At 38.6% G+C, this 288358-nt stretch overlaps 2 protein-coding genes across 2 annotated transcripts; both read right to left on the bottom strand.

Annotated features, from left to right (window-relative positions):
- Positions 1-135537: 135537 nt before the first annotated feature.
- Positions 135538-261323, bottom strand: CRPPA (CDP-L-ribitol pyrophosphorylase A; the record flags this gene model as incomplete). The annotated part of the gene is made up of 10 exons (XM_081996361.1): positions 260913-261323; positions 253712-253991; positions 234747-234896; positions 214361-214465; positions 207413-207458; positions 193691-193788; positions 188314-188403; positions 187525-187617; positions 182902-183030; positions 135538-135642 (listed from the first exon to the last, which is right to left on the bottom strand). The coding sequence occupies exons 1-10, from the start codon at positions 261077-261079 to the stop codon at positions 135538-135540; spliced, it is 1263 nt and encodes a 420-aa protein (XP_081852487.1). The 5' UTR covers positions 261080-261323.
- Positions 261324-276191: 14868 nt separating this feature from the next.
- SOSTDC1 (sclerostin domain containing 1) lies at positions 276192-279142 on the bottom strand (the record flags this gene model as incomplete). Its single annotated transcript, XM_082014610.1, has 2 exons — positions 278822-279142; positions 276192-276607 (listed from the first exon to the last, which is right to left on the bottom strand). The coding sequence occupies exons 1-2, from the start codon at positions 279024-279026 to the stop codon at positions 276192-276194; spliced, it is 621 nt and encodes a 206-aa protein (XP_081870736.1). The 5' UTR covers positions 279027-279142.
- Positions 279143-288358: the final 9216 nt, after the last annotated feature.

Below are 288358 nucleotides of genomic sequence, written 5' to 3'. Positions count from 1 at the left end.
GCTCGATAGCTCAGATAGTTTGTATAGGCTATATAATGATGATTTAGATCACTGCTGGCTGTGAACTTTGAACATGTTATTAACAGGCTATTGAAGGATCTATATTAGAAGCTGGGTGAGAAAGAATATTTTCACAGAAAAAAAAAAAATTTTCTGAAGCTTTTCCTACGTAGTGTATGTATGAAACAGACAACTTTTAGAGCATTTTGAGAGAAAACAGCAAGAGAGGGGGCACCAGAATAACCAGATGATGCAAAAGAACAAGGCTCAAATCACCATCCTGAATCAACGCAGCACAGACCAAGCCTTTTTTCCCCCAGACTGAGGGTAAGCACCCCAACCATTTAGCCATCATCACATCTAGTGTTCCTTGACTGGGCTTTTGTAACTAGAAATTCCATCTTGAACCTGCAAAGCCTCTCCTGAGAAAAAAATTCATTGAAACTAGCATGCTTCCCTGCAAAGTTTGATTTGGTTTCTGCACTTTCCAATAAAAATAATCATGCACAAGTATGAATTGCATTATAATTTATATCTCATTTATTATCTTGGCACCTGAATTACAAACAAATCTACTCATAAGCATGAGAATTTCTGAACTCAACTTACCAGTTTCCTCAGCAGCCAAGCTCCTGAGCTTTGTCTGATTTTTAATCTTGAATATGATGACTTGGGCCAAAGATATGAGAAATAAGACATTTGGCTTCTATTTCCAGTTCTGTCACTGAGTCTCTGTTGCAACTTGGATAAGTCATTTAAAGTCTCTGCCCCACAGTTTCTTGATCTATTAAATAGATACAGCAGTATGTAATCTGAGCATATTATAAAGCTAAATTAAAAGCCTTAAACAAAAGGTTCTAAGTGTCATTTCCCCCCTTTTTTGCTAGTTATAAGATCAAAGAGTGAGAAAAGGAATGTATTGTGTTTATAAGCAGTGAACATCTGATAAGTTTTATAGTCTATGCCAATATCACTGTAATGCCCTTTAAACCTACTGTCCCCAATTACAAAAAATTATAGTAATAAAAAAATCTTATAAGCAAACAACAGTGCAAAAGACATTCCAAGGTGCAAAGGACAGTTATATATATTCATATCCCATTAACTTTAGTGGGAGTGGAACAATTACTTCAAGCTACAGCAGGCTTCCCTGTCCCCAAAGTTTTCTGATGATTACCACCATACAAGTTTTCAGTGATTGATGTAAACTCCCTATTACCAATCAAAATCACTTTTCTTGACTCCATATTTATGTTTCTTAGATTCATTAATCCCTCCCAAAAGTTAAGACAAAATGGCAGTAGGAACACACTTTTCTTAAGTTCCAAATACAATTTGGTTGTGCCATGCCATGTTGATGCTGCAGTTCTGTATCAGATCTTGTAGCTGCATGCACAGATGGATAATAAGGAACATTACTACCAAATCTGCATGGAGTTATACCACTGAAAATTGTTCCCATACACACTTACATCTCTGATTTAAATGTTTGCCTTATGTCTTTAAAGTGCATGTCAACAGAATCTGGGAGCATACACTTATTCACATTGTCATCAGAACACTATCGTGTCAGAAATATTCATACCTCCACTGGAATAACTGCATGAAATAACCTTAAATATATTACTCAGCACAAGCAATTTCTCTCTTATTCAGCACTGCTACATAGTGGAAAAGCTTACATTTTTGTTTACTGCTGTAGGCACGGTGTATGGGACAGTAGAATAAGTCTTTAACTGGAAAAGTCTTCTACAGTTTAGTTTCCTATAGGTTTTCTATTCCCCTTGCATTGTACTTCCAATGCAGATGTCCAGTCCACACGTGCTGTTTCCCAATTTTTCATGCAAACTGTACAAATCTGTATGTTCTTTATCTAACCACATTGATCAGTTTGGACCTGGCTAATAAGGATAATAATTGCATAATTATCCACTGGTTCTGGCCTAATTACTGCAGTATTAAAATCTGATCAACACTTTTCACTGATTTTATTTTTCCACAGTTTATGTGATTTTCATTTAAAGGCAACCTTCCTACATTCATCTTGTCACAAGAGCCAATATTTCTGTATTAATACATAAGGATCTCAAATCTATCTTTGACTGAATGTGAATTTGCTTTGACAACTAGGAAGTTACTTCCACTTCTGTTATGCCCCTGATTCCACTTCCCGCAAAAACACAAACTCCAACTTAACACATTCCTTGGACCCACACAATTTATAATGTCAAATAGGCTTTCACTTCCTATGATGTCCAATGAGTGAGATGGACACTCTTCCAATTGAACTCATCATGACACCATACTCTTTTCCTTATATTATAGTTCAAAATACCAAGAGCTGTCAACAAATGTAAAAGGAGAAATAAGAATCCAGACTCCAAACATTTATCTTCTGTCCTACCCAGGGAAAAAAAGAGAAATGCTGAAGTCACGCTGATTCATGAAATATCTTTTACCAGAAAACAACCTACTTCTTTAGGAATGAGATTTTCCAATATAGTCTGTATCACTGATGTCTGGTAACACGAAAAACACCTAAATAGCCTAGACTAAAAAAATTGAATATGGACAACTAAGACCAGCCAAGAAGGCAGCAAAAAGTCATTCATTTTCTCAAACATCAAAACAGTGTCTCAAAGAAGACAATACTGTTCAATCTGAGTCAAATTTTACACTCCTTTATGAACGTCTAAAGACTGATAACAAAATTCACAGATATGGGTATTGCTGATTTCAGCAATATTGGGAGATTACAGTGTAAACTGGAAGGTCCAATAGAGAAAAGCTCTGTAAGTAATCTCCTTGATGTCCTTACTAGGATTTTCATGGCATTTATCCAGTCCAACTCCATTCTGCGTCCTGTTAAATCCCAATATTTTACCAACTAATCTTCAAGCTAACACACAGCGAAAATGATGTCTTGGTTGGAACATTAAGGCAAGTTTCAGGCACAGAATATGAAGTCACCATGAGGAAACTCATCATCACAGATCATTACATCAATCTCAGGCCTTCTCTTCCAATGACCATGACTCAGGGCATTTATAAAACTGCTTCAAGTTTGGAGTGAAGACTGTATTTAATAACTGTCTTCCTCTGGAATAGTGCCGTTCTCTACAGTAATTAAAGTGTTTATCTAGGCAAGAGACAGGATTTTCTCACAGACCTTTCAAAACTGTGAAATGGACCCACTCACCAAGCAATAAACTCTAGAAATCTCACCACCTTTTGCTCCAAGGTCAAAGCACATTTGTTAGATGGACTTGTAAAACTATAACTGCATCTATAAAAAGAAAAGAACAAATCAAAAAAAGCTCTACCAAAACAAATCTAAACATACTTTTTCCTACAGGAATGACATCTGAAAAACAAATTGATACTCCATGATATTACTCAGTGTCTTATTGCGGGTGCTCAGATTAAGGAATGTGATAAAAGAACTAGGTCTGAAAGTATACACATACAAAGGTACTCATATAAGGAGTGTATCTCAAGGTGAAATATCTGTAGACCAGAAATGCTCACCATTTATCCATATTTATTGTTTGACCTCTCACCCCTAGGTCAAAGTTCTGACTAGTTACAGATTTAAAAGTTTCCAAACAAAACAATCCAATATTACATGTGGAAATACCTTTTCAAATACTCTTATATACTTTTGCATGAATGCACTCTTAGTCATTTTATTGGGAAAATCATATTCCCTAGATTTAAGCTATGATCCATCATCCTTCAGAGCTTTTTTATCTAAACAAGCATTGCCTGACTTCTTTTTTTTTACTGCATCTGGAATTTTCAGGGACCAGACATACCTTTTATTGTAAAAATCCTACATCTAGACCAGAAGAGATCTAGTAAGCAAAATTATTATGTAATTTCTATCTAAAGATTCATATCAACTCTCACTAACATCATAAGCCCATCTGCTTCATTTGACTTTATCCCTTTGATTTTCTCTGATGGTGTTTTAAATCCCCTGTCATTTTCTGTTTTCTGCCACATGTCTACCATATGTATTGCATAAAAATAAAGGTTATTTTTCTACCACCCACCTATAAAGACTATTCAGCTACCAAAGTGTGCTAAAAATTCTGCTTGGGAGTTTACTCTAAACTGATAATCAGCCTGTGAAAAGCCAGTCTATGATGTACAATAAGAATCCTAAAAGTTGGCAAACGGAAGATAACCACTTGACCAAACAAGCATGTTATTTATTACCTACCCTGGAATGACAATCAGGTCTCCAGAGATGAAGGGCTAGGGCACTAAGTCCTGATTCTAGGGCTGGAAAAACTATTTGCCTCTACATGTTGTTTACTGAATTTAATCCTTTCTCTGTTTCCTCGTTGTCCAAAATTCAAAGCACACTTGGCTGTACTGAAGCTCTGAAGTTTTGGCTTCAGCTGGAAGGATCCCACTCAATGGATGTGTCACACTTATGGACATGGCCATTATTTAAGGCAGAGGATATCTTCATTCTACAATGTTCCTACAGCAACCCAAGTTTGGATGGCACAAAACCACTATCTGTGATCTCAGATTTCCTCTCCATTCCTTCCTTGAAACATTCATATAAACACAGCATTCAATATTCCATATGAAAGTACAAGTTCTGAGCTCTGTTTCTTAACAGTGTCTATTGGTCATCATAAGCGTATTCAGAATACACTACAAAAATGCATGATTTCCATGAGTAAACCACTAAAGAAATATTTTTTCTGTTATGTCCTGTGCAAGCTCAGAAGTGTGCAAAACCACAAAGAGAGCAAATTCTTTAAATAACAAATGTGTGCATTTTTTATATGTAGCTCTTCATGTCAAAAAAATAACCTTCTTGCTTTGGTAAAATAAATCTGATGACACAGACTTGAAATATATTTTTGCTCTATGCCACTTTTATCTCCTTTGCAACATTCTCTAATGTGACTGCCAGAATGCTGTTCTAATTTGGTGGATAATTTTCTATATAAGAACTGACAGAATGAAAATAAATTCAAAGTTCCAGGAAATAATGAGTTCCCGATTATATGTCTGATTACTGTCAGCTCAAGGAATGTACAGACTTCAGAAATGGAGGAGACCACTCTTCCTTTCACCAAACTGGGAGCCCTGAGTTGATGGCACAGGGAGAAGGCTTTCAAGTGCTTTTAAATCCTCCCCAGTTCTACATGAGAGTTATTTTGAGGTCATGTTCACGTTTCTAGACTGAATAAGATTCTCTGGTAGAGACATCTGAGTCTTATCTGCCTATTTCTGGCTTTGTTTGAGAATGTTTATATTATTCAATGTGGGAGACTTGAACTCATGACAAGGAACATGATAAATTTTCTTAATCAAACTGGGTATCAAGAGGTGGTCTGTCATCATTTCCCTTTTGTTGCACTGTGAAAGAAAGCAAATAAGGAGCATCCAGTGTGATCCCCACTTCTGTTTCAAGTCTCCCCACCAAGTCATTAAACATTCTCTGGCCTTTGTCAACAGCCTGGTAAACATCCAGAGAAAGAATCAGAATAAAATAGTTTATTTAACATTCCTCTCCTCCAACTGCTGATTAGGATAAATAGTTTGGATAAAAAGCCTATCTGATCCAAAAATCACAGAAAGAAAGGATTCAGCTATCAGCAAAGTTTAGATTTGGTTTCAAATATTTTTAAACAGCAAAAGAGTTTTTTGTGCTCTTTGATATTTTCTCCATCCTCAGCACATCATGTTAGCACCGTGTCAAAGCAAAACATCAACATCAAATGATCACTGGGTAAACTCCAGCGAACTGGAGTGAAAGGCTGGAGGCTGAAATTCCAGGCACAATATAAAATTTGGAAAGATGCCAGAACAGAGTTCTTTTTAAACTGCCTAAAAGGCTCAGGAATTGATACCTAGCAAATCCCTTCATTGACCTAATGGTTTGGAAATTGCTAATTCTGGTCAGACTGATGAGTCCTTTGAGCCAGGATCATTTCCTCTGACAGGGAAAAGTGTCAAATGATTCAAAGAAAAACAGAATCTTCTTCCTCCGACCACCATTGTGCTCATCCATAATGAAAACAAAGCAACACTATGCCTAACAGAAAGCATGTACCTAGCATGCAGAAACTTGTGGTTAGCTCAGGAAGTGAAACAGAAGAGTTCAGGACTGTTTTATATTATTATCCTGGGCAAAGTGATTTTGTAATCCTAATCTCCTTGCCTTAAAATATTGGGGGGCAGGATACTCCCCAATAGTTAATTATGTGCTCTGAAAATATTTATCTATAGTAATCTTGCTGCCATTTGAGTTTGCCAACTGTCCCATTGCTCTTGTGTTATACCACAGTAAACAGAAACAGCCAAATTATCTTAACAGCATTCAGAACCATCGTGTGAGATGCTTAGCCGGCGCACATTAGAATAGCTCTATTGCATTCAACCATCATTTAAAATATTGAATGACTATGAACGACTTAAATGCCCATTCTCTGTGTTTGAGTTCTGTAAGAAACAGTCAATCAATGTTTATTTTTTATTGTATCTCTGATATGTTAAATATCCTTTAAACATTGGGTCAGATCATCAGTTAACATAAATCAACAAAGCTGAAGTTACTGGATCAGTTTACACAACTGAGAATGTTGCCTGTGGCTTTCCCACAGTAATAAAGTTAGACCACATACCCACTTTGGCTGAAATATTTGAAAACATCCAAATGATCTGCATGCTTAGCTCCCTTTAACAGGAATTGGGGATAATCTTATCCATCTATCTGATGGGTAATTTCTATTTGTAAAGCACAGATCTCCATGGTGCACACACACGCCAGAATGATAGAAGGCAAGAAAATTCCACAAATTAACTCCACAAAGGAATGTTTTTTTCATATATATTCTTTTATCAAGAAACTGTAACCACAGAATATGATTACACTTCTCAAGTGAAAACTGCCACTGAAATTTTAAATGGTGAGCTCACTTCTAATTTTAAAAACTATATACTATTAAATTTCTCTTGAGAAAAAGTTAGACAATATTGGCACATTAAATAATACATAGCTTTAGATTTTGTGGTTAATATACTAGTAAACTTATGAGCCAAGAAGCAGTTAAAAATAGGTCAATTTTCATTTTTGCTATTGTTTATGAAAAAAATTAAGAATAGCTATTTCAAAATCACTTCTAGGAAGTGGCTACATACCTGTACCAGCTGACTGAAGCAGAAAGTTTATCACCAAATTCACCACTGAAAATAATTAATGTTCCCACAGTAACTCTGAATGTGCAGTGCAGAAGTTTTAATATCCCACACCATGGAATGGAGTCATTTTAAAATCTTACAACGTTATCAACAGTCTCAGAAATATTCATTATTTTCCTGAAAGCTACAGCTGGTTTCTCTCTTTAAGTAAGTCCCTCTTTCTTACAGTTTAGGAGGGCTGGCTGAAAAGGCGATCAGAACAAAGTGAACAAATACTGGAACCAGAATCAGAAAAATGCCCTCTTCTGTAAAATAATGCTTGAAAGACAACCATCCTCACAACACCAGGGAGCGCTAAGGAGTATTTCACCAGGATGGAGAGAGCAACACCTGTTGCCTACTTCATGCAAAGAATTTCATGCATATAATTTAAAGTAGGGCCTGTGAAATACGTGTATAAGGACAGCATATTCTCATTGCAGTGAGAGTATGATTAAAGCCCAATTACTTTGACATCAATTCTGAGAGTGAAAACAGAAACATTCAAGAAATATGAAGTTTGAAACTTCTCACTTCAGAGTCACTCTCCTCTACTTCAGCGTTTCATTTCATAAACTACTGCAAGACTGCTCCAAGGCAGCTCAGCCACGAGAAAAGAGCCCAACACATCACAGGAGGATGATCTGGGCTGGCACAAAGAAAGTGTGAGAACTCCAGCTCATCATTACAGCTCATCCTGGTGAGCTGGGGAAACAAAAAATAAATAAATAAGAGAATCAAATAAATAAATCATCTTAATAAATAAAAAAATAAAACAAATTAGCTATCTTCTCCTTACAAACAGGGGAAAAAGGATTTTGACCCAGGTTCAACGTTTCTACTTTAACATTTCAGGATTGATTCCTCATATTCACCCTCTTACAATTAAGAAGATATTTTCCTTGAGTTTAAAAAAGGACACAAAACTTCTTCTGTGGTAATATGGGGGGTTTTTTGCATTTTTTTCAGCTAGTAACATTCATAATAGTGGATCTAAGAGGAAAGAGAAGCAACAGCTGTATGCTGTCACTGAAGGTGAGGAATACCATGATACAGCAGTAGCATGCAGATAGCAGAAGAGAGAGGAAGCCAGATATCATTTCTTATCTGCAGAAGTCAGCCTGGAGCTGGATCTCCTGGAGAGCCTTAAAAAGGCGCTTTTTTTTTTATTATTATTCCAAAAAGACAATATGATTTGAACACAGAAAAAACACTGGAACAGCAATACAGAAAATACTAGTTAAATTTGGTTATTCTAGTTTGAAACTGATAGCCTGGAAAGAGTTTGTTCCAAATTGTTGTATGCCATCTGTAAAATGATTACATATGCATAAAACAACCTTGGGGAAAAAGGAAAAAGGGAGAAGAATTGACCAGTGGAATCCCTTGTGAAAGTATGTTTAAAAATACTGAGGTTTAACACAAACCAAAAAAAAGCCAGGAAATTCTAACTTAAACCTAACAACTCCATCCTGAACCCATGCTGCTGAGAAAAATAAAAGGAACAATGCTGAGATTTCAGAACAGATCTGCAACTTTAATTGAGCTTCCTGGTTCCTCTCCCTTTGTTAAACACTTCTAACGTTAACATTTAAATAAATAGTTAACTGCATTTATCGCTGCTGTTAATAAATAATAAGTTTTGCAGCCTTACTATAGGGTAGGTTCATTTGCTGCAGCCAAAGCACTGGGTTTAAGCACTTTTCATGATGTTTCTTGTCTAAACAAACATCAGTGAAGCTTTGTGAAGGTTCAGTTTTATGGCAGCTTCTTAATATGGTACCATACCTAACTAAATGACATTTTTTTCAGGTTCTTTCCTTGGGATGATGCAGTATTTTTGATTTTGTAAAAATTCATAAAATTATTGACTAACAATTTTATTTGTATGCCAAAATTATAATCTCAGATCATTATTTCTACTGTTACAGTGACATATTTTTGTTATTTACTGCCATTAGAAATTATTAATATGCTGGCATTTTCTTTGCAGTTGTTAGTGATTTGCTGTTTGATCTTGGATATGCTACAGGCATAAATGTGCTTCTGCAATATGCTTATCTGTGATATTTAGAGGATATTTATGATAATGGTATTTATTTTGCGCAATATTTGTTTTCCTATCTAATCACTATTTCACTCACATTCAGCACTCAGAGAAAAGAAAGCTTAAAGCTTGCTCAATCAGATGAAACGTGTATTTTAAAATTGTCCAATAAAAGTGAGACGATTTATGCTCATATTCTGATTTAGTAACAATGCTCATCCAGTCCGAAGTTGGACATAATACCATGCTATTCTCCTGCCAGTCACAAGAAGCAATATTATTATGCAATATGAGTTTCCAAATTCAGATAGCATGCTGCAGCTTGGATTTTATTTTATCAACTAAATACATTTACATACACCTACAAAAGTTGACATAATTTCCATTGGTATACTGAAAGCAGAAAATGATGAAACAATATTCACTTGAATTATCTCCTGAGTTTTCCCCTCAACTCCCATCAGTGACTGAGCCCTTCCCACAAGACATGGACCATTTCAACAGCTCTCTTCACAAAGCACATGTCCATATAAGCTGATTTTTTATCACTCTTTGATCAACATTGAAGGATCCGAATATTCATTTGCTCCTCTCACTGATTTTTTAAAAACTTGTTTTTCTTCTAATTTGACCACCTGTTTGCTATTATGCTGAGTTCAGTGTAGGTCTCAATGAAAATATTTCTACTGTTGGCTGACCAAATGGACACTGATTGTATAACAGCTGCAGTTTGGTAGGTGCAGAAGATGAGCCTGTGGAAAATGTGGCAATGTGTTTTGCAGACTTAAAAGAAGAGAAAACATAAAACAGTGCTTTGTTCAATTGCAGGCACTCAGTCGGCATTATTGTTATGGTTATTTATGTTTTATTCTGATAGGCAATGTATGAATATTAAGCATAAGAGAGTCCTTTTACTGAAACCAAAGTAGGCAAGATATCATAGAACAGAGCAGAATGCAGCATCAGGGGCACACATAATTTCAGTTCCATGCTTTTGGAAGGACTGAGTAGTTAAGACTTAAGCTAAGCAGAAAATATAAAACTGAGCATAGAAAACAAAGCATAGAAGGTACAAATCAAAGACAAGGGCATACATGACAAGACTGTCAGAGGATGGGAGGAAGCAGAAGAAATTTGGAGCTAACAGTCTATTTGCTTTGTGAGAGAATCTAGTCAAAACCATGAAAGATTAGCCAAAATCATCATCATTTTTGTTTGTTTTATTAGGTTTTCTTTGTCAGTAAGTATGAGCAAATGCTGCTAAACTGCTATACTGAAGAACAAAAATATTTTCAGATACAGAAGCCTCACATATATCTGTTATACCTCCAAGTGTGGGATAAATATGATCCAAGGGTGGAACAAAGTTCCACAAAGAGAAAGAAGAGAGAAATTATACATTCCAGAAGTCTTTTAAAACATCGTAGTGGCATCTAGTGAGCAAAGCATCAATTTCTATTGGGAAGAAATTCAAATGTGGTATTGAACAGTGAATTAGCTAGAAAAACAACTGAGAGCAGTTCAAAACACCTCCAGTAATTAAAGGATGAATCACAGGTCTGACCAGAAACTACATCACATGAAAGATTAACATGTAGGTTTCACCATAATAAAGAATGTAAGAAATGGAAGCATTCCTGGGCCACATTACTGCTGCTTTGCCAGCAAATTGGGGGGGGGGGGGGAAAGAATAAAACAAACTCCATCACCTCCACATTCCCAGTGGCTTGTTTTAGTAACTTCTCTCTGCCTACACAGAGAAAGAGGACTATATTTTCACAGATGGAAATAAGTGACTCTCCTCTGCCAGGATTTGGCAACTGCTGCCCCATATTGGAAGATCTGGGAACTCTAGCTGCAGCAAATTGTGCAAGATGTATGTTATATACAGCATAGTTTGTCTTGTAAAGTAGCAAGATATTCAAGTAAAGGGAACTGATTCATGTAACAGTTTGGAGAAAATTCTACAACAGCTGCAAGGACTGATTCAGACCTCTTTCTCAAAATGCTGAAGTATCAGTACAGACATTTGTACGCTCTTATAGTTGAACATGAAACAACGCAGTGAATATGCAGTCTTCCTGAGAATTTTTATTCATCCCTGGACATTTGGAGTCCTGAAGCTGCAGACCCACCCAGTTCTACAGGAATATATAGAATCAGTAAATTCTTACGTACTACAGCACACCGATTGAAAATGTGCTTTTCAGTACCATCATATTTGACCATATTATGCACATGGGGGGATATTAAAAAAACATGGCCAAAAAAAGGGCAAAACAGGTGCAATAAGAGAGCATTGTGGTAAAAAAAGTAGAAAATTGCTGTGGTCGGGCTTAGGGCTTGCTTGAGGTCCAGATTACAATTATACTCCTTTCTGCAATAAATTGGTAGGATGTCTTGAAAACAAAGGAATACAGTTTTGTTGTAGCAAAATTGTCTAAAAAAAAAAAATCATTGTGTGTTCTGTCAGTGGTTCTCCAGGTATTTAACAAAGAATTTATCAGCTGCCTTTTACACACAGGGAAGACGTACGCCAGCTATTTCCTCAGGCTCATAACACAGAGTTTTGGCAAAGCTGGAATCAATTCCCATTTCTGCTTTCTCCCTTTGTACATAAGCATGACAGCGGTTGACCTGGCAGCTCAGCTGACCTAGCCCTATCAAGTCTTGATTATTTTTCTAGTTTTTAGTTTTACGCTTTTCTTGTATCTACTGGGTTCCAGCCCTCTTTTCTTCTTGGAGTGGGAGAAAAGAAAGCAAGTAACCAATCAATACAGGAAAAAAAGCAAGAAAACTCCAAACATACCGAGTTACCTTTCTGGTTTACATCACCCAATGTGTTATCATTTTCCTGAAGCCCTGCATGTAAAGGAGCCACTTTTCTTCCAGCCCTGGGGCAATGACTGAAATATAATGTACTTCTATAAGCAGAGCGCACCTTTGGAAGTTTTGGAATAGCTATTCTGGAACTTCTCATTTCAATCTATTTTGAGTAGATTTCAAACTATAGATAATGAGATCAGCTGGAAGCTCTAACATTCCCCAGGTGGAACATGGGGCTGTAACCTTGGAAAATTGCAGACTTGCCTAACATCTAACAACTAATGATGAAGTCTATGCCTTATTGAGATCATTAGGAATTCTTGCTACCAAAAAAGATTTTCTGAAGAGCTTAATGTCAGTGCAATGCAATGACAAAAAAATACTTTCTCTGGATGTGTAAAACTGAGAATATTAAGCAATGAGAAGGGAGTAATCCAGCTGCTGTTATGCACAGCACTCATAAGGCAAGTACTTGACCGTACTTCTGTCTGTGCTTTGGGGAGGATATCAAACCCTGGAGTTCAAAGGAGGGTCACAGAAATGACACAGGGCCTGGAAAACAAGTCTTCTCAGTCAAAGCTTAAGGAGAGCTGTTATCAGGCATAAGCTCGAGCGCAGACTACAGGCACACACAGGGAGAAATCCTGCAAAATAACAAGAAGCTTTTCAGCCTTTTTGACAAGGACTTAGAATCATTTTCTGAACGCTACCTTAGTAAAATTCAATCCTTAAACATAATAGCTTATCAGTGAAAATGATTAAACATAGCAAAAGCCAGGGACTATGGCATCGAGTTTCTAAGGTGACACTATTTCTCTAATAGAATTTTTGCTCTCATTGAGCTTTAAGGAAAATTTCTTTGGCCTCTTCTTCCACAAATAAGTATGTTGATGGAGGTGAAGAGTTAGTGAGAGGAAAGTGGGCCAAATGGAAGTACAGTCCTTTCAGATGTCTGAACTGAGGGACCTATATCTCCTACATCCCCTCACTTGAGGTACAACCGTTGATATTGCACCTCCATGTTATGTGACACATTTCATGCTTCCAGGTTTCAGTCCCTCACATGAAAGTCAGGAAGAATTATTTCATTTCTGCTTTACACAGCACAATTTCTTTTTTTTTCCCTTTTTTTTCCCCAATTGTCACCTTTCTCTTACACATCAGAGACAGACCACAGCTGGGGACTGGGTGCTAAGACAGCAGAGAAATAAAACCATCTTTCTGGCCCCCGGCTGGTTCATCTTGCTTATACCCTCATTCTGATAACAGACATGGGTGTCAGGGCACACAGGAGGCCAGAGGCTCCCCCAGGGGCTCCCTGGGGATGGGCAGCGCTGGGCCTGGCAGCCAGGGCCTGTCCCACCACCACAGCCGGGAGCAGGGCAGTCGGGGGGCAGCAGGGGCAGCCCCAGCCCCAGGCATCGAGCACTTGCCTGGGGAATGGGCCTGGCTGGGCCGTGGGCCTCTGGGTAGGCCTGGCTCGGCAGGTCCCATGGCCACGTAGGGCTGTGTGGAGCTAGAGACCAGCCCTGCTGCAGCATCACTGGGGCAGGAACAGATGGCCCCAGGGTGTGACATGGGGCCCTGGGCCGTGGGCAGGGCGAGGGAGACCCGGGGGAGGCTGGTCAGGGACAGTCAGGCCTGGCAGTGCCCGCAGGACCCTGACATTGAGTCCGGCAGTAGTTTCTTGCGGCACTGTGACAGGGACCTTTACATGGCATGCGGCTGGCCTGCTGGGATCATGTCAGCATTTTCAATCCAATCAATGCTGTATCATCTCAGGGCATTTGCTATTTGTGCAGCTCCTCTTTCACACAGCTTTGCTGCTGAGAATCAAACTGTTTGTGCAACTGCTGTAAGTGAGTGGGTGAGACCTACGGCAGTCAGCACGAGCAGCGCAAGGCCAAAGGATGCCTTACCCCAATATACTGCCCGTTGCTTCTCATATACCTCTTGTGTCCCACACAATACCAGGTACATTTTGAGTAATGGCATCATTGATTTAAACCCTGAAATTTTCTCTCTAGATTAGTCAGAGTGTGTCCACATAAATGAGTGAAGTGCAATATCATTTGTAGCAACTCCCCCACAGATGCTTTTAGCATGGGCTGAATCCAAGGTGATTCTGCCATTTTACAAGAGTGCCATACATAGCTGTTGCAGATTAGCAATGATTAGTGACTGACTTGCTTGATTAGAGAAGTCATCAGGCAAACTTTGCAATGCAACTGTGTCCAGATCAGGTAAAGAAAATAAGAAAATTAGTGGGAGGATTGAAAACATAGGCATCCCTGCCAGATGTTTATGGAGAGCCAAGAAAAGAAACCGGATCCTAAGCCCCTCCCAGATTCTGGCTGCAAAAAACAGTTACTTTCTTTCGTCCATTGGTTGAATGATGCAACATCCTTGCTCTAAAACACACTCTGCCAGAGTCCCCATAAACTTAACCAAAAAGCTTCTGAGCACACATCTCAACTCTGAGTCAGCCAGGTTGCAGACCCTACTTTTGCTTCCTATCGGCCAGAGAAACTGGAAATGGCAAAGATTAACCGAGTCAGCCAGTCCGTGTCTGTGAACAGGAGGCAATAATTCAACAGTTATTGAAAGGAAGTTGAAACGGTAGGGTCTAAACTATTTGATTGTGAAACCAGTGATGGCCTGTCAGTTCTTAGGCCAACTCTGTCCTCATTTACAATGCCCAGGGCAGGTCCAAAGCATGCATGCCGATCACAGTCCGCAGTGGGACCATTTAGCTGTTTAAACTAAAAATAAACGAAAATAAAAATAAAATAAAAAGCTGCCACTTTGTGAAATCTCAGCTTTAGCTTTGGCCTTGTGGAGCTGAAGCTGCTGAGGGAAGTCCCATCCAGCCCCATCCCATCCACTGAGGCCAATTTCCAAACCCCTGTAGACAGCTGCAGTTTTCCAGGACCTGTTTTGATTCTCCAAAGAGTACCTGAAACCTCAGTAGTATCCCTTTCTTTCCAGACCAAAAATACAGAGCAATGAGCCTGATTGATAGTACTCTGAAAGAACAACAGGTGGCAAAAAATGCTTGTGCTTCCGCAGCTATCTTTGTTCCACAGACTTGTTAAAAGGAAAACATATACGAGAAAGTAATGATTAACTAATTTTAAAAAGCAGTTTTAAGTCCTTTTCTGTCCATTGAAATCTTTTTCCACGCTACTCTTAGGCATCATACAGGTTTGTAATCTCTGTACAGAAACAAGTATTGTACCACATGAAGTGAATTACTTGGCAAAATGTGACAGATTTCACAGTGGAAATACTGAAGTTATTTTAATTTGGTTTTTATCATCTAATTTCCTTTGTTTCTTTAATAGTCTAAAAAGCCAAAGGAAAAAAATATCATAATTGAAGTGTGAGAGGGACTCATAATTTATAACTTTCTGACAGCAATCCCAGGGAGTCACAGGAAGAGAGAAGATAGGAAGTGCTGATACCTGGAAAGATGCTATCACCATATGCCAAGAGGTATCTTCTTAGGCTCCTACTCATCCTCTTTTATTAATTATTGCATGATATTCTCACTCTTTGGAACACCTCTCTCCCTCTTTACTAGTATCAGCAGCATAGACCTCTCAGAAATGTCAGCTGGAAGCCAGGAAGGAGGTCACAAGACAGGCCAAGTCTAAGCTCCCCACTCTGTTCAAAGCACGGAATAATACTTTCATTAATAAATGTCTTAGTTACTGAATAGTTTAATGATCCCGCTTGCATCTTGGTCTTTCAAATTTTTCCTCCCTCTTTGCTTCTCTCCCCTCTTTTTTTAAAAGCATGGAGAAAATTTTAAAGAATACCATCCGAATAAAAATTTTTGTTTTACAAAATCAAATTTGAATCAAAAGGCAGGATTTGAAAGGAAAAAATGACAAGACCCAGTATTTCATAGAAATTAAGTTATTAAAACAGTACTAAAGTTCTCTCTTTTTCTTTAATTTAGTAGAAAAACCTTTATTTTTTTCCTCCACACTCAAGTTCTCAGCATTGTGCTAGTTCATAAGGAAAATAATGGGGGGGAAATGAACTTGAGCAGAAAATGTCAAACAATTTCATGTCTTAGTTCAGATATGGAGAGGAAATATCACAGTGACAGATAAGTTCAGTGACCTAAGAAGTTATTTCTCGCACTTACATATATTATATGGGGGTTTTTAATCTTTAAGAACCAATGCTCCTTTAAAAAATAAGGGAGTATTTTGATCCTAAGGATAGAATCACAAAGAAGCCTCCCAGAGTAGTATGATTAATTAGCCTGTTTCAAAAAGCAGTGGGTAGAATCAAGATTAGACTCCAGGACCAAACATGAAACAATAGCTTGCTTTATTCCCAGCAGTTTTAAAGCATGGAGATGACAGCCTCTTCATAAATGTCTCACTTAGATGGTGCTTCCAAGACCCCAGTCAGAATTAGGAAAAATGAAAGAATGGGTAAATCAATGGCACTAATATTCATGCCCTTTGATTTCATGGCAGTTCCCCACAGATTTGCAAATTCTAGAATTGTATAATCTTTTCCGTGGATTGTCTCTGTGGTTTCCAGTGACAGCTACAGTTACAGGAATCTCAAATAATGCTCCTGATGGAGACCTGTGGTGGACACAATCCACTGACTACTACAAAGTCACTGTCTAGTTTTAGTTTCTGAAGCATGTATTTTGCTTTTCAGCAAATTGTGGGGCAGACTGGTATTAATGAAGGTGATAGTGCAGTTCACTGATCAGAAATAATTGAAGGATATGGAATTCTATGGGTGAAAAACAAGATAAGAATCCAAAAAGGCAACTTAGGAAAGGTATCAGAAAGGGTATTTCAGCAGACAGTTAACATTAGGGATGAGAAGTTACTACAGCACTGTGCTAGGATACAGGGAATCTCCAGTTTAGCTCTGGCCACTTATCTGCCAAACAGCTTGGTTTGATTGCCTAAGCTTCTTGATGTACAAAACTGATCTCATGATAGGATATTTCTGTAAAGTGTTTTGAGATTTTTAAGTCAATATTCTACATAAAGATGACATTTCTGTCATAGACAAAGCCATTAGAGGTGAAATTTAGTCTCTGCATAAATCAATCACAGCTTGCCAAACTTTCAGGTTTTCGTATTTGAGATTTACTGTGCATGGAACAATGAGGTATTTGCAAGCTGGCTGAATAAGGCTTCTTTTTCTGGTGTGCAATTTCTATTGTTCACTTCTATTTATTGTAAAGGAAATAGATCGTATTGTACCAGGCCCAAAGGTGGTATTAGCTAGTAGGCACTTTTGCTATTGAAGTAATAAATTATCAAGTCTTTATATCAGCTATACTAAAGAGGCAACTCTATGTTCATATGCTGAACAAATGGCGCATTGTTCCAGAGAACAGATTCTGATCCAGAAGGGATTACAAACTTCATTGTACTGAACTGATAAAAGAAACACTTTACCCCTTTACTACATGGTAATATACAATTACAGAAAAGGGACACAGAGCTAGACATTCCCACTAGAGTATTGACCTGAAACAGATGGGAAATGGCTGGAACATCTACATTTATACTGTCATCATCCCTCTACATTTCATCTTTAAATAAATGTTCCTTTTGGTACTATTTAGACCCCTTAGCAAGGCAATGGAGGCAAAAAAGATATGCTAAATTAAATCTGTTACAGCCTACACACTGACTAGGCTTCTTTTTCCCTCTCACTCTTTGGCCTATGTCATTTTATTTCCACGCAAAGAATTTGGCCCTTTGGTGCATTACAGAGAATCCAAAGGACTAACCTTTTAGTGTTGGGAAACAGCTAATGTTCCTGCCAGTGAGCTAAAGCTGGAGTATCCCTTTGTCATGGCCAAATTTATGACATGGATCAAAAACTATAAAAAGCTGTGTTGCATCCTGCCATTAAGGAGAATTAATATTTTCAGTGGTATGTTAACCAAAGTTTTTCCAGTGTCTCTCGTTAAAAGCAGATTGTTGACTTTTCATCCTGGTGTGCCAAACATTTTCACTGAAACCCTAACAAGACTTTCATCTTACAACCATTATTTCTTAATGGACTTGGATAGGGGCAGTGTATGGGAATGGATTTCCTTTTCAGCTCAGCGCAATGGCCCATCATTAGTGTGCTGGGTCTTGGAGAACCATTACACATGCAAACATTTAAAGTATTTCCAGGGTAACTACTTTTCTTTCCTGAAGTGCAATTCATGTTTTATCTATTATATTTAAGCAACATTTGGTCACATTTCACCTTTCCAATATCTCTACTATGATCACTTCTCATTCTGCTCTATAGTAAAAGTCATAATGAATGAGATCATACACAAAAACATTTTTTTATGGAGTGGATTTTGTAGAACTTTCCCCTCATCCTGGGCAATAAATCTGTCTCTGAAAACCACGAAGCCCAAATGCTGACCATTTGACAAGAATACTGTATGACGACATCACTCGCCACTTATTGCTTATTATTGTGTAGATTATAGCCTTCATATTTGGCAAAAAAAAAAAATCTACTGTTTGCCCTTTCAGTGCTTCTATTTTTAGTGATTTTCTATTCATTTCTGGTTTTCTATTGGCGATGCCCTGATATCTGTCACCAAACACACTTGCTTTGCAGGAATGTTGGGGTTTTTTTTTCCCAAGCTGACACAAGCGGTGTCAACTGCTTTCAAAAGTTGCCCATTCCTCCTGTTAAGCCCTCTCATTCCTAATATGTACTTCTAAAGATTCCTTAACAATTACATACACAGATGTAGTTTTGGAAACTTTCAACCTTTGATGGTATTTTGAATCGCGGCCCTATTGGCAGCAAATGAACTCAAAGTAACAACCCTGGAGTGTGATACCATCAGTTCTAAGAAGCTGTGTAATATTTATATGTCTTCATTCAGACTTTATATCAAATGTAAAAGGCTTTGCAACCTTCATTAAGAAAAGCTGGCACTCAGAGGTTACCATATGTTCCTCTTTTTAGGCTAGTGTTTAAGTATATTTATTTTTCCACTCTACAGTCCTCCCTGAACTGTTCTTACTGCAAAGCTAATGAAACCATTGCTTTAATCCCCACTGGCCTTCAGGGTACATCATATGGTCCTTACTATTTAAGAATTCTTTTTAGTGTGCTTTCTATTTCCTTACTTCTGCAGTATTTATATCCTTCCAGTTCAAGAGACTTTGCTTTTTCTACAGGCGTCAGGGAAACTAAAACCTCTGGTATCACACTGAAGGTGGAACTGAAGCCAAATTTGCCTAAGTCAGATGCAGAACAGTTCTTCCCCCACAGTCTACCATTTGCCCAGCATCTTCTCAATTAGCTGAGCCATCCAGGATGGCCTTCCTTTATTAACAGACTTGTCAGACATTTTTAAGTTGGGCTGATCACCATTCTAATCCAAAGATCTTTCTTGTATTCCAGCTATTGTTTATTCATAAAACATAGTTACTGTAGACTTCCAAATTCTGAACCCAAGGTTATTACTTAAGGCTTTGCAATCGACACTAACTACCCTCTTTATAGCAGACAGATGCATCTAGAATTTATATTATTTCTCTTTCTGCATTGTAATGTTTCCACATTTTCTTCAGGCCTGATCCAAACACCATGTGAATTAGTGAAAGCACCACAAGTATAGTGGGCAATTTTTAATATTTTTTTTTAAAAGAAACACAATCCAATTCATTTGAACTATGGATCCCATCCCACTGCCTTGATTCACACATATAACCTTTAGTCAGAAGAGCAATTGTAGGGCATGCTGGAGGCCTTAAGGCTATTGCTGAAAATAAAGGCTACGGATTTGGCCCCATTTTCTTCTTTCCCCTTCTGCAGTGGATATTTTGCAAGAGATGAATTCCTCTGTGCTTGATACTAGTCTATAAGATTAGACTTTTATACTATATTTTATACTACAGCAAATCCCACTGAACTCATTCTGTTTTATGCTTCTTCTTAGAGGAGACTATTATATGTAAGCTGAATCTCTTAACTATATCAAATCCAATATAAACACCCTCTTTATAAGACACACCCCACTCTCATACTCAGTGTGGAACTCCTAACAAAAATTATAAATGGAGTGCTTTGTTCAGGCATTTAACTCTTTCATCCCTAATATCAAATCACAATGCTTAAGCTGTTTTTATTTTGCATTTGAAAATAAATATAAAGGGAAGCTATAACTTAACCCATATGATGTGTTTGAGCAAAACTGGGAGAAGATTTAACAAGAGATGAAAACTTGGGATGTGACTGCGCCAAAGTTTTGAGTTTTTTTAATCATATTTTTTGGAGGGGTGTCTAGGAAGGAGTGGGGGGAGGGGGAACGTGCTAAAACTTTGCTAATTGTTGGAGAATTCAAACCTGTTTTCATTTATTTGAAATTATTACATAATGGAAGCGGGACGCTATAATTCAACCCAAATGGACGACTTCAATAAGCGGGTGGAAATGATTCAGTACATTAAAGAGAAGCTGTTTCAATAACAAATCTTTATTATAATCAGGAGTGAAGTGGTTAATTTAAGTTTTTACTGAAAAACAGGCTGGCAAAAATGTTTCCAGGGATGTGGGGATTTTTTTCCTTTTACTCAGTAGGGGTTTGGAGAGGAGGTTTGGAAGGGAAGGAGGGCTTCAGTTCCAGGATCCCTGCATTCCCACGAGTTCCATTAAGGAAGGGGGAAGGGCTTCCTGCTGAGGCAGCCATCTGCAGCTTTCTGTGAACAGCAGGAACCAAAGGCCTGGTAAAAGGAGAGTAAACCCAGGGTGACAATTTTGTCTGCATTCAAAGTCAGAATGTGGCTGATTTTTTTATTATTAGTCGTGTTGTTACTACTATTATTATTAAGGAGGAGGGAGGGTTTCGCTGGCAGAATTAGCAGGTCTATAATGGAATATTAATTACCAGCAAACAATAGTGTTACAGGCAGAAAAGTGTCTAGCACAAACACACCCTGACAGCCTCTCCTGGAATGTGCCGCCGACAGCAAGCTGGGATTGTCATCATCCAAGCTACTGTCACTCTGCTACAAACTATCTGGAGTCCGTGGATGCATGTCTGAGGTCCCCTTAAGTTATTGCTTTCTAGGCTAGAGTAAATTAGACCTGGATTTTTGTAAAGTGCTGTCACTTAATACCTATTTTATTAAGGTTATTTTTATGCCCATAATTTGAGGCTAACACATCTGTTATTTCCTCCACTGCCTGGCTTTGGTGAACGTTGCCTATGGAAAGTAACAAAGAGTGACACTGGAAAAAATAACAAGGGTGTTTTAACTTCCAACATCTGGAGAAAACAATATTAAGGAAACAGGAACAAATAGGTACGGAAGCCTACAAAGCAAAAGTCCACTTTTTAACAACAGTGCATAGTTTATACGGTACAGTAGATTTTTATGATTTTAGTCTGGGCAATCTAATACAAAAAATAAGGTTGAAAAATCTCATTAAAGAAGCAGCAGTTCCAGTTCTTGTTTAGGTCATCCTAATGCCAAAACCCCAGGTACAAAGGGAGAGAGAGGGAAAAAAAAAAGTCCTAATATCCCTTCCCTTCCAGAAAAGTTTCAAAATTCCATCTCAAAAGCTTCCTGTTATGTAGTTTTCAATAAAATTTTATCACTGCTACATATATGTCCCTGGCTGCTACCTACAGAGATGCAGAAAATTCTACTGTATCATATGAAACCTCAAAACTGAATTAAGCATTCCTGTGGAGTGACAAATATCAAGATTAAGAGAGCAATGGTAGTTTTCCAACAGGGAAAAAAAAAGATAAACATAAAACCTCTTAATATTTGCATTCACGTTATTGAATATAACAAAATAAACGTGAAAATGTATCAAGTAATCCTTTAGGGAAAGGGATCCATTTACCATACAAATATCTATTTGGAAGTACCACATTTCAATACTACTATTTTTCCTTTTTAAATTTGATAGATTTATTTTTATAATGTACATTCCTAAACCCTCCCATTTGTTGTCTGAATTCCTGTTTGTGACCTTGGAATTCCAAATTTATGATGTCATCCTCTGCCTTTTTTCCAAGGGCATTGTATTAGAAAATGAAAACAGTATGAAAATACTTCCCTGTCCCTTCACACCCTCTCCTTTTCTCCTGTTAACAAGTATTGCCTTGGCATCCATTTAAAAAATAAAATTAATTTTTTAAATGGAAAGGTAATCTATACTTGTCCTACTCTGTAAAACAGAAGGCCCATCTTTGTTTCACGAACGTTACAGGATGTGTGTAGCAGAAGCTGCTCATTTCTAGCTACTGTCTTGGGGCATGGAGAGTTCTGCTTTCATTTAATATTTTCTGTTAAAGAAAACAACACATAACACTGCTGAAGACTTTCTGCCTTTTTTTCTTTTAACTCTCCAAAAGGAGAGCTCCTATTCCAGTGGCACATGATTTTTTTCGCAGTTTTCCTCATATAAAGGCTACATGCAAGTAAAGACTGTTTCTCCCACCAGTAATGAGTAGGTAGATGGTAGTTAAGAACAGATGCTCCTAATGGCTGGACCATTGCTTGTGACAGCAAAAGCCAGAGGAAGTCATTACACACCGAAACAGTAGATGTGCTTTTAGTTCCCAGTACAAATAACATGTGCCCCAGGTCAGTAAAGCGCTACTGCATTTGAATATGCTTGGTTTCCTATATTCCTTTAGCAAAGCTAAAGGTGTGTCCAGGTGCTCTTCTGAGTAGGTTTGTTCTCTGTATACATAAGAGTGATTCCAAGCACAGGTGAAACAACTCCACGTACGTGCTGAACATCCTGATCAGGCTGCAAAACGACGGGGTGCAGCGCAGGAGAAATTCAGAGTCATGAGAAACTACACTCCCAAATGACATCTGATTAAAACCTTAGTGCAACGTGAAAGCTGACATAATGAATGCCAGCCTAACCCAGAAAAATCCTCATTTTAATAGGTGTTACAAATGCTCAGCACCTCACCGGACTAAGTTCAAAGTCACCTTTACAAACAGCGTTTCCTTCACAACCCCAAAGTACTAATTTTTCTAAAGAAACTTTGAGACCCAAAACCACACGAATCAAATAAAAAAAAAAATTGTCTGCTTTAAACACTACCAACTGAGACCACAATGTTTGCACACTATTAAGAAGAATACGAGAACCTGTTTCTGTCTTTACATCATAAAACATTGTTTTCCTCAGATGAGGCTGTAAATGTAACACACTTTCCCAATGCTGAAATCAAAGTGCTGCAGCCACATAGTTCCTGTGTTGTACCATTTTACAAAAAACAACCAACCAACCAACCAACCAAACAACAAAAACCAACTACAACTTTGCCTTTATGGCTTTCCTTTTTAAAAGTTCAGAGAGCCAACATGATTATCCTGAAGCAAGAAGATTTTCCTACTTTTCCCCAATCCTGTCCACCACAGCACCCTCCCCAAAGCTGCTGACCCACGATTAGAGATCCTTCCCCTCTAGAAACACAACAGACACTCTTACAGAACTTCAGATATTTAATATTACAATGTAGATTGTTTCTTGTATATATGTTTATATCAGCTTCATCTGTGATTGTTCTGTATCACCTGGCGCAGAAAACACCTTGTGTTTCAGTGGATTGAAAACACAGTAGGCATTACTGATGAAAACACCTGTTTACATGGCATCTAGGTCTTTTCAGGTGGTTAATAGTGTAATCACTTTAGCTATCGGAGGACTGTGGTACATATGGGTAGCACCTCAGAACAACATGCATTCATAAATAAGTAAAATTTATCACTGGATATACAGGTATCAGGAGACCTCTCTATCACTTAAGTCCTCAAAGCAAGGCTCCAGTGGGACTTGAAAAATATGTGGGCTCTTTTCCAGCCCTGTGAGTTGAATTATACCCAGTGAAACTACAGATATGCCTGTGCAGACAGGTGCAGGCAGTTCCCTCACCTCCTCTGTGTCTCTGGTCCCCGCCAGCCGCAATCCAGCGCCAGCTCCAAGGCAAAAGCTCCACAGAGGGGGGGTGTATTGGCTTGAGCACGGTCAGCCTTCAAACATGCTGGCTAATAATCTGTCAATTAGTTCATGAAGGGAGTTTGTAGTGAAAGTTGCTTCGTATGCAGAATGCTGCTTAGAAATCAATTTGAAGACAGTAATGATATCTTTCTAAAATTAATCCAAACATTTTTTAAAAACATGTACAGCTATACAAAGGGCTTTAAAAATGTATCAAAAGTGTTCAGCGAACACTACATTCCGATTTTGAAAAAAAATGGACTGAGTTTGTTTTTAAAGATATGCAGTTACATCCAGTCTTCACTGTGAAAGAAATGAGGTCAAGAGGCCAGCATTTCTTTTAAATTCTGATATCCGTCCTCATTTATAACATGTGCCATAAAATGAAGTGGAAGAGGTAAATGAAGCAGTGAGCACCTAACAGCTTTACTGACAGCTTTTGTAGTACCAAAACAAACTACACCACATTTTTATGTACTGGGAATTCACCAGTTGAAATACTGACCAATGACCCCAGTTCAGTAAAGTAACTAAACATACATTTAAGCATTTTCTGAATGTGTAGAATAAAGCAAAAACTGAAATTAAATCATATGCTTAAGTACTTTGAAAAATTGAAACTTCACTGTTCACATAAATTGTAGTTGCAAGGCAAGCAATTGTTCTACAAATTGCTCTGAAATTATTCTAAAAGCCTATCACAGAAATCTGAGTAATTCATAATACTGGAAAGTCAACAGGAAGACCAACTTTTGTCAACTGGTGTTTGGAGCAAGATATTGATTCCCAAGTGGAGCAAGGTTAAAATGTTATAGCAACATGATCTGGCATGATTTTTCAAAAACTTACAAGCAAGGGAAATGCACCAGGGAATGCACCCAGGGAGCATTAGGCCATGCTTCTGAGAAGGCTGGAGTTAAGGGTAGAACTCTGAGGAAATCACAAAGAAAAAAGTCATATGTCTTTTGGTCCCCAAGGATCTGCCTATGAATTTATAGCCAAGGACGTGAACCTCTAGGTTACTTGTGCTTCAGATCTGTCAGAAAGAAACCTTTCCTTATTCTCTTCCACACCACAGATAAACCAGTACTCTGTTATGTCTATCAAATCTATAGCAAATAAAATAATAAAAAAAGAAAATCAGCCTTTGTTCATCAGCAGGAGGAAAGAATAGGGTCAAAATTACTTCATCCCCCTTTGCTTTCCAATCCAACTTTGAAGGAAAGTGAGAGAAACTAAGGGAAGAGAAGACTGAAAGATTTCCGAGCTGAACCTCACAGGCTCAGCAAACTAATCAAGGAGAATTTGCAAGAGCTGTGACAGATCTGAAGGAACTGTGCAGTGCAAAAGAAACGGAAAATATTTACAAACCCAAAGGCTGTTGTCCGCTAGTGTTCTGAACCAAGACGCAATGACTCCCTTCTCATGTTCCAGTGTGATAACAACTCAGTTACAGAATAAACCACAGGAAAGGTAGAGGTCATTACTTCTGTGTTTGTATTAGACCTGGCTTCTTCTTAATTTTAACATATGAACCCTGAAACAAATATCATTTCCTTTGTACCATGGGAAGGGGAGGTCTTCTAAGCAGAACAAGTAATTGAAAAAAGATATTTTCTGGTTTTAATAAGAACTAAGCCAACATGATATAAAAAACCCCTATGTTTTGCAACACCTGTCACAACTTCAAAGAACGTAAAAAGTGGCTATTGCGAAAATAACAGGTGTCAGTCTAGAGATGTGAGGTCCAATATGTGGCAGAAGCACAGTAATTCAGGCAATTGCTGTTAAAAGAACACACAGCCCAAAACCTCTCAAAAAGCAAAACGGAAAAAAAAACTTCTGATCCACAAGAGTGGATATTTTTAAAACTCTACATTTTCATATTATCTCATAAGTAATATTTCATCAAAATATGCAGAGAGATTCAAAAATAGATTGGAACAAAACTGAGATTGAGAAATCAAGCATTCAGGGCCAGGAAAGAGAGAAATTAAGATTAATGTTTAATTTTGTGCTTTAAACTATGGCCTTGCAAATGTTGTAAATGGATAAAAGCAATGCAAAATGGATCATCAGATTAAAACTGATAAATCTTGCATGATCTGGGAGAGATTGTGTCTCAGAATATTGTTTCCTGGTCATAAAGGTTATTCAAAAGCCTCTAACCTGATAAATATCTGATACGGTCCTGAAAACTGGGCAGAGTTGTCCAGTTAGTCCAAATGAGAACATACCGAGTGACAGAAGCACTGGAGGTATTACAGATCTGTTCCTAAAACCAAATTACCAGTTAACTGCAATTTGCATAGGAGGCGATGCCTTACAATATGCTGTGGATAAAGGGACCATAGCTGAAATCCCATGATGGCTCATTTATTATAATTTGTTTATGATTTCGTATTTTTGACTCTATTGTCATTAAATCTCTGCTAAGACCAGAAATTAAATTTTGGGGGGGTTAACAATATAAAATTTCCTTTTCTTTCTTTCTAACTACCCGAAAGGGACAGAGAGAGTAACATCCGATTAGTAACCACGCTTCCTCTGTGATGCTAACTGTAAAATATGTAGCTGGCCAAGGGTATTAACAGGGAGTATGTGCTTGAAGCATAGAAACAGACTGGGTTGTTTGAAACATAGCAACAGACTGGGTTACAGGGTCCTCCCTCACTGCTACCTAACTTGGCTTATTGAGGGTTACTCATGGTCTGGGTCCCCTGAGGAACTGTCACGGTGACTCAGCTGAACCCCATATCCGGCTTGTTTATCATCATGCTATCGTATATGAGAATAGAACATCTCTTGCTTTAGTGACAGGCAGACGTGCATTTGATGTAAGGTTTTCAGGAGTGTGCAACTTGGACATCTACTCTCATTTTTTAAAAATGCACCTGGGAAGCCTATCTACTGGTAAAGCAGTCACTGAGATGCTTTGGAGATCCTTGCCCTGGATTTAAAAAAAAAATTATTCTTAATTCTAAGATTGAAGAGTGTGAATCTGTTCAGCAGATGAACAACCGTTTGCTTCCCATGACTAAGAAAGCAACTGAAATAGTGTTTGGGACCAGTTGAAACCACCAAGGGTACATCTCCTAGAATTAAGATAGTTTCTTATGATTTTTAATAAGCCACCTTTTTCTTCTTCAGTGCTATTCCCGCATCTCTTAACATATCTCTTCTTAGTTATCACCTTATTTGAGCCAAAATCTAAAGATCCTAGTTTACCTGAGTGTTATCTCTTCAGATTGATGGATTCTTATGTTGGGAAAAATGAATGAGGGGCATTCATTGCTTTGTTCTATTTTGCAGGAGGTACAATGCTGATTGCCAGCTGGATGAACGTGAGAAGAAAGACTTCCCAACGTATTACAATCCTGTCAGATGCTCTGCTTTTTTGTTCCATGCAACTTAGAGCTGCATCCATTTCAGACAATGCTTTCTACTGAACAGACAGTGCCAGATGCTCTCAGAACTTAGGGCTGTGCCCAAATAATCCAATTAATTTTGTTCTCAGATATTGAGAAATTAAGGCTGTGCCCAATTAATCCAATTAATTTTGTCCCGAATGTTTAACTGACAACAGAAAAACCCACCTTTGAAATCCATATCCGAGTCAAGGTAGATAGAATTTTGTCAGTACTCTTGCATCATGCATGGCAATTCCAAAAGTAGATGTTTATTAAGGTTTTATTTTAACTAATTTAGACATTCAAATGTTCTATAAAAGCAGAAAGAGTACAGACAACAGCATATTTGTTAAGCGACAGTGGTCGAAATCTCTCTACTTCCTTCAAAACCCCCTGTCAATGTTTTCCTTTAAAGTTATGTTCCATGATCCAAGCTCTTGAGAATTTAAGTTCTTTGCTGCTTTGCCTGGCTGAGCCAGCTCAGTCGGGTCTTTGTCAGCAGCTGGGAAGGACTGCAAGTACATAGCTACCAGGTCATTTAGGACCAAACTGTAGTACACTTATTCACGACGAGCAGGAACTTACTCTCCCTGCATTAGTTTTAGTAGGAATTAATTAGGAGAAAATGCTGCAAAAGTCCGGTGGTCAGTTGACAACTTGATACATTTACCAAATATCAAACAGGATTGGAGTCTGCAAAAGGCAACTCCAAAACAAAAGTTTCAGGTTTCATTGCAGTAGCCAGGAAGGTAATGTTTCCTGATCTCTTGAGAGGAATTCTCGGCATTGTATGCAACTTTAACTTTTTACTTAACAAGTACCCCAGAAACTGTAAAATATTCCAATTTTAATGAACAGAAAAAAAAGAGAGTCATGACAAAGGGATAGCTGAAGTCTAGCTCTCTTTCCAGCAGAGAAATACCTCTTGTAATTCTGTTTTCCTTCAGTAATAACTTCCTAATCATCTTTTCGTTCTATTTTTCTCACGTGTATAAAGAGGAAGATAGACTTAAAGAGAAATGTTTCACAGCAAAATTGTTTGACCCAGGCTCCTCCATGACACAGACCCCGGAGAACCTCCCTGGCAGTGAAACACAGGGAGGAAACAGGTGTGGGAATGAGCCACGCACACACTTCCCTCAACAGTGGCCACAAAATTCAGACACAACAGCCAAACCCCACTCCTGCAGAAGCGATGTCTGTGACATAACACCAAGTAGTGTTTGTGTTAGAACAGCAATAGTGTGAGGAACCTTTTGAAAAATAAGAGCAGTGGAAGGTGAATCAGTATTTCTCTAGAATAGAGGTGGCTAGGGAGACAAAACAAAAGCCTGCAGAACCAAAAAATACCACCTGAGAATTCTTAAACTACTTAAAAATTGCTATCTCACTGCTGAGTGCGAAGTACTTCTCTGTCTAATGCAGAACATCTTTGATGTTACATGTTTGTTAGTCTTCACAGAGCTGCTAAACTCTTACTCAGCTGTGTTCACCTGTAAATTTACAGAATGCTTTAAGGATCTTTGATCTATCAAAATGAGTAGCTATCAAAATGGAGTCAAGCCTGGGTCTACAAATAGTGACAAGAGCCAATCTACAGCCAGCTTTGCCTGCTGTCACTGATTCCTAGTTTTCCATTACCATATCACAAACTGAAGAGTTTCACTTCCATACATTTCACAAAGGTTATAAGCAGTTTTGCAAAAATATTCACCTACCACTTTCTCTTTTGATGCACACTTAAACAACGTGCAATATGTTTGCTTTCTAGTTATTCTAATCATTCCATAAAGTTTCTATTTTAGAACCCAAGCTAATTTTTATTATAGTGTTTTTTTTCTTTTCCAGCATTCTTCTTCAAGTACTATATAGATGCATAGACTTCACCTTTTATTTAAAATCATCCCCATCACCTATGGAGCATAACTCCTAGAAAATCTATGATCTTTCCATATTTTTGTTTGCTGAGATCCTCCCGGGCACACACTGCCAGTTTTTAAAATCAGAAAGGAGATGGACCTTCTATACAGATGGTTGTTGCTAAGCCCTAAAAAATTAACTGACCAAACTCTGTAATATTCTCTGCATTGCAGTATTCGCTCCCTACATGATGATATTCATCACCCACCCTCTTCCTTCCTCCACAGACTCTCAGAAGATTCACACTATATCCATTTCCAGTGCTCCTCTCAGATTCCCCAGGCAAATGCCAATCAAAGCTTCCTTTGTTGGCGATATGTACATTCCTCCATGAGCTATAAAGGGTAAGAATGTCCCAACTTTCTACAGGCTATCATAGGCACGTGCAATATTATTGTCCCATAGTTTATCTTATCATACCCCAGAGAAATCTCATCATCCTGTTTTCTTTATATGGACTACAGATGTCTTAGCCAAGCTTCCTCACCACTGAGTCACCGACCAGGATTGTTTACGTCTTCATAATGAGTCACCTTCAGGATTTGGCTCATTGTCAATACATGGGCTGACGGCTTCAGCTAGTCTCTGTTTTGTCTCATTCTCCTTCATCTTGTCAATGTAGTTATACCTGTTGGGAGTATGAACACAAAATGGCTCCCTCCTACTTTTTCTTTTGCTTTCTTTATGCCACTTCATGTTGTCTGATGTCACTTTCTATCTCTAGATTGAATGCTGTTCCAAAACTTTGACTTTCATGTTGTTCCAAGTTCCTGTGCCATAGGAAATCCAATTCAGATTTCTTTTTTGCATCCAAGAATATCAGTTGACATGCAAAAGTGCTATATCTTTGGTCAGATGTCAAACTACATTTAATATGTGTCTTTCATCCTCCTCATTTATAAATAGGAATATTGTGAATATTGCAAATATCTAGGATGCTTTAGAAGTCATGTTGCCTTTTTCCACATGATATCTTTTCACTTATTGGAATGTGTAAATGACTACGAATTCTGCTGGCCCAGGAATTTTCCTTTTTGCACTATCCATCTCCTTGAAGGTTCATTTTACGAATGTTCTGTATTTATTAATTCTTTCCTTTTCTAATCACTATGTTTAGTATGTCCACTCAGCACCTAACTCCCCCTTAGATCTAAACTCCTTGCAATCAGTGGTTGGCTGGACTCCCAGAGTTAGTCAGACTCATTTTCTCTTTCACCTTCAGGCTTTCATGTACTACTTCAGAGCTATTATACTTATGTTTCCAAAACAGCAGAGTAATATTAATATTTTCATTATCTCATTATTTTCTAAATTTATATTGTAAATATGTTCTTATATTAGTTTCTTTCCTTCAAAAGATTTAAAAAAAAACAGGATTAAAGTGCTTGATAATGTCCCTTTAAGGGTCTTTCACAATTCCTTTTTTCTAAAGTGGCATTTGCTTTGTTGCATAAAAAACCTTACGGCAACTAAATTGGGGTGAGAGGTAAAATACTGACATGAATTAGAAACAGGCTAAGAAACCAAAAACAAAGAGTCAGAATAAATAATTCGTTTTCAAGGGTAAAAGTTAACACGAAGATTACCAGAACTGAACCAGTTTGCTAGGTAGAATGTAAAGATGTGAGTAAAACTATTTTTGTGTTTAATTATTACTAACAATATAAATAAATTGTACCTAAGTGTTTTGCAACTAAATCCATGGAAATCAAAACCAAAAAATCCCCTTTAAGGATTCAGTCACTAACTTCCAACATAAACCTGATTTTTATTCAAAACCACAACTTTTGTGGATAGAAACACACCCTTATCTTGTTTTTAAATACCAAAGTGGTTGTGTGAAGGGCTGAATATCTTTGAAGAACTCCAAATCCTGTGTGTACAAGACACGGCTATTCTAAAAAGTGAATCAGTTATTTAATTCTTCAATTTTGTCTACTGATCTTAGCTACAGTTTCTTAGACATACTGAGTTTAACCAGATCTACCCACTCACCTAGAAAAAGGTTTTTGTGTCCTCTACTGCCAGTTCAGACTAATGGCCAGCCCCATGATCCTGTTGATTTTTAAATCAATCTAGATAAACAAATCCTTCCATTTGTCATTATTGTTTCTCTTTTTGTAATTAATCCTCTGAGAAGTTACAAATTAAACAGCACTTACTCAACCAAAATGGAAACTTCATATAACAGTTTCTTTCATAAAGCACAAATCAAATATAAGTTCACATTTTTTGAATATGGAAATACTCGTAGTGATGAAAGTTATACTTAGTACATGTGGAATGTGTGCTTCATTTTTTAAGTGGTTTTTTTTTTTTTCAAATAACAGTGATGCCAGTGAACATCAAGATGATGAAGTTTAATGGGCCCTGGAGCCTGCTCAGATCTAGCTGCCTCAATCCAAATGCTAATGTGCATTCAGAACTGTGAGCAGAAAAACTCAGAGTCTGAAAGACTCATTGCCCTGGTGGGAAATATTATTTGTGCCAGTGAGAGGAGCCACTGGCTGGTTTATGTGATTGAAAGATTGAGAACATTGGCCCACGTGAGGTGTAACTTGGTTGTAGATGGGATTCCACAATAAAACTCTGCCTGATATTATGATTGTTTTTAGATGAGGCCAAGAATAGCACTGTTTGTATTGCTTGAGCTGCCTAATAAAGAGAGCAATAGACACTGTGCTGTATTCCAGAGGTAAAGAATGATCTAATAAGAATTTTTTGTTTTCAGATGTTGGATTTCATTTTGATGCTTTGCCCAGTGTGGTTCTGGGTAAGAGACCTGCAGCTGTAGCCAGCTAGCTGTTTGTACACTTTGACACACACAACTGTAAAAGACAGCAGACTCATTACGGGTGTAACAGAGCAAATATCCCAAATTCTAGAGGTTTTCTATTAAATGGCTATTCAGTGAGGATCTTGACACACTCCTGCCTTAAAAGAAATAGAAACTTGTGAACTCATGGTATTAACAACCAAACAACAACAAAACGGTATTTAGAATAAGGAAAACACAATTTACCCTGGACTTGGCTCCTCTGAGAGTATAGGACAAGATGGTCTCAGTCTTACAGTTTAGCCGAGTGTTATGCTATCCATCAAAGTCTGGGATGATACATGACCAAAATGTGGAACATCTGTATGTTGTTGAGAGCCTCAGCATAATTTTTAATTAGAAGATGTGTTTTGAATGTTTTCTCACTTAGTGTACCAAATAAACCAGCAATTTGAAAAACACAAAACCTAAATTATTTATGGGCAAACCAATGAAATCCCCGTTCCAAAACCAAAACCAGCCCAGCATGAATGCTGACCTCACCTCTGCTACTACAGCTAATAGGAAAACTGATACACTCTTAGGCTAGGCATAATTAAGAAGATAAAAAGTCTGCTAATGGATTTTTCAATTAATTGCTAAACATCTGCCAGGGAGAAAGACGCTGATGCAGATTCTGTTCCCAGGTCCAGTAACAGAGGGCAGTCTCTAAATAAAGCATATGTTACCATGAAGCCCAACTCATAAAAATGGAGAGAGCATAAAAGTGGAGAGTAGTGTGTAAAATTGAAAGAAAGGGTCAGGCTGGAGGTGGGGTTATGCACAGTTTCACAAGGAATTTATTTTGTTTACTATTTTGATTAATGCCCTGGCTCTAGAACATGGGAGTACACTGATGGAGTCTGCAGGTGATGCAGAGGCATACATCAACAGACAAGAGGACAAGGAAAACCCACTGAAAGAATGGGATATTTGTGAACTGAAATGAGATGACAGTAGTGAAAATAACAGAACATGCACTGAAGGCAAAGAACTAAAGCTCTCATTTGGAAAAGACTCAGTAGAGTCTGCTCTGGAACTACCAGGTGATGGCAGGAGGCCACAAAAGCAATGTTTTGTTAAGGTAACACTAGAGGAAGAGTAGCAAATTCTTAGTGTCCAACTGTGCAACCTTTGGGAGACCTCATCTGTAATACTGCATACAACTTGTGTTTAAGGAAAATTAATTCATTGCTAGAACAGGTGTAGAGATGGCATATTAGGATAGCCAGAGGAATTAATATTCTATCATGTGAGAGGAAACCAAGAAAGTTCTGCTGGTGTAGCTGTATAAAATTAATTTGGGGTGGGCAAGTAAACATCAAGAAAGCAGGATAGTTACATAAGCCAACAGACAGGGCTGGCACAATAACATCAGCAAGCACTGGTCATAAATTACTTGAGGCTGGAAATTTAAAGGGTGTCTAGCCATTACAGCAATAACCTTCTGATGGAAGATCTGTTCCAGAGTAAAGTGGCGACAAACATAACTGCCCTTCAGAGAAACTTAAGAATGAAAATACATGGTAGCCATATTAAAGGACTTGAACAGATAACTCAAGACTTTACTTCCATTCCTATGTTTCTGTCTGATAAACTCATCTGGAGGATAAATGTCCAGCTGGACACAATTCTTGGTTCTAGAGGCCCATCAAGCTCTCTGAGGAGAAAAGCTGTAGTACACAAGCAGCTTTTTCCTTGTGACAGTGAAGTTGTTTGTAAATTAGAAGCAGGAGCAAAAGAATAAATAGGCTGACCATTTTCTATGGGGTAAGTATGCAGCCTTACACAGCAAAGAATGCCACTTTACCATCTGACCTGGCTAAAAGTCCATTACTTTACCATTTAACCTGGCAAAAGGAACTCTCATGTAAGGTGTTCAAATCTGAGGACCAAAATTGTCCTCAGGCTGTCTAAAATAGTGCTTGACCAGTCTGAAATGAAGGTGAACTCAACGTTAAAGAGTCATACTGGTATAACTGAAAAAGTATTGAATTAAGTGTTCAACTTTTTGTTTTATACACTTTTGGGCTCCTTAAAAGGTTCCTAAAACTTCTTGTAAGCTAACGTTAGTTTTCTACTTTCTTACCTCCTCTGACAAACAGGTTTCTCGGGTAATTTAATGTCATATAAAAGAATACGGCTAAAGTTAAGCAGGCTCACAGAAAAGTGCTCTAGAAGCATTTTCTTCCAAGTTTACTGGATTCTGCATGGTGGGATATATATAGGAATGTAACAGCCATCATCTCCACTGAAGAATATTGTTTAATCCAAAAAGATGCATAAAAAAAGCAACCAGGAGAAAATTATGTTTAAAATAGATTGCATCAATGATAGAAACCATAACACAAGTCCGTTTTCTTAACATTGTTGAAGAAGGGGAGAAAGTCATCCTCATTCCATACATTTTAACATTTTTCTATGTCTAATTAATTCATTAAATTTAAGCAATAGGTTCCGTCTGAAAGTTCCATATTCTCATTTGAACTCCCGAAGAAATTCATCACAGAAGATCTCTTATATCTTACTTTGTTAAATTTAAGCAAAGTCATGATTCTTTCAAAACCCACAATTCTTTCATAAGCAGTGGATGAAACACGTAAACAATGGCTTATTTCTGATCTTTTGCATTGCTAAGATTTTGTCCTACATGCTCAGATCATTCATTCATTCAAAAAAATACACTTAGAAACTGCAAAAAGTGGATTAAATCCTTTAACACATTATTACTGCACTGCCTCAATAAGCCCTTAGTTTACCAAAAAGGATATTTACTGTAAATATGGTACTAGAACCAGCTGCATCACATTTACACAAAAAGAAAACATACTGGATTATTTAGAAAAAGAGGCATAATATAGTGGCGATTGCTTTCCCCCATACTTCTGAATTAAGAGTTTGAAATACTGTACTTGAAGTCCCATAAAGCTTGGTATGCCTTGAGAACAGCACTCCTAGCTTAATTTGGGCCAGGCTCCTTTTTCCACTTTGAAGGAACAAAATGAGACTTTAAGAGTTCCAGGAGCCTCTAGGTAGTTGCGAACTGAGGGCTCTAAAGTTTTCATGTGGGCAGCGCTCAGCCCATAGTATAAAGTACATTTTAGGGAGACTTTTAGAACAAAATTGGACCATCTCCCCTCCTACCAATGCAGAAATAAAACCAAATAACTTTATTCCCTTCTCTCCTGTCTCCTATACATATTTTAAGAATTATGAGACCCTTCTTGAATTAATATATGCAAGTGAATTGCAGTTGTGAGATTCATATCATTTAAGCATGTCCATGACTCACAACAAGTCAAAAAAGATAAGTATTTGGAAAACACAGTATAAGACAATAAGAGTGCAAAGAGTAAGCTTCATCATAAACATTGTGGACCTATGTAAAATTTAGATACAAAAGTTATTTAGGTACAAAAGGAATATAAGCCACCCCTCCTCCTCATTCACCCCCCAAAATAATAGGGTTTCAAATCCCAAAATGGAGCAATTTCAGAGATTCATGTCATGCATAACTATGTAGCTCAGGGGTTTTAGCCAGGAAATTCTGCACGTTTGTCCTCAGATTAAATGATGCCGTGCACCCCAATAACATTACAGCTTTATTTTGAATGCCTGCACTTGGAAATGCCTCTGGCTGAAGATGTATTGTATTTTTTGGCTCCTGCAGAGTTTGTACTAGAAAAACATTTTGGCACAATTGGCATCTACTGTTTAATCTCTTAAAAGGGTATGGAAATAAAATCCCTTTAATTGCTCTTAGGTATGCACATGTCTTGAAAGGTTTAAGACTAATTTTTATAACGTGAACTAAATATACAGCCTGAACTAACTTCCTATACAGCCAGGATGATCTTTCTAGATCAAAGATGAGGATGCAGAAAGGATGCAGTAAAATTGCATCAGAAAAGAAGCTTGTTGTCTGGCACTGCTATGCAGGGGTTAGACATGTCTACACGGCAGCCAAGAAGTGGAATTTAAAGCTTGTTTGAGGATATGTACACACACTGCAACTAGCTGGTCAAGTGATGATAAACATATAGCATTAGCAAAGCAAAATGGAGACTGAAAACATAATCAGAAAATTTGGGCAAATATTTAGGTGGCTAACCTGCACTGAACTCCAAGCTGCCACAGCTGACACTTTAGTTGTAGGATTTAAATTCCTATCTAGAAATAATGACTAAAAAAATTCTGACAGGACTTTGTTTAAAGTATATTATGAATTCTGACAGTGGGAGTGAAATGGGGAATGAGGGTGTTACTGGACCTTTTCATCTGAAACTCTGTTTCATAAATAAAACTAAACTGTTAAGTTTCTGTGATAATCATGCTTCTAGCAAAACCTCTTCCTCCTCTGCTTTCTCATTGCAGTTGCTGAACGGTATTTGGAAAGTGTTCCTGGACTGGGGTTTTTCATGAGAAATTTCAGAGAAGAGTTTAGACGTGCTCTTCCTTAATTGATTGGATCCATAGACTGAAAAACAACCTTGAAAACCTGGAATAATAGTGCCTGCTTGCTTCAACAGACCCACCCATGATTGTGTGCTTTAATTTTTCAACAAGATGTGGAGGTAGGGCCTGAGGAAACCCATAAAAATGTTTGGTTTGGCTTTCTGGCAGTTTTCCCCAGCTAGAGCACATGAAAAGCACTGAGGATGCAAGATCCTGCTAAGTTTCCATAGAGCGCCTGACTCGAACACCACAGAACATTCTGTACATCCCGGAGCGGAGGATCGTATTGCTCCACTCACTCGGGGGACAGCAACAAGCAGCAGCAGCAGCAGCAGCAGCAGCAGGTCGTCAAATGGAAACTGGAAACCTGCCACCTTTTAATTAGTTGCTCTCTACTTCATAGTAATCCTATTTAAAACCCTATAAAACGCAAGGTCAGGTTTGCTGTACAAGCTCAGATAATGCCAAGCCAAATTTTAATCATGTAATTAGCCAGAAACACCTTTTTAGATGGAATAAATATCATCTCCTCATTAAAATTAGGGAGTATAATACATGGCCAGGTTCTGCTCTTTCCTATTCTTAATCATTGTCCAGATGAACAAAAATGTTTCCCAACTGACTCTGGATTCAAGAACCACTTTGTTTTAACTAAAGACAACTGGTTTCTATACAGCTTAACTTGGATTTGGTCTCAAATTCCATGTAGACAGTCTTTCAGATACAAGAACCAAATTCTCATTCCTCTTACATCCTATGCAAAGGTACTTTAAGCCACTCCAGTTTTCAGTCATTCCAACCAAACTGCTTTGTGAGCAACCACTGGATGCATTTTAAGTGCAAATAATGCTACCTCATACAAACTGTACACAACACCTTAAAGTAAAAGATATCAAAGGCCCCAAAGTCTTATCATCATTTCACAGACTGTTGCAGAACTGAATAAACAAGATTAAGTGTTACTTAGTCACACAGCAAATCAATTCCTGATTCAGGAGCAGAACACAGGTCTCCTGACTACTAATCCAATACCATGGAGGAAAATGTTGTCCTCAACTGGGTCTAAAAGGAAGATTTCTCACATCTGGTCCCTTCCACACTTCCACCATCATACCACTTTGCTACTTGTTCAGGATGCTGGGTTGAAATGTGCTCCTTGCTATGGCATTAAAAAAAAAAAAGGAGAAAAAAAAAAAGCAGTAATTTATGGTGGGTGGGTTCATATTAATACAAATTAATAAGGTTCTTCTGTAAATATGCTGCAGTATATTGTGTAATATAATATAATCCCCGTAATCCGAGCCCTTGCTACAGCTCTCTGCTATTAAATCATTGCCAAAAAGTGGGGAAAAACTGCCAACCTTATGTGCAAATTATGAAGTGTGTAGATTCACAAGATTCTGCCTTATTGACAAAAGTAAACTCTTTTTGAAATAGACTGATTTAGATAGCTGATTTCTTTAAATGCATTTATTTTACCTTGCAGGCGTCATCCATTTGGGCAGGAAATTAACTTTTCAGCCAGTGATCTTTTTCACAACACCTCTTAAAATGATATTTCCGTATGGAATGCTAGCAAGAATAGCTCTGTATGAACACACCCCAAGAATAAGTTTACAATGCCTGACAATACCCCAAATATTTCAGTAGGTGCAGAGCACACAGGCCCTTGGCATTGAGTCAGAACTCCAAGTCCCAACTCACAAAACAGCACAGAGCTGCACGCAGAATTTGACAGGTCTAGGGCTGAAACCTCACCCCAAACAGGCAGACAGGCAAGCAGCCAACCTTTCAAGAACTACCTCAGGCTGCCATAGATCTCCCAGCTCTCAGCCTGGAGTTTTCGTCGACCACGGGATCATCCCTCCTCTCCAGTGGTTTCTGTTCTAATGGGATGTCTTGGGGGATTCCTCTCGACACTCTTCTCACTCTTTAAAGCTCACTCTTTAATTCCACTCATTTCTACAGGATCCAGCTCTCCCTTATTCACCCACTCAGGGGAAAAGAGATAAGTTTGAGATTTCCCAGCCTTACAACAGATTTCTTTCTCAAACTTACAATATTCAGACCTATTTATCTAACCTACTACAGCTTAACAATCATGACATGTAGCATAAGTGTTGCCAGGGATGAACAGGATTAGTAAATAGGGAGGAAAGGGAGCTTGTTACTTTTTCCTAATGTGTTCTCAGATAAGGGCAAAATAGAAGCAGTTCTACACCTGGAAATGATCCCACACCAAGCCACTCTCCTGGCTCATCATCATCTCAACTCTGCACTCAGTTTGAAGGATATTCTCACTGCACAGGCTGTGTCTGTGACAAGATCTTCTCAGTTTTGTAATGGAAGCGTTCTCTGGAAGAGTTGACTATTATTTTTCCAATGAAAAGTGACCAAATGGAATATGCTCACGGAAAGTCGTTCTAGTGAAATGCACCACCACCACCCCCCTTTCATTTGCCATAAAACAGTACGGTTTTGGTAAATGCTGTCAGTTGTTTATTTTAGAATAAAAAAATAGTTCTCCACAAGTCATTTGTAAAGCCAAGACACAGTTCAGATTTCAAAATTTGTGGGAAGTTTTTGGTATTTAATTCCACACTTCCCATAAAAGCTTTGATATTTGTATATGTTCTTCCTCTTATTTCTTATTAATAAGCAAAAGCAATCACGTAAGAAATTGAGCTTAAACATTTTTGTAGCTAAAGAAAGGGAAAAGGAATGTAAACATTGACGAAGTGAGAAAACAGCTATAGTGTGTTCTACCAGTGTCAATCCTAGCAGAGTTTTCACTTGTTCCACTGAGGAAAATAGATTTCCTCATCATCCTTTCTTAGTTTTAAGACATTTGCCAAGAGGATTCTTTTCATACTAGAAATCCACCTTCATTTTTCTTTTATAGTGTACTGTAGTATCACCTATGTTTAATGTCCTGAATTAGTCTGTATGAAAGGCAACTTTTTCTTTTTTTTGGCAGATTCCAAAACGTGTAAGTACATCCTAAAAATTGTCTTACTAGCAAGTGCAACAAACATACATGACAACACATGTGAACTGATGCTGCTTATGCCATGTGGTGATCAGAAGTTGTCAGATAAATAAAACAAGCCTAAAACAAACATAAGAATCTGAAAGAAGAGTGAAAACATGCAATGCATAAGATGGCTGGCAGGTCAAGAATGAGACACCATGGCTTTATCTACACTAGTAATTTAAGCACGCCAGAACAATCCTGGCTGCTGTAAACAACTGGCATGTCCCGGATGATGACCATATTACTAAATTCTCTCACCCTGCAAGTATGAGGCTGCATGCAACATATGATTTGGAAATGGTCGTTGGTGCATGCCAACTCCTGCACCGTGCCCAGCAATTGTCTGGCAGCACTAAGTGGCCCAGGCCTAAAACCATGCTGGGACAGCTGTGGCAATATGACAGCACAGTTGAGCAAATGCCAGCACCCAGGAACATTGCCTTAACTTCTGAGTACAGATGCAGCCAAGTGAAGCCACACTGGTCATTAATAACGGATGCACAATGTCACCCTTTTGTTTCTGTGGAAAACACCAGCAACGTTTCAGAGATGCAGCCCATTGCATTACTCGCTCTCTATTTTCTCTTTATTTCGTGTATTCAGGGAAAAGGGCAAGTCAATGGAAAGTTGTTGTCTGAATTGATGGAATCGTTGGAAAGGAAACAATAAACAAAGGAAGCAGAATTGAAATGCGAGTTAAAGATGGCACTTTTCAATTTTCTCCAGGGCTGTCCTGGAAAAGGTTATTTTTAGGATTATCTTCGTAGTCCTATGTAGTACTTGCATGCTTTTGCTGCTTTTACAGTTATACATTAAATGTATAAGCACAAAAACAAAATACAGGTTTCTTAGGCATTCCTTTGCACTCAAAGTCATGAGTTTTCTTAGCTATCTCCAGAACTTGTTTGATTTGGGTTTATTATAAGACTTGAGTAGAAATCCCTTTTTTCCTTTTAAACTTATACCACGAGGTAGATTTAGCAAAAGTCATTTTACTGGTTAGCAGAAAAACTAATGATGGATTTTAACTTATGGTTATATCATTAGGAATATATATTTCAGGGCTGCGACCTTACAGCTGCAAAATATAGAACTAGTTTTACTTCACAAGCATTTGTCCAAACATTTTCTTTCATTTTGATCCAAATAGTTTCACACCCACTGAGTTAGACTTTGACTTTCAGGTTCGAGCAAACTGAAAATTTCAATCAGCTCCTCAGCTAGAGTAAATTGGTGTAGCTCCACAATGGGGCAAAATACTGACTTCAATGGAGCTACACCGATTAACACCAGGTGAGGATCGGATCCTGATCAAATTGAAACTCAATTGAAATTGCTGTGCTTCACCTGGTGTTTATTCACACCTCACATCAAAACCATGCAAAGCTATGAATTTTGCATGATTCTGATCCAAAGCCACACACCATATATGCTTAAAATTGAGTTCAGGTCATTCAGGAGTTCCACAATGCTAAGCAAATCTTTTGATAAATATGGTTTGCGTTACTAGTTTGTAACAAAACTCCACACCAGGTGACTTTTGTGTGGTCTGGTGTTTCATTGTGAACATTTTGCACTGCTCTAATGAAACATGATTTCTAAGACAACTAGGGGATAAAAAAGAGTTTCTATTTAATGTTTTACCCACGAGTTCTGCAATATGCACACAAACTGTGACCACAACATTAAACTCCTGATGTCTAAAATTTGAAACCTAATTCCCTATTAAAGGACTTAAATAATGCTGGCATGATCTTCTAGCGATTCTGTGCAATGGACTGCAGCTCTCGTTATCGGTAGAACTGCAAGTCAAACCACTTTGTCTCAGGTCTTTAGATAGCCCAGGATTTCATCAGAGCTTGTAAAGGGATTGAGGCTAGCTTTTCAGAGGTATTTTTTCAAAAAAGTACAAAAAAGTGCAGGTGGCCATCTAGGGCTAGATGTAGTGAAGGCACTGGGCTCTTTAGAAAGGGGCAGGAAAGGCCCTGTGCGTAGAGCTCACCCAGTATTGGCCAATAAGTAACACACTGACAGGAGCCCTTTCGCTCTCTCTGGAGCTTTGGTGGCAGTCACAGCTCTGGGCATGCGGCATCACGAGCCTGGAACATAAGGTTGCTTAACCTAGACAAAAGTATTTGCATACACTTAGACATTTATTGCATGTACATGAGTTTGCTGCCTTGCCTTTTCCACACAAGAAATGTGTGTGCCACATGCACGGTCGGCCAGACGCCTCCAAGAAACTTTGAACTTACTCTATTTGCCCTGGACAGCTGATTTGTGCATGTGGGGTAGATTTGATACGCACAAGCAAAATGCACGTCTGGGATACCTGGATTGCTCCAGACAAAGTTTTCAGGTAGGAAAAGAAGATGTATCCACGGAAACTGTGACAAAAGGCAGCCTTATGCTAGTGAGGCTTACAACATTGCCTACAGCTTCTTTCACTGCACTTAGTAGAAAAGGACAAAGACAAGACAAAGGCAAGTATTCCCATCCAGATTGACTCCACAATGTCGTGGGCAATAAATCCCTTCAGGTGATGTGAGTGTAGTATGTAGGTCCTTCCCAGTGGGAGAGCACTCTAAGCTACAGGCTCCTATATGCAGGCCTGCCATGTTGAGCCTTTCAGAAGAGATGAGAGGAATGTATTAGTTGTGCAGGATTTAAGAAGAGCTAGGGTATCAACTTCAACAGGGAAGTTCCTTACACTCCTAAAGTTTAGTTACTATGCCTTTCCCAAAATGCCACCATCTGAGCCACGCAGGGTCTGTTTGTATCTGCACCTCACTAAGCCACTTCAATTCAGCGTTGCTTTCTAAAACACATGATCTGGCACATGACTCAACTCCTCATAAGGCACAGAGTCAAGCCTATCTTCTTAAAAATCCTTATCGTGAGAGGAAATGTTGTATTTTATGTATAGTTCAATGTTTACATCACTCCCAAAGTACAGGACACCTGAGGGAAACCCTTTCCTAATCTGTAAAACCTTGAATTTGTATATTCCATCTTTTAGCAAAGCGACAAGCTATGAAAAACCTGCACATTCCCATCTCTTCATTTAAAGGTGCATTAACATGAGATTCATCAGATGAGAGCAGACGACCAAACAGCTGCATTAGTCCCCAGCTACAAATAAAGATAAACTCCTAGGAAAGGGCAAACCAAGGGAATGAGTCCATGGACTTCTGCTCTGCAATGCCTTTCAAACAACCCTGTGTGGCTCCTTTATTGGAATTTTCAGATATGATCTTTTGTATCTTTGAGAAAGTTGTCCTTAGCACCCAATTCCCATTCCGGTGTTCATGGGTTTAAATGTAAGTGTTCACATCCTAGCTTATACACTGATTAGTTCCACGTTATTATAATACTTTGAAAATCTCCAATGGTGATCTGACCATTAAACCAAGCTGTAAATTACATAGATCAGATTAGCATTTTCCTATAGGGAAATAGCATGCTGCTTTATTCAGCATAAGAGCTTGCTGCTGGCATGATTCTTTAGGCATGAAGACAAGAATGTTATGTACTCAACAATGGTATAGATGCCTGAACAAAACTTTAAAACATGTCACTCATTTCTCTTGGAAGCATCTTGTGCTCTTTGGACTGCAGCCATACTGGTACTTGACTCTAACTTCCACTGTCTTTCACAGAAGAAAGCGATGCAGGAACTGGGAGACGACAAGATAAAAATAGCTAAGCTTTCCCCATTGAAATTTCAAAATGTGAGAAAACGGAGAGGACATTTTCTCCGCCCCTTGGGAAAATTAGTCCTGTTATTTCCAGCACCAAAACCAAGATCTTCTTCTGTGGTCCAGCGTAAAATACTTCTCTGGGTCAAAATTACTTTATGAAAATGTTTATATCCAAAGTCTTTCTATTTTGGATCTTCAGTGTGTCCATTTACAGAACAGGAGGGCCCTAAAAGTTTTGCATAGTACAGTGTTTAATTTTACTTAGGCTACCATCCCTTCCCAGTCCCATAAAAAGGTTTACATACAATAGATCACAGAGACCATAAACTAAAGACAAAGACCTACACAATGCTGTTGAGGTAATCCTTTGTGCTCTGCACATACCGGTGCTGTATAATATTTGAGGAAAAGCACAATAAACTATTTCAGACATCTGTTTTTAAGGTTGCAGAACACTACAATGTAAAAAGCAGATGCTACAAAGCATTCACATTTCCACCAACTTCAAATGATCCTGGATATTCAGTGGAGAGCACCAAACTGAACAACTGCTCTCCCAACTGACAACAACAGCATGATGTTAAATGAGACAGATTCTCCTGCTGCCAGTATGCTGTACTGGCATGATTTCTTTGCTCTCCATATGATAAAATAGGTGGTAAGGGGAGTTTGATAACTGTGCATTTGCCTTATCATACTCACTGTTAATTCCACTATTAGGTACTATATAAGATTTCAGTGCCCTTTTTCAAAGAGCACAGCATCTGTTTATTAGAATTTACACTGCTCTCTCTAGTCAACAGACAGCATAAATTCTAAATAAAACCGCTTACCATAGCTATAGCTCTGTGATTTCTTCCAATATATGAAATATTTTATCAAACACCAATTCAGGGATCATGTCATAATGAAGCTGAAAGAAAGCAGCTTTCAGGCAGCTGCTCAGCATTCCTCCTTCTGCCTTGTTTTCTTTTGCCTAAATGAAAGGAAACAAAGGTTCCTGTTTGTTCTCTGAACCTCCTGCCCATAGCACAGCATCCTCCATTGCAAGCCAAAAGCACAGCAGCCGTCAGCAACCTAGCTGGGCTTTAGCTTCACTAAAGCACATTGTTCCTTTCAGCAAGTAAAACAAATGCATTATATCACCTCCACAACTTTTACTAGTCACTAAAATTCACTATCATCTCAAGTAGGATGTTTAAAAAGCCTTCTCAAAGTCCACATCTGCAGATTCTGGAGAACACATCGAGGTAAGGATGACTTGCATATTTTTGATCCAAAGACGTCTAATTTTCCCTTAGTGAGAAGGAGAACTCGAGGACCCTTCAGCTCCAAGACACTTGCACAAAGTTCAAAAATGCCTTTTTTATCTGCTACCATTTCCCACCATCTTTTCTATACTCTGGATCTTAAGTTTGTGCATCATAACCAAGACTGATACCAAGTACTCCAGGACTTTGTGAAGGCACTCTACCACCTACAAAGCAAAGATATTCTTCAATTCCTTTGCAGTATATGGCTGGGCTTCCAGCCAGAGCTCTGCATAGTGATCTTACAGCACTCCAGATCCTAGTATGAAAACATTTGGGGGGTTGTTTGTTGTTGTTAGTTTTTCTGGTTTGGGGGGTTTTTTTTAAGGGCTTCTAAAGTATATTCTTGAAGGAGGTCCTGGATTATGTTTTCTGTATTCACAGGAATTATATAGAAAAAAGCATCAAAAACTAGCAAAAAAACCCAGTAACCACCATATACCTAATCGGATGAAAAACATATTGTATTTTTTTTTTTCTTTTAGTTATCAAAGAAAACCTGCCAGTGTCTCTGCTTGTGCTATAAGTTGTCTGTCAACAGCTGTTAGCAAGCTAGATCATGGGAAGCCAAGGCCCTACATATTGTGTTCCTTCATCTGAGGATAACAGCATTTAACTACAGCCTAGGTAGTAATGCTTGAAATTGCGGCTGGATTAACCCTTGTTCTGGGGCAGGTAAGTGCAAATCTAACATCTAGAATGAGCCCAAGTCATGGCAATACCCTGCATAATTTGGTAGTGAGTAAGAATGTGCTTTACAGCCTGCTCTCAGGGCTCGTCTTCTAGACAATTAAATTACTTCGGACTTTATAAAAGACTTCAATATGAGTTTTTCTCTGAGAACATGCTTAATCAATCTATATTCTGATGACACTACACCCGTATGGGGACAGATCTGGCTGCTGCCCTGTTTCCCACCCTTCCTCCCACACACATACTCCTGGTGAATAGCAGCTTGGAGGCAATGGCAGTATATAGAAGTTTTCTGACCAAACTTACCACTGGTAAGACCTGTTTTAATGAAAAAGTAAGAATATTCCGGTTGTCAGCTTAACACGGGGCTAGTCTGAAAAAGTTCCAATGTCTTTATGACCAATTATGGTCAAAGAAGCTTTTGTTTTGATAATAGCGGGTTTGACAATATCTGTCTTCAAAAGGAGGATGTAATGTTTCCTATATGACATACCTTCTGTATTGTGTCTTGTTTTCCTGTGTTGTCTCTTTTCCAGGTTCTATTTGCCTCTCAAATCTTTTCTTGGGTGATATCCCATTTTTGTTTCATTGCTTTTTGTCCTTAGAATAGCAGAACATTTGTATTATGTGTTGGAAAATGTTGGTTTTATGGATGTTCTGTCTGCCTCATCTGCTAAGTAGGACATGAATGAATTTACCAGTTTGACAGAATTGAGGATAAAATGTAAAGGACTCTCTTAAATACCCAACTTAGGTGGAAAAAATCTATTACAGAAACCTTAGATGTTTGGCACTAGGGTTTTTCTTGCTCAGTGTAAGTATATCTAGTTCTCAGCATGGTTCATCATGAATATTCATTTATATGCCAGACAGGGCATTTGAATCTAGGTCTTTCTTTGTTCTCCATCCTAGGTATTTTATATTCAGATAGGCTATATCTACCCAGAGTAAGTACAGGAAAGAGGGGTTCTCACCTACATATTCTGGAGGAAGAAAGTCAAATACACCCAATTCCTGCCAGCTGAAGCTACCTCTGCTGTGCCCAGAGGAGGTGCTGCAGGTTCATTGTGGCTGCTGAACAATCACTACCATCTGGAAGGTGTTGGTTACGAAGAGTGGCACAGCGAAGAGCAGAGGTTGTGCCCAGCAGCCAAAATGTGTCTAGCTGTCAAAGCATCTCACTGCAGTTCTGTGTCTGCAGGGTATGCTCCAGGTACACACACTTTGCACGCAATGGAAGAAAATCTACATGCTGCAGGATGCTTTTCAAAGTTCATACGTGTCTTTGCCTTGGAAAAGAGTCTTTTTTCTCTACATTACAAGCTCCTCAAAACACGTAATTTTTTACCGCTGCACAAGTATCAGAGCAGACACAGCCTTTATCTGAGCAGAGAAAAGAGAAGGGCTGCACAGCCACATGGATGCAACCATGCCATGGGACAGTGGTGTACGCTGGCCAGCCAGTGCTTATGGATGAATCTCTCAAAAACGTCTCTGCCCATGTCATTAAATCTGCGTCCGACTGCACTCAGTACACTGTGGTCTTGACTGAGTGGGGATGCTCATCTCTACACAGCTGAAATCACAGATGCTAATGCTATGGACACCTCAGTAAAGAAAAAAAAGTAAAGGTGAACATATCCCTGTGACAGCAGTCACTCCGTATGGAGCAGACTTGCACGGACGGGAATTGTTAGCAGTTCATTTCTGTTTGAGAACTTGAATTAGTCAAATGAAGCTGCAATAAGACTTTTTGGTGCTCAGGCACCACTTCTTACCATTACCTCAGGGCCCTGCCCTCACTTTCTTCCCAGCATGGCCAGACTTGCCCTGGCATGCTCTCCTTCTTGAACCACTGGCAACTTCTTCCAGATGTTTCCACTACAGCTGTCACAGCCCAGAAACCTGGGCAGCACTGGTAGTACATGAGACCCAGGCATGTTTGTACCCATGTGGCATCCTTTTATTATTGCTTTTATTGAACACTTCTATATAAAGAACATATTTGTAGGAATCAAGTTTCATTTCTGAATAATTGCATATATGAAAATGAACTGAGTAATTGAATTCTGATGAATAATTCAAGCAGCTGTAATATTTGAATCTATAATCTGCCGGAGTGTTATATGATCTTATTTCCATTTGATTCCTGAGAGGAAGTGCCTTACAAGCACTGGTACATAAAGTTGTCTCTAAACACAGACACCATCCGTCGTAAATGTTTAATGTCCAATCATGAATTACAGCACCTGTTTTAAGTGATCAGCTACTAAAGGATATATAAAAAAAAAAGAGGACGGAAATAGGGGTTTCTTTCAAGGAAGATTATTTCCTGCTGTTGAATTTCTACATCTCAATAAAGTGCCAAATTCAGTCTTTGTTCTTGCAACATCTACTGTGCATATAGCTGAAAACTGAAACAAAGATCTTAGCATGGAATTTCAGTTACAACACCAAATATTTCAACCTCATTTTGCATGCACAGTGATTTAAAGCCTTGGCTATCTGTATACATGTGATATACTACAAAACAGGGCCCACAAACCTTTGTTCACTTTCTCAATGATTTTTTTCATCAATCTTGTCTACTATTACAATTGGTTTTAGCATTCCCGACAATTTGTAAAATGTCATTTTTATTACACACACACATATTCACCTGCAAAAAATATATTCCATGGATCCTCTACGAAAAATTCCTTCTAATCAGGGTAATACCTTAAGAGTTAAGTGACATGTAATGAATAATGAAGAGTCATCAATAAGTGGTAAAAGTCGGTGCCTTACTAAAAATAAATAAAATACAGAGGGAAGTAAAAATAATAGGATATAACAGACAATAGAGGGGGTAACCTCACAGATTGTTTTGGAATGATTCACATGCAGAAAAATGGGGAAAAATTCACAATGGATGTGTTACTCAGGGAGTTTGGTCCAAGTCTCACTGGCAAGAGTGAAGAGGCAGACTTAAGAAATATGAAGCAAGAAGACATACATAAAAAAATGGAGTGAGGGGAAGGACCTCATGCCACTTTTTCCTTTTGGCCTTTATACTCTACACACATTTTCCTTACCCTTACTCATACTCGTTTGTCTGGGGGAAATGTTGGGATTGGGAAGTGATCCATGAGAATGAAACAGCTTGAAAAGCATTATATTAGTCTGTGGAATAAGTAATACTTCAACCAAGTGAAGTAATGGAAACCGCTTCACCCAAGTCATTTAAAATTGGACTGAATAAGGCACAGGAGATTATGCTGAAGGGAACAATTCTGCATTGGCAGGAGTATGGACAAGATGACTTAATAGATCTAGTGTCCATGTGCCAAATCCTGAGATCCGGATCCAGTTTTTATTACTCTATCGTTACTAAAGTTGAACTTCCATTCACGTTATTGGGAGCTCACCCTGACACAAGTTAAAAATATAATCAAGAGCGTCAGGATCTATGCATAAAAACATGAATAAAAACTACTTCCATATCATTTAAAAACGTAACTTGCTACATAATAATTATAAAGTTTGAGTGCAAAAATAATAGATTTATATAGAGAACTCCTTGAATTATTCCTAACAGCCTGCCCAGAAATGTTACAGAGAGTTTATCTAGTTTAATTGGTTAAGACTTGCCAGAACCAGTGAAAATCCTCTGGCTCAGTTGAAATAAGTCTCTGTGTGTACATTATGCTGTTCCTGAAATGGGTGAAAATATCTGTGAATAAAATATTGCGATGAAAATTAAAGTTTAAGTATGCTTTGACATTTAAGCATGGGAACAGTATTAGAAGCTGTCATTAAAAACATATAAGCAACAGCATCTTTCCCTTTTCTTTATTAAATATCAGTGGGGAATTTCAGTGTAAACATGACAGAAGGTTTAGGCTAAATGGAGGCTGTTTTCCTTGGGGTGGAAATGTGTGTAAAGGAATCACAGCTCTTCAGAGATTGTGCTAAATTCCGATTTGTTTTAGTTTTAAAACAAAATAACTAACTAAACCAAAATTAGTCCAGAAATGTTATTAAAACATTTAAAATGAGAGATTTGAGGGTGTTCTGGGGACAGAGATGTGTATGTTCTTTTATGTACACGGGGGTTGGTTTAGATGCAGTTAAATAATTCCAATTTTCACTTCATTCTCATCCACACCAATACCCGTCACTCGCTAAGATTCTTCCTGACAAGGAAACGGTGAATCAGTTCCCTCTGGCACAGTGTCTATGACCATAGACAGAAAAATCAAAGGACATATAGAGTGTATTGGGGAAAAAAAAAAACACAGTCAGAAAGATAGGTGAGGTAGCAAATTCTTTATGATATACGGAGATATACATTAGTCATACTAAAGTTAAAACTTCCCAATATAGGGGAGAGGATTGGGAGCTGCAGGAAAGTGAAAGTTCTTCTAATAGAGAAGCCACATTAAAGTTAGTTGTGGTTTCATTGAAGATTTTTACACTACACTGAAAATTTTCAGAGACATTTTCTAAAATTTGTCTTTTTAGGAATTCTAATTTGTGCTTATACTAAGCACTAGTCTGCACGAAGGGTTGAGATTTTTCTCATGTCTTTATTGTAAGTAAGGTTACAATAGGTTAAGGAGTTACAAAAAGGTTAAGGAGTAAGGTTATTGCCCCACACTATAAGGCTATGAAAAGTTATGTGCGTTCCCAAAATGGGAAGAACAGCAATCTTGCCTGATTCTTTCTTTTCTGTTTTTGTTTGTTTGTTTGTTTGTTTTCTAGATCTGCATAGAGGCTGGAGGAAACCTGGCATATTATCTTTAAAAGTATCACTAAATCAAAGTGAAACTCATTAGTGAGCACATACAGATATGGGAGAAAGAGCTGCTGCCTTGCAGTAGCCGGAGAAGAGATGACGGCGATGAATTAACCCTGGAGGGATCCGTAGTTGGCCACCGGCTGTGCAGACAGGACGATGTGTAGCCTGACCCTGACCCTACCCCTGTACGGACGAAGACATAAGTGGGCTGTCCCCTCTTCTAGGAGGTAAGGCTTAGCTGGCTCTGCCAGCTGTATGGCTCCTAGCCGCACAGTTTGAAGAAGTTTCCAAGGCTAAATAAATGCAGATAGATCTGTCAAGTCTGAACGGTCTGTGGGACTCCGGCACTGGCTCTTCCCTTGCATGCCCCGGCAAGCGAGGACATGTTTCACAGCACAGTGCAATGCTTCTTCCACCATGGTCCTACATGTCTGCCAGGCAGGGGCACAGCATGATAGCTGCAACATAGAAAGAGAAAGAGAAAGGGGGCAATGCCTCCTGCCGTGTCCCAAGCTCAGTAGAAGACAATCCCCAGCTGCAACGTAAGTTAAATCAACCCACATGGGATACAGTTTCCCCTTTTCACTGGCACAAGCCTGTTTTGCCACGTACTTTGCCAGACACATTGAGAAACTGTCACATGCCAGAGACGAAAAGGTACTGAAGAGGCTGAGGAGAAAACAGAAGTGGTCTGACAGCGCTGCTCTGACAGAACAAGCAATAGGCAGCTAACGTTGATTGCACAATTTTAGAGGAGCACAAGGGCTGCTTTAATTTGCACCACTGACCCAAGCAGCTTTGGTTGACCATGGGCATGGGGAACAAGGACAGAACATGTGCAGAGATAGATATCGTATCGCACTGGTATTTCCCTAAGACTGAAGCATGTATTAAGTCTCCCCCCAAGCTGTTCAAGCACAAGACGAGTAATTGCTGCCTTAGGGTCTATACAATGACCAGAACTGCTGCAGTCCTCCCCAGCATCAGCCATACCTGATTGCTTAGCCCATCGTTATTTTTGAAGCAAATAAAATGTCTTTCTGCTTCTTTGGGTATGGAAGGCATCACATTCAGAGTATGCTTCATCTGGAACTATATTTAAGTAAACTCAAGAGAGCATATTCTATATAGGCAATACAAAATCATGTGTGATTTTTTTGTTGTTTCAATAGACAGGGATTGAGTAATGTCAGGGTTTATAGCTTTTATTTTATTTGGAGGGACTACTTTTTAACGGAAGCAGGAAGCAGTCCTTGGACACAGTAAGTCACAATGTATAAATAGCTCTACTGAGAGTGTAACAAAGGCTCTTTTGTGCTTTTTTACCAGCAGAGCCAATCATATATGCAACTTAGTAACATAAAAATACCTCATCCCTACTTATGACACCTCTACCTTATAAAAAATTATTAAGACAGCCATTTAGAATTTCTACCAAAAGCACATTATTTTCTGTGCATTGCTTAGGAGAAGCCATACAGAAGCTGAAATTATTTCTTTTAATAATTGTAGAGAAAGTTTCAAACAGAAATTTGCTGTTGTCTGCTTACTAAATAGAACATACAGTTAATTCATCTTGAATTGGAATACATTTGTGGAAATATGCTTCTCCATATGGTTTCATATTTATTTCTGCAAGGTGAATACAGTGACAGGATTTTTTCAAATTAAGCCATACAATTTTTTTATTAAATCAAAACCAGTGGAGTTCCTACTTAGCAACCATTCTGGACCTCATTTTAAGCCATTTGAAGGAGGTCTGAAGTTTATTGGATTTTAAATGCATCCTTTTCTCCATCAAGGGTCTTTTAAAGGATAGTTTAATCTGTCTAATTTACATTCAGGAATTTCATCTTTTACATGCCAGGCTCTGGGACTGTCAAATCCTTCAGCTTTCTGTTCTTATCAAACATAATAAAATGATCATATATAACCAGTAGGATGTATTTTTTTTATTTTTATCCAAATGCCATTTTCAAATCCAATTTAGGTCATATAAGATGCCAATTTTGTACAGTTAAAAAGTTAGATGAGTTTTCCAAAGAAAGATTGTCAGTAGTAAGTATAAACATATGTCAGTTCATTAACTCTTTAAAAGTATCCAGCACATCAGTCTTCATTCCCTCCTACATTTTCAAATAATACAGCAGGTTCTACTTGAGGCTCTGCAAGATTCTGATACAAAGACTTCCAAAACCGATGGAAATCTTTTGCTCTCCTAGTGGGGTTTGTACTTAGGCAAATCCCAATACATCCAAACATTGTATTGAGTGGGCTTGACCACATCTTGAGATTTGGGACAGATAAGGGCCCCGTGCAGCCTATTCCAGCCACTGGTTAGAATAGCTTCCAGTGAAATATTCTCCAGCTGCTCCATAACTTAAAGAGTTATTATGTCCTACTTACAACCAGAGACAGAAGCTAAATTTGCCTATTGTCAGTCAATCATCTCCTCTTCCCCCTCTCTCCTGCAAATGTAATACTCCATTTTTACCTGTCTAATAAAAGAAGCTTTTTCCCATTTGGTTAAAATCAATACAGCTTCTACACAAGGTGTTGATTTGCGTTTCTTAATCATGAAATTTTTTTTCCAGTGTTATGATACAGCTTAGGAAGTATATTTTTCTCCCTGTACTTTGAGAAAGAAAGGTTCTTTTATTTCCAATTTTAGGAGCAACCGAATCTAAATCCACACTAATCCCTAAAGTCAAGTAAATTCTAACAACTCCTTAGAAGTAGTACTAACATTACCAATTACTTTCTTCCTCTGCTTAACGTGATGCAAATTGATACAGACCAATGAAAGTGGGTTTGATATCCCTGCGCAAATGAATTATTTGGTACACCAAAAATCAGTAATATACCCAACTTGAATTATGTGCTAAGCATCTTATTCCTTGTATACACAGAACATTTTAAGATTAATAAAGTATTCATATATTTCTTACGTGTAGTGAAAATGTGAGTCTGTCTTTAGTGGAGCTTTGTACTCTACTGGGGATAGATGGAGATTCTGCCAAATCCAATACACAACTCTCATCTAACATAAGCCAGGTGAAGTTTCACTGTTGGCTGTAGTTAAATAAAAGTTATGAGGTAGAATTTCTTATCTTATGTATATGAATATGTTTGGACATACAGAAGGAGGACAATCCCTCCTTTCCTCAGTCTGAAAACAGAAGGAAAAAGAGCTTGGGGACTGACTTATTGATGGCTTTTCAAGCAATTGCTACATTATTAAATCAATCTTTAAGATTTTTTCCAATCCCTTTTTCTGCAGACAGACAGCTGTATAGTACCCATTCGCTCATGAGCCTAGTCAATCCCATGTCATATGATGGCAATGAAAAATCATTTAGAAGTCTGCACCACTTATTTTAAATATAATATAACATAAATTCTTTAAATCTTTACGGTTGGACTCGAAGATCTTAAAGGTCTTTTCCAACCTAAATGATTCTACAATTCTATGATTCTAAATTCAGGGATAGCATAATTAATAAAACATATAACAGCACTTCTCAGCACCCTCTCACAAGAATTTCAGTCTTAAATACATTCAGATCCAAACGTTCAAAAGTTTTCAAGCAACCACTTCTGTGCTCTTACAGGAACATGAGAATAACAGCTCAGAGGACTAAGCTTGTCCCACTAGCATGGCCCTGTGTGGGAGGCACCGCACAGCAGTCTTTTCCATAGGCAACCGAGAAAAGGGAGCAAAATTCAAAATGTCTTCCTGCCTCCTTCCATGAACAATTCACCTGCTCCCTCTTGAGCAGTCAGCACACTAATCTTCATGCCGGCTCATTTACAGCAGCTGGGCACTATGGTTGTCCACTGAAATCTTTGCTCACTTCCCATTGCTATAAGCCAACTCTACCTCTGCTGCCAGAGAGAAAATTACCCAGGTCATGCTCACCTGCTATTGCCCGGGCTTGCACAGAGGTTGGGAACGCCTCAATATTTTCCCATCTCTGGGTCTATCCCAGTGTAAAAGCATCAAACTCCCTTCAGAGGCTATGGGCCAATACACATCAAAGGAACCACAGTAAGTAAAAATATGACCTGGACTCACATTTGGTGGTATGGAGTCGTCAGCAAACGTACAGGGCTAGAGAGAAAGCTCTTCCCAAATACACAACCTGGGATTTTCGCATTGCACTTCCTGGGTCTAGAAGCGTTTGACAAGATTTATAAAACTGAATACATCAGAGAAAGAGAACGTATAGGTTTAATAGCTTCTGGTCATAAGTCAGGTCAGAGAGACATGGAGACCTACTTGTGATCTCAGGGTAGGTAGCATCCATAGCTCCTGACTGTGTTTCCAGCAGATATGATTTAGGAAGTCTGTATCACCTCCACCAGAACAGAAAGTAAATATAAAAAAATTCACTCCAGTATCCCACAATATCCACACTTCCACCAGCAAGTAAATAAGATTCATTTTACATTCACACTTGAATTATTGTTATACAGCCAATAAAAACAAAATACGAAGCCCTACTGAAGAGCAGTTTTAATTTGACAGTGTTTCTGAAGCGTCTAGGGAAATCTGCTGTCTATGAATGCTGCATAAATTCTGCCGTTGTTTTCTACAGTACTGCAAAAGGAGAACTTCCAAGTGTCGTTCACAGCAGGAAATGCCTTCAGCCTATTTCTACCCACAACCAATAATTCTTAAGTTAATATCTGGTGGGCCCCTCCAAGCATTTCAAAACAGTATGCTTTCTGCAGTCGTCTGGTACGAACTGTATGACCTACAAAAATTGGTAGCACGAGTTGTGCCATCTCATAATGACATGTTCTCATGTCAGTTTTGTTTACTGTATCAGTGGTGCAAGTTGTGACTAGAAAAAAAAGTAGCATATAGTGATTAAAAGAAATGTTTTCCTTTTTTTATGTCTTTTTCCTGTTTCTTTGCAATAGAAAAAGAAAAAATCCTGCTCGGATCCCTGCTGTCCTATTCCTACTCCATCCCTCCTCAAATCCCTCAGTCATAAAGTGTTGACGGTATTCACTGAGATTTAGAATACAAGAATGGGATTTTCCATTCCACTTATCACTGCATTAAACTTGCTTCCCTTTCATAAGAAAGTTTCATCCTTCCTATTTATCATATTATTTATTATACAAGACCAGGCTTAAAATGTTCCTGTATTTACAAACTTTTTATATGCCATAAGTCTAAAAGAGCTGCTTATACAGCAGCATCAGACCATAAGCCCAGATATTCTGTTACTAGGAGCTAATAAGGGATATCTACAAAGAAATATGAAAAGCAAGGCATACATACCATGTTTAATATTTAAATTGATATCACGATCCACACAGATGATAATGAAAGCTGCACTGATCATCTCATTTTCATCTTGTCCACTAACTTTGTGCACCTTTCAAGCTCACCTATTTCTACTACTGATACAGCTAAAACTTGAAGTGAGTTAATGCCTGTGACAATTTATGCCAGCTGAGGATCCGGTTCTAAACTTCTAGCCATAGCTCATTTAAGATTAAAAAATACACATCCTACCATGATGAAGGGTACCAGGAAACTAAATTTGATAATTTCTAAAGTGTTTGGGTTTCTTTAAAAAAAAAGGTGCATACTGGAAGATACTTTTACTTATTAAAGTGCATTTTTTCTATGAACTTTTTAAAAGTTCAAAGAAACAGAAAAACACAGAGTAGAAGAGCATTAAAATCTCATTGTGATGTACACTAGAGTAATTTGGATGATTATGCAAAAAATGAATTTTCAAGCTACTGTCCTATTCTTTATATTTTAACATCAGCTTCGGAATTATGCATTTCAGAAGCAGACAATACCCACTCAGTTAGAAAGAGATTACCTTAAGTCTTCTTTATGAAAAACCGGGGAGAAGTAGGAACCTTAAGCTCACTGCTATGTACTGTGCTGACCCCGTTTCACTGCACCGATGCGGAGAGCCTTGCCCGATTTGAAAGGTCAGAGATTTGAGGAGCTATTTCTTATGGACTGTGTTCTTGTTTCTGGCTATTTGATTATAGTACATTTTCAATGTTCACCAGACAGACCTGAGTTTACATTTTTCAAATTCCATTCTTTAGAAAAGAAAAAGTCACCTTCTTTCAATTCATAAGCCTAAAAAAGTCAAGTCAAAGTACAAAAGTACAATTTCTCGGCGTGTCTGCTCTATCCTTGTTTGTTCCATTTTTGAGTGACTGAGTATTTGATTCAGCTCAGGCAGCCACCACTCCCAGTTCCTGAGCCCCCGCCAGGTCTCTCAGGCCCATTCACAATTCCAGCACTAACTTTCCATAATTATTTTATTTCCTTAATCTTCCCAATGGCTGGTTCAGCCCCAGGTGGGCCTCATTCCTCTCCAAGTTCAATAAGACAGTCTCTTACTCCCTCTGCTCTCCTGTCTCCTCCAATTTTGATTTTTGCTGGCAGCCTTGCAGTATCTCCTCTTCTCTCTCTCTTTTACACGCACACGCACATGCACACACACACACTAGCATGGGAAATACCACAATCATTTGGAGAAAAACAAAGGCAAATTGCAATTTTCCACACCTAGAAAAGAAGGGAATGAAACAAGGATGTCCAAAAGTAAAGAGAGTATGATGAAGACAGGAGGACCACAAAACTTTAAATAAAGAAAATGGAAGGAAAAAGCAGACGACTTTAAATATAGCAGTAGAAAAACAGTGACAAAAACGTTACTCATATATGTAAGAATAAGAACAAAATCATAAGATATATTGGAGATGAATAGAAAATGTAAAAACAGAAAAACCCTTAAGCCTCAGATACCCAAATCTCAGTGCAGCTACTGCAATTTCTACCTACCTGCCCAAAATATCTATCTCTAGAAGTGTTTAAAAAGATGCAAAAACACCCAATCAGTTTCATATTATTGCCTCAGTCTTAGCTTATCACACAGTATTCCCAAAGTTGAAAACATTAAATGCTGGAGCCTTCCTTTGGCTTATTCCACAACTTGTTAACCTGGAGTGCAGCACGTATCGTTATGCAAGCGTAATGCTGCATGCTACACCCCGCTGTAGCATCTAACTGTAGTCTACAGAGACGAAGTCTGTCGGCTGCAGCTTAATGAACTATTTAAATGCGTAGCTTATTTTAAAGCTATGGCTATGTCTAACCTGTGGAATCCAGGCATGCTTCCCAGCTCCTACAGCCGTGCGTGTGCGTGTGCGCGTGTGCGTGTGTGCGTGTGTGTGTGTGTGTGTGCCCCAGCTGCACCCTGGCTCCACACGAACTCCCTTCCACCCTCCGCCCCCACACCCTGGTTTCCGGCCCAGCCAGGTCCCCCCCGGATGATGGGGACATGGCTATGGCACACACCCCACAGTTTAGAGCCTCTGGGAGTCATCTAGCGTTATGTCTGCAGCAGGCTGAAGCAGAGCTTTGACTCGGGGTAATTATTTTGGGAGCTGAGCCTTGTACGAATATTGTTCGCTAATAGTTTTGCTGTGAAAGAGCGTATCTTTTCTCATTCTCAAAAGCAGAAATAAGTCCAGCTCATTTTTAAAGAAATTACTTTAACAGCTTGTGCCATATTTAAGGCACAGGAATACGAGCACAGAGTGGGGCCAATCTGGTAACAAAGGACACACTGGTTTGGTAAAAGCAACCAGAGCGTTCACGTGGCCGCATCGCCATGCACTGCACTGGAAGTACACTCCTAGGTGTCACTAGTTCATGCTTGGCCATCTGTATTTTGTCAACAATAGCAATTCACTTTTTAATGAATGTTTAAAGTCTCAGTTCCCCCGGGAGTAACAGCTATAGAGAGCATCAGCTATTGCTGAAAGAACAGGGATTCTAGGAATAAACAGAATATTGTGGAATGGCAAACGGGAACCAGTGACCTCATTATTCTGGAAAATGTCTCCTTTTGAACCACAAGGAACTCTGACAATTGAAAAGGTTTAGCCTTGAACAATGGAGTTTCGCAGAGATAGAGTGAAAGCAAAATTGAGCCCCCTGTGTACTTATGGCAGTTCTTTATGATGTGCCATATATTATCATGTTGTGTTGTGTTTTGTTTTATCGTTGTTGCATCTTTATTAAAGATGGGCCAGAAATAAAACCCAGATGTAAACATACCTGCACTTCCAAGGCACTTGGCTTCAGCTAAGAACGCAGCAGCTGAAAGCCATCCTCAGCACATTTTGTTCTAGAAGGTTTATATTCTTCTTCTCTTAAAACAAAACCCAAGGAAAACATTTAAAATAGCAAATAAAATCTCACTGTTGTAAAATAATTATGTATTATGTTGTTTGCTGCGGTTTAAAGGAATCTGGTCATGCAGGTATGAGGAATGACTGACTTTAAAGAGAAACAAAGGAGGATTGCAATTTTGCTCTCTAGTCTGCAGAATACTAAGAACGCAGGACACATTCTTGTCCTAAAGTCAAGGGATTTCCTTTGTTTAGGCTTATTAGGCGAATTACAGACTGGTGTCTTGCAGTCAGACGCTGAGGTCTGCACTGGATTATTGAGTTGTAGGACACAAAACCATATAAAGCAAGAGATGTCATTATTCCAATGACAATGGAAGAGAAAAATATCCACTGCTGACAGGCCTACTCACTCACAAGTCCACTGGTGTCAACATACATAGCAGTAGAGCCAGAATCGCTTAGGAGAGAGTTTGTTACATCTGGTTAAAAGGGAAGTGTAAGAGCTAAAGGGGAGCAAAATACTGTATGTCAATATTTGCCCTATTGAGGAACAGCAGACACATACTAGAACTGAAGGATACCATATATAAAGAAATAAGTAACCACATGTATTATTTCAGTCCTGTGCCCCAGCTGTAAAACATTATTTGAAGCTATAAGGTTATAATAGTTGCACAGCTGTGGGAAGGTGAGGGTCATCCATTTTACATACATATTCAAATTAAGAATGCAGGGCTGCTGGCACAGAGCAACAGCAATGATATGGCCTCAAATGTGCAGAAAGACAGTCAAAAATCTCTTCGTTTTCTCATTTGGAGATGGATAGGGACTTTTTCACTCCTCTCTTGGTTGTGCATGGATAGGCCTGATGATGGAAAAAAATGAACAACCTGGGCACTTAAAGTGTTCTTTAAACTAAAGTTTAAAGTACAGATTCACATAAAATTCAGGAACCTAAGTTAAAAAAAAAACATCATCCAAAAAGGCCTGATTTACACCTAAATCAGATCATGCCTAAATCCCCTAAGTGCTTTCTTTTTCAATATTCAAATGTGTTTCTTGAATCACACATCTGTTCATGGCTAGAACTGCCCTGGCTAGATTTTTCTTAAGCCCCATCTGGATCCAGAAACTAGATGTTTTCCACATATGAATATGCCTGCACAACAATACACAGGTCACCTGTACCTCAGCTAGCTCTTAATGAACTAGTCTGGGCACCAGAAGCTCATAATTTATCACTCCCTCTAGAATAATTTATCCTCTTTTGATATGTCTTCATGACCTTCCAAACAGAATTGCTGAGGTTGGAAGGGGCCTCTGAAAATCATCTACTATGAACCCCTGCTCAAAGCAAGGTCAGCTAGAGCAGGTTGCTGAGGATCATGTTCAGCTCCATTTTGAAGTATCCCTGGGTATAGAGACTCCACAAACTCTCTGGGCATCCTGTTCCAGTGTTGACTACCCTGACCACAGTGAAGGAGTTTTTTCTTATGTTTAAATGGAATTTCTTCTGAGTGTATTGATTTCTTCTTGTGCTGCTGGGCTTCAGGCTCAGCAAGCTCAGGTTCTGGTCTAGGCATAGCTCCCAGCCCCTCGTCTGCAACCAGGACACCGAACTTCTGTAGCTGCAGATCTACAGGCAGAGCAGGAGCCATTTTGCCTGATGCCAGAAGTCAGAAGCTCGCGGCCTTCACCATCATGGGGGTCTCTGACACTAATGGCTCTGCCTGCCACTCCCTTTGTACAGTTGAAGTTCAGGCTTTTGCAGCTACAAGGTCTTAGAGAAGATCTCATTCAACTCCTTTTCTTGCCTCTGATGCTATGTAGTCTGTAGACCTCTTCCTGCAGCAATTTTACTAGGTGACACAGATCGACTCTCAGATGAGACCTCCTGCAGCCAAGGGCACCATCTCCCCCAGCCCCAGTGAGGCATGGCTGCACCCATGGACCTGCAGAGCTGCATCCTCCCTCAGGAGCTCAGGTTGAGTTGATGCCAGAGGAATTTCCTTTAGTTTCTGCCCCATGACAGGTCACCACCATTACTGAGCACAGAGTTTCTGGCCCCCTTCTGTGCATCGCTCTGCCCAAACAGGCACAGACCGCTGCATCTCCTGGTTGCCTCTGTTAGCTGCGCGCTGTCACACATCTCTGTCACACAGGTATGCCTAAACCTCCTGAGGGACATAACCCAGTTGGTTCTCTTAATACATGACTGACAAGACGTGTCTCCCTAAAAATACAATAACAGATGCTATCCTCAACAATGCCTGGAGAACAATTCAACAATTACTGGAGAAGTAATTGTGGCATTTGGCATTTGGCATTATTTGCTGAGTATCGGTACAGTTCTAACCATGTTGAAAAAACAGACATTGCTATCCTCTGTTTTTACACTGGAGTGGTTCAAAAGATTCTAGTAAATTCTGCTCATATCATTGAAAATAGTTTAGAGGCATCCTTTGACCTTCAGGAAATGGGTACTTCCTATTCACTTGCTCTGGGCAGTTCACCATTTTCCTTTTTACTTTAGGTGCTCTCTTCGTCAGCTAGTTAACTATTATTCCTAGTTTGAAGCAACTATGAATTGGGCATCTAGATACCTAACTTAAGGGACTAGATAGTCTCATACAGATCAGAAGAAAAATACTTAAAAGTAATTATAAATTTAACCTATTAAAATTTCTGGAATTTAGATCCAAAAAGAAGAGTGATGTCCCTAAATACTACTGATGGTATGAGTCCTCGGTCCTTAAAACTCTGAGGAATAGACATTCAGATGCTCAACACATCTGCTCAATGCATGAATGAATGCAGAGTTCATTGTGATGCCAAATGAGTAAGAGTTAGAATCTAGCTCCTTGTCTTGTATTCACAATTGTTCAGCACTCTCCACAAATGTAATTCTCTCTCTCTCTCATTCATATTCCAGCAAAGATGACAAATCAGTAACTACTAGCTGCAGAGAGGAAGGATTTAAGGCCTTTGAGAAGCAAATTCTACTTTTAAATATGGCAAAAGGGGGAGAGTAAATTGAACACCACCATCATATAATAAACTGCGGTCAACAAGGAATAAAGATAAACTGAGAGTAGTGTCAAGATCAGAAATTCAATCATTCCTTCTGTATTGGGAATTGTGAGACTCTTGAAAATGGATCCACCAGAAATCATGCTTATATAAATTGAGTTGTTTCCAGTTCAATCTGGTAAAAGATGTCTGAGTCTGTACAAGTAAAGTTTAACAGGCAAATGTCCATTCCTTCCCACTAAGGCAAATAATATGAAATGGACAGTGTGTATATGTTTAAACCCTCTTTACTTTCCAAAGCTGCCTACTGAGAGTGAACCATGGTCTCAGCTAGCTTCCAAATCATGCCCAGCTGACCTTTGGGAAATCAGTAATTACCTCAGAACAAAAACCTGCAGGTGACTATTCCAGCAGTTTAGCAGTAGAGACAACTCATTCAGGCACTCACAACATTCCCTGGAACTGCCTCATTTTCCAGAATAGATATGACCAAAGAAATTAAAAAAATAAAAAAAATCTAAATTCATTAGTATGGACTCAAAGGCATATATTTTTAAAAGGAAAATTAATATTTTTATTTTGAATTCCCAAAAATAAATCATCTGTAATAGTGCTAGTTGCCTATCCATCTGTCTGTTCAACCTGCCTGTCAGTTCTCCTCAAAAAACTTGCAAGGAAGTAAGTGAACATAGAATACAAATCCAAGGAGCCAAACTTTATTAATATTCAAAACAATCTGTATTCCTTAAACTCAAGTCACTATGCAAGATGTGATCCTCTCTTAAAAGCTTCATTTCAAAGGATAACGCTGGAAGTTGATGTAGGAATTGTAATTGCACAAGAGATCATTCAAACATTATATCTGCATTCAAGGCTATAGTAAAAGCAATCACCCTGTAAAAATCACGTGTATCCAGACTGGTAAGTTGTTTTGTCTCTTACAAGACACTGTGACTCTCAGAGATGCACAAGAAGCAATAGGCACAAGTTGGAACACAGGAAATTTTGACTAGATACAGGAAAAAAACATTTATCATTAGAGAGGTTGCCCAGAGAGTCCGTGAAGTCTCCATCCTTGGTGATACACAAAATGTGACTGGACGAGGCCCTGAGCCATTTGGTTTAACTGGACCTACTCTGAGGAGGAGGTTAGACCACACACTCTCTAGAGGCTCCTTCCAGCCCACACAATTTTATGGATGCTTACATGGAGCCTATGAGGTGAAAAGGAAGAGTTGGTGAGAGAATTTAAACCTGATCCAACTAACTCATAAAATAAAAGTGATTCTTGAAATTGATTCATATTTCATTGGTAGCTAACATAGAATCATAGATTCACAGAATCATTTAGGTTGGAAAAGACCTTTAAGATCATCAAGTCCAACTGTTAACCTAACAGGTCTTCTAAAGACCTCCAGGGATGGTGACTCAACCACTTCCCTAGGCAGCCTCTTCCAATGCTTGACAACCCTCCCGGTGAAAAAAATTTTCCTAATATCCAATCCAAAACTCCTCTGGCGTAACTTGAGGATGTTTCCTCTTGTCCTATCACTTGTTACTTGGGAGAAGAGTCCACCTCGCTACAGCCTCCTTTCAGGTGGCTATAAAGAGCGATAAGGTCTCCCCTCAGCCTCCTTTTCTCTAGGCTAAAGAATGCCAGTTCCCTCAGCCGCTCCTCATAACACTTGTGCTCCAGACCCCTCACCACCTTTCTTGCCCTTCTTTGGACATGGTCCAGCACCTCAATATCTCTCTTGTAGTGAGAGGCTCAAAACTAAACACTGTATTTGTGGTGCAGCCTCACCAGTGCCGAGTACAGGGGCACGATCACTTCCCTGCTCCTGCTGGCCACACTATTTCTGATACAAGTCAGGATGCTATTGGCCTTCTTGGCCACCTGGGCACACTGCCGGCTCATATTCAGCTGGCTGTCAATCAACACCCCCAGGTTTTTTTCTGCTGGGCCGCTCTCCAGCCACTCCTCCCCAAGCCTGTAGCGTTGCATGGGGTTGTTGTGACCAAAGCACAGGACCTGGCACTCAGCCTTGTTGAACCTCATACAGTTGGCCTTGTCCCACCGATCCAGCCTGTCCAGATCCCTCTGCAGAGCCTTCCTACCCTCCAGCAGATCAACACTCCCACACAACTCGGTGTCATCTGCAAACTTACTGAGGGTGCACTCAACCCTGTCCAGATCATTGATGAAGATATTAAACAGAACTAGCCCAAATACTGAGCCCTGGTGAACACCGCTTGTGACTGGACATACATTAAAGGATGTCTGTATATCCTACTGGCTTGCTTAGTGCTTAGATACTCTTTTGCCTCTGTTCAATTGCAGTCATTTGACTCTAGTAGTAATTTCTGAATTTCTGGATAAATCCTAAAAGATGGGAGGCTTTCAAGGCTGTCACCAATAGCCTGTCACTGATCTACATAAAGTCTCCACGTTCAGCAAGTTAAGTGAAAGAATACCTGGAAATAGCAGAAAATGATGCCCAAGAGCACAGGAAGGCCTAACCCTAGGCAAAATCAAATGGGCCTAGTGATTCCTTGAATCTAATGCAAGGTTGAACAACTTTCCTTTGCCTTAAGGAAATCAAAACAAATGAGAAGCCAGAAGTCTTCAGACTAAACAGTCACAAGAGTGTAGACTTGAGAAGAAATGTGGAACATTGACCTGAGTGCAGAAAACAACTTAGTGTAGATAAGCTAGAAATGTTATCGGTTGTTTCTACTGTTTTTTTAGGAAACAGGGTTTTGTGCAGATCCTTTACAAATAAGCAGAATTGTACCAAAGTGGATGTTGTATATAGGTGTTCCAGGTACCCCACTGTGTCTCAAGTGACATCCGCAATATATGTTTAGGCAAGTGACTTGAACCCAAACATACAAACTGTGTAATTTTGTCCCACTTTCCATTGCGAAGGCTAGAGATGGCTGTTTTGCAGTCCCATATTTCTCTTCTTACCCTCCTCACCCTTCACGCTACAGTGGGATGAAATAAGGGCCTTTCGAAGAGAAAAGCAAAGGGAGGCCTCATCACTCGTTCGAGACAGAAAAATAACATGGCAATTCAGCCAGCCCAGCTAGTCCTAATGCTTTTGGCTACAGAGGTGATCTCAGACACTTCTATCTTTCTCTTTGGGTATTAAATAATACTCTTCTTTGTTTTAAATAATATCCATTGAAGCACTGGGAGGAAGAGATGGCCTGTGTGTTCTGTGACTGGAACATTCACCTTTTCTGAAACCAGAGGGCAAACCTTGCTTCAGTTAATATTTAAGTCCTTATTCACCAAAAAAGCCCACAGTGGCCAGAGGTTAGACCATGCACATTTGATATGGTACAGACTAGATTGTATTGGAATTCTCTCAGATAAGATTTAGTGAAAGAGAAAGATGTGTAGTAGTTTCTCTATGAAGAAAGTTGTGCAGATCAGGACTGTTGTGCTCATGGAACAGACAACAGAAGCAGTAAGAGAGGTCAAAAAAACACTGAATGGCAAGAAGAAGGTGGATAGAAATAACAGGCCATGGCTTCTTCCCGTACAAGAACTAGGGATTATCAAATAAAAGTAGTGGTTGGCAAGCCTAAAGTAGAGATTCTTCATGCAAGACACTTCATGCAAGGTACATGCATGTGAATCCTCTTTACAGGGTGTTGCAGGTGCTACAATTTTATAGTGTGTGAAAAGTGATTAGAAAGATTCATGAAAAAAATATTATCAAGGACTATTAATTACAGAGTTAAATGGCACAATGACTGACTCCAACTTGCATTGGGACAGAAAATTTCAGTATATATTTGGCCTTAAGCAGATGCATTCCTTAAGCATGTACTGCTGAATACTGTCAGACAGGCTGCTGGGCTGGAGAGGCCTTAGGTCTGTCTGATGTGGCCATTCTTATATTCTTAAACCCCTTACCTGAATAAAGCAGAGCTCCACTTTGCAATGAGGCTGCTTCCAAAGAAAGAATCCGAAGCTAACATATGGCTCTGTGATTTTGAGCAGAAACACCACTCTGCAGTTCCAAAACTCCTTCTGAAACTTGTTCTTATATTCCCAGCATTATCTGATGAAAAGAACAATAAAAAAGAACACTTTGCTTAAAAAGTCCCAACCAGCTCCTCTGTTATACAAACCAAAACTCCACACTTTCCTGAGGTTTCTCTGCCAGAACCACAAAAGACATTGGCACGTTCTGTAGGCTCAGGCACCAGTAATATCCAATACGTATCTAAAGAAGACTGATTGCCTGTCCTTACTGCAATGATTTTAAGGCCCAATGCTCCACAGGGGAGAGATACAAGACAGCCAGGAAAGACATTGTGAAAACAGACTGTGAGCATATAAATCATCAGTACAACTCAGACATGGAAGCTAGGAAGATGACTCCTATTTGGAAGATTAACTGCACTGTACACGCTACGGCAGAGCAAGCAAATCTTTTGATATAGATAGACAGCACAATACTGCAGGGACAAAAAAGGAATCATCATTCTGCCCCCAATGAAAACATTGGCTTTATTGAGCCAGGAACTGGAAAGGGTTATTTTTTCCTTGTGCTGAAATATAACCTCCAGGCCATAGCTGGGAGGAGGACTGGGGCACTTGCCTACAATGATTCAATCTAGTATGGAAAAAATATATGTTCTTATGATGATTTTCTAACACCAAAGAATTTGTCTATTTTAATAAGCCCAGAGAACCTAGGTGTCTGGTGATTTCTTGTCATAAATCAAGAGCTCATTAAAAAGAAAAAAGTATGAAAAGAAGGCAAAGATTCTGGCAGGAGTCTTGAAAAAACAATTGAAAAGCGTTTTTGAAGTTTCATTCATTTTGGTGCAATATGTGCAAAGGCCAGAGCTCTGAGCACTAGTAGTTCTGAAGTCTGCCAAGTAAGTACCTAAAAGCTCCTGATTTTACTGAATTTTAGACCATGGATTCAGTTTTCTGCCTGTGTCTGGATGTTGCCTGCTTAGAACGAAGTGCAAAGCTGTGGTTGTGGGAGGGAGGTACAGAAAGTCATGCTACCTGACCAACAGGAAATTCAAAGTGCATCAATTGTAAGAGCCCAAAGAGCTGTTGAAAAGTAAGATAAGGTTCAGAAGGGGATTACTGTGTCCTAAATGTGATATTTTTATTGAGAGGGCAGTGCTTAAATTACATTTTTATGAGCCAGCGTGGCATACCATCACTTTTTCATTTTACTGGGAAGCTTGCTGGGACTTCTCTGGTTCACAGCTGCAGAATGGATTAATTTTATCCTCCCCTGAATGAGACCTTCAGTCCCACCATAGCTTCAAACTTGGAAGCAGCGTGCAAGGATACTACAAGACCAAAATTATTACATCATCAGAGTAGAAGAGAAACAAGAACGAAAATGGATAAAATGTTAAGACTTGATTCAGCAAAAATACTTATGTGCATGTTAGCCTTAAGCATCCCTGTTTAGTGAAGCACTAAAGCATGTTCTTGGGCTTAATTGAAGTTAATGAGATTTACACAGGTCCTGAAGGTAATCACATGCTTCAATGCTTCATTAAATCAGAATACAAGTATTACAGGGCAAGGTTTATCCTCAGGGAATTCCATTGAAACACAGGGTGATACAAACCTGTAAATCATTTTAAAGGTATTTACTATTAAAATGCATGCACAAAAATGTACTAAGAGGAGTACAGGTTGCATGAGAGCTGAACCTCAGAGCAGCAGTTTGTTTAACAAGGTCTCCGAGACATAAGACCTGTTTAAGTGTAAAATCAGAAGTAACTACAGTGAAGCAAAGGCTGATGCAGCTGAGATCAATATTAAACCCCAGAGAAGGGGATTTTCTAAAAGTATGGGGGGAGGGGAAGAAAAATGGAGAATAGGTCCCCAGAGAACATGATAAATGATGATGGGTTAGGCAATATAGTCCTGCTTCCAAAAGCCGGGCTTAATCCTCACTCAGGAGTAGACATTGTGCCACATATTTAATCTATCCCTTAGAGAGAGTCAAAAGGATCAAAAGCATCACACAGATACTTAAAGGGAAAGGTCATATTCCCATTGAGGACTAATGACTATATCCCTTCCTGCAAGCATGGGGATTTCTGGTGGAGGAACTAAAACTGCAATGTTTCCAGCATTAACTGCGGCTGTAGGGTGCCTGCTGTCACATCAGCTTCTTGAACCCTTTCCCTGTACTCCAAACTGCCTTCACGCTGTGCACTTGCAGCTCCCCGTGTTTGTCCTACAGCTTTTCTATACCTTTCAGCAAAGGGATTTCTTTAACAAAACTGAGCTCTGTGATCAGATCACCCGAAGCCACTGCAACGTCTCAAAACTACCAAAGCCTTTGTGGTTACAGAAGAATTGTAGAGAGCTGCTACAATTTAAGAGCAGGGATTTTTTTTCCACTGTAGTGGTTCAATGTGTATTGTGCGCACACATGTGCTTCAGCACAGATGGAGATTCAAATGAATATCAGACCCTTTGGTGTGAGTTCAAATTTCCTGAAGGTGTTGGAATGTCTGTAAAACATCAGATGCCCTTTTGGTTGTTTTTTTATAAATACATTTTAATTCTCTGCTGATTTGACATTTCACTTTATTTAGGAAAAATGGGGGAAAAAATGACAACATATTGAAAAAAGTTATTACGGAAAAAAAGAACAAGGAAAGGGAAGGAGGCTTGTATGTCCCTGGCAGCTACCTGCCTTTCTTATACAAAGCCACCTATGATTCCTCTACAACCACAAACAAGCCAGGTTTTCTTTGTGCTCTGTCCAAAAAGGAAGTTCAAAATATGTACATCTACTCCAAAGCTATTAATCTTTTTTACAAGATTATTGAGGGGAGTAGAGAACCATTGTCATCTTTCTTAAAATACATTTTCCCTGAAGCTTGAGGAATCTTTAAAGTAAGGTTTCAGATATTGTTTCTTTTTTCTCTCCTAACCCATTTACCTCCTAAAAAATAGTTACCTTATGACTGATTTACTTTTGTATTAATTATATCTGTTTCTCTGTTCCTTCAGAAAAAAAAGAGATCTTTCCCAGCCTGCTACATTTGGAGCCCTGCAGAGCTGGCTTTAGTTTCTGCTTGCTACTGTCAATCCAACCCCATAGGGCTGGAAAGGTTGTGCATCCTGAAAGATGGACAGATGTGTTGCATGAAACAGCTTCTAAATGGTCAGTAAGACCAAAAAATCAACAATCCCTGAACCTTTAGATTTTCCAAAATGGTTTCAATTGCATATTAAAAGTAACATAAGGCAAAACAGCAACAAAAATCAGAGTCAGGCCCCTAAACAAATGTCATCACTGCTTAGACTTCAGTGAGGGTGTTAATTATTATCACAAAGTGAGGAAACCACAGAACTGTTGGACCAAACACACGTTTCATGTGGAGAAAGTAGTACAAACAAACCAAAAACATACATCATTTTCCATGGAGCACAGAGAAGATCCATCTATTTATTCAACAAGCCTTAGGGATCCTCCTCCTGTACAAACCATCTAACCTACTACAATAGAACTTGCATCCCAAGGCTATTACAGCCTTCTATATGCCTGTAATTTATTAACTATCTCAGCTATGAGATTACAACTGGAATAATTTTGAGTGCTGTTAAGAAGGAGCTTGTATAATCTCTACATACACTGTGTTATGACACCAATACCAGAAAACCAACCTTCTCCCACAGTTTCACATTTGCAGTTCCTTAAGAAGTCTTTTAAACTAAAGATATGCAATTATTCTACCTGGCTATGTGACATGGGATATAACTACAGGACAGAATGTATACGCTATACCCTATGACTGAGCCACACACATGGTGAAAAGCCTGTACTTTTCAGTCCAATATGGCATAGGGAGCAGTGATGCATACAGTTCAAAAGTTATCCCAGAGAATGACAAATACCAGGGAACTCATATTAAGGCAGCAGAAAGGCCACAGCAAGTAGATTTTGAGTAATTTGTCTAGAAGGTATCCTCTTGCCCCCTTCAATCTCAAGGTGATTTGCTACCTGAAGCTAAATTAAAAATAGCATATCCTAGTATGTATCTAATACAAGAACATTATCTAGCCATGCAAAAAAGATTTTGTTATTTATAGATCAAGCTAGCAATAAAATTACTTACAATATTGAGGGCAAAATAGAGATTAGGCAGTTCATGGGTCTGTACTCTCAGAATTAAGAAGGACTGATCCTTTCCTGGTATGCACTCATCACAATGAGCAATTTTTAGAGCATCTCATTGCTAGATACTGATGTCATATATGATAAAAAAGTTAAGCTGACAAACTTAGGTTATGTTTCTATTGCCACATTTACTTGAATCGTAGCCATGCTGCCAGATCTTAGTTTTGGACCGGTAACTGGCAACATTTTATAGGTACACACAATGGCTTTACGTTGGTTTCAACAGGTAAAATCTAGCTTGAGAGAAGGCAAGAGAAAATCTGCAAGTGCCTTACAAAGGTGATAGGACAAATTTCACAAACTGAAACTTCAAGTCAACCTTACTGAACCCCCGGAAATTCCTAACAACAAAGTCCTAAAACTGGTGTACTGAACACAGTTAAACCACTTCAGTTAAAGTAACCTTTAACTGAGGTCATTCAACATTAGCAATTTGAGCCAATTTACCTAGTTTAACTTAAACCAGGTTTAATATAGTCTAGTTTTTCAACTGTCCCAAAACAATTCTATTCTTGTATTTCCAACTGATGTACAACTTAATTTTTTAAAAATGTCTCATACTTAAAAATTTGCGAGCAAAGCCAATGCTGCACAAACCACACCTTTCCTTGAATTTATTGCCGTCTTTTTAGAAAGTTTATTTAAAAGAGTATAACCCAAATATGTGCTTTTCTATGAAACATACTTTTCAAGTTCATTTTGCCAGAGAAAATACTCATTTTCCAGAATGGCATATTTCATTTGCTACCAAAGAGGACTGACTGTAACATAAAGCTAGTGGCTCCTTTAGAAGAAAGAGAAACAATTTGACATGGTAGGTCTGGTATCCTTCTGCAATATCAAATGAAGCCCTACATTTTCAAAATGATGCATGGGAATTTAACCACGTGGCGCCCATTAAAATCAGTGCCAGCTCTCATGGTTTATGAGGTCACCAGAAGTCCTTGATGGAATTACACCCCTGTCCTGCACGGCTGATTCTCTTGTATCACAGACAGAGTCTGTACCAAAGCCCATAAAGTCAACAAAAACGTCTGCAGTCCATTCAGTCAGGTTTGGATCAGGTATTTCCACTGGAAAGAAAGAAACGAGAGAAATAAATTACTGAACAATTGTTAGTTTAACAGCATGGCATGGGTCCTGTGTTGATACATATTCCTGTACAGTAAGGGGGAAATAATGTCTTCCTGTGATCGTGCTGGAGGCATCTGATGGAAAAGAGAAACACTGGGGAATATTCCTTGGAAAAACAAAAGGACATCCTGTGAGACTGCAATTACAAAGCAATTCTTTAAGCATACCTAGCAGCTATCATACAACATATCAAGTACAATATACTTCAGGAATAAATAACCTGGACTCTTTGTGCATCACCTGCATTTTTAGAATTTACCGTACCGATGCATATCTCTCAGTTTTGTATTTAATAAACGGAATCTTTTAATATCCATCACACACTAATAACATCCAACATCCAAAAGCGAAACATGGCACCCAATTTGCACAAAGACTTTGCACATTGTTGTATTTTAAAGCACTCAGTAGTTAATAAAAGCCTATGGTCTATTGGTATATTGATTTTCATATTTTCTTGGTTGGAATATGAGCTTGTTCTAGCAATAAACTATGTTGACTGAATACTTTCCAGTTTTCTGGGTTTCAGTTGTGTTTCTGGGGTTATATCACTAGAAGCACAGTGATCTACTATAGTTTCCTGAATCTGTGTATGTAAGATATAATAATTTTATTTGGAAAGTAGGTGTTTAAAACATGTAGCAGCAAGTTGCTAGGAGCTTATGTCCACATCTAACATAGTCAGGATTTCATCAAAGTGTCCTATGCGACTTAAGAATTAGGGAGCAATTTGTACATTAATACACGCATACCTTGCAAGAAAAGGTCTAGAAAAGCGCAGACATGCTTATTGAAGGACATTTGCACAGAGCAAATAAATAGTCCCTCTCAAGAAGTAGCAAATTTGGAAGCATAACAGCAATGAGACAAGGATCATCACCTTGCTTTTCCATGGGTGCACGGTGTCTGTTGTTTAGTTAGATTTCTGTTATCCAGGGCTATATAACATGAGTGGGGTACCCTGGCCAGCCAAAAACACGGGTAGTGAAACACTTATTTTACCGCAACCCTCAAGAATCAGATCAGACAGAGAGGAAATAAAGCTGATGTTTTAATACAGCACCTCTCTGAACTAGGGAACATAGATGATACAAATATAGCTATACTGCTTCTGGATTCAGGTGTCTTCATACTTACTGCCCCGTCTGTCCACAAGCTGGATAGGTCACCCACCAGATAAGTGTGAATTAACCATACAGGGAATGGCAGCGTTGTATCAAATGAATTTCTGTAGCAGATGTGGAGGGTATGGCAAAGTTTCAGAGCCTTTGAATGGCTGATCCCAGCAGCACCATGACTTTTCATTTTCCAAGAAAGGATTCTTTTAACAAAGGCTGGAGTGTATTTTCTTCTGTCTTTTGTTTTGTTCTCTGTTATTACTATTCTTCAGAAAGAAAAAAAAGGCAGGAAAGTTCAGAGTGGGGCAACTTTTTCATTACAGAGGATTGAATCACCCAGTAAAGGACAGTTTACAGCAAGAATCCTGTGAAAGAAGCATTGTGTACCTACGTGCACATCCAAACCTTATGAAATAGCCTGTAATATTAGCCTGTAATATTTTACCTTTTGCAGCCAGACTGCCATTCCTTGCCTTTGCTTAAACGAGCAGTCAGAATACACACAACTGGCCTGGTTTATTCTGCTCTCCCATCATCTCTTCACCCCTCTGAACATCAAGATCCAGCTAAATTTTACTGATAAAGACAACACTGTGCAGAAGGAAAAATACACATTCTTCATGTTGCACAGCTGAGTAGGGCTAAACAACTAATAAAAAGTCCTGGGCATCAACTTAAAAGGTGGAAAGGAAAGGGTTGGTGCTGTGGGTGGAACTGGGAGGGGAGGGAGGCTGGTGTGGTGGGCTGTGGAGAGGGACGTGTCAGCCCCTGAGCTGGAGCCAATGCCAGTCACGCTACACGGTTTAAAGAGCTCTACCTCAAAAGTGCATGTTTATTTCTGCAAAGCGTTTGACTTCCATCTGAGGGCATTTTGTATGAGCTGAGAGGAAATCTATTTGAAGTCTTTTTATAAACGACGTAACTTAGGTAAGTATTTGACATGGATAAATACTTTGCAAGCAGCATAGAATTATTAATTAGGAATTTGCAATCTCTCAGCTTACACTTATACTCCAATGCCCTGTTGCAGAGGAAGGATTCACAACCCTGATACAAAGGCTGAAGTATTACAGACATGCAATCACAGAGCCCAGGCTTTTCAGATGCTTTTTAGAATGAAAAGATCAAAATAAGTACTTCGGGGGCCGTCCCTTAAACTAAACCTGCACGTTCATTCACCCTCACCCTCTACAGGGGCTCCTGTAATGATACCCTTGCCATGGTCGTTGGCATGCTCACCCGTATAGCGCTCCTCTTCTTTCCCACCACCTTGCCCAGGCAGAAGCACCGTAGCACCATGCAAACCCTCAACTCTTCTCCAGCACAGCTCAGGGAGGAACCAGGCCACCGCTCCCAAAAGCAGATGTGGGGAGCCCTGGAGCGAGAAACCTCGGAAGAGCAAGCGTAGCCGCCACCGGTGAACACGAGAGTTAAACGGCCCGTTACGTCAGCGATCGGTAAGGCAACGAGGCTGCCGTCCCGGGTGCGGAGCGCGGCCGCTAGGGGGAGCCGTGATGACCGCCTCCATGACGGACGCGTTGCCGCCGCGATGGCGTAGGAGCGCGGAAAGCACGTGGGGCCAAGGCTGCCGTGCAGGGAACGCTGGAACGGGGATTGTTCTTTTTCATGGACAGTCGTGCGGCACATGCAATATGGAAAGTGTTAGTAAATCTCAATGTGGAGGGCAGATTGGTTGCCATTTAAATCGAAATGATTTCAGGGTAAAATCCAACACTCGGCCGACACATCTTGGAGGAGAATGCAGAAACTTATGAAAGCCATTGCTGAGGATATCACATTTAAAAGCTAATTAAAACAACCCCTTCCGTGCAAGATCTTCAGGTTGCAAATGGAGTGGCTATTAGGAACACTTGGTAGGAATTCAGCAGAGATCTAAAAGGAAAAAGGTCTTTGTAATTCACAAGTAAAGGGAAAATAGCGGAGGAAAGGCTGCTTTTTTTTTTTCCCCCTGCCATTTTAAACCCATATTTCTTTCTGAAATGTATCTATCCTTTTGTTATTCAGCATTTTTGGATTTGTTTTATTTTTTCTTCTTCAAACAACTGACACACAATGGATGCATAAAAACCGATTGATGTAAACTTTGAGATTAGGATCCCAGGGCTATAAAATAGGAAAAACTGAATTAATTCTTCAGTTAAAAAAAAACATAACACAAAAAGATATGATTTATTAGGAGGAAAAGTAACTCATGCTTCCCTGTTAAGTTATAATATGAATGGTAGCATTTTGAACTCTTGGCCTAAAATAGTTATATTGAGCTTTGATCCTTAGGACGTTAACAGACGGGAAGCAGAGGAGTGAATTGGGGTGAATTTAATAGTATCCAGAGATAGAATAATTAACTCTTATGGTGCCTATTAGCAGCTAGGGTCTGAAGGAAAAGAATTTAGAAAAATAAAACCAGGAAGGGAAAAGAGGCATTTCTGAATATTGTTAGGTATATAAGTTATTGGAAAGAAAATTATGACATCCTTCCTTAATATGAGTCATGAAATGAAAGCCAAGTTCATCTTCTTTATCATCCACCAACGAGGATAACTGTTTGCAAACAGGCTGAAAGGCTGTAGGCCAGCAGTTCTGTCACTGCTCATTTCTTGAGCTTTTATTCTCTTCTTACATTGGTGAACTTTTCAGTAAATTTACTCTTTTCACAATAGGTGTATGAGTACATGGAATAACAAGCCTTCTTATCAGTCATAAGAGCTACAGATGCTGTCCTATCTTTCCAGCTGTGTTTGTAAACTAGATATCAAATCATATTTGGTAAACACAGAGACTAGATCTGTGTAGGTTGGCCAGGCAGAGGACTTGGCACTGTTATACTCCCTGATTTACTTCTAAGCGTCTGCATCAAGTTCATACTGCCTCGGGTAACATGTCTTCCTTGTTGTAGTAACAACCTGAGCTCAGGCTGTCTATAAATGCAGCACCGCTGTGCCTGTTCAGTGGTGTTAAGAACCTTCTAGGAAGGACTCTGAAAGTACCTTTTTTTGTCCAACAGAACATAGATGGGGCTTGGAAAGGGTGTGTTGGCCACAGCACAGATAGGCTGAAGTGCAGATTTAGTCCTGTGCTGAAAACACAGGGTGGCTGTACTCATGTGTACCTTCCTGTTTAGTTGCTATGTTAAGCATTCGTCTGTTCCCACAAAAACCATCGAAGGGCCTGAAAACAACATGCAGCACATATTCCGTAGCTATCAGAAAGCCTGTAGACTGAGAGGTAAAATAAAATGATTCCATAAATACCGGAGAGATGTTCTTTACATCAAAAGAAGGAGCACTTCATTTTTCAAAGGTTAAGACATCAGCACAGGTGACAATGTCTTTCAAAGTATAGAGTAGATATTAACCCACTTCGCTAAAGCTATGCAAGAACTCAGAAAGATGTACTTCACTTGATTATGTATTATATACCAAAGGGGAAAGGAAGGAAGGAAGAAGAAATCTCCCCAGCCTTTCTGCAAATGCATACAATAGAAGTCATTGAAAAGCCTCTCAGTATTTTGCAGTACTGGACAGTAAATCAATGTAATCTGCATTTCTGCAGTAGCAGGAAACTTTCCAAATGATCGCTATAAATGGAGCACATGTTTTACGTATAGGTTACTATTTTTGGCAGTCCATCAAACCCTTTTGATCTGTAGACAGTGGGGTTTCATCCAGCCAGCAGGACAAGAATAAAAGGCCCATATTCTGCCTTGTGCCAAGATGCACTCGGAGCAGGAGATGGGGAGCCGGTTATGGTCACAGAACTCGGCGGCTGCTCCGGTGTCAGCCTGAGCCACAGCAGCACTTAGATAAGCTTACGTAGTTCAAGTACACCCTAACTAATCCCAGCTCGTTTCAGTCCCCATTAAGATGTACCCATTAAGAACCAAGAGCACTCTATTCTGCTTCCCTGGGTCTCTCAGTCCCTCCTTGTGCCAGCATGGGGAGAAGAATTGGCACAAGAGCTGTTTATACCGCCTTGTGCTGGCTGCACGGCTCCCTGCGCAGGGAGCATCCCCTGGGGGCCAGTTAAACCAGAGGTCTGCAACACCTGCACAATACAAAGTGACGGAAACCAGCACAGAGTCTGGCCCGTGAGTCCTCAAAATGGAAAAAAGCAGATGAAAAAAAAAAATTTACACCAAGGCAAGGGAAACTGGGCAGCACAGAAGGATTAGAAAGAAAAGACCAGCACAAAAATTTATAAAACGGAGCAGATCATTTCCTGACTGCAGCAGAGCTGAACTTCAAATAAGATCCACTAAGCCCACAGTGCTGCTGCCCAGAATGGACAGTGTGTGTTTTGCCTCTCCTCTGGTTCCTCATCAAAGATGATGTCAAGATTTACGTCTCCCTTTCTGAACAGTTCTGGAAGTTTAAAGTGAGCTTCAGTCCATTACAGCCCCTGTATAAAGGAGTGAGCAGCAGAGAAAAGTGTTTTGCCGCATGTGGATAACGCACTATGGGACACGAGTGTCCGATATCCATGATTTTGTGGCTCTCCAAGTTGATTCAACCATAGGGAGAAGCCAGTGTTGACAAAGAGAATTACAAATATCTAGTTTGCCCACTACATTCTTTTTTTTTTAACTCTGAAATTCATTACACTCATGGCATATATATAAGATACATTTTCATTAGCCCGTCATCAAAGCACGCAAATCTTAAAACCCCTCTGCTGTTCTGAGTGACATATTTCAGGAATAACTACTCAGAAATAACTGCTGTAGATGTGTCTGGCTGCTGAACATGAAAGTATGGGTGCTGCTGACTGCCTGGCAGCTGGCCCAGCATTTAACCCTGCTGTTTTAAAATGTCGTAAAATAAGCACAATTTAATCTTTTGAAACCTTTTGGTCAGTGACTGTGATTTCCGCAAAAAATGACTTCAAAGGAAAGACAGGCACCTTTGTTGATGCCTTTTTAAGCAGTCATGAGTTCCAAATTATTTTAAAAAAGGGAAGCAGAAACCTCAAAGTGTGTAACACCTCCTCAGGATTAGATGCTGAAGCGATATGTAAACTGGGCTGTAAAAAATCGATCCTCCACTAGCGATGTGGCTCAGAATCATATAATTAAAAGATAATGTCAATGGAAAAAGAATATCATCATAGACTAATGGGCTCCTCCTGACGCATAAATGCCACAGCAAAGCCCCTATTTTAATGAAAAAATACCACTAAGAAGCCAAGTTATTTTATTTTCAAAGCAGGATGTGTTGAAAATGTTCTATTTCTGTTGCTATATTTCTATTTTGCCAAATGTCTGACACAGAGTTAACACTTCCACCTTGCAGTGTTCATATAATACACAGCATTCCTCCTTGCCTTGAAAGCACCATGCTTTACCTGTGCAAAAAGCAGCCTACTTCTGCAAATAGTGTTCCTTTTTGTTAATAAGTTGCAATCTTAATTAGACTGAAAGTTTTCTTTCCAAACTTAGATGAGGGCAAAAAAAGTCCATATTTAATCGTTTGACTCCATTCATCTTGACTTAGGGAATGCGGATGTTCCTAGGCATGAGACTATTTAGAGATAAGGTGACTATTTTTCACCCCAGTCAAAGATGAGTTAAAAATGCCCTTTAAACACATAGGACAGAAAAAAGGGGATGTGAAGATACCGTGAACAATTAAACATATTTCCAGTTCACATTAAATTACTCTTTTTACCTTCACCAAAAAGTAGCCTTTCTTCTGTTCTTCTCAGATTTGGTTTGGAAGAAATCTCTTTTGGCATTTTAGTATTAAAGCAGAGTGACATGAAGAGCATTTGATCCATCAGTGTATGCTAGGATGCTCTGAAAATGCCTACCAGATGTGGCCCTCAAAAGTCTTAGTCGTCTTCTGCTTAGTTCCTGGCTTTAGACCAGTCTGAGGAAAGAACTAGCTGATGAGCTGCTCAGACCAGGCTGATCTGAACATGATCTGGACAACTATTGTCACCTACAGAACTTTAAAATCGAAAGACTAGGCGCCTCCAGGATTAGGCAGCAGCCAAGCACGGGTTTCGGGAGAGCACTTTTGGATACTGTTCCACCTACATCCTGCCTTAGATGCCTAAGTCTTTTACTAGAGCTAGCCAGAAAGGCTAGATTCCCATTGAAGTCAAGAGAAGGATTTACATTAACCTAAGTGGATTGGTTTGGGCCTTAAAATGAGAACCATGTGTACATCCTTACGAAGAATCTGGTCCCTTCTGTTTATTGATTGTGACTTCTTACTATATTGAACCGTTCACATGCACTAATCCACAAATAATACGTCAAAAAACGTTTTGGAGAGCGAGCGAGTTGTGGACTTTTCATGCCTATAGTCTGTGCTATTCTCAGCGGTTCTGGAAGCATGGCAGCCACCCTGGCCAGCAGGCCAGTCAAGCCACATACACCATTCAGGTCATACATAAGCTCTAATTGTCTTACTCGTTTGGCTCGTCAATACTTTTCCATGGAGCTGAAGGAAAGGAGGACATATGGAATAGAGAAGCAGGAAAACTAATGAATGAGAGAATATGACTTTCAGGGTTCTGGCAATGTTTTCACATCCATTTTTTGCTCCGCTCCCCTGAGGTCAGAAAAAGCAAATGGCATATTCATTTCCTTCCATCTGTGCTATTCTGAACAGCAAACGGGAACTAATATCTAAACTTTCCTAATAAGCAGGGGTGGGAGGAGAGACCTGGGTAATAATTAGCTACTGGCTCGCAATGCCTTGTAGATTATGTGACTCTCAGAGTGATGTTCATTGTAGACGGATTTTTCTTCTTCCTTTTTCTATTTTGCAATGCAATGACACTTTAAATTAAAAATTTTAAAAAGCCCAAATTCTACCCAAACCCTACCCATCCCTCGTGAAGCAGCGGGAGCAGACCTGTGCAGAGCCACACCAGCGCTGTCCCATTTTCCTTTAAAATACATGCAATTCCTTGTAAACACTGGGACGAGGTGGCTGGCCAGGAAGCCCTGGTGGTGTCGGATGTGTGGCGATGGCCCCCCTTCCCCGGGGAGAGGGCTCGGCTCCAGCCGCAGCTGCCTCCCACCGCCGCTGGCTCCGCAGGAGGGGGCAGCTGGCAGGGCCTCCCCGCCGCCCCAGCAGCTCGCTCCCCCCTGCCCGGGCCGCAGAAACCAGAATTTAGTGACCTGGCGATGCAGCAAATAAATAAATGAATGGAGCTGGAGAGCTTTCTGGAGAGGGCTGCAGGCCGTGCTTCCCAAAGCGAAGGAGAGGAAAAGCGCTTCTGTAGGCGTCTGGCTGGCTGGGTTCCTGTCAGAATAATGATTTCAATGTTAGCGTGATTTCACCGAGCAGCACGCTGGGGCACCTAGGGTCTTGGTAGGCAATTTTTTACAGTTGTGAATGTAAATAAGGCATTTATTCAAATTAACCCTCTATTATACAGAGCAAACATAAGCTGAGAGGAAGCGTTGCCGCTCGAGTACTGGATTGCAATGCGTTTATGCAGCAGGGAGCAGGATGGGTCCTGCGCGTCACCTGGCCAGCGCCGGACAATATCTGCATTTAAAAATGGGGTTCAGGGACAATAATCCTGCCACTGATCTGGTTAGCAAGGCAGCTGTACACCTTGGCTTCCAGTCTGTAAAATGGGCATAATGATCATGCCCTTACACAAGCCCCAGAAAAGAGATTTGCATGGTATCAAAGCACTGGACACACACTGGGTGGGAACCAGATCTCTGCTCCAGGACGATCTTCACATTTCTGAGGAAAAAAAGACCACAGGGAAAAAAAAAAAAAACCTTGAAATCCTGAGATAGTTCTATAACTAAAAATCTTCTCCTAAGCAGCATTGTATTTATCTCATCATAAAAGATTTCCTGTGAGAGACTATTTACATTTTTTCATGCTTCGACTAGTTTGTTTTCCAAAATGCAAAGTCATTTCAAGCCATAGAAGTAGGATGCTATTTTTTAAAGAGAAAAAAAAATTGAAAGTTTTGATCAATGAAAAATTCTTCCAGATTTTTCTTGTAAAAAAAATGCATCCAAACCCTTTTCTGTGGGGAAGTTTCATTTTCAACCAACTGGCATTTTTATAAAGATCCATTTCATTAAAAGTTTTCCACCTAGCCTGGTCCAGTAGTACTACTCTGTACCCAGGTACTGCCAGTCCTCTGCTGGGCTCTCCACTGATGGTCTCCACTGACCTCCTGAGCTGAGGTCAGCTAGGAGGCTCTTTTTGGGCTTGATGAGTTTCTGCCACCTCCCTGATGCCTGGGAAACAGCAGTGGACCACTATGGCAAAGCCTGCGCCAGCTTAAAATAAGGGCGGTTCCTGCCTTTCGTTAGGCCACTTTTTTTTTTTTTTTAATTTTAAAAACATTTCCCCTTTATTTTCATGGTAAAAGGTATTTTCAATATTTTACAAGAAAATACTGAATGTCCTTATTAGCTTTAGGCCATAAATGCCACAAAACAGATTTAAAAACTGGAATAAGCCCAACATAAATGCTTACTATTGGTGAATATAAGGGCATACAAAACAGGGCAGTAAAGTCACTATACAATATCAGGAAAACCATTAAAAAAATCTGGAAAAGCATCAAGATGGCTGGCCTCTTTGTAGTTTCAGCACAAAAAAATTGAGCCTTATTTCTAAATATTTTCCCTAGTGGGAAATAACAGCTTGAAAATAATCCCAGATGTATTCATTTGTGTAACATTTTTCTGCTTGCAACATATAGGCATGGAAAAATTATTGAAGGTTTCAATTCTGGACTTGTATTTTAAAAATGTCAAGCTTTTGAAAAACAGCATCATTTTTCCTTAAAAGCTATTCATTTACCTGGAATGTTGGCCAGCAGGCATACATTATGGACTTGGTTTAGTTAAGACTGAAAAATTGCCCAAAGGCAAAAGAGAAGTAGGCAATTTTTGTGGCTCAGGCTATATACCAACACAAAATATTTTGCACTGGCATATAAAAGAATTTTGCAACTATGGGATCTTAAAAGTGGTCAAAAGCTACCTGAGGTTTTTAAAAGCTCAAGGGTTGTTTTTTTCCTGTTGTCTTCTTCACAACCAAAATCTGTATCCTCAGGTACAAACAATTAGAAAGCTCTTATTAAATGGCTACTGAAAACAATAAAAATAAAAGCAATCCAAGCCCATAGGTAATAATTTCCAAAGAAGAGCGGATGAAAGTATGTTTTTGTTTGCTCTACAAAACAAGTTGTTTACTAAAATGTTCTCATTTGGGTAGACATTAAAAAAACACCACCACATATACACTCAAAGCTTCAGGAAGTTGTGTTGCTAAAGGAATCACAGTTTTCATTTGTATCGTAAAATCTAGACCATCATCTTGAAAAGCTATTTGTCTGGATAGTATTTACAGCCCAGTATTTTCTGTGGCCCATTTTCTGTGACACACATGTTATCATGATTCAGGTGGCTACAAATAATTTTAAAAGGCTGGACTTGTCAGGGGTGGTTTTTTCCCCTCTATGTGTATGAAATCTCTTTATTTTTTCATGCAGGGAGACTCTAATAAAAAGGAAGAAAAGTCAGTGGAGGTTCAGGGAGTTAAATTATTCTAAAAGAGCCAAAAGTACAGATGTGGGAACAGGTATAGTGGTCAAAGCAATGCACATCAAGCCTATAGGGCTGAAGAAAATGCCTGCAGTCTGAAGGGAGAAGCCAAGCTCATGTTGAACCAGCCAATTCCAAGACCAGGCAGACTATTGCTGTGTCAGTGCAATGTTCTATGTAAGTTGAGTAAGTGAACAAGGCTGAGCAGCGTGGACATAATGCCATATTGGCCAGGGCTCCGCTGGCTTGGCATGAGTATCTGCACAGCGCCGCTGTCCTGCAGCGTTGTGCCAGCCTGCCTGGAGCCTGCCTGAGGAAGGATGCGCAGCCATAAGGAGAACAGTGATCCAAGGGCCGTACGGTCTATCCTGTTCTCACAGGAATCATTGCCAGAACTTCACTGGTTTTCTAATTGAAACGAATCAAGTCTTTAGAGGGTACCATAGAGGGTACCCTTCAGGAAATGTAGCTGTTACGTGGCTGGCAATATCAAGCTGGCTGGTTATTCTGTGAAAGGTGGTCTTTTTCCTTCTGGGGTGCAGACTGCTGCTACACGTGCAGTCTTCCTCAAATGCAGAGCATTAGGAGGAGCTTCAGACAGAACCTGAGCTCAGCTAGAATGACTCAGAATGCTCTTGGGTCTTTGGTACAACATGTCAGCTTTGCCCTGGTGGAGTGAATGTCCACATTCAGGTCACATATGATACTGGAATGGGGTTCATGTGCTGGGGGAATGGTGGTGAGACGTGCCATAAGTGGTATATTGTCTCTCTTCTTCACTATATGCAATACCTCCTCACTGACAGCAAAATCTATTTCTTGGATACTTCACACTGCCCTGTGTTTTATCCTACTGGCAACAAACAGTGACTCAGTCGTACCTCTCCTTGCCCTGGTGCTTCAAAAGGTATTTGAAATAGCCAGTCAGACAAAGTGGGAAGAGCAAGTTCAGGGACAGAGCTTCTATACCTGCAATAATGAATCTAGACTAAATGAGAAAGGAAGGACTTCTGACATTTCTTCTAACCACTTTTCCTCTTCCTTAACAGAACTACAGTCCTTTGTCTCTCAAGAAGAAAATGTGAAGAAGACACGCTGATGTTTCTGTGCTACTGAACATTCCACCAGCATACAGTCAGAGAAGAAAAAAACACTAGAAAAGTACAGTCAACAAAGTCTTAATGTAGAGCTGGTGAAGCTGGCAGAGAAGTCCTACTTGATCCCTATGAGAGCAGTCAGGCCACAAACCTGAGACCTGTAAAAATGTTGGGTGCCAGAAACTCCCAGCTGCAGCTAATTGACATATCTGAAAACTCAGATCAATAAATATCTCATTGCAAATTAAAGAAAGACAATTTGTGTAGACATCATTGTTGTCCCCCTGCAGAGCCATTGCAGATGTCTTGGCAGATCAGGGAAATCAGATACATGGCTTCTGATTATATTCTAAGTATAATTTGTTTCACATACACATATAAATATGTCCTGGAACAGAGATAATCAAACAGTATGTAAGCAATTCCCTTGTTCAGGAATCTCAGCTCATGACTAAAATTGTGATTACAAGCAACAATTCCACCTGAAGAACAGTTTTTAATACAAGATCAAGGCAAATAGCAAACTTGCCTTCTGATAACACAACTCCCTTCACAGACAACTGTATATAAAACAAATTAAAACAAAAATAGTGTATCTTCCCATGAATGAATATTTACTTGCACACTTAAATAAAAGAAAAAAGAAAAAAAGTCTGGAAGGCGGAAATGGCACCACCTGGTGACACCTGCCACACGGTATGAATGGTTGGGGGTTAGTCCTCATGAAGCTACTTTTGTTGTTTGAAGTTTCGTTGAATAGCCTGATGTATGACCATAAGAACCTTTAACAGAAAACTCTTAATTAGCCACTGCTTTTTTTCATTCTGTTGCTATAGCTTGCTGTAAAGACAATTGTAGACAGGCATGCAGATTCAGATACTTCCTTCAGAAATTACCAAAGTAAATCAAGTTCTATATAAGACTCACCTCACTCTAATTTATAGTTCAGCTCAGACCATTGAACTTGCAAGTAAAATTTATGGGGGAAGAGCAATAAATTAAATTGGGTAGAAACATAATTTTAGTCCTCCAGTTACTTGTACAGTTCGATTTAACACATAAAAAATGGAGTATAATACTAACTTGTTAATAAAATGTGCACAGCGCTGACATGTAAAAATAGTTTTATAATTGGTTGGTCCACTCTGTTAGCCTTGTTGACAACACTAAATTTTCAAAACCCTACATTAGTAACATTGAGCTAACATTATAAATGCAGAAAGCTCATAAATGCATACAACAGAAATTCATTTGGCCTTTGATTTTTTTGGGGGTGTCTTTAAAGTGAAAACTGTAAAATTACCACATAATAAAAGCCAGTACACTGAACACTAATTGCCCATTTATAAAAAGCTCTTTGCCTCCAATCATGTAGGTGTGAGGCATAAACTTCTTGGGTTTTACGGAGCTGCGATTTATACTTTCAGTTCTGTTTCTTTCTGTTGCATTTCATCTTAAGCTTATAAAAGACGAGCTGGATTTTATTAATCTGCATCAGCGTTCATTGGACATTAAATCTACGAAGATCCCTACAGGGTTTTAATTGTGGCTGAATTGCCAACAATAATTGGGGCTCCGACTAACCACGGAGAGCAGCCCACCCTCGCTGCCGGGCACAACTGCTCGCTCCAGCACCAGCCACGATAGCCCACTTTGTCAGCCGCCCGAAGGGAAGTTGTCAAGTCTGGGACCCTGCTGCTTTATTCCTATAACTATGTTTTAGAAACACCTCACAAGTGGAATTGTGGTTGCCTCATCCAGAAAATGTGGAAAGGATTAATGTGGCATGTAAAACAAATCACTCCTGAGCTCAGCTGAGAAAGTGGGTATTAAAAGCACTCCAGTCAAAAGAGCTTTAGTGAAAGGGTCATGGTGATATACAGTCAGCACATGTTGGGCTGGTAAAGCTGCAGGGTGTTTGGAAATGGTAATGGTCCATGGGTGTAAATTCTTTCAAGACCTCTTAAAGGCACATGTGTTTCTTGAGCATGTTCTCCAAACAAGGACCTGTTATAGGTTAGATTCACTGGAGCTTTTAAACTTTATTGATTGGTTTGTGGTATTCCAGGTTCGCTTACTGGTTGGGGTTTTTTTTAATGTTGTTGATAAACACAGAAAAAGATCCTGGTTTAATCTAAAACTTATAAATCTATAAACTATGTGGTATGTAGCTTTATTGTAACATATTTCAGAATGTGTTATTTCTTTTCTTTATGCCAGTAATCACTGGCTTCACAAGAGTTAAGGGTCTATCAACATTTCTTTTATGAACGCAGGTCGGTTAAAGCGTCTTTAATTTTGAGGCTAGAAAAGTCAGACCCTTAACTTTGACATAACATTTAGTGTGCCTTTATATATGTTTGTAACATTTGTAACGTAATATTTCCTAAAGTTATTAAAAAGGTGGCTCATGGCAGCTTTTCTTGTAAAGCTGGGAAGACTTACAGTGCTTAGCGAAAGCTTTATTTTACAAGTTGCACTATTCCTTGTTCTTTTTTTCATTAGGAGTTTCACTGTGATTTAGCATAAAGAATAAAAATGTGATAACATGTATGTACCACGTAGCCCTTTTCTACCCAAAGAATTGCCACTACAGGATGGAAACGTCCAGAAAGGGTTTTTAAGAAACAACTTGCCTTGACTTCCGTAAGATACATGAGGGTTCAGTAATTTTATAAATTAGGCCTTCTGTGCAGGGATCACTTCACTTACATTTGAAACGGAGCCATTTCTGAGAAGCATGTGTCAGGTGTTGAGCAGAACACAGCCACATCTTTATACAGACTGAGTGGCTGAGAAGTGGAACTGAAAAAGGAAAAAAAAAAAAGTATCTAGTTGCTACAGTACTCACCATGACATAATTAAAGTCACTAATAATCACTTCCAACACGCACCATTCAGTTGAGAATGCATCCCTGCAGCAAGTGGCCTGCATTTGATTCTAGGGCAGCTTATCACAATCACAGCCCAAAAGCCAGTATTTTAGGATTTGGCCAGCAGAATGCTGTCTGGTTAAGTCCAATAGAGATTAGGATTTTTCAGTCTTACTTCTGAATGTATTTGTTTTTACACAAGGCCACGTTAATTATTTTATGTGGTCATTTAACCTGTATTCACTATAACAGACTTGAAAGCAGAAGCACAGACTGCAGTTACATGATGTGGTAGGTGAAAACATTTGTTCTGAATAATTACATTTAATTGAAATCATATTTAAAAACACTGAGGAGTTCTTTTCTTGCAAATCCACAGGACTGTTATGAACAGGGATCATGGTTAAATGATCAAAACCCTACTTAGTCAAGTTAAAACAAATAAATAAAATAACGTGCCCTTGGAAAAGTTTGGGTTCTATGTAGGTTCTGGTTCAGTGCCTCTAACTTTGGCTCTAGCTACAACCATGACTACAAATATTTTTTCACAAGCTTCAGCAATGACACCATTTGTTACTTTTGCTTAGTACAGCACTGGTGAAAGTCAAGATCAATCGTTCTCCTGTAACATTTCCACCATGCAATGAAGTTCCAGCCATAAAGCAAAACGACACATGGTAGATATGATGTCACTGTCTGGCATCTTTATGGAAATCAGAAAGCTTTGGCAATGCTGAACTTCAAAATTAAGTTTCCTGTCCTCTTCCCCTTCAGGAAGATGCAATGCGATGTGCCTGTAACCTATCTTGAAACAGATGTCCTTTAGCTACTTAGGTAAACAGCTGAGGTAACTGGCCAAGACACATTTCAATGTTTTGTGAAGAGACACACAGTCTAAAAAGACAAAAAAAAAAAAAAAAAAAAGAGGTTAATAGCAGACGTGGGTTGTTGTAATGTCATTGTTTCACATCGCAATAACGTGCAGGAAACTGGACAACACTGTAATCTGTAAACCAAATTATTGGTGTTCTGCCCAAACATTTTAAAACCCAAACACCTGCAAGGAGCAGCCAAATACTCTGGACAGAAGACTAGTCCTTCTGGGTTTTTTTACCTTTAAAAAAAAATTATTAAATTTTAGACTTAGGAAATGTTTTTCTTTAAGCTTGCTAAGCTACAGGGCATGAACAAAGGCGCTTTTTTTTTCCAAGACGGTACAGTTGCTCCATTAAACGAAGTAAAAGTTTCCTGTACCTAGGAAAAAAGACACTGCTTACCTTTTGTTTTATTTCTCATTTTATAACTGAGTCAGTCTTGCTAGTCTTCATACTAAAACCTCAAATCAGCTGTTTTGCGTAAACACTGAGAGTGAAGCCTTAATGGTACCAGGTTTTTAAGGTAAATTCCTAATAGCATCAGCTCTCAAGTTTTGTTTCATTTTGAGAGGAGTCTGCTCTGTCTCAGATCTAAAACTGTAGATTCAGATTCAGACATTCATCAATACGTTCATCATCAAATCTGCAAGACCATTCAAGGTTGGAGAATAAGCTAGAAGGAAAAAATGAAAATATTACAGAAGCTCTCCTCTTGTTACTTACTTTTTTTTCAGTCAGTGAGGCTATAATAATTTGATTTTTATTTTTTGTAATTCATTTTGTATAATTCATTGAAAAACCCAACTTTCCTTTCTGTTAGAAGACAATCCTGAAAATATCCACTAAAATAATATAAAAAGTAAGTAGATTTAATAGAATGTCACTTGTTTATGTCCTGAAGATGATCTCTTTCTTATCCAGAGCCAAATTTTAACTGTGCTGCATCAGTAACCTGAGAGCCTTTGGGCAGTTGGGATTTATGAGATATTTCACTGCCTAAAAGAGTTACTTTGTCCAGAAAAGGAACCCAGGTAGAGGGCTCATGAGCTCTCTGTGCAGCTCATTACTCAGCTGTTCCAGTTCTGACCTACCACTCTGAGCCCCCAAAAACTGGTTTAATGGAGTAGAGCGAGGTCTAAAGCAACATGGTCTCCCTAAAATTATCCATCTTCTTAGTCTTCTGCAGAATTGCCTTGAACACTAGTAAGGACTAGGGCCTTGCTATGCTAGGAGATGTATAAACATTAAGAAAGCAAATATTACTTGCTTTGAAGAGCAAATAAATTTAGCGTCTTCTAACAATAGCAGTCAGTGAGATTATGCCCTCCTAAATAGAAAATCAGGCAAGAAGAAAAAAAAAAAATTTAAAAATTGTGGGGTTTATTTTCCTCTCAAGTTAGGAACAAATTTGGGCTTGTTTTAATCTGTACCTAGTGAGTTCCATCCAGCTTGTTCAACAAGGCTTTGACATGGGCAGATCGAGAGTCAAGGTTGAATTTTGGTAGGCCTCTGAGCAAAAATGAGTGGTACTTAGAAAGGAAAAAAAGAAAAGAACAAAATACAGCAGGGAGCATAACAACAGGGGGGAAAAAATTAGCTGGATAGAGAAGGAAAAAAATCTTTAGTAAAAATTATTCTGATTAAATAATTTACATTTGGAAAAAGGCATATTAGAAAAAAATCTACTCTGTGTAAAATTTATCCAAAAATTATCAAAATGCCATGTTTCAGTAAGGCCTCGTGCTTCATTTTAAACAGATTATAGGAAAATATATAAATATTTTATGCATTCATTTCTTTGAGTTTTAAATTTAAGTTGTATATTTCTTCTTCCTTCTTCTTAATTTTTCATATTAATAGAGGAAGAAAATGGCAAGCCCAGGTAAACCTTCATCTGGGACTAAAAATATCCTGTAATCCTAAACCACACGTTTTTCCCCATAAAGTTGAATAAAACTTTTTTCTTCTTTTCCAAGAAACAAAAAAGGCAAAGATAAATTTGTGTCATCACACAAGCAGTGAAATGCATAAGTTCTCTCACATTTTCTGTTGCTGATGTGGGACTGTCCATGTGTCAGCCATTTTGTGAAGGGCGTGGACACAACCCAGCAATGCCTTGTCCAAAGCAAAAGAGAAGGTGAGGAGAAGGCCAGTGTCTGCTCTCTTCTTTCTCTTTTTGCTCATAAGCTGCTGCCAGCGCTCACTTCTCAAACAGTTTTTCTGTGGGTCTTTTCCACATTTTCCATGGACTTGACACATTTTGCCCACAAAATCATCTCTCTACATCTCTGAAAAAAGTGCTACACAAAGGGCATGAGCACACATGACTTCAGAAACAGTTTCTGGTAATATCTGTACATATGTGTGTGTATGCATGTGTTGAAAACATTTGTCAGAATCTTCCTATGGCACTGCTGCTTTCTCATTCACAAGTGCCAGGCATAATATCAAAATAAAGTATTCACAACTGAATTACCTGTATATTCTGCTATCCATACATTAAGTACGTCGGTACTGAAGCAATCTCAAAATGTCATTGTCTACCTCTTACTGGTTAAGGATTTTGCCATCATAAGAATCAAAAAACTAGTTAAGACTATGAACAGACTAACCAGCTCCGTCTACTAAACAAAAGGCAGCAGATACAGTAGGCAAGTGCCCCCATCAACATCTTTAAGCAGCAATTTTCAGGCAAACAAAAGGAAGCACTTTTCATTACAATGCACAATTAAATCATGGAACTCATTACCACAGGATGCTGCAGAAGCCAAAAGTATAACAGGGTTCAAAAGGAGATTAGACTAATTCATGAAGGATATGTCTATCAATGGCTGTTAAGCACGGTGATCCGGATGCACTGTTGGCAAAGGAAGTCCCTAACCCACTGACTACTGGAAGCTGGGAGGGATACCATGGAAGGGCTTTGTGCATAGTTTTTATGTTCATATATAAAAAGAGATTGTTTTAGTTGAGCACTTCAGAGAATTGTTTAGTTCTCAGACTCACAGTTCTTATTCCTACCTGACCACTTAAATGTTTGCAATGCTCTTTTTAGGGGCCCTTTTTCAGCAACCTGAACATTATTAGTAGCCCTTTAGAGACAAAGCAGTAACTTCTTTTAACAGATTTACCTGATGTTATTCATCCAACTTGTAGAAATCTCTCTACCTTTGTAAAGCTGCAACATCAGTTCCCAGAAACCTGCTAAGTATAACTGAAATAAAATGTGATATGTGCACACCTGTATAGCAGATGACCACGTTAAAAGTGATTAAACAGCATTTCTTTTGGTTTCTTTTAATTTGAACCTTACTCCCTTATACTTCTACTAAGAAATTGCTAGAGCCAGGACCCCTCTGAGCAAACCAGCTTACTGAAGCTGAGGATGCAGCCCTTGATTTTACAAACTGAGGACAGATAATTGTTAAACCTCAAAGAACACATGTCATTGCAAAGCTCTTACAGTAACAGTTCTCTTCCCGTGGCTTTCCATTTGAAATGTGTTTGTGTCATTTATATTGCAGTTATGTTCTAATGCAAGATACGTTTGGGAGTGTAAATATCAAGATTAAATCTACCTTGAAAACTTGGGCTGAATCAGGTTTATAGCCTAGAGGCAAGTTGTGAATCCCATAAAGCATTGTTCGAGGGACCTGGTTAGTGTTCTGTACACCTGCTTAATGTTTTTTTTTTCATAGTCACAAATGTCAAACTGCTCAGTAACGCATTGGGGTTTGAATGACAGCCATGCACTTGAGCACCAGTTATGTTTTTTCACTACCAAATTGGACTATAAATGATGAAAAAGAGGTCAGAAAGGAAGTATGGAAGCATACAAATTTGAAAGGGGAAACTGCTAATAGTCATAAACCGTGTGCAATCAAAGGACTGGCAAGTCATTGTGAATTACCTGCTCCATGAATTACTGATCTAACTGCATTATGATATGGAATTTTCTAACTCCTTTCATCTGTGGTGCAATGGCTCCTAACAGCTCCCAGATCAAAAGCAAGGCTGCCAGCGAAACCATGAAAAAAACCCCACAACACTGACTTTCATTATGAGTGCTTATTTGTTAAACTTTTCTTAATATGCAGGCTTCATTATTTATTGATTCACTGATTGGGTGTACTGTAAGTATGCCACCTACCAAATCTGAGGAAATAGCACAGAAATGATCAGCACTGTGACACCTCAGTGCAAGTCAAAACTTGTAAGAATGTGCACATAAACGCTCAGCTTGTGCATTTCTCCACAGGTGGTAGAAGGCAGAACAAACATTGGGTTTATATGATCTCCTTTTTTTAAAAATTCCAAATCACCCAACATAATTCACAAACAATTAGTCACATGTTAGTGGTTTTACCAACCGGATAAAGTTAATGAGACAATTAGCTTGCACATGCCAGTAGCACCAGCATGAAGACACAGTCTAAGGCATATATGAAAATGATGAGGCTATTGATTTGTACAGGTACCTGTCATACATGCCCCAAAACAGAATTCTAAGCTCAAGTTATGAACATAACAACAAAGGTCAAGCCAGCAGTCATATTAACCAAAACATATCAATAGTTTCTTCAGCTGCACTTAGAAATTCTATGGCATGTATTACAGTGTTTAAAAGACATTTCTAATTAAACTCTTTTTTAAAATCTGTTTTCCTAGACTAGGTGAGAAAAAATGAGGTTAGTTCTTCAACTGAGCAATTTTTGTGAAAAAAAAAAATATGTATGTACACACACACACTCTTTTTGAGAGATGTCTCTTTTGTTTGGTATGGTTCTGCCGCAACAACTCTGAGTTCACCCAGAGATGAAATTGTGAATTCATTTCATCATGATGACAGTCTGCACAGTGGATGTGTCCTTTCTTGTGCCTATCATAAAGAATGAACACTTCTGGCACTGACAGCTGCATCAGTATTTCAGTGTGAATATACTGAATACTTTCCACCTAAGATCATGTTTGTAAGTATGTGATGCGTGAGCAAGATACTGGCAGTATCACCTCGCTGGTGGATCAGCCTAGAAAATAGAATTTCTCTCCTCTGGAAAGAAGTGATTCTAGTTTTTTTCCTGAAGAATTCATATTTTTGTACAGAAAAGAAAACTTCCAAAGAAATGCTACTGCAACAGAGCCTACCTGAGACCCAATGACACCCCATTGCATGTTTCCTTCCCCCCAGCCACCCCACTCCTGAGGTGGAGGCCTGGTCGGGGTGTCAGGAAGCTGGAGGAGCAGCTGCCTGGGGAGTGGGGAGCCAGGGGAGCCCAGGCTGGCACGTAACCAGGGGCGCAGGCTTCCTGAACAGCCTGCCTGCCTGCTTTCCATTGAAACTTTCAATGGAATCAACATGTTCCTGTGAAATATTTCAATTCTGTAAAATCAGCATTTTCTAACAGAGAAGTGTTCCACTGGAAAATTTTCAACCAGCTTTAATAATCAGGGCATCTTTAACATCTCACACAGAGGTGGAGCTGAAGGACATTAAATTTCCATCTGAGATACCATAAACCAAATGCTCTCCTTGCCTCCATCCTACGCCGCAGCCATGGTCTTCACCTGGGCCATCTGGAACAGCAGGCTGGTGGTTCTCCAATGAGTGTCACCATACGACAGCATATTCTTACTCCATTGTTACAGCTTGACTAAAACAGTCAAACAGGAGGCACCACAAATTTGGTATGGCCACATATAAGGCCATAGCAAAGATCACTTTGATCAAGTGAAACACTTGGGAAAAGATGGTATTTTTTGAAGTTTGGAAGAAAGTTTAACAGTTTTAAACTATCATAGGAACCACAAAGAACCATTCTCAGCTCCAGTCATGACAAGGGTTTTTCATATGCACATACGTATGTTGGAGCATTTGAGTTTAAATCTCTTTTTCCCTTTGGTGAGTTATTTGATTGATTTCCATGTCTTCTTTAGGAGGTGGATTCACAAACTTTACAAAAAGCAATGGATTTTATTTATACAAAGATTCCATTCAAGAAAAATTTTAAGGAAAAAGCAACAAGAATGTCCAGCAAAACACAGAAAAGGAATGGTTGCTGACAGCTGTCAGTCAAACCACTGGTTAGAAACCTCTATTGGTGATCACACCTCTTTATGTAACCTACCTTGTTTTCAGTGAGAGGTTTCAGGACCTTGTTCTATCAAGACGAGTTATAAGTTAGCTAGACAAAGGTCTACAAAAATAAGATAAATCACAGTAAACAATTATTCAATCAAGATTTTAAAGAACAGAATCTGGATGACAAGGGTTGTCTTGTCTGGATGACAACAGAATCTGCTTGATAGGGTTGTTTTGCAGTGAGCATAATGGACCCAAATATGTTTCTTTACTGCAAGAAATAGGTAAGAGAAAGATAATGATATCGCTCTGTAGCTGATGTTGGAACTCAAAAAGACAATGCAGAAATTATTGTCAGTGAGTGTTAAACAGTCAAACTACATGATGGCAATCAGACCAAACCAGCTTTTTAAATTCTGTTTTATGATTTAAGGATTGGATTTCAAACTACTGATGTCCTTCAGTTTCAGTTTTGTGCAGCTGTGATATTTAGGAGCAAGAGTCATCTCACAGCAAGTCATGCAATAGACCAGATCTTCTAGGGTGCAATTTCTCTTAGTCTAAAATCGGCTAAATAAATCTCAATAAAAATGTTCCTATTGCACTCTGTGAACCATAAAAGGAGGCTATGGTCATAAGCTTGGGGTAAACATCTACATTGTAGATGATTTAAGATAGGTGAGATGAAACCAACTCAACTTTCTTTTAAGGTAACTTTTAATGGAATAAATTACTGGTCAAACTTAGGTTGTGGATGACTAGTGTTTATATTGATTTTAAATTTTGCAAGAGCAAGTTTTAATAAACAGCATAGTGACATCTGTGCTTTAAGGTCTTGTCATCACAGAGGAATTTTTAAACAGACCAGACTCTGAGGCTCAGTAAGTATTTTACTAAGTGACCTCAAATTCAGGGTTTAGGTATTAGGAGTCTCACTCATTTCAACCCTTACAGTAAGTAGCAAGGCAAAGAAAAAAGAGAAAATGAAAAAGCATGAAGGAAAAGGGAGAGGTAGACATACCAAAAAGAAACAAAACCAAAAAAACCCAAACAAAATTAAAAAAAGAGAAGCCAAAAGATCGGAATAAAAAGAGAAACAGAAACAATCTACAGAATTACCAATCCTTTTTGTGTCATAGAAAAACATGTATAAACCACAGCAGATAATCTTCCCATCGTTACAAGAGGCGGCCCTGAAACAGAACTCCAGATTTAGAAAGCTCAGCAGTTGGGGAAGCTGAACCTGGAGCTGTGCTTTGCATCTGGCACAGCGCTTGCTGCGGGGCTGTGCCAAGCCCCCAGACGCAAACACTCTCCCACGCCGCGGCAGGGGCACCGGGTGCCTGGCCCACCTCCAGCCCAGCGCCAGCTTTTCCAAGCGCTCCTCATCCTGCAGACACACAGTCACTTATATATGTTGGAATACATATATATCATGTACACATCCACCATAGAAAGTCACTTTCCATCCTGCACATTTTGGGGGTTTAAATTATTTTAAATTTCATTAAGTGATAGATGCTATTCCAAATTTCCCAGCTGACGCCTCTCAGCTAACCCCACCCCCAACAAAACCTAGGGTTTTTTTTTAATATATAAAGACAGAACAACATAGCAGCATTGCTCTCCCTTGGGTACTGTTTGGTGAAAGAGGGGAACACCACATGCAGATAGCTGTGGCTGAATACTGGTGGCCCAATAGGAGAGGTTACAGGTCCAGGAAAGATACATTTGGGAAGTATACCAGTGGCAGCCATAGAACATGTGAATATACATGTACAGTCAATGCATAAGTACCTACATATATATATTCACACATACATATATGTGTATATAACAGGTAGGTGTGAGGAGCTTGAGAAAGATCCCAGGGCACGTACACTTGAATTACACATGAGTGTGTATGTGTCTGTATGGAAAAGTGGGTGAGCACAGCTGTGCACATGTGCTCCTCGTGCCCCCAGAATGCCTTGTATTTCTGCTATTTTGGCTTGGTTACCTCAGTGCCTGAGTCTACAATAATGCATGTCATCCTTGCGGGTAACATTAAATCTAAGCATGCAAATATTTGTGTCAAAGCTGTCTACACGTGCAACCAGCTGAGAAGCTGAAATGCCTTCAAGTTATGTAGCAACTGTTTTCATTTTCTCTCAAATGGTATTGCTGTTATTTTCTAACCTCTGCCTTTTTTTATTGTCTTTATTCTGCTCTAAAGTTTGACTGCCTTTCTCTTCTTTGCCTAACTTCTGGGCAGTGAGAAGAATATGTAGGAGACATCTCCAAATTTTAATACAAAGACAGCTAAAATTCCAGCCTTTATCAAAACAGTCCCTTGCAGAGCTGCTCAGCATTTCCTTTGTCTACACAAACCCTCTCAGAGAAGACCTAAGAAGCCACCATTGATCCTGTAATAAACCCTTTCTTTCTAATGTGGCAAGGGCTTTGAAATTTAAGTTATAAATGTGACAGAAGGATTAAATTCAAGTTTGTCCTATAGTTATAGATGTGGTATAGCTGGGTATGAAGTCCGTGCCTGTGCGTTTCTCCCATGCACTTAGTAATTGCCTGGGTGGCCCAGGGCCTCCCCAGCAGAGGTAAGAACAACAGGCTGATGGTAGACCATGGACAGGCTGGAGAGATGGTGGTTGACTGGATCCCTTCCTAGCTACCTTCACTACAAAGTACCTCCTGGAGCACTCCAGGAGCAGATTTTTGAGAGTCCTGAGATCCCCCCCAGGCAGCTCCCACTGTACCTAGACCAACAGATGGGCACTGCTGGTATGTGTTAGTAGTTCATTAACAACCTGGGTGGAGAATCTTGGAACTAAGGAGGCTCCCTCAGGCAATTCCTGCAGCAGAAGTGAACAAACTGTACATAGACAAGATACTTATAAATAGTAGAATGTAGAACTGCAGCTGCAGAAACGATCGGGTAGGACAGTCTTTTGTACATAGTTAAAGCGATTAGGAGATGTTTTGCAAGTAGTTCAAGATAATCAATACCAATGGATATGCTGGCGTGGCCACATAGGACCACATCCTTCACAGTTTAGGAGATCTCACCCAATCCAGCTAAAGATGCCATTGCAAGGCACCTTGCAATGCAGACTGCAATCACTATCTAGATAGTGACTGATCATCTTGTTTGAGAGATTTGATTCCCCAGATGAGTACTACCCTATACAGATAACCCTAAATCTTTGGGATTGGGGGGGCAGGGGAGGTGTTGGGTTTTTGCTTGTGTTTTTAAATAAACCATCCATGAGTCAATATGCAACACCTCTTAAATGTAGGAAATATAAAAAGGAGATACTGGAAAAGGAGGTTTCTGGTAAGCATATATCTACATGAATCAACAACAGGAAAATGTGGACTATGGTGGAATTCAAGGAAAATAAATATGAAATTGGCAGGACTTAAAATAAGTCCACCTGTCTAAAGATGACTTCAACTGTAAACACTTTGGGGAACTCAGTTACCACCCACAGTGAAGAGGACTGAAGGAACCAAGATGAACTCATCAAAACAGACCTGACCTTGACTTCCCTGTCCTAGCACTCCCCTTGCTTACTCTGTCTTAATCCACTTACAAGGTTTTCTGAAGTCAGTAGCCCAAAAAGGCATATGACCATGGCCTCTTCAGCTTAACTCTATTTTCTCAAATAATAATAAGGAATAATAATAATAACAACAATAATAATGATGACAACAACAACAAAAATAATAATAATTATTATAATTATAATGTGTATTTTAACAAGGTTCACTAGCATTCAGTTACCTGAAAGTTCTTTTAAGACTTTTTTCTGGAAGTTAAGGGGCCTTGTGCCAAACAGACGAGCATCGAAGGCAGAATTCTCATCTTCCTTTTACTGCCATAAATTTGAAGCAGCTCCATATACCTCCAAGGAATTAAACAAAGTTTACAGTTTCTAAAATGAGGCAAGAATTTGACCCATACCGTGTACAGTAACAGACTCTTTAACAAACTGACATTAAGAGGACCCAGAGAAAAAAAAAATAAGTAAAGCATGGTCCTTAAGTGAGTATCAGTAGTTAAAGGAGGGTTCTTCTATGATCCTATAGGAAAGGATGTGCATTCATAAATCCTTGTCTGTTGCAAAGCGACGGACCAAATTGTATTTAGCCACATCAGCAGCAGACTCACATAAGGAACAGCAGGAGCAATAAAATTCATATGGCTAGCTTTCATACATATAAAGGTTTCTTGGACCACGTGTCACATATTCAGTTTGTAGGAATAAATATATTAACTATGTTTTTCTAACTGAAAACATTTTCCACATGCGAACAGACTTAAAAGCACGTTTAAAAAAGAAAATGTAATAATCAGATTTTAAACTTTGACTTTAAATTCAAAACAGAACTTGAAGTAAGCCTTTGGGGATGTTCCTCTTTTTGAAGGAATGCATAATTCTTGTTACCTACTTCAAGCAATGAATGGCAACACTCAGTCACAAAAATGCAACAGAACTTCTTGGGAGTGGGAGGAGGCTATATAAAACACATTTAAACACCAAAATCGTAATAGCCAATGAGATTTGGAAAAGACTGAGGCAAAAGTGTATTTTAAATTTTAAATAATATCCTCAAATCTTTGCTTATCAACCATTACTTGTTTCCAGAGAAATAAATCATGTCAATTCCCATTCCCCAGTTACCACAGAAATGGGATAATTATTACTGAAAATAACTTCTCTCAGAAATACAGGATCAGTTATTTTCAACAAAGATGTGGCCAGTTAGGCAGCGTGCAAAGTCAACGTTGCTGATTGGATCTCTTTGTAAGGACTGGCAGAAAACAGTATATAGTAATGGTTAAACTGCAATCAGACGGTAAAAGAAAATAGCAGCTGTTCATCAGTGTTGTGCCCTTGATTTTTATTTGAGTGTGTGCATTGGGCCCACGTGGGCATGGGAGCCAGGCAAACAGCATGACGAAGGAATGGGAAGAAATGAAGCAAGGAGCCCTGGTGATGAGCAGCACAGCACATTTCATTGTCTGGATGATGCCCATGGAGACCCATCTATGAGTCTCCTCTCATTTTCCTTTTGTAGGGTTTAGCTTACACCTTGCTGGCTTTGCTGAGATGCAGGAATTTTCAGGAAAAATCAACCTCTGTTCCTAGATAGGTAGTGTAAAAAATGCAGAGTATGCTTTGAAGAAAACAGATGTTAGAGAAGTAGTTACTACTGCTAGAGTAGTAGTTCCCACTTGTAAGTAACATTTTGTTCTTCTTTGATGTGGTCTGTGTATATCCCCTGCTGCAGAAGCCTAGCTAGCAATAAAATACCGACAGAGGTAGGTCCAGGAACTGTAATAAGACAGTACAGGTACAAACTGAAAGGAGGCAAATGAAATCTTTTCTATCACTAGGCTGTTTGGACTGGCACCACAGAGAGAATAACTGCCTAGAAGGTCAAGAAACCTTGGTATATCTTATCTAGGAGAATGGGATGGAAGAACAAGCAGCAAACAGAGCAAGGACCTAATTATTCAGCTGCTAGTCAGAGCGCCAACATACAGTGATCTCCCTCTCCTCTTTGCACTTACACAATCATGTGCTCCTGAGCTGCTTTGGCACATAGGAACTGTTATATACCACCTTGCACCAGCAGTGCCAGGAAGAAGAGCATCCTCCCCTCTCCTGCTCCTGTATAAGAACAGGAGAAGCATGTTAGGATATTTCTCACACAACATTCTTCTTAGATGATGTCTTTAAGGAGTTCTTGAGGTAGAGTTTTTACCTTCATGTTTCATAGCCCTTGCTGGACCCTTCTACCCTGAATTAACTACTCTCTTTTTTAACCCCTGTAAAGTTTTGGCATTCTATGACAATGAATCCCACAGACTGATGGTAAAATGAAGCGTTACTTTTTTCACTGATCCAACACAGTCAAAATTTTATGTTATTTATTCTGCCTTCTTTGGCTGACAGTCATTAAAAGAGCATGCCTGCTCGTTGGCCTCTAAGATAGTTCCAGTTATATGCTGACAGTTTTTTGTAGGACACTCAGAAGTACTACAGGCCTTGTGATTTCTGTTTCTTCTATCCTTTTCCAAACAATTCTAAAGTGAGTTACAAAACTATCACACAGGCTTTTCATAACATAATAGAATACAGAATGCTATCATATTCTCTATTGTTTGTAAAATCAGCATTAAAATAGTTTTTGCATCTTTGCTGTGTTATAACTAAACTAAACTATTGTTACAGTGGTGGGTTGTTTTGTCGGTGTTGGTTGGGGTTTTTTTTTTGCTTTTTGCTTTTTTTTTTGGATCATTATTAAATGTAGGTAACAAGCCACAGCAAAAATTCCAGCTAATGTTTTCTTAATGTAATTATTTATCTTGACTTTTGAGACACTTCTTTTCAAAACCCTCCTGAACTGCTTTGCCCTTAAGTGCACAAAACAGACAACCTGAATGAATACATAACTGGGGTATAGTGAAAATTAAAATAAAGCAAGTGCCCTTTGGGAATACATTCATATCACAAATACCATAACAGCTGGCACTGGTTGATCTAGCTTTTGGCAATCTCTGTAGCAACGTCAAAGACACAATGTTTTAGAAACAACTGATGAGTCATCTGCAAAAGGTTGAGAGGTTTATTCAGAGAAGCCCATTTATTATATAATGAAATATTTCCGTAACATCCCATATTTGACATCCCATAAGAATACCAGTTACAGGCTGAGCTAATAATACCACCTATTATTGAAAGTGCAATAACATACCCCAATATCTGACCCTCTTGCTAGCTGCTTATAGACTTGTAAATCTTTAACCATTTGGGGCTGTAATTTTCCATTTTTTCTGTGTTCCTGACCCATTTTTCATTTTTGGGGTCTTTTGGTTGGTTGGTTGGGATTTTTTTTCAAACTAACAAAATATTGTGTTTCTTTCCAAGAAAAGCTCCTGGGAGGAAAAATGTTTTGTTCCTGTCAAATAAGGCCTGATGAACTCTTGTTGAGAATCTCTCTAACATTCATGTTTTGAAATAAGAATATGAGGATTGGGCTATAGGGAAGTTTTAAGGAGGGGTTTTTTTGCAACTCTCATTAAGCTCTTTTATAATTGATCCATCAACTGTTTTGAAATTCCAGAACTAGTTCCTGACACCTGCAAAGTTTTCTTGAGTTTCACACAGACAAAATATTGTTTGAAAGAACACAAACCATTTAAAAAATTTCTTCTTTCACTTTTGTAAAACAAAAAAATATACAAAATAAGGAGTCTAAAGATGGTAAAACAGTCACCAGCAAAGGATTTGATAACAAAGGAAGTATTTTTTCACTTTTCATTACCTCTACATTAAAAATGGAAACATGTTTAGCCAAACATCACATACAACATGCTTCATGGGAACCTTTCCTAGCCGTATATTCTATACCCTGTGGAAGACAGGCATGGTCTCTATTGCTCTGACCTTTCAAATTTACTGCATTTTCACTGGCTAGACCTTTTCAGCCCTTTTCCTAAGCTGGCAATTAAAGCCTCATTTGCAGCTGTGCTTGTGAAGCTGAAGCTTCTATTGTATCATTTTTGAAATCCTGGGATTTATTTGATCTGTGGAATAGTAAAATTCTGCTTTTGAGAACATAAAAAAAAAAGTACATAAAATATTAAAAAACGTAAGAAATAACTATTATCCCTGGACAAAAACTGTTGACCCACAGTGAGATGATGAACACAAGCAGCGAACATAAAGAAAGGAAGAGGAAGAAAAGCAATAGTAGTTTGTCCTTTTCTGGAAAGTCTGGCTTGCTAGCTGAGTGCATGGAATGAGTTGCAGGGGAAAACAAAACTAGGGAATATGTAAAGCTGGGAGATGAGATCATTCCCCCAACACAATCCTTCAAATTCATAGACACTTCTGGATTCATGAGGTGAGAATAACCAGCACTGAGGACTGTAAAATTCATTTGTAGCATTTGAATTTGTTAACATACATTTGCAAGCTGTCTCCTCCTAGACAGGGGAGCAGGAGATGTCCTGGAAACCAAGAGCAATGTAACTGTTTAAAAAACACTTCTTAAAATGAGAGTGACAATAGCTTGCATGCAGTCAGCCTCTTTGCTAACAGTCTACACCAATCCAATCAAGTGTTACAGCTACCTTTTAAGTTTTCATCAGTGTATTATTTTGCAACAGCCTGATCCTGCAAATGGTTGTTCCCAGGTGCATAATTATTCACACATGGAGCCCACTGAAAACAATGGGTGTCAGTGCATGAGTAACTACCTGGAGGGCTGAGAGTCCTGAAATTGTTTCTGCACATGATAGGTAAGTTGCATATTTGCAAGGGGATTTTCTTTCATATGCGTATTTGGGGTTTTTTGTTTCCAAAACTAAAATGGAGATAGGCCCACGTCAAAATACCCAGACAAAACCTTCTGAACTTTGACAGTGGATAGAGTCCAAACCTACAGCAATCTCAAAATTTTGCATGTATAGTGGCTCTTTATAGTGGGCTGGATCCAAACCTCACATTTTAAAAAAATCCCTAAGGCGATAGAACTTGGATCTGTGCTTTCCGGTTTGAACCCAAACTGAGTGTTGCAAGAAATGGCTCATTAGGTTATTCTGTAGTATTTGCCTCCAGAAGTCTGTCAAAGGCATGTCAACATTTGAAAAAAAAAAAAAGGATGTTATTTTTTTATAACCTGAAGGCCCTCTAAGTGTTGTAGCTCAATGTTTTTTGGACATCAAGGTCTGTTGCAGAGCTGTCTTTAGATCTGTCTGTCAGTGTAGACACGGATGACTTTTGCCGCGATGAGAACATCACACTTGGGGTGGCGAAAGTTTATAGATAGCGAAACAGAACCTTCCATGAGGTGAAGGTGAGGGCATGACGAAAAGAGTCAGTCAGGTTTTGGGTGACTATCACTAAAAGCAGTAGCTCTTTTGTTTCTCTTTCAACTCTCCTCATTTATTTATGGTATGGCATTCCTCTACCGTACCTGCCATGATAGTAAGAGTGCTTCCTCTTCCTCCTGCAGTTGTCTGTTCCCTCTTGGTCTCAGGGAAGCAATAAGGGCTAGGATCGGGTTAGGCTAAGAGGAGAAGCCTGGACAAAACACTTTGTAACACAGAGCTTGCTGTCCTCATATCCCACCCTTACCTTGAAAACAACAAGCAGCTGTGCATACAAGAGCTGGGAATTAGCTGAAACAGCCAATCTTTCTAATTTCAATGATGGGCAAAACCAGGCTGCAGATAAGAGCGATAGGCTGATAGTGTGTTATGTGAGGGGTTTGTTTGTTTTCTGTTTTGGGGTTTTTTTTGTTTGTTTTTTATTTGAAATGGAACCTTAAATAGACTTTCATAAAACATGAACTTCTTTCAAGTTTTGGTGTAATGCCTGCAAGTGTTTATAACTTGTGTAAGGAAGTCATCTATCTTAACCAGTGTAGGTCAAACATATTTGCCATGTTAATTAGATGTATTGGGTCTGATATGTCAGTGACAGTGCTTCATTTTAATCAGCAAAGAGAGGGTTCTTTAACCTACACAATGCAGGTATAGCCTCTCCCAAACAAAAAGTAACAAGTCTGGAAATTATAAAATCATAGGCATTCATTCCAAGGCCCTAGAGATGCTGGACGCTGGCTTTCTCCATGGGCTCTCACTTGTGGTAATAGAACACTGGTATTCTACAGAGTAATTATCACTAAATTATAATTACAATAATGGATGTGTTAAGTCACTCTAGCAAGATCAGTCTCATGAATATAATCACCTAAAAAGGATGTATAGTAATTTTTGCTTTGACACAGTGGAAATGTTCAAAATATCCCCGTGATTTTTGAAACAGTTACATGCAATTTTTGGTACTTTCCAGAACAGTCCTGATTAACCCAGTATTAACCAGAAGTTTTTTATATCATGTACTTTTGGAATATGCCTCTGTGCACTGTAGTCTCTGCTTTTAAGTCATTTGCTGCCAGATGAAGGGGATTTTTTTAATATATTTTTGGAAGTAATTCTCAGTGTTATGACAGCTGTTCTGAAATGTGTTGTGACAAAAATATCCACACAAAATCATTTTTTTTAGTACATTTTCCAGTTATTTGGGAATATCTACTGGAGTAATTTCTTTAGAGCCTGTACACTTCACATACTAATTTACATCTATTACATTTCGGTATATCGATGTTTATACACATTAGCCCTTTTCTATGCATATGCCACCACTGTGGAGATTTAAAACCTATGGACTCAAGACGAAATAGTCTTCTCAGGACTGAGCTATGGCAAGTTAAGTACTCAGTTCAGCAGCTCGACAAATCCCAGCCTGTCAGCTTGGTGTGCCTGGTGTCCCAACCCGGTCCACCTCTGGGGCAGCCAGCTGTGCCTGGCCGAGCTTAGCTGTCACCAGCCTGTCCCATCTACAGCCGGTTCTCCTTTTGCTCACATTGTTGCTCTGTGAAGGTCAGGGCTTATCAAGCTCCGGCAGTGCCTTTGGGCAGTATTAATGGACATATCATGCTGTGTCCCTGGCACACTCCACACTGAAAACTAGGGGTTTACACTCAAGAGTCCTTAGGGATATGAAATAAACACTCCTCTCAAAGGTTCCCATCATAGCATACTCCTCTCCCAACTTTTCAAAGACAGCTGGTGTGTTAGTCAAGAAAGCATCACAGCAAAAGATCTCCCTATCATTTTTAAATGAGACATCAGTTATTAAAAGGAGATGGAGACAATGGAGATTATGTTAAGATGCTCCAGATGCAGACAGGCCTTCTCCTGGTCCTTCACTCCTAGAGGTCTCATTCCCTGATGCCTTTGACTTTAGTTGCTTACTGCCATTACTGCGAACTTCTGTTACTTCTATTTTATACTAGTGTGAGCCTAAAGGAGCCAGAGAAACTGAATATTGTTACCAAGGGCAGAAAACCCTTCAACAGATGGGAAAATGATCCCACTTGGCAAGAGGCAATGTTTGGTACTTAAAAAAAGGAAAAAGCTTTTGGATTTCAGCCACCAAATCCAGTCCCCAATCTTGGGCTGTGCAAAGTAATTCCCAGAGCTCAAAAATGTAATGTACTGCTGTGGATCATCCATTAAACTGTCTATTGAATGAGGTATAATGCTAAACAGGCTGAGGAGAGTCTATCGTTCAGATTAATGCAACTCCAACTCACAAAACCTTCAGAAATGGTTTTTGTAGGCAGGGCAACTTGGTGCTAAATAAGTTTGTTTGCTGTGAGAGCCAAGATGTTAAAGTATTAGAAGCCCAGAAGAATATGGCTATTTCTAGGGGTTGAATCATGACACAAGTATGCAACAAAATGGAAACAGAGTAAACACTAAGAAACAAAGAAAACTGCATGAATTTCTACCTCTGTAATAAAGCCTTAGCAACAACATAAAAAGGCTTAAAAAAGTGCCACAGATTCTTGCTTTGAAGGCAATTTTTAAAGAGATATTTTAGTCCAGTCAGTGGCCATCTAAGAAACCCACTCTGATTCTGTAACTCCTTTTGCAATAGTGTGAAACGTGTCATTTTCAGCTGCTGCTGACTGGGTGAAGTTTTAAGCAGCCACTGAATGTTGTCTCTGAATGTCTCTAATGTTGTCATCACAGTTTGAAACACCATACACACAGCATCATAAAAAAGCATCCTAAAGGATTGTGGACAATGTGGATTTACTTAAAAATTAAGAAAAATATCATGTAACTGAAGCTTCTTGAATATTTAAGCTCTGGGACATTTAAAAAAAAATCTTAGCATATTGAAAAGAATATTTTTCCTCCAAAGGACTTGAATTCACTATGGTTGGAATAAAATACCTTTGTTAATCTGGTTGCCCTCATGCTTCAGTTTATAGGTGCCAGAGGTATACAAATGATAAAAAATTTGTGACATGAAACAATGAATTAAAAGCTGTATTTCTCTTTTATTTGCATTGCTCAAACCCCAAAACTAAAAATTTCTTCGTTATTAGGTGAGTCATTTTAAATCTACCTTTAAGTCATATAGTTATCAATTTGCTTATAAATACTCAAAAATAATTTTGTACTTACTCTTAGGTGTTGATAATCTGTGGGCAGGGAGAGGGACAGGAAGAAGGAAGGAGAACAAGACTTTATATTAAATATTTGCTGTTGCTTTATGTTGAAAACTCGATTATATTCTTCTTCCACAGCCATAATCTGTGGCCCTGTAATAGCACAGTCTTACTCCTCCATGGTTCTGTTGAACTTAATTATTCAAGCCCTCAGTGAAACCCCCCTGTGGTGCCTAAAGCAGAAGGGATGCTGGAACATGTGTCTTAAAGACTTGGCCTACATCTCTGTAGTGGACTATATAACTATCATTTATTAGAATATTATTTCATGGTTATGCTTTGAAGTGAGAAACATGTGGAACCCAAAAATTGTATGCATATTAATTCAACTTTTTTCTTGCTGGTATTTTGGAGACATAGCCAGATATGGGCATATACAGTAGCTTCCTCAGTCTCTTTGTACTTCATGAGTCTCATTCTATTTTAGAACAGCCCAAGATATCTGGATGTTGTGTTTTTGTAAAACGTTGAAAACAAGTGTACAGTAAGTGAGAGTTCTGGCCTCAGATTCCTCCCTTGAAAAACAAAATTGTTCTTTTTGGATGATACTGAGAAGCATTGAGACAAAAATTAGAAGAACTTTGTACCTTTGCCCTAGTTGAGGAAAATAGTAACAAGACAACCTGAACCAAACATGGACATAAGCAGCCTCAGCCCCCAGTGGAGATTCACATCAAGGTCATCTGTCAAATAAGCAACAGTGAAGTACGTGTGCAGACTGTTTCTTGTGACATATGCCCTTTTCTGGCACTGAAAGTAAGTAGTCTTCATCAGACTGTGGGACAATTTGTTTTAAATTGCAGCTAAAATAGATACATTGAATTTAAAGTGATAGGTCAAAAGCAGAAAGAAAAGGTCTTACAAGCATGATTTGTAGGTTTAGCACAGTGAAGGGCTAATATAAAGACTCATTCTCAACCAGCATGTGGAATCACTTACTGAGGACTCAGTTGTTTGCTTGAAATGGTAAGGACTATCCCTCAGCTTTCTGAATTATATTCAAATAGAAAAAAACATGTATAGAGAAAGCAATGGACAATAAGTGTATAAAATCTACACCTCTTCTTTCATCAACTTTTACATGCACACTCCAGTGCAACAAAAGGATTCCACCATTACACATCCAAACCAGAGAGTATAGGTAAGAAGTACTCTGTCCAGAAGCAAACAGTTCAGCCAAAAAACCTGACGCATCTCTCATGTGAGAAGTGTAAACCAGTAATTTAGGGGCCATTTGCTTTTATATGACAAGATCAAGAATCTTCCGTTGTGACTACACACTTCTGTTTCACACTGTTATCGGACACATAACTTTCCCAGTCATGTAGGAGACACTAAGAAAAAAATCCAGGTTTCTGGTGTTTGTTTTTTTTCTTTTCGTCTGTAAAATTACAATACATTAATATTGACATTTCATAGCTCCTCCTAAATATCACATTATGAGAACCAGATCTCCAGGACTCTAACTGAGGAAGACTGAGGGAGTTTTTACTTCCTCTAGGAAAAGGTTTGAATAATGAAATATTTTATTATGTCTATAGAGACATTCTTTTTATAATGCTCTCTCTTAAGAATCTTCACAAAGAATTCGGGATTTCAAATTACTTAAACATTATTAAAGTAATCCCTCAATTTGTAGCTCACTGGGTTCAGGCTGTGCTGTATAAAACTTTCTAGTAGCTCTCCAAACAAAACAATTACCTTCTGTCAGTGAGGGATATTCAACACTGAGGGAAAAAGTCTGATTACTAAAAATAGGTGTCTACTGCCAGCTTAACTCTGAGATATCAAATACATCCACACTGCAACAGCCTAGATAGCTGAAGTGGCATTAGATACCTTTGTTTAGGTACCTGAATTGCTCCCTGTATACCCAAGATCTCATCCCTACTGAAGATCCATGGAGGACATGATTAGCCACAATCTATTTATAATTGATAGCATGTAGGAGACTGTGGGGGGATTTGATCTGCCAACAAAAGATGCTTCCAGAAGGCCTAGGGTTCACCAGTGTGAAGCTGCCATTCCTGAAGCCCCATCAGAAGACACCATAGGAGCAATACTTCATGTCCTCCAGCACATCTTAGCAGCAATGGCCAATGATGATGGTTTGAACAAGCCCAAATGACCTTGCCATAGCTAAACTAACCCAAGCTTTGCAGAGCTATATGGACAAGGGTCTTCAGTAACATGCTGGCAGAAAACAGCTGGGGATAGTAACATCTTAAACTAACACAGCTGTCTGCAAATTGAACATCTGTCCACAGGCTAAGTATTCAGCTATATAATAAATGGAACAAAATAGATACACTTTGGACAATTTAAAAATGTGATTCTTACTAGTAGGTATTCTCTTAAATCTACAAATCCCTAAGTATTTCTTGCATTACAAAGACGGCAACCCTCATTTGCCTGCTTTGTGTCACGATTCTCTGTCAACTCGAAATGAAACAAAGGAGCTCCAGAAATTCTACAAAGCCACTTGTACAGGGTGTTACTTGCTAGGGATTAACACTGTTTACTTTCAGAGCAATAATGGTAATGACACACACACATATATGAATATATGCATATATCTTTAAATAAGTCCTCTTAAAACTGAGCAGCCTGTGTTGGGCTACAAATATGCAATAAACTGAAAGTAAATTGAATGGATTGCTTGCTCCCTAAGACATGTTACTGAGACTATCCTAAAGCCTATGGCAACCCTAAATTGTGCCAAGTGTTTGTGACATTAGGGTAGTGGAACAACTCTCAGTGTCATATGCCAAGAAAAAGTATCTATAAAATCAGTAGCATCTTCTGATGAATTCTACTATGGCATGACTGTATTTATGATGCACAAACATTCTGCTCCTGCCACATTGTGTGACCTCTTTTTGAGATTAATACTAGGAACTAGGCTGACTCTATCACACAGACTCTGAATAGTATTTACAAATAAGGCCTTTTGGCAGATGTTCATTAGAACTGTTGATGAAGAGTCAAAATGGTTGAATATCCCATTATCAATCCCTGAATCATCAAGTATTCTTATTCTTTGCTACACATGCAAATCCCAGTAAAGGATGAAAAGTGTGTACCAACAAAATTTTCAACATACAATAAGCACATAGAAATGCAGTAATACGTGCATCTGTATAAAAATCAGTGATTTAGTCAAATAACGGCAATAGCATTCTTTGCTGAAGATTTTAAGGCCGTCTTTGATCTGACATACATACATATACATACATACACATACATGCATACACACATATATATCTACTTGAGTTAAATTCCTCTTTGTGCTACTGAAACTAAATTAACTGAATGACATTTGGGTGCCTTTGTCCCATTCTGATTACTTATGAAAAATTAATAAAAAGGATTTCCTAATAAATAATGTGTAATTTTTAAGCTATTATTCATTAATAATAACAGCACTTGTCAATAAGATTTCTCTCTGCAGAGCAATCTGTACACATCAGCCCTCACAACATCATTGTGAAATGGTTGTTTATGGCAGACTTGGACAAAACTCCCTCGAAGACAGAGATGCATGGGTTTGTGCTACTGTGTAGAAACAGTCACTTCACGCGATGAAGGTGCATCCTTCTCTCACCACCGTGACCAGTCCCATGACGTGCAGGCGCATCTTCATTTGTCTCCTGTGATGGCAACAGGACCACAGCTAGAGAGCTTCTGTCCTTGAGACTCTTACACACCAAATGCAGAGTGGCTAAAGTATCCTCAGCCTTCCTGATGAAATTATGCCTCTACTAAAAGACTATAAAATGCATCGGATGTGCTCACTTTATGAATATAACCTATTGCCAATGTATTACTATGTTACATACGGTGTTTAATCTCCCTGACACTTCGGTGATGGACGGAAAAGCTAACCTTGTGTTAAAGGTGGGGACTGAAGATCAAAATAGATAGTGACCTGCCTTCAAATCATTCAGAAAAACAGCGGTGAAGCAAAAGATTACACCAGGATGTCCTGTGTGATAGTCTATTTTCATATGCATCAAGCTTTCCCAGACTGGAAGTCAGAAGGGGGTTTAAGAAGCCCAAAAGTCCAAATTCATACGACTAGATGGTGTTCCCTGGAAGAAATGCATTGGTTCTATATGTTGTTTCTATATGTTTCTATATGTTTCTATATGTTATTTCTCCTTTCTTAATGCATACAAGGAGCACTTTTCTTATAAATTTTTCACACAGGCTAGCATGACAGTGAGAGTGCTACATAACAGCAATGCACAGCCAGCCATTTTTGTGATTGTGACCTGTGAGGGACTATGTGTTCATGAACTGCAGGGTAGAGTCTTTCTTAAGAGACTCTCTTAAGCTCTGATGCAGAGCAAGTTCCATGCATTTTGACAGGATGTCCCAGTTTTATGCCCCTCACTGGCTCTGTCCCACTGGCTTGAGCTGGCAGCAGAGCTTTCTGTTGTGTCTTCATCTCCCAGCCTCCTACCACCAACCTGGCAGGGCCTTCTGCTTTTTGGGGAAAGAAGCTCTTCAAGACTGCCCCTCAGGGTCTATGGAAAATTAGCTCAACTCAGTCAGAGGAAGCGGCTGTCAGTGCTTTGCTGTCATCTTCTGCCTTCAATGCTGCCCTTCAGAATGGAGTGCTGTGCTTTGGGGGCTTCACTTGCTACAATTTTCTTCCAGAAATATTCAGCTTTCTCGAAAAATATTCAGTCATATCCTTCAGCATTACAGCTGTTTGGTTTTGATTCAAATTACTCTCTGAGTATTCAGAAGGCTGAGACCACCGCACAGTTGCTTGTGCAGTTGTGGAAGAAAAAGCTCGTAGTGTGTAGTTTCTCCAGTTTGAGTTCCTGTCAACCTTGACAGGCAGGTATAGGAATAGACCTGAAATTTGAGAGCTCTGGGGGAATTTTCCTTCCTAACCCTCTGAGTATCCATTTGAGGTTCAGGCAGCTACTTCATACATCTTTTGTTAAACCATGCAGCAGGTGCCTCCCACAATAAAATTTCAGCTTTAGCAGTTGGAACCTGCATCCTTAGCTCGCCTCCAAGGTTAGCCTCGCAACATGGTCAGAATTTAGTCTGTACAGTAGACCACAAGGGGAAGAGAGAGTGCTTGCACTGGACAGTAAAGCAGGACTGGGAGATCTATGTTTGCCAAAACAGTGCTTTAAGACAAGTTACTTTGTTCCTTGCTCCTGCATGTCCCCATGTGAAAAGTAAGAATAATTGCTTTCCCCACAGAATACTGTCCATTATATAGTTTATGAGACATAGACCAACAGACTTAAACATAAGTGGATTTAATAATAGTACTCATCCTGAAAAAGTCCCATGGGCTGGGGTCAGGGAGGCCAGTTCCTGGCAGGATCAAACTGGGACCTTTTTCCAAGGTATCTATACTTTCTCTAAAGAAAGGCAGCGAGGACTGCTAGCTTTGCTATCAATGAATATCTGCTATACACTTCCTACACCTTGAGAAGCCCCTGCAGGGAACTGCCCTGAAAAAGTAAACAGTTAGAAATACAGAAGATGAGTTCTTATAATTCATCTCAGAAATGGCTGAACTAGTTTTCTCATCAACGCTAGGCTTTTTGTTTGGGGTCTGCAGTGTTAGTTTCTTACTTGTACCCGTCACAGGAATACATCATCATGAGCAAACCTTCTCGGGCCACCAGGATAGTGACTGGCAATTTCCTATGATAAATACCGTATGATTTGTTTTTATTAGCTATGGCATGAGTGTATATTAAAACGCAAGGGCTATGGCCCCCTTTCACTCTAGGAGTATAAAATACATGCTTCCAGTCACATTACAGAGAAATTATTAAACAGCTGGGCCAAAGTCCTTCCCATTCTACCCCTACCTTACCCATACAGCATAACTGTCTCCAGCCCTGAGACCTCCTACCATTTTTCCCCTTTTTTAAAAACAAACCAGATCCATCTCTTTTCGCTTATGAGCAGACAGAGAAAAAGAACGACACCCCCCCCCCAAAAAAAACCCCACAAGTCATTCTGTAAATATACGGAACAGCATAAGGAGGAAGATAGAATTTATGTGAATCAAGAATCAAGTTACATTGTTGTCCAATGCTTTAGGAATTGTACTTTAAATACGATAGACTGGCTGGCTGGAATGATACTAGATAGAGATAAAAAAGTTCAGCTGATGAAGCCAAATGGTAACTAGAGACCCTTCAAGTTTCTTTTAAGAAACACACAAATATGGTGGCTCAGCATGCCACATTTTTGCCCTATTTTGGATTTAGCTATTGAGGAAAACTAGAAAAGTAAGCATTTTTACCACCAGAAAACAGCATTTGTTCCACAACAAATGTTAACCACTGCACAAGTTTGTTTCCCTCTTTTGCACTTGAATATTATTGATTAACCGCAGGAACAGAGTACCAGCCCAAATTGTCTGAAAGACTTTCTTGGTTTCCCAAGCATGAATTTCATAGCACTTACTATAAAGAAAAATATTTACAAGCTGGGTGTAGGAGACACCTGGGTGGAGTGAAATTGATAGTGGGAATAGAAGTCTAACACAACTGTAGTTAGAGTGAAAAGTTTACCCAGAAAATACAAACGATACACCATTAACAGAAACTGTGCTCTTGAGATTCATTCCATGAGTATGATAGTACAGCAAGGAAAGAGCATCAGCAATGCCAACTGGCAGCAAAACAGAAAAACAAACATCAGCAGGGGATTAGAAACTGATGTGGGAGAAAAAATGCCATTTACAGGTAAGATATATTAGGTGGGATTTGTCCTGTGACTGCACCTCTTTTATGCAGCGAAAAGGCCCAAGTAGTGAAAAGAGCCTCTGAAAGATCCTGATGCAGCTGAAGGAGGATTTCCTCCAGCAACCGTGAGGAAGCCTTTTGGCTGTCCCTCTAATAGTCACTGGTGACCTCAGGCATCAAATAGGCCCCCAGTGGAGGTGGGGGTTGCAGAGCCAAGCCACATGCATTTCAGGGACATTGAGCAACAGTGACCAGCAGAGCACACAAGACCTGGGGGCTATGTAAATTCTGCAAAAATCTGAAGACTGCCTTGGTGCTTGCAGCAGCCTGGGCTAGAGAAGGGGCAAAAGTGGGCTAAAACTGCCTTTATTTCTCCCTCCCATCAGGGTATGAGTCTTGTGCTCTTTGGTATGTGACCCAGGCTGTCACCCCTTATCTTTTCTCACTGACACTGAGATCCACATGGAGTTGCCTTTAAATTTAAAGACAGACATATTTTAAGAAAAGAAGCGAGAATAATAAAGCCAGAAATTGCACCAGGAGAGATGCATGTGGGTACCTGCTCTGGTGTCCCACGGCAATGTCATAGCACCCACCGTGCATCGCCTCATGTCCCCATGAGGAGCCAAGCCGTAAGGAACTGCTCCTGTTGGGCCACGCCCCAGCACACAGCTTCTTCCACGTGCGGGGTGCTTCAGCCGTCACTGGGATAATAGCCTCATGGGCTTCAGAGGCTTAAGGAACAATTTATCCACTACTTTAAAATCTCATGTTTTAAGACTTCGCTTATGTCAAATCACTTCCCATGATCATAAACAAAGCCTAAATGGAACAAGGAGAAGGAGAAATAGAGAGATATTCTAATGAAAAAATTAGTAGGCACATAAGCCTAAAGGGGCACATGCGAAGATGTCATAAGAATTTCTCTGCTCTGACAAACTGCTTTAGCAGTGAGAGCATCAGAGAAGAGGCTGTCAGTGGCTAAAAAGGAAAAATCCCCGAAGTGGCCACAGCATTCAAGGAAGTGCTGAGGCCTGAGTCAGCTGTTAATTAAGTAGCTTCAAATGGGAGAAACCATTTATAGGAAGCCCTGATTCTGAAAAAAAATCCCACATACTCCATCTGACATTATGATAGGTCAATGAATGTTAGATAGAAAAGACAGAAAGAAATGAGGCAAAAGCTTTAATGGTGGCCAGGCAAAGTCTTTAACTCCTTACAACCTTCTCATTAACATCTGTCTTCTCCATCAGTTTGCAGCTCATCTAGATACTTTAGATTGGCTGGTGGGATGACTCACTCAACTCTTTCCACCAAAAAAGCAGGAGGTGACAAAAAAAATGTTTACCTTAGTGGCCATGATAATCATTCCTCCAGTGTTCCAGGGACAGGGCAAAGTATCAGATGCCCTGACAGGCAGCTTTGTGGTGTTAATATAATTTAAAACAAGAGTTAAGTAGGGAGAACAATTCTGCAACCTTCTGATTTCAAATTTAATGCTGCTGGTGTGATCTCGTCATTCCAAATTACTGGATTAGGTAAATAAACTCCCCTAAAATACAGCTGCTTTGATGGGTTCTTGCATTCTGTTGGTTTGTATCTAATTTATTTTATTCCCATTCAATTTGTAGAACAGACTTTTGCAAGTATTTCCCCAATAACTTTTAAATTTCTACAATTGCTGAGATAGTGTCTCAGACAAAGACCTATAGGGATGAAATAAAAATAGTGAAGGGTTCAAGATGACATCATGTTTTATGAACACAAGACGTGACCACAAATAACCTACAATAACCTTTAAAATTAGTTTTTTCCTGACTTCATAAAACAATATTTTATTTGGCAGGCCCTTATTGGCAAGCGCTTTGAACAGTTCTATTTGTTTTCTGTAACCAGGAAGACACAACCAGTGTTTTCACATAGGTTTCCTCAGTACTGTGGTTTTGCCATTTTCTGCCTCTTTATTACTGCCTGCTGCTGTTGAATATTTTTTGGGGGGATGTTTATTAAGAACAAGGATATGAATTAAAAAAAAAACAATCTTTCCTTATAACAGCACTGGTGAGTTTCTCCCACTGTAATATTACTGTATCAAAAACACAGAAATAGATCATGGTATCTAGAATAATCTGGTTGCTTTAAGTCTAAAGTTATGTAATAACATACAGCTGGCTACATGTATATTATGAGAAACTGAAGGAAATCAGCCCATATGTCCTTTGATGCATTAACCAAGACCAAGGTTTAGAAATCCACCATAACTTGTAACACCATATGAAATGGAGAAAGGGGCTTAGCCAGTCACTGAACTAAATAGCAAAATTAAATCTAAGTATTCCAGTTAAAGTAAATTAGAAATGAACATCACAGAGTGCGAGAAGTGCTCCTGGGTTCTTAGGGGATTTTACCTGGGATTAGTTGCTATTTCGTTTCACCATCGCCAGTTGTCCTGGTTGTGAAAGCCACAACTTGAGAGGTGTGTTTTTCATAGTACCGCCTGTAACGGAACTGATTGCTTTTTGTATTTGACACTGCTCGGGCTTTTGTTGTTTTGGGTTGTGCTGTTGTGGGAAAAAGGACCATTTTCCCACCACATCTGTAGGAGTAGTTATGCTGCTCCCAGTGCCTTAAATATGTAATTTTGTGTTTGGGGTTTTTTTTAATATTCTTAAAGAAAAATTTCTGTAAGATTTTCATTCAGTATACTTTGAACTAGGAAAGAAATTTCATATGCAGTCCAAATTGCACTATTCAGCAAATCCCATCCCCCCCCCAATGTTTTGTGTGTTTGAACAGGGGCCATGCAATTAAGATGAGCTTTTCAGCTTCTGTACACAGCTTGGACTTCCTAGTAATCCCTCTTTCTTCTGTACAGTACGAAGCTTGAGTGAATAAGGAAAGTTCCAATAATTAAACTTGCTCTATTGACCTAACCAAAATTAACTGGCTATGCAACAATGTAGCTGTCCATGTAAAAACAGGAAGTCAGATTTCCCCAAGTAACCCTTATTCACCATGAGAAAAACAGCTGGTGCTCTCCCTTTACATGCAAGTGTGTGGGGCATGGATAAAAGATGTATACTTCTGATATCCTCTCTTTTAAAAGGGTGTGTTTTTTTTCCAGTGGAAGTTTTCCAGCACTCAGTTCCTGAGAGGTAGGGCCCCAAGATAGTCTGGTCAAAATAGTTAGAATCATATCTTTGTAAGGAGAAGTCTGTGAAAACGAACAAAGAAGCCACATTAGTATAACATGAATAATCCTCCCTGACCTCCAAAGAGAAAAATAATAAAGGATTTATTACACTTTTTTTTCTCCCTAAGAAAGAGTAATAAGAAAAATCCTCCTTACAACAACAATAACCACTGTTTCAGAATCAGAGCTTTTGTGTCACTGTTTTTCAGTAGTTACGCTACATTTCTCCCAGTACACTGCTGGGATTTTTTATTTTTTATTTTGCTATGCATGCTCGCACATCTGCTCCACATGTGTGATCAGCAACTGGATTTTCTGAGCTGAACGTCCTGTTAAATGGACAGAGTGGGCAGATCATTCCTTAGAGAGCAGAGAATCTGCCTCTGGTGGATTGCTGCCAAATGCAATGGTGTAATAAAGAGAAGAAAGCTGCTCATTCGGATTGCTCTGAAATGAACTGTGTCCTCTCCTAAAATACCATCTGGTTAGGATCCCTGGAGACACAGTCCAACACACCTAGGTCTGGCAGTCTATATGTTTGATGGCTGTAAATGTCTCTGCGTAGGTCGACTGGGGGAAGGCAGGATCATTAAGAATTAGAAGAGGTGAAACAATTGTACTCTCATTCCCTTTCACCCACCCAGACAAAATTACACATGAGGGTTTGTGGAGATGATTGTACTTTCTGTTGCTGAAGCTGACAGCTAATCTTTAAAATAGGTGTCCTAGGCTTCGACTTTCTACGTATTGTCTAAAAGCTTTGTTTTCAGCTGGAGTAAACCAGCAGCTGTCTGGACTGATTGTCTCTCTTCAGATTTGGCCCTTAGTGCATTAATCAAGGCCTTTATAGTAAACTGTATAAAGGAGATTGAAGTGAGCCTTATGGTATGTGTGCAAGGAAATCCAGCTTCCAAAAATCAAATCACACCAGGGGCTGATAACAGATGTACAAAGTAAAGAGGAGAAATTAACAGATGCTTCCCAGTTTGGGCCATTATCACCAATGAAACCCAACTCATACGGTCCATAGGTCACATTAAAGAGTCTGCTGCAGATGAATTTGGTTCTTTCCTGATACTGGCAAAATTAAGATTGCAACTGCACAGTGCTGGATCTACCCTGAATACAAGCTGATTTTCTGAAGTACTATCAGTGCTGCTAAAAGGATCCCTTTGTGAATTTAGCAGTTTGTTCTGCAACCAGACAAACAAATAGTATCACACTGGTTTAATCCATCTTTGTAATGGATGTCCTGTAAAGTAAGAAACGTGACAGTTTCTCAACAAACCCCATATTTCATTTTAATTTTCTTCTCAGTCTGCATCTATCCTGGTGAATTAAACAGAGCCTGGGAACGTTCCTGGGCACTGGATTATGATCATCTATGGTGTTAAACAGCCAGGCAAGTCCCTAGCACCCCCAAGGATGCTGCCAACTGCCCTTCAAACCACTCCCAGGCACAAATCAGAAGCAGGGGATTTCCAGAACCATTCCCAATTGGCAACCCGCAAGCAGCCACCCGGTTTTGAAGGTTAAGAGTGTTTACTAGAGCTGAGCTGGCTGCTCTGTGCTTGTTGGCCTTGGTTCCTGGGAACACTCTGGGAATGTCTCAGCTGCCCATCCATATCCCTGGACAAATCTCACCAGTGAGACTTTATTTTAAGCAGGGGCAGAGTCTACCACTTTTTGAGGCAGAGGTTTTTTTCTGCCTGGGGAGACCATTTTCTTCATAAACAAGCCCAAATTATAAAACTCTGGAGTTATTTTCAGGGCTTCCCTCTGCAGCTACCACTTGACAGAGTTCTGTTTCTGTGATTGCCCTGGAAGCCGCTGGGTGACAGAGCCCCTGCAGTAGTGTCACTAATGGGGTGGACCTCACAGCCTCTAGCTAATGCAATCACGCTGCCCCACTGAAACCGCTCTAAAAATGTTTTGGTTTGTTTTCCTTTTTTCAGAGGTGTTTTAACATAGCTAGCTATTGGTTATGTTGTGAATTCCTGTTGTTCTTGTTTATCCATCTGCTTGTAATTGTGCTGGATTCAGTTCAAGATGATTTTTAACTAATTTGAAATAATTAATTTGATTATTGCTTACCACCCAGGAAAAAAATGGCAAAAAAAAAAAGGATTCTGCCTTTGCAGAACTTTTCAAGAACTTGGATTCAGCTCAAATACAAATGAATTATTATATGATTATTTTTCAAATTTCTCTTGAGTCAGACATTACAAAAATTGCATTAAAAACAATGACAGAGGGTGTATCTTAAAGAAATTACTCCTTTGGCTCAAGCTGTTATTTTAGCAACTATGAAACTGAGAAGAACATCACTTTCACTAACAGCTGTGCTGGCTCACTGGGTCTCAGACCAGGTATTCCAGCGAAAGTCTCTTGTTTAACTGGTACTTTCTGGTCTTCCCTGCATGAAGCTGCAACCTGGCAGGAATTCCTGAACCAACCAGCTTCCAGTCCCATGGAGGGCTTTGTCTGAGCCCAGCACTTCCAGGCTCCAAGTATGAGCTCCAGGGGTGCTGGGTGCAAAGAGCAGGACTAAGAGCCAGGACTCGGAGTGCTTCCAGCCAGCTGGGAGTAAGCCCTGATGCACAAACCTGTGAAGCCAGTGGCTTTCTGCTGCTCGGGGTTTGAGAAATGCAAGGCCTTTGGTGTTCAGAATTTTGGAGTCAGTGAACCAGCTTTCTTCAATAGGCAGTTTCTGATAGACCATTCCATTAGATAATTTCTGATATAAATTATTGGAATAGACATAGGGTAGAAAAGAAGGCAGTGAATGGAGCTATTTATTAAATAATCACTATGTTTAATTAGAGGTATATAAAAAAGCTGAAGTCCTAAACACAGGTGAGGGTTTTTCAGTTTGGCAGTTGGAGATGGCTGGGAAGCGGGGTTAAATGTTTTCAGCCAGACTTTAGATTAGGTTCAGAATAAGGCAGGATGCATCCAAGGAAATCATAATTGCAAAATAACACTATTTAAGTAATAGAGAGAGCTCTCCCCTTGTTTCAAATGTATATCCTATCTTGATCAATCATTGTGTACAAAAAGATGATTTAATAAGTAGATACTTGAAATGGGGCAAGAACATTAGGACAAATGCTGAAAAAAGTTTGCATTCATTATCTAAATCACTGTGATAGCATAGTCTCTAGTGATGAGGTAAAGCCATTTGGATAATGAACTATATGACTCTCAGAGCTCACTACTTGAACTGAGCCCATTCTGAAGTTTGGTTAAGTTCATTTAAAGGTTTTAATTATTTTCTGTTTTTCTTCCTGCCTTTCTGGGTCCCAACTGATGTTCAGCTGACTCTCTGTTCCCCAGGAGTTTGTCTCCTCTGTTAGTGAGCATGGCATCATCTGGCAGCGAAATGGCTCCTGCCACAGCCGGTCTGGGCAGATCCGCTCACACAAACTGATAGGGGCAAAGAATCGTTTGGAAGTGTGCGTAAGAAATACGGTATTGGTTTGAACAGAAATTATTCCTTTGAAACTTTCCTTACCAGCTGAGCAAGGCACTTTGTCCTACGTGACAATACTTTTTCTCATTGTAAGCCAGGAGAATTGAAAGCCAGCGATTCCCTGCACAAAAACACTGAATTTGAGGCTAATCATCTCACCCACTGTCCTGGTTTCAGCCAGGTTAGAGTTAATTTTCTTCATAGAAGCTAGTGTGAGACTATGTTTTGGATTTGGGATGAGAAAATGTTGATAAGGTACTGATGTTTTGAATTGTTGATAAGTAGTCAAGGACAGTCCAGCTTCTCATTCTGGCCTGCTAGCAAGAAGGCTGGGGGTGCACAGGAAGCTGGGAGGGGACACAGCCAGGACAGCTGACCCCAACTGGCCAAAGGGATATTCCATACCATATGACATCATGCTCAGTATATAAAGCTGGGATGGAGAAGAAGGAAGGGGTGGAGGGACGTTCGGAACAATGGTGTCTGTCTTCCCAAGAAACCATTACGTGTGATGCAGCCCTGCTTCCCTGGAGATGGCTGAACACCTGCCTGCCCATGGGGAGGAGTGAATGAATTCCTTGTTTTGCTTTGCTTGCGTGCACGGCTTTTGCTTTACTTATTAAACTGTCTTTATCTCAAACCATGAGTTTTCTCACTTTTACTTTTCCGATTCTCTCCCCTGTCCCACCATGGGGGAGTGAGCGAGCGGCTACGTGGGGCTTAGTTGCCGGCTGGGGCTAAACCACGACACCCACCTTCAGAACTGATCTGCTGCTCTTTGAAGGCCTGAGATGTCTTCCTGGTGGCTCAGGTGGGTTTTTGGATTGGGTCCCCCATATACGTACAGTAGAAAGCCCCTAACCAAGCAAATAAACCTTCATGAAATCGAGCTCTTCTATACTTTGTAGTTCTTCGGTAATGCTCATATCTCATATCAAAACTCATATCTTAGCCATTTTATAGGGTCACATAAAGAAATGGAAACAGATATAAAGGAAGACACAGGGCGGGTCACAGAGTCCTGCATGGTAAATAGGCTATTTTAGCATACATGGTTGTACAAAGCCAGAGCTATGCAATAAGCTATGGCAGCTATCTTCTACTCTACCTGGCATGTGGCTTTCTGCATCTCACAGAGCTTAAGAAAAGGACTCAGTAATACAGCACTGTGCCATACCAGACCACACACCTTCTCATTTTGCAAATACTGTGACAGCATTATGGACTGGTGAGAGAAAAAAAAACTACTACTGGGGAAAAAATGTTTGCCGACTTTGTCTGTTCAGTGCTGTCAATACAGTTTTTAATTGCCTCAGCAAGTTGTCTTTAGGTGAAAGATAACAGCCTGCCAAGTCTAGAGAGTAAACATTTTGTGTTGGTTCACCCACAAAGCATTCAAATAAGAAACTGGAGCTTATTCAGTGTAACTCAGGTCGAACTATCTCATTTTCATAGCCTTTCACTCTTCATGGCCTTTCAGATCCTGGTCTCTTCATGTTTGTTCTCAGCCTCCTGAACCTTCCTGACTGCTCTTTCATGTTCGACATCTGGCTTAATCAGACTTAAGTTATCATTATATTTGTGAACATGTCTGATGAAGGTGCCTCTTTTATTACTCACCTGCAGTCTGGTTTTAAACGTTAACATCTTAAATGTTGATAGGTTTTATTCTCATTCCCCAAACTGCATATTGTTTACACATGTTTCTCCTAGGCATATAATATAGATACTAAAATGCAAACAAATATATATATGCATATATTTGCATCCACACAACATATATTTTATAGATAGATAGGCATGTGCATACTGTATATAATGTATGCAATCTTTGTGCAGGTATTTCTTTACTAGGATTTGGCTCTAAATTTGAATATTTCTTCGATTATAACAGAAGCTTTTGACATATCTTTAAGTTTACCTAACAATAAGAATGGACTACTGTCAACAACAAAGCAGCCCAGAAGCTCAGGGTCCCATGTAATTCAGGGCCCTTTCCACATGCAGTTGGTAAGTAAGCTGTAGCAGGTAGAAGAGGACTATATAAAAATGAGAAGAAAAGGTTTGTCTCTGACATTATAGAGCAGGGGAGGCAAAAAATTAAGGGTGCAGACAGTATTGTTCTAGAACATAGAAGAGGGAATTTCCAGAGGATGTTTCTGGTCTCCCATGGAAGCTGGGGTCAATGAGATTTTTCAATTCAAAGCGGATCAGAAAAAAAGTAATCAGGGTAGGATTTTCCTTGCACTGGAAAAGCACACCTGAAGCTCATGGAAGTGTGGGTCTGGAGAGGATGTATTTGAGGCTGACAACAGCTGCCTATGAAGGGAAGAGGAACTTTGCAGCAGGTGTAGCAGAAGGGAGTTTGGCCAGCAGGACATGCAGCTGAGGCTGAGGTACAATCTGGAAATGAAAGCAGCTGACCAGGAGTCACCAGAATGTTTTCACCATTTTGAGAAGTGTGTGTAGTTGTAAGTTCTGGTAGTGGGCTCCCTGTTCTCTCCCTCTCTGATACATACCCCTGAAGCTACTCTTAATTTTTGGCCCTGAACTGTGCACAGATCCCTAAAGTATGGAAATCCCTATAGTGTGGTAAGTCAACCAAAACAACCCATAAGTCTTTATCTTAAGGTTTTTGCTCTTCTTATATAGTAACCTGCTTGGAGATTACCGTACCTTGTATGTAAGACTTTGATCCTATTCCACTTCAGAAGATGACTGCAATGTTTTTGCTAGCCACTACTGAGCTATATAGTTTCTTGATCCCCATCCCTCAGGAGAAATCTGATAAAGTATTTTGGACTATTTGTCAAAACTTCTGCTTTTCTTAGCCTTTGGACCTGAGAAACTGGACAAAATTCAAGGGGTTTGGACTGTTCCAAAGAGGAGAAGCTGGTGCAGGAATCAATACTTCTCTCAAAGAATTTTGTACATTTAAAAAGAATGGACTGACCCTCTGCTCCTGAGGAGAAAAACCACAGTTATTCACCACATCAATGTCCTCCTAAGTTACCTCCTCATGAGGACTCTCCAGGCTTTTCGGGGTTGTGCAACCAGCTGTTTGTTGGTTTCTGCTCCTTTTTCTTCTATACCATGCAAAGGAACATCTTGCAGAGGGATCACAAGTAACCGAAGCCAGGCTAATAGAAGAATCAACTTGACACAACTGTGTCAGACCTGTTTTGCACAGGAACTAGTAAGATTTGCAGAAGGTAGTGCTTGTAAGTACAATATGCAGGAACCTGATTTGTTTGGGGGATATTGTTTACAGTCTCCACAAGACAACACCTTGTATAGTATGGCTAGACCACTGGGTTACTATGGGGGGTATCTAGGCATGTCTTCTTTTTGCCTCCATTTATTTCTCTCATACATGCAACCATTAATTCCGACAGTACCCTTTTCAGCCCTCCACACAGAGAGATGATATTCCTCAGTTGCTTTTGATATGTCCTTGTGTTAGTGTGGAGACCAGCGGCACTCCATGAACAGTTTACTTGACTCTGGTTATCAAACTTGCCCGCTTTAGGGGAGCTTCACTGGACTGCCAGTGGCTGAAAATACTGGAAGAAGTCACAACATCAGCAGCTGTTTTCTCTTTCTCTGAATAGTATATACAAAGAGATAGGTATACTGTGCACTGCTTTACTAGTTAAAACTGGAGCTACCTTCTGATCTTTAGTGTGGACACCATGGATTTTAGTTGGAGTACCTGGGATCCAAACTTAGTCTTTTTTTTTTTTTTTAATGTAGCACTTACTTACTTACTTACTTAGCCAAATCCTTTAAACCAGCTGGACTGTCACAGTCTTCTGTAGCAAATAGCCAAAGAGCTATTACAGAGTGGGGGGGGTCACAGGAGCAAATTATTGTAACAAAAGGTGGGTGCAGAGGCAGTTGTGATTCCTGAGGGTGTGCTTCTGTCCTGCAGGAGAGGTGTAATTGCGTTATCTCGCTGTCGAGGCTGTGGGTAAATGGAGACTAAGAAGTTATGTCTCTCAGCAAAATGGGAACAGCTCTCCCTAACTATTACACATTGCTTGCTGTCACCTTTAATGAATGTTTATAAAGTACTTGGGGATCTTCACATGCAAAGTGTCACATATGAGCCACTGATAATTAAACGTTTTATTATGTACTTGTTTAAGCCAATGCTAACAGTAAGTAGTGGAAAACTTCAGACTCTCTGTCTCAAAAAGGTCAGAATAATTGGAAAGAGCTGACTGTCTGGGTAAAATGTGTGAAAACTGAAAAAAAAAGCCTGTCTGAAGAGTGTGGTGTGTTCTCACAAATGGGTGGAGAAAAGGAGTCTTTTTCATTTATCAGCACTTGTATTTAATCTGAGAGATCAAGAATGTAGCAAGCTGATACAGCCAGAATGTTTTCTGTGTGTTTCCCTGACAGCAGTCAGCTCTTAAACTGGATGCAGTATCTAAAAGGATCCAGTATCTAAATTATATTCAAACACATCACATGTAAGTGATCATCAGACAACTTTAACATTCAGCAAAGGAGTCCAGTCACCTTGTTAGGAGTTACGAATCTTCGGTGAGGCACTTGTTATCCATTCCTGTAGTACTACTCCTTAAAACAAGAGACAAGTGGAAGCAACAAACAGTACAAAAGAATAAAGAGGTCAATGACAACTGAGAATAACACTGACTGGCCCTGGCTTAAACACAGGACCTATAAATTAACATGTGTGCAGGTGCAATTCTGAACATGCCTTTGTGCATGTGCACACACGTTCAGTGTCTGCCAGACAGAGATCCCAGGGAGCTGTTGCAGCTCCTTCAATCCCCACTTGGCCCTGGCAGCAGTCAAGAAGCTGGTAATTGTTTCCCTAAACTGTGCACCAGGTGCAGCTCCCTTGGCTCTAGACTGTCATTCACAACACTGCACTGCAAGCACTTGGGAAGCGCCCACACCCTCTGCATACACTATCCTCAAAAAGAAGACAAGTGAGAACCAGAAAGCAAGTAAGTACTTCAGTACCCATGGCCCTTCCTGACTCTATCCATAGCTGTTACTATATGATTATATGACTTTATTTTTAAGACAATTTATTATCATAAATGTAATTTTTTAAAAATTCAGTGTAGGATGGGCTGGACAATATATTCACTTGTTTTCACCACAGTTTAAGCTTCAAGAGCTACCTGTGAGCCTCAGACTGACTACATCAGCGGGCGGAGAGTTAAGGCTCACGTTCCTCAGGTGCGAAGTCTGCATCCCGAGCCTTGGTACGTGCCAGGAGACTGCTTCCCCCGCTTTCGCCCCCCTGAAATTCCCTTCATAGTATCATAAACTACTTTGCATTAGCTAAACCCATTAACCGACCATTATCATATACACCATATATATCACCCCTAATAGGGTTAAGTTGCTAGGTAGTTCAACAGATGAACACGCGTGTTTTACAAATGGGAGCAACCGACTAAGGGGTTCCACGCTGCAGCGCGGCGGCCGGAGCCCCCCGCCGCTGAGCGGACTGCCGCGGCCGGCCGCCCTCCGCCCGCCATTCCTGGTGTTATACTCCCTCTGCAGGCGAGCGCCCGCCCGGCAGCGCCGCTCTTCCGCCCCTCGCCCCCTCCCGGTTCTCGCCCGCTTGCAGGCACTTTACTTTCTGTCCCCTGCAGTTATCTACCGCTCACCGGCACGTTAATCAGAGGAGTATCCGGTATAACACAAGGAACAACCTTGATCCCGTCACCACTTACTTTCCTCTTGCTCAGCAGTTGAGAGTTTCTGCCCATTTCTTTACGGCTCTCGGGTGCTTCCAGGGATCCTGTTTTCTCCTTCCCTCCCTGTCTGTGCGGCTTGGAGTAGAGCCCCGTCCTCCTGCACCGTCGGCCCCGAGCACACCTTTCGGTCGTGTCACCTTGTTACCGCTTTGCAGTGAGAGCTGGGCGACACGGAGAGGGTTTTTTAATTCCCCCATGAGTTCTGACATTTGTATGTTTTCAACCTAAATCAAAGCTAAAAAGTGACATTTGCTTTTTTCCTTGGTATAACTAGTGGGAGAAAAAGGAAATTTTGAAACATCTGTTTAAGTATTTTCGATCAAAGTAAAACATAGTTCAGCATCTAAATGCAGCTGGTTTCAAATGCTTTGTCTTACACTGGTATTAAACTGCATTTCCCTGTAACAGCATACTGCCTTATGGGGGGAATATTTGCCACGTCTTTCGTATGGAGTCGTCTTCCCGGCTGAATGTCGTTCACAAAGAGCCCAGAGTTGCGTGACTTCAGCCCCGCGCTCACGGCTTGCTTAGAGGACAGTCTGCGCTGCGCTGTGGAAGATGGCGTCCCTCAGGTGCCTGGCCAGGGGACAGCCACAAGAATAGGGATGAGGGCCTGAGCCGCTCTCCTCACAGGTAGCGTAGTGATAAAGAAATGCAAGACAGTGGCTTTGGTGAATTGATTTAAGCCCACGTGCTTTAAGTCAGTTAAAAACCCCAAAATATTCCGATTTGGTTGCGTGGATCATTTCAACTTTGCAGACTGTGTTTTCTTCCCAAAAATTAGTTCAGGCAGAAGATTCGCAAGGGTTTCCTCCTCCTTGTCCTAACAAACGGCCATACCCCCAGGCAGAAAGCAGGCAGCGGTGAAGAGGGGTGTAGGGACCATTCCCTGCTGAGAGTCATCTCAGGGAGGACGATCCTGAGCTCAGCTGCCGTTCCCACCAGCGGTCTTCTAGGCCGGGCTGCGGCACCTCCCTGGGGATGGGGACAGGCCGGGCTGGGGCTGGGATCGGGCCGTGGGTGTAATGCACCTGCAGTGTAGCCCGTGTGGGGATCAAGGAGGAGGCTTGGCCTGGAAATGGCTGCCAGGCAGAGAGCGGGGGGAGCCTGTCCCCCAGCTCTCTCCTCACGGCGGGAGCAAGCTGGCCTCCAGCAGGCCCGAGCCTCCATTTGCGGGGCGCACACTCCGGGCCTGGCAGGGTTACACACAGCCTGACAGGCCTTGCTCCCCTCGCACTGAACACCGAGGTTGGAAGTCCAGTTTCCTCTATTAAAAGCTTTCAAAAACCTGCAGTTCTTAATAGCATAGTAATTGGTATGGGTGACAACCTCAGGTCTGTCCAAGAGGGTTTTCAGCTCAATTCACATTGCTGATGCAGAACGTAACCAGGGATGAGCATGTGTAAATCTACTGCACAAAATCAAATGAGTCAAATGAGAAACATGGCTGGATAATTTTAATACACTGATAAATTCTGCGGTCCAAGGTCCTTGCCTATGTTTCAGGTACATGAGTAAAACCATCTATTATCTCTAGAGCCATTGACAAATGAATGCAGGCAGAGAGATATCCATGGTTCACCTGGTTAATGAAGGAGTCCCTGATACACAGAGTTGTTTCCGGCACTAAAGTATCATGTCAGCAGTAATAAATTTTACAAGACAGCACTTTTAAGCTTTTATGGTTTTCAATTTACAAAGGACTTCATAAATATGAATACAATCACTGTAACACTGCGGTGAAGTAGCCATTATTCATAATACACAGAGGGAGATGCTAAAACATAGAGGTGTTTACTAACCTGCCAGCGCTCATCTTTCCCCGAGCGGGACTAGCGCACAGCTCTCCTCACCCTCCAGCCTGTGCTTTAAACCTGGGACCATATGCACTTTGCTCTTTTACAGCATAAAACCAGACCAGCGAGGTACAAGTGGGGGCTTGAGGGGTCTCTGCGATCTAGCATTGGCCTCACCATCCTGGTACCTTGTCTTTAGTCAAGCAGCCACTGGGTTCTTGGCTTTCTCCAGTCTCTTTCTGGTACCTGTGTCCAGCCTCACTCCTTGTGTTGTTTATTTGGGCTGTCAAGTTCCTTGGAGAAGAGGTACTGTTTCAAAAGTGGCTGGCACATTAAAGTCTCAGTCAAGATCACAAACCCAACATAAACCATTCAATTTATAGTGATATATTAGTTTCTTCAGAAAATACTTCACTCAGAGCAGCATCCAAATTCAAGTGTTGTACCTACCAATGAACATACACGACTGTGACAGCCATAGCCTAGAGAGCTTACAGGAGGTGTTACTGTTCCAATTACACATATATATGCAGAGAACCTGAAGGCAAAGGCAAGGAATAATCTGTTCTAGCTCATACTGAAAGTCCATGCCGGAATCGGTAACCAAGCAGCCACTCTTGCTGTCATTGGCAGGCAAAATAACACACCTTTGATATTTGAAACAGCAGGTCATCCTCACAGCACTGCTGACTTTTTTTCCTTCCTCTAATTATTTTTACTATGATTATTATTGTTATTGCTGTTGTTATTGTTGTTATTTATTCTTTGGCTTAATTAGATCATACTTGTTCTTTCAACCCCAGGAGTCCTTTTCTTCAGGACTGACCTTCTCTGGCACTGTAGAAATAAGGAAGAATATATTTCTTAGACTACCTTCCAATTTAACTTTTATTTTCATGCACATGAGGCATCCTTATGGATAACGAATATCGCATGATTTTCTACATATATGCTAAAATGTTTTGCCAGAGTAGGATCTACAAGAAAGCTATTTACAGGCCTTATTTTCATCTGAGTGGCAATTTCTTCTTTTATCCAATGAAATTTTTTATGCATTCTTGCACATTTTTCTTCAAATGTAACCAGAAGGGGTATGATTCACTGTATATGATTTTATATGTCCAGAAGTTAGGCATCTATTTGAAATTAGTTGAATGTAATCAAGGTACAATCAATTGAAGTAAGACACTTTTTCTCACTTGTTTTTATAACTGCTTTGATTAGGATAAGTTGTTTCATATATTTCTATGCATAAGCACGCTCTGAAAGCGATGCAAAAAAATATTAGATGTAATTATGAATCTCACTATTGTTTTAAAGTACTCCATAAGGTCATCTGTACATAACTTCTACCTGACAGCAAAAATGCATGACAACCCAAACCTGTGTAGAGATGGTTGCTTGGATGTAGAGAAACCTCATGTGCACCAGCAAAGAGCTTGTTACAGGAGTGCACGTCTGTTTACTTCTAGGCTCTCAGCTCTTGCTGTAAGTGGTACAGGATCATCTGCTTTACTATAATGCTTGCTAGATTTGAGTGAGTAATAAAAAACACCACCTAGCCTACAGGCAACCCAAAAATATTTCCAACAGTACTGCTCTACAGTTTTTCATTAGCCCTAGGTACTACATTCCATAACTAAGAAAAAACACAATTTGACTGCACAGACTCAAAACAGCATTTTAACTGCAGAGGGCATGAAAGAGCTACTGAACAGCACAGTGTTTTACTTGCAAAACATTATTACTTGCAACATAATTTTCTACAAGTTTGATTTCTTCTACATTGAGTATTTACAATACTGCATTTTAGTCCTGAAAGATCCTCTGAGAATCCATCTGGTTGTTTTCTTGGGGAAAAATACAAACCTAAAGAGCATAAATTATCAGATTAATTCTAGATTATATTTCTTTATGATAATCATGAACTAGAAATCATTCTGTCATCCTTGCTGAATCTAATGGATGTCACTTCTCACTGAGGTTTTTTTTCCTACTTTACTTCACACTCAAAATCACCTTTTTTAAAAAAAAACTTGCATACAAGACTGCTAATGTAAGATGAGCTGACGTTTACCTGCTACCCACTTTGAAAACCCCCAGCTCACTAGAGTCACTGGCCACATCCAGCATAGTGCAATGCAGCTATTTCCTAAAACTTTTCTGATGCTTATAAGGTTTTCATCAAATCGGGCTTAAGTTTAAAAAAAAAAAAAAATTTTTTTAAAGCGTTGAGATTTTCACTGAAGTATAAAATATCACTCAAAAAAGCATCTGAAGATCAGCAATTTGAACACAGAATTGTCCAGAATGTGCCCATTTGGGCTGTATTTTAGGATTTTCTGGAAATCTGAAACAGATCTTACTGAGGGTGCGTTTTCAGAGGAATGAAAAAGGTCTGCAAAAACCGCTAGCAAGAATCCAGCCTGAGGCAGGTATGTCTTGGCAGGAGCAGTCCCAGCTGATAACAAACGTTTTGCCACCTTCCACCCCCACAACCTGATTAGCATGAATCCCCATTTTTCCATTAACCCACATGCTAAGCATGTTTTCCAGCCTCCTCTTTAAGCTAGTCGCACCTTTGTTTTTCACTTTGTAGTCGTTGGGGCTGGTGTGGGGCTGATGGCTCTAGGGCCCACCAGTATTTTTTCAGCCCGTCTCAGCACCCCAGATTGTCACTGCTGGGAATCAGTGAAGAGGGAGAGCCAAATATTGGCTCTTCCTCTACCATCGGCAGTGCTTGTCTTTAGTTCACTTGGGAAAGGTTTTTGATAAAATATTGATGGACACCACCAGAGGGTGCATTGCTGCCACAGTAACGCCCGTTCTTACACTGTAAGTAACCATGCGTCGCTGTGGCAAAGCTCTGGACAAATCCTGCATCTTCGATTTCTGCGGTGCTGCCTACACAAAGGTGCACGGTGGAAAGCAAGATTAAATGCTGAAGTCAGTGAAGCCAATTGCTTTAAAGAAAAAGAAAAAAACAAAACAAGGAGAATAAGCCTTTTGTGCTGTGCACTCAAGGCATTTTGCAGCTTTTCTTGAAATATCCATCATAAGAGTACTACTTTGATCTGCTGCTAGCAGCCACTCCCAGAAGGGCTGAGAGACACCTTGTTTCCTTCCTTCCTTCCTTTCCTTATCCTGACCTCCAGGTCTGGAATGCAGTTCACCTCTGAGCATTTTCAGATGTATCATTTTCAGCGGGGCTTGCATGTCACAACACACAACCGGGGCTTCTCCGCTTACAAAGCCTGCACTTCACAGCCAAACAGAGGAGCCACATACTGCGCCCGACCCCTACATATACGCCCTTGTCTGCAGAAGGGGTATAACAGTGTTAAAATAACAAATATTCACCTTGCCCTCAGCATAGGCAGGACCTGAGACTGCAAAGTAAAAAAACTAGTGCCCCAAGGGTGCAGCTGAGCAGCAGTTTAGGCTGATCTGTGCCTGTATTGCTGCAGCCCTACATGCCCCCGCCACATGCCTTTGCAACAGGAATCATGACGTGCCTCCTCCCCCAAAGTCATCCCACCTGGTGACTCTGGTGAAAACCCATCACTTCTCGCTGGGTTAATTTCCAGCCTGGTAACAGTTTTTCAGCTTTCTCAACTGACTTGCTACACAGCAGCACAACCCTCAACGCTAGCATACAGAGAGAGGGACAAAACACAGTGTCCAGAAGAGGCCAAGACTTTTTCGAGCACTGCAGGCTAGCTTCAACCAAGCACAAAATCATCCTTTTAGGTAAACCTAAAACTCCTGTGCTGTCACTGGATTCAAAGTGAGTCCTCAAGGAAAGATTTTAAACTCTGAATTGCCCTTTGGAAGTGCCCCTGTAACCACTCGTACCGTAGGCCTGTGGGTGCTTGAGCTGGAGTCGCAACTAAACTGCAAAACATAGTTGGCATTAATCAAGACCATAATGTTCCCCCACCAAATGGCAAGGGAGTTGAGCACAGCATAAATACACACTTAAAACTGCAGCACAATAAAAAAAAAAATAATAATAATAATAAAACCCCAGCATAACAAGCATGGTTACGTGTGAGTTAGCTGAAGATGGCCGGAGGGAGGAGATGCCACGCATTCTTGAGCGCACTGCAAGGAACTTTCAGTCCCATTGACTTCAATGGGGTTTCAATCAGGCTGTGTTTCTGCTGTGGAAAGGAACTGCTTAACACAGCATCGTGGGGTTCCTCGGTTTTTGTCTCTGAGCAACCCCTGGCAAAGCCACTGGTTAGTAAGTGAAAACACACTTTTTCCAGTCGCCAGGACTGCAAGCCGCACCTGGATTTGGCTTCTTTCCTTTTCGTTCGCTTTTTGTTGTTGCTGAGGCTCTGATGGATTTGCAAATCTGGCTCCTTGACTAGGTGCTGACTTTACAAACCCAAGTTCGGCTACTGAGGGGGGGAAGGGGAGGCCTGACCTTGGACGGGATTATTTCCCCTTCAGCGGGACGGCCCTGCTTGCAGCTTGACTCCAGCTAATAAGCGGCATTCAGCGTCAGCCCAGCAGCTGCCATGCAGGAGGTCTGTCCCTTCGGGCAGCTGCCGCTCATCTGCCTGCAGCTGGCAGCGGAAGTGACATCTGTTCTCGGTCCCAGCTGTGAGCAGCGTGGAGGTGCCAAAGCCCAAACGCCTCAGTTCTCGATCCAGGAGCGAGGAAGGGTTTCTGATGCCAGACCACGGCCGGGCTTGCAGGGGAAGGGAGGGGGGTGATCGTCTCCTTCGACGATGGTGGGCTGGGAGGAATGGAAAGAGAATGACAAATAGGGAGAGAAAGAATAAGTAACAGAAGTAGGGGAAAGGATGCAAGAAGAGCACGGGAGAAGACAGGAATGGCTGAAATGGAAAGGAAACATGAAATTTGAAGTGACAGGGCCAGTCTGAGGCAAGGAAACAAAGGGAAGGAGGCAGCGTAATGAAAAAGAGAGAGATGCAGAAGTAGCAACAAATAACCAACCAAGGGAGGCAATTATCTAAAAGGCTGCTGAACGGGGAGATGCCTTATTGAGCTGCTATCTCAGGCACTACTGAGCCTGGAAGGCTTCCCTGCCCGCAGCCCTTAGCGTATCATGCCATTCAAGGGGTCTCCCCCGCAGATTTTGCCATCTGGAGGAGCTCTGGTATATTCCCTCTTGCCTCCTTGCTTCTCCATCTTATTTAAATTCACATCACTTTTTGCTTGTCCAAGTCTCTTACTCTCTCATTTATCTTTGTAACTGTTATAATTCAGTGTTGTGGCATTTTAACTGAATTATAATTTCAGTTTCTGAGACAGGAATATGTGCAGGATGAAGGACAAGATCCGTTTCAATCTAATGATTGAAAAGCATACTTAAATTAACCTGGGAATAAATATATTAAAAAATGTCCCTTTGCTCCCCAGGTTGGTGTTGTGCAAGCTGAGTATGTTCTATCATAGATGTATTTTCACAGTTGGGACTGTTTCCTCAGCACAGGCACTGAAATTGTGTTTTTCAGATCTCAAAACTAATTGAGTATTCCTGGAAGAAATAACCAAGGAAAATGTATATTCAACAAGTGCCCTGTCAATCAAAATCAACTTACAGTGGGAAAAATGCAGTGTCAGTGACTGCTTCTTCCCTTTGGTGCTTGCCAGAAGCACAAGACAAACTGAACTGTGGTAACCAGCCGGGCTGAGGAATGGGCCGAGGGGGACAGGCATCATAAAAACTTACCAGTCTGAAGTTGAAAGGGCAGGCACTGGGGGCACAAAGATTTGAACTCATGTTGATACTTTGCTGTGGTATCTTACTGGAGGCGCCCAGAGCGGGGCATTAGTCATCGAACTGGGTGCCATTAACAAATTATTCAAAACCAGGTGCAAAAGATTGGATTGATTGAGTTAGGCAGGAATAATGGAAGCGGTTTCTTAGTTTCTCAGAATTCAGCTCTTCAAGATTGGCTTTAAATAATGTAGTTATCGTTAAACTTTTTATAGCACAATTATATATTTCTATAAGATATAGATAAGATATATATTTATATCTTAATATTTCATAACAGATTTTCCCAATGGGAGCCCTTAAAGATATTCTTTTTACAAGTCTCAGCAGCTCTCCCTGTTTCAGTGAGAATTAGTTGTGGTTTTAATAAATGATCTTTGAAACAAACAAGAGGAAATTCCTTTGAATACCATTCTTTCACTATGTACATAAAAAGAAAAATCTACCATCTAGTAAATTATGCATCTGAATTAATCAACCTAATAAGTAAATACTCTTTTTTCCCAGTCAGGCAGGAATATGACCAGTGCATCTGTCGTATGGACCAGAAAGAATAACCAGAAATCTTAAAAAAATTAAGGTCAAGGCATTACTAATACTCTAAAAGGCTCAGTTGTAAAAACTGTGTGTTATAGGATGAACTACCAGCCATTTATATGTCTCAGTCATCAGAGCAGTCACACTGGGCCAGGTCAAAGGTAGCTCTCACCAGAATCCTGGCTCCTGCTCCTGTTAACATAAGCCTATTCCTGAACCCCAAAACCTTCCTCAACAGGAAAAAAGGGAAGCACGCATTGTCTGCACACCTTGGTGGATGCTTGATAAGATGAACTAGCATTCTGCAGATCAAAGTTATGGATGAAGACGAGGGAGATAATGAAATAATAAATGCTTTCGTGTATCTGGAAATAAATGTGTTTCTCTTCAGAAATAAAACCTGAACAAAATCCAGTAACCAGTAGCAAGTGTCTGAGACAGGCAGAACAGAGCAAACCAACCATGACCCTTCTCTGGTGGAGTGACCTACAGGCAGGAAAAGTTGCTATATCATTGAAAAGTGCCAAGCGGTAATTGGGAACCTTACATGTCTTTGGAAGCTTCTGTTTGGGTGGCACCTAGAAATGCCTCCATCATTGTGGAGATGATGAGGCTCTGGTGTCACATAAAAATACAAATCTGATACCAAAAGCTTTAAGGCATCCAGACACATTTTTGTTCTGCAGCCTACATTACTTATCAAGATGAGCTAAAATCTTCATTGTGGTATTTTGAAGTCAGCTAGTTATGCCACTGATTACACTAGGGTCACATCTCACTTTGTTTCTCTTTGCTTTTTGGTTTGGGTTTGGTTTGTTTTTAATTCCACCATCTTCTATCCTTTTCATTCTTTCAGCCTTTTTTAGAGGACCACCAAACAATCTCTTTCAAGCTCGGTAGCCTGGAAAGATAAAGAAAAGAAGATTTTAGCCAGGAATTCTTCTGCCAACTGTCTAAGACAAATTAAGTCATTTAATTTTCAGATTTTGCATGAAATGCATTGGTTTCAATATACAAATCTAATTCACTTAACTTTGCAGTTATGAAAAGCATTTCTAGGGCCATATTCTACGTGCTCTTTTCTGGTGAACACTACCCAAGGAATACTAATTAGAGTGCTTGAGGAGTAAGGTAAGCAAGGCTGGCAGAGTCTGAGCTTTTATTTACTCTGTGTTATCTTTGTCCAAATGTTCAAAGCAATATGGGTGGTGACTGATTCACTAGTAAATTCAAAACAGCATGTGTGTACAAAAGGCTGCCAAGTTTCTCATGTATATTGCTATTTGTGAGAAGCTATGCACAGACAAAAAACAATCAACCAGTTTCTTAATTTCATTTTATATCTTTATTCCCATTGTAAGTATTAACAATCATCCAAAAGACCATTTAAATTTGGTTTGGATACACAATAGCATTAATCACAGTCCAGTTTTGTTTTGTGTTTTTTTACTGCAGTTCTAGTATTTTGTGATCTGTTTTAGTAGTTCTGTTGTTGGCGTATTTGCTTCCAGCAAAATAGATTTTTCAGTGTTTGTAGATTATTTTAAAAGATCGTTAAAGATAAAAAAATCCATAATGCAATGATTAACAGTACATTAATATAGCTTATTATCTTCCATTTAAGATTAGTAATAAGTATATTTGATGACCTGGCACTTACACTTTGTTGTGCATTGTCTGTTCTCTTTTCAAAATAAGTCCATAAACAATGACAATATAATTTTTCATTACAGCTGTTTATTGCAGTAACATTTTTAATTGGATTGAAATTCTTTTAAGAGAATGAGGTAAGTAAAACAACCCCACACAGTAAAAGGTTCTGTTTAAGCCAATGACAAGTTACACACAATCCAATGCTAAGGCAGTATCACAACGTATAGATTAGAATGGATGGAAAACATAAAGGATTTTCTAAATTCATTTGCTTATTATTATGTGGGGAAAACACATCACGGATTGTATTTCAGTCTTCAAGTGAAGAAGAGTCACAAAACACAGTCAAAGAGACAATTTTCCTCGTATCTTTTAAAAGCCTGTGAGATTAATTCCTTCATCAAATTCATTAATGTAAAAGTGAATTCAGAAAACTTGTTTGTGCAAGCGGTCCTGTTAAATTATGAATACCAATAATAAATTCTTTAGTTCCTCATTTATTTGTGTACTTTGCATATGAACAGGCATGAAAATATACCTATTATTTAGCCATACAGAGAGCTAATATGTATGCTTATGTTGTATGATGTCAGAAAAGGACAAATTCTTAATCAGAGTAGAGAGGAAAGAGAAGCGAAGAGGAAAACAGATGATGCATGAGAACTTTGTTAGTGTTCTTAGGATGACTTCTATGTGCAAGAAAATGTGTGCTTTGGATATAGAATAGTCAGCTAACAACTCTTTATTTCATTGTGTAATGACGTAAGTTTGGGGTCAACATCAGCTTCTAAAAGGGATTTAAACCTTTTAGGTGAAGGGAAAGAGGAAGGGGAAGGGGACTTAGCCCTGATCATACTATCCTAAGTTTTGTCTGAGCACCAGAGGGAGTGGAACATAGTGGGAGTAAGGGGAGGAATGCCAGTTTCAGAAGGAAACTTGCTGAACTGACAGCGCTCTGGCTCAGGACAGACTGAATGGGGGGCTCACCGCACACTTCTGGCAGGGATACTTCTCTAAGACCTTATTCCAGTCATGGCAGGTACGTAAGACATTAACCTAGCCCTTTCACAAGTTGCAGGAAAGCTGGAATTCCTGCGTCTGATGCATAGGGAGGTACAGGTGTTTTCAGGGACTGTCCTCTTCTTGTATTGCTCTTAGTGGTTGTGGTACCTGGAGATACTCCACCTAGTAACCATTCACCATTTTACCCTCCTGTCACAACTTTCCACGCTTGAATATCAATGTAGCATGTATTTGTACTCACAACATTCAGTTCTCTTCACTACTATTTAATACATACATAATGTTAACCGGCAAGAGATGCAAATTGTAATCTTGTAGATGAGCTAACAGAATCCTCCTATTTCTCCATTACCTACAGATTGCATTGTGAAACATCTTTTCCGGTCTTAACTCTTCCTTTAAGCATGCATACGCACATACATGCATACACACACACACACACACGTGCAAACACAAAGAGTATGTGTAATACAGTACTCAGAGGGGTTATCGGACCTACTTCGAAACGACGGCACATGGGTGCTGGAAGAAGTGTGGCACTAAGGGGTGCTACAGCCAGAGCATACCGCATCTGGAAAACTGGGTTTAGCAGCTCATGGCCCCCATGCACATCTTTTCTTTGTTTCAAGGTTACCTTCATTACATGGAGGATGGGGACCTGACCCTTCGAACACTTCTTGCACTGTGCGTTTCTGTTGATGTCAGGAAGGCTACACTGTATAATGAACTCTACATTCACGAATAGGTATAGCAGCAATGTTTAAATAATTTCATATAATGAACAAGAGCTGTGCTTTAGGATTATTTTACCTTAAATCAAATTTCAGTCATGCAGTCCTAGAGTACAATACACATGCATGGTTATAGATAATTCCACATGAAGACTGAATGCTTTGGTGTCCTCTGTGCACCTTTTTAAACAATCAGTACCTCACAAAAATGTTTCAGTATCATTCCTCACATTATGTTCCCAGTGCACCTCAAAATGATTTGTATTTCATTTTACATTTTATACATAATATCAGATTTGCACTTTAAGTACCAAAAATACGTTCTTAGAAGATCTTAATAGTAAATATCATAAATTAAGAGTTTTCATCAAAGGGTAAAGTGATTCAAGACCTTTGGTGAATGGATGATGAAAAAGAAACATTTCCAAAAGCTACACATGATTCATGGTCTTATGCTACCAAAAGCTGCCCAGTCAGCTCTGGGTTTCTGTCCTTTATTAATGCCATGATAAGGGCAGCAGCAGAATTTACTGTCTCCTGAAGCAGCAAATGGTCCTGGGGGAAAAAAGAAAGGAGAGGGGCAAACAATATGTTAACAAAAGTGGAAAAAGTAAGTATTTAAAATAAATTTCCAAGTATGCAAAATTACCATACAATTGTTGAAAAAAAGTAAAAACATTTATTTGCACTTACTAGAAGAAGAATTTCTAAAACTTGTATTTTAAGGAAACACAATTTCATAGTGATGGCCATATTCCAATCTCCATGATGATTTAAAACACAAAATTATTTTTTAAAAAGGAATATATTTTACCTGCTTGAATTAGTGCCATCTATCCAGAGACCACCAAAACAGAAGCTTGGTTTTGTTACTTGCTTCTTACCTGGTTTTTAAAATCTAAAAGGTAGTCAAAATTTTGGGTTTGAAAACATTGGAACAAAATTGAGGATTTAATTGAGTAGCATAGTTAAAGACCTATAACTTTAAGTACCTACTGAATTCCATCTGTAGTCTACAAACTACTTACTTAAACTCACAAAGGCATTTAAGCACTGGGACTTCAGTAGTTGAGGCTGATCTTTGTAACAAATAACTTTTAAAAGTAGTCTGGTTTTGATAGGCAAGTATAGAGACCAACACAGGAAGAAGTAATAAACTGAGACTTTGATTCCACACTTCCAAGCACTCCATCTCACATTTGAAAGAGTCCTTTGTCTAATTGCCAAGGTTTCTTAATTGTATTGACTATAAAAGGTTGGCCTCTTGCTACCAGTAACATTTTCATTTGCGTACTGGGAAAACATTGGTAGGTGTAGCCAGGCACGGACGCATCCCTGGAGAGAGAAATAGGAGGGAACAATTCCTGTGAACCAACACAGAAAAAGGAAAGTCTGCAAAACTCTAGGGAGAATCTAGAAGAGTTTCAAATACAGAAGGGGAGCTATAAAGAGAAAGCAAGAGCTGTTCTCTGCATCACAGTGGATAAAATTGGAAGCAAAAGGCTTAAGGGAACTTAAAACTGGGATATAAGAAGTCAGAAAAGTGTTTTAACAGTAAGGACTGGTATACAATGCAACAGATTATTGGACAGACAAAGGAAACTCCATCATGAGGGTGCTGTAACATGAGACCCACATACATGTAAAATGGGATGCAGGTAGAGCTTCCTGCCTGGGGCAGGCAGCTGGAGCAGTCTGATTCTCTGTCTTTTCATCACTACTTTTCTAAGATGCTGCATCAAGGAATAATTGGTAGATGACAAGTTTAAGACACTTGGATTAATGGAGAAAGAGGAAATGGTTTCAACAACTTATATAAAAACATAATGTTATCACTGCTTTTTAAGGAATAGGGTACTGCTGAGGGGACCTACCTGTTCAACTAGTACAGAGGGGAGCTGCAGACTAAGAAGTTGGGGCTGAAGGAAAAATTGATAGGTGAAAAGTATCCCTGGGACACTCTAAAATATGTAGCATTATGTTTTATAATGGTCTTAATAACTATTTTGCTTTACGTAAATGACATGAAAAATGCTAGAGAGGTAAATGGATAGAATTAGAAATAGCTAGTTTATACCCGGTTCTTTTATCATTCCTGGAAAAATGATACTTGTGTGTGACTAGATTTTTATCCAAAAAATGATCAAATAAGTAAACTGTTACAATTTGTAACCCCCCAAAAGATTACACTCCTCACAAATTCATGTTATATATTCTAATATGCAGTAAAATTATTAATAGTGGTCTAAAAAATTGTCTTAAGAGTAAAACTGTTCACCATGGCTGTGCCTTGCTGTTTACCGAGTGACACCTCCCATCCGGTTACACAAGGGGTGCAGAAGTGTACTCAGGTCCTGCTCCTCCAGTCCCTTTTGTCATGGACTGAGTGTGCAAAAAGAGAAGCTCGGAATCCACTACTCCAATTTGGGAGGGGTTTCACTCCCTTATTTCCCATGGGTATATACTGCTGTACAATGTACAAGGAGAGCGGAAGTCACGTGCATACACCCACTCAGATGGAAAACTTTGCTGTCGCTTTCAAGATCTAGCAACACATTTCTTGATATTCAGCAGTGCCAATCTCTCTGCACCCCTCATTGCTTTTTGTTCAGTTTGCCTCGAAGAAGCGCTTCACAGTTACGGACACTGTTTTCCAAGTGGGCTTCCAGCCATATCTGAAGTTGGCTGGAGGTGTATTTTTTTTTTCCCATTTCACAAAAAAGAAAAAAAAAATACACCTGGCCAGGAATGCTCTTAATGTTTCTCCCAATAAATCTTTCCACATCCTCTGTTGGTTACTGGATTCAGCACACATTCCTTTGCAGTAATAAATTATTTAAGTTTTTGAACATAAAAGGAAAGAAGAGAAAGAAATTTAACTTTCACAGGAGAGATTGAAAGTGACAAGTAAGATTCCTTTAGACTGAAAAAAGCTTTTTCCCAAGCTAAACATAAGGCTTTAGTGCTAATTTCCATGTTCTGAAGGAAAGACATGCAAAAAATTATGACCAGTATTTGTAACACAGGCAATGCACCACAGTAACGTGTACAGAAACCTGCATGCAGAAGTGGTCTATAAACCACACTGGAATCGACTGGTGAATTGCAATTTGTTCAAAAAGAGAAACACAAAAAGTAAGCAGCGCAAATTAAGATGCATTTTCAAGTTTTACAATTACTCCACCCCTAATAATCTCATTATTAGTAGTATTATAACTATTCAGGAAACCTCCTGGTTCCTGTCTCTCTTAAAATCAATCAATACAATGGCAGGAACAATGAACTGTCAGACAGGATTGGCCTCTGTGCAGGACTGGTCCCTGTCAGTCTGTTCTTTGGAAATAAACAGAAGTGTATTATTTAAGTGAATATACAAGACCTTATTTAAGATAAGAAATGTAATAGAAAAGATGTTCTTCATTTTATGCAGTTACAACTGATGGTTAAATGACATCATGAAGCATGTACTGAAGCTTTCAACAGGGCAACCCTTTAAAGTATTTATCACTGGGATTACTAATTTTTAGATTTATGCTGTTGCTCCGTCCCGGTAACACTGTCCCAGACTGATCTCAGGGTCAGCTATTGACTGAACAGTGTCCAGCACCTGGGCCTGCGAGCCAGCCTCTGAGTGCAGGAGAAATCAGTGCCATGAAGGTCAAGTATGTGCCGATTTTACCTTGCTTTATTCTCCAGTCACAGTCTTACTGGAAAGAGGTAGTAAATAATGCAAAAAACTGGACTCTTCCAGGAATTTCAAAATCATTGTATATCCTGTATTTTTCTGAGAATCAAAACTCGCTCTTATGCTAGGAATCATCACTGTAGTATCCGGTTGTCATAGCCTGTGCATAATTTATAACATTTGTTGATCAATTCTAGTCCTTATTATCAAGAAAAAGAGAACAGAAAAAGAAATTTTAGCAACTGAAAGAGAACATGCTGTTCAGAGTGTAGGCATAACGCTGACTGACACAATAGTTAAGTCATATCTTATGTGTTCTTTCCTCTCCTCTGAATCCTGATGGGAATTTATTTCATTTTAGGCCATTACTGTGTATGGAAGCGGATGTTTTCAACGTGCCACAATGATACTTAGCTTTTTCCCAAGTAGTTATAGGTAATTTAGAGGCCAGCAGTGTTTATGAATAATATTAAAAAGAATTTAAGCGACAGAATTCAACAACAACCCAGGAAAGAAAAAGAATCTTGTGGGTCTTTATTAATTTGAAGTTAAACAAATAAGCGAACACTGCAAGTCCCCCGGCTATACCCTTAAAACACCCATGTTTCTGACACTGCAATGTTATTTCTGGCAACAGTGCTGAGTACAGCTGATAGTGCCTACAGGGAGGCTTCAGTAAGGATGCCAGGACAAATTTAATCTACCACACCTAACTCCACGGCTTTTACATTCAATGGCATAGCATTAAATCTTTCAAAAATCTCACTATTAGATGCAGGAAGTCAAATAATCAAGTAGAACCAGGTCTTCACATGTCTAACTGCCCGACGTGTTTGCATATATTGTAACGATGATAAAAACCAGGATGTCAGAACAGAACGATCGATAGAAATCCCCATGTAGCCCACAAGAGCTCTCGCACGTTATTGCCCACCCACTGCTCAGTGTTGCAGATTCCAGGCAGAGAACATACTTCAGCACGCTCGTCAGGGAGCGCGTACCCGTGCATGCGCCGGATGGATCAAACGCGAATCGTTCTTTCCCTCATCAACGAAATCCTTAAAAAAGACTGTGACCTTTAAATAAGAGTTGGAGGCAGTAATGACTTTAATGGATTAATGACTGTAGTTCCACATGATCAGCTGGTGTGCCATGATCCTCTCGAAACCATTGTGATATTCACTGTCTATTCATTTCATCCAGTTGACTTAAATGAGTCTCTTGTAAAAAAGAAAAACCAAAAACCCCTAACATTTCTTGGCCATTAATAAATAGACTTTTTTATTGTTTGAACAGATGATTAACTACATTTATAAGCTAAAAACAAAACTTTTACCACTTTATATTTATGTACTTTGGAAAAGAAAGTACTCAGAAATACTGCCAATCTTATAAACCATAAATCCACATAACAGCACTTTGATTCCAAAATAAAATATCCACTTTGTCTGTTATTAAATAGTAAAAATATTCCAACATAACTGTATTGTGTGATGGTTGTAACTCATACTCAGAATTTATTTGATGTAGAGTTACTGACTGTAGGGGTTTTCTGGTCTGCAGAATAAGTCTGGGAATGGATACAGGGACAGAGTTAAAGTTGTGTTTGGAATATGCAATCTGATATTTTACAAATGTGCATTTATTTAAGAAACTGTGAGGATATCTGAATATTTACTGACATTCCCCTAACAATTCATTTCCTTGCTTCAATCTGTTGAGGATTTATTTTTTTTTTCCCAGATGGAACTTCACATACATGTATTTCAATTTACATATGTACTAGTTCAGTTTAAGCATAGCTTGAAAAACACATACTACCCTTTATAGCTCCCCCCCCCCAAAAAAAAGCCTCTGCAGGTATTACCTCTGCCTTTTACTGCATCCCTCGAAAAGAATAAAACAGCTGTGTTCCATTATTTTCACTCTGTTTTGCCGTAATATTGTTTGACTTTCCATTTAATACAGTTTTTAAAAACGAATAGAACTGTAATGTTAGCCCAGATTATATGGCTGACGGGAAACCTGAAAACATGATTTAAAGGTGCTACTAAACTTAGGGAACATGAATAGTAATACGCTTGTACCAGGAACGGAAGGAGGGCCAGGGCATGCGCTGGTGTGGCCCTGCCCTTGCTGTTCCATTGTCAGCCAGCTCCCTGGCACAGTTTTGGCTCCCGCCAGCTAACATGTTCCCAGACAATGGCTGGGCATGGTTCAGGGGACAGCGCAGGCCAGGGACTGCTCCCAAGGGACAGTCGGAATGAAGCCACCCTCTTTTGGGAAAACGAGAACTTAGCCATATGGACATGAGGCACGCTGTGCCTCTTCGCCCTAGGACAAGACAACCGTGCCTGGCCTGTTTCATTTAACAGTATAGATGCAGCCGAAGTATCGCTGGAGGTGGCAGTTGTGCCTTTCTCTCCTCACCCAAATGCACCAAGAATACATAGCACAACCACCAAATAATGCCACCCAGAACGAGGCACAAGTCCCATGTAGCTCCCACAGAAACACAGTCATTGAAAAAAAGATTAACTGCTCAATGGACACCTTTCCCACCAAAACAGAGGAGAGAGGGACAAACCACGCCACAGGACAGCACTTGTGCTGCACTGCACGTTCCTGCCACCTTACGGAAAAAGGCTGGAGCCAGCAGGAGGACCGTGTGATGGAGCATGCCCGCTGCTCCCTTTCACAGAGTGGGCTTGGGTGCACACTTCCACACGAGTGGAAGAGAAAAGGGCTGAAATAGTCTGTGTTCTGGCAGGCATCTTGCAAAAGACTATGTTGGCAGTACAAGAGGAGCTGCTGTTAATTTAAAACTCCATGGGATGCTGCGATTTATACTAAGGCTATACCAGGTGCCTCCAAAACTCGCCGTGCGTCACATACTGGCAGTGTTTTATTTGCACTCAGAGAAACCGAGAATCTAGCCTCAAAAACCTCAATACTTAAAATTTTCTTCTTTAACGCATATTTTTCATTTAAAAAGATGATTTGAAGAGGGACTGAGGTTCTTCCACTAGTAGAAGTCAATTGTGTAACATGGTTTGGTGCTTAATCTCACCAGGAGGAATTCCCTGTTGGATTCATGAAGAAGCATTTTTTCCTACTCAAGATATGTAGCAGCGTGCATCTACATACTAACGCAACCTCATTTCTGTAATAGTTTGAATTGGTCTGAAGTCTCCTTTCTCCTTGAAATGCTTCCACCTTACATTTTTTAATCCATGTGCCAAAGAATCTATTGATAAGTGACATCTCATACATAACAACAATGCAGCAATTTACCTCAATAAGAAGATAGCTATGCAGATTATTCTAAAAGATAAGAAAACTATTTCTCTAAATATTTTTAGGTTCCCTTTCAAGTAATACAGAAATAATTAAGGGTAGCATTTAAGTTCAGATAGGTAGCTGCATTCAAAATTACTCCAGCAGGTTCACAATTAAACCTCTATATATACAGCCTTGCTTCCTTTCTGAACTAAGAAAACACAAACAATTCTTCATTAGTGGATACTCCTCAAAATAGAAATAATTTAGAAATGTAGATACTTTGGACATAATGAGGGTTGAGAAAAGAGATGAGTGGCACTGGGAGAACCAAATTGTCACTGAGCTAATGGTGCTTAGCAGACCTTTTAGTTAATGAACTCTGATAGATCTGAGTTAACTCTCTGCAGTTAAATGGTTGTACATCCATGCTACCATCAACCCAAACTAGGATAAATTGTGCATAAACATGTGATACTGTACTGTATCTCCCTCTCCTGCACCATTGCTTAACCAAACCTCTTATAATTTGTCATAAGAAAATGGAGAGCCATCAATGTTTAAAATGACTGAGGACAGACAGCTGTCTCAATCTCCTGAAGCCTGGAAGGATTATGTCTCTAATGCTATTGCATGTATCTTTTCACAGATTTTAAACTGAAGGTAAGCATCGCTCTTTTGTTAAAAAACTACAACAGCAACAACAACACAGCACAAACAAACAAATTCCCATACAAGATTAATTCCTTTCTCTAGTACGAACAGAATAGACAGAATTCCCCTAAATCAGCAGTTTTAAAACAGCTCCATTATCTACATGCTCTGCAACATGTAAGTGACCAGAGTTCAGTTCTCCTCTTTGTATGAGGTGGTTAACCCACTCCCCAGCTCACACTTTTTTTGGATTGATTTAAAATTCCTATGAAGGAATACCCATTCTACATACAGTCACTGTACCACAACAGAAAGATGACGTGACTCCAGCCTAGACGCTAGTCCAGATGCCTGGGGAGCAAGTGAAAGATCTGTTCTAACATTTGCTCCAAAAGTTTGTTCTTCTAACGTAAAATAGACAAACGGTGTTTGCAACAGATGTGAGCTCAGTGCCAATGCCTCTGTCATCTGCAGACCTAGGTTTTACATCTCCTTGTTCTTGTCCTCTCCAAGTCTTCCCCCCCCCCCCGAATAATTGTTAGTGTGATCATACTGAATAATCAATAAAAATTCCTGGACCAAAAAATTGTCTGAAGATTTTGTTATAAAGAGCATTTTCAGCGCATTCAGTCATTGCAGCTTAAGCAAGAGTTTTCATTCAGCACTTACCACTATCTGATCTAAGCTGTTGGCAAGAGTGAGTATGCCAGTAGTGACAGTACAACCGTCTGTCAATCATTTTTCTTCTCTAAGTTGTTCAAAAAGCTACCTAATGCTTGAGCTAGCAGCCAATTCTGCCACCTGTATAGGACTAGTATAAAAATACTGGCAGAAATAAGCCATTTAACAGATGTGGTTGTCTGCAAAAGTATATTATGTGTTTGGGGTTTCTTAGAGGTGGTCTCTTAATACAGTATGTTACCAAATAAGACTATAATATGAAATGTATTCATGTTAATATATGTTACCATACTACCTACAGGCCCAATGAGGTATCACTCTGGTAACATTGTAAAATACACCACAAGGGCTTTTAAGGGGAAAGAAAAAATGTTTCTTACTACCAACACAGGAAAAGTGAAATGCTCCTGGGGCACAGGAGATTTGCTTTCTCCTCTGACAACCAGCACTGCAAGCTGCTGAAAGTTGAAGAGTGGACTGAAGTCGAGTGAAGCTGTGGCAAGCCTTTCCTCAGGTTTTAGAAAGCTTTGGATCAACCTTGATAGCACTAACAAATTCATGTGGGAGTGGGATTTAAGCCTTCCACGCAGCAGCAGCAGCATTTAATAGTGTTTCCCTCAGTGTGTATGTGTGCTGGATCCTCTGCTGCCTGTGAGACTCTATAGACACTGTGAGAGTCTATAAATACTTTGATGGGCTGTGGCATTAAGTTTTGCAGGCGGCCAGGAATACATAGCAGACCCACCACACACACACATACAGAAAAAAATGGGTTAAGTAGTGCTGGCCTCCTGCAACACATAACACCCGCCTCATACAAATCATTTACAGACCGTTGCAGTACACCAGGCACCAAGCGACGATGGAGTCGGTATGGATCACGTATGAAGGCATTTGACACATGGGGCTAGTAGCAGAGCAAATGCAGTTCAGCACAGTTTAGCTGGTTTTCTCCTATTCTAAGCTGAGAAACGCAGCACTGTCAAGCTCAGTTTCACTTGATGACTTGGGTTTTAGCCCTAGTCAGCAGTAAGTAGGAAGGCAAAAATGTGTATATAGGGAAGACAGAGAGACAAGTGGTGGGGGATCAAGCTAGGAGAAAGGGGGAAAGAAGAAACAACAGAGGTAAAAGATTAAGTACACTACTATCTCAATCCTGAAAATACAGAAAGATACGCCATCGCTAAAGATCAGGAGAGATTACTATCAATGTCAGAGGCTTTATCTGATAGGCAAACTGTGTCATATACTGCAGGTAAAACAAATAAATATCTTCAGAGTAAGACGTTTCTATCCAATGAGATCTGAGGTCATCAGTATAATCATAAAATTATAAGTAGGTAAGTATCATATATCTGAATGTTTCTCTTTCTTTTAGAGCACTATGACATCATTACTTAGGATCTGACAAATCCTACCTAGTGGAGACAGAGAAAACAATACACTTATTCATATAAAGTTCATATAAAGCAAAAAAGTACATCTTTTATGGTAAATTTAACACAGTAGATTTCGATGTTACAGATTTTTCCTTTCTATCTCATTTTATATGGACAACATAGATTGGTCATTGCACTTTGAGAAAAAAATGAACACAGTAGTTTGGAAACATCTATGTTCCTAATATGCAGTACAAGACATGAAACGCTTTAGCTATCAAAGGTTACAGAACTTTGCATACAAATGTGCAGGAGCAGTTTCAGGTAATTTGTGACATACTGTTTGTGATTGTGATTATCAGTGCTATACAGAAAGACTGGGCAGCTTTAATTAGTGACTATAACAAAATTGGAAAGTCTTTGGAAAGAATGAGTAATGCATTTGAATCTTCTGGGAGAAGCTGAAAATCAGTGCAGAGGAAACATGAGGATTTTTGCCATTCTCAGTCTAAAACACACTCTTCTCCCCTCTTCTAGGTGCTAACTTCATATGGGATATTATGCATAATAGACATCTGGCCCTCCAAAATAAGAAGAGGCATGCTTGCACCCATTTCAATATAAGTGTTCTGTTCAGTCATTAAAATCTTCATTACACAACTCCTACGGACTGTGAATAATCTGAAATACAAGCACACGGCTGCAGTAACTAATGGATTGGAAACATTCCTCTTGATTACAGATAATTTATTTGAGATGGTTCAGAGAAAAAACTGTATAGCCTACTAAAAACCAAAATTAAAACTTCTCCTTTGGGGAAAGAAATAAACAAAACCCAAGAGATTCTGAGGGGCAAAGAATGTGTACACATGTGCTGAGCTATTGTTCACATCCCAGTCTTGTGGCTTCCAAACTTTTAGGTTGATAATATCAGTGCAGTGGGGTAAAGGCCACATTCCAATCTTGGTTACAGAAATACAAACCAAAGTAACTACAGTATTATGAGCCCAGTTATTTTGCAGTTGCAGAGACTCAAATTCAACTTTAAACCCTGTATTTTGCTACAGAAGACCTAGTACTTAACTGTTTCTAAACTGTCCTCTCAAAATTTCAAAAGCAGCTCTAAAGTAACTCAAATGTCAGTGTTTTGAGTAGTGAGACACAGCGAGAGGGAGTGGCTGTCCAGAAGCTCACTGTCAAGCATTTGATATTACATATTTCCCTAATCTGATATTCTTAATTGAATCTTGCTAGTTGCTTGCAAGTGGCTCTTGAGTTGCATCATCTCATCATTCTGTGAGAAGGGACTGATTGCAGAATAAATCATAAAAACTTCATGTTTATTTTACAGACTGAAATTTGAAAACATCCTTCAATCACACCTTAATATTTAAAATTAAATATCGATCCTACATCTTTCACCTCATCACTCAAATTCTACTTCTTTGACCATTTTTGTGTGATGTTTAGGCACAGTCGCTTGCATCTGTGACTCCTTCTCCTGTCCACAACTGAGGGCCTACATCTTACTGGAAGGCAAAAAATATAAATTCCTTACAATTCCAGACTTTTATGTAAGTCCAAGCTAGTGTACTTCCCCCCCGCCCCCAAATACCAGACTGATGAAGAAATTGGAAAATTTCTGGACTGATGTCCAAAAATGAGACAACAGGTTACAAGGACATGAGGTGACTTGGAGAGTAAGAGGAGAGGAGTCAGCAGGGGAAAAACAAGTTACAACACAAGTTATTAATAAAGTTTCATTCCCTTTGTCTCTCACACCAGTATGACGTTTTAATACATTAATTTTGTGGTAACTCTGATTGTTCTCAACACCCCCTTGCACAGAACACAGACTTGTTCCCTGCTCCAAAGCAGTCTTCACGCAGCAGTTGTAATAAGCAGGAAAGGAACTTGCATTTCTTGCAAGCACGAATAATTCTACGAGCAATGGAGCTGTAAACACACTCAAGTATACTCAAATACACTCAAAACTGCTGTGAATGGAGAAAGTGTATTTGCCTTTATCGTTTTCTTTCAGGTATGTTGCCTACTCAATATTCACCGACATACTTAAGACTGGACAGATTGTCTGGGCAGCACCCTAGGCCATGAACTGAATGAACCCCGATCCAGTATGCATGGGGAAATAACAGTAATTTCTAAAAACATGGATCCAAACTCCCAATTTATCTATTCTCTATTTCTTTGTTCTCCTTAGCTCTTAGCCTAAAGCCAGTAAAAATAGAGCAGTCGCCCATGTTAAAGTTTTCAGCTTAGCAATGGAGGAAGCATATAAATTTTGAAAAATTAATCCTAGAGGGAAGATGGTCCTTGGAGTCTGGTGTGAGCAGAGGCACTGCATTCGGAAAGCAGCAGCTAACAGCCTGTGTCCAATCCAACAGACAGAGCAGAGAAGAATCATAAAACCACACCAGGAAAGCACTGTGGCAAAGCGCTCTCTTTTCAGTGAGCAGCTGGGAGGAATGGCAAGCGCCGGACACACCTTTCCATGGAAGCATGGATGGTAGTAACGGATGGACAGGGCTGAGGGCTATAGTGCAATTTTTAAAGATACATTTGAAATATCCTCGAGCCAGCTAACTTGCTAGCAGCATGACTGGAAGAGCACAAAATGTCAACATGGACTGACCACACGTGCGCTTGCTCACTTTCTCAGCTGTTTTTTGCAGTCTCTTGGTAGCTCATGCTGTGATGGCTGTTCTGAGTCTGGGCCCCTACCTGATCATCCCTCCATAGCTTGAATCACATGGAGGAACCTCTCCTACCACTAGCTACTCGTTAAACCATCACACAGCTGCAGGGCAAATAGCCAGTTTCCGAAAAAAAAAAAAAAACCCCTTTGAGCATAAGCCCAGTGATAGGAAGGCAGAAGAGGGCCCATAATTTGCCTTGTAGCTAAAACATAGCAAACTGATAAAGCAGTTAGTACCATTCCTCAGGGCCCACCAGTAAACCCTTATCCTTAAAATCAAAATGTATAATCTATACAATTGTAAGGATTACTTGTGGAGAACAGATGTGCTTGCTTTCAGATTCTAGTTTTCTTTTAGGCTATGAGAGTCCAGTTACAACACAAAAATAGAGTTCAGAGATGTTCTGTTACATAAAAATCTTGGTTTGCCAAGACAGACTTCTCTTTCTTTCTGCCAGCTAATATCAGCCCAAACCATGTAACACAATAGCTTGTCTATATACAAACAAAGGCACTCAAAATGAAAATATATCCAAGTGATAAAACTCTTGTAAAATAGCAAAAAAAAAAAATTGTTTTGTGCTTTTAGAGAAATGGCTAATTTAAAACTTTAAAAAGAAATTGAAAGAAATGGAGTAAAAAGAAGTAAAAAGAAAAAATAAAGAGACGAAGGAACAAGTCTTGCTTTAGCAGATGGATTAACTGTACTCCATAATTAAGACATTTTATTCAAAATAAAACAGATGAAATATTTTGTTAGCTATGAACACATCTCTTTTTATGAGATTAGCATTCAATGTTAAGCTTATCCTTCAGGTATGTGGTATCTTGAGTTGCATAACAGAAGAGTCTGTTTTACAGCCTTTAACACTTCCAATTAAATTGCTACCAAAGTTTCCTTTCAAAACACCCTAAAACCATCTTCTGCCTACTTGCAACTTTAAATATGCCTGTGACTGTCTTCAAAGATAAGTCCGGTTCTCCCTAGTATCTTCTTGTAATAGGCATTTGATTAAGAAACTACTTATGACAGTTTCCAAGGGCATGACTAAACACGATGCCTAAGTTTACCACATCACTTACTCCTCACTTTAAAATTTGGGTCATCCAAAGCTAATGGAAATAAATGGGCTGAGAAAAAGTGACCAGTGTGATTTTCAGAGTGATGGACATTAGCCTTTTTCCTAAGAAAGGGGACTGCCATTCTTCCAAGAGAATAAAGTAGAAGAGGCGATATTAGTGTCTTGTAGACTGCCTGCATGTGGAGTGGTTTGTTTTTTTTTCAGCTTCCTTTGTAAAAGCTGGATATTCAGCTAAATATTACTATTGCCAATATTTAGAAGTGTTGCAAGAATCACAGTATTGGATATTAAGTAAATACCTGTATAATTCACTTGCAGGATCTCTGAAGTATTTTAAAATGTCAATTGGTAATAATATTTAAAATAATCTCAAGAATAATTTAGAGGGCTTAACAAAATTGTTGGATTATTTTCTGAATATAACTGTCAAAAATGAAAGCAAGCAGAACACCAAGTAATTTTCAATCTAATAGTAATTTTGACAGCAGTTAATCATTACAGATCCTGGACATAAGACTACTTTAAAAAGTCATTATTTTTTTGTAAAAACTGTGTTATAATAACAATCTTTATGTTTAAGGGAAATATAGTAGCTTGATTTTGTTGGGTTCTGGTCTTGATATCCATGGCTACTGAGGAAATAACTCCCATGAAATGGCAGTTACTCAAGTGAGAACACTGGATGGCACAGATACGAATCTGAGCACCCACTGTATAAGCCCAGCTATGACAGCCTGTAGAGCTGTTATGTCATCATAGATTTGTTTGGTTAAAAAGGAAAGGAATGTAGTTCTGTTTAACCCTACCCAAAATGACAACCAGCTTAGTTGCTCAAATAATTAGGTGTTAGTTAAGAATGAATCTCCCAGTTCTTCAACTAGAAAGCACAACTTTTACTCTTTCTCCAACTTCTACTCAATTTTTTTTTCCTTCCATCTTCAGTATCTGCTTCCAAGTTCACAGCTGCATTTAGAACTGGATGTATCTTTTTACATGGGCAATGGTTTCACATTATTCATCTCCTCAGCCTGTATTGATTAGATGAATGTGTGGTTTGGCTTTTCATGGACATATTTTAAAAGTTTCCTCTGGACAAAAGAAGTAATCTCAAACTCCATTTCCACTAATTCCTCTCTTGACTCAATATCTCTTTTGTCTTCAACAAACTGTATTCCCTTGTGCCTGCTCTTGGCCTGTTTTTACCTTGTATGCTCTACTTTCATAAATCTGCTGTCTATTCAATAAGCAGAACTACATTTGCAGCAGTATGTATGTGCCACAGCTTTGTTTCTTAACACTCCTACTTGTCCTCAGTCACAATGTCTCCTTCACGTTAACCACTGAGATTAACTTTCTATTATTTTCTTGAAGACTATGCATTAGGACTTCTGCATTAACTTTTGCTGCTGAATACCCTTTTGTATGTACAAAGTGAGATTCATTCTCCCAGTCAAAATCTACCACGAAACAGAGCTATGTGTTCCCTTCAAGGTCCATTAACAAAACATAGGCTGTCTTGTACTTGAGACTATGGTCTATGGACCTGCTCCAGTCCAAAGATGGGACTTGGTTCCTCATTCTCTCAGTTACTGCTTTCTGATTATTTCCTACTGGTTTCCACATATCCTCTCCTTTAATGAGATCTGATGCTAGCAGAAAGGATTTCCTGAATTGTTTAGCCTAACCTTCATCTGAAAAATATTCTTGTCTTCATGCCTTAGTTATTTTACTCTTCTTATAACATTGACGTTGCAGCACATTTTACATAAACTGCATATTATAATAGAAACAGGTATTAGAAAAAAACCTCCCTGTCTTCCACTCCCCTTAAATTTTTGAAATATTTTTCAAATCTTTGCTCTCTTTACCAATATCCTGGAAAATATAAGCAAATAGTTCAGTTCTTCCAAAGAATCCAAAACCTACACTTTCAAGACCTTGCTTTTATATAAAGACTCATTAGGTCCAAACCCACTAGTGAAACCTTTTCATAGTTTAATGCATATACAACATATCAAGAGTATTATTCTGACTGATACTAGAATATCTGACTTATTTTTCTGTTTTTTTAATGTTTTCAATACAAATTATAGGATTCTATAGTAGGATGGAAAGCTGAAGCGCCAACTTTAATTTGTGTTATTTGTTTATGACCAATTTCAAAGCCTTATGAATATACACTAGAATTAATTTGTTCAAAAAAGTTCAACAGAAAAATGTTGTTGCATAAGATGGTACAAAGAATCAGTTCGGGGCATTACTAATAATTTTGCAATGACATTTAAAATTATTAATCAGGAAGTTTTTTCCCTCTAAAATTCAACCCAAATATCAGAAAGAACATATTTTAAAATGCAGAGCTATTTATAAAATAAAATGTAATTAGGCCAAAATCATCTTTCCCAAAATATTTCTAGATTCACTCCATGTCATTAGGATGCATTTAGGGAAATAATGACTTTCGAGAGCTTTGTATAGAAATCCTTGTTTCTGCAGCTATCATAATATTGAGTAAATATATGTGGCAACCAAATTCATATTCTGCAGTCAGTAAATACCAGCCAGGATCTCTAAAGCCAAATCAGTCAGTAGAAGCAATCTATTAATATTCTTAACTGATAATGTTCTGAGAAAGCTGCCATGGACCCTCCAATTTTCTAAGTCCTAGAGTTGGCCACTGTGATGTTACTTTCTGCTGTGACTTTAGGATGTGTTTAAAGGAACCAATATTGTATTTACACAATAGATAATACATAAACTGTAATAAGTTATGACAGGCATTGTATTTCAAGACAATTATAATTTGCCTCTAGTAGCTTTATAGGGCATAAGACTAAATACCTATTGAGTTTTACCACCCAAGAAGTACTGTTTTGGACTGGAATGCCTGGATTGTATTACTGATATAAAATAGAAAATAAGCTTCAAAATAAGGAAAACAGGCTACATATTTATTTGTGAATGATCTCATTCCACACCAGTTCCAGCATATTAATTTTATCAAGAACCCTGAAGCTATTTGTAATGGCAATTCCTATCAGTTCATTTTCAATTTCTTAACCTGTTAGGTAATGAAAAACACAGTTCAGATAAAAAAAATAGAAAAGATTCTCATAAACAGTGTTAGAAAGCAGAAGTACTGCATGATTGTGAGATTCTGCCAGCACCTACTGTTTATAGATAATGCACTAATATGATCTAACTTAGAATCTGAAAATAACATTTCAAAAAGTTCAAATTTACAAAGCAGCACTAATTCATGACCAAAGGGTCAAAATTCAAGAAGCATATTCACATACGTTATTAAAAAAATAGTCCATGAATCCTTGTATCTAAGTAAGACTTTACAAGGTAATTCAAATGGTTATGTAGTTTGCAATTGCAGTCATGGTTTGTTACTTGTGAAATCTTCTGATTTATTTTGGGATCAGTTCCTTCTCTTGCAAGAACTGTAAAAACATAAAAAGCATCACAAGTCACCAGAACAGATTATGTAGTTACTGCCCAGGTTGTCAGTCCAACCTTATGTAGAGACACACATTCAAGATTCAGTATCAACAAAGCAGCAAGACTTTTGGATGAAAGAAACTACCAGTAAAGATTGTTGGTAACAACAAACTCAATCAACCTCACAGTAGGTAGATACATGCTCTTTGAAGTCATACATAACAAAGGTTGCAGTCACGTACTTCAGGTGCAATAACTGAGGGCGGTTTTTGGCAAGTGTATTGCAAGGCTCTGACAGCATCAGCTTCCTTGGAAAAGTATAAAAATTTCTGATATGAATTCCTCGTTTGTCACAAACATGTCTGTACTGTACTTAAGCTAGGATTCTAAATCTCTTACTGGCTTTAAGGCACAAAGCACTATTGATCAGTATCTGTATCTCAAAAATATTTTAAATTAACCTTGATAAAACATGTAAAATGCATACCTTTGTTTATAGTAGAAACAATCAAAAGGAGACATCAGCATGAACAATGTTGTGTTCACCCAAAGTACATTTGTTCACCACTTCTGCTAGTTGTCTACTCTGTTCTCTCTCCTTTGCAAATTCTGCTTTGCAACTGTGGCTTGAGACATCATATGAAAAGTAAAGAATGAAAAACAGGAGGTAGAATGGTACTGTGCAGCTTAAACAGGTGAACTGTATAATCCAACTGCATAAATAAAAGTAGGAATCAGATTCCAAAGGCAACATAAAAAAGTGAGAAACCTGGCTTGTATAGCAGTCAGAAGTACTCTTTCGTATTTTATTTAATGTGAAAGGAGTTGAAAGTAACAGTGAACTACAGCCTCCTGAGGTACATGTATAAACAGTGACTGAATGACAGCAGAATTTACTGACAAGGATCCATCCATGCATATACGCTTATACATAAAACAGGCTAATAGATGAATTATTGTAAGAATAAAGTCAACTTTTGAATACAAGATCACCATTATTTCATAAGGATCCCTTTTAAAATATTTATTCCATGTCCAAGATCAGAATTGTTTGTGATAGTATTTGGGGGAGAAAGTAAACAATTGGACAGTTACAGATAAAAGATTAACACTGAGTTGATACAACCTCACAGATAATCCCTAACAAAACCTATTGTAATAATTTGATCTGACATATAGGGAAAAATGCTTTAAAATAAAGGTTTTAAAAATATCCTTTTGTATAACATAAGGAGCGCTCAGTGTCTACTGTGATGAGAGAGATATATGGCTACAAAAGCTTTATTTAAAATCAGACAACCAGCTTGACACAATGCACAAGAAAGTCAGAATTACAAAACCAGGCAATAGGAGAATAGCTCCTAACATAGATACTAAAATTCACTCCTACATCAGATGACAAGATCCAAAACCATATCAGATTTAGACACAGATTCACAGAAGGGCTTTATGACTTTCAGTAAATCTTGGATAGGAAAAAGGGCACTCAAGTCCAGAAGTATAACTTTCAAAACCCAAGGACACCCACAAATCAAGTAGTTCGCATGTTCTGGACACTATGCTCCTGAGATACTCTGGTTTAGAAGCACCAAACTGCTAAAAAGTGGAATCATTAAACCTAAAATCTGCTATATCTCTACATACTTTCTCTAAGTTGTCTGACTTACTCTGCTCCTACATTACATGCAAAAAAAGGGTAACTAAATCAGGAAGCCTAAATCAGGAAGCCTGTTTCCCTAGACCTCCTTTACAGGTATAAATGAATGTCTCCTTCCCTATAAAGTAATTCAAATCAGGAGCCTAATGCCTACAACTTGTTTAAATAATGTAGCTGGATGTCCTAGTCAAGTGATTGTAATATGGAAATGAATGATTTTTTTTCTTTTTTTTTTTTTTTCAGATTCCATACAGAACTTTGCACTTGTTACAAAATCTCATTTAGCTGAGAAAAATTCTTGTGTGGGAGAGGGGCATTTTAAAAAATCTATTCTAAAGGCAAATATAACTGAGATAGATATATCTAAAAGAAGCAAAACACTAAATCAAGACCCACAGATTCTTAATTTCCATAAAAACTGCACTAATCTATTGTCTGTGGTAATAAAACATAACTTGTGAAATTATTACTTCAATAGTCACTGAAAATAAAAGCAATATATTGCAAAAAATGTTGTTCCATTAGAAAACTGTATGTAATTCTGTGCCTGCATTAGTTGTCTCCCATGCACAGAAAATTACAATAGAACATGACAGATTTAAATTGCTATAAATTATACCTAATAAGGTCTTTTTTTAAATTTTACTTCTGAGCAGTTGTAATAGCTCCTCAGTAGAATAAGTTTATATTTTCGCCCCACCTTTGTCTTGCAGGTTTGTTTTCAATTTCTCATTTACTTAGAGTCTGGGTAAAAGCACTGTGAGTTAAGTAACAGATATTTTCTTAAAGACCTGTGATGAATTATTTTGTCTTCAACTTAATTTTTTGTTTAGAAGCTTTGTATCCTATGCAAACATAAGGAAATTCGAATGCCAGGCTACTTGGTTCCAAAGATATTTCAGTGTAGCAAAGAAAGTTCTGCAACACAAAATGATAAATACAAATATACAGAAGTTTAGTTTATTAAAAAAATGAGAATTCTTAGAGGAAATTTTATATTTTTACAATTGCATTCTATTGTGCTATTTTTACAACTTCCATAGACTATCAACATGCAGAAATTTTTTTAACTGAAAACACAGAACTAAGTATTTATATATAGTAAGAATTCAGCAGAATTTTAAATACCCCAATAATAGGATGGTGATTTAAAAAATTAAGAATCATGAAACTGGAAAAAGTTTCTTTTCCAGTTTTCCTTGTGGTCAGTAACAGAGGTGCACTGCACATTAGAAGTTTGCAGTATTTACTACACCAATCCCCCAAGATAAAGTAAACCAATTAAGCATGAACACTTAAGAGTCCTAACAACTGAGTGTAATTGAGATGAAAAGAGAAGTTCCATAAACTTCCATGATAGTCAACATAATATTAATCTCATTTGCTTTGTTAAGTGCCCAGATTTAAGAAGTGGAGGACAGAGCATATCAGAGAAATGAAACATGCCTGCCAGATACTGTTGCTTAACTCACTGGAAGGTATACAGCAAGGCAACAGAGGAACGACACATATTGTAAGTGGTTCACAGATACTGCCAGTTCACTTAAAAGTTCATTTTAACAAACGAACAGAAGAGCTCTAAAAGTGTCAGCTGCATTATCTGTAACTGCATGAGTTTATTGAGTCTATTCCCAAGCCATACCTATCACACCCACTCACTTAGGCAAAGACAATTGTTAATGAAGAAATATTTTCTAGTTCAGTCTACTCAACCCCCGCTACAAATCTGTATTCAACAGAGCACTTCCAATTTGCCTAAAGTCAAGCTTTCAAATTGCACGCAAACATGCTGGAGGAAAGAAACTCCACTCTTCTTGTGCTATAACTTGGTTCCCTATACTTCAAATCATTTCTCAGTGAAGTTTTTTGAGTATCACCACCTTCCTATACTCCACTCTTAAAATGCTTTGTTTTGAAAAGTGCTTTTTGTTTGGCCACTCATACCAGGCAGCTGCCGTTGTTATTTTTTTTTTTCCTAGGAGATTTTCTCCAAAGGTCTGGAAATTTAAAGCAGGTGCTACAAAGGCTACTGTTCCTTGCAGTGTAGTGTTGATGAAGAAATACCTTCTTGCTTAAAGTTGTATCCATGTGTACGTACGATTCCACTCACCCACAGATTACTGAGACTACTGAACAATATCATTATATAAAACAGACTCTACAAATATTTAAGACAAAACACATCTATATACTATACTGTGAAGTATCAAATGATGTTAATAAACATATTGATCATAGTTTTGTAAATGCTCACATATTTATAAAAAGGGATGCGTTTTATAAAAAGGCAAATTTCTTGAATAAACTTTTTTTCTCTTTCATTGAAAAACCTGCTGAGTGCAAGACTAAAATCCGTATAGGATTCTCCACCATTTTGTAGCATCTCTGCTTTTGAGAAATTCAAATATGAAAATATATTTACCATAGCAACAAATTTATTTTTAGACACAAGGAACTATGTGAGGAAGCCCATCACCCATCAGAGAACAGGCTTTCCCACCATCTCTTTCCTGGTAATAATTATGGAAAGAACCCATCTATTGATTTTTTTCTGTGAATTCACATGTTGTTTCAAATTGTAAACCTGCATGCTCTAACACATTCAGATGGTGGGATGAGAACAGACACATCTCTCTTATCATACCCGAGAGTTTCTTGTGGGTTTTCAGTCTCTAATTTTGATTGTGTGATTTATTTTAAAAGCACCTTTTAAAAATAACTCTCTATCCTACTTTCTATTCTGTCCCTACGGTTTGCATAGAACACAGTGGGACTTGGTTGTGCTGCCATTCAGAGGGACCTGGACAGGGTGAAGAATTGGCCCAAGAGGAATTTTATAAAGTTCACAACAGGAGGAAATGCAAAGCCCTGCACCCAGGGAGGAACCACCCCATGCAGCAGTACAGGCTGGGGACTGGCCAGCTGGAAAGCAGCTTTGCAGAGGCCTTTGTGGTCCTTGTGGACAACAACATGAACAGGAGCCAGCAACGTGCCCCCACAGCAAAGAAGGACAAACAGCCCCCCTCAGCTGAAGTAGGCACAGCATCACCAGCAGGTCAAGGGAGGTGATCCTTCCCTGCTACTCAGCACTGTGGAGTGCGGCGTCCAGTTCTGGGCTCCCCAGTGCAACAAAGACATGGACTTATTGGAATGAGTATACAGGTATATAAAGATGATTCAGGGAATGGAGTGTCTTCCACACGAGGAGAGGCTGAGAGAACTGGGACTCTTCAGCCTGAATCAAAAAAAACCTCAGGGGGTCATAGTATAGAAATAACTGATGGATCAGAATGAAGTAGTAGTCATCAGTCTCATCTCAGCAGTGAACACTGAAAGGACAAGAGGCAATGGGCACAAATTTAAGAAAAAACAGGAAACTCAATCTGAATACAAGAAAAAACTTTTTTTTTTTTTTTTTGCTGTGAAAGTGGTCAAACACTGGAATAGCCTTTCCAGGCAGTCTGTGAAGTCTCCATCCTTGGAGATATTCAAAATCTGGCTGGACAGGGTCCTGTACAAGCCCACTGTACCTTATTCCACTTGCACAGGGCAGTTAGACTAAAAGATCTCAAGAGGTTCCTTCCAACCTGAACAATTCTGTGATTCTGACTTGGAACTACAGGAGCATCATTCCTGACAGGCACCAACCCGCAGGTATTACTGTCAACATTTACCAAAACATAAAGCAGAACTGGGGGCAAAAAGCCAGTACAAAAGCACAATGGACCTTATTATCATACTTTCCAAGCAGCATCACTCTCAACTGCATAATACATCTCAATGCACTAGTGAAATCACTGCACATATATCCTCACTGTTCTCTTCTTGCAATTACCTACCTCTGTTTTCATCTTTAGAACACTATTTTGCATACAAGTGTTAACTCTGACATTTCGTATCACAGTCCTGCTTGTTTAAATCGCAGTGTGTGTTTCAAAAATGTGGTATTTGCAGAGGAAGTAAGAGTATCAGTGGAGATACTGTATAGAATAATTTAGGTTGTAAAAGACCCTTAAGATCATCAAGCCCAATCTCTGTATTATATGTTGCTGAACAATCAGTCTTCGGTGATTTCATCCTATATCACCATACAAAGATGTTAAATTTTTAGCTTTCCTGAAATAGTTGGGTATTGCGCTTAACCCAGAACAGTAATATTTTCTAAGGTATATGCACACTGAAACACTAACATTCCAGAAGTAAATCTTAAAACCAGTATTAAAACACTGTAACACAGTTTTCAATTGATCATATACTGCTGCAAGAATGGAATCAAGCCCAAAGCCTCCATTTTAATGCTACAACTTGATGTGTTTTAAAACTCTGAGCAGCACTCTCAAAACCACAGCATATGTAATGTTCAACTGGGATGGTAAAGCTAATGTAGCTATTGACACAATTCTGTTACAGCCTTGCCCATGGAGTGCAGTCCCCACCATCATGAGGCTTCAGCAAAACCTTTGACGCGATAGACAGAAACAAAGTTTAAAGGGCATTTATGAGGAAGCTGTTTAACAAACATCTGATAGAACACATTATTCACAGATGAGGCTTATAAATGTTCATCAAATCAGAAAGTCACAATCACTTGCCCTGTATACATTGTGAGATAGGTATTTAAACTTAAAAGAAAAGCACAGTCTGAGAATTAGAACTGACAAACAGACTGTATAAAACTGTACAAAATTGCCGTTAATACCAGTTGGCTTTAACTTTCGATGCATACTGTGATAAAATGCTTTTTTGCTAAGTGCATTCCCATCACTTCCAATTTTAAGACATTATCTATTTAATAACCAAAATACTACTTAGCAATAGTAATGCTTATTGTTTCCACATTCCTTTCATCTTCAGTCTATCAAAATAAATTGCCATGAGAAAAACAATCAGATGACGAAGTCTGTTCCTACCAAGAGAAGATCCTTATCTACCTAAAAAAATTTAATGAAGAATTTAACTTTGTGAAGCATTTCCCACCATGGTTTGCTTTGCACTCAACTTTAGGCACGCAGTACCTTTACTACCTGTGGTTCTGCCCTCCTTGTAACTGCACTAGCAAGCACAACCCCAGATATCTGCTGGGCAACTTGGGTCTGTGTAGGCTGCTTGTCTCACTGTAGAAGTATGTGAACAGTGCTGAAACAGAGCCACCAGCTCGACTTTGGATCATGCTGCTCTTGGGTACACCACAGAATGGCTCAAATTACCACACATACTCAGTGAAGAGTGCTTATTGCACTTCGGGATATGTCAGAAAGTATTTCTAATTATCAATATTTGGGCAATACTACCTGTTCGGGCCAGCCTGCTCAAGATATTTCTTTTGATGAGGAACATGAACAAAGTAACATCTGGAGGTATTTTATAGCCCCCACTTCCTTTTAAAAAAAATAAAAAAATAAAAGATTGATTTGATGAGTCACTGCTGTAATTTTTCGAGTAAGTGGCAACTTTCTGTTGCCAATTATTTAAATATCAAAATAATATATTTGCCTGAAGCCATAAAAAGCAATAAAAATAAGAGTTGGCAGTTATTACTTACATTATAAAAATCTTGCTCCAAAGAGTTCATCCAATTAGCAAAAGAAGAAATGAGCTAAAAGGTACACTATGCAAAGTGTTTAATGCTGTTTTCATTTAGATTATGTTTTGTGTTCAAGTCCAATAACAAGTAGTGAGAGTGACAGGGATCCATTTTGCAGATCCTGCCATCTGGCATGGGATCCCTTGGAAGAGTCACAGAACAACTGTTTAAGCACCAAATGCTGTCAATGGAGACGGACTACTTCTGTGAGGGCAAAAGCACAGCCAGATGGGGGGCTCACTGGGCTGGAAGACGTCTTCTCCCAAGCGCAGTCTCTAGATCAGCAGCATCCAGGCTTTTTAGGTTTCACTTAACCAAGCCACCCATTCCAGACTGCCTCTGCTCAGTACCAGTAGCCAGAGGCGTAACAGCTGAATGGGAACTTCTGGGCAGGGGTGAGAAACTAAGGGAAAATTTAGAGTAATTAATAAAGGCAACAGGTAATTCCATTGCTGAATTGAGTAAGGGAACGGGACTATTTGCTTACAAAAGGGATGCTGCTGCTGCTGCAGGTGAAAGTAAGGAGAAGATAATTACACATACTGAAAAGACGAAAGGAGATGAGAAGGTTCCCTGGCAATGAAGAAGGGTGGGCAGTCGTTGCAGGGAGAGAAGAGAGTTGCCTGCTGCTTTCCAGTGCAGGAGGGACAGACAGCTGAAGGCCAGGCATAGGAAGGCTTGAGTTAACATTTTAACCCAACAAACACAGGAAAAGAATAGCTCCTAGGGTTTCCTAAATTCAGACTTCACCACATAGGGCAGCAGAGCAAATCAACAGAATCATGCAGTTGCTGCTGAGGACGTTGCAATTACACAGTACAGATTTTGAGGATTTTACTTCAGACTATTTCAAATCTGAGCTCCAGATCAAGTGTTACTACTTCAGCAGTTCAAAGGAAAGCTATCCCATAAATCTTTGGTTTCCAGAAAACAGATATATCAACTGGATACTCAGGGAAGCACTTTATCATCCTTTTCTCTGTCATTATCACACATGCTAATGCTACGCAGCAAGGGCAGTGACATGCATCTCCCTTATAAGCCTCATATACACAGTCAAGCCTTGTTTATGTTCCTTTTGCTGATTTTGCTCCATGTCCTTCTATACTTGCTTACACAGAAGCACCACCATAAAGCCATCAGAGTCCCCTATCAACTCTGACCTTGCACCACTATTTTGTCACTGACCAATATAGAATAAGAATCTCAATTTTTACAGTGTTATCAACCAGTCAGCAAGCATAGCAAGTTTTCTCTTGAATAGGATATACCAGCGTCATTGCAGAACTTGCTTAATTGACACAAATTATTTTTCTCTCAGCATCTCAGCTAATAATTGGGTCTCCACTGAACATCTTCATCTGCCATTGAGCAATGCTTTTTAACATGCATACACAGTGAAATATGATGAGTAGTCTGGCACAATCATTTTCATAATTGAGTAGCTGCTAGGAATTCCATTTTCTTAAATAGAAGCATAAAACTTGGGGAAATCTCCACAGTCCTCTAGTTTAAACTCTTGCTCCTCAGCTATCCACAAACAACACTGCTGAAAAACTGGGCAACATGGGCTGTAACACTATGTAAACCCTACTTCTCACAACCAGACATGCAGGCAAATCCTCCATTCTCCTCGAAGGACTCCTAGGTTCCAGGCTTCTACCCAGCCTACTTTAAATTCAGCTTTCTTGAATATAATTAACCAAAACCCACATTGTTTATATACACATACATACTAGAATGACGTACCAAAATAAGCTCTGAAATGCTGCAGAATTAATTTACATGCCACAAAGAGAAAATATTTTAAAGTAACAGAGTTTCCTTTAAAGGCCATGATTGTGGAATATCAGAAGAATGGAATAAATCAAAATAATACAAGGTAAAAAAAAAACACAACACCAAAAAAAACCCCTATTCAGCCTAAAAGCTCAGCATGAAGTAGCGCCTTTCCTCTACTCCAAGCTTAAGATGAAGAATTCCTCACCACTTTTTCTTTCTTTCAATCCTGTGTGTTAACTCCTCCCAGATTTTCTTCCAAAAGATGACAGAGAGACTAAGATCTGTATCTCCAGATCTGGCCAGACACAGCATTCCCTAGAATGTGTTCCCCCACACAGAGCACACCATCAGTGGTCCTGTCATCAATCACAGATGCAGAGAAAGGAATATAAATACACTTATTTCTAAACCTGATAGCTCGTTGATACTTGAAAAGAGATAAATCACTCTACAAGTACCTCATAAATAGCATTCACTTACAATGAAAGCATTAATAATTCCAATAGTGTATATATAAAGAGCTATGCAGAAGGCTATTTATCTATCTCAGATTATGGGAAGAAAAAACTAATAGAATGAACAGTTCAAAAACCTGAGAGGCACAATAAACTTAAAAGCTATAAAACACTGATGGAAAAAAAAAGTGGAATCACACTAAGATCTTGTGAACTAAAGCCGTGAATCCATACAGATTCCCAACCTCTGCAGATACTTGCCCTGGGCTACTATATTTCTGAAAGAGAGTGTCTGTGTAGAGATTTACAAATTAACTTCACTTGATTTTCAAAAATTGTTATTCATCATTGCATCGTGTTTTCAATGAGGGCAGTCAAAGCAGCTAAAATGCTTCAGCTGAAGCCACTAAGTATTTGCTAACTTGATACTGATGTTGATTCCAGGGTGGAAAAAAGCCCAGAAATTAAGGACCACGGTAGGCCAATTTCATAAGAATTTTGAAGAGAACACTATTTTCCTTCTGACTTTTAAAAATCCTTTCTGCTACTTGAATTTTTACTAGTGCTCTTCCTTCCTCTTTGCTTATAATAAAAACATTGCATCCTAGTTTCTTCTCTACTGAAAGATGCTGATAATCTCTAGTGAGTGGGAAAGATGGAATAACTAGAACATAATCTGCATTGCTAGTACTTTTATTTATATCTGACAGTTTGAGCATAAAAGAACAGTTTTGCAGTTGCTTCCATTTTGATGAACAGATGCTGTTAACAACAATAAAATAATTTATCCATCTAGGAAGTAACTATAGTTTAGAAAGTGAGATGTTCAATCAAAAAATAATATGAACACACCATGTTTCTTCAATATAGCATGCACTTGTAACTTCTGGTAGGCCCTGAGTGTTACTGCACGCACGAGCATGCGTAGGAATGTCTTGTTTCAAAATAAACATTAGAAACTTGGGTAATAAATATATAATTATCATCTGGATAAAATCAGATGCCTAAAATCTTATTGCCTCTGAGTATAATTATAGTAATAAAAGTATTGTTGACTGATGAAGAAATGTACTATTTATGCTGCAGGGATTGCAAATCAACACTTTTTTATACTCAACCAGTTAAAAAATTCAGTCTGCATTAAAAAACTTCATTGCTATATATTATAATTCTCTGGAATACAGTGATTAATCCTTCTCCTGTATCTCTTTCCTATGATTTGTATTATTGTCGTGATAATAAATTCATCAATTCAAGATAACACTTGGTCTTTACTGGATAAAACATGTTTATATAAAATACATGTTCATTGTCCTAAATCACATCTTTAAGATATCTTTCATATGTAGTAAAACATTGTCTCAGTAGGTTACAGCAAATATTTCCAAACACGTCTACAAAGCACAACCCTGAGAAACTTCCTATCTTATTTTAAAATCATATCTTTAATGTTATTTTGCTCACTATATCCCTGGAGTGAATATTAAAAAGAAGGCCTATTTTACAGTTGCCAAGTGGGGATACATCATCTGAATGGCAAATTTAAATGTAAATGCTTTAGATCTCCTAGAAAGATTAAAAACCTAAGTAGTGTATTCATCTATATTTATGAAGTACTTATTGATAGAATTCCCAAATTCTGCCAGTAGGGGCAGAAGGGCCTTCTCTCATTCAGAGATGATGTCGATATTGCAATGCCTTTCCTGTTCTCAGTGGAAGAGTGGTGGGCAGTCATCTCCATTGAGTTGAGCCAGCTCATAATTAATTTTACATTAGATCACTTTTTGAGAAATATACCATTCACTCTATCCATTTTGTATTTTAAAATACAAAGATTCAACCAAATGTCACAATTCCAATTATTATGGTTTCTCTGTACTGCCGCTTTATGCATATAGCATTTTAATACCATATGGCGACTCCGTTTTTCACTGCACAAGGCCCATTTGGAACAGCACTGACAAGTGCTGCAAACTACTAGGACTGGTAAAATGACCATGGGCCCCATGATCTACTCCACCTGTGCCATAAGAAGTTAAGTTCACTGCTGCTTCCCTGCTCCCAGCTTATTTTCTTTCCATCTCCTGCAATGTTCACTCCTGCCTTTTTTCTCCCCTTCCAATTACAATGTCTGTTTACCCCTTACCCTCTCTTCTTGACACCAGGTGCCCAAGCTGAGAGGGACTGTGAGCACACACAAAAAAATCATTCTACCCCATCTCAACTATTACACATTGTACAACAGCGCCAAATGGATGCAATGAGCTGCAATGTGTTCCCTGGAAAAAAAAAAGGGGGAAAAAAACAAAACAAAGCCTGTGTGGGGTCTACTCAAGGGCTTTGTGGACATGACAGCCATAGGGAGAGCTGGAACCCAGGAACAATAAACCGTGATGAGTACAGAGGAATGTCTGCAAATTTCAGGGCTGTAGCTTTCACTAGCATCAACGGTGTATATACAAGAAGAGAATGTTTATATAGCTGCATCACTTGGCTAAATCTGGGTTAATGCTTACAGGAAAAGAGGAAAAGATATTCCTGATATTATGTTGACCCTTCCTACCAGGATGCAGCTTATCTTCCTCCTTAAATAACAGTGGGAAAGAAGAATTTAAAATAAAATTTAATTCATTTACTGCATCTTCCAATCCCAGCTTAGCTCGTGGCTCAGACTGGAAGGAGTCTCCATCATCACAGACTATCACAGATCCCCCTGAGAGGACAGGAGCTAGGACATTTCAGAGTGGCTGCATAGGAGGTGGTGATAATCTGATACATAAGAAAGTATGCCTATGAACATAAAACCAGGATTTTGCTCTCTTTTTGCAAAACACAATGTTAGGACAGGCTACAAGTATTTGCTAAGCAAGTGAACAAAGCACACAGCTCAAACCACATTGCATACAGTAAATCTGCTTTCCTCTGCTAAGAGAACTATAGAAATAAGAACATTCCTTTCTTAACTGGAGAACAATCTTTATGCATAGCCAAGAGAGTTTTTCCTAATCTTATTCAACAAAAGCATCCTATGTTTGAGAGAGAAAGCCTTTGGTCACTTCTACATTCATCTTGTACTTACTTTAGTTACCAAATAAAGTCAAATCCTACCAATAACATACATTCAGACTAAACACAATGTGTAAGGATACCAACTTGCTTACAGTGCTCGCTGAAGTTTGCAGAAATAATAATCATGCTGCTACCACTGATAAAATCATAGCAACAGAAAGAACCCATTGGACCAATACCATAGGAGTGTACTAGCCAAGACTAATTAACACCAAAGTACCCAATGATAAAGGTCATGCTATAAATTAGCACTCTGAGCTATTCTGCCCAACATTCCCGTCCCAAGTGAATCTGATCTTTCACATCCCTAATTATCCTGGCAAGTACTATCTTAAATACAGCTATACTACTTCTAGAAAACACTTCTTACTTGCAGCTCCTGCATATTTACAGCATGTGGGTAACTACCCCTCACCCCCAGTTTGAGAATCATTCATACAGGCATTCTGGACAATTTCTTGCACATTTTCCAGTATCTATATCAAATATGGAATATTGATAGAGAATCTTGAGAAAAAACCTTGACAGTTTTACCAGTGCTCCTACTTTTTTAGGAAAAGCTCTACTTGAAAATAAATTTCCTGTTCCATTTTTTCTGTGAAGAAAAAGCTATCTTAGGTCTGCCCTGTTGTAGCACTTTAGTGTGTGATGGACTTTGGTCTGAGGCATGAGTGAAATTCATTTTCAAAAGGCAACATGAAGAAAGATCTTGATTTACAAAATAATATGTAACTGAACATTAGTGTGATTTGGGCAGACAACTGGAGGGGAAAAAAGGTTGCTTTTCAATAACAACTCTGAACATTTCTGTATGTCTGTGTGTTTGAAAAGATGTCTCACTTAACCAAGAAAATGTAGGCGGTAATTAGGCACTGAGCCAGTGAGCCTCCAAGCAGTTTCTCTTAATACTGTAATATTAGTTAGTACAAAATATGTCCTTGCTGAATAGAAGGGGAGAATGGCCTAATTTGTAACAGAAAGAACTAGAAGAGAAAAAATATCCATAATTAATTACATAACACTTTTTGCCAAGCAGTGAAAAGATTAAATAGATGAGTATACAAAACAAATCTGCATTTCAAATGAGCTATATCAAGTCACCTATGCAAAATGGGTAAAGGTACTAAAACCAACACAGAAGGAAGGCAAAGACAATAACGTTCACTTAAAGGAATAATCTTGAATGTAGAGTGGAGGAGGATGGATGATCATTTATTCTGTTTTTAATTTCTAATGTTTTATGTATGATGAAGAAACATTAGCCACTGATTTTGTTCAGCACTGAACATTCAAATCCATCTCTCTTAGAAACAGACCAGTTTCAAGTTCTTACAGAGTTACAAGGAGCTGTTGACACATGAAATCATACCTGCTCGTCCACTAGATATACAAGCCCAATTAACAACATCATAAAGCATCACTACAGCTGACAGAACAACCAACTTGCATGCCTTCGCTATTGCTGTGTCTGACATACAACCTGACTATGAAAAGCTCTATTAGAATAATTAGAAACTTTCAGCAGCTACATTCTTACAACACTGAATTTTAATCCCCACTCTCATTTTTGGGATGAACTATTTCAGCAACGAGATTATATTGTTTAGGAAAATTAATTTATCCAAGTGATAGAAAGCCATGTTTTCCCATACAATCACAGAACCATAATGTTTGGGAAAGACCTTTAAGATCATCAAGTCCAACCATCAACTGAACGCCACCACGCCCACCAAACCATGTCCCAAAGTGCCACGTCTACACGTTTTTTGAACACCTCCAGTGATGGTGACTCCACCACCTCCCTGGGCAGCCTGTTCCAAAGCTTGACCACTCTTTCAATAAAGAAACTTTTCCTAATATTCAATCTAAACCTCCCCTGGTGCAACTTTTTGCACCATTTCCCCTCATCCTATCACTAGTTACTTGGGAGAAGAGACCAATACCCTCTTCACTACAACCTCCTTTCAGGTAGCTGTAGAGAGCGATAAGGTCTCCCCTCAGCCTCCTCTTCTCCAGACTAAACAACCACAGTTCCCTCAGCCGCTCCTCATAAGACTTGTGCTCCAGACCCTTCACCAGCTTCGCTGCCCTTCTCTGGACACACTCCAGCACTTCAACGTCCTTCTTGTAGTGAGGGGCCCAAAACTGAACACAGGATTCAAGCTGCAGCCTCACCAGTGCCAAGTACAGGGGCGCGACCACTTCCCTACCGCTGGCCTCACTATTTCTGATACAGAAATATTCCAATTCATGCCTGCAAGAGTGGAGTGGCAAGGTATCTTCTAGAAAAACTTTGACCCCTCAGAGAGACAGACTTAAGGAAAATGAGGAAATCATCTGAGTTCACTACGCCAATTGTTCAAGAAGCTCTAAAAGAACCATAAATAACATTTGTTGGATGATTCTAGGTAGTGAAATGCACTTTTCTCAATCATCAGGGAAAAAAAAACCCTCAAATATCAAGTCACCTAAGCTTTCAGTAGAATCTTAAAAAGCTGAGAGGCTGCACCAACAGACAAATATAATTGTTATCTTTTCCAAATTTTCTATCTTTTCTAAAATTTACACAAAATTTGCAAAACTACTGTGACATTTGCCTTCTCTTTTGTGACATGCCAGTAAGAGTTACTAGTAAGTTAATCAGCAAAATCTTCTATCAACAGGATTCAATAAATGCATGGTTACCTGTCATTTAGTAACACAGGTAACTACTTAAAATTGGTTTTGGAGTACACTTTAGTAAGTGGAATTTTGACATACAAACATACATGTTTAATGGAACTTCAGAAGCTCCCAAAGAGTGCAGTAAATCACCCCAAAACATCTCAAAGCTTTATAAACAAAGCAGACTCATCTCCTCTCCAAAAGATTTAGAAACAGGAAATGCAGAAGACATTTTATATTATTCCATTAAAAATTAACTCTCCATGCCATTTTTTCTAGAGAAATCCTAGTTAAAATTATTTTCATAGGAAGAGTGTAGAGGGCACAGAGGCAGTACTGCCACTTTCAATAAAACTTTTAAACTAATTTGGTGTGGCTTCATGAGAACGGACTTTAAATTTACTTGCGCTACCCTGTATTGTAAGACACGTAAGGGCAAATTACCTTTAAAACACCCAAGTCAGACATATAAGGCACTGACAAAATGCTCCTTTAAATCAGGCACATAACTGGTACCAAGCAGAAACTGGTGTTCAGAAGCAAGTTTTCACCGGTAAACTTAGTAACAATTTACCAGTTAAGTCCTGTTGCAGAAATGTTAGTTTTAAAGCAGTTTTAAAGCTGCTGAAGGTTTATTCTCAGTTCAAAACTAAGCAGGTAGCATTTACACACTGCAACTCTCTGAGCATATCCATTAGTTAAAAACCGATTACTTTCACTGAAACTTCAACTTTGCTCACTCAAAGTAAAGAGTTTCTAAACTGCACACCTATCACAGCACCAGAGTAATTGTAACTGATCATCTACTCTTGTGCACAGAGGATGGCATGGCTTCTGTCATCAGACCAAACCTGCCCAGCCAGAGATGAAGTGTGGAATCTGAGAAGTGACCCACAGCCTTACGTGGGTCTCCTATGACAACTGACCTAAAACCATGCTTTATTTAGAGTTCCATTTAGTTCACCTCTTCCTGTGGGATCAAACACCTGTATACAAATTTACTAGATTATACAGATAGCATTAATAATCTGCCTTACCTATCTTTATGTTCCTGAAAATGCGCATGTGAAAATATTGGCTGGTACACTAAGCTTCTTCTAAAGATGCCTTTGCAGGACAGCATAACAAAATGAACAAGCAGCTTGGGAGAAAACACATCACAAAATCTTTTCCTATCCTAAAATATCTCCCCTCTTAGATACCCCATTCCCTAATGGAATTCTAATACTATTAAGAATTTTTTCTTTCCTGATGGATAACATAATGCTTAAATAATGTTTTCAGCATAAAACATTTTATCTAGAACATAGTATGCTCCACTTACACAATCTGAAAACACTCTGAATTAAAACTTTTCACTGGAAACCATTTCCATTCAAATCTTAAGATAACTAGATCCTTCACACCAACCACTATGGAACAGACTATGAAAAATCAAAATCAGCAAGGTCTATTTGCAGTAGTATGCATTTATTTGAATCTCAATATTTCAATCTCTTTGCAGGAATATGATTATTTTAGACTGTATTCATTTCAGTGTGTTAATTATTTGTCAGGAAGCATAGTAACAGTTACATTCCTGTCCAATACAAGCATCTGGAGCATTTTATGGATGGTTTCAAAAAGTCAAGAAATAAATTCAAACTTTGAAACATAATACATTTGTTTCAGTTTTTCTTCTGCCCGAACAGACTCCTCCTCAGGTACTGCCACTACTTTTAGAAACAGAATTCAGGACTTTTCACCTCTAGTCTGGGTAACTGCATCATGTTTTGCCCAGTTGTCCCATACCTTACATCACAAGGACTTAAACCTCCAAAAGTTACATCACTATGTAACATATACATCTAGTAGAAGAGGAGGGAAAATATTTTAATTAAAATTTCTTATCAACAGAATGAGGAAAAGGTGCACATGACCAGGAGCCAGCACAAGAAATGGAGCTTCACCCCGACTCAGACCAGGTGGTCCTTGAAAGAGGTAGTTTACCTTTTACAGAAAGAACTAACACCCTCGCTTCCTCCAACAGCAGAATCAAAAGAGGGAGCAAGGTTACTCTTGACTTCAGAGGAAAAAGCACATGCTGTCCCTTTTGACAACATCAACAATTTTGGTTCATAAACTCCATGAGCTCGTAATGACAGTTATTCCATAATTCCATAGGCTAATCTTTGTGCCTTGAACATTGCAAGCACAGAGGATGCTTTGAGGACAAAAATCAAAAGCCGAACTATGGAACCGATAGCTGATCTTGTCAAACGAAAAGCTCTGAAGCCAATTTTACCTCATTTTGGATAATGAAAGATCTCAGAGGACAGGAAGAAGATTCTAAAATTGCACAGCTCACGGAGTGGACATAAAAGTTTGTGTGCAGTCAGGCTTACGAAGCATACTTCATTTTACTGCTGTCGTTTAAGTAGAGATCATACATTACCTCTGTCTCTCAGATGTTTTGCTAAAAATTCTGCCTACAAAATTCAACACCTGGTCTGATAAATTTAAGCACAGAACACTGGAATTAAATACACAAGTGAGACATATTTGAGTGTGTATCTGCATAAGAATGGAAAAACTGAGTCAGGGAAAAAGTTGAAGGCAGAGGCTCTGCCAAAAATGAGCATTCATGCTGCTGCCAGTACCACACAGGTTGAATCAAACTCAAATGTAAACAATCCCATTTTTTAAAAGATTCTGCTTGGTGGAAACTTCAGAGATCAAAACAGTTATAAATCAAGCAGATTTATTTAAGCACATTGTGAAGTAATGGGCTCTGCCTCTCAACAGAAAGTATTACTTTTCTGAGCTGGTGGGAAATTACACTGTAAGGCTCGGATTATAGTTAAAATATTATTTAGGATGATGAATAAAAATTGGCTTAGGAAAACAACAGCTCAAAGAATGTTTTAAAATAAAATATAATTAGTTCAGACTGCAAATGCTGGAAATCCTAGCATGGTAACATTTTCCACCTTTTTTTAATCCAAGCATACGATAGGAAAACAACTTTCAGAAATTACTTCACAACAAAATTCAGATGAAAATCACTACCCATGGAGGTCTCTTATGATCTACATGTCTTACTCTGAATGACAGTATTTTTTTTTAATAAAATAAAAAAATACCTTCTTCTACCTCTACTAATTCTAAATTCATGCATTTCCATATCTTAAGAGACTTTTCACAATATGGTTTAATCTAACTTCAAACACTACGCATCTCACACTGTCTTGAGATATGAATATATCTTCATACTCAGATGTTCCAAAAGATATTTAGATGAAAGCCAGCAGAAATGTTTAGAGACTTAACATTAGTGAGATGAAGTTGCCACAAGATTTGCTCCTGTTATCTCTAAATGTTAAAAAGTAAATAGCTCTCAGCAACCAGAAGCAAGCTGCAGAATGCACTCAGAGATTGTTCTGGCCTTATCCTCAGTGAAGAAAAACGATATGTATTTATTGGCTGCAAGTGAATTGCTTACTTGTCTCTTGCTTGGTGGTTGGTTGGTTTAGAGGCTGCTTGCAGCAAGGTCTGTGAGCTGCTTGGTGTGAAAGCAGGTAAGGAACGTTGAAGGAGAAAGGGTGTATTTGCACCTTTGAATGCAGTAACTGGACAGATAACATGAGGCAAACGGCTAGATGAGAAACCATGGCTGACAAGGGCATGAGAGTATGCTAGGAGGTGTTCAGAGACATCAGGGGAGCTTGCATGAGAATGTTCCTTCATTGTTTCTCTATAAAGACAGAGATATGCAGGAAATGAAAACAATGTTCACATAGTAAAAAGAATCACACACTGAACCTGAAAGATTGTTAGTATGCATGAAATATGTTGTGCTAGAAGCCTCGGTAGGCAAGATTTAGCTAGGACATGAGGTCATAGCTGAAGAAAGCAGGAAAAAAGCCTGTCCAGAAAAGACAAAATTTGCAAACATCTCCTGAATAGCAAATCCAGGGTGACGAGCCGCAATAGGAGCAGGAAGATCCACAGAAACATAGGACAATAAAGACAAAGCAGAAAGAAAAAAGATAACGGAGAGAAACTGAACTGAAGGATAGGTTTCCTGTCTCAGTAAACAGAAAAGAAACAGGTCAAAATATTAAGAAATCTTGCAACAAGTATCAGGTCATGCAGCTAGATCTACAAAAAGAGTGAAGATCCTGGCTTCTGAGTCAGGATCAAAAGCCAAGAAAGAGGAGGGCAACATCACAGACTAAGGGAGAAAACAGAAGACAGAACAAATTGCAGATGAGGGGGTGGGGAAGAGAGAGTAAGGAAATCAAACCAACACAAGACGAAACAATGTTCTGTATTATATTTTGAATTTAGAATACAGACCCATCACAGAACGGATTAAAGCTAAGGAAAAGAACCTGGATTACATATATGGAATATAAAATGACAAAGGGACAGAGATAAAAACTACATAATGAAAAATTGATGAAAACTTGTTAAAGAGAAGGTAAATGAGCAGCTAAGAGAATTAAATCCTCACAGGAAACATGGAAGCTCCTAAGGGTGACCATATTGAAAGCACAAAGCCAGTGGATGCTGCCTGGGGAACCTGGAGGGAAGGCTCAAGTAAGGGCAGAAAGAGGGTGGTATGGTTGAAGAGCAGGATAAGGGAGGCTGTACGAACAAGAAGGCATCCTTCAAAAATGTGGAGACATGCCCACATAGAAAAACTAGAGAAAATAATAAATTTTGGCATAGTAAATACAAAAACACAGTAAGGCAAACAAAAAAAAAATATTTTGAGGAACAACTAGCAAAAAAGAATCAAAGGCAATCATAAATCTTTCCTCATAAACATCAGAAGCAGGAAGTCTGCCAGAGAGTCTGTAGGGCCAACTACATCAATGTGTACAGTGAGCACTCAGGAAAGACACAGCTATTGAAGGGAAACTAAATTAATTCTCTGAATTGGTGTGGGGAAGTTCACATGCTGGATCCCCTCTTTGTTAACAGCCAAAAAACCTGTAAAATTGCAGTTAACTGTAGAAGAGGTATGGAAGAAATTAGAGAGGAATGTAACAAATCCTCAGGACTATATGGCATTCAACCAACAGTTCTGAAGCTCAACTCCAAACAGTGGTGCATAATCTCTAGTTCAAAAACTGCCCTAGTAGGCATGACTGGGTGGTAGTAATTGCCAATTTAAAACAAAAAAAATATGGAAAGATAGAGAACCACAGGATAGAAATCCTTAAGCCTGTAGCAGGCAATTTAACAAAAACTGAAATACCAGAGAGTAAGAGGGGACAGTAAGTTACAGATAATGGTAGAGTCAATGTGTCTTTCTTTTGAAGTTTTACTTTGCAATCTTACTGGATTTCTTCAAAGGAGTGGGTGACAGTTGATTGAATTTACTGGGATTTCCAAGACTTTCAAGAAAATTCCTCACCAAAGGTTCTTAAGAAAACTAAGGTGCCACAACCTAAAACGGAAGTCTTGACATGGATAAATACTTGCCCAAAAGACAGCGGAGAGGGTAGGAGTAAATGATCCGTTCTCAGAGCAGAACCTGCATAGTTCACGTGGGATCAGGTGTAGGATCTACCTTGTTAAACACATTCATAAATGAACTGGAAAAATGAGTAAGCAATAATATGAGTTTGCTTATGATACAACGTTCATTAGGGTAGGGCTGACAGAAACAAAATGCAGAAAGACCACTGAGTAACTAGGCAATAAAATGATAAATGCAATTTAATATACATGAATATAAAATAATGCATGTATAATGAATATGAAATAATTCACATTTTAAATGATGGGATCTCAGTAGACCATTATTACTCAGAAGCAAAACCTTGTGATTAGGACATTATTTTGTGAAGAACCATCTCTCTCTCTTTGTTTTCCAGTCTATGTAGTTGTTCGTTAAGGGACACAGTGGATACTGAAAGTTTACATACACCTCAGGGCACTCGGCAAGAGCATGGAACAGAAATCTATTACAGGCTAATACTTCCATAGAAAACAGCTCTGGCTCAGGAAACACGTTAACAATAAACTTAAATAAAATAGGGGTGTCATATATACTTGCCCTGACCTGATTCTCTCCTCGGCATTTCCTTACAGCTACTGTTGGACACAAGATAATGGTCTAGACAAACTTCTGATCTGATCCATTATGGTCATCTTTGATGGTAATATATTGTGGCATAATAAAGCCCATGCCAGCAAAGAAATCCAAACCTGGGATGTATCAGGATAGGTACTTCCAGATGAGACGGGTATGTGACATAGTTGTACAAATCTCAAAAAGGTTCAAGTGCACAAAGGAGCTACTAGGATAGACAGGCTAGCACACAAAGGGAGGAGGGAAAAGTTTGAATTCTTTACTCTATAAAAATAAGTCTGAGAAGCATATGACTGTACTGTGGATGAAGAAAGAGATAAAACACAACTGGTCTTCCAGTAAGAATGAGGGATGCAGAAAAACCTAACTCATTTTCGAAGAGGACTTGACTGATGAAAGTCAATTGCTTGGAAATGAAAAGAATGCAAGACTAGGAAGCAGGGGACTCAAGTCAGTGTCAGACACTCTCTTCCAGTTCTGTTTTCTTAATGCTATAGCTTTAGCAATTTTTAACCACATTTTTTAATGTAACAAAGGTTATATGAGTATTGTTAGTTGTATTAAAAGAAGCATTCTTACTTAGCTGCAGAAATAATAATGTGTGAAAAGGAAAGTTCTCATTCATCTTACTACGTAAGGATGCATCATCTTTCATTCAAAGAAAAAATATACTGCAGTCAAGAAACACAGCTCTCGTATAACAAAAGAAAGTAGATGGGGGCTGCATTAATTCACATCTCAAAACCCAGAATCAAAATGAGAAGCAGTCTCATTTGAAGACAACAGAAAATACATAGTGGGAAATACCTAGAGTAGCAAAAGCAGGTTTATAATTTCCTATTGTTCTATCAGTTATGCTGAGATAATTCTCTTTATTTTAAACAACTACAGAAGTTATTAATTATCTAGTATTTTCAATCCAAAATGTCTGTTATGTTTTATTTCTATGTTCCAAAATAATTTTTAAAAGTTCATTGGGACCTGAAGGCTATGCACAGGCTGGGGAGTAAAGGGCATTTTTCATTCTTGACATTATAGGGCTTTTGCCATAAAGTGTAATATCACATACTATTTTTATATATTTCAGCACTGGGTATGTTCCATAATGGATGACTTTCATATGAACAATCTGATATAAGCAACAAACAAGATTTGGGGCTTAGTATCTCAAATCCATATAGAAACCTCAAGCTCTGCTTCCAACCCTTGTAAAGAAATCCCCCCAAAGTCAGCCTGGGGCTGGATTACTCCTTGTAAAGAGTGGGAGAGGGTGAAAGTAGAAATTAATACTCCCAATATAGATTTGATGGCACAGATTTTAGGAGCTACCATACCTTGAGGACTGCAGCAAAAGCCACACAATGGTTTTAGTTACTAATAACGTACAGTTTGATGGGGATTTCTTCTTGTGTTAAAATGGCTTCATAAGTTTTCCTGGTCAAATACAGTGATGAAAACGTGCTACAAACTGAAGAAGTTATATGGTTGAAGAGGGAAGTTGCACAGCACAGTAAAAAAAATATTAAGGCACAACGATAGCTTTATTATTGGATACAAGTAAATTAATGGAGCAGAAATTACTGATCTTTGCCTGTAGAAATCATAAATTCCACAGTAATGTTACATATCTTTGCCATATGATTAAATATAAGACCTGTAAGGCAACAGAGAACACATCTTTCAGAGAAGACAACTCTACAGTAAAATACTGATCAATATCTATATTACCAGCAAGCTGACTCCTTTTCAAAAACTCCTATTTTCAGAGTTGTTTAATACTTCAGCTATAAAACTAAACGTCACATTGAAACTTGAAAAAGTTATGTGAAAAATTTCAGCCATATTTTTCACTAAGAAAGTGCATCCAAAACACAAAAGATCATTAGGTAACTAACAGAACAGCAAGCTGGTAACATTTTCTAAATGCCTCTTAAGCACACATAATTTTAGTAAGCTTCTTTTTTATTGTTGTTTCATGTATTCAGAACTAAGCCAGAAAAACAGATGTACACTACACTATAGGTGTGTATTTTGGTTACCTGCTAAATGACGCCTTTGGGGTATAGCGTGGAAGCAAGGCGAGAAGACTAATTTTTGATGTCCATCTTAGTAAAGCATTGCTTTAAGCCGAGAATTACAGCACTAACAATTCAAAAGTGTAACTGTCCACAGATACAATGGACTTCACAGGTTTCTGTTAGGCAAGCTAGCAATGGACAGAAGAAGTTAAAAGCGGGTTTTTTTGCTTGCAAATGAAATTTTGTGTCAAAATCCTTTTATCTTAAATGTTTATATGCTTCCACGAAAAGATAGCAGGTCAACATCAAAGCTTTCATAAGGTGGGAAAAAAAAGTCAGAATAACTCATGCTAACAGATTTGAAGATGAAACACAGATTTGATGCTTATAGTATTTGTTTTTGCAAATGGTTCCAATTCAATGTTTATTCCCTATCATATTAAAGTATCTAGCATTATTAATACATATAACACTTCTCTAAGTTGCTATATTGTATATTACATATGTTCCTTTCCTCTTAGAAAGCTTGCCATTTCACTGTTTGAATCCACTTATTCCCCAAAATCCCACTCCATATTATTAAGCTATTTTTAGAGTAACACATTTTATACAATTAAAATATCCACAAAAGAAACAACCGGCAACCTTTATTGACTAAGATTGCCAGAATAGCTGAAATAGGCTATAAAAGCAAGGAAGTTTAAAGGCCATTTTATTTTAAGATAAGTCTACATGCCTTAATCATTTTGGCTGACGAAGTGATGGGAGAACTCTGATTTCTCCAATTATAAGCTCAATAGCTGAAATAGGTCTAAAAAGGTCATGTGTAAAAGGAATAAAACATGAATCTCATCATTTTCTGTGCAGCTTATTAAACTCCTAGAAGCTGTAATAGCAGAGACAAATTGAGCAACTTTCCAACATTTCTCTGATAAAAATCTATACAGTTATTTAATGAAAACCCAAAAGGTTACCAATTATTTTTCTAAAAAGCTCATCTTCCTCAGACTGGGAATTTGGTACTGCAGTGCAAAGTTAGTTTGTGGAAATGCTTCATTTGAGTGCATTTACTAAAGTTGCACAGTTGTAATAAAGACACTAATTTATTACGTGTTTTGGCTAGGAGAGGAGGAAGACTTGAGGGAAAACAAGGAAAGGCAAGGGAAAGAGAACAACAGAGAAAGACAGTGAGAGAAAATGAGCAAGAAAATATAAGAGCACATATGCATGCATTCAAAGTAGACACACTAAAACTCTTAAAAAAAAGAAAAACAATCGCAATTTGTTTACCAGGCTTCAGGCTATCTACTAAAATCAGCAGCAGTACAGGCAAGCAGCTGTGCTTCCCGCAATGGTACGCACCACAACGTTTCAAGAAAAAGTGAGATTTCCAGGTCTTGTGTTAAATAATTTAACACTCAAACGTTTATGGCCTTTCCTGACTCAAAGCCCAAAGTTTAATGAACATTTCGGTAAACTTGGAATTAATTTATTTCTTAATTGACTAATGTTCCAGAGACATGACCTTTTTTAATTTCTTGACATGCTTTGAATGGTACAAAACAGATGCAGAAGGCTGGTAATACATATTTCAGTTCAAAATAAAAAGCCACCTAGCTGGTTTATTATTTATGTATATATTACATAGCAAAAAAAAATATTCACACATAGAAGTATTTCTTTGGAACTACTCAGCTTTCTGCCTTTCAAAGATTAAATTTAGAACTGATTTTCTGTAGTTAAGTAATATAAGTATTACATTGACAAAAACCCTACGAGAACTCTCCAACAATTTTGATACTAACATGTAAAAATTATAGAAATATGTTGTGCTAACAGGCAGTTGTTACAAATACTATGACTAAATCTATATTTAAAAACTGTGCTATTTTCAGAAGTTCCTGTAAACGTGCTTTCATGTGAGCAAGTCTCACAGACAAGGAATTCTGATGATCAAATCAACGAGATGGACCAATGTTTTTGATCATACACTTTTTGAACAAAGCCTGTTAAGATGTCCACACATTCACACAGCATATATGAATGTATGATGAGCTGTTGGCAATTTCTAAACAAAATTAAAGAGAAAACTATCAAGGTCAGAAATTTATCTGCAACTGTTCGTATGTGTGAAAACACTCATGGAGCACAATGATTCTTCTCCATGAAAGTATAATCTTTTTCACCATAGCAAATGAATCTGCTTCAAATAATCTCCACCCAACTGCAATATTCAAATATGACGATAAGCTAAATATTACTGAAAACACTGAAGATTTGCAAATTGATATATGCAAAATATCACCTATAAACATTTTATTCCATAGATTACACTACCATCTTTTGCGGGCATTAAAAGGCTATATGGCCCATTCAGAATTGTCCTTTATAAGCGATCTTGCTATTTTTGTGTGAGCCATTCCCAAGGGAAAATGATAGTTTTATGTTTGATTTCTTGAGTATCAAGTTAATAGAGCCTCGTTTTGTACATTTTATTCACTGAACATTCCATCAAGAGTTACTTGTAGCTTTATTGTAGAAGTCAGTGTTTGTAAGCCTTTTTCATCATGTCAGTTCTACCTATTGCAAAACATGCAGTCATGACTGATCACAGACAGTAGTAATAATTAAAGATGAAATAGTGACCAGCCTCCATAAATATCAATCTCTGGTTTTACTAGTGAATGACTTGCTAGGCCTTTGTATTAATAAGCTTACAGATGCTGATTTCTATGAGGTTACTCACGTAGAAAGTTTCAAACTGGATTTGGTTTCCCTCTCTGTCCCACACTCTGTACAAGCAAGATCACTCTGGCTCATCACTCATTTGCCCAATTTTCCCTGATGAAAGAGTGAATAGTCTGCAAGATTACGCTACTTAAAAATTCAGTTTCTGGCTCTTGAAAATACTAAACAGTAATGACTTCTATGAATAGATGTAGGTTTCCAGATTCTATTTATTATATTATATTATTATCTATTATTATTCCAGATTTTATTCTATAAACCAATGTTATGTCATTGCACCTGAATTAAAAAAAAGTGTCACCTTGAGAAGACAGAGGTCTCCAGCCAGCATCTCAATCATTCTGATCAGATTGCAATCATTTGACCAATTCTATGTTGATTATTAAATGAATTAGGAAGCATGCAGGGGTTATGTAGGCCATAGCATGGCTCATTTGTTTTCAACAAGTTATCAAACTTCTAGTTTGTGATTTTACTTCATTTGTCCGTCAGGCTCATTAACTCACTACTGGTTGCCAAACCACATTCTGATTTTCTACTTGGATGATCCCATCTGGGGTTGTGATCCCTATTTTGAGAATCACTGCCATAATGTCTGCACATAATACTATTTTTAAGGGATCTTTATGAAAAAGGAACTGTAAACTTTTACCTTTTTGGTTTACCAAGTCAGACAGAAAACACATTTAGCACTCGTTCTTGAGCCATCAAGCACACTGCAGATGGGCCTCTTGTGTTCAAAAAGTCTTAAAGACTACAATAAATGTCCAGTATGTTTGCATAAGAAATTACCCACATTTCAGTTTCCTTTTAGTTTCAAGCAGCTTCATAACAATTATTCTACTGCATCATTTGTCTCTTTTTAGTCTATGGGTTGTGATTTTTCTGGCTGTCATTTAATAGTTCCTTTATCTTAATCAAATAGCAGTTTGAGAGGCATAAATATTTGGGGCCACCTTTACCCCAGGCAAGCCTTAGCACATATTTGCTGTTCTGATACGGCATTCTGTCAGTGCCTCTCTGAAGTAGGATTATTTAAAATTAATATATTTCTATAACCAAGATTTTTTAGTATTACTTTCATATTTTTAAAGCTTTCTGTGGCTTCCTATGTCCATCCATGCATGCTTTATTTTGCATGATAATTGTGCCTTTTTATTCCCTGTGAAAAGTAACAAAGTTATTACTAAAATTTCTAGACCAAGATTATATTACTGCAACTTTTACAAGTTTCTAAATTTGCACTCCGATATTAGGAAATGCTGCTTATATTTTCTTCTATGTATGTTGAATATTTTTTGTAATTCCATCATAAGACATTATTATTTTAAAAGGGAGAAATAGGGGAAAAAATTAAAAAACATGATTGTCATATTTAAGATTAAACCCATTAATTACCTAGGATATGTTCAAAGACCATAATGCATGTGTTTGTGAGATCAAGGCCCAAGTTCAGTATTATTCCATTGCTCAGAACTCAGATCAAAAAGTAACCACCACATACAGCTGAAGTTCCCTCCCAAATCTTGTCATTTGAATGACATAAACCAATCTTTTAAGATTAAGTCCTGCATGAATGCATATCTTGACATGACCTTTTGTATTGTTTGGTTTCTTAGCAATTCTTAACACCCCTTTTAATTAAAATTTGTTTATTTAACAATAACTTGGCGTCTTTTTACAGATTTTCCTCCTAATATTCAGAATTGGCTGTTCTGCATTACAACCTACTAGACTAACTACTATTAAAAAAAATCTTACTCTGATATACAGTAATAACATACAAGGCATTGCTATTGTCAAGGTAAAGCAATCATTAAATCAAAAAGGTTGGAATTTTACTAACATTGGCATCAACATATGCTGGTTATATCTTCCATAAAAACTGGATTTTTCTCCCTATTTTTAATTTACCTTGCTACTCAGCTATTTCCTTCAACTCATCTGAAAAACTCTCAAAAGCTAACTCCACAAGTTCAGACTCTGGAATTTACTGAATACTCTTTTCCTCTCTGTGTTTTGAGTACATAAACCATTTCTAACATAGCAGAACTGTTTTAGAAAAGAACCGTCTTTAAAAATATGTTCGTAAGAAATTTAAATCAACAGTATTTTCAGGATGCAAACTACAGCTGTTATGAAGTGGATCCAATCTTTGTATCAATATCAACAATTTGGTATTCCATGCATGATGTTTATGAGAGAAATAACTATTTGTGTACAAGCTGTGAACATCGCATGCATTTTGAGCAAATGGAAGGTACAAAGTAGGTCATTTATAAAGCACACTATAAAGCCTTTTCCTTTAATCTTCCCGATTAGCTTCTTGGAGTATCAAATATTCATAGAAACACTTGGTATCTTTTTCTAAACACCAAATAAACACTGCATTTAAGAAATGAAAAGGAAGACTTAGACTTTTCTTTAGGGCTCCACATCTCCTCCAATACTGTCAAAAATGTCCTCCTAGGTTCCAAAAGCTTTTCACTTCCATTTCCAAAACATAAAAACCAATTATATATCTCAAAAAATATTTATCTCAACAACTTTACTTTTCTAATGCAGAATCTTAAAGAGTGCCCCCATATTCTTTTATATCATGACACCCACTTCATTATATAACCCTTCTAAATGTAAAATAATTTCACGCCAGTATTACCATGGTCATGTGTCTCAATAAACTCCTCATCCGTTACATTTTATACCTGTTTTTGAATTAGCAAATGTGTGTGTCAAGCATGCATGTCTGGTATTGATAATATAAACCTGTCAGCTAGAGGAAAGCTCTGTGAAGTAACATGTCATGACTCTTTTCCTGAAAGAAACTGTAGTTTTCAGGGACTCCTGGAAAGTGGACACTGACAGAAGTCATTGCGACAATAGGCTGAGTATCCTGCGTTACAGTAGCAGGTGCTTTTTGTGTTTCCACTTCCTCCAGACCCCCATCATGCCTGTATGAAATTCACCTTTCCATCCTCAAGCATGGAATTCAGCTATGGACTCACCTATTAACTAATGGTTTGTACTAAGTAAAATACCTTGGTGACTCTCAAATCATGGTCTGGAATTTAAAAAAAAAAAAAACAAAAACCAAAACTGTTTTAAAGATGTTTTTTCTCTTAACAAATTGCTTTTATTCACAGTGTGCCAGCCACTCTCCCCCAGACCAGCAATAAAGCTTTGGTTACATCATTTCTAGATTCATATGTCAAGTCTTTCCTTAGGTCTTCACCTCGAAACAATTACGTTCTTTGTAGAACTGCAGCCAAAAGACGACTTGATACATATATCACACATATACACATGATATGTATAACCTATTTGTTAGCCATCTAACAAAACACTGACAAGCAGGAACGCAGGACTATACCCCCGTCTTTGTGAGCAGGACATGTTTTAAAGCCATTTTAAAAAAAGGTCACTAGAAGCAGTTTACTTACTTTGCAAACTATTTTACTCTATATAATACTTTTTCCATGCTAATAAATGACAACTCTGCCCACAGCGATCTTACATAATCATTCTATTTTTTTATTTTCTAAAAATGGATGCAGCATTCTGCTGCAGTTCTCTTACCAACAAGGATCAAGAATTTCCATTCAGCCCTTATAGCATTGTTATACATGCCTCTTATTGATAAAATGTTTTGGTGCCATGGTCATAAAAATCCACTGAAGATTAGAAAAGATATTCCCTTTTTCTAGTCAGCTTTACTGTTGTTATCCACAGATGTATATATGATCCATTTGCATATGAAATTGTATAGACACCCAAAGTTTAACAGGAAAAAACTTACACTAAAGCAATATTTGCAATGTTACTTTTTACCATGATAAGGTGCCTCTTAGAGCTACGTTTCAACACCCTGGAAAAAATGGTGTTTGATAGTACTGGAAAGGCGACTGAAAATGGTTGTATGCTCTTGTACATTGTATGAACAAGAGACAAACAACGTAATGTACTAGCATTATTCATATTCTGTTGGCATAAACTGTTTAGATGTTGATACTCATAGCTCTTGATAAAGCCACAGAATTTGGAGGGAAAAATCAAGACTTTGGTATTCCAGAAAAAGATATATAACTAGAGCCATGTTTAATCAATCATATGTAAGTACAAACACCTAACTCAACCTAAAAAAAATAATCAGTTGAGATTACATTTATTCTTCTTTATTAAAATTTCCACTGAATATCTAACTTACTTCTTCCTTCACTGTTAACTAAGTTAAGAAGCTGCAAAGACTGTATCTGGACTGGAGGCAAGACAGCCCACTTTTCTGGTTGGCAGAACATGTTTCCCAGGCAAAACAGTTTCTTTGAAATAGCTTTTGTGAGTACAAAGGATGCTGGAGTTGCTAACCCTTTTTGCCTCCAGCTGAGGCAATTTGCTGCTATTGCAGACATGGACACTGTTTCAACACCTATATGCCATGACCTTTCTGGCATCTGAATACCACACACTGTTTTGATGAGGAATGTAAAATTCTGCAGAACCGCTGATCAAATGTACCTTTTACTATTTTTCACTTTCTTAACGCTGCAAAAAGCAAGTTTCAAAGCAGAAAAGCAAAAAGAAAAAGGGCCCTGACATTTTCATGTGCTTCTAAAAAATGTTTACCATTTCTTCCTCTCTAATCAAAATGCTTACATTTTTGCCTATAACTACAGGCTCTTCTGAATTTTGAACAAGAACAGACAAGACTCTTCCCCAAAAAATCTTTTAAGTCATATTTATTTCTCTTTGATTTTGTTTTAAATGAGGATTCTGTCATTAATCATATAAATCACAAAAGAAGACAACTCGCACATAGAAAAAGAATTACATACCTTATATTGGATAAGGAGACTATACACCAAAATATTTTTCTTTTTCACTTCCCTTGCAAATTTCTTGATCCTAGTTAGTTCTTCCATCAGAATGCTGAAAGAAATATTTTCTGAAATATCCAAGTGCACCTGCGAAGGAACAAATAAGAAAAAACAAAACAAAATTCCACTTCTTCCATCATTTGTTATTTTAGACTGACAGTTTTTAGTACCTCATTTTTATGTGTTAAGCACATCTAAAAATACAGGCTAACAAAGTTTTTTCTTAGTTAGCTTCTATTACTATTGAATTCCACTATACTTAGTGACATGAACATTATTTCTTTTCAAAGCACAGTGAAACCAATACACCAGAATACATCAGAACAAAATGTTCTTACTGCATATTAAAAATATTTAATTAAATCAGAAAACAAAAAAACATTATTTTCTAAGATCTAACTTTCACAAAATATTTTTTTTTTTTTACTCTCGGGATACTAGAGAAACTCAGATGTTTTTCTTAAGTATCTTAAATGCTTGCAAAATGGAACTGCATTCTTTAAAGATTTATTTTGAATTTACTAGCTTTCCAGCATAGTATATTAGTTGCCTAAATTGGATTAATTTCAAGATAACACTAAGTTTAAAAAGCAGAAACAACTTCAAAAGAAGGTAGGGATATGACTATCCTGAGCTCCTGGGCAGGGAAAGGCACATCTTTCATCCAGCAGGGATGCTGCACAAACATGGTGGGTCTTACAGGACCTGAACTGGTATCTCCAGGGAGGTATCAACCAGCTCAATCCTTTCCCAAGGCTTATGTCTTCCACAATTTAATCAGTTTACTTCACAAAATTTCTATTAACTGTAGAAATCAAAATTAAGGATGATGATTGGTACGTAGAAAGTTTCAGCATCTATTAATAGCAGAAATACCTTTCCCCTTAAAAGAAAGAGAAAATATTTTTCTGGATGAATTACTCCAATATAAAACTTATCTGTAAGTACTACAGAGAGGTAGCAGCATAGAGGTAGCCTCAGAGATCTGCGCTTGGGAAAATTATTTCAAGTTCCCATTGTATCTTACGTTCAATTTATCCTGACAGATAATAGCTTCTTACTAATTTTCCCTTGCAACACATTTTAAAAAGCTGTTTACTGTCTAAGTGCATATTCACCAGGAGCAAAGCTATTGTCTTCTACTACACAGGCAGAGATTAATTTTCAAAACACTCATTATTGTTATTTTTTTACCCAAAACAAGGCTAAGCACTGCTCATTTACAGCTATTTACAAGAGATTAAAAAAACCTATTATTTTGATAGAACACTGCCTAACACCTACTTACTATTAACGTGTTTCACAGAGATTTTTCTCAAACTTAGTTTTATACTGAAATGCAAATAATGGCAACTACAGAGCTGAAGTATTAGCATTCCTTTCTTTCTAACCCAAAGTAATAATAACAAAATAAAAATTATACCCATTCATAGCATCTACAAATGCAAACATGTATTACTCAGAAAAGTAATGTCAGTTTAAGAAAATGATTCTTCTGGTTATAGCAGAGTTGGAGGATACTGGTTTGATGCAGACAAATAATTGCATGAAGTTTACATCTGTGCTTCCTGTTTCTCTCGTAACATTAATCTTCCCTTTTCTGCTATGTCCGGATACAGTAGCCCAATTGCTGCTTCAGCTTAGGGACGCCACAAAAAACTCCAGTCAGGCACCAGGATAAAGGATAGATTTTGAAATCTGTGGCAATTTATAGGTGGGAATGGGGACAGAACACATCACGTCCAGTGCAAGCTCATCCTTTTACTTGGATAATTTTTCCCAGGCTGGTTAAACAGACAATCTGGCACAATAATAACACCTGCCATTTTTACAACTAAAGAAGCTGAACATCGGAAGGAAAAATAAAACTGAATCTCTTAATTATCAGATTGTTACAAAAAAGTTGCATGTGTCCTGAAACCGAAGAAGAGACGAGAACTTTCCAATTACACAAAAGTCTATATTAGGCCGTTCCTCACTATGAGGTTAGAATGGAAGAAGTTAGCTGCTCTTATTTATCCTTTCAATTCTTCACTACCAGGAACAGTTTCACTTTTGAGAGTAGAAAAGAATAATGTTTCCCATACAGCTAGTACCTAAAACCTATGCATTTAGAATTTTAAGCAATATGATGACATTTAAGTCACATTTGCCTGAGAAATGTTAATGTGCCTTTTTACAACAAAAGAAAGTATCTTACAGGACCTTTCACTAACAAGGCATTGTAATTTTATGTTAAACAAAGTATATAGCAAAGAGGACACCCAACATTGAATTTAATTAAAGACTGCTGAAGGAAGTTTCTATCCTCCAGCCACACCATCTGTAATGGGTTTTAGGGATCAGAAGTTTAAAGGCCTTAAATAGTTCCCAGTGATTAATACGAGACAATGATTTTTTTTTTAGCTAATTCTTTAGTCATTTAAAACATACTTTCCAGTCCTCCTATTTGTTCCTTCTTGTATTTGTAGAAGATAGTGTGGCAACTCCATAAAATTTGACAGTGTAGCATAAAATGCCTTTTTATAGTCAGGGTACTTCATTTTTTAAAGATCCTTTCAACAAATATATGTGTGTCTGTGTTTTAAATGTTAGCAACTGCTTCCACCTAGTCATGAGACTTTTCTCCCACTGTCTAGTTTTGGGAAGTTTCAAGTGGTTGTCAGGAACAACTGATAGATCTGGAGTACAGTAAAGGGATTAAATGTATCATTTTCTCCTGAGGCTATTTTAAAAAGTGTCCACCTAAATAATTTGTGCATGCTGCAGGCTGCTCAAGCAAGTACAGCTTCATTAAAAATGGTGCTGGACTCTATGACGACTTGCTGGATACTACGATCTAGTATCTTAGAGACAAAACCTGAGTTTCATGGTGAACCTGTATTTGCATTCATACCTATTTCTCAGGAAATATTAAGTCTTACTTAGAGCTACAATTATTAAAACAAAGCTCTCACATTCTGTGTGTCACACTAAAAAAACCACTTAATTCAAAGTCCAGAGTAGAGATAAGCTATGAGTCGGGCACAAAATAAGCATTCTTTTCAACACCGTAGAATCATAGAAGAGTTTGTGTTGAAAGGGACCTTTAAGGGTCATCTAGTCCAACCCCCCTGCAATGAGCAGGGACACCTAGTATTGCCTAGTCCATTAACAATTCCAACTTCATCTGCAGACCCCCAAAATTTAACGCAGACAGAAATGGTCTTTTATAGTCTTGATAAAGGACTAATGAATACTTCCTCAGTCCAGAAAAAAGCATTCTGCACATCCAGTAGCTTTGTAAATGGGCAGCAGAATTGGAGGCATGTCATTGCTCTGATGATCAAAGGCAGACGTAATTTATCTTCGAAATTAAAATTAAAGCTCTACTCTGGACTTCCTCAGAAACAGGATCACAAAAAAAAGACAGTCTAGAAATAGTGCTAAATAATGATGATAATAGACTCACAGTAACTCACTCTAAGACAATAGAATCGCAGTAGCTCACTCCAAGACAACAGCATACAATAACTAATGATGTAACTTTTCATTTGTAAAAGTAATTGATCTTCAGGATAACTCATTTACTACTTAGATCAGTAATTCATCACTTAAATTTCAGATTAAGTTTAAAATTGAGAAGTAAATGCTTAGTTTCACCTCCAGATCACTAGACCATGCAATTCAGAAACTATTCAGGCCCCATGTGAAATAACTATTTATTCCTTTTTCCAGAGTTTCATATATGGAATCACATTTTAAAATCACAACATATTATCTCGTGTTATTGCTGGCGAGTATAATAAATGTAGTCCAGAGACACATTCCTTGTGACATATGGCATTAATGACACTCATTCCACCCAATACTTCTCATCCCTACCTATTAAGCCAGAAAATGTAATGACATAAAAAATTCAATCTGGTTACACTGCACAGAGACTTTCAAATCTACTCACATTTTCTCCTTTTTAACAGTCTGAGTAAAATAAAAGTAATGTACACCTGTTGTCCACATGAACTGTTTAATTATTCTAGCAGAAATAGTCAAATAATGAGAATTTCAGCCAAAAATACACTTTAAAACTCTTGCCACATACCAGAATAGTTTTTTCAGTCTTATAATATCTCAATAAGTAAAGTATGTATTAAAGTTATATTGCAAATACTTTAAAGTTAATTTTTAATAGTTGAACCAGAAAAGCAACAATAATTTTAAAACTTTGAATAAACCACACAGCATAGTAAAAAATAAAGCCACTTAATTCTGTTTCGACTAAGCATTCAAGCAGAGTACATCACTTGCAGCATCCCAAGCAGAGATGGAGCACAACAGCAAAGCAGGAGTTAACAGTTCAATATGACTAGCCACAATGAGTCTCTCACAGAATATATAACTAATAAATTGTCATTTGCTAGTGTTGGTTTATTTCCTAACAGCATGTAGTACATGTGCTGAAGTGCAAATGATGCTCTTTACAGCCCGAATTACAGTTAAAATTTACAATTTCATTCAGAGCTAGCAGCAGTTTAAACCTAGTCTAACATTTTAAAATATTTCATTAGATGTTTTCTACAGTAACTTACAGGCGTTACCTACCAAGATAAGGACAACTGGATATAAGAGAGGCATATTTGATTTTTCCAACACATCCACTAGTTGCTGGGTTTCTTGAACGGCAAACTTTTTATCCTAAATGAAAATAAATGTTTAAAATTACTGAAAACATTAAACAATGATTTCATAAAAATGGAATTCAAAGATCTGTTATTTACCAAAAAAAGATACATCACAGTTTTGGTTTTGGGGGTTTTGGGTTGGTTGGCTTTAATATATCTGTAACACTTTTGTCTGGTGAAGTTATAGCTGCTCGAAAATAAAATGAGATTAATAATATTACCCTCTAGAAATATAACAAGCTTAAGGGTCATGACTGATGTCAGATATGGTTTATCTAAAACCTTCCTGTTCCCATATAGGGACCCAAATACAGATTACATGGCATGCAAAATTGGAAACACTAATTTAGGCCATGGTAGCAATGCACAGTTAGATGACGGCACATATGACATACCTCTTCTTGAGACAATTCACTTCGATACAATATCTATGAAAGGAAATTTCAAGCTACTTTCAGTTGTATCCCTCTTGTTCAAGAATTCATGGCTGGTTTAAGAACATACCGATGGAAGTGCAGAAGCAGGAGAGAAAGAACGGACCAGTATCTCAACTGTCTAGTTTGGTGCACATCAGAAACACCAAATGTCAGAATGGATACACCAAAGGGATAGAAATAACAAGCAATTTATTATTCAAATATGTAATTATTATTTACCATGACTAATAAGTGTATGTGCAAAACTAAAAGTATGCATCCTTACTACTTACATTTACGCAAACAAAATTGTAGCACTGTCCTGAAAATATGTTTTGTAGATGGCTATCATTTTTGCTTAGAGATACTGATACAGCTTCGACCTGAAAAAAAAAAGTAAATTACTATGTCACAAATCTGACTTCAGCCTTAACTATCTGCTACAGCTTGCACCATTATGGCAGATTTTGTTCATTCAAATTATTTAAAACTGGCAAATACTATTTCCACCAGGAGAATTAAAAATTGCTCAAATTTTTAGGTGACTCAACAGGAATCCAACAGTCTGCAGATTTTTCTGTAAGTTTTTGCTGGAGGGGGCCATTCCAGAAACAGCCCTGGAAGTATCAGACACTAGTGCTGCTGCCTGCATTAGGATGTTCAACTGTTCCCAGAGATGAAAGCACTGTTCATAGGACCAAGACAACCTAATTATTTTAGACCTCTAATTCTGAGAAAATCTCTATAATACTCAAATACATATATATTTTAATCTTCATGCAACTAAAAATTAAATAAATTAAGAAGTACATATGAAACACCAGGTGCACAGGTATTCTAGGATTCTGCGTATGACAAGACTCATTTAGAATTTCTCCTGAAAATAATTTCCTCAATGAATACTTCAAAATGCTGTCTCAATCACAGACATACTTATTTCACAACCTTTAACACCAGCTAAGAAATTGTATTATCCTAATTAAAATAAAAGGTAGATTCTACTACATTTTCAGCTTCAGGATTGCCTTAAGTAAAACAGCAAACCAGGTCATGGAAGGCGAATTTGTTCCCTACAAGAAGATAATACTTTGAAGCCAATAAAAAGATTTGAAAATAAGTCAGAAAAAAATCTTAATGTTGCTTCTATTAAACCTCACTGTTTCACTGTTCAAATGAGCTTTATTTCTGCCCAGAAGACATATTATATACAGCAGCAAACAACAGAAGCAATACACTGTCTGTGTTCCCTAGAAATGTCACTTAATCCACAATCCAACAGAAGTACCAAATACAACATTTAAGAAGGCTTTGTGCTGTTATCTAAAGCTGTATTTGTTTATTTTTTTAATACTTGGGGAGCTAACTTGTTTGCAAAGGAAGGTAGTTTGAAACCCAAAAGTTGATATTTATACACTAAAGATTTTAGAAACATTTTGGGCTGAAAATTTGATAACACAACCTCAGATAGTTAACATTTAATATTTTAGAGATTTAAAAAAAAAAAAAAATCACAGAAGGCAAGTATTACTTAAAATACTTTAAAAATGCAATACTCCAGGGCTCTCCTGGTTTGAACTTCTGCAGAAGTAAAATGAGAAATCCCCAGTACCTTTACAGCCTTGCAGATACTTAGATGAACAGGAGCAGACTGAATGCCACAGTCTTTTCAGAAGGTAAATGGAACATGACTCAAGGGAGAAGGCCTACTTTCTTTTTCCTTGAGATATTACAATACATGATGCTTAAGTATTCCTGAACATTTAAAAATTAATTTAATGTACCAGAGTTTTGGTTTAACTTGAACAATTTGATAAAGCAGTACAGTGAGCCTTTGTTTTACAGCCATATTATCCACCAAAAATTAAGAGATTTCTCTCTTGGAAAAGTAAGCACAGCTGCCTAAGTAGAAGCTTCAAGTCATCATCAATTAACTAAAATGAATTCTTATTCTATTTGGCAGGTTAGTATCCTATGCAAAAGTAATTTTTAAATTCAAATTAATCAAAGTTATCAGCTACTTGAGAGAGCAAAAATTACCTAAAAATACCACCTCAGTAAAAAGTGTTTGTCACAATGTTTTAATGTTTAAATAGAAAAAAGTATATGGATTTGCTTAATCACTTCTAGTCATTGTAGCAATTTATGTTCAGCTAGTGTAAAGAAGCAAGGATGGTAAGTTTTTATGAACATGAACAGAGGAATAAAAAAATACGTTTTCTTTGAAGTTTTTCTACTTATCAGATGCCCTGTGCTGAGGTTTCAATTTTAGTCAATATCCACTTTCATAAAATTAAAAGATAATACCAGGACACTGAGAATCTGTAAAAGTTAGTTAAATTATCTCAAATTTAAAATCACAATTAAATAGCAATCCAACAGATGGACAAAGCAATGATTACGAAATCAGTGACTTTCTACTAGTGAAACACTAGTTCATTTCCTAATTGAAAACAACCAAATATTCTTATATACTGCATGTGGATATTTATTCAGTCACATAAATAACACAGAACTTCATCCAGTTGATTACATTTCATGTGACAGGAGCACCTAGTCACTGAATAAGCATGAGTACATGATTTACAGTCACAAAAGAAAACACTTTCAGTCCCCATTTAGGTTTGCTTGCTTCAAAGGAAAGGGCTAAATAACAAACTTAAGGAAAGACTCAACTTATGTCTTTCACAGTAAGGTATCTTCTGTAAAACATTCATTTATTAGTTATACAGTTTTTACAGTGACACTCATTAAAATACTTACTCTTAAAGTACTTTGCAAGCAATAACCGTTGTCTTTTTTCCCCTGTTATTGGCATTATGTTATTGTAGTCTCTCTCAGAAATCCCTCTAACAAAATTTCTTTTTAATTCTTCTTTAAGGGTTCTTTAAGGATGCATCTAGAAATTAACAAATATCTTAAAAGTAAATATGGCTGCTACTAAGAACTAGTGTCAAAACTATCCAAAATGTTAAAATACTGACCACAGTTAGTTTAAATTTCAGATAATACATACTCTACTGAATGATTCCCAATGGGTGTCTTATTTAGATCAATTACCCTCCAATTAGCCCTTCAAAAAGGTCCAGTTTTCAGTGTGGTATGTTTAACTTGCTTAAAATAATTATCACTCTGTACACAGTCAAGCCTCTCTCTCACAAGGCTACTGCGCTTCACTTGAGAAATCACAGGTCAGTGCATATATTCTTTCAAAGGTGCTTCAAATTTAGAAGATCTGTATATTGGTAATCTTATAAAATAACTCTTAGAGATTTTACTGTTTAGAAACAAGACACTCAATACATAAATATTAGTTTTTATAGATTTTCAATCTAATGGTTCATAAAATGAATGACTAAGGATGTCTCAAGGAACAATACAAGGCATTGCTGAGTTCTTTAGCAGGTGTCACTTTGCAGGAATGTTTTGAAAGTGTTGAAGAGAAATTTAACAATCAATCGACTTCATTATGAGTGTCCTGGTTTCAGCCAGGGTAGAGTTAATTTTCTTCATAGAAGCTAGCGTGAGGCTATGTTTTGGATTTGGGATGAGAAAATGTTGATAAGGTGCTGATGTTTTGAGTTGTTGCTAAGTACTCAAGGACAGTCCAGCTTCTCATGCTGGCCTGCAGCGAGCAGGCTGGGGGTGCACGGGAAGCTGGGAGGGGACACAGCTGGGACAGCTGACCCAGGCTGGCCAAAGAGATATTCCATACCATATAACGTCATGCTCAGTATATAAAGCTGGGACAAAGAAGAAGGAAGGGGTGGAGGGACGTTCGGAGTTATGGCGTCTGTCTTCCCAAGAAACCATTACGCGTGACGGAGCCCTGCTTCCCTGGAGATGGCTGAACACCTGCCTGCCCATGGGGAGTAGTGAACAAATTCCTTGTTTTGCTTTGCTTGCGTGCGCGGCTTTTGCTTTACTTATTAAACTGTCTTTATCTCAAACCATGAGTTTCCTCACTTTTACTCTTCCAATTCTCTCCCCCGTGCCACCGTGGGGGAGTGAGCGAGCGGCTGCGTGGTGCTTAATTGCTGGCTGGGGCTAAACCACGACAATGAGGAAGGACAACAAGGATCAAAAAAGAGGAACGGTGGTAGAAATCTTCAACTAAATAAACTGCTTTAATAGAGCCATCACAAAAAATTCAGTCCCATATCAGTAGGAAACCCTTCATTTTACGCCATCATTACCTTGTTTGTGGTCATTTTACGTGTGTTTTATTCAAATGCGCCACAGGTTCAGGTGCCTGAACAACCCAACAATTAGCTGTTTTTGCAATGAAAATTTGGAAACGTCATAAATTTTAACTAGTTTTGGTGCCAGTCTGATTTGGGGTTGGAGTCACAGTGGTGGCTGATCAAACACAACACATTCTTTGACTTTTCTTACTGGCTTGGAAGTGTTTCTCATGGTATGATGCAAGTGTTATATGTAAATATAATATATAGATATAGATATGTACTACTTTAAGTGTTGACTTATTTTCTTATATGGGTAAATGATGTCTTCCTAGTAATTGCAGAATAGTTTAAAAAAAAAAAAAAGGAAAAGTAGCAATGGATCTGGTATCAGTGAAATGGAAACATACAGTGGTGTTGGGCTGATGGTTGGACTTCATGATCTTAAAAGTCTTTTCCAGCCTTAATGATTCTGTGATTCTCCTTCATTATACAGCTGTTCAGACAATAAAAAATCTTGTTCAACCCTAATAATGTTTTGCACTTCTAAATGTAGATATTTAACAGATATAAAGCATGATTTTCCATACTAAATACAAGTCTTTCCAAACAAAAACTCTTAAGTACAATGTCAAATGACATTTCTAGATATAAAATAGCAATATAGTTTGCTACAAAAGAACATCCTACTATTATCTAAGCACAAAATGCAGAAGATCAACAGACATGAATAAAACGATAACAGAAGTAACATTATGCAAATCAGGAAACCTGTATTTTTTAACAGCTATGCCCCATCTGTTTCTCTGGGTAATAGAAAGATGTGATATCATCACATAAGATATAATTAAGGATCACCCCAAGATCAAACCAAGATTTAAGCAATTACCAAATGTTAATCACCCTTGGGAAAATTAAAATATGTGATAGTTCTATGACTAGGAATAATGAAAAAGGAAGACAGTTAAATGCCAGTAGAAAATTCCATCAATATGCTAGAGCAAAGGCTTCAATGAGCATTCCTATGAGTGAAATGTATCCCTACCTCGCTGCAAAAAAGCTGATTAATTTGACTTTGCATTCACAGCTCTGCAGGAATACAGCTTACCCTTTAATTACTTCAGACTTTAATTTAGACTTCAAAGTAACAAAGCATTTCCTCTGTAACATATTTGTAACAATTTGGCCTTACTGATTTCATAAAATCTAAAGAAAATGGCCTCTCTGATGTCTGGATCCAATTTCTCCTCTAATCTAATATATACATTTTAAGAGGATCTGTAAGACCCCCCTCTACAGCATAATTGGGCAGAAGATGCTTCTTTTTTGGTAACATCCACACCTGGTGTTAATCCCTTGTAATAAATACTTCAGTGAAACAGGAGGTCTCAGTTTCTGTATTCACATTATTTAGACCGTTTCTTAAGGGTTGTAACAACCAGAAACATTAAATTAATCATACAGTTTAGAGCCATAGAGTGGTACTTACTTTTATTTGGCTTTTCAGAGATTCGTGAAGGAGAAAACCTACACTTGCAATGGCTTCATTCACATCGGTAATTACACAAACTTCTTGTGATAGGTTGTCTGTGATCAAGAAAAAAACCTTAGTACTTCATGCAAAGATAAATCAATCTGTCTCTTAACAGAACCTTTTCAACAGCTGTAAATTTAATTTTAAGATTTCAAGGCACAGTTAATATAACTACATAATTTATATAACATCTCAAATATAAAATTCATATTATAATTTATACAATTTTGTACAATGTGAAAACCTCACATAAAGCCTGTCCCCAAAGCCCATTTAAATAAGGAGCTTCTATGAACAGGTCCTCATTACTGACACTAGATGACAACCAAGAAAACAACTTTTTGAAAAATTCATACCACTTATCACTTCAACAAATCATCTAATGCAGTGTCAGCATTACTGAGAAAAGAAAAAAAAAAAAACACAACAGGAGATAGCATAAATCCTCTTCCCAACAATACATACCACATAATAGCCCCCCAAAAATTTCTATTGAAGATACAGGGAGACAGCAGATATAACTGTTCACCTCAGTATCAAAAAAGTTGCAGTCAGTGACAAAGATCTTGGTATGGGGAACTTAGATCTTTTACTGGTGGGGGAAAAAATATAATATTTTGTTGATACCAAGAACAATAGTTTCAAGTTATTGCCTGATCTGCTCCATAAAGCAAATATTCAGAAAACTACTATTTTCTCTTGTTATTGACTAAAGTTTCAAGATTCAATGAGCATTTTCCTTTCTTTAAGCAGAGAAATAAAAATAATTCAAGTCTGTATCTCTCACTTCTAATTCAGGACTTTATCCTTCAGATGTTGAATTAATATGCCGACCAAAACATAAGATTTCTAATGTCTTTGGGGGAGCCATTCCATAAACAGCTAGAAATTTCATAAATGTAAAGTCTAGTTGTGTTTAAAGCAGACTTCAATGAAACTTCAGGGACAGAAATATACCAAACACCACCACAAAATAAATTAGTAGTGAAAGACATAAAAGAAATTATAAAAATATGGCCTAACTGCTCTTCAAACAAGCCTGAATATAAAGATACATATTTGTTGCATGTGGAAAGATTTTTTTATAATTACATACCACACAATAAGTTCAATCAGATGCATTACTTAAGAAAACATCTCACTTTCTATTGTAAACTCAAAGACTTCTTTAAAAAAATAGACATAGAGACCTGAAAATTAATTTTAAAGCTGCTGCACAGTTAACAGTACTGGAAAGTGACTTGTGATTTTTAAACAATTTTTTTGTGAGCAGGAAAAGCAAATTAACCACCAAGGATCCCAAAATATAATTATAATGATTTTATGAATCATGGGCATTTATTGTGTCCAATATTTATAACATGACAAGGAAAATAGTGGTAGCAACCGGCTTTGTATTAAGTTAGCAAGAATGGGGAGCGGGGAAGAAAGAGAGAGAACAATAAACATCTGCTTATAAACCATCACAACCAGATGAAAGCGAGAATTAAAAAAATGCATGGCCAGTTCTCACAGGACTGGAAATCACAGGATACCACAACTGTGGGAGAAATTATCTTCCCATAGATTCACTGGGCAAAAAAATATACTGAACATGCATCAAAGTTGGCTTCTACTTAATACAGAATAACTTTACAGTTTAAAAAAATGGGTCAATGGGAAACCATATTGAATTAATTTCTTATCAGCAGAAAGAAACCGGTGGGTAGATTGAAATCAGAGCAAGAGCCACTTGAATTTAGTACTGTACATGGAATGCAGATACAAGATAGATGTACATCATAAACCAGACTGGCATATCAGATTTCAAGAACTCAGATTCTATTGAACTAAGTAATTTAATGAAGAAGGTCAGATTGGAGCCATTACAAAAATCCACATGTGGAAGAAGGCTGTGGAATCCAAAAAGGCACCATAACTTACGCTTAGACAGTTCTTTTTAAAAAGAAGTCAGTTATCAACAGCAAGTGTCAAAAGTAACCTCACAAGAGGCTGCTCAAAGACTGCAACTATAAAAGCTCATCTCAATCCTCTCCCCAGCCCCCTTAAACCTCCAACTTCCTGCAATGTAAATGAGAAAGGAGAGATGACTACCAAAAAAGCAACGAAGGTTTTCAGGTTGAATTTAATAAAGAAAAAAGCAAAAATGAAGGGGGGGAAAAATGTATTTTTAATCTGGAGGAACAATGTAATGTTATAGGGGAAAATTGTATTAGTAAAGAATGAAAAAATTAAAGTAATGATAATATAAACATTGAAAAGATGCTGCATGCTTTTAAATTATCAAGAAAAATGAAGGAAGGAAGTCTGAGAAATCATCGTTTATAAAATCATCATAGCAAAGCAACAGTTCTGTTCTAGCTGAGGTTTAAAACTCAATTTCCATTTAAATCACAACTGTTTCAAGTGGCCAAAATTTCCGTATGTTAATTTAGATGGTCTGCATCTTTGCTGTATTGCGGGAAGGAAGGCTAAGTAGAGCCTTATGCCCTGAGACTGCCTGTGTCCCACCTCTGGTAAGCTGATGGAGCGCTCTCCCTCAGCGTAATCACACTGAACCCAGTGAGGGCAGCTGGAGCATGGGCTCGTAACTCCATGGATTTCTGCTGACTGCCAGTAAAGCCAACAGCATGCAGCATTTCATTCCTGGTTTTCAGAAGTCTGCCTGCTTGAACAAAACAGTCATTCTGGACAGCCACGTCATGGCCATGTGACAAAGATTTTTAATACTCAGCTAACAAAATTTTGTTTTTCATCAAACCGCTGGATAATTCAGGCTGGAAGAGATCTCAGGAGGTCTCTAGCCCAAACTCCTGCTGAAAGCAACATCACCCATGTGGTCAGGCCTGCTCGCTCAGCCCCTTACCCCTCTGGCACTTGAAAACCTTTCAGGACAGAGACCGCACAACCTCTCCAGGCAGTGTTCACTGCTTGAACTGTCCTCATGGTGAAAGAGTTTTTCCTTTTATTGAGTTGGAACTTCCCTTGGTTCAGCTTTTGACTGTTACCTCTTGTCCTCCCATGCACCACTGTTTTACTTTTCTTCCCTACTTTCATGCCACACCTTCCTTTTCATCTTCCCAACCTTTTTTTATTTTCTCCTGCTATTACATTACCTATCAAAATCTCTCTCTTGCTTTGGCTTCCCCTTCCTCTACTTACTTTAAACTTCTTATTCTCCTGGAAACCTCCTCTTCCCAATACACATCTCCCATTTACTCTTGGCTTCTTTCCAGCTGTACTGGATTATGGAGTAACCCTCCCCATGCTGCATCACATTTAACATCCACTCAGAGCATATTTTTTGCATAAAATTAAAAATAGTTAAAACTTTACACTGCCAAATTCTGTTAGGTAAAATTTCTCTATCAAGAAACAGGTAGGAATTTTCTTAATTAAAAATAAATTTGATACAGGATTTCAGAATTTGTCCCATTAAACCTCCTTCTGTCTCCAGCAGAAAACTTAATTTTCAATTTTTCTATGCCCTTCTTTGATATCCTGAAAGCTTCAGATCACATTATTGTTCAGTAACACCTGTACCAGCCTTTATCCTAGTATCTCATCCAAAATTATAAGTTAAAATGTGTGCATTTTTGTGGAACTACCTTAGTTAGATAATGTATTAAGTGTACTCTGACGAATGACTTGGAAGATTACCCTGAAAAGCACGCCACAAACAAGCAGCAATTAAAATAATACTTTGTTTGAATAAAGATCATAGATATCATATCCTACGGAATTAGTACCATAAAAATGCATCTGAATGGCAAATAGGTTTTAGCCTACAGACACAATTTTTTTCTCTTAATTGCACATATGTGTATACATACACTTGTTTTTGTAAACATGTGTTCATACCATGCCATTCTTGATCTGTCAATACAATTCCTGCTATTTTGGAAGCACATCCTTTTCATCAAAATACTTTTGAAGTTCGCAGTGAATTCAAAATAGTAAAATAATTTATCAGAATTCCATTTTCACTTTCTACACAGCAATGGCTTGACTGTCCTGGCAATTCAGTATGGTTCTCCCTGGCATTTTTAGTATCTCATAACAGAGATGTTTCTACCCCTGTAAACACAAGAAAAATGAAGTAAGTACTGCCAAGCATTTAGTTCATTCATGCTCAACAGAATGAACTGAAATTGTTATTCATATAAAATAGGTAACCAAAAATATCTAACTTTTTTTTGTTTACCCATTCCACATTTCTCTCTAGCCACAAAAACCAAAAGCCAAACTTGACACTGCCTGTACCAATATTAGTATACAAGAAAGAGGGGAAGATTTTGTGGTAGAATACAAGGAAGAGGCTTGTTTTCACCTGACAATAACTATTCTGAGGAGTACCTCTCCACCTACCAGTCTATTTCTTTGCCTCACAGCAGAGAACAGCCACTGGTTAATAAGCATGCCCATTAAAATGCAGCCTACCTCACGTAAGATATCTGTCCTTTGACAAACAATGTTTACGTCAATTTTTATTTTTTTTTAATAAAAAGTCACATGTGTTCTTCATATAACACAAAACATAGTATGTAGCTCCCAACAGTCATAAACAGTTTGAAGGCATTACAGTATTTTTGTCGGCACTTTCAAAACACAATTGTATGTACATCAGCAGATAATTACTTAGCCAAACATGAGAACAAAATATCCAATCTACAAGTGCACACTCTTGTGAAAAAGTCATTGCAGAAGAAAAGAAAAAGGAGGAGGAGAGAGAGTCAAACTCTAAGTTACAAACTTCTACTGAGAAGCACCATTTAAAGTTTACATGTTGGAACTAGAGTTCAAAGATACCTACCCCAAGGGCAATAGTCCTAATGGAAATTTTGTAGGATGTTTTGTATTTGCCTCATCTTAACTACCTTTCTAGATGAGTCACCCTTATTGTAAGATGATGTTTTCTTATTTCACGACTATTAAAATACGCATGTGCCACCTTGTCTGCATACTCTACAAGTTCATACCTGCTTAACTAAAGAAAAGCATTAAATTTACTGTTTATAAAACAAATTATGTTAGGACTCAGACTTTCATAATACAGTTGTAAAAGAGACTTGAGAAAGTAAGCAAATTAATAAGATATTTTAAGAAAACAGTCTCAAAAGATAAATGACTCAATAGCCTGTTTACATTAGTCAAGTGGTTCTTTGTACTGCATTGATTATGAATGATATATACATATGAAAATATCTAAAGTACAAAAATCTGTTTTTCTTACTTCCACCTGATTCAAATTTAGAAAGCTGAATTCTCAGTCATTATGTTTCATTAGGCCAGCAGTTAAAAATCTAGCTGTGCTTCTATGAAACATTTGGGGCTTGTTACTTAAGTAGAATTACATTTGCAATATAGGTGACTAAAGAAACAAACAGTCTCATAATTATAATCACATGATTAACTGTATTTTTTCAGACATCATTTAATTGCCAAACATATATTATCATAATTTTTCTTGTATTTCATTTGATTAATTACAGAATTATAATTTAATATATAGACAATAGACAGAAATGCAAGAGTACCTAAAAAATAAACAGAATAGCTAAATAACATGTCAAGCTGAACCTGTTCAGGTTCACAAGGAACCTGTTCCTTAGCAAAACTGTCTAGAGGTACAAGTGTAACCTTAATATTCTAGCATAAAAATTTAAATACTTAAAGTTCTGTTGAAGTTCATAATTCAAAGCAAAAAATGGACTATTTGAAACCAGGAAGTGAACAGTTGGATGAATAATTCTCATCAAAACAAATATTTTTAATACAGCTGAAATGGATTTTCTAAATAAAACTAACAGGTTAACATAAAAGATAACTGTCATCCCCTGAAGTTGAAGGAAACCAAGTTTCAGTCGCTAATAAATATAACTGTAGATGACATGAAATTTGGAACTGTAGCCACAAAATTAAATGTCTACACTCAAAAGTTTGTCATCACCGCTGAATTCATCCAGTGATAAAATGTGTATCCAGCAAAGTAAATTGGATCACTTAATAATAAAGAAATGAGTTGTGAAGACTGGAACAGTAGTAGGAAGCCAGTGTGAGGCCAGTGCCCTTAGTACCCTACAACTTCCCAGCCCATACATTTAGCTTCTGGAACGTCTCCAGAGGACCTTGATAGCATACAAGGTGGCATGCCGAGAGCTGGTACCTTGCAAGTCAGCCTTACAGTGTCTTACAGGACTTCCCCTTCAGGCACAGGACTGTACTATCCAGTGCGCAGTGCTGCATTTTAGTCCTGTGTCCTCTTCAACGTGACATAAAGAAGCACCATCATGTAGACCACCACATCCCACAGGTAACACCATTTATACCCAAAGTGATATATAGTGTCAGGAAGAGGCACCCTCTTCTCCATATAGGTAGGAAAGATTGCTGCCAGCTATGCTCAGCAAGGTTACAGACATCCTAGCAGCAAGTGCCAAGCAAAAGTAAAAGAAAGGGGTTTTACAAGGCAAAAGATAGTAAATTCCACACGTGAAGGCAGGTATTCCTGCCATAAATATGCCTTTCTGGACATCATGGCATCTCATTACAATCCCAAAGAAGGAAAAGGGAAGGAAAGAAAAAAGAGGAGGTAGATATCCAGAACACCGATCCCCGAGGATGCCTCTAAGGGGGAACAGTATCTGAAAATCCACAGCCACGTGGGTCTCGTGCGAGCCATGAATAGTAGATTAGTACAGCATGTTTTCTCTCTAAACCGATCAGAATCAGGGGAAGGTCCTTCCTCTCTCCAGAGACTGTCACTGAAACCATCAGAAGAAACATTGCATGCCATTTTCTTGCCGTGGTTGTTTCTCTGTCAGTCTCCATGACACCAGCAGGTTCATAACACAGAAGCTCACAAACAGCAGTGAGTAGCTACCACACAGCAGACAGCTAAGTTGTGGGAGAAACTACAAAAGGGTAATGACAAGTAGGAGCACTTCATATAGCAGTGGGTTCTGAAGTCTCGAGAAAAGCAGACACTGTGATAAAGTCAATTATGTAGCTAATAGGAAAGGCCTAACTGAGCATGCCTTGGCTTGTAGGATGGTTGCCATTCTGGAAGGTGACCTGTCCTCGAAGGTTTCTCATAGGCACAGCACAACAGAGCAGAATATAGCTATTAATGTTACTTCTGTAAAACTAACAACCATAAGACTGAATAATGCAACGTGGAGATACAACAGGATGATGCTCAATAGGACAAAAATATATTCTCCCCTTAAATATGCTTTCTTTTAAGTGTAGCATGAACTGTGAATAACATGCTTGCCTAATATTAATTTACATGGCTCAGCAGTCCACTACAAAAATGTCATGTTATACCAACCTGAAGATATGGAATTTGAAGCCTTTTGAAGGGCACAGAATAGATAAGGCACAACACTCAAACTGCAGACTTGCAGTGCTAACAGTGTCTATTCAAAACACCATTAAAGATAATTAATTATGTAAGATAAATCTGCTATAGGGTAACTTAATTAGCTATGGAGGACTCATTATACTACTTGCATAAGGAGTAAAGAACATGTACGGCTTCCGCTTTCTGAACTCATGCAATGCACCAAAAAGCAAATCTAAACTTCAACAAGCTTAAAGTACAGTTCTTCATACCAGGCATAATAAAGACTACTGTGGTTACTGAAGCAGATACATTGCATGCTGCCACAGTAACAGAACATTAGATAGGTAAAGATCAAGCGATTAGCCTGATTTACCACCACGAAGGTCTTCATTTTTACTTTAAGCTACGTAAAACTTTTCTCCTCAATGGATGAGGAGAAGGCTGAGGTACTCAACAGCTTCTTTGCCTCAGTTTTCACTGGCAGTGTCTCTTCCCACACCTCTCGAGGGGATGGCCTGCAAGACTGGAGGAGCAAAGTCCCTCCCACTGTAAGAGATCAGGTTCATGACCACCTGAGGAATCTGAACACACACAAGGCTATGGAACATGATGAGGTGCATCCCAGAGTCGAGGGAATTGGCTGATGTAGTTCCCAAGCCACTATGACATTTGAAAAGTCCTGGCAGTCAGGTGAAGTACCTGCAGACTGGAAAAAGGGAAACATTGCACCCATTTTTAAAAAATGTAGAAAGGAGGACCCTGGGAACTACCAACCTGTCAGCCTCACCTCTGTGCCTGGGAAGATCATGGAACAGATCCTCCTAGAAACTATGCTAAGGCACATGAAGGGCAGGGAGGTGATTCGAGACAGCAAGCATGGCTTCAGAAAGGGCAAGTCCTGCCTGACCAACCTAGTGGCCTTCTGTGATGGAGTGATCATCTCGGGGGACAAGGCTGAATGGTCGCATCCAGAGGGTAGTGGTCAATGGCTCAATATCCAGATGGAGATCGGTGACGAGTGGTATCCCTCAGGGGCCTGTATTGGGACCAGTACTCTTTAATATCTTCATCAGTGACATTGACAGTGGGATAGAGTGCACCCTCAGCAAGTTTGCAGATGACACCAAGTTGAGTGGTTTGGTTCACACATCTGAGGGACAGGATGCCATCCAGAGGGACCTGGACAAGCTCGAGGAATGGGCCTGTGTGAACCTCATGAGGTTTCAACAAGGCCAAGTACAGGGTCCTGCACCTGGGTCAGGGCAGCCCCCGGTATCAATCCAGGCTGGGGGATGAAGGGATTGAGAGCAGCCCTGCCAAGATGGACGTGGGGGTACTGGTGGATGCAAAGTTGGACATGAGCCAACAACATGCACTCGCAGCCCAGAAGGCCAACCGTATCCTGGGCTGCATCCAAATAACTGTGGCCAGCAGGTCGAGGGAGGGGATTCTGCCCCTCTACTCTGCTCTGGTGAGACCCCACCTGGAGTCCTGCATCCTGCTCTGGAGCCCTCAGCACAGGAAAGACCCTGTTGGAGCGGGTCCAGAGGAGGGCCGCAGAAATTATCAGAGGGATGGAACACCTCTCCCGTGAAGAAAGGCTGAGAGAGTTGGGGTTGTTCAGCCTGGAGAAGAGAAGGCTCCAGGGAGACCTTATTGCAGCCTTCCAGTACTTAAAGGGGGCTTATAAGAAAGATTGGGACAGACTTTTTAGCAGGGTCTGCTGCAATAGGACAAGGGGTAATGGTTTTAAACTAACAGACGGTAAATTTAGACTAGATACAAGGAAGAAATTTTTCACAATGCAGGTAGTGAAACACTGGCACAGGTTACCCAGAGAGGCAGCAGACACCCCATCCCTGGAAATATTCAAGGTCAGGTTGGATGAGGCTCTGAGCAACCTGATCTAGTTGAAGATGTCCCTGCTCATGGCAGGGGAGTTGGACTAGATGACTTTCCAACTCAAACTAGTCTGTGATTCCTTAATGACTTATGAGATTATTGAAGCCTGTATATACACCAGAACATGGCAATTCATTTGCATGAAGGTTGCAGTATTGTTTCAGGTTTATAATTTCTTTGTATGAAATCATATTGTGTGTTACATAAAATTAGCATAGAATACTATAAAAACATTAAGCAAAATATTTCAAAATATTACTGATCTACTTGTGTCTCTTAAATAATCTATAAAGAAGAAAGGATAGCACTGATTAAAAGAATACAAGGTGTCACCTTTAGAGCACAGAAACCATTTTTTCCACATTGTATTCATTCCTAGTTTCCCCACAAAAAGCATGACGGCTCAGTTCCCACATTCACAAGAACTGCTCTGTAGTGATGCAGATATATGAGGAAGGAGGCATAAGCGAATTGGATAGCTGAATGATGGGAGCAGGGTGCTGTCTCCTTCTCTAAGCTACATAAAGCAACATACTTTACATAAGGTGTCCATGTGGTTTTTTCCTTGCCCACTAGAGAAGAACGTATCTAGTAAAGGATCAAATAAACTGCAAGAAGATGAACGAGAACTTTTAAAAATATAAATCAACACTGTTTTTTATTTTTCTTTTCCTTTAAAGTTCACACAACCTCAGGACATCCTGGAGGTTCTCTGAACTAACTCTTAAATATTTGAGTAGTACCAAATGATATGGTTCAATAAATTGGCCTTTGCATTGCAGAAGTAGTGCAGGCTACAGTTAAGTTCAAGGAAAGTGGAAATGAAAATGGATCTACTTGATCCAGTAACGACTGATAAGTTGCCATTAAATATTGAGAACACACATAGTAAATAAATATGAAAAATACACAGGAAAAAGGAAAATAAGATCAAAGTGAACACAGAACTATGAGTTTGCTGAGATTTTTTCCAAGTTGAATATTGAACCTTTTGTCAAGGTATGATCAACATAGTAAATTCATTGAGCTGATTCATGGCATTTACATCATTTTATGCTGGCATTAAAGGCTTCACCAAGCTTGACTGACAGAAGTACAACAATTCTTGTTACAGCAAATATTTACAAATACTGTAACAAAACAGCACATCCAAGCATCTGAAGTATCCTTCTACATGTCCTTATTAATGTTACCATCAGAGGGAATTTTTCTTTGACAGTCTCTGCTATACAGATAATACTTAAAATTAAAAGAAGTCTGCACTGTAAAAGCATGCACACACTCTATTAGAATTAGGAATTCAATGAGATCAGTGTAATGGGATCTATATTTAGACTGGAAAAAAGAACTTCATTTTTTTTATATAATTACTTTTGCACTTCTCAAAGATTGGAAGCTTCCCTTTTTTCCATTGATCTTTCATTCAGGTAAAGTATTAGTTCCAATTCCTATTCATCAAGGAGATAAAATCATTGCTTAATTTTATATCATACTGTACCATGAAATCCCTCTTTTGCATACTGATTCATTCTATTGACTCGTAAGACAAAAAAGTAGTTATTTTGCTCATATGACAACCACAATAACAATATTTGAGTGTTTAAGCTTTATATTCAAACTGAATTGTTTTATCCAAGGAAAGACCACTTAAAATTAAATGAAAACTGCTACGTACTTTTCCAAGAACACAAGAATTTCAGGAAATTAAAAAAAAAAAGCTTTGATAATCACTGGGCAAACTCAAGAACTTATCTAAATTTTACTTGTGAAAAACTCTTAATGTCAGAATGAATTCTGTGTGCATAAAGTTTGTAAATATCCAGTAGCTATCAAAAAATAAGTGGACAAAATAGAGAAACTTCATATTTTGAAAATGATTTTCCAGTTTAAGTCAGATTACACACCCATTTTCAAAGCTTCCCATAAGCTTGAATAAGTTAAAAATACTGTTCTGAAAATATTAGCCCAAATAATTTCTGAGATGAAATTTTCTTTTCAGTAACTCAGTAAAAGCTGATGGAAAATAGCATTTATAAGCCAAGAGATGCTCATACTTGCAATCTCTGCTGAATGAATCATTCCTAGGAAATCAAGGACAGACAGTGTCCCTTCCAACCTCCCAGCTTTGTAATAAAAAACCTGAGAATCCTAAGAATACCCGGGCTTTCCAGATGTATAAATGGAATTTTCTGTATTTCAGTTTGTGTTCCATTGCCGTTCCCTTTTTGTTTAACACCACTGAGGAAGAGTCTGGCTCCATCTGCTGCACTCCGCCCCATCTGGCATTTATTCACATTGCTAAGATCCCCCTGAGTCTTCTCTTCTCCAGGAATAACAGTCCAAGCTCTCACAACACCTCCTCATAAGATAGATGCTCTACTACCTCAATCATCGTCATGGCCCTTTGCCTGACTATCTCCAGTATGATCATGTCTCTCCTGCACAGGGGAGCCCAGAATTGGACCCAACACTCCAGATGTGACCTCACCAGCGCTGAGAAGAGGGGAAGTATCACCTCCCTCAACCTGCTGGCAACACTCTGCCTACCATAGCTGTTGGCTTTCTTTGCTACAAGGGCTCATTGCCAGCTCCTGCTCAACTTCTTATCCACGAGGACCCCCCCCAGGGCCTTTTCTGCAGAAAAGCTGGTCAGCCCCCAGCTTGTAGTGGTGCCTGGGGTTATTGCATCCCAAGTGCAGGAGCTTGCACTTCCGCTTGCTGAATCCCATGAGACTCCTGTTCACCCATTTCTCCAGAAGGTCAAGGACCTTCTGAATGGCAGCACAACCACCTGGTCTATCAACCACTCCTCCCAGTTTTAAATCACCTGCAGACTTGCTGAGGGTGTGCTCTGCCCTGTCATTCAGACCATTAGTGAAGATGTTAACCAGCACTGACTCCTTGTCAATAGCATCGGGGCTCCAGCTGGACTTCACTGTTTGAGCCTGGTGGTTCAGCCAGTTTTCAGTCCACCTCACTTTCCTAGTCTGTCTTTCACTAGTTTGTCAATGAGAACGTCATGGGACAGCGTCAAAAGCTGTAAACCAAGAAAAAACATATCCATTGCTCTCCATTCACCCTGAAAGCTTTCTACAATGAAATGACTAGCTATCAGGTTGGTCAGGCATAATTTCCCCTTTTTAATTCATGCCAATCACTCCCAGCCACCTTCTTGTCTTTAATATGTTTGGAAATCCTAAGCTTGAAAGCTAGAGTGTAACACCTAAGAATCCTACTCAAAACAAGATTTACAAAAATTCCAGGCCTCCAGCTATGGAGATGAAAGCTCAGTCCCTGTCAAAACCAGAACTTCCAAGGTCTCTCAGCCCTATCTCTTTGATAGGTGCCTGAAAAATTCAGTCAGGTAGTTCCAGAAATGCATATAATATGCCATATTTGCCTACTGTAATAACCAGAAACTTTAAACTTGTTGCATTCCTAGAAGTCTAGAAAAGCAGCATGCAGAATACCATAGCGCGCTCTGGGCTGTATTTAAACTTTCTAACTTGTCTACAGTGACAGAGCTGAGCTCAGCATGGTCTAATTTACCCAAACCAGAAGGTAAACCAATATTGACCTGTAACAACACATGAGCCACCAAAGCGAACAAGTAGCCAGTCACTCACTACGCCCTAATAGGACATGGGTTTTGCTCTGTTTTTCTTAAATAGGAACCACACTTTCTAAATCTGGAAAGATTTTTTTAATCCAAAGGGAAGTCCCTTTCTCTTCACCAGTTTCCAGGCTTTTATCCCTCAGTTTTCAACAAGGAGTCAAGCAAGAGTCCCCTGAATCAGTGCATATGAGTTCACCATAATCAATGTGCTCATTATACAGTACTTAGGAGCTCTTTCTTCCCACATTGTTTTTAGATTGAGTCAATCCAGATAAAGACTAAATCTAGTCTTTATGTTAAGCTGCTATGAAACCACTGCTGCCAGTACAGGAAAAGGTTAAAAAACAGTTCAACAAAGTATTTATAAATTAATGCAATACCACAATATCATATAATTGCTATATCAATTTAGGTAACAAGTTCCTGTGTGTAGAAGAGTGAAGAGCCCTAAAGAGTTCACATTTAATTTTCAGTCTACTACTTAGGTTAGAACATTGGAACATACTCAGGACTGAACTGGAAATGAAAGAAAAAAAATTGTTTATTCCTTATAAAGCCCTTCAAAATTAGTCTCTGTTTGACTCTGCAATACACACAGCTTTTTGTATTTCCATTTCTCTATTCTAAGAGAAGTAAATAAAGGTAAATAATGCATAATATAAATATTCCATAGAACAAGCTAAAACAACTTGCATAAGCACATTTTGTTCATCATAAAACTTTTCTTAAAGACATTTAAAACTACAGCAAATAAGATTCTAAATTAGACTCAAGAATATGCAAACTGACAGCCACAAGGACGAACACATACCCTTAATAATTGATTCAGCTGCATACAGATCCCGCTTGTAGGTCACCTAAAGGACAGACAAGCCTCATTAGATTTAACACAGCAGGAAGGAATGTAAAAGCAATAAAATGATGCCCTGAAGGCAATTCTTTACATTTGAAATACCATAAACAAATGATATTGTCAATTTCTTAATTCTGGAAAAGTACACTGGCAAGTCATGAGAAGAGAAGTTGCAGAAATTACTGGAGACTCAAGAGAAACCTTTTTTAAAATACTTCAATCTGCTCAGAACTCATTTGAAACCTAAAACTATTTTTAACCCTTTGAAGAATCATAAAAACATGATATTGCATCTATTTTCACACATCCATTTTCATAATTCCTTAAAAGACGTATTTCTACTCCAATTTTACCATGAAACAGATTCATTTTTATAGAACTTGTGATCATATAAATGACAGCCAGGGAGAAGCCTCATTATTTCTTTTACTAATATAGGTGTAATTTTTCAGTAAGGCAGGACTACTATTGTTAATGAGAGTCCAATTAATCAGTGGGTGTCAGTGAGACTATAGTAGGCATTGTATGAGCTTTCAGAGGATTAAAACCATCACGATCTTCTTGAAGACATTATTCAGATCAAGTTAGATGGACAATAAGATGCTGAATATTTACTTGGTACTTGCAAAAAACAAGTTTCATATCTGCTTTTATACCCTTATGGTGGTTAACTATCCCAGTACTAGGCTTTGCAAATAAAGTAACGGAAAACTAAAGACAGCATCCACCCAAGACACTAACAGTCTTTGCTAGCAACGTTTTCACAATGACATGCAATGACATGAACTGATATTAACTCCTAAATATTTGTCTTTGTTTTTACTGTAACTTCCTTTTATGTTCAATAAAACATTACTAGATTTTCTGCATTTGTTTCTCTAGAGTCTGAATAATTTTTTTCTTTCTTTTGGAAATGGACTGAATAGGTTTCCAAAAGCTTTAGTGCTGCAACATAAATCTTACAGCAGAAACATACTATTATAGATATCAACATTTTAGTCTCCAAGTAAATGATTATTTCATTTTAACATAAGGATTCTTGTAACCACTTTCCTTTCCATCTCATAAATTAAGCTATGTATTGCAGTCAGAAACAGATTAATAATATTACCTTTCCCATTACTCATCATTTCTCCAATGAATGCTATTCTTTTAAAATTAAAAATTAACTTGCTCTGACACAGCTTGTCCTGCAGGAGAAGCAGCCAGAGAATGAATCTAACCTGCAAAATCTTAGGTGTCTGAGTTTATATACAGCTGGGAAGAATCAGTGTCTTGAATTTTAAGAATAAAGAATAATTGAGTCACCAATTCTGCTGTAAGGTTTCTTCCTAATTACCTGTTTCGAGAGGGCTTTTATACTGATCCTTCAGTAAACCTGTAACAGATTACCACCTAAAAACCTTTTTAAGAAACAAGACAATCTAAGTGTTGTCAAAAGTGGTCTCACATATTCTAAGCTTCACAATCTGCTTAAGATGCAAAAGTATTTTTAAATAGTCTGGTTTTAAAAAGAAGTTACTTCATAAAGTAGGCCCAGTCTTCAAGAAAACAGCATAGAAGAATAAAAAAATTAAGAATAAAGCTTTAAAATCACTTCTGACATTCTGAGCCAGACATCCGCGAATACCTTTTAGGGTGGTTTCCTAGAGAAACAAATCATCTGAGACCATATCACACTACCCGTATATATTTCTTTCATAATCTGTGATCCGACAAGCTAATTTCAGATACAAGCTCCTATATGCTTTATGAAAATAGCAAAGTCAACAGAAAGAAAAACCCTGCCAGCTACCACAAGTGACCACCACCTACAAGTCAGGGAGGGAGGGATTCTCTACACCTCTTCCAATGTTGAGTAAGATGCTAAATCCAACCAAAGTTTCTCTTAAGGTATGGATATTCATAATGTCTCTGGATTTTCTTGCGTGGTTTAAGAGGTGTTCTTGCAACTTAGATGAGACATTCAAAAGGCAGGCAGCCACAACAGAGACACCCTTTGGTTTAAATCTAGCTATTGATTGTTTTAGTACAGATTTGTTTTAAACAACTTCTAAGGCTAGTCAACACAGTAGTTTACTGTGCTGAGCAGCTATACTGCTTTATCTCTAGTTTCAGAAAAGTAGTTTCACAACTATCTCTAGTTGCACAAAAGTGCATTCTAGGCTCACCCCAGCCAGAAGCAATTCAGATCTAGCCAAATCAGCCAGAAAGAATACTTCAACTGCCACTCTGTACCAGTAAGTAAGATGGCACTTTCCACTTGTGCAGCCCAAGTGAGGTGCAAAAATCACAGTGAAAAAATAATAAGCAAGAAAGATGACACACAGGAGTTCTCTCGCAGCTTGCAAAAGAAAGATCTTCCACCTCATCCATTTGGGTTTTTTTATATCCCATTTCTCTACGCTAAATCTCTACAGACTTAAATTACACTTTAATCTTCTTTTTCATGGTCTTCTCTGAACCTTCTCTATTTATCAACAGTTGCGCAGAGCTTGAGTCCAGATCTGACCATACTATTCTACATGCACTTGTAATACTAGAACATCTTTTTCTAATTTCACATTCTTGTTGCTATATCCGGAGCTGACATAAGGTATTTTGCCCACAGAGGAAACTTACTATCCTCTGTGACTCCTACACCACTGTCACGGTCACTGCCTTCCTAAAACAATTCACTTAATATGGCCTATACTTTGTTTCTAAAAACACTTCTTTATGTTTGGCTGCAATGAAAAGCATACCTTTTGTTTACACTGTTTGCTAAGCAATCCTAATCAATAGGTTACTTCTAATTGATGGTATTTTTATTTACAAATCCTTAAAACTGTGTTATCTGCAAACTTTATCAGACAAATGTTAAATAGCTTACAGACAATAAAAGTTTCTGCAGAACTGCACATGGTGAGAATTATCTTTTGAAATGTATCAGTTATCCAATTTTTAATCTATTTAATGACAACTAGTACATACAGTCATCCTGTTTTTAATTAAGATGCCATGCAGTAACAAGTCAAACTTCTGCCAACCATATATTGTATCAGCACTACCATCTTTATCAGCCAAGACCATAATATTGTAAAAAATGTTTGAAGTCAATTTCACAAAATAAGTAAATTCCATGTTGGTTGACATTAATTGCATTAGTCCCTTAACTCTTTATTAATCAAGTTCTGCCTGTAGCAGTGCACCCTTTTGGTTTGTTGATCAAACTCACAGGCTTCTAGTTACTCAGTTTCTCTCTCTTCATGTGACAACATTAATTTTCATTTTGTCCTCTTGAGCATCTAGTGTTTCAAGATTCTTTTAACATTATTGCTGCAGTCCAGAATTTCACTAGGCCAAATACTAATACATCGCTATCATGGAATATGAAACCATCATCTGCTTATTTGGCAAGGCAGAACAGCCTTACTTATTAAACATTTCTCTACTTTTCTGTATAATAAACAATCTACTATATCTATTTAATAGAGCCTCAAAATCTTCAGACAAGTGTTTATTCGTTTGCTTTTCTGTTGTGCTCTTCTCTCTCAATTGTCAAACTGCAATTTTTCGTTACCCAGGAAGATGCTCTTTTAAAAGTTACTACCATTTAATGTTTAAAGGCTTCTTCAAACTGATTTAGCTTGATGAACATTTCAGATTTACAAAACTGCATGTTAAATGAAAAGCGTAACAAATACAAATACAAACACAAACACAATAAAGTTATGATCACACATACACAAAATGCACTGCATTTTAGTTTAATGAGGTACCTCCCCCTGTTATACTAAGGTATTATACAGATCTCCTTTGTATGGGATATTTTTTGTAGGATTAGAAAATAACCTGTTGTTTTTTAGAAATGGTGAGGATTTTTCGCACTATGAGCATTAAGTCTTTAAATGTGTATCAATCTTTTTAAAATGTTTTTACAATGCATTTTTCATCTGCATTATACACAAACATATATATTAAGACTCCAACAATTATATTGTTACATGATTTTATACTTTATTTAAGAGGATATTGCCCCATAACATTTAAGGTTATTTTGTTTCAAAGGTGTCAAGCACAGAGAAAATGAAAATGTGGTGTTGATAGGGTCATTCTGCTTCCTTTTTTGCCATCCTGATCCTAAATATGTTATAAATAGTTATATAACAACTACATTTACAATAGAACTTATAAATATTTATAACACTGAAGTAATTTGAATGTTCCTGCCTGGTTGTTGTCACTACAAAGAATAATTTTAATTTTGTAATTTGTTATCAGAAAGTAAGCAAAGCATCTCTTGCTTTAGTTCCAATGGTGACTTTGAAATGTTACTTTTCCTAATGCACTATAAGTAGACAGTGCTCCAGCAGAACAATCAGAGTTAATTTAAGACAATACATATGCACATATAAGTAACTTTTTTCCACAGCTCTGAGTCATCTAATGTTATGTAAGTTGTGCACATAATACATAAACTGCATTCTTATAAATATCAGATTTTCTCTTCAAAGATTCAAGGTCCACATGCAATGAAACTGGTTTGTAACACCTGGACCCAAGAAACTGTTCTCCACCTGTTAATTGCCTGCAGTTTTTCTGTTACACATCCTCTGAAACCTCAACTGAACAATGATTATTTATTTCGGTACTCATTTATCTGGATGGAACACCCTTTTGCTTCTTGTTGAAAAAGTAAGACTGAAGCCATTGGGAGCACATCAGTTCTTGGCTTATGAAATATATTTTACCTCAGCATTGAAAAGCCTTACAGAAAAACACAACAACATATTACAAATTACATTATTATGACAGCTAAGGAGAGACAATTCTGCTTCTGAAAGGTGATTAACCACTAGCAGCAATAGCTCCTAACCATTTTGAGGGTGAGCATCACTTGAGAAAAATGGCAATCTTCTGTACTTCATCAAACTGCACAGGCTGAGCACAACTGTTCTCTTCTTTAATGCTACTGCCCCAAATCACCTGCCAAACAACTTCGTAGAATGACCAACACCAGGGTGCTATTCAAGCAGGAAGGAGCTACCTTCCTCTGCAGCCTCTAAGCTAATGTAAGTATTTGCTGCAGAAACAATTTACTATTTTACAGACCTTGCCATTTTTACACCTTCACAAGCCACAGAAGACACCAATGACTTTTAGCTACAAGATAAGATCACAGAATCACTAAGGTTGGAAAGGACCTTCAAGATCATCAAGTCCAACCATTAATCCAGCGCCACCGTGATCCCTAAACCATGTCCTGAAGCACCACGTCCACATGTTTTTTTGAACACTTCCAGAGATGGCGACTCCACCACCTCCCATGGCAACCTGTTCCAATGCTTGACTCATATTCATCCGGCTATGAACCAGCACCCCCAGGTCCTTTTCCGCCAGGCAGCTCTCCAGCCACTCCTCCCCAAGCCTGTAGCGTTGCATGGGGTTGTTGTGACCCAAGTGCAGGACCCAGCACTTGGCCTCGTTAAACCTCATACAGTTGACCTCAGCCCATCAATCCAGCCTGTCCAGATCCCTCTGCAGAGCCCTCCTACCCTGCAGCAGATCAACACTCCCACCCAACTTGGTGTCATCTGCAAACTCACTGAGGGAGGGTTTTACCCAGAGGATCTGTGAAACCTCCATTCTTGGGGATATTCAAAACTCAGCTGGACAAGGCCCTGCACAGTCTAACTAACCTGGACCCACTTTCAGCAAGGTGTTGGACCAGATGGCATCTAATTATTTCCTTCAGCCTTAATTATTCTGTCACTCGAGCTCAAAAAGACTACATTTCATCTGCCAGGCATCAGTAGTATCTACAGATAGTAAAGCACTAAAACATTATAAAGAACTAAATGAATATTTTCAGTGTATTTTGTTGTCCTTCATGTAAGTAGCATGCTTTGCAGTGAGAACAATGACACAGTCTAAAAACTGATGTAATGCAAATATGCATGACATAATCTGTCCCTTAGTGTATTGTGAGTTTTCCTATTCAGTCTATTTCAGAAAGACTGTGTCCCCAAAAACATATTGAAAGAAGTTGCTGTACGCAACCAATGCGTAAGTAAATTTTGCTTAGGAAAATTGCACAGGAAATTTGCACTGCAGATTCAGGAAATTACCTTTGTGTATAAGATTTACTGTCATATTATTAGAAATCATGTCCCACAGGAGGAAATTTATTGTCAAAGACAGGTGGAGTGATTTGAGCTGCTTCCAGATCCTTCAGTGGTAATGAATAAAATAAAGAAACACTTAAAAATTACATGCCATGACAGCTACTGAGAACGAACAGTGTCCCACCACCCAAAACAATGAAATGGCATACTTTTAAGCAGCAGGGACACATCCTTTGGCACCTGTATACACACCTGCTTTGTCAGTCATCAGGAACCTACAGATTATCAGACAAGGTGAATGATGTTTAAAAAATTTTAAAAGATTGTTTGAAGAGGTCTTAAACATTATACTGTTACTGAATGTAATGAACTGCTTTAAAAATCAAACTGTTAGCCAGGTGACATCCTCATATGAAACGCAGAGAAAAATAGACAAAAGATATAGAAATAGCAGGAGAAAGCTTATCTCATAAAAGGATGTTCTAGTTTTAGAGATTATGGATTTATAGTTTTACAGATTCTCAGGTTATTCAAGCACCTAGTTGGTTTTCCTACTTCCAGATACATGCTGTCTTCAGTCATTATCTCCGGTGACATCTGCCCAAGTTTGTCTACAACAATGAGCTCTAAAAAAAGCTCATGATAATCCATTCTGAAATGGAAGAGAATTTCCATTCTGAAATTTGGAACACAAAAGCCTCACTATTACAATTGAAAACACATCCGAATTTTAATGGTAATATGCAAATTTTATTAATTTTTAAAGATCTATAAAAATAGATATTATTATTGCCTTTACCTTCCAGAGGTCTGCTGTTCCTTCAACAAGTTTAGCATTTGTTTTACAGTATTTCAGAGCCAGATGCAAACATTCAGTTCCATAATCCAGATCATAGTCTGTACACTGTAGTAATTAAAAAAAGAATATTCTTAATTAGTCTTAAAGAAATCATACTTTTAAGCAATAACAGATTTTCTTTCATTAATTAAACCTTACATCTCAAAAGTCCTGTCCAGAATAATACATGCTTTATTAGGTAGGTTCAGGATGGATCAGAAATAAAAAGCTTCCAATAAGTTTATGCCAAATTCTAGGTATCCAGCAAAGTGTTACAGAAGTAAATAAACACTTTATAACCACAAATTAATTCCATTAAGTGCTGTTCTTGCTACACCTTCATGTTGTTACCAAAATCAATGAGAAATTACATGTACAAAAAAAGTCTTTGATGGACTTGAGGCCTCACCAAAAGAAATCAACCTTCTAGTGACAAACTTTTTGAGTATGGGAACAAGTTAATAAATTGTAGAAGCATGACTCTTCAAATTTCTTATCTGTTTTGTTTTTTGCAGCATCAAAAAAGGATGGTAGTAACTAAGAACCTCTGTATTCCTTGTATGTTTCCCTCTATATTTTTCTCAAGTTATCTACACACAAAATGGCAAAGTTTCATGCTGCCCCATGAGCCTTCCAGATTACAAAAGAAAAAAAACCAACCCCAAACCAAACAAAAAAAACCCCAAAAGTTTGTCCACCTTTTAGTCATTCTTCTCTCAACACAACCTCCCCAAGCAGTTTGGCTTCCCATAGTTAGTGACTATAAGAATCTTACTGTCCTGGTTTCAGCCAGGATAGAGTTGGTTTTCTTCACAGAAGCTAGAGTGGGGTTGTGTTTTGGATTTGGGATGAGAAAATGTCAATAACGTGCTGATGTTTTGAGTTGTGGCTAAGCAGTAAAGGACAGTCCAGCTTCTCGTGCTGGCCTGCTAGCAAGAAGGCTGGGGGTGCACAGGAAGCTGGGAGGGGACACAACCAGGACAGCTGACCCCGACTGGCCAAAGAGATATTCCCTACCATACGACGTCATGCCTAGTACATAAACCGGAGTTAGCTGGGGCGTGGAAATCGCTGCTCGGGGACGGGCTATCGATCACCAGGTGGTGAGCAATTGCTGTATTGGGCATCATTTGTTCTTGTACATTCCTTTGTCGGTATTATTATTGTTGTTATCATTGTTGTTTCCTGCTCTCTTGCTGTCCTATTAAACTGTTTTTATCTCAACCTATGAGTTTTTTTCCCCAATTCTCTCCCCCGTCCCACTGGGGGAAGAGGGGAGTGAGTGAGCAGCTGCATGGTGCTTAGTTGCTATGAACACTGGTCATGCACTTTACTTTGTTTCTTATCTTCTAACAAATAATCTGCTCTGGTAAAACCTTACTCTTACCCCAAATCTGTTCAGTTTCCTTAAAGAGCCTTTGGTAAAAGCTTTGGTGAAACACCTTATTACGCAAGTCTGCTGTTACCAGCTTCAGCAACCTCAAACAAGATGCAGGTTAACTCCTTAAAGAATGATAATTAGTTCTGCAATGCATAAGCTTTCCTTTACAAAAGCTGAAATAACCGTTCTGTGTGTCAAATTTAACCAGGTGTCTACAAATTGGTGTTTCAAGTAAAATGTGACAGTCCAGATACGTGCTCGGTAACTCAGTCTCCTCCACGATTCAAGAATTCAAAACTGTCAAGAATGTAAAAGTCACAGTGGGCTAAAGAAGATGCAAATGAGAGTGCTGCAAAACAACTTGCCTTTTTTTTTTTTTTAAGTATTTCCTCAAGAAGTTCAATAAAAAAGATTAATTTTTCATTTCTATTCTTGTTTTATAATGCATCAGTGAAACTCAAGGAATTCATCAGCATTATACACCAGAATTGTAATACTAACACACACAGATGTCTCAAAAAAGTCATAGTTATCACTTATATTATTTAAATTAGTAATTTTTGTCATTTTAGTTTGTCATGACAACAGTCAAAAAAAGATCCTTTTACACAACCCACTTAGAAAAGTAATTTGTGTTACACTTCACTACAGAAGTTTTTAAGCACTTTGAGTAACAAAACAAAACAGACACAAGAAGAGAGATTAACTTACAAACAAAGACTTTGTCATGCTTTAGCCCCAGCCGGCAACTAAGCACCACACAGCTGCTCGCTCACTCCCCCATGGTGGGATGGGGGAGAAAATTGAAAGAGTAAAAGTGAGGAAATTCATGGGTTGAGATAAAGACAGATTAATAGAATCACAGAATCATCAAGGTTGAAAAAGACCTTCAAGATCATCAAGTCCAACCATCAACCCACCACCACCATGCCCCCCAAACCATGTCCCAAAGTGCCATGTCTACACACTTTCTGAACACCTCCAGTGATGGTGACTCCACCACTTCCCTGGGCGGCCAGGACCAATGCTTGACCACTCTTTCAGTAAAGAATTTTTTCCTAATATCCAATCTAAACCTCCCCTGATGCAACTTGAGGCCATTTCCTCTCGTCTTATCACTACTTACTTGGGAGAAGAGACCAACATCCACCTCACTACAACCTCCTTTCAGGTAGTTGTAGAGAGCGATGAGATCACCTCTCAGCCTCCTTTTCTCCAGGCTAAAGAACCCCAGTTCCCTCAGCCGCTCCTCATAAGACTTGTGCTCCAGACCCCTCACCACCTTTGTTGCCCTTCTTTGGACACGCTCCAGCACCTCAACGTCCTTCTTGCAGTGAGAGGCCCAAAACTGAACACAGGATTCGAGGTGGGGCCTCACTTGTGCCGAGCACAGGGGCACAATCACTTCCCTATTCCTGCTGGCCACACTATTTCTGATACAGGCCAGGACGCTGTTGGCCTTCTTGGCCACCTGGGCACACTGCCGGCTCATGTTCAGCCGGCTGTCAACCAGCACCCCCAGGTCCTTTTCCGCCGGGCAGCTCTCCAGCCAGTCCTCCCCAAGCCTGTAGCGTTGCATGGGGTTGTTGTGACCCAAGTGCAGGACCCAGCACTTGGCCTCGTTAAACCTCATACAGTCAACCTCTGCCCATCGATCCAGTCTGTCCAGATCCCTCTGCAGAGCCCTCCTACCCTCCAGCAGACCAACACTCCCACCCACCTTGGTCTCATCTGCAAACCTACCGAGGGAGCACTCGATCCCCTCATCCAGGTCATCAATAAAGATTTTTTATGTTTGTAAACAGCAGGTCAAGCAAGGTACTTCTCCTGGTAGGCTCACTTACCAGCTGTGTCAGAAAGTTATCTTCCACACACTCCACACAATAGGTAAAGCAAAAGCTGCACACACAAGCAGAGCAGAACAAGGAATTCATTCACTCCTCCCCATGGGCAGGCAGGTGTTCAGCCATCTCCAGGGAAGCAGGGCTCCATCACATGTAATGGTATGGAATATCCCTTTGGCCAGTTGGGGCCAGCTGTCCTGGTTGCGTCCCCTCCCAGCTTCCCGTGCACCCCCAGCCTTCTTGCTAGCAGGCCAGCATGAGAAGCTGGACTGACTTGACTACTTAGCAACAACTCGAAACATCAGCACATTATTGACATTTTCTCATCCCAAATCCAAAACAGAGTCTCACACTAGCTTCTGTGAAGAAAATTAACTCTATCCTGGCTGAAACCAGAACAGACTTCTTTCGGAATACTAAAGAAAATAAACACTGTGGAAAATTTTACATTAAGCAGAAATTTTTTATATTCTTTAAATAACTAACATAGAAAAAAGTTCTACAGAAAATATAAAAGAATAGGGAACTCTAGCTCCAAAATATGTAAAATGGTGTGATCTCTCAAGTAAAGAGGTCCAGAGATAAATCACCAACAAAACCAGAAATGGCCTAGTAATTTTCAGTTCCAAATGTTTATTACCAAAATGTTTCCTTTTTTTGTTTTGTTTCTAAGGAAAAGTTTCTGGTATAACACAAACTACTTTCTACTAAAATGAATAAAATATAGACTAAAAACCATATTTTTCTTTTGCCTCAGAATGGAAGAGAAAATTTCAGAAAAATTACCTGTGACATAATTTACTTTGAATTAAATTTAAGTTAAATTTTTAAACATGAGTAATGAACGATACCAGGACAAGACTAAGCAATTCCAACTTTTTAGCAAGGTATTAATTACAGATAATTAGTAGGGAGTGGAGAAGTTCCATAGATGGGCTAAAGCATCTTGAGGGTATTGCTGGCTTCAAGGGATGAAATATGACACAAAGTAATAATTAAAAACATATTTCACTAACACTTGTACATCATGACGTTTACCACTCTAATTATCTGTAATTGTTTAAACCTAAACATATTGTCACAGTGTACTCTTCTGCAAGTCTGATACACTGATGTCAGTGGAGAACAATGAAATGCAAGTATCAGCTCAAGACCAGTTTAGTTTATATATTACCCATACACCAAATAGCTCCACATGTGAAATTTTAAATTCATATTTAAGGTGCAGAATTTGAAAGCTTCTACATTGCTCTAAAAAACTCAGTTAACAGATTAAGCATTATCAGGGAATGCCTATAATAAAAAGTTGTAGAATACCTATGAGGAAAATTCTTACTGACCCAGGCATGCAAACATTCTCATCAGAAGTCTTCTGTACATATTTCATGTACATCTAGAGCCAATTTACATTACAACAATCTGTTTAAAACTCTTACTATTTCTAAAGTATCTTTTTGACTGAAAGGCTTTTTAACGTCAAGTTTGACAGAGTACGAATAACTGAACTTGACATGCACACATAGCTTTGTGAAACAACAGACATAGTTTAAGTTTCAGACTACAGATTTGAAATGGTGGAAACAGTTGGAATATTGGCACAAAACATATCCACAAAAGAAATAAAACAGATTAGTTTAGCTCTTTAAATGACACAGAAGGGAAGTATGTTATTTAAAAATGCTTTTGAACTGTTGAATATTCAAAGGCATTCTAACAGGTAGTTTTGGGGACTGACTTGTTTGTTTTCCAAGAGTGGATGTTTGAATAAAGTGCTATGGGTGAAGTAAGATTCAGACTTTAGCATTACTCCAATTCTTCCTCCACCCCCTAGATTAGTTTGAAAATATTTTGATAAATAATATCACTTCCTAAAATGCAAGCTATACTGTTGTTGCTTAGCTGTAAACATGGAACAAGGGGTTAGAGAAAAGAGCAGCTACACAGCCTGTATCTCTCTGGTACTTACTAAGAGTCCATAAGCTAACTTGTTTCCAGTATAATACTTTGAACAAGTAAAATTATAAAGAAGCAGTATTTAACATTAACAATTGCTTTTACTGTTACAACACACCATTTTACTGTATCTTTATACTGATAAAAGATTTTGAATAGATATATGGGAACTGGCGACTATACAGCAGAACACGCACAGATGTAAGGAAAATTTTCATTACAGCATTTTCATTTTCTTATTTTTTCCATCATTCCTTAGATTTATAATAAGGAAAAAAAAATCAATATTTTTCACATATTAACTGAAGGAAAATCTTCATATTTGCTCCCTTACACAGGTTTACTCTTTAAAGCCTGTATAGAGCCAGCCTTTTACACTTCTGTAGCCATTGGCTGTATCATCTTTAGTACTTTTTCCGTTGTCATCAGCAAGTGTCTCCATTTTACTCTCCCACGTAAATCCATTCTATAACAATATCAGAACACTTGCAATTAAAATGCATAACTAATTAACAATAGCAGAACTTTATGGTTTTTCCAGACATTTTCAAATCAAGTTTCCACTGCAGAAGTGCCAGAGTACATCATGAACATTCACCACCAGGAACATTTTACTAAGTTAAAGAAGCAGACAAGCTCTTGCTGAACCTGAATTGGCCTATTTTTATCGTATTTTATATTTTTTTTTACTTGTACATTACCATGTGTCATGGTTTAGCTCCAGCCAGCAATTAAGCACCACGCAGCCGCTCGCTCACTCCCCCATGGTGGGACGGGGGAGAGAATCGGAAGAGTAAAAGTGAGAAAACTCATGGTTTGAGATAAAGACAGTTTAATAAGTAAAGCAAAAGCCGCACACGCAACCAAAGCAAAACAAGGAATTTGTTCACTACTCCCCATGGGCAGGCAGGCGTTCAGCCATCTCCAGGGAAGCAGGGCTCCGTCACGCGTAATGGTTTCTTGGGAAGACAGACGCCATAACTCCAAACGTCCCTCCACCCCTTCCTTCTTCTTTGTCCCAGCTTTATATACTGAGCATGACGTTATATGGTATGGAATATCTCTTTGGCCAGCCTGGGTCAGCTGTCCCAGCTGTGTCCCCTCCCAGCTTCCCGTGCACCCCCAGCCTGCTCGCTGCAGGCCAGCATGAGAAGCTGGACTGTCCTTGAGTACTTAGCAACAACTCAAAACATCAGCACCTTATCAACATTTTCTCATCCCAAATCCAAAACATAGCCTCACGCTAGCTTCTATGAAGAAGATTAACTCTACCCTGGCTGAAACCAGGACACCATGGAAACCAAAGAAATGCTGAATCCAACAGTGGATTCGCAGCAAGCACTCAGCCTACAGCAACACACCACAGCTAAATGAGATCTACAGAAGCAGGAAACAGGAGAAAACACATGAAGAAGGAAACAGTACAATTAATGTGAGTTCAGATAAGCTCATCTGTGAAACAATTTCTACTTTAGTTAATTATTAAAACTGCTGAGAGATACATCACTGTGAAGCACTACTGCATCTGGAAGAGAATAAAGATACAGCAGTTTACTCTGTAACAGAATTAAGCAAGCCTGTTTTTCTACATACCTGTATCTACATCCCAGTGCCTTTCACTGCAGTAATTGCAAGTGCCCTCTCCATACATGCCATGATTTCCCTGCACTCTACAGTCAGATCCCCAGAATAGTTCCTGACTGCTCACTGAAATATTTTGGTACTCAAGTTGCTTCTAACTGCACTAAATACCTGTTAAAGAACTTACTCATTGCTTGGTTCCAAGATCCCATGCACTAAAAGGTGTATGACCACGAAAAACAGACGATAACAGCTGAATTCACATTTCAGCCATGGAGCTGAAGGCCTAAGAGCCTGAAGGCTCTGAGGCTGCAGCCTCCTCTCAGTGAAGGCATACTTTTGCATTTCCCTCCGCCTCATACTCGTTGATTTTTCAAAAACTATATGGGGGCTTAAGATCATTGAAACGTCTACACCTCTATTAATTTTGATTGAAATCATGATCTTAAGGGTCTTTTCCAACCTAAATGATTCTATGAAATTCAACAAAATGTGCAATTAAAGGTTTAAAGTATTATTGAAACAATGGTTAAAAATAATTAATACTTTCAAGTATCTTTTTAATAGTAAAAGCTACAAATGAAAAAGTAATTTTGCTCCTTCCCTTTTTGGAATAAATGTCCTGGGTCAATGAATACAGCCCACACTGCCATCACCACCAACCATGTGCTATATTCCTGCTGTAGCATATGAGCTCCCAAGTCAAGTCAGCTACGCATTTTCTTCCAATTAGTCTTCTTTGAAAGCAGTTTATAATCTCTCTTTATGTTGAGTCTGACAGTTACTGTTCACTGTACACAACTTGCTGCTAGGCAGTAAGAGTCCCACAGGCAAGAACACAGAGCATAAACACAGGTGGGCAACATGAAATTTGCTTTCCCTACCACTGTATAAAGTTTTCACTACTAGCCAAGGTTGGAGATAACTCCATTTGTGGGTTTTTTTTCTTCTTTAAACATACATTTGCTTGCATGCTGGTTTTGGCTGGGACAGAGTTAATTTTCTTTGTAGTAGCCAGTAGGGGGCTGTTTTGGATTTGTGCTGAAAGCAGTGTTGGTAACACAGGGGTGTTTTCATTACTGCTGAGCAGTGCTGACACAGAGTCAAGGCCTTCTCTGCTTCTCACCCCACCCCACCAGCGAGGAGGCTGGGCATGTACAAGAAGCTGGGAGGGGACAGAGCTGGGACAGCTGACCCCAACTGACCAAAGGGATATTTCTTACCATATGATGCTCAGCATACAAAGCTGGGGGAAGGAGAAGGGAGGGATGTTTGGAGTTATGGCATTTGTCTTCCCAAGTAACCATTACGTGTGATCAAGCCCTGCTTTCCTGGAGCTGGCTGAACACCTGCCTGCTGACAGGAAGCAGGAATTCCTTGTTTTGCTTTGCTTGTATGTGCGGCTTTTGCTTTACCTATTAAACTGTTTTTATCTCAACCCACGAGTTTCCTCACTTTTACTCTCCCAATTCTCTCCCCCATTCCAGCAGAAGGGGAGTGAGCAAGTGCTTACTTGCCAGCTGGGGTTAAACCACAACAGCTTGAAAACCTCACTGTCACAATATGTAAAAAGGAGAAACTCAGTGGGATTTAGAAATGCATGTGGATGCTGAGAACAAATATTTATATCAAAGTTTGCACTCCTGAGCATAGATTAAACAAAATCATTGTGTAATCTAAATCAGGGGAGGCTTAGATTGCATATTAGGAAGAATTTCTTCACCAAAAGGGTTGTTAAGCACTGGAATGTCCAGGGAAATAGATGAGTCACCATCCTTGGAGGTATTTAAAAGATTTGTAGATGTGGCACTTAAGGACATAGTTTAGTAGTGGACTTGGCAGTGTTAGGTTAACAGGTGGACTCAATGATCTTAAAGGTATTTTCCAACCTAAGTGATTCTATGATTCTGTTCTGTTCTATGATTCTAAGCCTACTCTTTAAGTCTTAATCTTATTCTGGCTGTTACTGCTTCTTTCTCTGCAAAAAGAGAGGTCCAAACAAACCCATCATCCTGTAAGAGAAGTACATGTGCTCAACTTTACACCAAAATCATAAACACACCAATACTATCATTTTGAAAAAGCCTAGCCGTGTTTGAAAATTAGACAGAGCACCCTAACCCCTACATACCTTGAGTAATCCATTCCAGAAAATGAGGTCTGCTATGTTCTCCTAGACAAATCATGATCAACTGGTAGACAGAGGGTAAAAAGTGCAGCTTTGCTATTCAGGAATAAAAACTTAAACTGGAGGTGCCATGCTGAGGAAAGAAGGGTACCGGTAGGCACAAACAAGAAACATCAAGGGTTGTGTCTACATTACCAATTTAGTCTGCAGGAGAGGTTCTTTTCGGTGCAAGTCTTTCCTGCATCCCTACTGAGAATCATAGAAAATGCACTTAACTGTGCTGCTGGAGAGCTCAAAGTCATTTCTCTTCTGGTGGAATCAAGGTGAAAGTCATATACAAGGACACCTGCTAAAGCACATCATTTGTAGTGTGGACACAAGGTGCCCTAGCAGCGAGGACTCGGCATGCATAGCATCCATATGACTGGCAACTGGGATAAACATCACAGCTGGTATTGTCCCAGTTCACACATACAACAACAGATCTGAAACAATAACAGATCACCAAAAGAAATCAAACCTCAGTCCTTCTCTTTGTGCCACACCAGTAGATATTCTGGGCCCCTCACTACAAGAAGGACATTGAGGTGCTGATCCAAAGAAGGGCAACGAAGCTGGTGAGGGATCTAGAGAATAAGTCTTATGACAAGCAGCTGAGAGAACTGGCATTGTTTAGTCTGGAGAAGAAAAGGCTGAGGGGAGACTGTATCACTCTCTACAACTACCTGAAAGGAGGTTGTAGTGAGGTGGATGTTGGTCTCTTCTCCCAAGTAACTAGCGATAGGATGAGAGGAAATGGCCTCAAGTTGCATCAGGGGAGGTTTAGATGGGATATTAGGAAAAAATTCTTTACTGAAAGAGTGGTCAAGCACTGGAACAGGCTGCCCAGGGAAGTGGTGGAGTCACCATCACTGGAGGTGTTCAGAAAGTGTGTAGACGTGGCACTTTGGGACATGGTTTAGTGGGCATGGTGGTGGTAGGTTGACGGTTGGACTTGATGATCTTAGAGGTCATTTCCAACCTTGATGATTCTATGATTTTATGTATCTAATGTTACTCCAAAGTCCACACAAGACAGCATAATGAAAATCAGAACACAAACAAGGTGAGAATAAACAATGGCACTGGTACGAAGATGAAATACCTGATGCAACTAAGAACTAGTTATTAATCAGACTGACTTCATGAAACAGGTCCTGAGTAACCATGAGACAGTATTGATTCTTCTGATACCAGAAAAGGACACAGGAGTATTTTGAGCATGCAGCTGAACATGGAATTTCAGACCTCATACACAATTTCAGCTTTTTAAATAGTCATATTTTAGTTACAACATTGAGAAGAAATAAGAAAATGTTAATATTCTATGTGACAACAGCAGTACTCAAAATACTGTGTTAGGACTCATTGTTTACACTTTTAAAAATTATCTTGTAAATTGGAAAAATACTTAGAAAAGAGTTATATGAACAAGACAAAAAAAATCTTGTCCCAATGTAGAAAACTACAGATTATTTAGGTTATTCTAAGAAAATGTAAAGAAGTGATTGTCCACATTCTCCCAGCAAAAAGATTTCTAAATATATCAAGTTCTAAAATTAAGCAACCAACAGAGAATTTAATCAGTCTTAGAAGCAGAGGTAAGCCAAAATTCAGGCCTAGTCAAAATGCATGTTTTTTTAAATTTTCTTGAACAGATAAGATTATTCACTCAGAACAATTTAAGAGAATTTCCTCTTGAAACTGTGCAAGATCATAAATGGTCCTTTTCCTTGCCTTTTGATACCCTAAACTGTCAGTAGCTGAGAGATTAAAAGCTCTAACATCACTACCTTGTTTTCTTCTTTGCTCTCAAAACAAGCAGCAGATGACAATTTAGATGGGTGGTCTCCCATATGCTGGATACAGCAATTCTCACTCAGTATTCAGCATTTTTTGAGCCTGTGCCAAACGGGTGATTCTTGTGGATACAGTACACTTATCAAGCTAAACCCAGTAACACTTACAACAATAGTCTCATAATCCAGTCTAATTTCCAACTTGAATAATTGCAGTGTGTCTCCCTAACATAAACCCTCCAAATTACATCTGAAGACAAAACGCCTTTTCACTGCTATGGAGATGCCAGATTTCACCCAGGGCGTGGCAGCTTTGCACCACTGCATCCAACAGTTCCAAGAGCTAATATGTGAATTCACAAAGTGCTTTGAGATCCTACAGGATGAGGAGTGCCATAAAATGGAAGTAATTATCCCATTAGCAAAAAAAACTTTATTTTTTTCTTATGCAAGGCATTAGAATTTCTCCAAACATTCTTGTGGCAGAAATTAATTAGGGCAAGGTGGGGATTCATACAATATCCTGGCTCTACCATTGCGCCAAAGAACTAATCAAGTACAGAGCTATCTAAACTAGTATGGTTTTCTCAATAGACCACCAATCTAGCTTCAGGTTTTGGATAAATGAAAGGATTACTGACAAAATTAATTTGGCCAATTTATCCTGAAAAGAATTCTGTATAATTGGGTAGGCATTAAGGACAGAGAAAGGGAAAAAGAGATATTTATTCTTCAATCTCAAGAAAAAGCTGCTAAGGTAAAAAGATACCAGATGAAGTAACTGTAAAATCTCTTTGGAAAACATGTCAGAACTAAAATCTGAAGACTGTACATATATCAGGATATTGATTTAGGTGAGGCTGACAACCCTTATTTAAGCACCAGTCTGTGTGTATCAGCCTGAAAATGGATGGAGATAGGAAGATCAAAATTCTCTGCAAAACCACATTATTAAAAAATTACAAGTTTTCAGCAGGAATGAAATGGAACAGAACTCAGGTTGTACTGAAATTCCATAGAAATCATTTTTCAAATGGGGCTAAAACCAGAGATAAAATCCAAGCTGAAATGGACCACAGCAATGAAAGGGTGCTGTTAAAGTAAAAACTTCTCATGTAAGTAGAAATGAGACACCGGGTTTTCTTTCAACATTTAGGATCTACACAGATTTCCTTGTCAAACAATTAGACCTAAAACACTCGTGACCCATGTACAAATCAGAAGAAAGGCTTCCTTTGTTAAGGTTACTTCATATGCTTAGATTGCACATTGAAAAACTCACAGATATTCCCCATCTTGATACCAGTATACAGCTAATTAAAATCTATTATTATACCATCAAAGGAACCAGAGTAGGAATTTCAAGAAACTGAAATAATCCATGCTACTTTACTATTCAGCCAAGTAGGTTGACTTGGACCAACCCAATAGGCAGTTACACTAAAACTGTAATTCTCTCTTACATTTCATAGACAGCTGGAAATATGCTACCTTTAGAACTCCATACAGAGAGCAGCACTGGCTTATAGTACTGTCCTCATACAAATCTACTAGCAGTAAATTACTATTATTTTAGCTAGCTCTTCTCTAATTCATGAATCACTTCTCGATTCCGTATTTCAGAATACGGAAGAATCTACAGGCACAAACTGGAATGCAGAATTAAGAAAAACATAATAATGACATTACATAGCATATATTTAGAAGACCCGAACATATAATGACAAAATACAAACGCAAAGTATGTGACCAAAGCTGAGGATGGTGGAAAAGGAAGTGAATCTCCATACATGCACAGAGCATATAGAAACCACAAAATACATTTGAAGAAGAATGAGGTAAACTGATCATGCTTACAATGTAATACACTTAAGAGGTCTGATGCTTTTTTACAGAGATGAAGACCAAGAAAAAACCCATTATAGATTATAATAAAATCTACATATTTCACCTACTTTTTGTCATTTGTTAAAAACAATGCTGATCTCTTTTTCAGTGTTTTTACACTACAAAAACAAACAGTTCTGACCTACATCACCAATTCATGATTGAATAGCATCAGGCAATTTTTTTTTTCCTCCAAGTGAATGTTTTCAGGAGGTAAATATTAAGCTGTTCATCCCTGCCACAAACTTAGATGACTTGGCATACACAAAGTTTCGTAACTGGTAAATGTTTAAAAGAAAAGAGTTGATGTCTCTTGAAGATTCAGGTATCTTTAGTCTTAGGGAGGTGAGCAGTGGTTTTTTCCAGGATTCCAGCATTAATCTTAAATGCCCAAATTCTGCCTCACATTCTGACCCTTCAGTCCTTTTACTGTAATCTGACCCTTGCTCCCAAAGTTGCCAAGGTTTTAGTCAACAATTTGTCCGCTACTGTTCATTTAATCGCCTGTTGCTCCTGGCAATGTTAATTTGACAGACATTGATTTCTTTAACAAAGAATGAACCCACAGGAAAATCCCCAAATCAGTCTAGACATTTTGCCTCGAAGGACTTGCCTGACCTATGCCAAAATATTACTAAACTGCTACAGCTGACTCCACTTCCCCCACTACAGAGGATACTAAAACACTTCACACATGTTTGAAGAAGAATCCCAGTAATGTGCCCTTTCAAAAAGCACTTTAGAAGTTTACAAAATCCACATGGAATACACTTCCAATTATTTACATACAGAGAAGACAATACTTTGAGCAAATACTTCTGCAATGGGCCTAACAATAGCCAACTTCCTTTCTTAATCTGGCAAAACCTTCCCTGAACATTCTCAGGGGTTTCTTAGATGAGAACAATTTTGGGATTTCCTTCTCTTTTACTGAGGACCAGGTTGGACAGTTTGCAGAATATCTCTTCGCCCCATCTCAACTCCATCTGGGGACATCTTGTAATGATTTTTTCAGGGAGTGGAAGAACATCTGCCTCCCAGAATTGAGCATCAAAGTATTTGCATGATTCTCCCCGACACACAATTATTTTGTATCTTCTCGTTACTATGCTTATATATAGCATCTCTCTCCTATGTAGGCAGATGCTGTAACATCCCATAAGTAAATGTGATTGCTTATTATCCAAAAGTGGGTAATGTTGGCTATGAGCAGATGTATCAATTCAGTGTAGTCCCGAAAAGTACTAATCTCTACATAGTTTCTACACAGATTAGATAGAATCCCTAAACTCAGTCCGTTCTGTGCGGACATCTGTAAGGAGGTTATAGACACGCATCAGAGAAACCTCTCCAAACATGTTTAAGCTCATCTCCCTTGGATGAATATTCCTGCTTCCTGTTCCTTTTTTATTTCAGCTTCATTGTTCTGATTAGCTAAATATAAACTCCTATAACCTACAAAAGGTCTACTATCAACAGACAATTAGACTAACTACATATGCAATACAAACATCCCCAATAAATGCTGTAGTTTTTGTGGTAAACTTTCCCAGGTACAGATCTGGAGGCTAGGTGTAAAACAACGTATGAAAGACTACCAGAAAAAAAAAAATTGTGTATCAAAATTATTTTTTAAAATTAAAATTGTTATAAACCTATCACTCTGTCTTTACATAGTGATCAGACTTTGCCATGCCATCTACATGTGAAGGATTCCTGCAGAATAGCCTTCTAACACGTCCCACCCTTTCTTCAGCTGTGTGTAGCTTTTCCCTCTTACAAGGTCCTCGGCTTCATCAGACTGGTCACATTGGTGAGCAATTCTGTTGTATCCCCAGCATTCATGCTGACAACTCTAACCATCATGTCAGCTTCCCTCAGCTTTTTGTTTACATCTCTGACATAGAAGCTAGTCAGGATCTTCTGCAGACTACTCCTCTCCTGCTTCCATTTTCAGTTGTTTCTCTGACAGATCAGGAAAGGCAAAGCTTTTTAATTGTTCCTGCTATGTTCCTTATTTTGGCAGATAAATTTCAAATACAAAATGCTTTAAGTTTGGGTATTTCAGCCTTTGTATATTGTAGTTGTGTTACTTTGTACGCTAATGTGAAACATCACAACAAGATGCTTTTTGTTAAAGATAATAGATCTCTGAGATTTCTGTGCATTTCACAATATGTCAGGAACAGGTATTACAGAAATCAGCCTCAGCCTACCCTGATTAAAGGAAAAAGGTAATCTTCCTGACTTCCTGATACTCTTAATTCCTTAAAAGATACTGCTCCAGGGGAACACTTGACTTCTAGTAAGTGAAGTTTTCCCCCCACGTCCTCCTCCTCCCAGGCTTGCAGGATCATACTTCACGTTTGCTCCTATTTAATTTAAAAAGCTGAACAGAAACATGAAACTACCTTAAGCAAAAATGAACAAGTCTGGTCTAAGGAATTTATCCTTTATTTGCTATCTTTGGAAAGGGTGGATTTTCAATTAACACTAAAACTTTTCTGATTTCCCTTAGGGCTGATAATAATAAAAAAGAAACATGCATTTCTAAAGATCAGGAATTTAATTCTTATTAACCTAAAAAAAAAATCCAACTAGCTGTTTTTTTCCCCAGGTAGGTTAGAATTGAAGTAAATCATGGGTTCTGCAATTTTACAACATTTCCACAGTTTTTACTAGTTATTAGAGACTCACATTTTTTATTTTAGAAAGTTTAATTTGTACTAATATTTACTGAAGGTTAGTGGTGTGGTTCATTATATTGTGCAGGAAACAAGAACTCACAAATTAGGACATATCAGAACTAAGAGCACTGATGCAACATTACATTTATCCCCTTAACACATTTATATGTCCTTTTACCTAACATTCCAAGGAAAATCCCTGGCTTAGGTAAAGCCTGTGAGATACCACACACATTATAAATACAGTTCTGCCCTTGCGATTGTTTGTACCTGTTACTTGTCCACCTTGTGTCAAGCATGCATCATACAAACAAAAGCTGTAACTCATACAGAAGTTATACATTTATAACTTTGAAAAATTTAACAAATTGAAGGGCATGAAAGCAGTGCTGTACTTCGTAAGAATATGAGGTGAGGAGGCATAGATGTATATATGATGAGTGACACAGTAGCACTCACAGGCATATCTAAGGAGGCCTGTATAATTCATCCCTTTCTCTCATCAGGACCATCTCAGCACCAAGTTCCAAAGTCCTACTACAAAGTAGAGGCAATAGAATACTTCACAGAAATAGAAGTAAACCTCTGTTTTCCCATGCTTCATATAATCAACTGAACACAGAGGCTTGCAAGAGAAAGCGTTAAGCAGCGTTACACAGAAGGATAGGTGCTGGTATCTGCCAAAATCCCATTATGCCTGTTCATTTACCATAGCTAAGTGCTCTATCTAATGACACATAAGTCAGAGTAGTGAGGCCTTTTAAGATGAAGACATCATTTTAGCTCCATTGGTTGTCGTGGGCTCTGAACAGTTTCTTAATTTCAGTACTGAGTTTAAATGGTTTTAGTCTGCCTTATGTGATGTCCAATACACAGGCCAAGAGGTATCCTGAGTTAGACATAAAATGTACAACAATGTAACAGAAACTTTATAAAAATGTTACAATCAGTATCATTATCTTGGAGTGGAAGGAGTAGCTATTTACTGAATGGGGTCTTCTGATCCTGCTGCACTGGAGCAATTCTCATTTGAGGTAGAACAACACTGAAAAGCTTTCCCTTCCCTGTTGTACCTTCACTTACCTGCTGCATCACAAAAAGGCAGACACATGGTACTCCCAATTCTTCTTTCACCAAGAAACAGTGGTTCTGAAACTGCTTGCATTCCCCCAATAAAAAAAGGGGACATCTGAGTGTCTTTTTTTTTTTCCCTTTCCTCTTAAGTATATAAACAGACATATCAAAAAAAGCTGCTACCACCACTAATTGATGTTAAAATTGATACTAACTGAAAAAGTCTGATCTTATTTTTAAGGAAATATGTTCATAAAACTATACTATTGTTTCAGTATGGTTAAAAAAATTATTCAAAATTAATCATCGGAAGACCTAGCAGTATCCAGTACCTCACCAATACTTTTTTTATTCTTCCCAGTTCAGATTTATTTACTTCTCTGGGGATTAAAAACAAACCAACCAACCCTACTTTGCAGATAGAAGTCCTTGGCTACCTTACAATAGCAGAGTAAAAAGATGAAATAACTTCCCCATCAGGATCAAGAAACGTTATGGAATTGTGAGAGGAGGACAGTCCCAAAGAACAGAAGATTTCAAGTTAATACACCTAGCAAAAGGAGATGTGATTGGTGGTAACAAGAAACCCGTTTGTAAACAATATAATGCACACCTTCTTGCAGAAGCTAATTCTCTCACACAACATGAGCAAAAATTAGAAACTATTTCATAGCATACTTCAGAGGTAATGGATGGAACACTTAACCCCATTTCTGAGTAACTGACCAAACAGCCTCTAATTTGATGTCACTTCCAGTCCCACATTTTTTCTTTTTTTGACAAAGTGGTTGTAATAAGGAAAACCCAAAGCCAAATAAACCACATTAAAGTACTGTATTTTAACCGTTGAAAAGACCTGCTGAAGAGGGCTTAAATATTAGATATGCAAGTGATGAAGAATATTTCAATGAGCTCTCAAGTCATTACAAAGACAACAGAGTGCATTCAATTTTTGAGCAACAAAATCTAAAAGGTTCAACAGCACTACTGTAAAGATGAGAAGTTAATAGTTATGATGTCAGAAGTCTTGACATTGTCACAGTTAAATCAGAAAGCAACATATATTTGAACAAAGATCTGTTTGGAATATGTATGTTCTAGGCAACAAAGAAGACGTAAGAGTGAAAACTAAACAGATCCAGTATACAAAAACGAGACGCATCAGAATGAAATGCATGCAAACAACCTAGCTGAGTGTCCTCAAAATCTGTGCTGGATTTTTGGCACCAGATGTAAAAGGAACTCACTGTAGTATACATCTATTTTAAGATAATGTTGTAAACCAATCTTTGGCATTTGTTGCATCTACTTCAATTGATTTTATGTACAAGGCATGTATTTTTTCCCAAATCATTACTATTATGTTTTAATCAAGCAAGAAATGGAAAAATTTTTCTAAGGAATTTACTTTTAATTTTATAAAGATCATATAAAAGTATTTTTGCATATTTTAGTAGTGTTAATAGCTTATTCCCTTCTAGTTGTAAATACATGCAAAACAGCAATAAAAGGAGAAGGACCACTAGTCTGCTCTACCCAGACTGGTACCAGACAAGAAAAGCAAAAAGAGAAAATAGATGACAAACCTGTAAGGATTAGAGACCTGACCTTTAATTGAACGTTGTAACTAAGCGGTCAAGATACTCAGGGATCTTACATTCATGAGAAAAACCACAACTGGAAGTAAACTCTCTAAATCTACCTATTCACATCAGATGATGCATTTAAATAGAGATGGAGTTTAAAAGCAGTGTTCTACATTACCCACAATGTAACTGAAAAGCCTATGTTATTTGAAGCAATAATTCAAAAGGACAGTTTCTTTCTAAGGAATGCATGCTTGAGTATTGTTTTTCCCTACACTGTTGTTACATAAAGGTCACAACTGTATAAAATACACAGGAGTGGGATCATGAGCCCATGCTAAGTCAGCCAAAATGAATTCCATTCCCAGCTTTGTAAATCACTTACAACATGAGTAACAAAATTTTTTTTTTTTGTTCATCTGTACAATGATACTTAACCTACATAACCAGGTTGTTGTGGGAACTAATGATGGGTATGTTAATATTTAGAAAGCATTTAAGCTGCATCCATTCCTACAAAAATCTGTCCCACAGTAGCTTGACTAAGTTTTTCAGGACAATGATTATCTTTTTTTTTTATTTGTTTGTACAGTTCCCAGAACAATAGGGTCTTAATCCTTGACTTGGACAGCTAGGCACCATTGAAACATAAATAATTAGCAAACAATATGAGTTGAGAGGTTTAGCAAAGTGTTATCCTTCCCAGAGCTCCAAGGCACAGAGCATTTAAATGACCAGAATTTAGCCAATGCAAAGGGAACTGGGGACAAGGAACCATAGCCTTGGTTGCTTGCTAACAACTTTGGTGGCTTGTTCTTGAAAGAACAGGGATACAAAAAAGACAACTGATGGAATGCATATGTGAGAAGAGAACACTATTCAGAGGAACACAGGGACTGCAAATATAGTTGCCTTTTGAGCAAGGCATTTAGGGCAAAACCTTTTTATGTATTTGCCAGCTCTACTGTATCTGCAATCTAAGAGCAAGCACAGTAGGAAAAACGGGGGTTTGTTTTTGAGAAACAACATATAAACATGCAATTTGCCAAAAGAGATACACATCAACAAGAAAGAAAGAATTACATAACCAACAGTAGCTGTTTTCTTTTGAGATGTGTTCAGTGGACATATACACTGCTTTTATCACAAGTATGTCCACTACATTCAAGCTAGAGTCTCACTTAGAAGTATTAGCTGTGTGTTATCATACACACCAAGAACATACCCCTGCTTCCCATCAGAAGTAAAGAAGTTGGAGCTAGTCCAATCACTTGAGTAGCTCTTCATCTTGGACAGCCTTTCAACTTCAACATGTAAGAATATCTTCAAGTATCAAGCATAAAGGGTACGTCATGGAATTTGTGCCAACATTTCTAAGTGAAACATTACAGAACAATTAAGCAACTGTTTCTTCTTCATTGCCTGTCCACACATTTGTTCTATTGTTGGGGACTTCTAAGGTATGTACTCTCTGAAGGTGGCTATCAGTAATTTGGGCTTGTTTACTCTAGAAATGAAAGACTGATGGTATGCATGACTGTCAACATTATTGGAGTGAAAAAATAATTCCTTCCAAGTCACAAATGAAGAAATGCTCTGCTTCCAGTCAGTCTAGAAGATACCTGGAGGACAGGCAATTTCCACAAGGTGATGAATGAAAAGGAAGTAGAATGCTGAGACAAAAGCCTGGAGTGTTTCCAGTAAACTGTGAATGCGGGGTGGGGCAAACGAAAGCAGCCTTCAGGAGGGATAAAGGCAAAAGAGTCCAGGTTTAACACACTACCCGCAATTTTTATTTTCTTAAATAAAGGTGATGTTAAAGCAATATATTATGAAAAAAATGGGGAATTACAACAGTGACTAAGTAAATACTCTTTTCAGCCACTAGTCAAAGTATGTGCAATACACACGCAACACAAAACAAATTAAACACTTATTTACCTAGATGTATCAAGTTAATACTATCCCAGTGCTTTAGAACAGCCTCTATCCCATTATATTGTTATATAAAGTCATTATTACACTATGCATCCAAAACTTTGATACTGTCAGTCAACAATACATAGTTAATACATACCTAACTTTAAACACATTAACCCACACATTTAAGTAATCTATGTAATGCACAACAAAAATTAAAGCAAATCTGTCTTTCCAATAGTTTAGACACCTCATTCCCTCTTGTATTTGGCAGTTTGATAATTGAAAAACTTGAATAGATTAAAATGATAAAGTGTTTTCATCAAACGACGACAGAGAAGTAATATGCATACAGTTTTATGGGATCTGAAATAGATGCTGAATCTCTATTTTTGAAAGAAGAAAAATAAAGGGTTTTTTTTAATTAAAATAAATGGAAAAAAGTCTTAGAAAGTCTCAAAGTCTTACCTGTTGGTATGCTTCATAGATTACATCAAACAAGAAAGCCTGAGGCATTTCACTTGCTCTGTACCTGGCACGTTCCAATGAGTGGTCTAAACAGCCATCTGCAGCAGAGGCAATAACAGTAGAAACTAGAGGACGAATTGCTCCTGCTGCCTGTGGAACAAAACACAAAGAGAGGCCTAAATGTTATTAATATTAATGTATATCAGATAGCTGCAGTCAAAAAACTAAGAGCTTTCAAATATATAAAAGATAAATAAGCAAAAAATATATCTCCTAATGCAAAGTTATACTACTTAGTCTGTATGAGACTTCTAACATGACTATAGCAACAGAAGACTGTATAAGTACACACTGAAGGCCAATTTACAAAAAAAATATATCTTAAGTCCTTCATAAATATCTACTGCAAATAAATAAACATCTCAGGTCTGTATATGTTTCAGACTTTCTTCTACATACATATTAGGTGGTTTCTTGAGGACAGTTCTAGGCCTATTCAGATATCAAAGAGTAGGAGACACACCTGAAAGGTCTTGACAATCCCCAAAACCTTTTGCTTTCACAGATTTCAATTTGGCTAAACTACTCAGAAATAAGCAATAAGACAAGTTTCAGAAAACTGAGCTTGTTCCTCCATGTTGAATTCACCCTGTGAAATACTGAGCAGCCACACTTACCAGTGAAATCACTGGGAACACAGTATATATACATCACAAAGTATTCACTATACAGCAGCACTGTGCCCCAGAACAGATATTTAAATGCTTATATTTCAGTTTTGGGGTTTTTTGCTTAAACTTGAAAACAATAAACATATATCTTTGATCTTCTCATCAATATATAGTATTAAAGATCTATGGCATCTCTGAAACAGAACTCTCTTAGCTGGTTTTCATCATTTTGATGCCAGAAAGTTAGCCACACTTCACCACTTATCAAATGCTCACATGAATTTTGTATGAAGCTAAAGGCAATTGGGACTAGAGTTGTCCATACAATTATGCAGAAAAGGATGCAACGGCAGAATATTGCTTATCAAGTCACGGGGCAAGAAGCATGCTCCCTAATAATGCTAACCACTGAGAATAGTGTCCTTACACGATACTGTTTATTATCTATTTTAAGAGTGATAAAAAAGAATAATTGTTGCTGTTCCAAGACATTTGGAGTTATCAAACATCTTAAATCAGTATACCTAGAAAACCACTCCCACTTTTCACTGCAGCCACAGAAATCATCTACCGCCTAGTGAGGTTTGACACAGGAAAAAAATAGGTGTCATCACATAAAATAAGAGCACTGTTATTGTTGATTACATTTACCTTCTGCTGGCAAATCCTGCCCTCATATGTATGAGTCGTATCCATTCTTACAAGATTTCTGACCTCAGATAAGCATTGGCACAATGAAATGTGAAAAGTGAGCCCAAAGGTTTTTTTCCCCTCTCAGAAGAGAAAGAACTAATTGTCTTCCCTCCCCCTTTCACACTGCTGAACAATAAAACAAAGAGGAACGTAGTCAGTGTGTTGAGCACTTTATGAGCTCTAAAATGCAGCTTCTTAGTTCATTCTTTTACAGAATGAGGACAGAGATGTAAACCAATTTCTCATGCCCAAAGAGTTGTGATATGCAGGAACTACTGGGGCAGAGAGAGAAAAAATTCAAAAGATTCATATGACGAGAAATATCTGAGGTACTTTCTCAGAATCTGAAAAGCATTTTTTCTTCCTCATATATGGGAAGAGATATCTATATAAAACACTGTCATCCAAAGGCAAAACATGGTACAGAAAGATCACTGAGAACTATGAAATCACCTAAGAACTGTCTGTAAAGGATCTTGAAAGATCATCTAGTCCATCTTTCTGTCCTAGGCAAGATCAATTTTATTTCTGTAATAGAAAAGACAAACTGACAAAACTAAATGCCACTATAATTTTAGTTATCCATCAATGTATTAAATGAGGAGTAAATTTAACAGATGTACTTTGAGGAAAAGCTGTGCATAAGCAGAAGTAGAGACTAAATTATCTTCAACTCGTCCACTCTCTATTTCCTGTGATTCCAGGACATGGATTATTACCTCTGTATCCCAGCTGCTGGGCATTTGGACTATGTTATTTTGCTCTGCCATCATATTTTAATTGGTCACACACACAAAAAAAAAAATTATAAAATTAGAAGGTCATGGGAAAAGAGACAGAGCAGCATGCTAGCCACAGCTTTTCTGTAGTTAGTTAAGTCTATTTGAAATTTCCCCCCCCCCCCGAAACAGTTACCATTCCAGAAAACCAGTTAGCAAAAGAGGATTTCTTAGGCTGATCCCATATTCTATTACAGTTTTTAACAATCATGTCATGTTACATTTTAAGCATAAAACAGTCCAAGAGAATACAATGTGACTTGCGTAACCAAATCTCACAAGTGAAACACGCACTCTGAGGAACAAAAAAACAAACTGCAATTCTAAACAAAATTGAAATACTCAAAATTATTTTCTTAAAAGAGCTCTGAAACACATTGTTTTCTTGACATCTGGTTTATTGCACAATAAAAATTCATGAATGTCTGTATCTGTATCTTTGTGACAATACTGAACCACATCTCCCACTCTGCTGACGCCTAGCTCTTCCAGAAGATTCAGGAAGATTTAATTTCTAATAAATCCAAACATGTCAGTTTTTAAAAACCTCAATTAACTTCTCAAATAATTGAACGCTTCATGGCATCTAAAATTCAACAAATGGCATTTTTCAAACAGCTATACTTTTGCTTTACCCCAGAACTGAGTTCAGTGTGGCAGGCTGAGAGTTTCTCACCTGTCTGCCCTCCATTTCAATGGGAAATCACAACTTGGGCGCAGTAAGATGTCTTCTGCAGCAAGTCCACTCAAACTACAGCTGACACTGACTGAAAACATGAAGTTTAATACACAGGATAAGATTTATGTCAGACTTCTGATCATGCAAAGGAGAGAAATTCTAACTATGTATGCACTCATAGGGTAACTAGCAGTCATTTGATTTAAAAAAAAAAGCTTTTCTCCAAAAATGGACAATTCAGTCCATGAACTGCTCTAAAAGCAGAATGCAGAGCTCTAGCACTTACTAAAGCCAGGAAGTTTCTACTGCACATAAAACATTCATATGATGAGTAGCTGGGGCCCAAAAGCCATGAATTCATGAGCTAGAGCATACTTGCTCATACGTGTTCACGTGCAGCACTGAGCTGAAACCTTAAAATCCCAAGACAAGATACAGAAACTGGTGGTTTGCTCTGCTCAGTACCAGTTCACCCTTCTGCAGGACCTTTCTGTGTCTCAGCACACACACATGGGCTCCCTCAACCAGATGACATGATCCAACACAGGGCTGAGTTTACCCGCTTCAGTGACACGGAGCTAAGGCCACTTTCAAACTGGGTGAAACTGGGATCAAGCAAAGGAAAATACTGGCTTGTGTATGCCCTGCATTGTTCTCATATGGGACAAGAAAGCCGAGTCCCTAACAAAGGGGACCTTGCACCTGCAGTACTTCTAGTGACATTCTCTAGCTGGCACATGCCAACACAGCTGCCAAACCCAAGCTGGCTTACACAGTCCTCACTGCACATGCTTCTGCTTCTGAAATTGGCTCACGGGTATCTTCATTCATGGTGTAAACATAGTATTTGGCACGTAAAAACAGAAGAATTGAGCTGTAAATTTTGTTCTTATACAGGCCAAAGAGGGGCACAGTTTAAGATGTATGCCTTGTTCTGTAGTATTTGCTTCTGGTTAGCGCAAGTATCCTCCCTAATCAGCACAAAGCCTTTTCCGAATTCCACTCCTAGCAGTCTTGCAATGAACTGAAGGGGAAATTAAGTACTTAGGGCTACAAGAGTACATTTTTTAGTTCAGAAACTTAAACATTAAGGCAAATAATACGATAAGTTACTACTGTATCTAAAGGACCCCTGATGACCGTGGGGTGTAAGTGAAGAACAGAATCACCCAGCTAATCTACGTCTATTCAGTTACAACACCAAATATTTTATTCTTTGCAAGGAATTTCTATGTTGTTTTTCTGGTTATAAACCAGTAACAAAGAACTATTTCCATATTAGTACAGAGAGTATATACTGAGTCTCAGGTATTTGAATTGTATTTGTTCTAATTTGAGAAGCTTTGACTTGCTATTTATGTCAGGAATGTACAGGTATTTGGCCTGGATCTCAGGCAAGAGGTTCAGACATGAATTAAAAAAAAAATGAATAAAACAAAGAAAAATTTTAAATGAGGACAGATTTAAGTACTTGTTAATGTCATCATAGTTTTACAGATCTTTTTTACACTTTGAATTAGCCTACCACAAAATACAAATCATGTGAATCTAAAGCAAGTGCCTGGGTCTTATACTAACATTTCCCTACCCTAAGTATTCATCTTCCGAATTCCAATAATTTTGACCCAGATCTCAAGCAGATTTGCTTTAAAAAAAAAAAAATCACATACAAAATGCATCATACCCCTTTCCGGAATGTGAAGTGGATAGTTAATGGATAGTTAAACTGAATTTCTTTCAATGTCTACTTTACAGCCATCAAGCCACTCCAAAGACAGTCAAGCACTAGTTTTGGTGAACCTGGCATGTCCAGGAAATACATACACATCTTTCCCCCATTTCTGCATATTTGTTAAATAAAGTATCAAAATATCTGTGGGCAAGCTCTTAAAATATTCTTTCATAGCTTAAAAGACATTGAAACACATACTGCTAACGGGTAAGTTTTCTTTTGCAGACAAAATATTGGAACAAAAACCATCCTTTTAATCTATCAGGTTCTTAAAAAAAATCCTAAAATGTCCTGAGAATGCAGAATTTCATCAGCTTCAGTGGAAGTGACAGACTGGTATCTCTCAGAAGCAAGCTCATCCATCCATCTGCAGCCTGTAGATGCTTCTAGAAAGAGGTGTCTTATAACCCATTTTACGCAGAACAAAAAAATGTTTACAAACAGGTTCTCAGTTCTATATTCAGTCTTTTTGCATAACTGCCTAGAGCATAGTATACATTCAAGATTTAAAGATTTAATGATGACTGCAAAAAAGGTAGAGAATGAAATGTATCGTGGAGGTCAGTAGAATACAGTATCATAAGTATTTTCAACAGATTCAAGGCATACTAATCCACCTTTCCACTAAACAGTAACACTGTATCGTTCTCATTTTATCATACTTTTATTCTGACGAGAAATTGTTTAGAGCACGTATTCAGTGAATACAGAACCAGGGTATGTTTCAAGATCAGACGATGCAGTCAGTTCAAGGAGAATAAAATCCAAGCAGTGTTGATGACACTTTTTATTACAAAATCAAGTATGAATGTTCAGGCCACAGAAGCCTACACACAACATAGCAGCCTGCCTAACACAATGCCGTATAGCTTATTTTTAGTGAATATTCATTAAAAATGAAAATCCTTATTTCATTAAGAAAAATACAATAAAACAACAGAACCCATTAAAGTTTCCAAAAGGATTTGGGGGGGGGGAGGGAGGGGGCAGAGAGGGAGCTTATATCACAAACAAGAAGTTATCCAGGTTATAAATACTCCCGACACACAGTGTATTGTTTATTGGAGACCAACACTCCACATCTAGAATACAACCTACAAAGAACAAGTTAAAGAGCCAGAAGCTCCAAAAGAGCATGAAAACCAGCACACCTGCATCGCTGATCCTGTCATTTTTGGCAGCTAGAGCTGAAACAGAACAATGCTAAATAGCTGTAAATCTCAACAAGTTGAACAATATGGACTAGGAAGAGAAAAAATTTGCAGTGGCACAAAATCCTTACAAAAAAACACCACAACTACAATTCCTTTTGTTTTACAACAGTGTGGTAACAAGCTCAGACAACCACAGATCCTGCAGGCTGGCATACTAAAAAAAAAAGTATGTTATGTCTTTGGCACACCCCTGTCCCCAGCAGGCCCCAAGTACTAATGCAGACCCACGAAGTTCACTTATATGGCCGATTTGCAACCCTGAACTTCAAGTGAGTGGGAATCACAGCCTAAAACTTTAGTCTAGTCTTAAATGAGCAGACTCTCCCATCCCTCTAGCATGACTCACTTCTACTTTTTAGTTACACCAACAATATTTTTCTTCTCCATTCATAGCCTCTCTCTCCCCTGAAATTTGTTTTCCCTATGCTTTCTAATCTTCTCAGCTGTCTAGTACCATTAAGTAAATGTACATTTATATTTCAATCATCCTAACTGCATTAGATTCAATGCTTGTAAAATTACTTAAGCATGACGTCAAACAAAACCAAGCATAGCTTTTCAGTGCTATCTTTAAAAGAATGTCCCTATCCTCATGTTTTTACATGTTTTCTCAATATTCATATTTATTAATTTTAATTCTTTAATCAGAGTTGTTTTCAACTCTGACAAGCAAAATCATATTGAAACAAGACTCCAAAATAATTCAGTCACTCTGCCTTAAAGAAAATAAACTTGTCTTGCATATACACACTGAAAATAGAAGTATATTAGAAATATATTTTCATCACTTCAAAGCAGCTGACTTCTTTGAAACTGTATGCTGAAGAATGTGGGGCTAGTCACACTTCGGACAAATACATCTATCTTGGAACTCCACTGAAGCCAATTTTGTAGAGGTGAATTTGGTAAATATACAAACAATTTTATCTTGCTTTGCCATTAAGACAAGGATTGCATTAGGACACTGTTCAACTATATAACAATAACAATCGACATTAATTTAGACAAGCTAGGTATCTAACAGTTTACAAATATGTCCTGGAATGTTTTTAATTAGGTGAAAGAGTATTTATATGTTACCAAACACTACCATCTCCTAAGGATTTCAGTCTAAATTAGGTCTGGCTATGAACCAGCAAAAGCAGCTCAGAATAACTATGATTAATTTCTTCTCATTTTATTCCATCAAACTGTTTCCACATGTTACTACAGGGAAAGTATTCTTTTACACAGATCAAACTACTTGCCATGAAGGGCATTCACAGCCATCTACAGTATGGAAAAAAATACAGAAATAAGCACAGTATACCAAGATGCATGAAACAGGTAGAAACAAGCATTCCTATTCAGACATCTGCACTCAAACTAATTGTATCTATAGTAATCAAATGGTAATTATTGAACGTGGCTGAAGCATGTTAAGTTAGAAGAATTGTCTCTACTGAAAGATCTCTTATTTCAAATTTATCAAACAATCTTCAAAGCAAAATTCAAAAACTCAATTATAAGATTAAAATATTTCACATATTTAAGAGGATGTTCTTTTCAAATCTTTTATATGGTAAATCTGAAGGGGAGAATATCTAATACAAAAAGTCATACAACTACCTTTGTAAAATAAAGGAATTAGATAATTTCTTCCAGTGTACATTTGAGGTATCACACTGAAATATCAATTTTTTCTTGTTTCTTTTTTCTTTTCCTTTTCTGCACTTGGAATCCAGCTATTGTCTAGGGCTACATTTAATCTTCTCTATAACCAAAAGGTGTCATCTATGAAAAGTTTTATAATTCCGCTGCAGAGATGGAAGACTTAAGAGTATTTCCTCCTCCAACCTACAGAAATCCTAGCAAAACAACTCTATTTGGATGGAAAAGATTGGGGCATAAACAAAGTAACACAGAAGTACAGCCGATAACTGCAATTTGGCTATATGTGCAAAGTTTACTAAACTTAGGTGGGTTCAAGTCCAACCTAGCCAAACTTCCAAACTGAACTAATTCAAGCCTGCATATACTCCACAGAGTTCATAACCTCATTCTGCACTCAGAACCCACCGACTTGCTGTACAGCAAGGCAGCGGTCTGTCTGCGTGGGTTCAACCAAACCTATCGCCATCCGCACCTGTAACTCCTCCTGTTAATGTCATGTCCAAAAGACAATCCCCCACCCCCCAAAGCAGTACCTCAGCTGCACGCTTCTCTTGCTCTTGAAGGACCAGATATGGCATGCAGTCAGGACTACAGGACAATCAAGATGACTCAGTAAAGAATAGCAGACCACAATAAGGTAGAGGTACTCCCATCATCATGCAGAAACACAAATTTGAGTCCAGGGCATATCATATTTTCACCCACACTCCACCGTGTAGCATCGACATTAATTTGTGTGGCAGTGCTGTGGTGGGGACAGGATTCTTTCTCCCTACAGAATTCTTCTACCAACAAACAAGTACAATCTGCAACCTGGGCTGTGTACCCATTAGAGATTAAGGTTACCTTCTTTCTGCCAAGCATTTTTCTTTTTTTAAACAACAAGAACAAATCCTAAATTACCTTACTTTGAATTTTGTTGGGGAAAAAAAAAATCAAAATTCATATTCATTATAGACACACCATCTTTGATTCTCATTAGTGAGATACCCACTAAAATTTCTTCTATGTAGGCAGTATCATCAGCCAATCCGATTCCAGCTATCTTGACATAGTTGTACCAGCAACTTTTAACTGCCCAAGGACAGCACTAGTTGAAACGTTAGACAAGCTGGGTGTAACATATTAAACCTAATCATCAGCTAGACAAAAGAAGGTTAATTAGAACAGATGTAAGAAGTTTTGAACACTATGAAAAAAAGGCTTGTATGCTAAACTTCACCTAACTTCCTTAAAGTCTGTTTACCCAGATGGCCAGGAGCAACAGTCAAACTCACTAAAGTTGGGCACGCGTTAGTCTTAAACCAGCACCAGGAAGGAAGAAGTTATAATTGTGTTTATTCCTAGCTGCAAAAGAGGGGATGTTTAATCAGAAATTTAATTTACACTTTGATCCAATGTTAATGAGCTGACACTATGTTGTACATTGAACTTCAAAGACACAGGATGCCTTAAACAAATGTAATGTATATTTATGACACTGTTTAAGAAAAAGAAAACGTTTCTTCTAATGAGGTCACCTTTATCAGAACATATTATCTGAGTAACTGGGGATAGTACATGTACATCACAACATGTCAGAGCCTCAATTAGTTATAGCAAAATAAACATTACCAATAGCAGAAACTTGCTCAAAAATTAAGACTGCAGATGTTTCTTTTTATACATTTACATAATTTCTGTTCTTTTGTGTTTAAAGCCTTTCCTCCAAGCATTAGTAAATATTGTGTTGATCCAATTGAGAACATGATAAATTCAAAATGGTATTCTGTGGAGAAATTAAGATTTATCAAAGAAAATCAAAAAGATTCCCCTCAAAAAGACAGGACAACAGGAACATGCAACTGAAAAATATATGTATGAGGTGGAGGAAGAAAGCAGAACTAGGCATATCACAGGTGCAATTTTTCAACACACAGGACTGAAAGCAAGCTCAAGAACATACTGGAAGTGGAAAAGCAGCAAAATCAAGAAAATACAAAATGCAATAAGAAAAAGCAAAGAGCGGTACTGCAAACAATGATACAACAAATTTATGTGAATATTTGATTTCATATTAAAATTTGAATTCTTTTTGAAAAGCAGATTGAAAATAAGTCTTAAGAATGTCATTTATGTTGCTCTTTTATCACTAATTACTGCCATAAGTCAGATGAACTATTTTTAATAAAGAACAAAATTATAAAAGTTAGCACGATTAAACCAATATATACATTTTAATGGTGTCCTACAAATTACATAGCATTTCTTCTAATGCATTCCTAATCTGTGCATTCCTTGTGAGAAATTCAAGAATGGTCGAGGAAGGTTGTGTTTTCCATAACTAGTACTGTATATTCAATAAAATACATTTTATCATATTATTAGCCAAACAAGGCCTTATTACCCTAGTCAACACATTCAACTAATTTTTGTCACAGTGCAATAACTGGTAATGTTTAACAACATGTTCTCATTTATTAAGGTTGTGTTTTCTTCTTGATAGATTTTTTTTTTTTTTTAAAGTACTTCAAAGTTTGTATAAAGTCTGCATAATGCTACGAATGATCAAGACCACACATAGCATCCCCTGCCTAAAAGAGCAGCACATGCTGGTATAGTGCTTCAAGACTTTCTTACGATGTATTTAATCTTTTCAGTTGTCAGCAATAGTGGTATATTATACACAATTATGATTTACTCTAACATGTAAAATTCAGGCTAAGGAATTTAAACATTCTAAAGCAAATCATGTGGTCAGTATGCTACTAACAGTTTTCAGTATTTTTAGAAATATTTGTAAGTATACTTACAGCTTTAAGTTTTGGCATTCATTCAACATAAGATGACAATAAGATGAGCTACCAGCACTTTCTTGTTCTAACTAGTGCTTTACTGCAAAACTAGGTGGCAAAAATTAAACACAATATTCCCTATAAAAATTAATGAATTATGAAGACAATTTTTGCCTCTAAAATTAACAAGACTTTATTTTACTTTAACTGCATAGTATTATTTTGCCTTAACAAGTAATGAAACACATCTTACAGTCAGCGAACCATCTTTCATACCCTAATTACTGATTTACATTGCAAAAAGCTATCAGTGAGAGTGCACTGTACCACAAAGGATTTTGCATATTAGAGTAAATCAATATAAAGAGGACTTAACATTGGTATCCAGTGGAACAGAAATCTTGAAGCTACTGCCGCAGGAGTTAGAATTGCAGTTAAGTTACATTTCACCTCCAGAAAGTCTACACCATTACAAAATCAACAATATCATTATGTGAAGGCCACTGATCCACCACGTATCATTAAACACACAATTTGAACATTATGAAGAAAGAAAAAAAAAAATCTTGAGGTGTTGTAGGAGGACTGTTGCACAATTTTATCAGCCAAATGCAAAACTGCAATGTTTCATTAATAACTCACTCCCACACACAGTCCTAAGCAACCAAAACCACAGGCACTACAGCTGGTGGTCATGCAGTTGCCTAAGCAACTCTGCACCTGCTTATCAAGTGTCTTTGCCTTCTGAATTCGCTCAGCTGCTTCTCTGGGAACTGCTTGTGTCCTCTCCTTGCAGGAAACCTCTTACAGCCCATTAGATTCAAAATTTCGAGTCACCTCTTTATACAAGCTTCATCTAAGACCTTCTCTGTTATCAAGAGCCTTGTGAAATGGATCATTATACCTTACCACGCGAGTTTAGCTCAAATAGTGACTCTAGTACATGTATGTATGAATTTGATACCTCATGAATTCTCTCCTACATGCTCCAATGCTCCTCAAGGCAGTTTTAGTTCTATCTGTATCACAACCCACTTACCTTCTTGGAAACAGGAGGACAAGAACAGAACCAGTTCAGCAAACCAGCAAACTATTACAGCATAAGAAACAGACCAAGTTGGCTTCCAGAAGTTTCACCTAACCTGCATGGCTGGTGGTGTCCTTGCCACAACTACTCAGATCACAAACTCGGCCAAACTGCAGCTGGGGGCATTTCTGGATGAAAACCCAGATTTCTTTTCAGTGCAATATTTGGTGAACAAGGGAAAAAACTTGGGGAGGTGTGCATGCCTAAACCTTAGCCAGAGAGATATGGCCAAGAATGTCTTCCAGATCTTGCCATGTAAAAGTGGCTAGAATGATCCAAGGCCTTTATTCAGCCCCTCACACATGCTGGACAAGCTGAGATTGCCCTTATTTTAAGAAACTGTTCTTTACTCATTTGATCTGCTGCAGGAAGGAGAAATCTGAGTGACTAAATAGACACATCTTTGCTAAAGGCTGCTTAATTTTCCAAAGTTATATTGTTTTCTCAGATGAAGCATACAGATTTTAATTAGCCTCAAATCAACAGCAGTGTCATATACTTTGTTTATTTAAATTTAAGGAGGGACATTTTATAGACATTACATAAAAATGACCTCAGCAACCACTTAAATACAGGAAGCTGTGCTCAAAATTTATTTCCAGGATAACCTAATCCTACCTAAAAAAACCATAAAAATTATGGTATGTGTAGACTTCCAGAGACTAAAAAATGTGGAATTAAGTCACCTTTTTAAAAAGGATTAAATACTAGTTGCATTAGGCACAGCTGGCTCTGTTAGTACACCACAGAAATGCTGCAAAAAAGAAATGGAGATTATAATGAATGCAATGAATCATCTAAATCACTTAAATTGAGACTGGGAAATGACAGAGTTGTTTCTCCCCTTACCAGTGCTTTCCCACCACCAAACACTACATCTTGTTAGGACAAAGACTTCAAGGATTTGCTAACGATACATTAGTTCTCCATTCAACACAGAAAACAATTAACAATTTGGCTGAGAAGGTTGTAACTTTCTATGGGACCAACACCACCATAAGCTATGGGAGCATCAGTACGTTTCCAATAGTTATCCATTACTATAGAGTTGAAAAAGGAGTAATGTGTTGTATAGCTACTTTCCAATCAACCACGCTTGATTTGTTCACACATTCAAAAGAGCTTCAGGGATACTGAACAGATTCTGATCTTCACAATAACGTAGCTCTTCAAATGTTATTTTCTCCTAAAATCACTGCAACACCCCTACAATTCATTAACATTCATTGTTACGTTGACATAAGTTAGAGTCGACTAAACTACAGACCTTATTCCATCAGTGGAATAAAAGTCATGTCAAGATGGTAATATGTCACCAGTTCTTGATTCTGCTTTTGCACAAGTGTCTGACAAGACAGCAGGAGCCCCACAAAGTATCAAGCATACAGTGAACACAGAACCTCTGAGAACACAGGCACAGGATGACTTCAGATGACCCAGTGTATAAAGATGAATCAAAAATGGTCTGTTACTGATGCAGCCTTTAGGGCCAGCTAACATTAGTCATTAAGTATAACAAAGAGGACAAAGATCATGTGTAAAATATTCCATATATAGCAAAAACAGAGGAGATAAAACCAGAATTGTTTCTAATAGAAAAAGAACAAAGAAAGGACTGAGTAGGCAGAACCGCTCCAGCATTGCCATCTGCATTCAAGTATACACCAGATCAGACTATTTGTCCACCCAAGTCCTCCTTCACCTTCAGTGGAGAGAGAGGTGTGTTTTGGCTTGCCACCCACCATATTTTGCTAATCACAGAATCACTAGGTTGGAAAGGACCTTTAAGATCAAGTCCAACCATCAATCCAGCACCACCATGTCCCCTAAACCATATCCTGAAGCGCCACATCCACACGTTTTTTGAACACTTCCAGAGATGGCGACTCCACCACCTCCCTGGGCAGCCTGTTCCAATGCCTGACCACCCTCTCAGTGAAGAAATTTTTCCTAATATCCAATCTAAACCTCCCCTAGCGCAACTTGAGGCCATTTCCTCTTGTCCTATCACTAGTTACTTGGGAGAAGAGACCAACACCCACCTCACCACAACCCCCTTTCAGGTAGTTGTAGAGAGCGATAAGGTCTCCCCTCAGCCTCCTCTTCTCCAGACTAAACAACCCCAGTTCCCTCAGCCGCTCCTCATAAGACTTGTGCTCCAGACCCCTCACCAGCTTCGTTGCCCTTCTCTGGACACGCTCCAGCACATCAAGATCCTTTTTGTAGTGAGGGGCCCAAAACTGAACACAGGATTCAAGCTGCGGCCTCACCAGTGCCGAGTACAGGGGCACAATCACTTCCCTACTCCTGCTGGCCACACTATTCCTGATACAGGCCAGGATGCTGTTGGCCTTCTTGGCCACCTGGGCACACTGCCGGCTCATGTTCAGCCGGCTGTCAACCAGCACCCCCAGGTCCCTTTCCGCCGGGCAGCTCTCCAGCCACTCCTCCCCAAGCCTGTAGCGTTGCATGGGGTTGTTGTGGCCAAAGTGCAGGACCCTGCACTTGGCCTTATTAAACCTCATACAGTTGGCCTCTGCCCATCGATCCAGCCTGTCCAGATCCCTCTGCAGAGCCCTCCTACCCTCCAGCAGATCAACACTCCCACTCAACTTGGTGTCATCTGCAAACTTACTGAGGGAGCACTCAATTCCCTCATCCAGATCATCTATAAAGATACTGAACAAGACCGGCCCCAGAACCGAGCCCTGGGGAACACCACTTGTGACCGGCCGCCAGCCGGATTTAACGCCGTTCACCACAACTCTCTGGGCTTGGCCATCCAGCCAGTTCCTCACCCAGCGAAGAGTAAACCCGTCTAAGCCACGAGCCGCCAGTTTCTCCAGGAGAATGCTGTGGGAGACGCTGTCAAAGGCTTTACTAAAGTCCAGGTAGACAACGTCCACAGCCTTTCCCCCATCCACTAGGCGGGTCACCTGGTCATAGAAGGATATCAGGTTGGTCAAGCAGGACCTGCCTTTCATGAACCCATGCTGGCTGGGCCTGATCCCTTGGTTGTCCTGCAGATGCCCTGTGAGCACTCTCAAGACCTACCGCTCCATAATCTTCCCTGGTACAGAGGTCAGGCTGACAGGCCTGTAGTTCCCAGGATCCTCCTTCCAGTCTTTCTTGTAGACGGCTGTCACATTGGCAAGCCTCCAGTCTTCTGGGACCTCCCCTGTTAACCAGGACTGCTGATAAATGATGGAGAGTGGCTTGGCAAGCTCCTCCGCCAGCTCTCTCAGTACTCTCGGGTGGATCCCATCAGGCCCCATAGACTTGTGGGTGTTCAGGTGGCTTAGCATGTCCTTGACTGCTTCCTCCTGGATTATGAGGAGTACATTGTGCTCTCCATCCCCGTCTTCCAGCTCAGGGGGCTGAATACCCTGTAGATACCTGGACTGGCTATTAAAGACTGAGGCAAATAAGGCATTAAGTACCTCAGCCTTGTCCTCGTCTTTGGAGACAATGTTCCCCGCCATATCCAGTAGGGGATGGAGATTCTCCTTGCCTCTCTTTTTGTTGTTAATATACTTGTAAAAACATTTTTTATTATCCTTTACGACTGTGGCCAGACTGAGCTCTAGCTGGGCTTTTGCCTTTCTAATTTTGTCCCTGCTTGACCTAACGAGATCCTTGTACTCTTCGTGAGTTGCCTGGCCCTTCTTCCATAGGTGATAAACTCTCCTCTTTTCCCTGAGTCCCAGCAAAATCTCCCTGTTCAGCCAGGCCGGTCGCCTTCCCTGCCAGCTCTTCTTACGGCACATGGGGACCACCTGCTCCTGCGCCTTTAAGATTTCCTTCTTGAAGACTGTCCAGCCTTCCTGGACCCCTTTGTCCTTCAGGACTGTCTCCCAAGGGACTCTCTCAATCAGTTACCTGAACAGGCCAAAGTCTGCCCTCCGGAAGTCCATGGTAGCAGTTTTGCTGACCCCTCTCCTTACTTCCCTCACAACCGAGAATTCTATCATGTCGTGGTCGCTAAGCCCAAGACGGCCTCCGACCACCACATCTCTCACCAGTCCTTCTCTGTTTGTAAACAGCAGGTCCAGTAAGGCACCTCCCCTGGTGGGCTCACTCACCAGCTGTGTCAGGAAGTTATCCTCCACACACTCCAGGAACCTCCTCGACTGTTTCCTCTCTGCCGTGTTATACTTCCAGCAGATGTCCGGTAGGTTGAAGTCCCCCACAAGAACAAGGGCCAGCGAATGCGAGACCTCCGCCAGTCGCTTATAGAATGTCTCATCCGTCTCTTCATCCTGGTTGGGTGGCCTGTAACAGACTCCCAGCAGGATATCTGCCTCATTGGCCTTCCCCCTCATCCTTACCCACAAGCACTCCATTTGGTCTTCACAATCTTCGATTTCTATGCAATCAAAACACTCCCTAACACACAGAGCCACCCCACCGCCTCTCCTTCCCTGCCTATCCCTTCGGAAGAGCTTATAGCCATCCATTGCAGCACTCCAGTCATGAGAAGCATCCCACCATGTTTCTGTGATGGCAACTACGTCATAGTTGTCGCAATGCAACACAATCACACATAAAGCATTTTATTTTATCACTAACTGGGTGAAAGAACAGTATGTGTACAGGTACGTGTTTTCTGCTCCAGCCGTCTGAAACAATAAGGCCAATAACCACAGCACTGAGTCTGAGTAAACTCTGAGACAGAAACAGAATCAGCATAATATGTAGCATTTTCTGTCTGGGGGTATTATTTTGACTGATTGTGTATGTGAATAAGAGTCCATGAGACTGAGTAGCACTGTACATCTGCATGGGCATGTATGCTTTGTTCAGATCCTTGCTAAAGCTGAGAATAAAGTAATGATGTTAGACAGCTTCCAGAAATCAGCTTTTAAGAATGCCATTTTGATTCAGTGCTTTCAAAGAATTATAAACTAGATTTGAAAGTATAGTTAACTACAAAAAGAGAAGGAGCCTTTGACTGTATGTGCCCCTTTTTTTTTAACTCTCAATAGCAGAACTGACAAGTTGCCCCCGCTTTCCTGATATTTTTTATGTAAGCATTTTTCTTTTTAGTTATGTTGTTTAAAATGCAATGTTGGCAATGAGATATTGCTAGAGGCTTTGGACTGATGCCTTCTGAAGTTTCCATTTTCCCCAACTTTTACTAGCAATAAAGAATTTGTTTCTAGAAACATGTAATTTTAATTACAAAATTACCCCCAAAACATAAATGGAATTTAATTGGTTACAAAGTAATATTTTCACATAATCAAGGGATTGTTTAGGGGATTTAAGGCATAATTTATTAGTTCTGGATAAGGTGTACATTTTGATTCCTACAGGCAAATAACAAACTGATTAGTAAGTGTAATAAAGCAGTTTATTTGTCTGACAACTGGCAGTTAGAAGTGCAGTAACTTACTTGATCAATTGCCATTTTAAAGAACATTAAAGCTTCTCATAATTATGCTATCTATATGGTATGCAGATGAACAACAATACAGCATTACCCCTCTTACAGTAGTGATTTAATATGATGTTTCTGCCAGGTTTTTTACCTTTCTACATAATGCAAAAGGAAGTAATTACTTTTTGTACTGAAAGATTGAAGAATTTACTCCCTTTTAGATATGCAAAGAATTTGACTATAAGAATTAAAGATGATAGCTTCTCTCAATCAAATTTTTTCTGATATTCAAAACCATGCATGTCTCTTGAAAAAGAGTCTTAGCTTTCCAGTCATTTAGTTCTTCAGAATTCTGTAGTTGTCAAGCAAAGATAGCCACCTTGCTCTGGCAGGAAGCTTTTCCAACTTGTTACATAAAAAGAAGTTCTTCTCATGTTCCTTAATTCAATTACGTTTTCAGCTAACAACCACCGCCAACAGCTTTTGGAGTCCAGTTCTCTGATGACCTAGACTCACTGAATTCAATGGATCCAAGCCACAAGAGAGCAAATAAATACCACACACATTTCAGATGACATTATACAATGGAAAAGACTATGACAAATGTAGATCATGTTTTTGAGACCAAATAATACTTCAGTGATCTAGGTAAGGAAATACTTATCAGTCAGAGGTTCAGATGAACTAGATAAAGTACACTTCCTTGGAAAGGTCAATGAAGATTCCCTTGGTTCTCTACTGTTTTACTGAAACTGTCTAACACCCAATTAAAAAGAAAGCCAGGAAAAAATATTACATTAAAATCACACAAGTTTCAAGAGAGAGTGAACAAGTAAAAAATTAAACAAAGACAAATGAGATATATCGTAACAATAGCAAAGACATGCTATTCTCTTTTCAACTCAACATCAGTACAATTAACCCCACTCTTCTACTACTCCAAGAATCACACTTGGAGCAGATTTACAAAGGGGATCTATTTTAAAGTCTTTGGCAGAGAATCAAGTCAGGAATGCCATTTTCTGCTATATGAGAAAAGTCAAAAACCTTGTTAAAATTCTAATGGAATTTAAGTTTTAATGACTGGAAACTTATGCTCTTTATCACTGAAAACCATAGAGCAAAGCTTCTATTTTATTGCCATTTCTCATTAAGACATTCTACAAAAGTACAGGCCTACTAGTAAGAAGCTCAATATATTTAGATTTCCAACATAAGGTTCTGAGAGACCTCACATAATATCATTTTCAAAATAAATATTTTAACAAGTCATACATTCCCCTTCTACACCATGAGCTTTCAAAAAAAAGGTTGAGGAGAGCTAAGGAAATACCACAATTCTTTGGACTCTCTATTACACTGTTAAAGTTGCATATCATCTGTCAATTAGCTTATCTTTTACCTCATTTCCTGAAAAGATAAGCAGCAGTAGGTTTTCCTAGCTTTCTAATACCCAAACAATCTGCTGTCATTAATGACTTCTACCTCAAATCATGTCCTTAAAGTAGGGAAGCATTCTACTAACTTATTAATGGAGCACTGAAATACAAGGTAAAGATAGCAAATTGTACAAACAAGCCTGTGGCTACATCATGATTTCTTACATCTCTATTAAGATAGTCAGTCTATCCGCCAGTTCCTCTTGTTGCTAGTGAATGCCTTTAATAACTCTACCATTCTACTTGCACAACACAGCTCCTACCAACTCTTCCCCTTCACATATCACTTTCTCAGAAATCTTGCTGGTTCCTGTGAATATTCCCAGTCCTCAGATGCAGTGATGACCAGGAAGATCTCCAACCTACAGTTTGCAATGCTTACAGATTCTAGAAAAATTTAGCATTAATACAGAGATAGTTCTCTTGCCACTTATTCAGAATTTGCATATAAATTTGAGATGAAAACAGATAAAGTGTGCAAGTCAACCAATGCCGTACTCTTTGGCTATTATTAGTAATCATTAATTGAACTACTCTAGCATTAAGTGAGAATTCTTCACAGAAAAAAGGTAAACTATCATTATGTAATCTACCTTTCAACTAACAAATTGCTTATTAATTCAATCTCTTACTGATAGTCTCTATGGCAATAATTATCCCCCATAGCAAATAACACCTGCGGCATTTAAAAAATGTCTCCCTCCCCCATCTGACCTCTCCACATAACAGGGATCCTGAATTTGTTCTACTTAATCAACATAATACATAAATAGAATTGCTAGAAAAGTCCTTATTTATCAATCATGATTTTACACTGTACAGTATAAAGAACATTGAAGAGTTGCATTGCTGTATAGTACATACCCCATGCTCTTTAGCAGCCATAACTACTTTTGAAAGAATATCTTCGTCAACAAATGGCCTCACAGCATCATGGATAATCACTACTTCTGGTTTCTGGAGTGGATGGTTGGAAAATCCATTCTCTGCAAATATTTTCAGTCCATTGAAAATTGAGCGGTGACGAGTTATTCCACCTTTTACTATGGTAACTCTTCTGTGGCCATATTTTTCAATGATAGACCTCATTGTTTCAATATTTTCTGGAGAGACCACCACAATAATGTCAGATATCCAACTTATCCTAGAAGAAACAGTATAAAAACAGAGAAAGTAGACATGAATGACTAAAAAAAAAAAGTACAGATATCTCCATAAAAGAAAGAAATTCATATCAAAAGAAATGCAAGATGCCTAAATAAAGCATCTCTCAATGTACTCAAGTCCATGTTTTTTGTGTGTGTATTAACACTCCACATCTAAAGGATCTCTATCAACACATGGACATCAACCAAAGTAAACTAGAATTCTGGGAAGGGACTTGCTTACAAAAACCAGTTTGGGGGGGGGGGCGGGGTGTAGGGGTGAAAAAAAAAAAACAACCACCACCACCTTCTGATAAGCCTTTGAAAAGCCTTCAAAACATTTCTTACTCTAGCCTCCTTCCTAGTTTCAAATGTAACTTCTAAACGAATCAGATACAGTCTGTTACTTTAGCTTTCTCTAAATTCAGTCTACAATAAATTGTTAAATCCTGGGACCTGGAATACTCCATGTTCTACTGTGCAGTACACTGTGTACAAGTGAATAAGAAAAAAACTCTGAAATGAAGATCACTATCAAGACAGGCATGAGCAGTAACTGACAGATTGTTAATGAATCAAAAGTGTGATACTTGAATATTGACACAAAACATTATACTTGTAGTTTGCAAAAAAGTCTACATTATATATACACACACACGACAGTTTCTGCTCTAGGAAGCTAGCAAAATGTAAAAACATAGCTATGCTAGCTAAAGTTACCATAATATGAAAAGCATATTTTTACAGAACTTCAAGCTTCTACTGTTGGTATCAGCCTAGTTCTACAATTGAGAAGGTGGTGTGGGGGGAGAGTGACCCACAAGCCACAAGATTAAAACCAGTCATAACTGAAGTTAGGCTGAAGTCATACTTGTGTCAAAGACCTAGGAATACAAATTATAGTCCCATGTGGCATACTGTACTTCAAAATAATGGAAATACCACAATTCAAATCCAGCTATTTGAGCATCTTATTTCCTAAATGCTATGTACAGAGCACAAAAAAGGATTTAAAATTGTTTTATTTCCTTTCTGTGTCTCCACAGATGACAGGAGGGTGTTTTAGCATGACAGACAAGAAACTCGTCAGATGAGCAATGATTACAAAACCAATTTACTATTTACTATAGTAAAATTACTCATGTGTAGCTATACATCCAATTAGGGAGACAAGTACAGTATATTCTCTCAACTAAAAACTAGTAAAGTTATTGAAAATAATTCTGCAGACACAAGACAGACTAAGATACTAAATACTTCCAGTTAGAAAAATAAGAGTAAGAAATTTACAGTTCAGGAATACACGGACTCAAGGTATTGGTTTCTGCAATAACACATGAGAAGGCACTGCCTAGGAACTATCCTTACTCCAAAAGCAAAGTCATCTGTGATACAAACCACTCCCCTAGAACGACGTGAAACAACAGAGCAGCTTCCACCTTCTGTATGGTTTTTTGGAATTAACAGAACTCCATGGAAAATTATTTCAATGAATTTTAAAACAACTATTAAAAATAAAATAAATGGAATAAAAATATTTGTCCTTATGTTCATTTTAGTACTAACAAAGGCAGAAAATACAGCCAAACCAACATATGCTCAGCATTTAAGTATTGAGGTTGTTCAAATGTAAAATCTGAAGTCATATGTTTTCAAGTCTCATTTCAACTTGTCACTCACCACAGGTTCATCAAAAGGTTTTCAAATCTCTCAAATGAGTTCTGGCATAGTCTTATATTTAGCCACAAAACTTAGCACCTTTGCATGACTTCAACTTGGAACTAGGGCAAACTAATTAATTTCATCTCGGTGGTTCTTCTGAATATTGAGAGTCAGTCATTTAAATAAAGCAAAATTCAAGAAGAGCTATTTCACACTAAATGAGAATAAGAGCTCTGCACTTGTATTTGCAGAAAGACTATAGCCTTATAGTTCCCAGAAACAGTGGACAGTCTGCACATTCACTAGTGACTGTGAAAGAAAAGCACTGACATTTCCTATTCTGGAGTCAAATGAAAGATTATGAGGCAACTGGATAGTACACAGCATCTTCTGAGAAGCAAAGAGAAGAGAACAGAAGTATTGGGCAGCCTATGATAAATCTCTGCACAGGGCGGGTGGAATGGCTCAAGGCCTCCAGTGATACAATACACGCAAAAGTGACAGGATGCGGTCACAGCTCCACCCTGTGTCTGGATAAACACATTTATAAACTTGAGTATGTCCTCCTTAAACTCATTCTGGACTAATGTTCTATAATTAGAGCTGGGATTTAAGGGATGCAACCTATTCGTACAAGAGTATAAAAGGTATCCTTCAAGATTGATGAGGTACTAGAACGGCTTAGGCTTTGAAGCCTAACGCAGCCCATCAAAACTCGTGAAAAGCACTAATTCAGTAAAGTAAGCTACAAATTCTCATGAGTGAGAACTGTGCACCACACCGGTGCTTACTCTTTCAAAGATCTGCTTATGGAAACATTGCAAAGTGTTTTAATGAAGTAGAAAGATATCAATATACACTCAATCTGGCAGTAAATGGATTTTTTTTCCTCCCTCAATCTGTCACACTCTTTTCTTCAGAAAGATTTCATATTAAAATAATAAGAAGCTCAGGACCTGCTCAAAACCAGTTTAAAATAGTAAACACCCTTCCCATTTTGTAATTGTAACATTAGACCAAGATAACGCAACCTTCAGAAAGAATCAGCACAAGGCATGAAAAAGATCAGAATACTGTACCCCAATGCGCTTTAACAAGCCTTAAATACAGAATTCTAGAACTATAGCACTAAAATGGAAAGTCAAGTCTGATCAAATGAAACCAAAGTAACAACCCCAGCTATAATCATTTTACAACTGCCTTGGGAGGACCTCAACATTAGTAGAAGGAAAACAATGAGGCAGAAAAGGACTATATGCTTGTTTCCTGCAGCTGTCCTCTCATCACCTCCAGACAGACAAACCAGCTGCCTAGTAAAAAACAGTACTGTTTCATTAAATTTCAAATAAAAGTACATACATTTATATTAGTTGAGCTAGAACTCAAAGTAAAGGAGCTCATTAACTCAGCAACAGATTAAGCTATTACATGACTTCACAACACAGACTGCAGAGGAAATGAAATAATGAGTTATGCTCCGAGAGTGTATCACCTAAATGGCATGCTCAGGTACAGATGTGACGGAGGTTTAACCCTCTATCAGTTCACTCACATGTAAACCAGTGCTGAGCCTGAAATCTGGCATAAGACTTAAATACTCACACTCAGTTTCTTGCAACTCTTACTCAGGCCAATAACAACCTACTGAACACACAATGTTCTGAAATGAGCAAGTTTTATCGGCAGAACAAGGCCAGAACCAGGCAGTCACTGCTGAGATGGCTTTAGTGCAAGACATGATCTTTCACTGCCAAAGAAACTCTTCAGAGGTACAAGATGAATCATTATATTACTTTGCTGATCATCTTATTCAAGCACCAAATGAAAAAACTGTCAAGAACAAAATGCATTTGCAGAATGCAAGCATAGCTTCCTTTTGCTCTCTAAGCTTTGTTACGACTTTATTGATATACGAAAAAATATGAATATACATGAATCTTTTACTTTTACAAAGTACAAAAATGGAAGCAGGGAGCTTTTAAGTCTAAAAAGTTTCACAGGTGCATTAAGGAAGTTTTGAGCATCTCATGCACAGAAGATACACATTTTTTCTTGAAAGTGTTCTTTATTAGTCACAGAAAATAACAAAGATAACCTTCAAAAAGTTAAAACAATTGGATTGTTCGCTATGATTATTTTTAACTCATAAGCAATTTCAAGAATAAGCTAATGATAACTGGGGAAAAAAAACCTATCACAACAGATACATTTAACAAAACTGTAATTGTGTGACCTGTAGATACAGTGAACATGCATCAGCCAATGGGAAAAAATACTTGGCAAATAAACACCACAAGACCCTTCCAAAGAGGCGATTGTTTGGAAGCTTCCCTCAGGTGATTCCCCCCCCCCCGCCACATCAGGCCACCTCACCTGTTCTAAAAGACTACATTACACTAAACAAGGTAAACAAAGCTGTCTGAAACATTTATGGAAAATTTTTATTCTGCCAGTAAATATATTAACTCTGCTTTCCTCCTTCATAACTTCTCACTGTACTTTCAAAAACTGGTGAAATGAGCACAGCAAGAATAGCAGCAACTTACTTGTCCCACAATTTTTTTAAAGTCAACCTTTACCTTAGTCTGTTTCCCTCCCTAGAACTTTAGTAAAATATGTGAGCACATGTGCACACAGAGCTGAGATTCCTCCTTGTCTCAGAAAAGGAATTGGAAGAGTCCTATTATAAACAAATATACACACACATAAATTAAAATTAAGGAAGACCCCCCCTACCAGTTTGTACAGAAGCAAAAAGAAGGAATGCCATTCTAGTTCTGTTAGTGCAAAAGCATTCCTTAGTTCAACAAAAGCAGAAACAAATCCAATGAGGAAAACAGACATTTCAATTCTCCAACACACTTTAATTTTACCTTCAAGGTAGGACCTGACCTCCCTATCAGCACCACCGTACTGGCAATTCAAACCAATCATTTCTCCTCACACTATTTTTCCTCACCTCCTCTTCCTAAAGGCATCATCTTTGATTAATATTGGCAGGCCAACATTCTACATGCTGTCATCCTATGTCACCCTTTGCAACAGTGCTTATTCATTCATGTCTACTCTTGTCTCATCTGTCAGTTTTTCCACATCAATATTTAAGATGCTCACTGCTTTCAGTTGAACAGTGTAAAAATCTTTTTCTCCTGATTTTTAAAAAGCACATGCAAAGCAGCTGCAAATTCTTGATCTGCTCATGTATTTCTGCCTATATGCTGCTACATTTTTCCCAGATTAAAAAAGCTCAAAAATAGCTGCAGCTGCTGAGGTAACCAGTTTAATAGAAGTTACAGGCCAATGAGTCAATTACAGCAGGTAAACAATAGACATCAGAAGACAGTATCAAGCTAAACAGAAAGTCTGCCAGTTCTGGGTGACAGATTATGTGACAAGCTGCAGTTCCTCAGTATTACATTTTTGCGCATACATTTGCACAAAGAACAAACGAGGTACCTCCTTTGCAGTTTCAGAATCAGAAGTGTTGAGATGACAACGAAAGCCATTCCGAGCTTTAGAGTGCATCTCTTCCCAACTCCCCATACACATACATACCAGCCAACATTCCAATTCAGTACAGAGATGGCAGAAAGCTCTGCCTGTGAGAGCACTGGCACCAGTTATTGCACTCCTAAAATTAAGCGAAAGCACTAGGTTGTTACTCTCACAATCAACTTGGGATCATGCGCCTGGTTGGACTGTACAATTAGAATTCAACTTTCTAATTTTTTGCAGCTTTAGGACATAAATATAATACTGTTGCTCAAAGAACTGTTATTTTCCCAGAGCTTACTGGCAGCAAAAACTAAAGATTTTTTTTTAATTAATAATGTTTTATTTTCCTATGAATATAATTTCCTTCCCAAACCTCACTCTGTTCTCTTTTCCAGGTCTCCAATACACTGAGTGAGGATATTATTCTTCTCTGTAGATTCCCATGACATTTTGGCAGAAGTTACAGCTGTGACAAGTTTTGGATTGGAGGTTTTGCTTACTGATGTCTTTAGCTTTGTGACTGGCTGCTGTTGAAAATTAAATAAAGAAAACAAGCAATATTTCTTTCATAAAGTAACAAGTGACCTGAGGGAAGCCTCTCTGGGTGGGAATGGAAAAAAAGTCCCAATTTAGATGTTGTACAAGTTTCCATGAGTTAAGAACTTTGGGAGATGTTGGCAATTCCATTTCTTTTCACCACCCTCCACTCCTTCCCATTTATTCCCTCTAAAATCTAAAGGTTTGTTTTTCTACAAGTTACTACAAAACATCCAGAATACATCTGACACTCCACTCCTACCCACAGTGTTTCAAGTGACACTAGGTACAAGACATACATTATGTTAACATTTGACAATAATATATTAACTGTCAGTCACATGCCTAGAACTCAACAGTCTTATGAAAAGGAAAAACCTGACTGCTAAGATATGCCATTACTTAAATTCTTTGCTCCAGCGTAAACAAAGAAAAGTTACACATGCAGCCTCACGCTACGTGAGCTATCAGCTTCTAGCCCAATAATTATATATTAAAGCCAAGGGGGCATTTAAGCTTCCTGCTGAGGCAGGGAATTCCACCATGGACTATAACAGTGAATAATAATGCAGCACTGTAGACCACCTCTCTGAAGAGCAGATCTTTTTTCGAGGCCTCAACACACTATTAAACCCATCTCCAATGGCTACAGCAGAATAGATTTTTTTTTTTTCCAGGCCTGGGGATCATATTCTGACCATCTCCAACAGCTATGATAGGCTTAAAGCTCACCAAACCAGCCACTACAGCTACAGAAACCCTCGAGCTTCGAGGCTGAGGGCCTCGAACAGACCTCCAGCAGCCATGGAAAACTATACATTTCAAGGCATCCGCAGCGCTGGGGAAAGAGGAGAGCCGCCCGGGGTGGCAGTGACAAGGCCGGGCTGGGATGGGGGAGAGCACCCAGCTCTCGCCCCCTACCCCTCCCCAGCCACAGCACCCCCGCTCTGCACCAGGCCTTGGCGTTCCCAGCCACCCTGTCACTTACTACAGGTTTTGACTGGGCGGGGAAGGAAGGAGATCCCACCGAAACGCAAAACCAAACTTTCCGAGGGGCGACCGCACCGGGGCCGCCCTGGGCATGAGGCCGAGGGCGGCTGCCAGAAGCTTTCTAGGGACTGAGGGTACGGCGAGGGCCGGCAAGAGCCAGCGGCCAGGCCACAGGCGGCGGAGGGGGAAGGCCCGCAGGGCGCGGAAGGGGAGCCGAGCAGCGCCTGCCTCGTTACCTCTCCATCGCCCGCACCGTGTAGCTGACGAGCGGCCTCCCTTGCACGGCGCAGAACTGCTTAGGGGTGGCGCCACCCAGGCGTTCCCCGCTCCCGCCCGCCGGCAGCACAGCCGCCACCGGCGTAACTGCGGGCCCGGCGTCGCGGCTCCGGCTGCAGGGCTCCATCTGCGCGGGGCGCCGCGACTGCTCCGCTCCTCGCCCTCCCCGCCCCCCAACAGTAGGGAACGCGGCCAGGACTGCACGACCGCCCGCGAGCTTTATTTGCCCGCGACGTCCGCAATCCAAAGAATCCAGCGCCCGCCCGCTCGCCTGCCCCCCAGCGGGAACCAGGCCCTACTCGTCGCCCACCCCGCGCTAGGCGACGCCCCGCAGAGGCATGCGGGCCCAGGCACGGCCGTGCAGCCCTGCGGTATGCGCCTAGACCCCGGAGGGTGCGTGCGTCCGCCCGCCTGGGGCACCCTTGCAGGAACACAGCAAGCACACAGCAGCACAGGCCGGATACCCCAGCCATCGGCCCTTTAAATGCCCGGCGCGCGGGTCATTGCGCACAGCGCATGCGCGGCCGGGCCGGGCTGCTTCCACCTGCGACGAGGCCGAGTAGTTTGCCGGCCGCGCAGAGCGCGCGCAGCTGAGGGGTCGTTAGGCGCCGCGTGGACGCGGGGCGGGGCGTCCTGTCTTGTCCTGCTGCGGGGACTGTGGGGGGCGCCCCGCCCCATTCCTCCCGCCCCGAAGGGAGAGGCCGTGAGGCGGTGCTGCTGCGTGACCCGGCTCGGGTTGCGCTGATGGGGGCGGGATGCCTCCTTTTTCACTGAGGCGATAAATACCCGGTGTTTGGAGCCGAGGGGAAGGCGGTCCTGTGTCTTCATGCGAGCCCAGGCTGTGAGAGGACTGCTTCTCCACAGGCTGTCTGGGAACGCCTACCGAAATCTGGTGTATGTTGCCCTTATACCTAGGAGGGAGAGTTTGAAATAGTGGCAGTCAATTTACGGGTAGAAGCCGGCATGTTCCAGCTCATCTTATGATGTTACTGTAGGCGGTAGCCGAGAGAAGTGGATGGGAAAGTTCCCAGGGCTGATACCCATTAGGTGGCAGAGGAGGCTTGCTAAGCGTGGCATCAGGTCACACGATAATCAGCAAAACGGCTCTTGGGTTGATATGTCTGTCTTCACTGTATGTCCTAGGCTGTAACTTGAGTGTATTTAAATACTGTTGCTACCCTCTGTCCTCATTTGAAAGTTTTGGACATCTTGCTGTAAAGATTGCCTTGCAAACTAAAGAAGTGTTGTGAGCTTTTTTGTTGCTTATCGGGGAGCAGTGAGGGCCAGCCGCTCCAAAAGGGAAGGGGAGCCTGGAGCAGAGCGTGGTGTCAAGGCAGGCAAGAACAGTAGCCTTGCCAACAAGGACCCAGGATGCTAAGCGTGAGTCAGGGTCAGGATCGGGCCCTTGGGGTCAGGCATAGTCCAGTGATCACCCGGCACCATCTCAGTGAGGTGGCGGGTCCCAGGGCAAGCCAGACAGAGGAGTCAGTGGGTGCGGATCAAGGTCAGGGAGGCACCAGACCAGGTGCAGACATAGGGGGCCAACAATAAAGACTCTGCTTAAAAGTAGCTCCTAAAGGAAAAGGAGGAAAGAAGGGTCAGGCCCTTGCTTCTGGCTTTCTTCGTAACAGCTCTTATTATTGGCAGAGCTGCCTTTGGGCTTGGCAAGCTAATCTCCTTAAGTCAGCCAACTAAACTTCTTGAAGGTGGGTGCATTCAGGGCCCTAACACTGTCCTCTTTGACATTATGTTTAGGAAAAAATCAGTGTCTTATATGCAGGCTGTCCTAAAAGAACCAGAGGCTTTAGAGTCTGCAGGTTTTTTTTTTGACCTTTCTATCTTTGAGACAGTAACTTATTTACAGCTTTTCAGATTTCTTTTAGTTGTGTTAAGAGGAACCTAAGTAGAACACATACAGAGACTTTTCTGAGCAGTAGGTCTGTTTGAAAAAGCAGCATGGAAGGACATGTGTTATGTCCCAGCTGGGATGCTTTGCCAGTGCCAGCTGGACTGGGGTAAAATGGTCATATGGGATTACAGAGGCATCATTAAGTAGGAGTCATACAATAGGAGTGAAGTGTTCCCTGCTGGCAAAGGCAGAGTTCACATATACCCTTGATACCTGCAATAGCAGGGAAGTCCTGGAAAATCGGACAGTACAGTGAAGAACATAGGCACTTTACATGCAGAGGTGTCTTGACAGTTAAAGACAATGAACAGAAATCACATCAGCTTGTACCATGCAGTGAAACATGAGAGGGACTGATGACAAAGAAAGGAAAACATTTTAAATGCAAACATAATGATGTGCCTTCTAGGTAATGATGTCTCCAAAAGCTTCTGTAAGGAACAAATGTATTATCATGGGCATTGAAGGAATCATGCATGTAAAAAAAAGAGGAAAGAATATAAGTTACACAGATTGCTGAAAAACTTTTGTAATGGAGACCCTTTTCACCAGTGAAAGCATTGGCTAGAAGTTGAACTGCCTTCCCCCTAACAAGTGTTGGTCTCATTGTCTTCAGGACTGTTTATCATGTGGGATTTCTTCTAGATAGTCCATTGACTCAGAAACTGTGTTTACCTGTTTCATTTCCTTTTCAGTGGATCTTTGGAAAAATATTTCCCTACACCTAATTCCTGACTGCTGACATACATTTGTCTGTTGTCTCTTTTCAGGACTTCCAAGTTTGCCCTGACTCTTCCCCTCTGTGCAGATTGCTGTCCATTCAGCGTCACTTCTTTGTTATCAGATGCTTAAAATGAATTTTTCTTCTTAAGGTAGGCACCTCCAGTGTCCCCAATCATCTTAGATCGCATAAGTTACATTATTCTGACTTTTTCTCGCAGCAGTTCTATACAAACACATTCATGGCACGTTGTTCTGCAACATTCCCTTTTTTTTCAGTGTAACAGATATTCTGAATTCCTGACTCAAGTCTTCATAATTCCATTCATAAAGAACACAGACATTAATCTAGCCAAGTGTAGATCATTTTCCAGTCATTTTTCTTGTTTGCATTATTATAAGGAGCAAAATAAGGCCTTTTTAGTTCCCATGGTCACTCTACATTGGTTCTGAGGGGTAGGTAAGTAGAACATTCACAAACGCAACCTTCAGAACTATTTTCCCCTTCCTTCTTGACATTATGGTTTTGCACTTTTTCCCCTACTCCAACAGCCTGTTGTGCCTTGTACATTCTTTCTTGCCCAGCCACTGTTTCCCTACTTAATTTTTCATGCATATGAATTTATTTTGTGAAGGATAAAATGGCAAGAGAGAGTGAGGAAGGAGGATCACGTGCCAATATTGGTTCCATTCTTGTTCTGAAGCTTATTTTCCTTATTATGCTAGGTGGACAAAGCTTGATCTGTCCAGAAGAAATTATATTTGATAATAACTTTGATGGATGCAGACTTCAGTGTCATCAAATATGTTGTATATTTATGGTGAGATTTGGTGATCCAACCAAATAGCACTTTGAAGCTGCTTTTGGCTGCACTTGAACATCAGATGCTTCAGAAATTTTCCTGCTTTCCACATTCCCCACATAGTCAAAAGATTCTTGTCTTGTGTTGATAGCACCTGTTAGTTCTTCAAGAAGCCCTTCAGTATAGATTCTTGGGGTCTTGGTTAGACTGAGCTTGTTTCTGCTGTTCCTCCTTTTATTTTCTGTGTTCTTAGACAATGAGGCAGAAGGAAGAGCATATTTAACATCATTATCAATTTATGCTGTGTCTTAGATTTGTTAAGAAAAATTGGGATTTTTCATTTTTACATCTTTTTAATATTCCTTTGATAATAACATGCAATGAAACACAGTGGCATTTTGTGAATACATAATTTGCTTCAGTTCCATTTTGCATGTTTTATTGAATCAATGTAATAATTTGGTTACTGTGCACATATGTGCATGCTCATATATAAACACTTGAAGTGGGGTAAAAAGTAAACCCACACATACTGGGAGAACAATTTTACATGGTTTTTAAGACAGGCAGTATTTTCACCTCAAAGCAAGTAAAGAGCAGGCTAATCTGTCATTTCTGTGCAGGGGTATAACATCTGAAACCACAGCAGTAGTTTGCAATTATACAGTAAATATGCCAATCACATGTTTGAAAATTTTTTTTTCTTTTTTATTGAAAAAAGAAGATATATACAAATTGGAATCAAATTACAGAAGTGAAGTTCACCTGAAAATGTAAACTGCTGGGGAAAAAAAAGTGTCTCTTTCTATGACTGAAACTCATAATAGTGCTTCCAGAGAACGTTAAGTTATTGGAGTGGTAGAAACCATACTGAAAGGTTTTTTTTAAAAAATGAAAGAAAGAGTAAAATCTCTGAATTTAAAATTGCAATTGAGTCTTCTGTAAATGTGCTATAAATTAACTGAGAAATTGTCTGTCTCTCAAAGTCATTTCTAAGCTCTTGAAGCATTTTCTTTTTAATGCAGGCAAAATAAGATGAATTTACCTTTTTTTGACCAGCAGCAATGTTCAATACCATGTGTTTTAAAGGGAAATGCATGCAATCAAGAAACATTTTGCAAATTAAAGTGAATTTTAAAAAAAAATTTGCAAAAAAACCAATACACTGCTTCCTGCTGTGGAAGTGCAAGATCTTTAAAAGACAACATAAAGCTAAAAATATTTAAAATCTGAGAGCCATTCTTGCATCTAACACTATATCTGCTGCATGGTGAGCAGTGATACAGGCTTTTAGCTAGAATCTTGTGTTTGCAGGATTCTATTTCACTAATTTTATCCAGATATATAAGTTGTTACTTCAGTGGTGGCAAGCCATAAAATGAACATCCAGAGCTGTAAGGAAGCAAGTGGTATGTCAGTTCTTTTTAGAGGGTTTTTCTGTTCAAGTAGGATAGCAGTCGTGGCTTTCTTTAAGTTACCAATAACTGTCTCTCTTGAAGTCACTGTTTACAGAGACAGACACAGGTTCTTTGCATATGTGAAGAGAGTAGAAAGTTCCCAAAAAGACAGTATTTCAGGTTTCATCTTGAATGTCTATTTGTAGCAGTTTATTGACGTCTCAAAGTCTTAGGCTTTATCATCATTTCTACATCTATATATGAAAAAAAAAAAAAAACTTTAGAAAGCATAGTCTGGGTTGGCATTTTGTTTCCAGATATTTTATTTCAGTTCCAACTGATCACTAGAAAAGCTAGCTGTGTAACGGTTTTATGCTTTTCACAATCTTTTACTTGTTGCCTGTGCCTGAGACCTAACGACCCTCCACATAGTCCCTTTGGACTGACTTACATGTTCGCTGTTTCAGTCTTTGTATTACTTTCAGTCTTTTTATACTCTCAGAGTATTTGCTCTGTGGTGACAGCAGTTCCCAAGTCAATATCGTGTCATAGGGAACGTACAGCTTGAAGCAATATAATAGATAGTGGAATGTTGAAAAAATCAAAACTATTTTTGCTCCAAATCATAATTAACACCTTCGGGAAAATCTTATCTTATTTCATATTAGCATATTTTTATATTTGCATTTTTAGAAATATGATTGCAAAGGGTTGTTTCTTGCTCTGAGATTCTTTGATGAAAGATGATATAGATGTGTGGAATACTTATATAAAGTGTGCTATTGATTTGCTCCTATTGCTATGTGGAACTGAGATCAAAACAGCATGTATTCAGCAAGGGAGTTATGCACATGCATAACTTAAATGATGTAAATAGTTGACTATCAAATATCAAAGAATGCTTACATGCCTAATATACAGTGTGCATAGAATCACCTATAGATCAGATCCCTAAGGGGAATTCTAAGTGCTATTGCCTTCATACACAGTTCTGCAAAATATTTCTGATGTGTGATTTTGATTTTTGACAAAATGGTGTAATGAGCTGTAAATTTTAGTTAATGAGGTTGAAGTGTTCTATGATTTTCAGTTTGTTACTAGTGGAAGCGTAATAGAGAATGTGAATGCTACAAATGTCAAGGAAATGTGGTGTCTGAACCCAGGGGAGTGTTTTCATACTAGCATGTCATTGTAGGTAAGTGTTGAAAAATATACACTGAGTTTCACCTGTTGTATCATGTGTGTTTTATGTCACACCTTCAGCATTGTTTTTCATGGTTCTGGTAGATAAATTTCTTCTAGAGTCTATGAATACTTAATACACAGAGGAAGCATCTTGCTTATGTTCTGTGCAAGTGCTAGAGAAAAAAATTGACAGAGATTTCATTTGATGTTTGGCACATTTTAAAGCTTCACCCTAAAATGTTATGTTCACCCTTGAGTGTTTACCTATTCTCTACTCAATAATCCTTTAGGCTATGTCTCTGGGGTAGGGAAGGTTAGTTCAAGAGCTAATGAGTATTTTGTGTACACTAAAAAGAATTTAAAGATAAGAGAATTACCCCATAGTGTCTAATCCAATAATTCATAAGAGTGATAGTCCCTGATGGCAGGAGTTTTTGTGAAATTTGGAAAGATTAAAGACTTGAAGAAAGTAGTCTTCTGCTTTGGGGAGTGCTTTGGAAAGTAGGTGACAAGGTGGAGGCCTCATGTAATTTTTCATTAGAAATGGTTGACTAGTCTTAAACACTTGGCTCCGGGAGGGTCTTCATAGGTTCTAGATATGTTGGTCAGATGTTAAGTAATACCAAGGTTGGGTAGGCCTATCTGCTGAGCTTTAACATCACCATTTATTGTACTGGTTTATAAGATTTGTGTTGTAGGGTGTTCAAATGTCAGAGTGCATTGTATGGTGACCCTAACAAAGATTAAGACATGGAAGTTGAGGGACGGAAGTCCCAGAGGCTGTTTTCCACTGTCACTGTGACTTAACAGCAGGCACCAGCCATTTAGGATAGCACCCTAACATCTCAGTAAAATGTTTAATCATCTCAGAAATGTTTAATTTATTCTTTTTTGACAGGCATCCCATCATGACTGGGGAAACAGTTACCTCTGAGGAAAGACTCATGGTAGTTTCCTTTTCCCAAAATGATTCAAAGCAGAGGTAGTCTATGAACTGGTTAAATACATGGTATTAAGCCTCAGATGCCAGTGATACAGAATGATGTAGTGAAACATTAGAGAATACTTAAGAGCTGAAGTTAGATTTGGAATAGAGTTGGGATTTTCACTGCTCTGAATCTGATTTAATTTTGATGTATGCATGTTCATAGAATCACAGAATAGTTTGGGTTATCATGCAGTGTTTTATTGCTTTACCATGTTCTGTGTTATCTCCATGGAATGTTTGTAAAGGAACGTGAAACAATTCACCAAACTTAGTGATGGAGAGAATCAAATAACACCAACGAAAATTTGCAGATTTGGTATGGAGTACAAGCTTTACTATTTATTACTACACTGAAAGTATTGCTTCTGCGTCCCTCGTCAGGTTAATAGTGGTCCTTACCTGTAGAATGTCAGGAATGTTATTCATTAGTCCCATGTCTGAAGAACATAGAAGAACTCAGTTTGCCAGAGTTCATATAGGAGGGATTCCATCCATGTAACTTTTTACTTGACAAATGAAGACTGGTCCTAGCTATACCATCAGGGGCTGAAATTGCAGCAGGTAAGACAAGATACTATCCAACACAAAGACTGGACTTTGCCTTCATTGTGAATTTTTATGGTACACATTAGACAAACCAATCATGTGGAGCTGGTTCATTTTTCTCCTCCTCTTTTGAATTTTTAGTGTTGTGTTCTATTAGTGTTAGATTGGATATTAGGAAAAATTTCTTCACTGAGAGAGTGGTCAGGCATTGGAACAGGCTGCCCAGGGAGGTGGTGGAGTCGCCATCTCTGGAAGTGTTCAAAAAACATGTGGATGTGGCGCTTCAGGACATGGTTTAGGGGACATGGTGGTGCTGGATTAATGGTTGGACTTGATGATCTTGAAGGTCCTTTCCAACCTAGTGATTCTGTGATTCTGTGATTCTAACCTTTTTGGCAGCTTGTAAGAGAACTGCCTTAAAATGAGCCTGCCTTGTGGAAAAGTTTGTGAATCTTTTTTTCTCTTTCTAAACAGTTGCTTTATAGTGAGCAAAACATGCAGGATGGTAGTCCCTAAAAACAGTAGTCCTGTCCTAATCCTTTGCCTTATCCTTTGCTGGCTTGTCCCATTCTAGCACGAAAATGTCAGATTGGAAAGGGTTAGTTCTTTGACCCTGTTCAGTTTTTAGAAAGAGCAAGGTTACAGATTTTTTTTCTCAGCTGCAGCAATGTAGCTACCTGTCATCCAGTAATTATATAGAGACTTGGCCTGTTTAACATATACCACTGAGCAACCATCAAAGGTTGACCATTTTCCAACATACTAATCTAGCTGGATGCAAACCAACTACTTAATGAAAAATGCTCTATATCCTGTTACTGTTTTTCTGAGTAATGCAGTCCAACTCATCTTACTTTAACAATTCTTCCTGACACTTACCTGTACCACTAGACTTGTGTTTACACATACATTGTTTTCATCAGTACTGAACACTTCATAAAATGGATTAAGCAATGCATCTTTTTTTTTTCTCCGTTGGAACAGAATTGTGGGACAAGTAACCTAACTACTGGAAAGAAAAGAGCTTGGTCATTGAGACACCATGTGAAAGAGGACTTGGGTTTTGCCAGAGTCAGAAGTTTCAAAGTGGAGGGCAGAAGCAGGCAGATTTGCAAGGGACTGCAGTATTTGAGTAGATAGAGTACCACAAAGTACTGCATTCTTAAGTTAAGATTCAGGCAGTGGCTTGAATGGTCTGTCTAATGAGGGCTTTCATGGAAGAAGTATGCAAAAAAGTATGTAATTAAGCAAATAAAAGTGGAAATCCATCTTAATATTTACTTTATTCTTGGCAAAGGATGTTGCATTTTCTTCTGGCAGAAGTGTCAAGATTCATAACTGATTACAAAAAGTTCAAAAGAAAATATGGGAGCAATATTTACAGAGCGCCTAAAAGAGGTTTTATGGACAACTCACTACCTGTACTCTTAATGGTCTTGTTCACAAAATCAGATTACTGTAATTTTATAAGGGTAACACTGAGAGGGAACCTACTGATAGCTTTTAGGTAGGTTGTAAGGAGGATTTTGAGCTAAATTCTTCAACAAGGAAGTCCAGGTATGTGGTAGACTGATAGCGTTCTAAAAAACCTGTATATGAACCTCTTCAGCTTAGGCATTATTCTTTCTCCTCAGAAAGAGGAGGCTGTGGTCACCCACCAGAAGAAACATGAGTTTCTGTGAAGATGTCATATTCTGAAGTCTCCTTGACTTGCCCTGGTTCTGTATGGAATGTATGGATGGTACAGACACGCTGGACTGTGCATTCTTCCCTTTGCATGGGAAGAGAAGACAGAGAGACAGTCAGAAAGGGTTATCTATCATGTGAATTTAGACTTGGCAATCTATTAAATCCCAAGGGTAGCATGTGCATTGGCTAATGTTTGGCTTGGCAATCTGCAGACAGAACAAGTCTTTTGAAGTCTCATGAAAAGTTGTGAAGACCAGAAGAAAGTGAATGACACGGAGCACACGCTGTCCTCCACATGTCTTTTTTTTTCCATTTTTTGATCCATTTTCTCTTTCTCCTCTTCTAGACACACCCAGATTCAGACATTTCAATATCTGAAAAAAAAAAAATGAAGTGCAGCGATACAACCTGTTCCCCACTGCTATAAGCTGTTCTGGCTACCGTCCTAAAAGTTGCAATAAAGATGTACAAAAGCAAAAGTTTCAGCAGGCTTTTTCTGGGGGGAAAAAAAAAAGGCGAGTGATCCTTGCTAAAACCAACATTTTTGCAGCTTTACATTTTAGAAACACTCAGAAAACACTTAGAAACAGACCTCTGTTCTCCATCCCAACTTAATGGCCATAGGGAATCTAAAAGAGTTTTCTTCAACCCATCCCAAAAATAAATGAATAAATAAATAAGTAAATAAATAAAATAATAATCTAACAAGCAACAGATGTTTAAACTTGCTTCAGCTGCAATTAAAACAAAGTCCTTGTGCTACAGAGTCTGTTTTAAAGCTCTGCATAGTCCCTCCGTTTCTCAGTGCTGTTCTTGTGGTAGGGCTAGACAAGTACTTTTCTCCTTAGGCCCCCTCCCTCAACTCTCCATTGTTTCATGTAAAAGAACTTTAATGAATGTGCCTGGTTAGCCCTTCTTCAGCCCACCAAAGCATTGGGCTTCACAGACTAGTTTATACTTTTACTAAGTTTCTTTGCAATTTCCTCACTAAGTCACTTCTCACTGGGGTTAACAAAACAAATCAAATGGGGAACTCCTAGGTCAAGTCAGAGCATGACTTTTCCTCTAGTAGTCGAAGTTAAAAAATGATGCATCCAGTCATTCTAAAAAGAGATCTAAAATATTCCTGTATCAAAAAGCAAGTGTGCTGTAGTAAGTATAGTTTAAAACAGCTAAGGGCTTAAACAATGAGGCAATAATACACTATTGTACAACTGCTGAAATAGAGCAGGGGACAAGAAGTAGACAGTGTTCAACAAAAAATTTTTAGTTGATTTAATATTTTTTACTTAAGTAAATGGTAACAAAGATCACTTTTTGACAGCAGGTGTCTTGGGGTTTAGTAAACAGAACTGTATTATTGTTGCAGTCTATTCTGATTTAGGCTTCTTTTCCAGGGAACTATATTTTTTTATTTTCCTTTACATTAATGAAGTACCATATTCCGCAAACATCACTATTAAAGTCAGTGGTCCTGATTTTCATTTATATTAAGACATCGTCTATATTTCTTTGTGGTTGTATAGAGGCATTAAGAAGGCCTGAACTCCAGTTAAGGTAATATAACACTACCGCATTCACTATAATATGTTGTCAAACCAAAGTAAATTGAGAAAAAACAAACTTCTGAAATGGAGTTACAGTCTAGTGTTTGTAGAGATTTTTTGCAGCAGTTAGTAGAAACTACTTATTTTCATGGCACGTAGTTTGATGAGCATTAAGAATGAAGAATATTTTCTTGTCATGGAAGCACTGAGGAAGGTAGATGTTTGAATATTAAGTCAGTGGTAGGCAATATCACTTGTAAATCACACTTTTCTAGTGTGTCAGTCCACATAACTCATACGATGAGTGAGCTGAAAAGCTGGATGTTTTTCAGAAAGATGCATGGGCAGGCTTTTTGTTGTGGGGGCGACGTTCAGGCAAAATTAACAAATCCAGTGACAGAATGTCTGCATAACTCATAAATCTTTAGAGAATTTTCAGTTTTAGCCTGAAGCGATGTTTATATGTATGTCAATGAACATAAAATCAAAGCTCCTTGCCTGGCCTACGGGAAAGGAAATGCATCATGAGAATAGGATACCTTCCAACACTAAGGATGCCTTATAATTTTCCACTGAACACCTCCAGGTTAATACTGTAGCGACAAGACTCTCACAGTGGAATGTGTTGAACAGTCCTTTCTTGATTAATGCTGTGCTTCTTCAGGAAGGATATAAAGGTCAAGGTTAGGAGGACTACTGTGATTTACTAGCAGAAATCTGTTAGGTATTTTGAAGGGTGTTATTCAAATGTCTGCTTTATTTTCAAACAAATGACTGAACTTGGATTGGGTGGTTTTGATTCCCAGGCTACTGGAAAGGAGAGGGCAACAGATTTCTTCCTGGTACTAAAAAACTGAATAAATCTTCTCAAAGGGCCTTTCTAGTTTAGACTGCAAGTGTCAGGCCATTCTGACTTCTGCAGTTGATAATGTCTTAATGACACATACTGTCTACCACTGCTTCTACAAATTGTGCCTCTGAATACTACCAGTCTATCAAAACAATTGGCATCTGGCTAAGTTTCTTCCTAGTGATATCTAAGGTAAATTGATTTCTATTCATTATAAAACAATTTACCCCTTAGCTGGGGGCAGTTTTCATCAACTTGAAAGTAATGAAATAATGATGGCAGATTAACAGGTTATTTCTAATTTATTCATTTCTGGTTTTCTAAAGAAGCAAATATGAGAACTTATAAAATTATCAGGCTCCTTTTATGATGGTTGAAACACTTTTTAAGAAGCCTGTGGACTTAGTGATCTGCCCAGACAATAGGATAGTATTGAGAAAGTCAACTTCTATATATTCTTAGTGTAATAAATCTAGACTATTTAGTGGTCTAATGTGTGTAAAAAAATTACCTGATCTGCCTCTACATTGTACTTTTACATGCTTCTTTTATCTATTTGGCTTAATATTTCAGGTGAAAACTAAGAAAATTCTAGCATGTTTGTCTTTCCTTTTTAACTCTGAAGCAAACGGAAGAAGATGTATCATATTTTACATTATTTTAGTTTAAGCAGTACTGTTTTTTTTCATTGAATATTTGGCAAGAGTGAGAAACTTTGGCAAGATTGTCCACTGTAGATACAAGAGTGATGGCCCATATCTTACCCACTGCAGCCTTGCATGTTGGAGACTCTCCATACAGAAAAAACTAGTTGGATGTACTTGTATAATGCCTTTTGTCTGGATCCTTCGATAGACCCCTGTGAGTTCATGTGTAATAGAATGAAACAGAAGGAAGATTGTATAGGCTGGGTTGAAGCATTCAGAGGTAGGAGATAAGTCACAAAGAATAACATTATTCTTTAAGAAAATTCAAGATTAACATATTTCTAACACTGCTTTCCTGCAGATCTCCCCCAACAAAAGGGCTAACTCAGGTGGCACTTCAAAGGTAAGTCACTGCTGGTGGACAAAGCTCCTACTGGCTTCCCTCATGTTCCCTCAAATATGCTGGACTTAGAGATGGGCCCCATAGGGGTTTTTTTATAGCATGTCCAGCAAAATTTCCTTAAGTCATCTTAAGGGAAATGTGTCAAATTATTCGCCTTTAGGTAGTTCTTTGTGAAAAGACAAACTAGGAGTTATTATCTCTATTGTTAAAGGCAAACTCTTATTAAATGTTCATATTGTTCCTACAGTCAAACTTCACTGACTGTAGAAGAGCCATGAGCAAGACATGTGGCTTTTTTCCACCATTCTTATTTCTGGGAGTCAAACACAGAACAGGCAGGACAACTTCACTGATGCATAGTGACTAGTGGCTTTGAAAATAATTTTGGTTAAAGTTTAGTCTATTATCTCAATCTTTTGTACTTTATGATCTTGAAAAAGTAGCTGGAGAACAATTTTTAAATGAATAGGTGTTTGGCATTTGGGAGTAATCTTTTCTTCATAAAATGGATTGAATGAGACTATCATGTCTGTTAAAATAAAAACTAGGGTATCTGTAGGTTCACTGGACTGATATGCCTAGGAGCAACGTCACGTCACCTTTCTCCCTGCTAACTCTTGTATTCATCATCTATCCTCTTAGGCTTAAAAAAAGCATCTTTAAGATCAGAGAATTTAAGTATAAATGGTCTCTGATCTCATCGTTCTGATACTTTCACAATCACAGAACTAAACTTGAAACAGCGACTAATGCAATGTATAACTGTACCACCATGTTGATCACTTAAAATTGAAATAAGAAAGTATATATCTTTCTTACATATAGCATATTTTAAAGAGAATTCTTGAAAGTAGCTTTGAGGAAAAATCATTAAATTTAGCAATGAAATTTAGGATTCAGTTATTCAAACAGTAGCACTGATTTTCAAACAGTTTCAAACATTAACGACCAAGGAACATCACTGCCAAGAATGTAATGATGAATCTTTTAGAATTAAAATGCAAAATGAAGTGCAATAAAGAGAAGGTCAAAGAGAAGAGCTTGTGTGAGACCTTATCAGGCAAGACTTTTCATTACTCTCTTCTTGTGTAATCTTTTCTTTGAGTGCAAATGGGTTGTAAACATTAATGATTTAAGAACAGCAGAATCCCATGATGAAATCTTGACCATAGTTTTTCATTCATGGACTATGTGTTGAAAGGTAGATTGCTTACTATATATTTCCTGATACATTCTATAAGAATTTGTGAATAATGTGCAGGACTCTGTTGGCTCTACGGGAAAGAGGAAATTGCATGTTATTTTCACCATTAGTCTTTGACTTGATCATCATTAATGAAAAGAAAAAAGAAAAAAGTGGTGTGTTACTAGCTTGTAAAACTTTCTGAATATACACTTCTTCTGCAACGTACAACTTGAGAATTGTTAAATGAGAACCTGGCATGGACCGTTAATAAGCACTGTCCATTAAACGACCATATAAGATTTTTACATCCAAAAAGAATCCACAGAAAGATTGTTTTTATGTTAAATAGCATGGATAGATTTTTTTTTAACCAAATAATGTTCTCCCACTTTTTAAGATTAAATGTTCTGACTGATTAAAACGTGTACATTTAAATATATAGAGCCAGACAATACAGTTTTGTAGCAGTGTTTATTTTGTAAAAAAAACCACAGCAAAACCAATGAATTTGACAGGAAGTCATCATATCTGTCTTTTGATTGCACGTTTTTAAACAAAAATAGTACAGAGTGGAGAATGAAGAAAACAGTTTTTATATTGCTACTTCAAAATAACACCTAAGTCTATGAATGTTCAAAATGAAAATATATATACCAAGAATGCTAAAATGTCTATTTTACATTATCTACAAAATGTATGTTCTAATCCAGCCACAAATCATAGGAAAATACTTTGATACATGAGAAAAGCTATAAACATAGGAACATTTTCGAGGGTAATAACACACATAAAAGCTCATTAAATAATTACAACAACAAATAAATAGTTTTTCAGCTTTACTTTTTGATTGCTGCCATGCATATTTTAATTTTTGGTATACTGAGATAAGAGAAAGGTCAGCATGCAAGGCTTTTTTTTAGAGTGAATCTGAAAGCAGATACTAGATGTTGTATTTTTAAGCTGTTGTTAAGAAGTTCATAAACCATGATATAGAAGGCAATAGATGTGATAATTAACTGTTCTCACAAAAACACGCAACAAAGCATCTTTTTACAAAATAGACTTCAGTGAATATTCATGGCAAACTTTCTTAGCCTCCATGTCTGGAGAAAATGTAAAAGTTTATAGTGTGGGTTTGGAAGGCTTGTGTTATTCCCCATCTTGAGCATTTGGAAAATCCCCCAAAAGGTCCATATGCTGAGAATGCCCCTTTTGATTTTGGTCAAAGCAATAAGCATGTAGTGTCAACTGAGAACACAGCAATGGCAGACTTGTCTTTAAGCAGTCAGAACAGTAAAGCAAATGGTTACAGGTGAGTTCAGTTTTGGCATGAAGAGAGGGAGATGAAAGAGGAGAGAATGTCTGACTTTTAACTTGTACTATGTTTGCTGGATTTACTGGCTCTTTTCCTCTCTTTGTGATGCTGGATAGGTTTTGCTTGAGAGGTTCCCTCAAAGTTGTGGCTGGACTCATTGTGCTGCCTGGTGTATCGCTTGCACTTGCAGGCTGTGACCACAGTGATTTTGTAGGTTCTTATACTTCCATCCTGGCACTGAAGCTGGATCCTCTGGGTGCGAGTTTTGTCATTGACACATCTCCACTCTTGTGAGCTCCGCCTGCTCCAGTACTTGGTTCCATAACCTCCTCCAATCCAGTTGGGGAGCAGTGGCAAAGGGAGGCATTCACCAGCACACACCAACTCCTTCAGTGGGTTGATACTGGTGCACTGGCCATCTGAAATGTACTTGGTGGATCTCAGTTCCCGACAGCCAACTTGAACACGATCTGCAGAATGCACAGAATAATAAACACTGAGATTCAGAATGGAGAGATTTCCTTAACCAGTCATTTTCTCATTACAAGCTATGTTTTGCAGAAGTTGAAGTAGGTTGTAATCTTTACAGGACATCTCTTTACTGTTGTGTCCCCCAACACAAGGGCCTCGAGTGCTGATGGTATCTCTAGGTATTACCACAGCATAAAGAAATCGTAACGATATGCACTTCAGCAGTTGTGGTAGAAGAGGCAATTTTGTTCTCTGTTCTTCTTTTCAGGGACATACCTTTTAGAAGAGAAAAAATGCCCCAGGGGAAGAAATGTTTCCTGCTTGTTCTCAGTCTAGGGAATCTGCTCTGTGATGTTTACAACAATTACTCTGGATCGTTAGCAAGGGAGAAAATAATGTTTTGGAAACTGTTTATATGCTTTTAAATTAATTTCAAATAGAATGTTTCTTCTCATTCCCTGGTTACAGTGGACTGAGTCTCCTGTGAGTGCTGCTGCTCTGAACACAGATACTGCAGAAGTGGTAACAGCTGAAGTTACCAGGGAACGGTGTTCTGTACGCAAGGTTGGAATGATTAGCAGTCACGATTTCAGAGTGGTCATTTTGCCCTCAGGCAAATATATCTTTGTATCTGTAGTAGTCTTTACATTACATGTAACATAGAGGATCCTGCAAATTCTCTAAGGCAACTGACACAGAATCAACATGCAGAGCTTCTCATACAGACATGTTTGTACCCGTCTGTATATGCAGCTCTGCACCCTGCAATAAACACAACTGTTTATTTCAGTAATTACACTTTGAAATAAACGCCCACAGTGCGCTTAATTTTAATAAGCAATCTTTACTGGCTATGCTCTCCTTCTTTCTGAAGGACAATTACGGCGCAGATTCTACACACAATGCAATTAACTAACGCCTTTAAAATAGAAGTAATTACTAGAAACATTTTAGAGTGAATCATAAAAAGCTTTGAAGGTAGATCTACATATCACAGCTACAGGCTGCTTCTGTTTCTACTTGGATTTTTGGAAGCAAATTCTGAACAGAGACACTGACTTAAGATTACTTCACTCTGTCCCCCGTGTCCCTGGATGGGCAGAGGGGCTGCAGATATGCAGGCTGATCAGAGGGACTGTTTACAGGGCTGTTCTCCTGCCTGCCTTACAGAAAAGATTCACACTTGCCTTCTTGCAGCTGCATTCAGGAATGTACCTGGAAGCAGCTGGTCACAGATTTGAGTTGGTCTGTCCTTCTGTTTTTATGTCTTTCCTGGCTCAGTTTTTCTCCAATGACAGCTCGTTGACGATGAATACCTACTGGGCTGCTCCAGTAATCTCATAATGACAAGATGTTTCCTGTGCACTTAAACCCTTAGCATTCGTCGAAGCTGACACACCTGGTTTAGCTGAAAGGTATCGGTGTCACTTTTTGCCTTCACTTTCCAGGGATGACGCTATTTTTATCGAGTCGTTGTGGGTGGGTTGGTGTTTGTATGTGTGTGTCTCTTATTTGGATTTCTTTCATTTTAAGGAGGCGGGCAGGGGAGGGAACAGATAAAGTCAGCAGAAGGTTTCCAGATCCCCATGTATCTGACATATATACATAACACTCAGCAGGAAAAGACTAGATATAAAAAGGCAAGTTAGAGCAGATATCATAGGTAAATGACGAGCTGATTTGTTTACTTTTGCTGGAGGTGTTCAGCAGGTAAGTGCTACAGCAGGAAGTAAAACTAAACAGCGGGAACAGAATTCGGAGGTTTTTATTGCATTTGAAAAGTAGCCCAGACACCTCCCCTGCCCACGGTGGGAGGGCGAGTGAAGAAAGCGAGCGCTTTGCAAATGCCTCTCACTCCTTCTCCTTTATCTTGCTTCCCTGCCGGATAACCCGTAAAACCCGGCGCTCCTGGATGAACCTCCCTCAGGAAGTACCCTGCCCGAGAGAGCCGGTTTTGTAGGACTCGCACGGGGGAGGCAGGCAGGCTGGCCTGGGGGCCGCCCGGCGAGGTAGATCCCAGCCAGAACCAGCAGCATCTTCCTTCGCCCCGGCTTCCCCGCGGCGCCGGTTCCCCGCGGCGCGGCCCCCGGGGGTCGCAGCGCTGCGGCCGGGGGGACTCCGCTCCCGGGGCGGGGGGGCGGGCCCCGGGGGGCCGCCGCTGGAGGGCCGAGGGCTGCGGGACGCGGTGGCAGTGCCGCCGGTAGGATACTCACTGTTACGGTCGGATCCAGTGCTGGTGTAGTGCCTGCCTCCGTTCCTAGCTTGATTCAACGTGCTATTGCTGCTTGGGTTCGCTGCAGCAGGTTTAACAACGTGTGAATAAAGTATCTCTGTAGCATCGTTCTTGAAAGCCAAGTAGCTTTTCGTGAAGATGCAAGTTAGGAGAAAGCCATAGAAGTGAATGGCAGGGAGAAGCATGGTTGGTTCAGTCTCTGTCTGACAGAGCTGTATGAAATCTTTTTCTTCTGCTGCTTCTGGGTAACTCTGAATTTGCTCTTGAAGATTTCCTTTATATATTCAGAGAGGCTTGGCATTCATTCAGGTGTAAAGTTGTGGATAGCTTCAGAATGAAAACCCACAAAAGGGGTGGGATCCCTACATGAGCCTGTGAAGACCTTTTACCAATAGGAGAGAAGACTGCAGTAAAGGAGGAGTTAGATGCACTAATTGCAGGATTCCTATTTGGGGCTTTGGAGGGTATCAGAAGACTCCGAGGCACCACACAGCAGCAGTCCGGCTGAGACCTGGAGGCTGCCGGCTCTGCCCTGCCGTTCCGCATGGCCCTGCATGCCTGGCATTTTTGTGTGATGCGACTACCATGGTGTCAGAATGAGTCCCTCTTGCTCCTGTTATACAAAGTTACGTCCCCTCTTCTCGAATGTGACTTGCAGAAAACTTGTCAGCTCTTTAAGGATGCAAAAGCCTATAGATATTACAAAAGACTGCTCATTACACGTATACTGTCTGCTGTATACCAAGATCCCTTAAAAAAATATATTGTGAATAATTTAAAGCTGCCTCTAGATGCTTTAAATTATGCAGCTTTGATCAACAAGGAGCACTGCTACAGAAACTACTTGTTTTAGGGGCATAAATGATTCCATGATTCTGTGATTCTAATATTCTCTCCCTGGCGTGCAGAGTTACAAGTATGTATTTCTGTATCACCACACATAAAAAGCATCTCCTCTAGGCTCCTTAGTACAAACATATCCATATTCATAACCTCTCCCTATGCTCATTCACCAAACTAGTCTTTTTTAGTTTTGTACATTGCCTAGAGCATTCTTATATTTTTAATGTATTATTTCATGTGATAAAGAAAACAAAGAGGAAAGAATAATCCTTATTTTGCCATACTATTTTACTGTGTCACACACCTATTTGATTTTACATAAAATCACATGGCTCAAATCCAAACGCTAGTGTAAATAATAGTAGGCCAATGCTTGTCTGCATCATGGTGAATGCTCTGTAGATTTTAATTTTAAATAAAACAACAGTGATCAACACTGAAAGCTGTAGCTTTCTAACTAAAAGGAAACCCTTTTCTTGGGAAAAAGCACAACCATAAAGGAGGCCACATTGTGTAAAGGTTAGACTCTTAATCTCACTTACACTCTTCATAACAGAGTTGATATCTATAGATTATCATCCTGGATTTTATTTGCTGTAATGAAAGCAAAAGTGGAACACAGGTCACTCTACTGTCAGGGTCAAAATCTCAGCCATTCAGAGAAGACAACTTTGTTTCATCCTAGTCACAAGCAGGCATTTGTCTGTACCAGCAACATTTTCCTCTTGCATCACTAAGAAAGTTACCCTGGATTTCAGCAGGAGTAAGGACAGAGCCACAGTAAGTGCCGAATTGATAGCCTTTGCTTAAAAGACACAGGAAAAACAGGAGTGTTGCAAGGTGAAGTGAGTTTTACTGGCAGAGTTGTGTGTGGGGAAGTTGAGTTGATTGCCTGCATCTATTATGACTAGCCCAACCCAGTTCTGGAATAACAAGAATGTTGCAAGGCAGAGTGAGATCTTTCAGCAGAGTAATGTATGGAGGAGTGGGATCACTGCTAACCCCTGACAAAGCTCCAACTTCCACTCTCATGCAACGTCTTATTTAACCACAAAAGCAAAGATGTGCATTTTAACTTCCCTTTAAAATAAAGTAGAAAGTGAAAGTTTCCTTCAGAAAATTATCAAAAAATATATGTACATTACAGACTATTAATCTTTGAGCATTATTTTTCTTCAACAGCAGCTAACCGTAAGTCTACTTTGCCTGTGTTCAAGTCCTACTTCACTTTTTCTCGTATTCACAGATCATACAGATCTTCACACATCTCACCTTCCCTGCAGGATAGTCTCTGTGCTGAACTGAGCCCATATAATTAAAAACATGGAACCCATTTTCCAATTAGCCACAGTACCTGCGGGTACCCATGAAGGGACCTCTTCCTAGTAGAAAGATTTTCCCACATTAGACAAGACTTGGGAAAGTCAGAAGTTTCCCTGAGAGCTGTTTTCTTTGAAATAAGGCACATAATCTTCTCATAGGAAAAATGAATGGGATCTTGGTGTGGCTACAGGACTGGGTCTGCAAGGAGCTTGCTAAGCCTCAACCTTTTCAACTATCAGTGAAAGCTAAAAATCACCCTTTCAAATTTGGGCTATATGAAACCATTAATTTTGTCACATACTTCTCTTGGTCTTGTCACTTAGAGAAGGAAGACCTCAAAACAAGCCTCTTATCACCTTTGGAAAGGAAAAGTTTATCCCAGAATTTGTCATAAGAAAGATAATACAGATGACCTCATTTTTCTGTGCACTACAAACAAAGTAGACATTATTTAAATTTCATTTGTATTTTCCACTTGTTACAAATATTGTATGAAAATTTCATTATTTCAGATCTCTGGTCAGTATTGTCACCCTCTCTGCTTTGAAAAATAAGCAGGCTTCTGAGGAGTGTCAGTTAATTTGATTCATACTTTCTTTTGTCAAACCTAGAGCTTGCAGTCTTTCACTTTTTCTGAGTCTTCCTGAGAGAGATTAGAAGTTGCATGACAGGAAGGGATGCTGGTCAGTCAGATCTGGGTATTCTTCCTGAGTGAACCTCACAACAAAATGTGTTTCTTAATGCTTAGCTCAGAATATGTTCCTAGATGTAAAATATTTTTTGCTATTGTAATGAGACAATTGTGATAAGTTCTCAAAGGTGAAGGCTATAGGTTACCTCTGTAGTCTCCAAAATAGACTTACACAATGTATAGTCTGTCCTCATTCTAGTCAGATTCGATGGTTTGTGTAGAACATTGCTGTGCTTAATCTCTAATATTGTCCATAAGGAATATATTATACAAGGTCTTTGAAGTCTGTACAGGCTTCCTTTCTGCCTCTGGGCATAACTTGGGATGTTCTTATTGATCTATAAAACCCTATATGCTTTGAGTCCTAGGCAATAAATTCTCTCTCCTTTATCTTCCATTATGACGCTTGAGATCAGCCAGGGCATACTGACTATACCTGAGTGTCTGGAGAGGTTGAATGCTCAATGTGAAGGGCCCAGGAGACTGGATTTCACTGCTCCTAAGGATCCATGAGAGCTCCCTTCTGCTGCTTGGCAAGGTGTAAATGCTGTTGTTTAGTCAGATCCTTGAAAGGTGACTGTGGGGAAGGCACAGGGAAGAAACCCGATTAATTTAAAAGTTTGTGCATGTACCCAGGGATAAACTGCTATATTTAACTACCTGCTTTTTTCAACTTAACTGATTCTTGTATCTTAACAGCCTTGCTTCTGAATGAACCTAAACACTGTAGTAAAGCCATTCATCACTCTTCAGAGAGAATAGTATCCAGAGTTATCCACACCTTAAGTCTTGCTTTTTAAATTTTCTGTAGTGGAAAAAAACATACTTCTCTCAATGGATGCAGAATAATACAAGACACATGTTCTGTAAAGATCCCAAAAGAGAATTCCCTTCCTCATGGTCATTTATAAGTCTGTCAGGGTCCCATCCTCCATGTTTCTTAGACACTATAATGATGTCCAAAGGGCAAAGTTTTGTGTGGAGTGCACACACCTGTCTAGCAGCACAAAACAGCCACAGGGAATAGAAGGGTATGCACTGACAAGTACAAATGACTGCCAGAGAGCCTTGTCTTTGCAACCCACATGATCACTGAACATGCACAAAACAAGAAGGAATTCCCAATTTTTCATAAAACTTGAGCCTGCCCAGTTTTAATAATGAGAGGGAAAGGCCAGAATTAGAATGAAGGCTGCATGGAAAAAAGGTTCAAAATTCATTTTTATGTTTTTGTTGTTAGTCCCAAAGAGAAGACCATTAGGGCATTGCACTTCTGACTTGTTTCCAAAGGCAGATACTTGAGAGTAAGTACAGGCTCAGATAAATGACTGCAAAAAAGAAACTGACATTTATTACTTTGCACCTTAAAACAGAAATGACTGTCAGGCTATTTTCTGTTAAGCAATAAGCATATTAGTAATGTACTTCAAAGCAGCATAAAATGTGATTTGGAGCATGATAAGAGAACTTGCCTGAAAGTGAGGTAGAATTGTAATAAATGCAACTGTTGAGAACTTGTAAGCTGTTGTGCAACAAGTTAGCATAGTTTTAAAGCTCATACAGAAAACATGTTGGAGAACCAAGATATGTCTCCCCCAGCCCCCTGCAAATTCTCAAACCAAAGATTTCTTGAATCCTGAGGTTTTTCTGTACTAAGTGGTACTTTCTAATTTTCTCAGCAAATTACATTTGAGACATTCAATGGAAAACATAACATACATTCTCATTAATGAGAATGACTAATTAGTCCTGATTTATGTCTTCTTCATCTCCCTAAGATTTCATATTACAATTTTATTTTTTTCTACTTGCTCTTATACATAATGTAGACAGAGTAATTTAGGTCAGGCTGTGGCTTCAAAGGAGGCAATTTATCACTTTTATCGAAAAAGACATTAAATACAGACTGAAAAGGGGGAAATATTTAAGTTTATTTTTAAATTCTAGGAAAAATTACAGTAGAGTGAAGAACTGTCTGCACTAATTATAATTGCTACCTCTCCTTGAGCATTTGTGGTAAGATTTTAAGACTAGATTGAAGACAATGCGGCTTATTAACATCCAAAATATGTTTTATGATTTTCTGCATACATTGAAGAAGAAAGAAAAACAAAACAAGGTTTTGCCAATGAAAAAAAGTGAGAATAACAGCTTGCTTATTTGGGTTAACATATTCGGAAACACTTAGGTGACATTGAAATTTAACACATATTTTAAAGAGATTTAGGGCAATAAAGCAGGATTTTTAAATATACATAGGCACTGAAGTCAACTGGACTTCGTCTAAAATGTTGCCCTAAGGTGTGAAAGTCCTATTGATTTTCAGTGAGCCAGTCGCTTAAATGCTTTTGAAAATTTTACCCTCAGGTTAAAATTCTGAACCTCCTACTCAATGTTAAGCAGGCAAAGTCCCATCAACATGCCCCAGTTGGAAATAAAATAGAAACTGAGTAAAGGTTTTGAAGTCTGTCTTGTTTCTTTACATGTAATTAACTGAACTCTTAATATATCACTATGTTTCAGTAAACTGCTTTGTGTTTCTAATTACGTGGTCTGAAATGATTACAGTGTATTTAAAAAATGCACACTCTACAACAAACCAGTTAAGAAAATCTGGCATAGTTTCAGGATTTCCTAGGCAAACACTTGCCAAACCTGTTGTTAGATCCAAAGTTGTAATTTAAAAACAAGCCTACAAGGTATCTGGAAGAAGATCCCTCTTTCCTTCCTTCTGCTCCATCTCCCACTCCCTTACAAGGAAATCACTTTACCTTATCAAAACAGAGCAGTTACTGACATTTGTCTCCTGGTAAGAAACCTATCCCTGCTACGTTCAGATTTTAGGTTTGGATAGTGCATATTCTTGTTAAAGAAAAAAGTTACCTTCACCAAGAATGTTAGTGTCCAAATTCTTCAATCAGATAAACATGCACAATTCCCTGATGAAATTAAGGAAGTACCTGAGGGCAAAACCTGGCCCCAAATTAGAATTTTAATAATTGTAATACTGTGTAATCCTTTCCCTGCCAGGAGACAGAAATGGCCCATCCTGCACAACAAATTCACAGACTTACCATGTACTCAGTATCAGGGTTTCACTTACAACCCATGAACCAGAATATAACTCAACAAAGTGTATACAACTTTATTAAAATTAATCCATACAATATTATGGTGCATTTGTACAGTACTGAAAATCTCTTATTTGCACATGTAGGATCTGCTATAATCCAGCAAATGTTTCCACATTATCACCCCAAACACAGTTTTAAACACTGGTAACCTTATTTAAAATGGAGATCTGTTTCTCTCTCAAAGGATCTGTAAGAATATCATACCATCTGTTGGTTTTTACTCTCAGCTACTGGTATTTCCTTCTTACCTGAAATTAGTTTCAGTCACCTCATTCTCTTTTAAATCACAAACCATTTCATGCAATCAATGAATGAGTCAGGCTGAATGAAATTGAGACATAGAACCAAGTATCACCTGCCCACGCAGACACTACAACCCATTCCAGACTTCCTTTTCAGCAATTTTAATTAGCTTGAATTCACATATAAAAGAAAATGTAACAGAAAGAGCCGATATATCCCTGCCAATTGAAGATGTCCTCACTGGCATGCTCTAGGATCTCTTTTAAAACAATAAAATTACATTTTTACTAAACTAAGGTTTAGTAAAAGTTACTATGACTACAGTGTAGCCCTAACTAATAAAGTGGCAAAATGCACATCGAGCGTCAAGTTTCCAGAATCCTAGGGCTAAGAGTTTAGCAGTTCTTTAGGCGTTTTCACAGTAAAATATTTTGCTGTTGCTGTTTACTCACGTACACAAATATAATCTATAGAAACACATGCACACTCAGTTTGGCTAAGAGTGTGAAAAATGCTATTGACATAAAGTTGAGAGGTGGAAATGAATATTCAGTACATTCCACCCATTGTCCAGGTTGTGTGTAAAATTTAACATAAAAACACTTCAGTGAAGAACAAAAAATGGAAATTCTTTACAACAGTAGGTGTCAAGATTTCAAATCTTTTCTTCAATCCAACTCAGAAAAAAACCCCTCAGATTCTGAGACTCCTTACAGAAGAAATTTCAGAGAAAAAAGAAAATCTAACCAGATATTACTGCTCACTTTTGATTTTTTTCTTTAATTAATCTAGACTTTTAGTAATGGCAGTTCAACAGCAGCAGGATAATCCCTGCCTTAAGCATGACATTAGGTTTTAAAGGATTATTTATCTTATCTAAACTTAGAAGTCTCTCAGTATACCTTTATGGTAATAAACAAATATTAGCTGTACTTGCTTAATCACAGAGTTTCAAGCAAAACCATCCTCTAGCCTGAAGTGCAGTGGGGTTTCAGTCTTCAGCTAATGCTCTATATATCTATATGATCACAACAGATTAGCATTTAGAATTTAAATGTAGTTAAAGTAATATGGTTACAAAACAACTTTAACAATGAGGCTGCTGTCAGCAGAGATAATCAGCAACGATTAATTTAAAATGACTACTTCTCCAAAGATTAAACTTTGTCCCCACTCTTCATAACTGACCATAACGGTAGTTCTTGTCACTACCGCGCCTGACATCAGTGTCAGAATAGGCATCAGAAACCGAATAGGCTCCATAATGAATGTGTGTTACCCCATATTCAAAACCTTGTCACTGTTTATGTCTGTAATCTTCAGGCAATGCAGACATTCTTTTTCCAATGCATAACATGGTTGTTGTGAGAGAGATTTATTTTGGGACTTCAGTCTTAAGCCTATTTGGAATTACAAACTGGTTTAGATGACATATAAACAGTATTCAAGAAAGGAAATGTCAGAACATTCTGTTTCTTCACTTGGCCTTTCTGCAACTCTTCAAAGTTTTTTATAGGGTTGCTTTTCTAAAATGTATCCTAACATGGAAACATTATACAAATAAAGCTTTCATAACTGTCAACATCTGATTTTGTTTTTCAAGGGGAATATTTCCAATAAATTTTCAGTCTGAGGGAAAACAGAATAGTGTCCTCCCTTCTGGTAGTTCTAATCTAAAATGTAGTTTTCATCTCACACATTCATGCCTGCCTGATTTGAACAACATAACAATTTTTACTGTAAATGGAAAATCCTGCAGGTGAAAATCCCTGGCATGATTCTTCCCTGATGGTAACCAGACTGGCCTGCTGTAAGTCCAGGAGGTGCACGTTTCCCTTTTAGGGTTGGATGCAGCAAGCCACCTTTGTATAAACAGCCACCAAGAGATGGCGTTTTGGTATGTGCCTCTGAGCTGCATAATTTTTCAGGTTTTCTCTTGACTTGCTACTGTTGCTACCTCTTGGGAGGGTAGCATCATGAAATCTTGCCTTCCAGCCTCTCTTTGGAGTTTTGCATCACAGATGCTCATTTTCATCCACCTGTTGTGTAGCCAGATGGGATTAGCGTCCCATACCGACTCCCTCCTTTACTATTTCAGTTGCAAACTCTGGCAAGCTGTTGGAGCGTAAGAGGTGTGATAATGACTGCCTGGCATTTCCACGTCTGCCCACCTGGTTCCTCTGTGCAGGAGGCACCTTCAGCAAGCAACAGAGGAGGCAGAGGATTGGGAGGGTATCTCTCCAGAGATTTTTTTGCACAGTTGAAGCTTCAAGAGAGAAATAGTATTTGAGATACTTACTAAGGCTACATTCTTGCACAATGTCATAAGGAGCTAGTAGATCAGGCAGGTCCAGGAGGCAATCTGGGGACAAATTTTGTAAGACAGGTATTCTGAGGAGATTTTGTTAACTAGTAGGCGGCAATGCATTTTGAAGGCATTTATGTAAAAAATGAATGGAAGAGAATTTTAGTAGTTTCTATGACAAACGAAAGTACCTGTTGCTGTAGCACTCCTTACAATAGTGAAGAACCACATCTGTAAGGGTTTTTTTTCCTTTAAAGAGATTACTTAAAGGAAAACTACTTAAAAATTCCTTCTACTTCTGTATGTACAAGAAGTTGTAGCATAATTTCTGTTTTATAGTTGTAGAGAATGTTAGTAAATGCTGACATTTGCTGACAAATGCTATATCTCAAATGCCTACATGAACTTTTGTGCCCGCTCTAGCCTATATCCAGTTTTACATCTGCTTTTTACACAAACTGTACTGCATTTACATTTGTAGCATGTTATAAATTGCATGGAATAGATATTTTGTGCTCCTGCTAAAATATAATATGGAAAACATAAAAGAAGGATATCTCAGAATAAAATATTTTATTCTGGGCAACCCAATACATAATTCTTGTCAACACTCACTATCATTATAAGGTCTGTTAAAAAAGCACTAAAACTGAACTACTGGAACTAATTTACTCAATAAGACTTTAATGACTTTCTCTGTTCTTAAGCAAAGTGAGGAAAGTGGTTATTTTATTACTATTCATTTAGGCAGCAAGCATAAACAAAAATGAACAGATATGATTGTTACTAAGGACAGAGGTACATATGGCTATGAAATACCTAATATTATTTTACATTCTAGAAGATACTGTCAAGAATAAACTATTAAAGATAGATAGCGTTTTATAAATTGTCAGAAGGAAGAACTATGCATGCTTTTGCTGTAGCATTAACTTTCTTTACGGGTCCAATTCAAACCTTGTTGAAGACAATAGAAAT

The sequence above is a fragment of the Phaethon aethereus genome (assembly GCF_964289735.1).
Source record: "Phaethon aethereus genome assembly, chromosome: 2".
Classification (NCBI taxonomy): Eukaryota; Metazoa; Chordata; class Aves; order Phaethontiformes; family Phaethontidae; genus Phaethon; species Phaethon aethereus.
This window is presented reverse-complemented; position numbering and strand designations above follow the sequence as displayed.